Genomic DNA, 288358 nt, shown 5'->3' with positions numbered 1-288358 from the left:
TGAACACACACATTGAAAACATTAGTGTCATTAATGTGTTTTCATCTACAGTAGAGTCTCACTTATCCAACATAAACAAGCCGGCAGAATGTTGGATAAGCGAGAATGTTGGATAATAAGGAGGGATTAAGGAAAAGTCTATTAAACATCAAATTACGTTATGATTTTACAAATTAAGCACCAAAACATATTTTACAACAAATCAACTGAAAAAGCAGTTCAATACATGGTAATGTTATGTCGTAATTACTGTATTTACAAATTTAGCACCAAAACATTGAAATGTATTGAAAACATTGACTACAAAAACATTGGCTACTAACAAATAAAGATAGAATTGCATAAAATCAATTTACAGTAACAACATTGTTGAAAATTAAATCCGTAAAAAGTTCAGTCCTTGCTGCCTAGAGAAAGTTGTGGATCTGGGCGGAAGGCAGAATGCGTTGGATAATCCAGAATGTTGGATAAGTAAATGTTGGATAAGTGAAACTCTACTGAATTTGACATGCAGTGGGATTCAATAGTGCTAATCACTGGGGCAACTTTTTGTGGGAGTCTTCTAAATTACTCTCTGACTCTTCTGGGACAACTTCATGCTACATCCTTTTCCTTAAAACCAGGACCCTTTCCCTTAAAATCAGGACTAAACTCCACAGGCATTGTGTTTTGAAATGAAATTAGAGGGGAGATTGCAGCCACTACAGTTGTGCTATGGTGATGGTGAAGGAGAGACAACACCAGTGACTTTAATAAAGGAGTGAAAGGGTCTCGTGCATGGATCATTTGTTCCTCATCCTTACTAAAGGAGCAGGGGAGGGAGAATTCATGATTCACCAGTCTTAGGGGAAAAGATAGATAGAAACAAACATTTGCCTTCTCTATCCCACTTTTGGACTTCCACCAACTGTTAGGAATTGTGGGAGTTGAAGTTCAAAATACCTGGAGAGCCAAAGTTTGCCCATGCCTATGTTAGAATGTGAAAGAAGAATGTCAGCTCTATATTTGTCTCTTTTGTTTTTGAATGATGCCAGAAGAATGGATGGGTGTTAGATTCAGTTCATCTGAACCTTTGTCTGAACAGCCTTTGGCACACACCTCTGAAGCTTCCATTCTGCCTTTTCCACTGCTGGATCACTGACAGCAAACCTTTCTGCTGCCTCTGTGGAAAGGTGTCCAAGGAAAACACACTATTGTCCTTGGATTGCCTTGCCAGAGACTAGAAAATTGTGCTGTTAACATGTTACATTTAACTATGTACCAGTGCATATAATCGAGTTTTTAACTGAAGCCAGCACATAGTGCTCTTCTATCAATGAATATAGTTATTTGGGTAATAAAGTAAATCTGAAAGAAAAATTATTTTTGAAACAGTCCTCCAAACATCCTCCTGACCTTTGTTTCCAAAGTACAGACACAACATGAGAGATTCTTTTGCTCTTTTTCCAGGGTGAAAGAGCAGGTTTCCTTCCAGGCTTAACTTCGGAAGTGAGTCTCGACAGCACTGGCACTATGAAATCAAATCACCTCCTTAAAAAAAAAAGGCAGACAGAGATTTATAAGAACAGTTCTTAACAAAAAATATTGGGTCAAATTATACCACATTAGAGGTTTAGCAATAACAGAAGGTATTGGATTGTTTATCCTGGTTTAGCTCACTATCATATACAGTTGGGTAGAGAAAGTAAAATGCTTTATTCAGAACAGCTTGAGGAAAAATAAAATTTTTAATAAAAAAATAACTGTAAATTTGTGAAAAATGAGCAAACTCCCTTCATTCTTTGCAAGAAACATATTTGCAAGAAATCTGTGCGGTTATAATTAGAAAGTAAAGCCTGAAAAAAGACCAGGGACACATCTACATCAGGCAGGTTATTTTGGACTGGAAAATAATGGTAAATCCAGGGCCATAGAAGAGATGGTCTGAGACAAGTCAGCACCTCATTTACAAAAGAAACACCAGAAAGGCCTTCCTGCTAGGCATTGGGCAATAGTGATCTTTTTGGCTCAAATGTACTACTGTACTTCCTGGTTAATGACCAGTTGTGAAGTTGGTCTCCTTCCTTATTGTCTGTGTTTACTTACATGATGGCTTTCTACCACAAGCCAAATTAGTGAATAATCAAAACAAATACTTGCGCTGTTTGTACAAGCAATGTGATGTAAAATGGAGCTTTTCTGTTATTCCTGGCTCATGAGCTCAGTCAATCTGGTCTCAGCCTTCCCTTTTGGCGTAACAAAATAGCTGAGTCTCCCGCTGAGTTGTTTTTGTTCCATTAGCTGTATGTCAACTTCTCTGCTTTTGTTCTGAATAAAGAATTGTCCTGTCTAGGCACTGGCACCTCCCTGCCTTTAAGCAATGTTTAAAATATTTAGGAATTTCTAAATAGGTAAATAGACAAGAAGAAATGTTTACTGTGCTGTCAGATGAGATATATCTCTCAGTGAAGAATTTCTGCCTGTGAGAGATAGGCAATATGTCTTCTAAGATCATTAAAATATTATAGAAATGGCATGTACTAGTGCAAAAGGTTATATGACAGGGGCCTTTCTCAAATTGGTGCCTGTTCTGTCCCCACACTATCTTAGCTACTTGGAAGGTGAACTGGCTGCACAGGGAACAGATTGGAGACTGTATAGTTGAATCAAACATGAATTTATTAACTGACAAGACCTTTAGACTTTCTCCTGAGTCTCACTACAAAGTCTTTATGATAAGATGTAAAGTCTTTGAGAGATAGACACAGTTCTAGCCAAACTGAGGTTCTTGAATCTTTATTTCTTCTTATTGTCTCTTTCTTGTATGGTGTTCAACTGTCTCTAAGATGGTCTCAATATTTAACTTCGACTGGATTTGACTATAGCTCCAACTGGACTTGAATATATCTCCGACTGGACGTGCTATTTTGTAGACCTTCTGACCTTCCTCTCTCTTCACCTTCCAGTCATGAAAAGGCTGACTCTTCCAAGAACCAGAAGTGTCTTGCCTGAGGCTCCAACACTGAGGGGAAGGGACAGGGCGACGGACGCTTCAAATGCAAAGAGGCTGTCTAGACTGACACGCTTCCCCAGAAACTAGATAAAATATTAATCCCTCTAACTAAAAGGGGCTTAACTAGGGGTAAACAGTGAGGGTCTTAATGGGACACGACAGTGCCTTACCCTTGTATATGGGATTGGACTAGCTGCAAGAATTGGAAACAATGCTCACTCTTTATGCTTTTGATTTTTGTAAAAAAAATGTAATGGAGATACACACACACACAAAATGTATAATGTGAAACACATACACAAACACAGACAGAGTATGATGCTGAATCTGCAGGACTGGTACCTGCAGTTTCATTTATCCACACCCAACAAAATATGAAATCAGTATTTCCTAGGTCCTCCAGCACTACGCTATTGCATTCTTGGGTTAAAAGTCCTTCATTTCAAATAGGTTCGTTATTATCCATGATTTCATTTATCCACAGCAGAACACAAAGATTGTATGGTATATACACACATACATTTGTATGATATGATGTGCACCAGCGGCTTTGTGTACTGTTTTTCATGGAAAATTGATATAAAAGTACATCTGCCATCTCCATAGTTGTAATTATTTAGTTTGATGTGGTTTTATTTTTACTTCCAGATAAGGAATGATTGAGGAATTTTCCCAAGAATCAAATTAATGTGACTGATCTGACGTGCAATGAGTTTTGATCTGGGTGGATGGAAAGCCTGATTTACTGCCCTGCAAAATGTCTTGGGCTAGTTCTAGATAAACCCAAACTTAAGGAAGTCTAAAAATGTTCTTTCTCTCATAATGCCTGGAAAGGCCGGATGCTTCTAGGATTTGAGCAACCTCCACACCTCTTTTGAAAGGAAGGATATTTACATGTCTCAGCTGAAAATGAGGACATGTGACATATCTGGGGATATGGATTGCAGCAGGAGGTAATTGCTGTCATTAAAGCCACTGTAGCCTATCCTAACTGTGGAACATAGAAAGACTCATAATTGTAACTGTGCTGTATACGTTCTCTATGAGAACAGAAATCACATCAGGGCAGTGCAGGGATTGTGGGACACAGGGCTTTGTCCTGCCAAGTATCTTATTTCTCTCAGCAGCTGTCACCTGAGACAATTTCCATATTCTGCTTAAGGAAAGTTTCAGTTCTGGATAGAAATATCCCGATAATTTTGAATGAGTTATTTATCAAGTGAAAAACTATTGGTAAAAATATCGCGTAAGATGACGCTTAAAATTTTGGAAGACATTTTTTAGAGGTAGTAATTCTAAGGACTGAAGATAAATGAACTTTAAAAATTCAATACAGGTTCCTTCCTTCTCCTATATTTTTGAATGTATATTATTTTGTGGTAATATAGATTGTTAGTGTTAAATATAATAAATAAATGAATATATTGGGGGAAAAATAAATACAGGTTAGTGTAAAAGGGAGGGAAAAAAATCAGTCCTGTTGACTATTAAGGTGGGTTTGTCGCTTGACCTTGCTGCATAAAGTTATGCCACTCTTTCAGAAGCACGTGATAATTTGTTTCTCAATCCATCCATGTGTGACAGTTCAAAATAGTTTCTGTTACTCCCTCCTTTCCAGTCAGCGATGAATTGTAATAAGAAAAATCTGCCAATCCTCCAGTAAACATAGGAAGAATGTGCAAGCAATCATTTCCTTATAATAACATGAAAGCATCTAGTTTCAGAAAAATCAGAGCAAACCATAAGGGAGACTGCAGGTCTTTTTGTAGTTGTCTGCCAGCATCCCATCATGCATGTCTCGGGTTGTGCAGGGGAACAGGTAATTTGATTTAGAAACTGAGTTTTGTAGCTGCTGTCTACCCAATGGTGGAAGACCTCTAGCTTCCTACTATTAATGTTGGTACTGCTTCTGTTACCTCAGTTGGTCCTGTCTTTGGCAGAGTAATTGGAAAGGTTACCTTTAGGTCTACAATTACTGCAACTCCCTGCCAGCACATGTCCTTGCTGTCTGGGAGTCACTTTTCCAATCTCTGACTTGATATTCCTCCTCATCCAGCTGCAAGTACCTTAAGCTTCTTTACTGTTTTGCCGTTGGTGGCATCTACTACTGCCACTTTCATAATGTAAGTTTATGTGCAGAGGATCAATCATAGACAGGGCAGCAACATCCAGGACCAGACTTACACTGAAAACAAGCCTTGTAGACATAGCAAGCAGGGAAATATTAAATGTGCCTGTTATGAAATATGCTCCATTGAATGCAATAGGTCGTGTTGTTCTTATCTTAAAGATGATTCCAACATATAGTAACCCTATCAAAGGGTTTGTTGACAAGATTTATTCAGAGGAAGGTCACCATTGCCTTCCATTAAGACTATTGACCTCATCACGTGTGAAAAAATAAGCATCTTAGGACACTTCTGTCCTAGTTCACTCAGGGAGCCCCACACTACCCATCAGACAATGTAGGCTGACTTCCAGCCGGGCTCCATGGCTGAACTGAGGCAGTAGTTGGTTTTCCAGCATGGATTGAAACTCTGGTCTTCCAACACTCAGACCACTACATCATATCAGCTCTCATGCAATAGGATGTACAGGTAACAAAGTACATGACTCTAGTTCCCTGTAAGTTTTTTTTTTTTGAAGCATGGTACATTCCTTGAAACCACAGAATTTCTGCAGTGCCACACACCAAAGAGCCCATTCAGAAGAGAAAAATGGTATCTGAAAATCTCAGGTTTTGTTCCTGTACAATCTGATTTTATTTTGGAAATCATGCAAATATTTCCCCATGGCATTACCAAGACACATGGCATTATCAAGGACTCCTAGGTCTCAATGAGCCCTGAATCTGGATCAAACCCTCTTTTTGAGTTATATCCTTCCAAATGTAGAAGAATGATGCATAGGAAATGATGAATGACAGTGATATGTGGAATTTCTCCTTAACATGGATGAAAATTGATATGTCAAGAAGACTTTTGCCTTTGCTAATTATATTTTCTTCCTGTCGGGTAGGATAATGTTCTTCAAGGACAGTTCTTTTTCTTCTTCTTCTTCTTCTTCTTTTTATTTACAGAAAGCCTCTACAAAACATTTGAAATTGAATTGTTCATTACATTCAAGTAGCAAGAGTTTCTAAAATTATATGGATTTCACAAATAAAATACTGGCTGCTGAACACAGAATGTAGAAATGGAGAGAGGGAGAGGGATTAACAATTAGAACTTTAATAAATTAGCAAACAGTAGCAGAAGTCCTGTTTGTTAGTTTTTAAATTGTACACATGTGTATGTGACCTATAACCTCTGTGCTCACTGAACTATGTTTAGTAAGTTTAGTTTGTTCCTGCCATGCCACCTAGTGGTTGTAGAACTGTACTTGAGTACAAAAGGTATATTGTTTCTTCATTTTTTTTTTTCTTGTCAGGAGCAACCGGAGTTGCTTCTGGAGTGAGAGAATTGGCCGTCTGCAAGGACGTTGCCCAGGGGACGCCCGGATGTTTTGATGTTTTACCATCCTTGTGGGAGGCTTCTCTCATGTCCCCGCATGGAGCTGGAGCTGATAGAGGGAGCTCATCCGCACTCTCCCCTGGTGGGATTCGAACCTGGCAGCTTTCAGGTCAGCAACCCAACCTTCAAGTTACGAGGCTTTTATCCCCTTGGCCACCGGGAGCTCCTAATTGTTTCTTCATTATTCATATACACACAGCCATTAATCGACAGATAATTATTTAAATATTATACCAACATGATTCACTTGTCTCCTTCATCTGTTTAGGAATGTGTGGGGAGTTTGGAAGTATGCAATATGTGAGTGATTTGATTGTTTTATCTTTTTAAAAAAATTATTAATGTTGTGCTTAGTTTATTTCTTATGCATCCTTAAATATAATACACATATTCAGATACTACTATTCCTAAAATACTGCAGAATTGGGTATTCTTCCTCATGAATAACTTTTGTTCTTGGGTTGACTGGCCATGCCCTTGGCCAAACCAAGGTAGTGTTGGCAGGGATAACAGTGCAGTTGAGGTGGGATCTATTTCTGAGGAAAGGAGGAGCTTGGAAATGGCAAAAGAAGAAGACAGAATTTATTGAGAGAGATTTTTGATGTGAATAATGAGACTTTGAGGAAATGGATTCAAACAATAAATAAAAAATAAACCGCTTTTTATTTTCAACTGCTACCTACATATATATTCTTCTACGTTAAATAAATGGCATATCTAAGTAAATATGCACAGGAGATCGATGTAATAGCTTGAGCATTAGACTACAATTCAGGAGACCAGGATTTGATTTCCCACATAGTCATGGATCACCTTGGGTGAATCATACTCTCTTAGCCCCAGGAAAACCCCATGTTAGGCTTGCCTTATGGTTGCCATAAGTCATAAATGACTTGAAGGAACACAACAATAACAAGTTTTGCTACCAATATCAATGTAGTTGCCTTCTCCATTGCTTCATTACCACTAACTCCTTGGAAAACCAAGGCATGGATTTGGCACCACTTGAGGAGAGGGTTGCTTGGGAGCAATTTCATCTACTGCACTGGCCATTTCTCCATTGCAGACGTCAGCAAGAACTTTGATAGGAATGCCTGTAAAAGCAAGAGAAAGCTCCCAATGAGCCAACAGGAATTCATATCGATCCATAAACCTCCTGGGACAGATCATTGTAATCAGTTTCCCATCCCTGCTGAGATTCTGAGTCCCAGCAAGTCTAAACCCCACCAGGTGATGAGCTGCTCATAACAATGGAACTATAGACAGTTCCTTCACTCAGATCATAAGCTACTACAGAAAGGAAGGTCCAGAGTATGTCCAGCAGTATGAAGAGGGCCAGTGGACCCATCGCTGTCATGGTAGAGGTGAAATCCTGAGCCAGTCCTGATATGAATGTTGAATTCCTTCATCAGAAGATGGGGGGTTTTACTCTCAAAACCACTCCAGTTAGCTCAGGTTGGGAGATTATTGAGAAACTGTAGGTGGTACACCAACAGAATTCCGAATCTTTCCCAGCCACACAGATCCTAGGTAAACATGTTGAGACCAAGGAAACGGCAGATTAGGGCATGTGGTTCTGCACTTCACCTCTCTGACCCCACCCTCAATCTCACCTGCTGTTGAACTGGGAACTCTGGTAGAAAAAGATGAGAGATCACACCTCATCCAACCATGCCTCAGTGATACCTGTCAGGTTGGCTTGCTTATTCAAGATCAAGTCTTGAATGGCAGTTGTCTTTCCATGCACAGACCTGGCATCCCCCAGCTACATTTTCAACTCAAGATTTCCATTGTCAAGACTATCTAAGTGGGACAGTTAGGGGCAACTAGCTCCCCATTCCTGTCTCTTCAATTAAAGCATATCTCTCTCTCTTTTCCATATCTTCCTCTATCCTGTACAGCCATTATGACTGCAACCACAGAAATAGTATCTCTTGTTCTCCCTTTTGATATCCACAACAACTCTGTAAGGTAGTTTTGCTGAGAGTTAGTGATGGTAAACTGCATTATCAAGCAAGAATCTGAACTTCGGTTTCCCTCTCCCGAGTACATCACTTTAAACATTGTTTTGCACTGGTCTTCTTGGATTGTAAACATGTATAAGACTGAAATGTAGTAATAATAATTGCCACAATTAATTGTAATTTATATAACACAAATGAAAATTATAACAATGTACATCGCTATAATGCAAGTGATAATATTATGCATCATTTGAGTGATTTGCATAATATTAACAATTCAGATTAGGCATCCTAATTTGCTATATAGCAATCCTGCTCAAAAGCAATGCGCAAAATAGCCTAATCTTTCCTTAAAGATTATCACAAGCTTAAATAACATGAGCTGAAAGATACAAGAATTAATTGTGCTCAAATATAACTTGCATATAATGTTTCCATTTTAATGCTAATATTATGTGCTCAATTGGAAAAGGCATTTTATAGCTTTTGCAGAATTGTAAAATGGACATTTTATCCAAAAACTGCATTCCTCATCACTTTTAAAAAGCAATTCAAAACCAGGGTGGAACATCAGCAGGAGCTTGAGACAGCACTAGATTGATTTAATCTATTCATGACCCAAGATGAGCTAAGTCAAAGCTTTTTTTACTGCCCTTGTGAATTTTTTTCCACATTTTTGAGTAACAGAAATGCAATTACATTGCTCACCAGACTAAGCAAGGAAGCCAGAGAGCATATTGCTACTTATGAATGCGTATGTATCACTATATTATTCTCATCAAATGTTTTCTGGAAAATGGAAGTTACTCATTATGGATTTCACTCATTTATGTTTGAACTAGGAATGCCTATTGTTCTAATGAAACGAAGAGGAGGCGCGCAGGACAGAGGGGAGGGAGGGATCACCCCAACCGCATGCCTCCTCCACGGTGCCTGTTCTTTGCCTCGGATGGACCCGGCCACTCGGCCGCCACGCATGGCTCCTGTGACAAAGAACAGGCAGCGTGGAGGAGGCGCGCAGGCCAGAGGGGCTGGAGGGATCACCCCAACCAAACGGACCTTCTTCTCTCTTGGACCGCGCCAGGACTGGAAAGGTGAGTGGCAGGGCCTGGAGGGAGGGGCCCCACGTGGGGATCGGCCTCTGAGGGATAATGTGCGCCAGTAGTCATATCGTTACATTGATCACATCTCCCTGTTATTGAGTTCCTCTTTCCTGGACTCTTACATGAACCTGCCATTGATGCTGTGGTATGGAATGTGTGGCTCTGTGAAGTTTTACTTTTAGCCAGTCTTTCAACAGTCAAATTTAAGGTGTAGAAGGAACACTTTAATAATGCCTCTTTGTGAGAGTGTTTAGTCTAATTGAATTATCTTAGTGTGAAGAAGAAAAACCAAACATGATGTAGTCCAGCTAATGGAAGGCACTTGTAAGCTATTACATACAGAGTATTCAGAGCTTCCCTCGGCCTCTTCTGGGCTTCACCCCTCTTCTCATCTCAGCCCTGCCCCCCAATAATCATGCTCTTTTTGGGAAGTGGTGTGGCTTTTCTGGGCTAATGGTAGCGTCCTCAACCAAGCGGCAACGCAGCGTTTTGGTGACACTGTGCAGCTGCGGAAAGGGGTTGAGGACGCAAGCCGGAAAATTTTGTGAGGGAAAACTTTCCAAGGTCATTTATCGCTATGATAACTGCCTAGCTTTGAATGGTGACTATGTTGAGAAGTGGTATTTGGATGTGGCTTTCAACTGCATATGGTAAATGTTTTCTCCTATACTTTGTTCATTTTTAATTCCAAAACGTAATCTACTTTCTGGACAGCCCTCATACAGAAATGCAAGTGTCCTCACTACTAGAAATAAAACAAAAGGAAACTTCTCAGAGAGAGTTAGAAACTAAATTTGTAAAGAGATTTATTGTTTCCTTATATCAACAATAACTGACCTCTTAAAAAATCTGAAAGACCTATAAAACCTTTTGCAGCCCTTTGGGAAATCAGGCTAAGGGACATAATTTGCATCTTTGTGGATTGTATTACATTCTGTCATACTCTCACAACTGTAGAGATAAGCTTTATGCTGGAGGATTTAATATAAGTCCATACTGTATCCAAAGAAGTGGGTTTACATCTAAATAAAACCAGTTAACCTTAAAAATGCTGCTGTAATTGTTTTCCCTTTCCCACCCCTCCCCCCTTTTTAAATGTATGCTTTATCTACAGGAGATGCACACATGACACTAAATGCAGTATGGGAGCCCATTTCATTGCCCTTAGAAAAACCCTCTAACCCCAGTTCCTCCATGATTTTGCTCCAAACAGCCAAAATCACCATCATGTGGCAGTTTTATCCTTTAAACCCCAACCAGACATGCCCCAAATCAGCTGAAAATGAAGCTGGATACAACATGATGTCACTTCTGGCCATAATTGGTGCCCCAGTGTAGGCTCCATGGGGCTGTGAAGGTGACAAATGCCCCCTGTCTTTCTATTGTTTCTGCACTAAACCATGTATTACAGAGGTTAAAACAGTGTGGCCCTCCAGGTGTTAAACTGCAGCTCCCAGCATGCCCCACCATCGCCCTCACTGGCTAGTTGCAATCCAACACTATCTGGAAGGCTACACAACTCCAACTCTTTAGTATTGAGCCGAGAATTCAAAATCTGTTTTTACTGCCCCCGTAATAAGTTAAAACAAAAAGCATTGCTTTAAAAATGTGATGAAATGAAATCTCTCGGAGAGTGTAGATTTTATCAGACATTTTCAGAATTCATTTTAAAAGGAACAGCTTCAAAGTTGTTGAATTACAATGAAAGCTAAAACATACTGTTGAGAGAGAGTAGTTATGTTCCTAATTAGATAGTAAAATAACCAGGTGAAGGGTACAATGAAATTCCCTTGAACATAATCTGCTTGTTTTAATAGAACTGCCATATGAAAGATGATTAGTATTTGGTTCTGCAGTTTTCAAATGGTCTTTAGTAAGTGGCGTCGGAGCCATTTGCATGAGCTAGCAATACAGTAACGCCACCAAAATGCTATCCTTGACAAGAAAGTGTGCTGGTATTGCAAACACTGTGAAGATGTGCAAAAGTTCACCTCTGCAAGTTAATATGTCAACTTACATTATAAAGAAGAAACTATTTTATAACCAGCATTAGAAACTGAACAGTTGGATAAGAGGCTGCACAGAGAGTATATCCAAGATAATGTGCGTCAGAAACCATATTGTTACATTGATCACATCTCCCTGTTATCGAGTTCCTCTTTCCTGGACTCTTATGTGAACCTACAATTGATGCTGTGATATGGAATGTGTGGCTCTTCACATATTGCTGGATGGGGTATGTATGTGTGGGATTCTACCCATGCGTTTCTGAGGTAGATTGCACCCATCTCATAGACTATGTTGTAGTAGAGCCAGTAAGCAATGTTGCAAGCAGTAGTATGAGTACCAGACGGGGGGGAAGGGCTACTCGCGAGCAGGTGTCAGATGAAGAACAGCAAAGGAAAAGGATCCAGGATATACTTATGGCACCTACTGATGAAGACACATTCAAAGGGTTTTCAAGTGGTGGGGAGTCAATGAGCGAGGAAGGAAATGTGGTGGATGGGAATAGAGGCACAAAGAGGGTTACTTGGGAGCAGGAATCAGATGAAGAATGGGAGAGGAAGAAGATCCGGGATATACTTACTGCTCCCACAGATGTTAAGTCGTTTATGGGTTTCTCTGGGAATGATGGGTCTGGGAGTGCTGAGGATGGGGAGAACACAATGGATTGGACTAAGGTACAAGATATAAGGGATATATGTGCAGAGCCAACCTCTAGTGACACGTTTGTGGGGTTTTCAGGACGTGAGGATTGGCAAAGGGGAGATACATCGGAATCATGGGGAAGCCTAAGTCTTGACAAGAGATGGAGGAACTGGAGGGATGGAAACAGGGGTTCATATGTGAAGACAAGGACAGCTATAAGAGATGATGATGGGGTGGAGGCCAGCTCATCATCGGATAATGATGTGTAAGTTAAAAGTAGGCTCTGAAATGGGGAATCTTTGCAGAAGGCAAAGTGTTGGTTACGTATCGTGTGTATTTGTTGCTGCCTGTTCTCGTGTTCAGGTTCTGCAGCCTGGAGTTCGTGTTACCTAAGAATCTTCGACTTGGACTGACTTCTCATGAGTGTGGCTTTCTCCCTCCCTGGATTGTGGACTGACTTGATGACGACTTTGTTTGACGGACTTGGAAACGATGTATCCTTTGGCTTTCTTTGGCGACACTGGCTTTGACAACTCCTTCTTGCAGTTAACTCTTTGGGGGCAGCGCTATCTGTTGGAACTCTTGTGTACAATGCTGCTTGTTTGCTGGTTACTTTGACTGCTTTTTAATCTGGTTTTTCCTTCTGTTTAACCCGGATTATTTTCCGTTTGCCTTTTGGAGCCCAGTTTGGGTAAATTCTTTGAGTTTTGGCCAGAGACACTGAAGTTAAGTGTCTCTGAGCTTTTATTTGTTTTTTGCAATAAACCTTTTGTTGGACTAAATAGTGTGTGTGGCTCTTTAAGCTCTGTGTCTCGACAGGCTATGCTTACTGGGATAATGGAGTTGCAGTAGGGCAGCTTCTAGCTTCAGTTCCCTACATTTACTTTAATGGGGGCTTCTTGAAAGCAGGCAATTCCTTTGATTTTAAATAATGAAGTTTTACTTTTAGCCAGTCTTTCAACAGTCAAATTTAAGGTGCAGAAGGAACACTTTAATAATGCCTCTTTATGAGAGTGTTTAGTCTAATTGAATTATCTTAGTGTGAAGAAAAAAACCCAAACATGATGTAGTCCAGCTAATGGAAGGCACTTGTAAGCTATTACGTACAGAGTGTTCAGAGCTTCCCTTTAAAATCTATTACAACACAGCTTCAGTTTACTGGAACTGAGGCATTATTACAAGGATACCCAGGAGCCAGTGAAAATGAATTTGGTGGTGGAATGCCTAGGTTTTTTCATGGTTAATGGAGCATTTAAATACTGCCGTCGCCTTTTGACAGTATTTACTGTGTGCCCATAAACAGTTTAGGGCTGAAACTGAAACAGATTATAACAAAAAGACCTAGGAAATGACACACATACAGAATTTAGGTAACCCATTTAGTATTATTTAGCCACTGTACCAAAGGTATTGTCTTTGTTTCAATGACTAAGGCCACTTTCCAATGGCATAGAAAGGTATTTGCATGCTGCTGTTTCCTTGGGGAAAATCCTATAGTGGAAGAAAAAATAAATTCAGAACTACTGGGATTTTTTTTTGCTCTATAATTTGCAGAAGCCCTAATTCCAGCATGACGACAAGTAAGTTTTGCAACCCCTGGTGAATTTTCCCGTCTCCAGTCTGCAAAAAATCTGGGAATCTCAAATAGTGAAATTGATGTTGGGTTTCAAAATTATTCTAAGTTTCTCTATAAACTGAACAGTGGTACAGAGATAACACTTCAGTTTCACCAACGTACTGCACTGATGAATCTAGTGCCTATGTCAAAGTCTGGGATACAATTCCACAGACAACACTACCAATTTGCCATGCTAGTGTGGTGCTTCCTTCAAAGAGGCTAGCAGGACTGGCATATTTAGGAAGGGGCTCAATGACATATATTTTATAGCCTCTTTAAAAATATTCTACCCAGTTGAGCAATGGAGCCACACTGGAAGTGAGGCTATTTCATCATGAGGGGCAGCATGGGGCTCCATCGTTCAACTGGGGAAGAAGTGTCCTAGGACACTAAAAATTCTTCGTGTGATGAGGTCCTTAATGCAGTTTGATACCACTTTAACTGTACTGGCTCAATGCTACAGAATCATGGGAGCAGTCATTTTACAATGTCTTTAGCCTTCTCTGTCACAGAACAGAGAATCCGTAACATTGAGCCATGCCAGTTAAAGGGGTGTCAAACTACATTAATTGTGCAGTATAGTTTTACCTTAATGCTTGACAGGTTGTTATTCAAAAATCACTTGATCAAAAACAGTTAGACCATAGTCCACACCATATTGGGCAGGTGTGTTGGGTGCTTTTAGTTCTTGTTACTGTAGTTTTTTTGTTTCAATATACAAATAGAAGTTATCTTGTTCCAGCGTATTTTTTGAGAATTCATGTCACCAGCTGCAACACCTCTTTTAATTTCTGTGTCATATCAAAACAAATAAAATCTCCCCTCGTCCTCTTTGCTCTTTTTTAAAACCATTGCTTAGAGTTATAGAGCATCATTTATATGTCATAATAGTATAATTCTAAGTGTGTGTTTTTTTAATTCAGAAAAGGAGAAAATGTACCTATGAGCCCAAAGGACCATTTCAGCAAATGTTATATGTGTGCATGTCTGTGTGTATTTTAATGGAAAAAATGGAAAAGGATGTATGCATGTATGTATGTATATATGACTAGCTAGCATTACAGTTACAAGTTCACCTTTCAAAAATTGCCAGATAGGTGGCAGTATTTCCTTTTTATGAAGAAAGTTTGATTTCAAATAGAGCAGGGAGACAGGCAACTAGATCTTTTGGGGCTTAAATAGACCAAAGCGCTGATTTTTTTTTTTTAAAACCCTGTATTTAAAAGACAAACATTCATTATAAAGGTGGAATATTGTTTACTTTCATATTTTTATAACTTTTGAATCTATTAATAGCCACGGAGCTGGAAAACTTAGTTTTGTAAAATGAAACTCCTTTTACACTACCATATAAAATCCAGATAATCTGCTTTGAGATTATATGGCAGTGTAGACTCATATAATCCAGTTCAAAGCAAATATTGTGGATTGTCTGCTTTGATAATCTGGATTATATGGCAGTGTAGAAGGGGCCTCTGTCCCACTAAGGACTTTATCACACCGAGCGTCATCAGATCATGCTGTCTTGGCCCCAGCCCATTGATCCCTGAAGTGGCAAGGAAGTGTTACAAGACGCTTCCTTGCCCACAGTAGAAAGGTCAGTGGCTTTTGGGTAGCTCTGATGGAGCTACCAGCATTTTTGGGGCCTTTCCCTAATGTGATGGAGGAAATGTTAATGCACCAACACACGTTGCTGCCCTGTCCCCCATCTGATGGGGACCGGATGTCAGCACGCCTTGTCCCGAAGTTCCCATGTGGTGGGGAAGGAGTGAGGCTGTGTGGGGGCACTGTGAGGCCCCGTGTGCACCTTCACTGGTGAAACGGGACAAAATGGAGGGGCAGGGGGAAGATTAGTGTGAAGAGGTCATTAAATGAAATTCTGATGCAGCCCAGTTCATAGTATTTTAGAACTGCAGTATCATGAGCATTGGCAAAAACTCTGAACTAATAATACCATATACTTTTAACTTAATAGTTTTACCACTTTTAATAAAAAAAATGGAATAGTATGAATACTAGAAACTTCATATTATGACACCACGCATTACTTCATATCCTCATTATCGCTCAGCATAACTTTTATGTTACCTATACACCAATACAGTATTTCTTTTACACCAAATCCCTTCTAGACACATCCCTTTTGGATCGAGAAACTGTAGAGCAAGGAAAAGGAGGATTAAATATGAATGTGAGCAAAGAATACAAAGGCAGCAAGGCACAAAATGACAGCTGCTTTATGAATTATTCTAAAAATTCTGGCCAATCACATGCCATCACGATGCACAAAGTCAATTGTTTTACTTCAAACTCTGCAAATAAACAAACCCGAAAGCGTTAATTCTTGGTTGCCATATGGATAGCATTTTCATACAGGACCTCAACTGTTATCACAACTGTTGTACAATTTACTTTATACTTTCAAGTGAAGGTTGCACAGAATAAATCCTTGTGGTAAACTTTCTTATCATCATTTCTCTCCCCCCCCCCCCCCCCATTTCTAAAGCACTCCATACCTATATGGAGGTGGGGAGATATTAGGACTATAGGGCCTACTTAGCTTTTTCCTCAGTGCTTAAATGTCAGCAACTAGATCTGGGTGCTAAATGATAAGCATATTTGGGGTGCGGGGGGAGGGGGGAGGTAGAAGATTACTTTATAATCTACTAGAAGATTCCTATGTCCTTTTCTAGTTTGTTTTATAGAGATAGTTCTGATGCAACATATACTTATTCCCATAATGTGCTGTAGCGTATTGTATCACTAGAGAGAGAGGTTATTAATTTAAAGCACTTTATGTTTCCTCAAATTGGACATCTCTTTCAGCTCAGGAAATAGTTTGTGTGAAAGAGCTGATAAAACCATCTTCTGCATTTTGTGCAATTCCTTGCTTTCCTGTGAAATCAAATTGACAAAATTATCCGTATGGCTAAAGGCTGGTCACATCGACACCAGGAAGAAAGCTGTTGACATTTTCATTTTAATCCAAAGAGATTATTCATAGGACCAGTGGGAGCAGGGTGATTTGAGGATATGTGGATTGATTCTCCAGTGGTAAAGCTGAGCACAGTGCCCTTCCAAACATGCTCTCTATGGATGAAGACGGTTATGCAAACCAGAACAACCAGCAGAAATGTTGCCATCCCAGGCTTTTGGCTGTCACATGGTGAACATTTTCAAGGTTCATCTTATCAAAGGTGGGAAATTCTTTCTCATCAGATGAGGCTGGGAAGGTTTGCCTCTCTAGGGCTGAGCTTTATGGTCAAAGCAATGTGATCTACCCATCCTCCTTGGTTCAGGGTAGATGTAGGATTATAATTTACTTGGGGATCAGGAAGGCTTTACCCCCAAATTACACTGACAAAATTACACTGCTTTCCCCCTTTTCCTGGTGTATCAGCATTACAACGTACACGTGCCACTTTTTATAATTCCTTTGTTTATAACTGGCATGATTTCTATCAGCTATGTTAGATATAAAACATACGATAGATCAGTGGTTCCCAACCTTTTTTTGACCAGGGCCCACTTGACCAGGGCCCATTCTCTAACGTTAGTACCAAAAAGATTACAAATTTGTACCAAAAAGATTACAAATCAGTTTTTGGTCAACCTTTGATTCGGTCTGGTTATTTGGGGTGCTGATTCAGAAAACTGCATTGGATAGACCACCTCAGTTTTAGTTTCTGATACAGAACATATGCCACCCAGTAGTCACCATCTGCTCACCCATAGAAAACCATATTTAATAATCTAGAGCTGATGTGGTCTATCCAATGCAATGGTCAGCTCTGCAGAAAGGAGTGGAAATAAAATTAACAAAATGAAATAAATAAAGAGGAAGAAGATTCGTGGACCAGATTTTTGCTCTTATGACCCACTAGTGGGCCACAGCCCACAGGTTGAGAACCACTGTGATAGATAAACAAACTCACAATTAGAAATGTGAAAGGGGAGGGAAGGGATCAGAAATTTCAGGAGCAAACCCAACATCATGCTCATTTAAAAAGGTAAAGGTAAAGGTTTCTCCTTGACATTAAGTCTAGTCGTGTCAGAAACTGGGGAGGTGGTACTCATCTCCATTTCTAAGCAGAAGAGCTGGTGTTGTCTGTAGACACTCCTTTGTCATGTGGCCAGAATGACTGCATGGAGCACTGTTACCTTCCTACCAAAGCAGTACCTATTGATCTACCCACATTTGCATGTTTCCAAACTGCTAGGTTGGTAAAAGCTGGGGCTAACAGCGGGAGCTCACCCCACTCCCTGGATTTGAACCACTGACCTTCTGATCAGCAAGTTCTGCAGCTTAGTAACTCACTGCATCACTGCGACCCCTTCATGCTCATTTATCTAAAGCCTTTTCCTTAAAAACTTGGGGGGGGGGGGGGGGAAATAGAAAATAAAAGAGTTTAGTTAATAGTTTCTATTTTTCATACATTGTTTTCAGAGAAGCTCTTCATATATTTACTTCTCAGAAATTATTTCTAAAACTATGTAACAGAAAACCGTCTATTATAAGACAATGTACAGAACCTGGTTATTGAGATTCCTGATGTTGGTTTCCTTATTTGTCTTTTAAATGGATACAACTTTTCTACACTGTCAAGAATAAGAAGAGACAAAATATTTTTCTCTAATTTATTATTGTTTATGACTTCAACTGTTTTTTTATTGTTTTTCCCAGCTCCTAAAAAGCTGGCAAAGCCCAAGAGGTTCCTCATAGTTCAAGACCTGTAAATTAAAAAAATAATAATTTTCAATTATTGTCTGAATAAACTGTTCTTTAACATACTAAGCAAGATTATTGTATATCAAACAAAAGTTAAAGTAATTTTAAAAATGTGTTCCTAAAGTGACTTCAAACTTTAAAACATGAATAGAAAACAATCCTTATTATACCAACAAAGTGATTCATTCCCATCCATTGTAACTTCAATACGCTCTTGATAGCTAGCTACAAAACGTAACTGGTTATAGGCACCTTTGTTACTTCTAACTCATTACTTCAAAACTCTGTACCTGTTTACAGTCAAGAAAGATGTGTTGAAGAATTTTAATCCAAATGACTGGTGCAAATGGTCGCTGCAGGCAATAGACAGAACCAGAAAGGTGAGTAACAAAAAGTAACAAAAGTATGCATGTTCACTTGACCTTGCCAAACATACTTTAAATACAAAAGGCAAGTACTGCCTTCAGGTCTCCTGTTAACATAGCAATCTCATGAATTTTATGCTTTTTTTTAAGGTGAGGAATACCCAGAGTTGGTTTATCATTGTCTTCCTCTGAATATATCACTTTGTAAGTCCCTTCTACACTGCCATATAATTCAGATCATTAAAACAGATAATCCACATTAACTGCTTTGAACTGGATTATATGAGTCTACACTGATATATAATCCATCTGAAAGTAGGGAATCTGGATTTTACGTGGCAGTGCAGAAGGGGCTGTAGTCTTTGGTGGCCTCCCCTTTCACATATCTGTTGAGTTTCCTGTATCAGAGGGATCTGGTTCCTTGAGGGTATTGATTTATTACCAATTGGAAAACGGACTTGGCTGTTCACCTCTACTACTCTCCAAATAATAACGTCATGTTTTTTTAATGCAATATTCAGTAGCATCAAGACTTTGATGAAGGGCTTAGGTTAGAAGAAATTACCATTGTTATTCCGGAGGCTATGAATTATTACAAGACTACACAACCAATTTAAATATTAATACTTCAAAATTATTATAACAGAAAGAATTCATAAAAAATATAGAATTCAGCAAAATTTATCAAATGTGACACTTTAAATAGCTAACATCAGACAGTAAAAAAAAAGAAACCAGGTCTTCCATGAATCACCATATGAAGGGATATGTGGAGAACATTATATAGAAAACAGTGGTCTATTGAAAGTTCTCCTCAAAGGTCAAAAGCTCAATAATAGCCAAAGAAACACAAAGGTCATCTATATCCAGAAAAAAAATTCGGCAGGGGGAGGGGGGGTGAAACCTTTTTTTAAGCGAATCATGAAGAATAGTTCCATAACGCAAAATGATTTAGAAATCGCTCCATTAATAAACTTCAGTGGACACTCAAGACAGATAAACTTCAGTGAACACTGATGGGGATTTGGTTAACCAGTTAAAATTCATGAATAAACCAGGCTTTTTTTTAAAAACCGTAACATTTTAGGGGGGGGGGGGTTTGAACCCCTAAGCCCCCCCCCCCTCGACTACAGCCCTGTCTATATCCCATATAATAATAAACGAATCTATCTGGAATATATTCAACAATGAATGATTTGGGAGGTGCAAAGAATCCAGCCAACCAGGATGTTTTGGAACATGAGGCCAGAACTTGTTCCTCTCTGTTTGGGAAAAAAAAATATAAAAACAACAAAGTTATTAAAGTAAACATTTCCTGCCATTCAAACCAGCTATTTGAGAAAACGGTGTCACTCTATCTAATGACACAGGCAGTCTGACTCTGGTGGAGCACCAGAAAGTTCCAGATTTCAGATATGACACTAGCAATAGAACAGCAGCAGCAGTAGCATGGGAACTCCTTCCTGGCAGCCTCATTCTAGTATACAAAGGCTTTGTGGCACATAAATGCAGGAATTACATCAGTTCTTGTATGATTGTCACTAAACTGGGATTTGAGAATTATTGCTAAGCAGAAACAATCTCCCAATGATTTGTTGTTGTATATCTTTAAGTCATTTCCAACTTACAGTGACCATAAGGTGAAACTATCATGGGGTTTTCTGAGACTGAGGCATTCTTAGTCTTAGTCTAAGTTGGGATTTTAAAGGGACACAAAGGGCCTGATTTAATTTTATTCAATCTGATTCATAAATAGCAATGGTATTCAGACTAGTTTGATTAAATAAATAGTCTTCTTAATAGTTAGAAGATATCAGTAAGAAATGTTTGCCACAAACACCACCAAATGGCCAGCAATAAAACAAGCCCACCAGCTTCCTGGGGATGCAAAGGAAATCAATTTACCAGGAATTCACACAGGCAGGCAGGACAATTAAACCTTAGAAACAGTCCTAGATTTGGGGATCAGAGATGGTGTTTTGTTTTAGTTTGATTTTGATAGATGGACATTTGTTGTTTGTTGTTTTGATAAATGTCAGGATGAAACAAGATGAAAGAAGGAGGGGCATGAGAACAAGGATGTTTGTGAAGTGAATGGTACCTGGAAGAATATTATAAATACCCCATGTGAAATCTCAGTTGGTGTGCCACTCCTTTTCATGATGGTCACTCGCAGCTCTATTTGCAAATAAATCTGTGTATTCCTATCTCCTCTGCCTCCTAGTTCCTTTATTGGAAAACTGGCACTAGGGAGTTCTACAAGGTTTGTCTTCTTTAAAAAGGGGTATCACATCAGAGCCTTAACAATTTGAACTCTGTTCTCCAGAGCCAATGCTCAAACCACTGCATCACACTGGATCTATCATCTATGATCAGCCTTACCTAATAAGAAATAAGAGAGAAATAAGGTTGAACACTGTGAAAGCCACCCACTGCATGACTATCAGCCCCCTCCCACCAGACTCAAATCAAGGAAGGGCTTCATGAGAACCACCACTCCTCTTGATGTTCCTCCAGCAGCAGCAAGGGCGTCCTTCTGGGCAGCTAAACCTGGCAATTCTAACTGGATGACCCCCCATGAGGGTCTTCCTCCTGGGGCAAACCAAAAATGGGCAACTTGGAAGTCCCTGAACAGACTCAGAAGTGGAGTGGGTAGATTTAAAGACAACTTGGCAAGGTGGCCATACCTGGAGGAATCCTCCACCTTGTGTGACTGTGGAGCAGAACAAACAACTCCTCATATGTATGCTTGCCCACAATGTCCTGCCTCATGCACGGAGGAGGAGTTGTTTAAAGCCACGGACAATGCGGTTGCTGTTGCCCATTTTTGGTCTAAAACTATTTAGTTGCTTGTGATTTCCTTTTTTTTATCATTTTAAAATGTATTTGTTATGTAATGCTTTTGACACGAAATAAATAAATAAGCCTTACCTAATTGTGTCTAGATCTTTCTATATTTGGCACTAAATCTTCCGCCACTGCTTGATACAATGAAATCATTTTAAAGTCTGGACTTAATGCACCCAACTGCATTTACTTGAAATAAGACAGCTCTTCTTCTCCTGCTAAGTTGCATGTATCTTGGACTTCAAAGTCCACACTGGTGTAATAGCTAAAAGGGCCTCTTGGGTATCCTTGCTTGATACAGCTATAGCTCAGATAATAAATAAGATACTTTTCTGGGCATCACCTCTTTAACAGAAATGTAGCATGCAAAGAATAGGGATAGGTTCCTGCATCAAACACACACACATAGAGAGAAACACAGAACAACTCTAGTTTGAAGCCATTGTTCAGACTAGGACACAGAACAATGGCTTCAAACTACAGGAAAGGAGATTCCACTGAACATTAGGAAGAACTTCCTCACAGTGAGGGCTGTTCGGCAGTGGAACTCTCTCCCCCGGACTGTGGTGGAGGCTCCTTCTTTGGAGGCTTTTAAACAGAGGCTGGATGGCCATCTGTCGGGGGTGCTTTGAATGCGATTTCCTGCTTCTTGGCAGGGGATTGGACTGGATGGCCCATGAGGTCTCTTCCAACTCTACTATTCTATGATTCTATGATTCTAACTCAACATGTTTCAGCAATCTTTTTATTCAAACTAACTATATGCACATGTGAAATGAAATGGTCAGATAAGCCTTGCATAAGGAAAGAAAAACATTTTGAATTTTCTAGGGACCACTTGAAGGCTTCTTATAAAATACATTTTAAAATCCTTCTTCATGAAAGCAACTTCATTTTAAGCAGAGAAATTTTCCATAGGGGAGATCACATCCTAACCTTTTTAGGTTGAGAGCTATCAAATCTTAGATATTTGTTAAAATCTGTGGGTGTTCTATCTAGAGAGGTAATGATATGACCTTTTCATTGCCAAATCCAGATAATGAACTTCTGATGTCTCAGTTGAGAATCCAACTGTATACTTATATTTATAGAATTAACTGTCCTGTGCATGCCTATTAGATCACCTCCATAACCTCTCCAAATATAGAAAACATCATTCAAAAATCTTACGCAGAATACCAGCTGTTTGTTAAATTCTCCATTGGGACATGGGACTTCTCTTTCAAAATTCTCCAAATACAAATTGGCAACCTCTGGAGCCATATGGTATTCCATGGCCACTCCCTTTATCTGCCAATTTTCCCCATTTTTGTAAGGCCTAAATAATCTAAACAGAGTATGTGGAATGTTTTATTCTTCCTGTCCAGAGTTAGCTGCATGACTGCCAAAACCTCTTCCTGGGGTATCTTAGTACAACAAACTCTGATGTGGATGAGTCTCTGAGTAGTAGTAACAACAGGGAGTTGGAGAGTAGGCAGGCAGAAAGGTCTACTCGGGAACAAGATCCTATAGAAGAGCAACAGCAGGAGAGGATCCGGCAAATACTTACTGAACTCACTGATGAAGAGTCTTTTGAAGGGTTTGATGGGGATGCTGGGTTTGACAATGAAGCAGTTTCTATGAGAAGTGCTGGGAGTGACACTGATGAGGTTGTGGATGAGATGGGTTGGACAAAAGTAGAAGTAGGTGAGGAGCCTACAAGTAGTGGCACATTCAGAAGATCTGTTGAGAATGAAACTTGGAGGGAAGATGATTTGTCTGCTGTTTGGGAGGATGTAAGTAGAAGCAAGAGAAGGGCCGCTTGGCAGGCAAGGCAAAGAGCAGCTCGGGCAGCACAACTGGCAGCTAAGTGTGGGGTGTTGTCTGATTCTAGTTTGGAGGAGAATGCAGAAGCAGCTGAGGGTGGGGCGTTGGCTGATTGCAACTCAGAAGAAGGTTTGTAATAAAAGGAGGGCTGGTTGCACTAGGGACCTTGCGACTGGCAAAGTGTGTTCTGGGTTGTATGTTATGCTGGGTCGTGATTCCTGAACTTTGTGGATTCTTTGGAATTTGCTACTGTTCTTGGTTTGGACCTCGGATCGCTTCTGGACATCGTGTTTGCTCTTGTGCCCTGACTATGGATTGGACGTTGACGCTGCTGCTGCTGTATCCTGTTTGCTGTGGATGACCTCTGGACTGGCTTGACTACGACTTTACTTCACCTTGGAACATGTTCGCTGAAACGATAGCGAATACCTCTGCCGGGTATTTTGGTTAGTGGGATGGGATTTTTTAGGACTTTGGGACTCTGTTTTACCTCCCAAAGGTAAAACGGTTGGTCTGTGTTTGTTTTTGAATACTATTTTGCTCCTGTTAAGCATTTTTTACTCTTTTGAGCTGTTTCTTCATTAAACTATTGTTACTTTGTACTTGGGACTGACTTCGTGGTATCTGTACCTTGACAAACTCAGATTCGTGATACTTAATAAATTACTAATCTAGCCTTTGAGATGTTATTTTATTACTAAAGTTCCATATATAAGATGGGTTTTGGGATATAGAAGGTTTGAAAACTGATCCACAAAATGAGCCAGTGGTTTCAGGGCTGAGACACAGCCAGAGACAATTGGGTGACCTTATCTGAGAGGTATCTCGTGTATTTTTGGGAGTACACTTCTTTTGAACTGACCTGAATCTCTCACATTCAGCTTCACTGCACAATCCTGATGTTCCGTAATATGAGAAAGAGAAAAAACTTTTCTCTCTGCATTTTATCTGGACCATGCATAATTTTAGACACTTGTATTCTGTTTCCCCTAGCTCATTTTTTCCAAGTTAAGAAATCAAATTATTAAAACATTTATTCATAAAAGAGTTGCTCCTGCTCATCAATCATTTTGCTGATTTTTTTCCCTGCGTGTTCTCCAGCCCTGCAACATCATTTACTAAGAAGGGAGAAAATGGTGTATAGTAGTGAGAGTATTGAGCTAGGACTTGAGAGATTCAGTTTCAAAGTCTCCACTAAGACATAAAATACACTAGCTAACCTTAGGTCAATCACTTTCCATCAGCTTGATCAACCCCACAGGGTTGCGATGGGAAGAAAGTAGAGACGGAAAGGTTACACCTGCCCACAATAAAGCCCAGGCCAAGATATTTTGGTGCTTGCCCAGTGCCTTAACCTAAGACAAGGAACTCGATGAGTTGTATAGGTGAGCTCCATCCCATTCTGCCTGCCCAAATGCACAAAGTAACAGGCAGTATCATGTTCAGATCTGAGTTGTCTATGAAGCGGTGATAACTTTGAGCCACTAACAAACTTTCAGCCCATGTTACCTATCATACCCGGACAACAAGAGAGCGCCTAAGTAAAGTTAGTACTTTTCAAGGTTGTTTTGAGAGATAAAAAAAATCCAAGAGATGGAATCATATCTAACTCATAGAAGATAAATGGAAGGGAATAAAAACTGAAATAGATATAGTTGGGAAAAATATAGGATATTACAAAAAAAGTCATTTTACCCTGATTTGCAAAATGGTCTGCTGTGGATTGCGCCGGCCCTACTGTGGTTTAAAAAACCATGCAGGAGAAACAAGAGTGATGCAGTTAGTTAGACCCATAAATGTCTGCAAAATCCCCATCTTGTGGTACTGGATGTCACAACATGAGTATTTCCATGGAGCCAGAAAGCTGAGTTATCCCTCCTCAAGGAAAGTAAAGGAATGATGGGAAAAGGCAATAAAAGAAGCCCATAAAATTTTAGTTCACAATTGCAGTCATAACGTCTCTCCTCTTGAGATCTGTTCTGACTCTGTCCAGTGAAGCAAAAGAGCCTATTTTGGCAGAGTTCTTCCTTAAAAGGTCCCCTGTTCCTAGGTTTGAAGATATTTATGTGTGATGGGCAAGTCTGCTAATTCAGAAAGTTTTACTTTCTTTCTCTGATTAAGAAATCAATGAGCTTTGAAAGTCAATGAGCCTTTGTGCCCTCTGCACAAAAGTATTACTTGTGTTTTACAATGTTTTATACAGCATATTATACAAAAATCCAAACTCCATTTAGAGAATGTAATATTGGGCAGCTGACTTGTTTGTAATTTCAACAAACTGACATCGTATATAACACTTACTAATTTATATTCTAGAACTACGGATCTATAATTGCTCCATATTCTGCTTAACTATGAACACTTGGCCCTCCACATTTGCGGATTTAGCTCTTATAGATACGAATATTTATTTGTTTTTATTAATGTGTTACCTCTGCGAATCTCTAAGTTCTCCAGGGCAACTCTATGGTCAGCCATACAGTCACCCTGGAGAATCTAGAGCTACCTAGAGAAAAAGCTCTGTTCATAGTATTTTTGACCAGAGCTTTCCAGAATACATTTATAATAACCATTATTAGTATACATTTGCCATAAATGTTAGTACATTACTAGACCACATGTATTTACAGTAACTGGATGGATGGTTTTCTCTGAAGTGTTGAGCTGACACTTTAATTTTCCACCAAGAGAATTTAGCGACTGCAAATTTGTGTTATTCTTTAGCTGTTCCTTTTACTGTTTAGCACTGTCAGATGTAAACTATTTGCAATCACATTCTGTTTGCTTTTGTGGAAAAGGAAAAAAGTATAGATAGTAAAACAAACAAAGAAGTGCCAAAATATTTTAAATATGGGTAGCATCACTGTCAAACACCTGCATAAATAATACAGAATATTATCGCTAAGTTTTTTTAGGACTGGGGAAAATTTACAGACCTTTGCAGATAGTTTAACAATATCGATAAGGTCTGTTGACTAGTTTGGTATGAGCAGATTAAGGAACAATAGCATTAAAGGTTTTGTCTTTGTCTTGAGATACTCAGTCAAGCTTAGGGTGCATCTACACTGTAAAATTAAGGCAGTTTTACACTACTTTAATTGTCATGGCTCAATACTATGGAATCTGGGAATTTGTAGTTTGGTTAATCACGAGCACTCTTTGTCAGAGAAGGCTCAAGACATTGTATAACAACAGCTTCCAAGATTCCATAGCATTGAGTCATGGTGTTAAACTGCATTAATTCTACAATGTGGATACACTCAAAGAGACATCATTCCTTACTATGTCTTCCCATTAGAGTTTGGGAACAATTTTTTTGTGGACTGCAGCTCCCAGAATGTTAGTGTCACAGACCTACATTTTATCTTACACGTTATCAGTTAAAAGGAGTGTCGAAGGAGTTTAGTGCAGGCAGTGGTGGTCACCCTCTTTGTTATATGTGGAGACTAGAGACAAACAGGCACAAACAGAAGTAGAAAGGAAGAAACATGCTGATAGGAAGGCACATCAAGCAAACTCTTGTCGTGGCTTCCTTCTATCTGGAAATCTGTATCCTCATTGTGAAAGACCATGTGGATCCAGAATAGCAATCCATGGTCACTTACAGACCCACAGCCAAGACTCTACCCTTGGTAGACAATCTTACTCAATCATGAGTGATCACCTATGACTGAGAGGCAAAGACCAAAAAAGGACATATAACAATTATCAACAATATTAACAATAGAAAAATAGCTTCTCGTGATGTTCCTGTCCTGTGCAAAGCTTAAATTTTATTTAAAATAGTGTTTGCTTTCTGAAGATTGTTGTTCTCCAAGGGCTTGTCTACACTGGATCTCCACCACACATCAGACCAGTAATGTACTCCAGGACATCCAAATGATATCCAGGAATTTCAGGTCTATCACACTAAAACCTGCTAACCAAGTTTGACCCTGCTTTAGGAGAAGTCAGGAAATGCTCCAGCGTTCTGAAAAACCCAGGAGTAGCCCCATACTTTGGGGTCAGTATGGACAGCTGGACCAACTCTAACATAAACTGGTCAATTGTTCACATAAGTTAGTGCTTCAATCCCCCTTTCCCTGTATCCAGGGCATGTCAAAAAGGGGATAGATTGGGCTCCAGGCTATTGCTGGGTGTTGTGACTCAGCTGGAACCTCAGATTGACTCTGATGAGGATGATGGGATTCAGGTTCAAAATCAGGTTCAAAATGCCCCTGTTGTAGAAGATGAGGAACAGAGAGTGCAAGTTCATTTTCCCACAGCAAGGAATGATGTTGATGATACTGAAACTATCCAGGTGCAAATTGACTTAGAAAAGGAGGACAGTTCCCAGTCTGATAATGAGGCTCAGCAAATTAACGAGAAACTGGTTCCTTAGATCGAGCTGACCGTTTGGAATTCAGGGTTTGGAGGAATGTGAGAATTGCAAACAAGAGGGAGGTTAGAGGCCAGATAAATGCTTTCATGCTTTGCAAAGGGTATTAAAGCAATGTGTTTGGAGACAAACATTTATCAAAGCAACTTTCGTTCAACCAAGAAGCAAACTCTCGGTTTCCTGGATTATCTTGCAGCCTATGTGTTCATGTTCCTGGGACTTTGTCATGCTCTAATGGGACTTCGTTTTATTCCTTGTGACTTCTTGAAGTATTCTCTAAGGCTTTATTTTGTAACGGACTTTTGGAACTTTTGATTTTTAAGAACTTTTTACCTTCTATTTTCTAATAAACTAAAAAGACTTCAACCCGTGTGCAGTCTGGTGTAGCTAGCCTGAGGTGCGACACTGGGCATCTTTCCCGAGGAACTCTGTGGCAGCCTGGGAGTGGCAAAAGGGGAATGCCAAGGTAAGGTGATAGTCCAGTGGGGTCAAAATGGTTTTGGTCCTGCTGGATAGTTTGAACTCCTCCCCATCAATGCTCCAGGATGGGCAGTGTAGCTGCCCCTGGGACCAGTCCTGAATATTGTTACTTCAGATCAGCCTTGGATTAAATGGCTTCTGTAGATGAGGCCCACACTGCAAATGTGTAACTTTAGTCAAACCTAGCAAAAATGCAATTTCTCATTTGCTAACATATCTTTGCAGTTGTTTTGCGTATAGCCAGTTGTATAATTACAGCAAGCTACGTTTATAATCTTGCAGCAATCTGTGAGTCATAACAACTGAAGTGATATATTATCTGCCAAGGAGTGTTTGGTACTTTGCAGTAATTTTGCTGCACTTGGGTTTTATTTAGACTTTGTGGACCAGAACTTTCACTTAAAGCACCAGGAGACAAAGGCAGCTGTATGAAAAAAAATATCACTCCATAGTTCCTAATTGCAGGCATATGATAAAAAAACACAACTTGTCCACTGATGCTGTGATATGGCAGGACACCATGTGGGGGAAATGTATAAGAGGAAAGCAAATTTTGCACACAGTACTAAATGTTCCACATCTTGTGAATTGGGGGCAGGGGGCTAGGGAAATGACAAAAATATTGAAGTGATTAATCATTCATTTGTGGTCTGCTGGGGTCTTCCGAGATAAAATTTTCAAGGTTGAACAAGATTGCATTTGGGTCACAGGGGACGGGGTGGGGGTGGGTGCTCCTCTCACAGTTGAGGATTTAAGTTCCAAATGGACCTGTGCATGGATCTGTAGAACATGGATAATCACACCCCATATTAATTAATGGCAGTAATATGAATGTGCACACATCCTGCATGCAATTTATCATTATAAAGCACCACAATCCAAGGTCACTAGAAATTGTGGATTCTGATCCCATGGATTTGGAGGGTCCACTGTATTTTTTAAAAAATACAAACATGAGGAACAATGTATATATAGTTTTTAAATGTAATTCCTTGATGATTTCCTACTTTCCTTAGTCTATTTTATTCAGCAACCTGAATTATGTGAAAAATATACCAAGCTTTGACAGAAATTCACAATTTCTATTCAGGGTTTTCTTTTGTTTTCAAGCATTATTTATGAGCTAATGTGCACAGATTTTTCTTTAAAAGGATTCTATCATTATCTTCTTTAAAAAAATCAGTTCCTGTATGTATTGTTATCCATTGTTGAAACATCACTGCCTATAGAGAATTGAGACATTATTAATATCTCTTAGAAGTACTGCAATGACACCCTTTCTTGTTTATTCTATTTATAGCTCACTTTTCTTCCATAGCGAGACTCAAGGCAACTGCAGTATACTGGTAGGAAACTCTCAAATTTTCATAAACTGATATTGGTTGTATGGTAGATATTGGTTGTATGGTAAGCTATCTTTTGAGAGCCCACTGGGTGACCTTGGGCAAGTCATACTCTCTCAGCTTCAGAGAAAAGCAAAGGAAAACCCCATGTGAATAAATCTTGACAAGAAAGCCCTATGATAGGTTCTCCATAGGTTGGAAGCAACTTGAAGGCACAGAACAACACAACAATGTTGCTTTCACATTAGGTGATTTCTCCACATATTGGTGATAAATCAAAGGTGGAGAATCAAGTACTTAATACTAAATGTGTTACTCTTAATGTTGCTATTGTGTTTTCAATGAAAGAAGGGTATCTTTCTTTCCCATAAGGTGGCAGCATATGTGCTAAGTCTCTTGCTGAATCTGCAATCAAAACCAATCGATAAAAGTGTCCTGCTGCACATAATGCAGCTTGAACAAAAAATAATAGAGAATTGTAAGGAACAACATGATGCTTGATATCTTAGGGTCCCCTCCTGTGCAAGGCACAACACAGTACAACTGAGATACTTCATTTCCTAACATTTCATGTTTGATACATGTTTTGGTAAACACAGAAAGAGCAACGAAGTCTGGGAATATATTAAGAGTTTATGGTACAATGGAGGCATGATAACTTGATGTGTGAAGTTTCAGTATATGAATTTTGTGGCTGATTTATCAAGATTTATTCTGTGCCATCATTGTTGACCCCACAGTGTCTCTATCAGTTGCCCAAGAAGGAATTCAGTATTGCATGACCGAGAGCTGTGTACCTGTAACTGATTCACATTCATTTATTCCTACATATTCATGAACTTGGCATTATTCCAATTTCAAAAATCCCCCAACCCTGCTTTACTGAGAAACAGAAGTCTGTTTTGCTATCAATCGAGATTGTGTCCTGACGCTTCCACCTGGCTTCTTCCAGCAATCTCCAGTGGAGGAAAGGAGACAGGGATCCTGCTTCTGACTGTCACACCAGCACTGCTGGAGGGAGGGAGGTAGGACATTTAGTATGCTGTTTGTTCTCTGATTGATAACTGTACAGGCAAATAGCCTGGGGTGAGCAGATAGAAGAAGTTGCTGATACATTACTGCTTAATGCATTTTGAAACTAGCTTCAAACTGTGGTAGCCAGATAACAGACTCCCACAAAAAGTCCTTAATGTACGTCAGTGCTCTGCAACTTGTGCAATCATCATCTGGGCCTTATACTGGTTTCAGGGTTTCCTATGTGATCTTCTGCACAGCAAAACCACTTTCCTTTATCTTAGGCTTCCTCTATTGTTGCCTCCAAGTGAATGGGACTACAATATCCACATTCCTTCAAGACTAGAACACCTGGATTGTAGTGTCCATGTTAGTTGGAGATTATCAGAAACATAGTCTAAGATAGCTGGAAAGCACTAGGAGCAGTGTCGGATTTAGGACAAATGAAACCCTGTTCTAGTTAAGTTATGAGGCGCCTTACTTGGGTCCTGAAGAAGGTAGACCAGATAGGTCTACACTGCCTGCTTTGTAGCACACTCCCATAGACCATCAACTCTATAATTATGTCTGGGATTGCCTTCAAATTAGAATTGCACAACATAAGCAAAATCCATCATAAAAATCTTTTTTGGCAGGAAGGTGGGCTCCTGGCCAATGGGGCTCTGTGCTTAAGCACACCTAAGCACAATGATAAATCCAGCACTGACTAGGAGCGTGAAGCCCTTCTATGTTCTTGAGAAATCAACAATTTGTACAACTTGGTCTTCCAGAAGAATGTATCACATCAGAGGGAAATGGACCACCATGACATGCCCTTTCTACATAAATCTGTGGAAAATGCACAATAGAGACAAATAGGTCATCTCCTAGAAGACAAGTTATTCTCTTGAATTAATGCAAGAATCCACTAACGTAAGTTAAATTTCTTCAAAGGCTTGGAGAAGATTATCTCAAAATGTTAGAATGTGTTGTGCTACTTGACTGTTTTTACTGCTGTTGATACACATCTTGAACAGCAACATAAAAATGCACTATCAAGTATCAAGGTATATGCTATTAAGTCTATGCACTTGGTAAAGAAGGACAACAACACCAAAATGAATAGACCCACAAGCATGCATAGGAGACCTGTATTAGTATGTAGGAGTTTACTGTGCTCAGTCCTTGGCTGGGTTCAAATTATGGGGGGAAAGTACAGAAGCCTTTCATGATATCTAGAAGTGTTCAGGATTTTCAGTTAATAAGTTCTTACAGAGCAAGATGGAAAGATCTCATTCTGGTGCCTTGTAAAATGCTTACTACAAGGTTGCTCTGGCCCAGATATTTAATTATGCGACTCAGGCTACTGAGAATGAAAAGTGTGGTGTGAAAATGTCTCCTAAATCAAAGTCATTCTGGTCCTTCATCTTCTCAAATCTGCATTTTGAGGAATACTGTCTCTTTCCCATATCTTGCTCTTGCTTTTAATTTTAAAAGAACAAATGTTTGCTAGGAGGGAAGGGAGGAGAATTGCATAAACAAGCTATGGATGAAGTCTGAGCCTGGAGAAGTTAACATAAGACAAGTGAAGTGGGTTTTCAAAGGGCATTGTATGCCCAGAGCTCTTGTGCTCTTGACAAGAGAGGCAGTAGTTAGAAGATATTTCTCCCTGACCAATTGCTGGAACCTTCAAGATGATAATCATAGCTTTTCTTGTTCCTAATGGACTGATGATATCTTTTCCTAGTAGAGAAGTGAAGAGGCTGCCGAGTTAGTTAAGAGATAAGCTCTTGTTCTATAGTAAGGCCTAAAGAAACTACCTTGCAGTAGTTATTAATGTTCTATTCTTGTGTCACCAGTCAAGTTGTTGTATTTTTCTCCCCAAAACAAAAAGAACACTGAGTAGAGTGTGAATTTATGTTTTACTTTAAATTAAGCCCTGTGGGGTTCTAAAAGATTTCTGAACATGTTCCTACCAACTTAGAAGAATTGAACAAAACAATACATGCAACCAAAAAAGACATGAACAGAAAAGATGTGTGCAACAAATTGAATGCAGGCTCAAGACAGAATTTGATATACAGTACACAGTTTGGAGTTAGTAATTGTATGTTATAGGCAGAAGCTTCTAATAGTTCATTTGCATGAAGCTCAGTTTTTCATTCCTTTTCTCTATATACCAAATCATGAATTGTTTGCTTCTTTACTGAATTCATTTAGATATTTTTTAATGAAACACCAACTCCAGCTTTGTAAGTAATGGTTGCAGGGTAAATAAATAAAATCAAAGAAAAGGTTACTCTTCCATGAGATTTGTGAAGCTATAGATTTATTGAATTGAATTTCCAGTAATGAATTAGACAATTAAAACTATTCTTAGCAAACTTTGAAAATGACAGCTATTTAGCCATTAATATGTAGGCAGTGCATTACATAAAATAAGAAAATTTACAAGTGTAATATACAACAGTGCTGACTATACATTATTTGTGATCAATGTTTTCAAGATATGATGAAGGAATGTTGAAGGCACACTACTAGTAGTACTCATTCTTTTTTATTCTGCCCTAAAAGAATAATTCTGCTACTAGTGCTGCAGCTGATCTTATACGAAGTTGACTTGCTCTGAGTATTAGTTCAAACAAAAGAACTATTCAAAATATCAAATGCTACCCTGCCTCTCAAACAAGTTCAAAACCTTGGAGAGCTCTTTCTCCTGCAGGCTAAAACAGGGAGAAGATTATCGATTGTTCCATAAACATAGGAGCTACTAGTTGCTGCTGGCTACCACAATTTTTTTCAATTTTGTTCTCTTTGTTACTGTGTACACAGTAAAGAATTTCACATTGGGCTGCATGTGGCCCAAGAAGCTGTTTTTGTGTGCTCTGGGGCTCCTCAAAGCTAAGAAAAACTGTTCCAAAATGCCCTCTAAGTAGACTTCTGTCATGTTTTGTGGTTCTGATAGATCATGTTATGTTCAAGGGATGGTTTTTTTAAAAAAAATAAAAAATCAGAAGTCACTTCCTTTTTCTTTTAAAAAGTCTCCCCAGAACCTAAAATGGCCTAGATGGCCTTTAAAACATAGCAAAAATCCTGTGGAAGATAGCTTACTTGGAGCATATATGTATTCAGATAATTCCATGAGGTGGGAGCAGCCATGGAACAAGAGTCTAATGACTTCATAAGATGGGTTGAAATCATTGTAGAATGAATGCAGTTTGACACCACTTATACTATCATAGCTCAATGATGAAGAACCAAGGGAGTTGTAGTTTTACAAGATCTTCAGCCTTCTCTGCCTAAATATCCTGGTGCTTTGCCAAATGATAAACTCCATAGTATTGAGCCATGGCAGTTAAAGTGGGTATCAAACTGCATTAATTCTACAATGTAAAGACACTTTTCTTTGACTGAAGTTAGCAGTGTTTGAGAAGCACGATCTCTTGTACATAAATCCAGATAATTCACCCATATTCCAAATTCCTGTTCTGTATTGGTTCAACAGTAGATGAGGCATTTTAAAAGGTACTTAATAGAATCCCTTTTGGTTAAGAAAAAAAGCAAAAGTATTTCTACAAGAGTGGAAGACTGTAAGAAAGAAACAAGCATATTGATTTGCTGAGGAAAGTCAGCAAATTCTGAACTTGCTACAAGGACACAGAGCCAGAATTTAAAATATCTTACTCAAAATAGTTTGGTAATAAAATGACACACTATATAAAGCTAGAAGTACAGATTATTATTTTTATTTAAGCAAAACAAATGTATCCATTATCCTTGTGGCCCGTGGATATGAATGATATGCTTGTTGTTTTAATGGCATTATGACTAAGGATATAGTTTGGGAAATTGCTTTTAATATTGCATTATGATTGTAACTTTTTTCACTGCCTTCATAACAGATGTCAAAACTTTAAGCAAAAAATAGATTACAGTATAGATATATACATCAAATTTAATTCCAGTATCCCTGTGCTAAAGGACATTGCATTCCATTGGTGTCATATGAATATCTCAATCTTAAAGAGATCTCAATCTTATACAAGTTTTGTGGCCTTGTTGGATCAGAGAGTTTGAAATAATCTTGGAAGCCATCTAGTCTAAACCCCTAGTCTTTCCAGGACTCATAATGCATAATGCAACTACCACATTCCAGACAAACATTTAAGATATGGTAGCCTTTTCCTGTTGAATTTGCTAGGTGTTTTCTTCTACATCTGCTACTCTACTGTTTTCATACATTGGTTTCACCCAAGTTCCCTTCTGAAGCAACAGGGAACCATTCTGTTTTACTATCTCAAAGGATTCGAAATACTACTGTCAAGGCCCGTGGTGCTTAGCATGAGCTCATGGGCACCTGGACGGGCCTGGACGGGCTTAAAGTAGGGCCCTTGGACCTCAAGCTTTCAGAGGAAACAACATTGCCTTAAGAAAAGATTTCCTGTCTTGGCTCTCAAGTCCATGATCCAAGTTTCCTGTTCTAGTTCATGCTTTTGTTCCTGGAAGGGTTGCCTTGGAAAAAGTTCATGTCTTCATATTTATGGATTAAGTTTCTGTTTTCATGCTTATGGATTTATGTTTGAATGACTGTTGTGGATTTTGGCTCTCTTGACTTTATGTACTTGGGCATTTTGGATTGCTGCTATTCTCTATTTTATATCCTACTGCTCTTTTGGGAAATGCCCCCTTTCCCCTTTCTACATGCTTTCTTTAATAAACTTTTGTAGATAGTACTACTGGATCTGGTGTAGTTCTGGGTGCAAAGGTGTTCCAGTGCTAGAGTGCAACACACTGCCATATAATCCAGTTCAATGTGTATTTTATATAGCTGTGTGAAAGGGGCCCCAGATAACTACTTTTCCTAAGGCACTTTCTGCAGTTAATCTTATTCTAGGCAACAGGGAGGAAGGGAAGTGGACTCTCCATTCCTCTAGTCAGAAAACCTGCAGTGACAGCACTAGGTCAGTGGTTCGCATTGAGCTTTGGAACAAACAACCTGTTCATTGGACTTTTGGATTCATTTGACAAACGGTTTAAGAAGAAAAAGCTACATTTTTGCATTTGAGCCTTCACTCTTGAATGCTTATATAGCAATTAGTGTAAATGATTATTGTATCAGATACTTTGTGACATTTCCCAGTCAGCAAGAAAACTTTATGCAAAAAAAAGGTCTTCTGGATAACCAAGTGGCTTTCTGGACTGAGAAGTTGTGTGCAATTTTGAATGTACAGTACATTTGATCAAACTTCATGAAATGCTTCTTCAGGGCCTAGGTAAAGGGTAACGGTTTTCCCCTGACATTAAGTCTACTTGTGTCCGGCTCTGGGGGTTAGTGCTCATCTCCATTTCTAAGCCCAAAGAGCTGGCATTGTCCATAGATACCTCCAAGGTCATGTGGCCAGCATGACTGCATGGAGCATCATTACCTTCTGCCAGAGCAGTACTTATTGATCCACTCACATTTGCATGTTTTCAAACTGCTAGGTTGGCAGAAGCTGGGGCTAACAGCTGGAGCTGACCCTGCTGCCCAGATTTGAATCACCAGCCTTTTGGTCAGCAAGTTCATCAGCACAGAGGTTTAATCTGCTGCATCACCAGGGGCTCCTCAGGGCCTATATGAGAACAAAAAGGAATAAAGTCGTGTTTTCATAGTAGAAGTTGAATCAGTGCCTAGAACAGTCTTAGGGGAGAAAACGAATCTCCCTAAAAACAACTTACAAAATTTTAGACAATCTTTCCTGCACATAACCCCAATAGTTTTAGTTTTTGGCATGCCTGCCTAAGATTTGAATTGCAGCGGAAAGCAATTTTTATCAAACCCAACACTTTCATTATGCATTATTGTGTTTCCAAGAAAGTAACCAACATAAAGGTAAAGGTAAAGGTTTCCCCTGACGTTAAGTCCAATCATGTCTGACTTTGGGGGTTGGTGCTCATCTCCATTTCTAAGCCGAAGAGCTGGCATTGTCTGTAGACACCTCCAAGGTCATGTGGCCAGCATGACTGCATAGAGCGCTGTTACCTTCCTGTGGGAGTAGTATCTATTGATCTACTCACATTGGCATGTTTTCGAACTGCTAGGTTGGCAGGCGCGGGAGCTAACAGCGGCCGCTCATGCTGCTCCCGGGGTTTGAACCTGGGACCTTTCGGTCTGCAAGTTCAGCAGCTCAGCGCTTTAACACACTTCGCCACCGGGGCTCCTAACATAGAATCTGTTAATTTAGTAAGCAGGGCATATAAAGGCTAGTACAGTATCTTATGTTGTGTTAATATTTCCAAAATTGAAATAACAGTAACTGATTTGTCATCCATATTTTATTACAGTGTTTCCACCTTCTGAATTTCGCAGGAAAAGAAAACCTATGTGAACAATATAATCTCGTTCATCATTCCCACAGCTTTTCCCCTTCCTTTGTTGCCAGTCTCTGAAAAGAACGTGTCAACAATGTAGCATTGGTAGTGCCAGGATATCTCTGTGCTTATGACTAGGAAACCTTATGACTAATAAGCTTTCTTAGTGGTGAAGTTTTATAAGGCTGGAGTTTGCTGTGTAAGATGCCAGTATTGGGGACTGTAAATATTTTTGTAAATCTCTTGTTTTGCGCATTTTCATTTCTATGAAATTCTGTCACTCAGAAGCTAAGGCCTGATTAGTACAGCATGATCCCTATATCCACAGTGATATTTCAAGACCCTCTGTGCTTACTTGAAACCATGGATAATAGTGAACAATGATACTTACATTCCAAGCTCTAAAACAAAGAGAGTCATGTTTAGAATGTGAATGTGCAACAATCTGATATGTATGCATTTCTATAATACAGTAGTACTTACTTCGAACAGGGAAAAAAGATTTTGGTTAAAATTTCTATAGCTTGCTTAGACTAATTTTCTATTTTCCTTTAGTAGAACCCGAAGGACCATCTGTCAACCATATTTTTGTTTTAGCTTCATGAGAAGTAAATAAGTGCTTTTCTACACCTTCCAGATGTATGGAAATAATTCTTTTCCCTTGGGAGTTTAAAAAACCCCACTGCAAACAGATGCTTCTGCCCAGAGCTCAGAAAGTTGTTTTTATAAAAAGTATAGTTTGATTCTTCAAAGTTATGAGCTATCATTACAACTACCACTTTAAAACCATTTTAAAAGATACTTTCCAGTTTCTCAAGTATTAACTTGACTAATTACTTTTAATTCTCATTCCAGAGTAGCTGTAAAAACTGTTATTTTATTGTTCCAAGGAGAAAATAAATATAAGAAACATAAGAATACCCCCAAAGAGAGAGACAATAATAATGGAATATTTAATGGTTTATGCAGATGTGTAAAAACAAAGCAAAACAGCATAGCATCCAAAGAATCCTATGCACAGGGGGTAGAAAAAACATATCCTGTCTGGATTTTGGAAGGGAATGTTTCTGATAAATATATCACACAATTTTTAGCCTTCATTTCCATAGAGCCCCTTCTGCACTGCATATAATCCAGATTATTAGAACAGATAATCCACATTATGTGCTTTGAACTGGATTATATGAGTCTACACTGCCATATAATCTAGTTCAAAGCAGATAATCCGGATTTTATATGGCAGTGTAGAAGGTTTTTCTATGATAGGTTTTTCTTCCTGCTTCATCTATGCCTCTTTTAATGCCTTATCACTAATGCAATTCAGTCTGGCAACATTACCAAGGTTCAGTAAACACAGCAAATACAAAAGTCCTAGGTTTAAAGGATTTTCATTGTCTCTTTCAAGAATACTAGAAATGTGGGGACTGAAGGAAAAATTCATTTAAGAGGAAGAAAGGTAATGGGGGGAGGGCAATGTCCTCCTTTTGCCCTTCATCTTCACCCCAGATATACGTTCATGATAAGGTCTTATATATTGCATTTAATTTTGTAGGTTTATAATGTGGCTTCAGGCATAATGCATACCAAACCTAGTTCCATATTTTAGGTGCTGCTCAGCTGAAAATCAATGTGAAATGAGAGTGGCTGAAACTAAAGCCCATGCTTAAGGCTGTAAGAGAGCAAAACTTTGATTCGGGGAAGTATCATTATAGCTAAGCCACAAGACTTCCAAGAACCCAGCCACAAACATGATGGACGATGTCGGCTACCTATGTTATATGTCATGATAAAAAAAGAGGTGGAGGGCAGGACAGTGTATTCAGAAAATGAATATAATAGACCTCAATCGAAGGGCAGAAGTCAGAGCTCTTCGTGTAATAACCATTGCCAGAGAGAAATGATTTGTAGGTTCTCATGAGAGGGAAAGATTGGAAGTAAGTTTTAAGAGGCTGAAGTGGTCACTGTTCTAATACTGGTAGGATTTTTTCTCAAGGAGAGATATTAAATGGAGAATGCACGGCAGTTTAGAGGGAGGGAAAATATCTAATTTGATTTCCCTGTATTTTTAACCAGAGGAAGTCGTGATCAAAGGAGGCAAAGGCTGTTCAGTGTACAAAGCAAAATAATCAATAGGAAATGCCATGCCTCTTCTCCAAAAGATAATGTTCAAATCAATGGCAGCAATTAGATGGGATATTAGTGCGGAGGTTTTTGATTCAGCTAGGATGTCTGCTCCCCCAATTTTTCTTTGGAGAAAGACATTACTAGTTCAGTGGATACATATAAAAGAATTGCGTGCAGGATTTTCAATAGTGGATGAAGGATGGGAATTGAGGACATGGAACTAGACTGGTGGTCCCTGAGAGAGAAGTCACTTTAACCTGCACTGTCATGTCCCTGTCAACATGCCTGTACAATAACAAGAGCAAGAGACAGTGGTGTGTTTTCTTTCTAACTTCCTTCTGTAGGAGGAAGTGAGTTTTTTCAATATACTTTTTTAGGGATTCCAATTCATAGTAAACGTATCCACCAAGATCAAATATTTGGTGGGATGAGAGTATTGTTATCATTGTTATCATCATCTGTCATCATCATCATAATGATCATCTTGTCATTTTGTGCCTTCAAGTCAGCTCACAGTTAAGTTGATCTTATCTTAGGGCTTGTCTACATGGTCTTAATAAACTCTACTCGATATTGTTATTGTTATACATGTTGTTGTAATTTACTTGTATTTAATGTGTTTTATGGCAATATTATGTGCTGTCTGTAAGCTGTCCTGAGTACCTTTTGGAAGGTGGTGGGATAAAAATAAAGCTGTCGTTGTTGTTGTTGTTGTTGTTGTTGTTGTTGTTATTATTATTATTATTATTATTATTATTATTATTCACTGTGTATTTGATCCGGGCTGTCCTACACTCTTTAAGTTTTCTATTTCTTCCTGGTCATGTACGGGCATCTGATTACGCCATCATGGGGCGACTGCAACTGCTAGGAGCTCTCACAAAGTGTGAGGCTGTTTGGAAGCGGCAACAGTAATGGTAAGGAGATGGTCCAGTGTAGTCAATGTGATCTTGGTCCAGCTGGACTGGCTGCATTCCAACCTGCTGCTATTGTGGTTTCAGGACAGTGTGCATGGACTGCTCTGGACTAACCTTGGATTAATTGGAATTAACCAGCCAGTGTAAATGAGCCCTCACAATTATATTGGCAAGGTTTCTCCAAAAAGGATTTGCCATTGCTTTCCTCTAAGACTGATAATGTGTGACTTGCCCAAGGTCACCCAGTGGGTTTTCATGTCAAACAGGGATCCAAATCTTGGTCTCTCAGATTTTCACCTAACATTTGGAAAGCAATTTACCATATGATTTTGCCTGCTCTGAAAAATCAGAAAATACTATTTAAAAGACATTGAAATATATACAATATATATTCATATAAGAAGTGTTTCAATTTACTTTTGAAGGAAAAAAATCATTGAGGTGAAAGCTGAAATTACTTGCTCCCATTCTATTTTTAACTATCCCTCCATTCCCATGAAAAAACTGAGTTAGTCAGAGGAAGACAATATGTATAAGGAGTAAGTAGTTCACCAAAAATCATTTTCAAAATCTTTCATGACCCTAGGCAGAATCTGGAACCCACCCTTGATGTCATAGTTTTCACTGAAGAGTTATAGTAAAGTCATTTTTGTTACAATTTAATTATGCGCACTGACGGAAGCGCCTATGATAAAATAATGGATTGTTAAGGTTTCTCAGTTAGCTCACATGGCCAAATTATCATGGGATCTAAAGGATAAGGCAACCTAATACTTTTTTAAAGATTGTAAACCATTTTATGGATTTATTGAGCAATAAGAAATGAAGCCCCCAGTGGCACAGTGGGTTAAACTGTGGAGCTGCTGAACTTGCTGACCGAATGGTTGGCGGTTCAAATCTGCTGTTAGTCCCAGCTTCTGCCAACCTAGCAGTTTGAAAACATGCAATGTGAGTAGATCAATAGGTACTGCTCCGGTGGGAAGGTAATAGCACTCCATGCAGGCATCTACAGACAACGCTGGCTCTTCGGCTTAGAAATAGAGATGAGCACCAACCCCCAGAGTCAGACATGACTAGACTTAACGTCAGGGAAAAGCCTTTACCTTTACTTAAGAAATCTTTAAAATGTTACAATCTATGTTTGTAGTTATTCATAATTTGGGGGGATTAGAACTTCACTGTATTAGTGGTATGCCTTTCTTTAACCCTTTCTTAATGTGTTTTTTATCTTCTTTCTCTTGAAATAATGCATATTCACTTGTCTCTACAGTAGCAGAAGCTTCACAGATGGCTTTCATACATTTCTGCTTGTATTCTCTTACATTAAGAGAATCAAGTTCTAGAACTGCATTAAGAACCCAAAAATAAGAATACTTCCAAGGATGCACATCAACAGGGCTTGAACATGTTTTTTAATATTATATATTTGGATGTACTGTTAATAAATTAAAAGACAGTGATATTTCTCCCCAGAGTTATTTATGAAAACATCTGGCTCATTTAATCTTAAGGTGCTACTCTAAATTCCAGAACTTTAATCTCTGAAGTTATTTATATTACAGGAACAACAATGACAGAACACAAGTGCAAATTTATGAAGACCAGCTGTGAAACTGCTGCTGCTGCAGAGACAGGTGAATATTCATTATTTCAAGGAGAAAATTGTAAAAAGAAAACACAGGAAGAAGAAAAAGAAGGAAGTAAGGAAGGGCATACGACACAGTAGGGTTTTAATTCACCAATCCTGACTTAAAGGACTTTAACATAAAGAAAAAAATCTACCATTAGGGATCCAACTAAATAATCCTACTAAAATAACTAAGAGAATTCCTGAATTTAGGGTCAGCCACTGAGAAAGTCCTGTCTTGCATCCCCATCAAATATGCCTGGAGTGAGTTGAGACTGAGAGAAAAGCCTATACTGGGGATTTCAGGGATTGAGCAGATTCATATACAGATTCCTTATATAATTATTATAATATTTATTACTTAATTATTCAGATGTACATAACTCCAAAAATATATATGCAATGGCTCAGATTTTACTCCTCCTACAATGTATGCTGTCCTCAACCCTGCAAACCTACTTTACCAGGCAGCAGTCCCACTGGGTGAAGGCGGTCTATTCAGCTGATGATCAGGTTGCCAGAGGATGACATTTCCACCTTCTTCCTATCAGTGAGCAAGGTTGTGACAAGGAATTGCAATAGAAGTCCAGCATCTGTCTGAGAGAGTATGAAAATGTCATCCTCCAGTACCCTGATCAACGGCTGAAAAAGCATCCGTGGCACAATTTTGCTGCAACTTGGTAAAATATGTTTGAGAGAGTATTTACAGTTGTGGCAATAGTGTAATGATGGTAACTCGGTAGCAATAGTGAATACAAAGCAGTTATGGGTGCATAGCTTTAGACTGCAACTCTATGTCTATAATAAAGGATACTCATTATTAGCTACAAAGGACACACGTGTTTCGAGTGTGCCTTGCCTTTTCTAGGTTGGCAGTGCTTAATGTATTCTTTAGATTAATCAATGCAGTGTAATTTGATCCAGCAGTAAAAATGAAATTTGCTCTTAGATAAGTGGGAATAGGACTGACGTCTTAATGTGTTTAATTGAATAAAAAGGAAATAGCCCAATATAGATTAGTCAATTAAACACACACACATCTTTCTCTTTTGTAAGCAGAAATGAAAATAAAAGGTAGGAAAGGCTACCCAAAAGATATAATCATGATGGTGCTCCATACTAACCCCATTACACTAAAATATACTTGCATTAGTATGACAAAGTGTCACATTGGCATGACAGCAGTGCACTCAAGTAGGCCAATAATTTTTGCACTGGCCCAATACACAAGATACTTCCATTTTAGTTTTGCCACTAGTCTTGTCCTCTTTGCATTTCTTAGCATCCCATTCCAGTCTGATTTATGGGACTACCCCTGTCCTATGGCAGTTTGTATTTCTTTGCTCATTTCCTAATGTGTACCTTTTTGTATTTATTTTGTTCATACCCATTTTTCAAAATGTATACATTTTTAGTTGTGCCCATTAATCTATATATTGATTTGTATATGTTCCCCTGTCTTGTAGAATTCCTTTCAAGTATCAGAAATATGAATTTCCATGGCAAGAAGCTCCCTGTTCTATTGCCAGTTGCAGATGGAAAATGTGTGTTTCTTTTCAAGAACAGGAAGGGATTAATTCCTTTCCCATCCACAGTGGATTTAAATGTAATTGGGACACCTAGGCCATTAATGTAGGTAAAGGATTTATCAGTGCACGGTTCAAGTCCTATGTAACGCTGCCCTAATTGCTGCCCTAGAGGGTTTCTCAGGCAGTAACCACAACCTTATTACCAGTAGTTTCAGGAACAGGTTGCCTATGCAATGCCATTGTCTAAATGAGGCAGTAAAAAGCATATTTACTCCTTTATTTATACGTTACACAGTGGCAACTGATCAGTACATTGCAGATTGTCCCTAAGATGTTCAGTTCAGTTTTAGATGCACAAGTATTACTGCCATATGAGCTCTTCACTGGCAGACAGAAAGCACTATGTGTAATGAATTATTAACATATGCAAAAAAAGAAGAAGAAAGAAAAACAGAAGGGAAGAAAGCTTTTATCTATGTGAAAGTCTTCTAGAAATTCAAGTGTAAAAACAGTCTGTGGCGAGCTACTAACATATCTGCAAACATTTATCTCTCTCTCTCTCTCTCTCTCTCTCTCTCTCTCTCACACACACACACACACACATTCTCCCTCTCTCTTTCTCTCACACATATGCAGTCAGTTCCTGAGTTACAAACATCCAACTTACAAATGACACATATTTAAGAATGGGGGTGAGACAACAGGAAGTGAGAGAAATCTACCTCAAGGGAAGGAAAAATCACTCTTGAAAGAGTTATCACAGGGAAAAGGTGTCTCCATTGAAGCTTTCTCACCAATCCTTGTTTCCACAGCAAGCCAAATTTTTCAAAATCCAATTATCACAGGGAAAAAAGTGAGATGAAATCTTCTGAACAGGGGCACAGCCAGTAAAACAAACACCACAGGGGTGTAATCCTTTCCTATGCTATCCAACAGGGTATATACCCTGTTTCCCCCAAAATAAGACATACTCATAAAATAAGTGGTGGCAGGATGTCTGAGTATTTGTGCAATATAAGCCATACCCCGAAAATAAGACATAGGGATTGGCATGGCTATGCAGTGTACAAGGTCGGCTCTCTCTGTCAGGTCCTTCGGTCATTCTGTGTGTGTTGCAAGCTGAGGCATAGAGGGAGACATAGAAAGTGAAAGTCTCCACAGTGAAGTGAGGAGCAGGATGCTCTGCTTTAAGTATTGTGTGTCCTCAGGGGGAAGAAGTAAAGCTGTGGCTGCTGCTTTACTCAGTACTGTGGATCTCTCTCCCACAGCAACAGTCTGTGGGTCTCTCTCACCCCCCACAAACACCAGTAAAGCTGCTCCTTCCCAGCACCAACCAGTAACAGTCTGTGGGTCTCTCTCACCCCACACAAACACCAGGGGATAGGGGAAAAACTTCAGCAAGCAGTCTGCTACTAAGCCCAGAAAGATCATCCCATGAATGCAGATTGTTGTACCATACTTAATAAAAAATAAGAAGTCCCCTGAAAATAAGCCATAGAGTGTCTTCTTGAAGAAAAATAAATATAAGACAGTGTCTTTTTTCAAGGAAGCACGGTGTGTGTGTGTGTGTGTGTGGCTGGTATTACTTAAGAACAAATCTACAGAACCTATCTTGTTTGTAGCTTGGGAACTGCCTGTATATAGAGAAACATAGAATCATACACATTCCAGTGTCTATCTTTCTTTCTTTTTAAAATGAGAAATGTTCTACTCTTTGCCTATCAGCCCTTAGAACCCAAATCGATAGGCTTAGCTGTAGCTAACTTAGGATATATATATCCTGTAGAATTACTGCAGTTTTACACCACTTTAGCTGCCATGGCTCTAAGCTATGAAATCATGGGAACTGTAGTTTTGCAAGACTTATCTGCCCATGAGGGCTGGTTCCTTACCAAACCACTACTCTCATGATCCCATAGCAAAGAGTAATGGCAGTTCTAGTGGTGGCAAGCTGCATTAAGTCTTCAGTATAGATGCACCCCTCATCAGGATTAAGGGTTTAATATTCTGGGATAGCATTTAGTTAGGCCTTTTTGCTGAATATTTTTGAGCTACAAAATATTCATTAAATATTACCCCGATAATATTATCCCAATAAGGAGAATATCCCATTGGTTCTCATGACTTCTTGTTCCATCTATAATCTTACCAATCAGGATTTCTGTTAAGGGTGGAAGAGAAGAAATACAAGCTAAGAGCAACATCTGTCAATGTTGACAGGTATTGCTTCAACAAAATGATTTCTTATGCTTCTTAAAAATGAGAGGTGATTAAAATGTCTTATTTTTTGTTGTCAATAGTAATTTCAAACAGGGCATTTAAATCAGGTATACTCACAGTTCCCTCCTCGAAGACTTCGTCAGTAAAATGTCTTATAATTAATTAAGGGGGAAAATTCTCTTATCTTTGTAATTAGTACTTTTCAAGACATGGCAGTGATTTTTGCATATCTTTGTTAATATTGCTTACTCCTGCACTTTATTTCTTGGCCCATCATGGAGTATTGGTCTCAACTCAAAGGATCTTAGCAGAAAGGTTGGGTCAAATCCATGGGCTCTTGACAGGGTTTTTGGAGAAGCCACCACTCCATGACCCCGCATTGCCCACCTTACCTTCCTTCTCATTTCATGGGAGGAAGCGTTGCCACCCAGCTTCCCCAACTGATGGGAAGGCAACATGGGAAGGCTCTCATGTTGCCGCGGTAGTGGCAGGTGCTACTTCACCTCCCTTTTTGCCACAGAGCCTGGCCGGAAGTCCCTTTACATCATGTGAAGGGCTCCATGATGAAAAGGGATGTCAAATTGTCTCATCTGATGATGTGGTAATATCCCTGTCTCCAATAATTAAGCAGCTCTGAAAGACATACAATATTGGACCAAGAAGACATGTTTTTGACTCATTGCTTACTAGGAATGAGTGACAATTCCAAAGCTGTCCTGAGATGAACTCAGAGAGCTGAAACATCCCCTCCTCCACCAGCTCTACTGCTAGAGTTATAAGCATTCCTGAAAGTGAGTGGGAGTGAAGTTCACAGGAAGAAATGCTCAACCCTTTTGTTGTCTATTCGTTTTCTATTCTAATTGTCAGTCATGTTCTCCCTCTACCTTGTGTGCTTCCACATGGAAAAAGGTAATTATGAATAAAGAAATAATCATTTTTCCATTTCCAATCATCCTTCTGCACTAGATTATAGGGCACTGCTTAGAGTCCCGAGTTTTGATGGGTGACCTTCAGGTGGCAGGTGGGGTTTCATATTCTCCAGTTTTTATGGGTTCAGCTCGAGATGGGCAACAAGGCTGCTTGCAAAACCCTAGTCAGGCAAATAACCTTCTAGCTGGTTGTTGACATTACGATACTTTGCAAACAATTGATTTAAATCAAGTGTTGCAATTTGCAAAGACATTTAATTTCCAGACAGGAAAATAGATTCTGTCTACATGCATAAGTGTTAGAATGAAAAGCTATGAACATCTGTGGTTGTTGCTTAATGATATCAACAGGTTCTTCATCTATGATGTCACAAGGGCTTATTCCTGAATCTCTGGTTCTGGTCCAGAAATTTCAAGACATAGAATCATAGACATGACAGCCTTCTGCTGAATAAAATTCAAAAATGACTAATGTGGCTTATATTGCATGCATCAGAATGGAACACCTAATTTGATTTAAGGACAATTGAAATTACTATGCATCTTGCACATGGATTGGAATCAAAGCTGTAAATCTGTGAATTATGGACACCAGTCAGCCTGTTTCTTGATAGACTATTAGAACTCACTTTACAGGTGTCTTCATATCAAAATTTAATTGATGATATTATGGAGATTCTATTGTGGACTTTTCTAGGCAAGATTTTTTTAGAGAAAGTTTGCCATTACTTCCTCTTAGGCTGCAAGAGTATGACTTGATCAAGGCCAACCAATGGGTTTCCATGGCTGAACAGGTATTCAAACCTTGGTCTCCTAGGGTTATAACACAATACTCAAATCACTAGAACAAACTGGCTCCCTGTACCAATATAGCAACAGACAGTAATGCTGCCAGTAATTAGACATTTTAAACTATAGCTCTATAAGACACATGCTTACATGAAGTCTTGTGATTAAAACTGTTTGATGCGGTCATTTATACTTCACTAATAACTTCTAAATTAACCTCATGTCAGTGCTGATTTTGTTTTTAGCAATGTAAAGAAAAGCTCAAAAGATGCACACCCTCTACAATTATGATGTGTTCTTGTTTTTTTTAGAATGAATTGCTGGGTGCCAGATGTTTCTACTTGAAAGAAAAATGCTCTGGAAATGCTAATTTTAATTTTAAGAAATCATTCAGAACTGTTCAGAGGACAGTTTGGTAATTCAGTTCATACCCCAAGTAGCCCCAAATTGATCCAGACTTGTCAAAATTCCCCAAATGGATGTGGATTATGATTTATGAATCTGAGAAGTAACCCTCCCCCATTTACCCTTGTGGGGAATCTTAATGGCTGTAATTTATCTGTTTATTCACACATCTGGATGGAATCTGGAGTCATGCAAGGTCCTAAAATGGGACTGAACTCTACAAAATTGCAGATAGGTAGCACTTCATTTTGCATTATATTTTACCAACCTAACAATTGTCTGTCTATTCTGTTTTTCATTACTGGTATGCAAGTCCAGTTATTTAATAATTGCATTCCATATGAATATGAACAAATAAAAACCAGATGACTGCAAGGAGGGCTACGGTTGGATAAATAATATGAAATTATTGTAAATAGAGGGATCTGCCTCAGCCCCAGACAAATAAGCAGTTTACTAGTGGTAGTGAAAGTTACAGAAACTAGTTTTCAAAGTGGCTCCTAGTTCCCACACAAGCTTCCTTTCACTTTCAGATGGCATTCCTGCTACGTTAAAATGGTTGTTAAAAAAGCTGAAAATATTAGCTTAAGATAATAATAATAATAATAATAATAATAATAATAATAATAATAATAATAATAATAATAACAACAACAACTTTACTTACAACCTGTGCCACAAATACCACCTGCTTGCAACAAAGAACTGGTGGGATCACAAGCCGGAAAAAAATTACAGAGAATGAACATGTCAAGCTACTCTGGGACTTCCGAATTCAGACAGACAGAGTTTTGGAGCACAATACTCCTGACCTCACGATTGTGTTAAAAAAACAAAGTATGGATTATCAATGTTGCAATCCCAGGTGACAGCAGGATTGAAGAGAAACAACTGGAAAAGCTGACACGATATGAGGATTTAAAGATCAAATTGCAAAGACTCAGGCACAAGCCAGTCAAGGTGGTCCCAGTGGTGATCGGTACACTGGGTGCAGTGCCTAAAGACCTTGGCCTGCACTTAAACACAATCGGCGCTGACAAAATTACCACCTTCCAGCTGCAGAAGGCCACCTTACTGGGATCTGCACGCATTATTCACTGATACATCACACAGTCCTAGACACTTGGGAAGTGTCCAACGTGTGATCCCTTACAACAGCCAGCAGAGTGTCTGCTGTGGACTCATCTTGTTGTGTTTCAAATAATAATAATAATAATAATAACAACACACCAGATATCACAGTTGTGGAAAAGAACAAGGTTTGGATAATTGATGTCGCCATCCCAGGTGACAGTCGCATTGATGAAAAACAACAGGAAAAACTCAGCCGTTATCAGGACCTCAAGATTGAACTTCAAAGACTCTGGCAGAAACCAGTGCAGGTGGTCCCAGTGGTGATGGGCACACTGGGTGCCGTGCCAAAAGATCTCAGCTGGCATTTGGAAACAATAGACATTGACAAAATTACGATCTGCCAACTGCAAAAGGCCACCCTGCTGGGATCTGCACGCATCATCCGAAAATACATCACACAGTCCTAGACACATTGGAATAGTTCGACTTGTGGTTTTGTGAAACGAAATCCAGCATTGTGATGACTCATGGGTCATGTAGTCCCATTCCTAGTGCTGTTGTGACTGACGAAGAGGAGAACTTGGGTTTTCCTCCATTTCAGCCAGAAAGGGAACCATTTCAGCCAGAAATTGAGCCTCTGCACCTGCAGGAGGCTTGTCTTCCAGAAATCTCCCAAACAAGCCCGGAGTCGAGTTCTCCCCCTTTTTCTCCCCCTTTTTCGCGCCGTAATTACATTCTCCAGCAGAAGGGAGTGCAACAGGCTAATCGCAGGAGTTTGAGAATAGCAGCAAAGCATTCAGATGATTAAAGCCTGTTCCCATGAGAAATTTTAGGGAGTCATACATCTGGACACAGAGATTGACTTTCGTTTCTGGTTCCCCAGAGAAGTGTTCTCTGGTGGGGAAAACAAGGCCTATTTAGGTTCCTTGCTCCCGGAGGGATCTTGCGGAGTCAATTTCGTCAGCAACTGGAGTAGTGTGTGTGGACAGCTACTCCGCTTCCAAGCCTTTGTTCCTGATTCAAGCCTCCGTTTTCCAGCCTTGTTCCTCCACGGATTTTGCCTTGCTTTCCAAGACCCAGCCTTGCCTTGTTTCCCGGATTTTGCCAAGTAAATACCACGGATCTTGTCCTTGCTCCTCGTTCCTTGCTGCCTTGTATCCAAGCCTTGTTGTTCCAAGAATCAAGTTACTTCCTAGCCTCGTTCAAGTTCATGGACTAAAAGACCTTGTCATCTCCCCTCACTTTGCCTGGCAAAGTGAGTGTTTCGGTTATTGGATTACAACTTTGGACCTTAATATTTCATATTGGACATTGCTTCTTTGGACTAATTTTGACCTTTCCTGAAAGGTCTACTCCTGGACTAATTCATACGCTTGCTTTTATTAACTTTACATATTTCTTTAATAAAGATATTAGATAGATTCTGGCCTCTGTGCATGGTTATTGGTGCTCTGCTGCCTGGGTCCTGACAGTTTGACTCCGCCACCCTAAGCACCAATTAACCTAGGCCAGAATGTCTACCGGAGCCGGGCCGGGAGGCCAACCGATCAGCTACACCATCGACAAGGATGAGGTGGACCGGATCCGTGATAAGCTCAATGCGCAGGATGGGGAAATAAAGGGTTTGAAGGAACGCGGAACCCGTCTCCCGGCCATGGCGTTGCCAACCAAGTTTTCTGGAGAAGCTTCTAAGGTTCATGTTTTCCGTCGTCAATGCCAGGCTTATCTAGAGGCCCGTGCTGCCGAGTTTCCCCAAGAAGACATCAAGGTGGCGTGGGTTTACAGTCTCCTAGACGGGCCAGCGGCCAACTGGGCGACGGCACTGTTCGACCAAGCCTCCCCACATCTAAGGTCAGCGCAACACTTCTTGGACCACCTTAAGGAGACCTGGGGAATCGAGGACAATTTGGAGGCAGCCGGCCACAAACTCCGGCGCCTCTCCCAAGGAGACAGACCCTTGTCCCAGTACATAGCCGAGTTCCGAGTGCTGGCCCACAACACTGGATGGAACGATGTAGCCCTTAGAGGACAATTTCGGGAGGGCCTCAACATTGAGATGCTGGAAGAAATCTCCAAGGTGGATCCTCCCCACTCTCTTGAAGCACTCATTGATCAATGTTTACGAGCTGAAGTCATGCTTGCCAACAGAAAACAATGGGTCCGAGGCCAGAGCGGTAGAGCTGGGGTGAAACCTCCCGCTCCCACCGGCGTCCAGCCGCGCCCAGTATGGAGACCCCCGCCACCAGCCCCATACCCCAGAGGGAGCGAGGAGGTGCCGATGCAGTTGGGCAATGTGCGTCCCAGATTAGATGCTGCCGAGAAGGCACGCCGCCAACGCCTAAATCTCTGTTGGTACTGCGGAAACGGGGGCCACTTCGCCAGAGAATGCCCAGCCAAAGGGAAGCCCGCCGCCCGTCTGGCGGCGGCGTCCTCCACGGAGACGAAGACGTCTGAGGCGGCTGGCGCACAGCCGGCGGGGGAAGCCAGCGACCGGGCGTAGAGAGGCTCGCCAACCCGGTCAAAAAACCCACTCAAGAGCCGCCAACCGGGGTCCTGTTCCTTCTAGTGGTCACCTTGTGGTCAGCAAAAAAAGGACCCGTCATGATCCATGCCATGATAGACTCCGGAGCCACCAACAATTTCATTGATAGAGAGTATGCCGACTCTCTGGGATTACAATATCATGATTTCAAGAATGCCCGTGTGGTGCAAGCCATCGATGGCCGCCCCCTCAAGACGGGTCCTGTAAGTCAGTGGTCGGAACCCACCAGAATGTGGATAAGGGAACATATGGAAGAGATTTCCTTCTTTGTTACCGAGGTTCCCCATTTCCCTGTGATTTTGGGTATTCCATGGCTGACACTTCACGACCCAAGCATCTCCTGGTCCAACAGAGAACTGCAGTTTGCTTCAAAATATTGCCAAAACCATTGCCTTGTAGCTAAGATCTGCCATACCACAGACACTGAACCCATTATCACCTTGCCCAAGAAGTACTCAGAATATTGGGATGTATTCAATGAAAAAGAGGCCGAGAGATTACCCCCACATAGACCTTATGACTGTGCCATTGACTTGGTGGAGGGGGCCCCGATCCCGCGAGGACATCTCTACTCCCTGACTGAACCGGAGCAAGAAGCTCTCAGGGAGTTCATAGAGTCAAACCTTCGCAAGGGATTCATCAGACCCTCTCAATCCCCAGCCGCTTCCCCAGTGATGTTTGTGAAAAAGAAGTCAGGGGAATTACGACTGGTGGTGGACTATAGAGCATTGAACAATATCACTAAGCGGAACAGCTATCCCCTGCCCTTAATCTCGGACCTACTAGACCGACTTCGAGGAGCCAAGGTCTACACCAAGCTGGATCTTCGGGGAGCGTATAATCTAGTTCGCATCAGAGAAGGGGACGAGTGGAAGACCGCCTTCCAGACTAAATTCGGATTATTCGAGTCCCGAGTTATGAATTATGGATTATGTGGAGCTCCTGCAACGTTCCAGCATTTTGTCAATGACATCTTTCAGGATTATCTAGATCGGTTCTTGATCATCTACCTGGACGATTTTTTGGTGTTTTCTAGATCACAATCAGAACATGAGAACCACGTCAGAATGGTGTTACAACGATTGCGGGATCATGGACTTTATGCCAAGCTGGAAAAATGTGCTTTTGATCTACAGGAGGTAGATTTCCTGGGGTACCGCGTCTCGCCACTAGGGCTCTCCATGGACCCGGCAAAAGTTTCAGCAGTATTGGAATGGCGGGCGCCAACCAACAAAAAAGAGGTGCAACGATTCTTGGGGTTCGCGAACTATTACCGCAAGTTCATTCCAGATTTTGCCCGCTGGTCTGACCCAATCACCAGCTGCATCCGTGGGAAACAGCCCTTCCGCTGGACAGATCAAGCAGAGAAAGGGTTCCACCAACTAAAGAAATTATTCACGTCCCAGCCAATCCTTCAGCACCCAGATCCTGAAACCCCTTTTGTTGTGCAGGCGGACGCCTCCGATGTAGCAATTGGGGCTGTACTCCTACAACCGGTGGGAGATCATCTTCATCCTTGTGCCTTTTATTCCCGTCAATTGACCGCACCAGAGAGAAACTACACCATTTGGGAAAAGGAACTATTGGCCATAAAGGCAGCCTTTGAAACTTGGAGACATTGGTTAGAAGGGGCCAAATTTCCCATTGAAGTCCATACTGATCATCGGAATCTAGAGCATCTAAGAACTGCCCGCAAGCTAAATCAGAGACAACAACGCTGGGCTTTATTCTTTGAACGTTTTAACTTCCAAATTCATTATGTAACCCCAGCCCAGACCAAGCAAGCAGATGCTCTGTCACGGAAACCGGAATACGCTGCAGGACGCAAGGAGACCTTTGAGTCCCAGCTGCTACAACCCGGGAACTTTGCCACGCTCACAGTGGGGAACACCAAATCCACTCCCATTGAATCAACTCCCTCTACTCCAGGGCCCCTTTGTGCTCAAGAAATCAGGGCTAGTCAGCAAGCAGATGCCTGGGCGCAGGACCAACTTCGCCAAGGACTACATTTTCCCTTTTCGCTTAAGGATGGGCTGCTTTGCTATAGAAATCATGTTTACATCCCCCCAGGACCGGGTAGGGAAAAGGCACTTCGTTTGTGTCATGACTGCAAGCCAGCAGGGCATTTCGGGCTATTCAAAACTATGCATTTGATCCTAAGAGATTTCTGGTGGCCCAAGATCCGCAAGGATGTAGAAAAATATATCAACACCTGCCCAGTATGCCAGCGCTCCAAGACAAGAAGGGAAAAGCCCTCAGGGCTTCTGCATCCCCTTCCTACCCCATCTCGCCCATGGGAAATAATCTCTGCGGATTTTATAACTGATCTACCACCTTCCTGTGGATTCACCACGATCCTAGTGGTGGTGGACCTTTTCACCAAGTTAGCCCATTTTATTCCCTGCGAAGGCCTTCCCACGGCCAAAGAGACTGCAGATCTATTTCTCCAACATGTTTTCAGATTGCATGGATTGCCCAAGAGTTTGGTCACTGACCGTGGGTCCCAATTCACCTCTCGCTTCTGGAAGGCACTACAAAAACTATTGGGCATAGACTCTCGTTTATCTTCGGCTCATCATCCTCAAACAGATGGGCAAACTGAGCGCACCAATGCCACTTTGGAACAGTACCTTCGCTGTTATGTAAACTACCAACAGGACAATTGGGCTTCCCTGTTACCACTGTCGGAGTTTGCCTACAATAATGGGGTCCAGGCTTCAATTAAGGAAACCCCGTTCTTTGCAAACTATGGCTTCCATCCACGTTTCTTTCCTCCTGTCATTGAAACCTCAGAAGTTCCCGCAGCAGAGGACTGGCTGCAGGAACTCACAGCAGCGCAGCAACTTTTGCTCCAGCAACTGGACCAAGCCAAGGAGGACTATAAACGCCACGCTGACAAGCATCGCCAGCCGGGCCCCGAAATCAAGGTAGGAGACCGGGTTCTTCTGTCCACTCGCTTTTTGCCCTCCCACCGTCCCTGCCGGAAGCTAGATGCCCGTTTCATTGGTCCCTATCCAGTGGTGGCGCAACTTAACCCCGTGACTTTCAAACTCCAACTTCCGCGCTCTATGCGCATTCATCCAGTGTTCCATCGCTCCCTGCTCCTTCCGGCGGATGGTGTGCGCCCTGATGCAGACCGGCCGGCCCCCGCCCCTGTTCTGGTGGACGGAGAAGAAGAGTTCGAGGTTCAGGACATTTTGGATTCTCGCTTTCACCGCCGCCGCCTACAATATCTCATTGACTGGGTGGGTTTTGGCCCCGAAGAGCGCTCTTGGGAAGACGCTTCCACGGTTCATGCTCCTGATCTAACCCGCCGCTTCCATCAGACCTATCCCGCCAAACCGCGGCCTCGCGCCTCGGGGAGAGAGTCCCAGTTTGAGAGGGGGCTTGAGGAGGGGGATAGTGTGATGACTCATGGGTCATGTAGTCCCATTCCTAGTGCTGTTGTGACTGACGAAGAGGAGAACTTGGGTTTTCCTCCATTTCAGCCAGAAAGGGAACCATTTCAGCCAGAAATTGAGCCTCTGCACCTGCAGGAGGCTTGTCTTCCAGAAATCTCCCAAACAAGCCCGGAGTCGAGTTCTCCCCCTTTTTCTCCCCCTTTTTCGCGCCGTAATTACATTCTCCAGCAGAAGGGAGTGCAACAGGCTAATCGCAGGAGTTTGAGAATAGCAGCAAAGCATTCAGATGATTAAAGCCTGTTCCCATGAGAAATTTTAGGGAGTCATACATCTGGACACAGAGATTGACTTTCGTTTCTGGTTCCCCAGAGAAGTGTTCTCTGGTGGGGAAAACAAGGCCTATTTAGGTTCCTTGCTCCCGGAGGGATCTTGCGGAGTCAATTTCGTCAGCAACTGGAGTAGTGTGTGTGGACAGCTACTCCGCTTCCAAGCCTTTGTTCCTGATTCAAGCCCCCGTTTTCCAGCCTTGTTCCTCCACGGATTTTGCCTTGCTTTCCAAGACCCAGCCTTGCCTTGTTTCCCGGATTTTGCCAAGTAAATACCACGGATCTTGTCCTTGCTCCTCGTTCCTTGCTGCCTTGTATCCAAGCCTTGTTGTTCCAAGAATCAAGTTACTTCCTAGCCTCGTTCAAGTTCATGGACTAAAAGACCTTGTCATCTCCCCTCACTTTGCCTGGCAAAGTGAGTGTTTCGGTTATTGGATTACAACTTTGGACCTTAATATTTCATATTGGACATTGCTTCTTTGGACTAATTTTGACCTTTCCTGAAAGGTCTACTCCTGGACTAATTCATACGCTTGCTTTTATTAACTTTACATATTTCTTTAATAAAGATATTAGATAGATTCTGGCCTCTGTGCATGGTTATTGGTGCTCTGCTGCCTGGGTCCTGACAAGCATGTCTATCTTGTTTGCTGTGTCATACAACATCGTTGTGTCAATAATAATAATAATAATAATAACTTTATTTATAACCTGCTCTGTCTTCCCTGGGGCACTTAGGATGGTTTCCAACAAAAGATGGCAAACATTCAATGCCATAATAGACAATAGAAACAACCAAACCAAATCAAAACAGTAGACAAACACATCAATACAAACTGATAGTAACTAGAGAAAAGGGTAAGTAATTAAATAGATGTGGTAGATCTAAATCAATCACACTTACAGCATAATAGAAAATGTAATAAACTAAAATGAATTAAAATTAACGGACAGGTTGCTTACCTGTAACCGTGTTTCTTCGAGTGTACTCTGTGAATTGACACTAATGGAGAAGGCTGCGCCTGCGCAGGCTCCAACGGATACTCTTCCAAGCTAAAGTTTGAAATTTGGCGGTAACCCCGCCCCTCTTCCCGGAGGGTATAAAGGGCGCCCTCTGCGCCCGCTCTCCAGTTCCTACGCCGCAAAGGCAGCGAGAAAGGGAGAGGTTTGCATGTGGGGAAGGAAGGGCGGGATTGTGTGAATTCACAGAGTACACTCGAAGAAACACGGTTACAGGTAAGCAACCTGTCCTTTTTCTTCGTGTACTCTGTGAATGCACACTAATGGAGACTAGCAAGCTGAGGTGTAGGTAGGTGGGATAGCAAACCCGATAACCAGTCTAGTGTCCAAACAACACATTTATTGAGCACAAGGTGCAAAAACAGGCAAATGCAATGGTCAAAGAAGCGATGCGATAGCATATAGTGCAAAAAAACCCGATCCTTGTTGTTAGGATCCAGAACACAATCATAACATTGTAAGTGGGCAATAGTCTGTAAGAAAATACAGAGGTAGGCATAAACTCATTCTCTGAAAACAGAGGGAGAAGTATTCAAAAAAAAAATACATTTCAGTGCAGTGGGTAAGTATAGTACACAAGCACTATGTTAAAGAAACCCTGAGCACATCGATTACAAACGGGGTGGATGACAACGGTCAGCCTGTAAGAAGGATAAACCCGAAAACTGGGTTTGAGTAAGGCAACAACATTAGGTAAGGCAGGAGGAAAGGACGGACCTGGCAAAAGCCGAGTCCTTGAGGTTCTTTGAGTCCATCCTGTAGTGTGAAACAAAGGTGGATGGAGTGGACCAGATAGCCGCTCGACAGATGGAGTCGAGAGGGACGCCCTTCAGGAAGGCCGTAGAGGTGGAAAGGCCCCTTGTAGATCTAGGGCGGATCGAAGAGGGGGGTTGGCGTTTGGCCAGCTGATAAGCGAGCTCGATGGTCTGAGCAATCCAGTGTGAGAGTCTTTGGGAAGAAAGTGGTTCGCCCAGTTTATGGGTAGCGTAAGCCACAAAGAGTCTAGGTGACTTACGTATGTCCTTAGTCCTGTCCTTGTAGAAAAGGAGGGCTCTCCTGACATCGAGGAGATGGAGTTTCCGTTCTAGAGAAGAAGAAGGATTGGGGAAGAAAGCAGGAAGTATTATGTCCTGGTTCAGGTGAAAAGCAGAGACCACCTTAGGTAGGAAGGTGATGTCCGGGCGAAGGACAGCCCTGTCGTGGTGGAAACGGAGATAGGGTTCGTCCACCCGGAGAGCAGCCAGTTCCGAAGGCCTGCGGGCAGAGGTGATAGCGATGAGGAAGGCAGTCTTCCAAGAGAGAAGGTGAAGGTCTGCAGAGGCCATAGGTTCGAAGGGAGCTGAAGCTAGTTGAGAAAGGACGAGTTCGAGGCTCCATCCGGGAGTCGGAGGTTGAACTGGAGGATGCAAGTTGTTGTAACCTCGAAGGAAGGTCTTAATGAGGTTGTTAGAAAAGAGAGAGGGTTGTCCCTGACGTTGGAAATGCCAGGAGAGAGCAGCGAGATAGGATTTTATCGAGGCCAGAGAAAGTTGACGATCCGCAAGGGAAAGTAGAAAGTCCATGACCAGCGGGATCGAAGTAGAGGCGGGATCGACGCGTCGGTCCCGAAGGAAAGTTTGGAATTTTGCCAGCTTGTAAGCATAGGCCTTCGATGTGGCCGGCTTGTGAGCGGCGCGAAGGATCGCCTGCAGGTCTGGGTGGAGAGAATTTAAGGAAGTATCCTCCAGGCAGTCAGGTGTAGGGACGGGACGTCGGGGTGGAGGACCTGTCCCTTCTGTGAAGATAGTAGATGAGGGAGAGTTGGGAGAGTGCGGGGAGGATCCGCACACATCCGGAGTAGCGTGGGATACCACGGCTGGCGTGGCCATGCAGGGGCGATCAGGATGGCCGATGTCGGTGTTAGATAGAGTCTCTCTATCACTCTCGAGATGAGAGGGAAGGGAGGAAAAAGATAGACGGGTTCGAGAGTCTAGTCGAGGAGAAACGCGTCTCCGAGACAGCCCGGAGTCGAGTTTGGAGGTAGTCTCGCTCCGAAGCGAGGAAGTTGAGCGTTCGAGGGGGAGGCAAAAAGGTCCAGAGTTGGCCAGCCCCAATCGTCGAAGACGGATTTCAGGATCTCGGGATCGAGATGCCACTCGTGGGGGGAGGTCGTTATTCTGCTTAGAGAGTCTGCTAGAGTGTTTTGAGCCCCCGGAAGGTGAACTGCCGACAGAGTTATGTGTCTCGCTATGCACCATAGCCAAATGTCCATCGAGAGAGCCATGAGTTTTCTCGAGCCCGTACCCCCTTGTTTGTTGATGTAGTACATGGCTACTACGTTGTCCGTTTGGATTAGAACAGACTTGTGGGGAAGAAAGTGAGCAAACGCCCGGAGGGCTTTGAAGATTGATAATAGTTCTAGAAAGTTTATGTGGTGAGACCTTTCTTGGGTGGACCACAGGTCCCTGACGGTGAGGTACGACATGTGGGCTCCCCACACAAAATTGGAGGCGTCGGTCGTGATGGTGACTGACGGTAGGGAGGGATGGAAGGGAAGTCCCACACAAACGTTCGCTGGGTCCTGCCACCAACGAAGGGAGAGGCGAACGTGGTTCGGTATCGTGAGAAACATCGAGCTCGGATGCCGATGGGGTTTGAAAGAGTCTATAAACCATCTTTGGAGAGGTCTGAGACGTAATCTGGCGAAAGGGGTAACCATGACCGTGGAGGCCATGTGACCCAGAAGAACTTGGACCGCGTGGGCTCGGATCCTGCGGTTGCGGAGGAGGAGAGAAAGGTGCTGTTGAAGGGCTAGGAACCTGTCCTTCGGAAGGGAGGCGGTTTCCGTGATGGAGTTGAAGAGAGCTCCAATGAAACGGATCTCTGTGGTTGGGAGGAGTTGAGACTTTGAGACATTCAACTGAAGGCCCAGCCGTTGCAGGAGAGAGAGAGTCTGTGAGACCTGGTTTCGAAGGGATGAGGGGTCGGACGCGACAATCATCCAATCGTCCAGATAAGGAAAGACCATAATGCCCTGTTTCCTGAGGTGTGCTGCCACCACGGCGACCACCTTTGTAAAGACCCTTGGGGCCGTGACGAGGCCGAAAGGGAGAACTGTGAACTGGTAAGAGTGTCCCAGGAGCTTGAAGGAAAGGAAGCGTCTGTGGGATCGACGCACCGAGACGTGGAAATACGCGTCGCGTAAGTCTATAGAGGCGAAGTAGTCTCCGTGTCGGAGCATCGGGAGGATGGAGGCCACTGAAACCATTCGAAATTTTGAAGGCAGAATGAAGAGGTTTAGAGCCCGTAGGTTGAGGATAGGCCGAAGGCCTCCGCCCCGCTTGGGAACCGTAAAGTATCTCGAGAAGAAACCTCGAGTGTCCTGCTCGGAAGGAGAAGGCTGGATTGCGCCCTTCGCCAGAAGGGAGTCGACCTCGGCGCATATTTCCGGTGAAGGGTCGGTGTGGAGGATGTGACCCGTGGGTGGTAAGGTTTCGAATTCCAAGGCATAGCCATCTCTGACAATGCGAAGAACCCAGGCATCTGAGGTGATAGACTCCCATTCGCGGTAGAAAGGAGCTAGGCGGTCGAGAAAAGAACAGAGAGGAAGGATCTGGTCGGGGCCTAGGAACGGCATGGTAGTGGCAGTAGTAGTGGAGATAGAAAGATCCCCGAGAGAGTGGGCGTCAGGCCCGACGTTGGGGTTGTGGCATAGCTGCAGGACCTTTGCCCCGACCTTTCGGGACCTGGTGCTGGCGGCGAGGTTGTTGCTGATGACTGTGGTGACTCGAGCTCGACGAGCGTCGAAACGGCTGGTGACGAAAAGGCTGAGGGTAGCGACGGTAGCGTTGCGGGAACCATCGGGTCCGCTGAGCCTGAGGTTGATCGGTCCCGCACTTTGTTGCGAGAATCTTGAAGTCGTGATTGGACTTAAGTTTGTCATCAGTGCCAGAATTGAAAAGGCCCTGGGTGTCGAAAGGAAGGTCTTCGATCACTTGTCGAGAGGAAGAAGAGAGTCCTGAGGACCGAAGCCATGCATGCCGTCTGATCGCGACCGCGTGGGCAATCATTTTTCCGGCGGTATCACCGGTATGCTTAGCCATTTGAATTTGGTGGTGTGCGAGAGAGTCCGCTTCCTGTTGGAGGGTCGAAAGGACTGACCGGTCTTCATCAGAAAGCTTGGCGAAGAAAGGTTGGGCTTTCTCCCAGAGGATCTGTTGATAAGCGCCCATGCAGGCCCCGTAGTTTGCCATGCGGCAAAGGAGGAGAGCACCGGAGTACAGCTTGCGGCCTACCGCATCGAAGCGTTTGCCCTCTCTGTCGGCAGGGGAGTTGGAGTGTCGACCCGACGATTGGGAGGCCTTTACCACCATGGAGTTTGGGTCAGGGTGATGCTTGAGCCATTCCAAGGCTTCGTCATCGGTTCGGTACCAGGCCTCTATTTTCTTAGAGGTTGGAGGTATCGAAGATGGAGTCTTCCAAGATGCCTGGATGACGTCCAGGAGGTATGGAAGAAAAGGCAGCAAGGTGGCTGGCGGGGCTTGGGCTTGAACCCTCTTGAAAACGGGGTCGTTAACAGCCTTTGAAGTTTGTTTAATTTCCATCCCCAGAGCGTCTGCCATTCTGACCATCTGGTCGGAGAAAGCCCGAATATTATCCGTCGGGGAAGGTGGGTCGACCTCGTAGGCGTCGTGAGGCGGGGAGAAGTCGAGACCGAGAGAAACAACGGAGGCGGAGAGTATCGACTCGGGGCGTTCGATATCGGGGTCATCCTCCTCGGGCCCTTGAGGGGACCGGGGAGGAGAAACAAGCACAGAGTCCTGATGTGGTATAACCTCAGGAGCAGGGAGAGCCGGCTGTGGAGGAACGCCCTTGGACGCGGAGGCCTGGGCGGCGCGGGCTAAGCGCATCGTTTGTCTACCCCTCTCAGGTGTTTGAGCCGGGGGAAAGAGCTCTTGTCGAGCCGGAAGACGAGATGGTGCCGGCTGGGGAGCCTTAATAACTGTCCTGACCGACCGGTCGGGGGAGGCTTGAGCGTCCACATCCGAGGACTGACCATGAGGAGAGGAAGAGGAGCAGAGGCGTTGTGCTGGTTGGATAGGAGAGGATCTCCTAGAGGAAGGCCCAGAGGAGGGGACGTCCTTCTTCGAAGACGCTGAGGAGGACGACCTCTGGATCATTCGTTTCTTCGCTGGGGGTTGTTTCGACGCGACCCTCAGCGATTTTCCCGGCGTCGGGGGAATCGGGCACACAGCTGCCGAGTCAGATTGAGCCCGTCTGGATTCCTCCTGAGCCCTCTTGAAGGCAATCTTCATGGCAGAAGAAGATGGCGGCGAAGCCAGGCGGGATCGAGTGGAAATGGCCGAAGCCACCGAACTCGAAGTTGATGAAGGGCCCATCTTGCCCGACCGGGTGGATACCGTAGCGGTGGTCACCGTGCAGGGCGGTTTGGTCGGTCGCGGTCTCGAGGTTTTCGAGGTTTTAGATGATACCGACGGAGCAGGCCTGGACGCCATCGAGGCTGAGGTGGAAGTGGAAGCCTCAGGAGCAAGAGTTTTTTCGTAAAGAGCTGCACGGAGTCTCGCAGCTCTATTTCTTCTGGCCTGAGCTGTAAAGGCCAGGCAAAAACGGCAGGTACCGACGACGTGGCTTTCGCCAAGGCAGAAAAGGCACTTAGCGTGGCCGTCGGAATCTGGAATCTTAGCGGCACACTGAGTGCACCGTTTAAAACGCGTGGTTGACATAAGAACGAAGAGTCCGAAGTGAGCTTTGCGGCGGAAAAAAAGGAACTGGAGAGCGGGCGCGGAGGGCGCCCTTTATACCCTCCGGGAAGAGGGGCGGGGTTACCGCCAAATTTCAAACTTTAGCTTGGAAGAGTATCCGTTGGAGCCTGCGCAGGCGCAGCCTTCTCCATTAGTGTGCATTCACAGAGTACACGAAGAAAAAAAATGATTTACAGATATCAATAATGAGAAAAAATCCTCCTGAATGAATGAAAAATGCAAACATGTGCCCTAAGAATGATTAAATTTAAGCCCAAGAAACATGAAAGGGGAGGGGGCTCTTTCTCTGAAGGTATCTCATTTCAGATTAGCCACATTCATTTGGACTTTAGCTGAACTTCATATCCCCATAGGCTCTGGCAGTTGTTTTTGTTTGTCAAAAAAGAAAAACATGAATAACTTCATGTTAGTACAGTAGAGTCTCACTTATCCAACACTCGCTTATCCAAGGTTCTGGATTATCCAACGCATTTTTGTAGTCAATGTTTTCAATACATTGTGATATTTTGGTGCTAAATTCGTAAATACAGTAATTACTACATAGCATTACTGTGTATTGAACTACTTTTTCTGTCCAATTTGTTGTATAACACGATGTTTTGGTGCTTAATTTGTAAAATCATAACCAATTTGATGTTTAATAGGCTTTTCCTCAATCTCTCCTTATTATCCAACATATTCGCTTATCCAACGTTCTGCCAGCCCATTTACGTTGGATAAGCGAGACTCTACTGTATTAACAACTTACTTTGGCAAGGATTATCAGTTAAATATGTTGGAATAAGCTACAACAATAAACGATAATGGGTGTCGCTGTTTGTTTTTGCCACAACTCAAAGACCACGAAATCGAAAAATACTGAAAACTGGGCATGGATATTGAGAAGATCATATGGTTGTGTGTCACTTTTATTTTTTTAAACAAGGTTTAATTTATTTTAGCTAATGAAAATATACCATATCCTTGCTGCTCTACTATCTTCAGTCTCTAGGTGGAACCTTTCCTGAATTTCTTTCTAGCTATGAAGCTGTAGTCAAGCATGGACTAATAATTTCTACATGGGGTCTCAAGGCAGCTCCTTATGCTTATTCACTCTGCAGATTTCCAATTCTTCAGATCAGTGGGAAGGAAAAAATGCGTCAAATACAAACGATACCTTGCAATACTTCTAGCTTCTAACACTTGAAAAATGGGGTGTTTCTACTAGTAAAGTATACTATTTTACTCATCTTCTTTATCTAGTGTATAGTACTGGGAAAAATACTAATCAGCCACTCAGGCATAACAACTTATTATATTTCTATTTAAAGACAGTATGGAAAAGATTTAAGCTCTCAGTTTCCACCAGTATAGGTCAAAAACGTTTGGTTGGTTCTTTGGCTAGGGAGTTGTTTGGTGATATACCATTTCTTCAAGGCAAAATGTAAAGGTACACACTTCAGCTGTGATATTAAACACACATTCTCTGTAGACCATTTGTACTGAAAATAATTCGATTCTGTTGCAGTTCCAATATTCCAGCAGTTATGTGGTGTGAATGGGCATGGTTCTTCTCTTCCCTCCTTCCCTGTCATCAAACAGGGTGAGATCATTGCCATAATTGTGCTGCTATAAGGTATATGTGATCCAAATGCTGCAATTATGGCTCCATTCGTGAGAAGCATTGAAACTGCATACTTGTGAAATTGCAGCATAAAAAGAATAAAAAATTAAATAGCAGGAACGTACTATTTAAGATGAACGCAAGAATGAAAGTGGGGTCACATGAGGGAGTGCGTAAGACTAATTGTGTAAATGTGCATATCCAAAGCAGCACCACAGGCCTATTGGAGAGAAGGTGGGGAAGAGATTGTTTCCATACCAATATGTTTCTATTTGCTTAAATAACATGATTGTTCTGAAAAAATAAGTCTAAATCCATTCTGTCTTTAAACTCTCTCGCACCTCTAACATTTCCTATATATGTTAACTCCAGAATTTTTAATAAATATCATCTTACAAAATCCTTTTTGAGATCTTATCTGCATCCAATCTAATGTATGCAATTACATTATTAAGCTGCTGTTATTATTAATTATTAAAGGCAAGAAAATTGAAGACTACTTATCATGATGTAAGACATTGTAATAGCTTAGATGTCTGACAGGGATATTGTAAGATAATGACTAATTCAATTCTAAATATGTCAACCTTTAGAAGAAGGAAAATATCTTCGGCTGTTGAAAATATCATAATGGAATAGAAAGAAGAGAACTGTTGGATTTTTATTTATACAGGTTTGAGAAAAGGAATGTGTATATATGTATCGTTGAAAGGAAAAACTGAAGTTGTCTTTTTTATCTTCAAGCTTTATATTTTAAGCTTTATCATTTTCTCTTTCCTTTTCCCTTTCTCCTTTTTGTATATTTGTATAATTTTAGTGCACCTGAAAATTTTCAATAAAACATTATTTAAAAAGTTATGGAAAACCAGAAGTAACTTGCAATGTTAATGGGAGACAAATTAATCCTTGCTTGATGGTGGAGTAGTTGGCTCTAACTAATCTCCCTAGGCAGATTTTTTTTCATGTCAGGAGCAACTTGAGATACTGCAAGTCACTTCTGGTGTGAGAGAATTGGCTGTCTGCAAGGATATTGCCCAGGGGACGCCCGGATGTTTGATTTTTACCATCCTTGTGAGAGGCTTCTCTCATATCCCCATATGGAGCTGGAGCTGATAAAGGGAGCTCATCCATGCTCTCCCAGGTTGGATTCGAACCGGCAACCTTCAGGTCAGCAACCCAACTTTCATGCCAGCATCTGCCGGCACAAGGGTTTAACCCACTGCGCCACCGGGGGCTCCTTCCCTAGCCAGATTATTCTACACAAAAGGTATCTTAATATAGGAATAAAAGAACATTTGAAAATATTCCAACAATGGCTGTAAAATGAATATCTCAAATGTCAGAACACCTTGATAAGGACAATCCTTGAAGGATGAGATTCTTCAGCATTTAGAAATTAGTATGTGCAAAGAATCATTCCTAGATGCTGAATGTTTGTCTTTCATACTGAAATCCTGTTTGCTGTGTAGAAAACTTGTTTCCTGTGCAGAAAATACAGCTTTCTTTGTTGTGTGATATCAGAAGGAAAATCGCATTCAAAGCACCCCCAATAGTAGGTTGTCCTGAAAGCAGTGTTGAGTCCTGGTGAATCCTTTGCCCGAAGTTATTATTTATTGCCTGTCTGGTTTCTTACCCAGGTTCAGGGCTTATCCCAGTTCCATGTCTGCTCTTGGGGACATAGTAGGGCTAAAATTTCAATCCCACTCAACATTTTCACCAAAAACCCAAACAAGTGTTCTGTTGCACAGAATATGTCTTGAACTATGAATTGTCTTCATAAATTGCACAGGTATTCATGGCTTTTTTTTACAAGGAGGAGAGAAATGGTAAAATTATTCATTCTTTCTTTGGGAGATTTTCCATCCTACAACAGAGAAGAAATGCTAAAAAAATATAATGTTATAAAGAAAAATAAATAAAAAGAGAGCTTAGAAAAATCCTAAAAACTAATAAAGAAAAAGTATCAGTGAAGATAATGTATATGCAACGAGGTGAACCATATTCTGAGATCTACAGCATAGAAATCCAGACATTTTTAATACCAGTATTTCTTTGACTTCATTATTATACATACTTTTATTCCTTTTTTAAGCCTAATAATTATGACTGCTTATGCACTTGCATGAAGTTGTTATCATGATAGCTGTCACAAAAGTAACAGCAGAACCAGGGTGGGAGGAGAAGCAGAGCCAGAAGATTTTCTACATTTTAAATCCATTCAGATGTCATCAGATTTATGTGAAACAGTATGACTGTTAATTCCCTCTTTTGAAAAACATGAACAATGTAGACAAGAAAATGAATTTTAAATTATTTCATGAAGAAAATAATGGCTGCTATGTTGTTAGTTTTTCATTATTTCAAAGGAATAACGAAGATCATAGCTAACCCATATTTGGAAGTTTGATGCTTATCCTTTTAATTAATGAAACTCGGTAGGGTTCTTCTTACTGTATTACTTTTTAATGGTGGAGTTTCTGTATTATCTGTCAACAAATACTGTGTCTCCTAGTAGGATCACTAATTTTTATTTAGTTGAAACATATGTTTAATACTATCATAACGAAAAAATGCTTTCCCACTAGTTCAAGACTCATCAACGTGTCTTAAAAATCAATTATTAGACTTGTCTAAAGCTTGCCAAAAAGGAAATGCATTTGGTGCCTGTTTAGAGTGATATTATAAGTCAAAAAAGGTCAAAAGAAACAAGCCAATAATACTGAAGTTGGACATATGGTGAAACTGTCCTTGGCTTTCTTTGCAAGACACTCACCAAGCACAGTCATAAATATGCCACTTTCACTTTTGTGACCATGTACTCCCCGATCAAATTATACATCCTGCTACAATTCCCAGTTTTCAGAAGCTTGGGGAATTGCCTTTTTCAATGAATGATAGACAAGCAATTTAGATGACACAAAAATGGAAGAAAAAGGCCAGCAAGAGCAACAAAAAAGAAATAGTGAGGAGCAGTGAGTATAATATGGATAACACATAAAGCTTGAGATGAACGTAAATCCGCAAACATGCACATAGCCTTTTTGCTGCCTCACTCATAGATGACAAACAGCACTATCCTATGCATATTTACCAAGAAATAAATCCCAATGTGTTTAGTTGGCCTACTTCCAGGTACATTTCCATAGGATTACATGGACTGGGGTGAAAACAAGGTGAATAAAACTTGCTGCAGTTGCCATCAGAGGAGGTTTAACAATCACCACTTGCCACCTCAAGCACCCTAGAAAGATGTGTCATTACTCTAATAGGAGTTTCTGTAAAATAAAATGGTTTCTACCAGTGCAAGCTGATGTTTTTTCCTAGAAGCCCCTTTATGCAGTGTCTCCAAATAGTGAGGAATCTTTGTAAAGAAATAATATCTGCTTATCTCCCATGTGAGTAGATCAGTAGGTACCGCTCCGGCAGGAAGGTAACGGTACTCCAGGCAGTCATGCCAGCCACATGACCTTGGAGATGTCTACGGACAACACTGGCTTTTCGGCTGAGAAATGGAGAAAAGGACCAATCCCCAGAGTCGGACACGACTGGACTTAATGTCAGGGGAAAACCTTTACCTTTTACCCTATCTCCCATAAAGTTTTTCCCACCTGATCAGACAGACAAAATTGCCTGTTCTATGCTGATTTCACCCCTCTTCAGGCACAGAGCCCACTGGCTCCCATCCCATGACATTGATCTACTTCCCTCGGGGCTCTGTGCCTGAAGAGGGGTAAAATTGGCAAAGCAGTAGCAACACAGGAGGTTTCCTGTGTTGCATAGAAAACAAAAGGGGGAGCCGGGTGACAACGTTTTCTTCTGTGGGATGAGGTGAGGTGGAAGGCGGCATGATGCGATGGGTTCCCCATGCCCGCCACTGAGTCCTGTCAGATTAACCACGATCCATGGCGAATAGGGTCCTTAATGTGGTAAGGTCCTTAGTAAAGGTACATGTTTTCCCCTGACATTAAGTCTAGTCGTGTCTAACTCTGGAGGTTGGTGCTCATCTACATTTCTAAGCCAAAGAGCTGGCGTTGTCCACAGACAGCTCCAAGGTCATGTGGCTGGCATGACTGCATGGAGTGTCATTACCTTCCCGCCTATTGATCTACTCACATTTTCATGTTTTTGAACTGCTAGGTTGGCAGAAGCTTGGACTAACAGTGGGAGTTCATTCCACTACCCAGATTTGAACCGCTTGTAAATTTTCCTAATCTGCTGTTTTTATTTATTTATGTGAATAGCCCATGACCTTTTGTTTCCCTCTTGTACAAACTCAACAAAGACGTTTTTCTGTATTGGCAGGGGGTCCCAGTGCCTTTGAACTAGAGTCTTTGTGGCCCCTTTTTGTTGTGATGGAGTCTTCAAGTAGAGATACTACTAGTTGTATTAAAAGAGGCAGGAAGACGATTCGTGAGCAAGACTCTGATGAGGAGCAACAAAGGAAGAGAATCCAGGAAATACTTATGGAGCCCTCTGATGATACCTTTGAGGGTTTTGAAGGGGATTGTGGGGCTGGGAGTCAGTAGGATGGGATGTCAGACTCTGGGAGTGAGGACATGGATTGGACTAAGGTTCAGGAGATCCGGGAGATTCTTGAGGAACCCATAAGCAGTGGTACATTTGAGGGATGGCACAGAAAAGATACAGATGGGTCCTGGGAAGTTATGGGTTTGGATAGAAGGTGGTCTGGCTGGAGAGATCGTAGAAGGGCTGCAGCTGGAGGTGGGGCGTTGGGCGACTCCAGCTCTGATGAGGATTTGCAGCAACCAGCTGTGGATAGGGTGTTGGTTGGCTCAAGTTCGGAGGAGGACTTGTAGATAAAAGTAAGTTTGTTGCTAATGTAACTTTGCAATTGGCAAGGTGTTTTGTTGGACACTTTTCGGGATCTCTGTTTCAGAAGACATGTTTGGAAGACTGCTTTAGGATGTAAGTGTTAACCCGGGTTTTTAAGTGGCAACGGGGGCTGGCATTGTGTGGGTTTGTGCTGGATTGTCCTGTGTTGGTTTTATGCATTAACTGCCGGCTTGCCTCCGTCGCTTTGGCTCTTTGTGTTTACCTTGGACTGGAATTTGGTTACACTGACTTCTCCCTGATGATTTGGACTGGAATTCGGTGACTCTAACTTCTCCCTGATGATTTGGACTGGAATTCGGTGACTCTGACTTCTTCCTGACGACTTGGACTGGAACTCGATACCTGTGACTTTCCCTAACAACGCGGACCAGATGTGGCGGCTGTGACTTCTCTTTTACAACGTGGTTTAGCTTTAACTACGTTTTGGGGTGTTGTGTGGCCATGGATCACTGTGGCTAACTGCTGGTACCTTTCCTGTGTTTGTTTAGCTCCAACTAGCAGGTGGAGCGAGTTTCCAGCTTTTTCAACTAAGTTTGTTTTAATCTGGATTATTTCCCAGGATAATCCAGATTATATCCTGAGTTTGAATTTTTCGAGTTCTTTTTGGACATTATCATCTCACACTGAAGAGAAAGTGCTTTTGAGCCTCTTTTGGTTGTTTCTTAGGCTCCTTTGTGTTGTTTTTGCAATAAACTGAGTTGTTTATATTGGCTGGCGTCTGACTCGTAACACTTTTAATCCTATGATTTTATGATTCTGTGTAATATACCAAAAGAAATTGGACATATTTCCATTGCTAAACAGGATATCTAGAGCCAAATTTGGCTGACATCCAGTACCTTCATTACAAGGCTATTCTTCTCCTTTGAAAAGAAAGTTACCATACTCTTGATTATACAAATTGCTGTTTGACATGGTTCTGAATAGTAAACACCCTTTGCAGTCATACTCATTTTTATTGACAGTTGTTTAACACTCTCCATAATAAGCACAGAGCACAAATTAGCAACCTGTGGCTAGACAACAGTTGAAGGTATCATAGTAATCTACATTTATTTTCAGCAATTTACATTTCGTTTGCCCCAGGCTAATCCACAAAATGATAACATTTACTTTGTGCAGTTATGTGCATAAGATTATGCATATAGATGGTATCAAACCCCAAATAAGATGAAAATATTCCAGAATATTTCTTATTTAATATACAACAAAAGTAGCAAGAGTATTGTTTGTTCAAATTTGAAAACAGATTGAAACATTGACAGTGGAAGAATGGATTGTGAAAGTTGCTTATTTGATTCATATTACCAAATTAACATGGGTTTTAAAGAGATAAACAAATTGCCAACTTTTTGAAAGACAGAAAACAATTTGTGGAATTCTAAAACAATAAGAAATCAAACAGATAAATAATCTGCGGCTATAATTATTAGACATTTTAGTAGGCTTATTTAGCTGGCTCTGTAATGATAGAATTCTTTTTGTTTCTTTTTTAGGGCCCATCAACACTGGCCAAAATGTGACATGAATTGGCATCAAACATGATAGTTTGGGCTAAATTTAGAGTCGACACAAAGGAGTGGCCAGATGTATTTGCCATGCTGAAGCAGTGTTGATGCAGATGGGAATGGTCAGTGCCACCCTTTCCTCCCTGCACCCTGTTTTGCCACAAAAACAAAACCACAAAGTGATTAGCAATGCAGGAGGATTCCATGTAGCTTCATAAGATTACATTACAGAGCTTTGGAGAGAAAATTCCCCCAACCACTTCTCCAAAGCTCTGTTGCATCATCTTCGAGTGCCATGGACCAATAGGGAAGCCTCCTGCATCATTAAATACACTGTGCCTTTATTTGGGCAGCTAAATGGGGTGCAGGGAGGGAAGGGTGCCATATCATCCCACCTCCCTGTGCTGCCTGAGCCCAGGGAGTATGGGATGGTTGTGAAAATGTCTATCTGGGATCATGTATGGTTGCCCCCAATAGCAGTCTCTATAGCCATCATACCAGTAAACACCCAGAACTTCCTAGAAGATCTAGACCAGGGGTCCTCAAACTTTTTAAGTGGAGGGCCAGTTCATGGTCCCTCAGATTGTTGAGGGGCCAAATTATCATTTGAAAAAAAAAAAAACGAGCAAATTCCTATGCTCACTGCACATGTCTTATTTGTAGTGCAAAAAAAAAAAAAACCCCAGCAATTACTTATTTATTTATTTATTACATTTCTACCCCACCCTCTCTCACCCCCAAGGGGACTCAGAGTGGCTTACAAGTTGTATGTACATACAATATATTATATTATTAGCATAGCACAATATTAGCATTATATATTACTATATTGTACTATACCACTATACCGTAATATTATTAGTAATATTACATTTAATATATAATATATAATTAATATTATTATATTATACAATATTATTATATTATATTATTATTATTATTAGCCACCCTGAGTCCCCTATTGGGTGAGAAGGGCGGGAGTAGATATACTGTAATATATAAATAAATATTATATTGTATTACATTATAATATTTATTATCAATATTATATGTATACACAATATTTTTATTACAATATATTATATTATTACCATATCATTCATTTACAATATTTCATTCACAATATTGGTAAATGAAAAAACAATACAATACAGTAGAGTCTCACTTATCCAAGCTAAACGGGCCGGCAGAATGTTGGATAAGCGAATATGTTGGATAATAAGGACGGATTAAGGAAAAGCCTATTAAACATCAAATTCGGTTATGATTTTACAAATTAAGCACCAAAACATCATGTTAGACAACCAATTTGACAGAAAAAGTAGTTCAATACGCAGTAATGCTATGTAGCAAATACTGTATTTACAAATTTAGCACCAAAATATCACGATGTATTGAAAACATTGACTACAAAAATGCGTTGGATAATCCAGAACATTGGATAAGCGAGTGTTGGATAAGTGAGACTCTACTGTATTTAAAAATAAAAATCATTTTAACCAACATACTGTAAACTTATCAAGATTTCAGTGGGAAGTGTGGGCCTGCTTCTGGCCAATGAGATAATCAAGTAGGATTGTTGTTGTGCCTTCAAGTCATTTCAGACTTTGGGCGAGCCTAAGTCTAAAACTGAGGGCGGGGGCCTGGTAAATGGCCTTGGAGGGCCGCATTCGGCCCCCGGGCCTTAGTTTGGGGACCCATGATCTAGACCAGGGGTCCCCAAACTAAGGCCCGAGGGCCACATGCGGCCCATTGAAGCCATTTATCTGGCCCCTGTGGTGGCAGCTCCCCCCTCCTTTGCCTCCTCTGCGGCACAGTGTAGAAGGGAAAGGCGTGCACCTTTCCCGTCTCCTCCCTTGCCTGGTGCGTGCCTTCCAAAGCTTTGCTAGTTTATAATGGTATTGTAATTATTTATTTAATTAATAATTATTACGCGGTGCTTTGCTAGTGCTTTTGGTGCACAAAGGCAGAAGGATGTTGGACTAAATGGCCCAAGGTGTCTCTTCCAAGCCTCTTTATTATTTTTATTATGATTATGATTAACATTGAGGCTGTATTTATTCCTCTTTTGTTTTGTTTTTTATTTCAAAATAAGATATGCGCAGTGTGCACTGCATAGGAATTTGTTCATAGTTTTTAAAAAAAGCTATAGTCCGGCCCTCCAACGGTCTGTGAGACCGTGAACTGGCCCCCTGTTTAAAAAGTTTGGGGACCCCTGATCTAGACCTTTGCTGGTGTTTTTTAAACCCAGGATAAATCCACATTAATAATTTTATCCCAGATTATGTCACATTAGCCTAGTGTGTCATTTGGATGCCCAGACTAATGCAATTACTATCTCACATTATGTGGCAGTGTAGATGGGCTCCCTATTGAGTATTAGTTGTTTCTCATTCTTTCACCCCTTCTTTTCCTTCTGTTTCATTATTTTGATGTCATATTACTTTGATTGTAAATTAGATTATTCATGTCAAAATGATTAAAATGTTAACATTGTTTAGGTATGAATCAATTATGTCTGGGCCTAATTACTAGTGACTAGATTCTTCTTAAACTGAATCATAATTGCTTATCTGACATACTGTTTTGTTTGCTTGAACAGCAACTGAAAATTCTTGAATTTTTTTTTAATAATCCAAGACTATATTACCAGGGATGGGACACAAGACTTTCCCTCACATAATACCCTCCTATTTCCCAATACTTATTTTTCTAGCTTTGTATAGTGTCACACATGCCAATGGATTAGTAAATATACTCTGGAAATGTGTTTGAACTTCAAATGCACTATCCAATATTTGAAATGCTATCCTCCAAATAGGCCCAGCAATTGATTAGTGTCTTTAAAAATTGGACTAAACCCAAACCAGATTCACTGCCCCATTGCCAAATAAAACTGGCTCTGTCAAAGCTCAAGCAGCCATCTCTAAAGAGAGGCTAACATTTTTGACACAATTTTAATGTAACTACTTTTTTGCTAGTGATGAGGAACACCCACTCATGTCTTAAGTGGATTAAATCAGCCATGTTTAAACATTTGAAAGGATGTTATATTGAAGACAGAGCAAGCTTGTTTTCTGCTACTCCAGAGATTAGGACATGAAGCAGTGCATTCAAATTTCAGAAAAAGGGATCCCACATAAACTTTAGGAAAAACTTCCTGATGGTAAGAGCTGTTTGGCAATGGAATATACTGCCTCGGAGTGTGTGGAGTTTCCTTCTTTTGGAAATTTGTAAACAGGAGCTGGAGACTCGTCTGTTGGCAGTGTTTGATTTTGTATTTCTACATGGCAGGGGTTGAACTAAATTGCCCTAATGGTTTGTTCCAGCTATATGATTCTATGAAATTTGATACATTTTTTTCTCCATTTTCCCCCAATATTTGCCACCCGGGTATCCTTGTGATTGTTCAGAAAGTTCTTCAAGATGATAGAAAGTATTTGCATGCTGCACTTGGCCTGTCACTAACTCAAGATGCTGTAACTGAACAGCAACATACCTGGAACATAGTTGTTGCTGAAGTTTCCTCTTTAGCTTTGTGGGGCTATTCACAGATGCAACTGATTTAAATATTCATTCAAATCACAATAGATGAATGAGAAATTAGGTCACTGGGGTGCACAGTATACCGTATATACTCGAGTATAAGCCAACCCGAATATAAGCCGAGGCACCTAATTTTACTACAAAAAAACTGGGAAAACATTGACTCCAGTATAAGCCGAGAGTGGGAAATTTCAGAAATAAAAATAGATACCAATAAAATTACATTAATTCAGGTATCAGTAGGTTAAATGTTTTTGAATATTTACATAAAGCACTAATTTAAGATAAGACTGTCAAACTCTGATCAAATCATTATTCTTATCTTCTTCAATGTAAATGTACTTATGTATCCTTTTAATAATAATAGAGTAAAATAATAAATGCAATAATAATAATAATAATAAATACAGAAAAATAATACAAGTAATAATAAATAGAGTAAAATAATAAATGCAATAATAATAATAATAAGATCAGAGTGAAATAATAAATGTATTAATAATAATAATAAAAATAGAGTAAAATAAATGTAATAGTAGCAACAATAATAGAGAAAAATAATAAATGTAACAATACCAATAATAATAGAGAAAAATAATAAATGTACCATATATTCTTGAGTATAAGCTGACCCAAATATAAGCCAACAAGGACCCTCACCCGAATATAAGCCAAGGGGGGCTTTTTCAGTCTTAAAAAAAGGGCTGAAAAACTAGGCTTATACTCGAGTATATACAGTACCTTATATCAGAGACAAAACAATGCATTTCATAGAAATGCAGCACAGATAAAAGAATAAAAGAAAAATTGATCTCAGATTTGCAATACATGCACTATACATATAAGAGTTTAAAAATGTTGAATTAATGACAGTTGGCCCTTTATGTTTACCTCAAATTTTTCATCATCCATTATAGTTAAGGTTTATTGCATTCCCAACCACTTAGCATAGGTCAGGCATGGTCTATGGCAGTGGTTCTCACCCTGTGTGTCCCCACGTGTTTTGGCCTACAACTCCCAGAAATCCCAGCCACTTTACCAGCTATTAGGATTTTTGGGAGTTGAAGGCCAAAACATCTGGGGACCCACAGGATGAGAACCACTGGTCTGTGGTCTAGTACCAATGGCCATATCTCACTTCCTCCAGGCCCCAAAATGGAGTAATAGAAACAATAAATTAACTTATGACAGGATATAACCCTTATAATAGTAGTTGCTGGCAAGGTGCTTCTTCCAAGATGGCACTAGGCATAAGCATTGTATTTAGGTTTCCTAGACCAATTGCTGTAAAATGGTATACTATCTGCAAGATAAAAGTGAAGCAGTTGCCTTGAAGTCTCATCTAACTTGTGGTAATGTCATGAATTTCATAGGGTTTTCTTAGGCAAGGAATATTGAGGTGGTTTGCCACTGCCTTCCTCTTCTTAGCACCTGCGATCTGGTGACTTCATGTATTTAGACAACATAATCCCCAAGATAATATCTGTCAAAACAACAGTTTTAAGAAGCCTCCTTTGTTAGTGATGGTGGGGAAAATCCCTCTGAAGTTTTCTAGCAGAAACTGATAGTTATCATTATGAGCAGCTTGAGGGTAAAGGGGGGATTTGTGTTTTCAACAGGAGAAGTTAAGAGGCAATTTTAACACTATTAACAATGGTTGGGTTTCCCAGCAGCATAAAGCTGCGAGGCTGTAATTTTTATTTTCAGAAGGGAATATAAGAACCAAGAAGGCAAGAGAATGTTGTAAGTAAGTAAGTAAAGTAAGTAAGTAAGTAAGGTGGAAGAAATGGGAATGAGATGTCTATAAAAAGGTATTGATGAAGAAGATTGTTTGAGTATCACAACAGAACAAAATATGAAGAAGGGCTTTTTAACCCTACATTCTCTTGGGGCTTTTAGCTTGCTTTATAATCCACATTCTTTGTGGACTGTTGTATTTATACAAACATCTGAGCTTTGTATTTCCCCCAGTAGCAATTTTCCTGTTCTAATGGCCACGTTTAAACTCTATTCCATCCCCTACAATGCAGTTAACTGTGGAGGGAATACCTTTCCACCTCTATTTCAGACTTCCAATTTTGCAAAGCAATTTAATCAGGCTCCCACATATTTCCCCACACAACCCATGCACTAACTGTATTTGTTCTATACTGTATCTGTCAAATGTGTACACTTGTATGGAACTGCAGTAAAACTACCAATGCCAGCTATTACATGGGAAAGTGTGAAAAGCAGGAGATTCCTCTCCCTTCATGAGAATCTCTTGGAAAGTGGGGAAAAGATATATTTGGAAGCCTTTTTTAACACTAACTGGGGTATGGCCACAACGTTACCCCACTTCCACCCACAAATTCATTGACCATGTGGTATTTGTGTGAGTATTATGATTAGAAATAATGTTAGATATATGTAACATCTAAATAATTGTAGAAATTGCATGCTAAACTACCTCTGGATAACCACCTCCCAAAATGAGATGGAAGCTTATTGGATGATGTCTGCATTTCATTTAAGGGGGTAATAGTTGTATATAACTGAAATGCCTATTATACAGATTTTTTAGAGCAGGAAAAGAGACAGTGATAGCTCCTTCTTATGACCTATTCATCTGTTCATCTGAGTGCAAACACAAGTGTTTGTAGCTGTCATTCAGTTAGTTAGAAAGATATTAGTCTCTCAAAGTTATTGGTTTTGTTGTGGAATTCACACAGAACTTGATCTAGAAAATGAGCTTTTTTGACATTGTCACTGAATTCCAGCAACATGATAGATAGATAGATAGATAGATAGATAGATAGATAGATAGATAGATAGATATATTCTTTTAAAGACAAAGCAGCAGCTGAGACAGCTGAATTTTCCCCAAAAATCTTACATTTATATTTGTTACATATCTTTTTCAAACAGGAGACTGATGGTTTCTCAAAATAAATGGAACTAAAAATGTTTTTCTGGCTCTGGATGTTGGGCTGTGTAGAATACCATTGGTTTTCACTGTCAAATATTTATTTGACAAAGGACATTTTACAACCCTCCTAATAATGGATTCATCATTGGCTTAAAAATACTTTGAACTTGCAAACAAGGGTTTTTCTTATCTGACAAAATGAGGGTAAAGCTGTGAAAGAATACATCTTTTAATTCCTAAAGACTGTATATTTTCATGCCATCCCTATAGGACAGAATGTACTATCACCAAGTCCAATTCATACTTAAAGAAAATATGATGCATTTGCTTGAATGTTGTATTTAGGTACATGATTATTCTATGACACCTCATTTTATTTCTCAGCCAACAGATTAACCTACTAATGTCTCATGATAAGCAGAGTAGGGTAGGTCAGAGGATCTTCCTGGTGGCTGCTTTACAAATTTTAAAGATGTAAACTCTCTTCACATAATACAAAGAGCACAGTGCCATTGGTCCTTTCACTTTTCATCTGAGCTGTTAGGAAATATCTGAGCTAGTTCCCCTTGGAACACTGGAATAAATTCCTTGACTCTTAATCTTCAAAACACCAAATTCTCATGTCTGCTCTCACATTATTTCTCCTCTAATACAGATATAGGTCTTTTTCACATTAGAACTTAAAGAATATCATATAACTCTTAGGAAAATCTTGTGTCTGATATCTGGAATGGAGTTTCCCACAAGGAAGAAGCTAAGAGCTTCTGACTGAAACAACTTTACATTTCTTCTGACATTTAGTTACTCATACTTACAGTGTAGAGTTTCTCAACATTACTTTAATGAACAACTCCCTTGCTAGAATAAAGACAGGTTGTATTACACACATGATGGACATTATAGTTTAGGCTGCTAGAGTCATCAAGCTTGCACTGATTTTGCCATTTAATTTCATGTCTAGCTGACAATATAATGCCTGGATGATAATAACCAAAGTTGCACATCAGAGCAGTGACATAATCACAGGAGTCTCATTTTTTTCTATAATGTCTTGTGAAGCAGTTGAGACAAGCATACAAGCCAAATAATCAGCATGTACTTGGTCAATTTTGCCCACTGTTTACATCATCCAAATACAACCTGTAACTTCACTGAAGTGAGTGCTTATCACACCACTTCTTTATGCCATGTTATTCAGTTTGAGCCAATTTTGTGAGTAGTTAGTTGTAGGCAATCTGTATCACAACCTTGTCACATTGTCACTTTAAGAGCACATTTTTCATCCACATTAATGGCGTCATTACTGACTTCTGTATCCCATTCCTCAATTCATGATTGGTATAATATATATTTTTTTAAAAGTCATTGTAATAGCATTATAATGGGAAAATGGTAGAGCATGCTATAATATTATGGCAATAAAATAGCAAGCATAAAAAACCTCAGAAATCAGAAGGAGAGGTTAGGAGGGTTTTAAACATACTAGAAGTAATCTTCTCCACCTGAGCACTGATCGGGCTTTTACTGGAGGTGCCCAAACAACGCCTCTGGTAAAAGCGAATTAATTTGGGAGAAAGCAAGTGAACCTTGCTTTGTCCTGAATTAATTTGATACCCCATTAGATCCAGGCCTTCCTGAAAGGCCTAGTTCTAATGGGGTATTGGGCCTGTGCGGACTCACCCTGGGTACACCCGGAGATAAGTACCCACAGCCATCTTACACCTTTTGGGATCCTGGAGCTCAAAGGTGCGAGATGGCACCCACCTGTCCCCAAAAGCCCCCAAACAAAGGCCCTTAATTTTTTTAAAAACTTACTGGACTGCCATTAAGCTGCTCTGACAGACCTACTGATGCAAAGGAATGATGCACCAGAAGGTGAGGGGAGGGGAGCAAAATACTCCCCCCCCCCCCCCGGCTTCCTGGTGCGTCATTTCTACGCACCAGGAGAACTGCCGGAGCAGCTTAACAGCAGCGTGGTAAGTTTTAAAAAATTAAGGGCTTTGGGGGGCTTCTAGGCATCTAGACATCCCCTGGGGAAGCCTGGGTTTTGGGGGAGATGTAGGGATAAAAACCCATGCCAAAGCTGGTTTTTTAAATCCGTTTCATTGTGGCACTTTCCTCTGTCTGCATGTTCCTTAAGTGGTCTGGAGCTTCTCTGCCCAAGATTTCCTTGGAGATCCTTGAGGGAGAAATTACCTGACCACACCTACAGTACAGTCACAAATGGATTATTCACTAAAGAAAGTGCTACCAGATGTCTGCATCCAGATTGTGGCAGGAACAAGGGTTTTTCATACATGAAAAAACACACATTGTCAATGACCCTGCAATGCAACAGTGCCTGGAGAGCTCAATATTGTTCAATAAAGAAGAGTCAAAAGCAGGACTAATGCATCACTATGATGGTATAACAGCATGGTGCGATAATACCCTAGCTCTTCTATCTCATACAGTTTGCAAAAAATAATAATAAAATAAAATAACAACCATTAATCTCCCAGGCATCATTTTAAGTTTTGCATACAAATTCCCATTTGCAGTTTTACTTTTCAATTTCTCATATATAAAAGGATAGAAATTGGTTTCAGGCAAATTTCCAAGGTGATAGCATTCTTATAGATTAGTTCAGGAATCTACTCCCAACATAAAAGGAAAGATGTGAAAAGCATAACATATATCATTATGCTTTCAGTCACTGAAAGGGAGCTCCTCTGAGGTTGTAACAGCAGGCCACCACTGATATGCTAAGGATGCTGCAAATACATGATGCCCATAAAATGTAGGGGGGAATCTACATATATTGGGAATCAAAACAGAATGCTCATTAATTTTAATTACACCTTCACCATAGGATCTTATTAGTTCTTTAATTTAAAAAATGAAATATACTAATGGAACAACATATGGAACATATGCCATACAAGCCCGCTATGTAGCCCAGGCAAGCCATTCTGGGCTGGGCTTTGCGTGGAGAGGGTGGTGGTCTGCAAACGGAGAGCAAGCAAGCAAGCCTCATGTCTTGAGGGAGAGAGAGGGTGAAGGGGCCCGGTCTGGCTGTTCCCACAGAGGGTTTTGGAGAAAGGGTTAGGGTTTTGTTGCTGGTTCTTTCTCTTAGCAAGGGAATTTCTAGTTTTCAAAGTATCTTTGCACTCCTTGCCACAGTTGCCAGGGCATTGCTTGGCGTGGTGGTCACTGGTCCATTTCTAATTGAAGACATTGGGTTGAGGCTTGTGGGATTACATAGCCAGAGACACCATTGATTTCCAGTGTCCTTCTTGCTTACAAATACAGCAAGGGAATTTCTAGTTTTCAAAGTATTTTTGTACAACTTGCAAGGGCATTGCAAATTTGATGAGGATAGCTCAAGAAATGAGGGTGGGAGAGCCCTGTAAAAGTCCCCCCCCCCCGGTTCCTTTTTTTTTTTTTGGCGATTGCGCATGCATGTCTGCCATTTTAGAAACATTTAGAATCATTACGAATTTTCGGAAATATCCGAAATTTTTGGGTGAAAAAAATCGGAAATACTTTCTATATTGGAGTGCCAGCGCCCCCTACTTTAGAAACGAGAATTGAAACATTTGTTTCATCGATCGGACATGCCTATTAAATAGCACAGGGCCTCATTTATCCTAAATCCGGCACTATCTATGGCAGGCCCGTAGCCAGGATTTTGTTTCGGGAGGGGCTGGGATTTTGGTTTTTTTGGGGGGGGGACTGAGTCTGAGCGGGAGAGGGTCTACCCTAGCAAACCTTTTGTATCATTACCCCAATATCCCCATGCATATGGGATATATTGAGCATGGTGATCAGATCATGATATGAATAAACGTAACAGTTTAAATAATAAATGTAAGGCCTTCTCGCGGACCACCCTGAGAATTTTGGGGGGGGGGGGTGAAGCCCCTCAAGCCCCCCCCCCCCGGCTACATGCCTGATCTATGGGCTACCATTGCATTGGTTTATTACTTTTCAATGGAACATGAATAGATTTTCTACTTGATATTTGATATAAATTGCCACTTAGAAATTTAAACCTAGAGTTGGGATGTATTTAAGCAAAAGTGAAACATACTTTATGATCTGAATAAACTAAAAGGATGATGAAAGCAACAAACTGAAGAATTCCATAAAAGAGATAAAAAGAAGATAGATTCTTTCAACAAAGAACATTTTGACAAAGTACTCACAATTTTAAAAATCAGAATGAAAGCTCTCAAAGCATTTGGAAGAACAGATGACATATTGATAGAGCTGCTTCAAGATGTAGCGACAAAATTGAGTCACATTCTAACTAAAACCTGACAAGAATATGCAGAATAAAACAATGGCCCACAGACTGCAAATGTGCAATATATGTTTCAAACGCCAGGAAACACACAACTAGGGATTATGGCAATGACCATAATGTCTCCTATTCAGGACAAATGATATTCAAAATTTTACAAACTTATGATGCATGCAACAAAAATGGCAGATGTTCAAATTGAGCCAAGAAAAAGAAAAGGCACTCGAGATCATACGGCAAAACTTTGTTGGCTAATAAAATGTACTAAATAATAAAATGTACAGAAATCAACCTGAGTTATAGCAAAGCATTTGATTGTGCAGATTGTAGAAAACTATTGATCACTCTGAAAGAAATGGGTGTGTTACATCATTTGACTATTGATACAAAATATGAAGCTGTTGTCAGGTCAGAATATGGAAAAACCAAAGAGATCAAACAGAGGTGCATTTCATAATCCTAACTGTTTAATTTATATACAAAAAGCATAATATGAGAAGGAGAAATAGATTTGATGGGAAAAAACATGAAAAATGGGAGAAGGAGCATAAACAATTTAAAATATGTAGATGGCACCTATTACTACTAGAAAATAACAAAGACTTGGTATAAGTTGATGAAAGTTAAGGAATAAAATGTGGGGTAAATGTGGGGTTACAACAGAATATCAAGAAAACAGAAATAATGATTGCATTGAATTTTCATTAGGGGAGATGATGAAATATTAAATAATTAAAAATTGGCTCAGTCATAAATAAAAAAGTAGACAAAAATCAGAGGAAGGCTTTTTTGTGTGTCAAGAGCAACTTGAGAAATGGGAAGTTGCTGCTGGTGTGAGAGAATTGGCCATCTGCAAGGACTTTGCCCAGGGGATGCCCAGATGTTTTGATGTTTTTACCATTCTTGTGGGAGGCTTCTCTCATGTCCCTGCATAGAGCTGGAGCTGATAGAGGGAGCTAAGACCATATTACAGAAGCACTGATTCAGTTAAGGAAGCTGTGGTTCTGAGTATGCAAGAGCTGACTCTTGGAAGTCTCTCATTCATAGGGTTGTCATATTTTGAAGCTGATTTGAAAGTAAATAGCAATAGTGTGTGGGCATGTTTTGACTCAGCCTGAGCAATTAAAGGGATGGGAAGAAACATCACATGCTGCAGCTGGGAATGATTGCTTTGCAGTGTCTTGTGCATTCCCCCCCAGAATTTCCACAATACATTATTTGAATTAACCACCTGGAGGAACCAGAATTTTTTCCCACTGGATTTTCTAGCAGCAAAATAGTAACATGTTTGTAATGAGTAACTAAGGCTGTAGACTGTAGAATTCATGTAATCCGACATCACTTTAACTGCCATGGTTCAATGCCATGGTTCAATGCTATGGAATCCTGAAATTTGTAGTTTGGTGAGGCACCAACACTCTTTGGCTAAGAAGGCTAAAGACCTTGTAAAATTGTTGTCAAAAATCTCTCTCTCTCCCCCAAAATATGAATTTAAAATGAATCTCTGGATCAAATGAATTTATATTTTTTATGAAAATCATATAACTTCTGCAGCAGCAAGAGTCTCTGCTCAAGTGTTTTGAAATAGCACAAGTCTCAAGCTGCCCAATTGAAACTCTGACTTTATAGAAAGGGTTAAAACAATTATTTACTAAAGATCGGGGTGCCTGGGAGAGGTGAAGGCAAATGTGTGCTTAAACCGCATCTTAATCCCTTTAACAAAAGATTAAATAAAATATACTGTGCCCTGGACCTTCCACAGATATATAAACCTCCCTTGCTTAGTTTCCCCAATATACCTCACAACATCTGAGGATGCCTGCCATAGATGTGGGCAAAACGTCAGAAGAGAATGCTTCTGGAACATGGCCATACAGCCCGGAAAATGCGCAACAACCCAATATTGCGCATGTTTGGGGGACTTCTCCAGCATCCAGCTGTGAGATGGGCTCACTCAAAGAGACAATACCAATAGGAAAGGACTAATCCTGTCAACAAAAGGATCTTCCACCTTCTAAGGCAGTGGTTCTCAACCTGTGGGTTCCCCGGTGTTTTGGCCTACAACTCCCAGAAATCCCAGCCAGTTTACCAGCTGTTAGGATTTCTGGAAGTTTAAGGCTAAAAGTTGAAGGCCAAAGGATGAGAATAGTCAAACACAATCAGCCCACTGATGAAATCTGTATATCGTCCATTGAACTGTTCATATTAGCATAACACTCCTTTTGTCTCTGAGGCTTACCCATCTGTGTACACTAGACCCAACCTATAATCCTATCTTGGACTGTTTGCATATTGCCTCAAACCATTTTCCAAGTCCAACCCTTTCTTCCTGGGTCAACTCTCCAAATGGCTCCAGCTTCAAATGGACAAATAACACCTATTTATTCTTCCTGCCACAAAGAAGTCTCCATCCATCTTTCTAATGTCAGCGGGATTCTCCTGCCAATGAAAACCTGTATCCAATCTTGACTGCTTTTTAGCCCACTAGGGCAGTGTCTGGGGATTTTGAATGGCTGTCAAAGAAGATTAAATGTCTTGCACTGTATTGCTTGGGTATGTCGAATTTCTTTTGAGCAGAGATTCCGTATGAGACATCCTTTCAGGCCTAAAACTTAATAAACCTTTGTGTGTTGCCTTCAAAATCAGTATGCCAAAGTAGCAAGGTATGCCAGGTGACAGATTCACACTGCTTCTTGGAGGATAGCTGAATTTTGGCTTCAAAACTACAATGCCCATAGCATTGTGTCATGACAATTAAAATGATATCAACCTACATTAAGTCTACAGTAAAGATGCACCTTAAGTGAGTTACCATTTGAGACTGCACCAAAAACAGCAATTATTGGCCAACTGGATGATAAAAGTAATGAGTAACTACTTCCTTTTTAAATGTAACATTCCATCCTCTGCAAAGTACTTTTTGCTGGCCTTATTTTTATCCAACGTATTCCCATATAAATTGCAAAGGGGAAAGGAGCACTTGTCTGCATGATCAGGTAGGGTCAGATATTCTTTCTCCCAGATGGCGGCATTCATCGAGAGCGTTTGAAGTCAAACCATATTTCTCAGTTGGAATTCAAGCAAGCTGTAGGGGTGCCTTTAGAAAGGTCATGCTAACAGAAAAAAGCTTCTGCAGTATTTGATCTCAAAACACATTTATTTTACCACTGAGCCCATGAAAGTAAAATCTAAACATCTGTAGTGGTATATGGTACAGCAATCTATACAGTGGTGAAATGCAAAAAAAAAAAAAAAAAAGCCTACACCTGCTGTCTCTCTGTACCAAGCAATTTATTTACTTTTTTAAAAAATCAATCAGTATCCAAGAATATAATTTTAACTGTCCACTGAGAGAACATTAATATTGAGAAGGCAAAAGACACTTAGCTCTTGTTTATATGTTACAGTGCACTAAATTCAGGTTTTCAAAAATCAACATAGATCCTCACATCAATTTTGATTTTTTTGGGTTGAACTGCAACTCTCAGAATCATTCATCCAGCTATCATTGTAGACTAAAAATTAGATATTATCAATATTTATTCATAGTCAAAGATGATGATGAAGACATGTTGTATAATATTGTTTGACTTCTAAGATTACCTTGACAATTGCTCTTGCAATTTTGATTTTTTTATTTAATGGTAGATGCCTAGTGAGTGCATGCATTTTTTCTGGCATTCACAAAGATTAGAGCCTCAAATTTAATAATTATATCCAATGACAAGCTGTTCTCTCTTCCCCAATCTCTGACTATGTTATTAGTAAGGATATAAAGTATATTTATCCTGAAGAATGCTTGAAGCATCCTAGAAGACTTGTTTTGGTAAGTGTGATGAGTTCCTTGATCCTTGGTTGGCTCTTTCTCATTCTGTCAGCAGCCAATGTCCTTTGTATTTAGGCATGATTTTGTGGTAGAAGGGTATTCTTGTATGCTGTACTAAAAACATCTTCATTGTGTTTTTAATGTGCCTTAACTTGAATTAACCCTCAACTTTTAATATAATTTTTGATTTATACCTTTGCATAATACGAAATTAGCTATTTAATTGGTTGTGCCAGATAAAAGGAGGGATATACATTTAATGCACATAATTACAACAACAACTAAAGATGGTTTGGATTAATGAATTCATAAATATATCCATAGAAAAGGAGAAAGAGTACAGAATGACAAGGAAGGAAGAAGGGACAGAAAAATGTGCTTCATGTCTACATTAAGCCTACTAACTGGAAATTAAACCCAAGGCACTCCCACCCAAGTCTCTGTATCTTATATGGCCCCTTCCACACAGCTGTATAAAATCTACGTTGAACTTAATTATATGGCAGTGTGGACCCAGATAATCCAGTTCAAAGCAGATATTGTGGATTCTGGCTGTGTGGAAGGGCTCTAAGTGAGAGCAAAAGCCCCAGGCCTGCCTCAAGGGTAGTCTTTGACCCCTTCTACACTCATGTAATCCAAATTATCAAAACAGATAATCCCCATTATCTAGTTTGAATTGGATTATATAAATCTACACTGCCATATAATCCAGTTCAAAGTAGATAATCTGGATTTTATATGGCAGTGCAGAAGAGGACCTTGCTTCCATTTCCCAAGTTGCTGGACCTGTTGAGATCCCTGCCAAGTTCTACCCTTCACCAAAACAGTACCAAATTCTTAAAATTTTCCCCAAGGGACAAATATCTACTTGTGCTCTTAGAGGATTGTTTTTTAAAAAAACTGATTAATTTATTTCAATTGATTTGAAGCCTACAGATCATATTCACCTTAACCTGTGCATAGATTGACACCTGGCACAATTTTAAAGCAGGCAAGGGTTTTCAAGGAATGGGTAGATTTCTCCCCTCTACAACCATGTAGGGCAGTAGATATTCCTAGATAGTCTGGAAACCATGTTTTAACTCAGCTGGGACAGATTGTCAAACAACAATTTAACTTTGCTCAAAAACTTTGATGTATTAAAGGAAAGACAGTTTTAACCCATGCAAATATTTTAACTAGCAAAACAATAATAAAGTATCTAAGGCAACATCAGTATGTTACTTTCTGCCCTAGGTACTGCTTTTAATGATTAATAAGAAGTTAACAAATATTTTATTAAAGGACAATGAGGAATCTAAAATTTACAAAGCATCCTATTTTCTTTTTCCTATGAATTAGGACAGGTAATGCCACTGGGAGTCACATGCCAGTTTATATTTTCATTGAACTTAAAAATCCATTGAATGCATTGCTTTGCTAGATAATAGGCTTGATCGATCCATGAAAAATTTGATTCTAAACTCGTTTCAAAACTAGAGGGGGCAGTTTTTCGTTTTTGTTGCTAATAACGAATTTGGCCCCCAAAATTTTTCGAAATTAACGAAAATTCGTTATTTTCTAAATGAATTCGTTAATGGCGGACGCGCATGCGCGGTGGCCCAAAAACAGCCCGAAGGGGGGGGGACTTAGGGGGCTCTCCCGCCCTCATTTTTTGAGTGATCTTCTTCAAACTTGGTACAGTGGTAGAACACATTTAACACTGATAGCTCACCAAAATGTGGAACGTTCCCCTTATCCTCTGATTTTTGGCAAATTTTCATAGCTTTTATAATAAACCATTTTTTAATAATTGCAGAAATCTGTTCCTGGTTTGAAAGTCTTATTTCCTGTTAAATTGGGTTGTCTTTACTGTGAAAGTCATTGTTCTACTTCAGAAACTTTGTTTTTGTGGCTGAAACTTTGTTAAATTGGTGTGTGTGATATATATTGTGTGTATATATAGTCCCTGCTTGTGTGTGTGTGTGTGTGTGTGTGTGTGTAGGTAAAGGTAAAGGTATCCCTTGACGTTAAGTTCAGTCATGTCTGACTCTGGGGGTTGGTGCTCATCTCCATTTCTAAGCCCAAGAGCCAGTGTTGTCCATAGACACCTCCAAGGTCATGTGGCCGGCATGACTACATGGAGTGCCATTACCTTCCCAGAAACACCCAGAAAATGGGAATTCCAGACAGGAAACAATCAGGGCCAGCTAATACCTCCCAACAAAGGATTCCCCCAGGTAGGAAGCAGCCAGGCTTTGAAGCTGCAAGGCTATTCAATGCTAATCAAGGTGACCAATTGCAACATTCACACTTGCCTCCCACAGACAAGAGTTCTTTCTCCCACCCTGGACCTTCCACAGATATATAAACCCCACTTGCCTAGCTTCGCACAGACGTCAAAACCTCTATGTCTGCCACAGATGTGGGTGAAACGTCAGGAGAGAATGCTTCTGGCACATGGCCATAGAGCCCGGAATACATACCACAACAGTGTGATCCCGGCCATGAAAGCTTTCGACAACACAACCACAGTATCCATTCAAGTTCATGTAGCGTGGTATGGACTGGAGACCTGTATTGGGGGGAGGGAGGGTGCGAATCTGGGCCCCTGGGAGCAGCCGAGGACGGGCCTGGCCCACACCCCCTCGCATCCCGGGCCTCTTCCTTCCTCTTCCTTTTGTTATTTAAACTATATATTGTGAAATTATGGTGTGTTTTTTTTCATGCGTGTTTTGTGTTCAAGATAGGGAGACCAAAGAGGAAAAGCAAGGGAGGGACGGAGGCCCCAACACTTCCGGCTCCCATGCGAACTCCCCCCTTGTGTGCCTTGGAGGGTGGAGCATGCGCACTGGCTCTCCCTTTCTCTATGGCTCTTTTCAGGTCGCTTGGGAACCCGAAGTGCCTCCTCCCTTTGCCTTTGTGTCCAAGAAGGAGAGAAGGACGTTGCAAGGTTTGCATTGAGGGTGTTTCTCTGGTGGGTTTGGCTTGGAAGGGGGCTCATTAAGGCCCAATTAATTAATGCACTGAGCTGAGGCGAGGTGGCGGCGGCGGCGGCCATTTCCCCCCTCCGTCTTCCTCCTCCTCCTCGGTCTCCTTCCCCCTCGCCCCCTCCCATTGGCTGAGCCTCCCATTGGCTGAGGGGCAAAAGGAAAGGAGTTTGGGTGATTTGCAAAAGCTTTTTTTTCCTAACGAAGAAAACGAAGAAATAAGAAAAAACGGCCTCTCGCGATTCGAAACCGCGATATCCAGACGTGTGGACAACCAAGGTTCTATATTGCTTCAAAACAAACGAAAATAACGAATTAATAACGGGTAACGGGAAAATCGAATTATTTGAGCAAGCCTACTAGATAACTGCGCACACTTAAACAAAACCTGCTTATAACATTGTTTATTACATTCAGAAATAAAAAGTGTAATAATTCTTCAGCTAGAAGGGAAAAATGCAGGGCTACTGGGGAAACAAAACTGTGTGTGCTGCTCATGTCTTGGTGAATAAAACATGACCTACATTACATAACTCTATTACACTACTAGAAACATGTATTCATTCCCAGTTACTATGGTGATATGCATAATAGAAATACATACAGATGTGTGATGAAGGTAGCAATGTAATTTTATACACATTCAGATATACTAAAGATAACATTATTAATGTTAGGTGCCTTTGCAAAACTTAAATTCATATATTTTGCATTCTTAGCATCTTCCCCTCCCCACAAATCCCCCCCCCCCCAATTATTCTGATTCTGTGGTTCTTACCAGGGATGGCTAGCATAGTTCCACATATCTTTCATTTTGCTATAACAACTCAAATATTAAATGTCCTTCATTATTACATACATATATTGGAGTGAATAATGGAAGCGATGTTAATAATGGTTGAACTACTGTGTTGACAACTTGCTGTAGTTATTGTTTTCAAGTATCTTTATTAAAAAGAAAAACTGTTGTTATGATATCATACTATATATGGGGCTAACAAAAACACACAGGCAAACATTTGACACAACAAAACTAAATAAAAGCATTAAAAATCTTTATTGGATAATATATATTTCTGCTTATATATATAATCTACTACTCTTGTCTACATGAGCTAAATATATAACCCCCACTCAGTTTTCATTTATTCCTAGCTGTCTTCATGATGTTCTGAAACTTCTGATACTAATTGCAGGTGAAAGTGGGTAACCTGGTTTAGCGCCACATTAAGAAAAGTTGGGGAATACTCTGGAGTTTGGTTGAAACTCTGGAGCAGTGGTTCTCAACCTGGGGGTCCCCAGATGTTTTGGCTCTTGACTCCCAGAAATACTAACAACAGGTAAACTGGCTGAGATTTCAAGGCAGAATAACCCACAATATCTGCTTTGACCTGGGTTATCTGAGTCCACACTGCCATATAATCCAGTTCAAAGCAGATAATGTGGATTATCTGCCTTGATATTCTGGGTTATATGGCTGTGTGGAAGAACCCTCAGGGCTCTTCCACACAGCCATATCACCCAGAATATCAAAGCCAAATAACCCACAATATCTTCTTTGAGCTGGGTTGTCAGAGTCTACACTGCCCTATATCCCGGTTCAATGTTTGGTGCTAAATTCACAAATATAATAATTCCTACATAACATTACCATGTATTGAACTGCTTTTTCTGTTGATTTATTGTAAAACATGATGTTTTGATGCTTAATTTATAAAATCATAATGTAATTTGATGTTTAATAGGCTTCTCCTTAATCCCTCCTTATTATCCAACATTTCCGCTATAGTTATACACCTGTCTCTGTTGGCATGCATCTATCTGGGAGTGAAAGCTACATTTTCTTTAGTAGCCATGCACATGTGTCAGGGTCTTCCCGCTGGCTAGGTTACCCAAACAAAGTTCCCTGTTTGTTTAGAAATTACTTCCAAATACCCTACAAGCACCCTAGGCAGCTCTCATTAGTACTTGGATGGCAGACTACTCGACTTTAACTGCCATGCTTCAATCCTATGGAATCAAGGCAACTGCAGTTTGATGCTGCACCAGCACCTTTTTGGGCAGAGAAGGCTACAGACCTTGCAAGACTGCAACTCCCATGAATCCATATCATTGAGCCATGCAGTTACAAGTGGGGCCAAACTCTATTACTTCTATGTGTTGCCGAAGGCTTTCATGGCTGGGATCACAGGGTTGTTGTATGTCTTTCGGGTGTGTGGCTATATTCCAGAAGTATTCTCTCCTGACGTTTCGCCCACATCTATGGCAGGCATCCTCAGAGGCCGTGAGGCATGGATAAACTAGGCAAGGAAAAGAAAAAAATATTTATCTGTGGAGAGTCCAGGGTGTGGCAAGAATCTTTTGTCACTGGGAAGCCAGCATTAAAGTTTCAGTTAATCACCCTAATTAGCATTGGAAAGGTTTTGTCTTTTGCCTGGCAGAGGAGCCCCAAGGACGGCTAATGACTGAACAAAGGATGCCCCCCAGGCAAGAGGCCATCCACCCTCTACATACGCCACAGTAACGCATGGCCAGGCACAGCTGGTTTGTTGTAAAACATGAGGTTTTCATGCTTAATTTGTAAAATCATAATATAATGGGATGTTTAATAGGCTTTTCCTTAATCCCTCCTTATTATCCAACATTTTCGCTTATCCAACGCTTTTATTTTTCAGTGATTGGTTGGGGGGGGGGGCGCCAAAATTCTGTTCTCTTACACTTGAAAATTACTTAGGGCCAGCCCTGTCTGGAGCAACCCTGCAGCTTTAGCATGATATGGATGGCAGGACCGATTCTGCTTCAGACTGGTCTGCTGTCCACAGGAACCACTGCTTCCATCCTCATTTCCTTGCACTCATCAGCATATGAAAAGGGGGAATGAATCAGGCTGATGCCACTGCCAGATGAACACAAAGCCTTGTGAAAGCTCCAGGCTGATGAGAGCACCATGTGCCGACAACAGAAGAGGCAGACGTGAAATCAGGGAGTAAGAATGGGGAGTTCAAGCCAATTGGGAATTAATTACAGTTTAAAAGGAAGTCCCCTGAATTTGATTTAATCCAAAGAATAGAGAAGTGGTTGATGGTGTCCATTATCTATGATCTCACCAAAAATGGTGTTTCCAGAGGTGTATTGGCCTATTGTAGAAAAAAGGGATACAATACAATAATAAAAATAGACAAGTCCTTTGGCACCTGTTGATTGCAAGTCAATATTTCATCAGCCTAGTGTAAGTATTTGTGCTACAATATGTTACATGATTTAAAGTTTTCTTGACTATGGAGGGTACCAAGGCTGTGCCCAGGCCCTGCTATGCTGAAGGAGCACCAACACAGCTGGGCTGTGCGGCCATACCACTGGTACTGCTGAGAAGTATAGCAACCTATATGGAGACAACATGAGGCTAAGAACTGACATTTTTGTGCCAGTTCAAGCTGTAATTTTGTGCCAGTGTGGAGGGGCCCTAAGACTGAAGCAAGCAAATGACTGGTATGTTTAGTGTATTGTTACTATGTTTCTACCAAATTGTATAAAGAAACATGTTTACAGGAAACATCACACCATTGCTTTCGTTCTTTCAATTTAGTAATTATTTGCTGTCTTCATGATAATCACATATTTCAACAAGGACAAATGCAAGATACTTCACTTCGGCAGAAAAAATGGAATGCAAAGATACAGAATGGGGGACGCCTGGCTAGACAGCAGTACATGTGAAAAAGATCTTGGAGTCCTTGTGGACAACAAGTTAAACATGAGCCAGCAATGTGATGTGGCTGCTAAGAAAGCCAATGGGATTCTGGCCTGCATCAATAGGGGAATAGCGTCTAGATCCAGGGAAGTTATGCTCCCCCTCTATTCTGCCTTGGTCAGACCACACCTGGAATACTGTGTCCAATTCTGGGCACCGCAGTTGAAGGGAGATGTTGACAAGCTGGAAAGCGTCCAGAGGAGGGCAACTAAAATGATCAAGGGTCTGGAGAACAAGCCCTATGAGGAGCGGCTTAAAGAACTGGGCATGTTTAGCCTGCAGAAGAGAAGGCTGAGAGGAGACATGATAGCCATGTACAAATACGTGAGGGGAAGTCATAGGGAGGAGGGAGCAAGCTTGTTTTCTGCTGCCCTGCAGACTAGGACATGGAACAATGGCTTCAAACTACAGGAAAGGAGATTCCACCTGAACATCAGGAAAAACTTCCTGACTGTGAGAGCTGTTCGGCAGTGGAACTCTCTGCCTGTGGTGGAGGCTCCTTCTTTGGAGGCTTTTAAGCAGAGGCTGGATGGCCATCTGTCGGGGGTGCTTTGAATGCGATTTCCTGCTTCTTGGCAGGGGGTTGGACTGGATGGCCCATGAGGTCTCTTTCAACTCTACTATTCTATGATTCTATGATTTTAAAATGCAATTGGATTTGGGGAGTTTTCATGCTGATAGAAAATCCACAATGCTCTGCTCTGTCATGATCAATTAAAATCCCCATAGATTCACTAGGGTTGTCAAATTAGCATTAATCAATTAATTAATAGAATTTGACTGGCTCACCAATTGATAATTAATTGGTAAAAGAAAATAACCCTCTTTGCCTTCATATTACAACTTGTCTAGAGATTTGCCACTGTTTTTTTTTTGTTTTGCTAGATCCATAGGGGTGCAAGAGATGAAAACTAAGGAGATATATCATCTTGATCAGTGTATTAAATCTTGAGATTACTTTTGAGCACCAAGGAGAAGAGAACATTTAAAAGCAAAGGGAATATGTTATATATGGCTGGAGGTCTAAAGAATACTCTACCTTACCACAAGGGAGCTACAATTCTTTCTTAGTGCATTACATCTTTTTAGCTGAACAGAGGAAGGAACAAAATACTTTTTCAGTGTTCTTTTATAACAAGATTTGTGTTTCACCTACCCAGCCATTGTCATAGCCTCATAATTTATCTGCATTGGTTTTGTTCCTTTATTGGAAAGAAGAGTACACCCAGTTCTCAAGGTAGATGACAAAAGAAACATAAATATCTTGTTACAATTAAGTGTGAATCCATTGTAAATAACAAAGGCTTCTGCTGCATCCTTTGACAGATATCACTTCAAACCCTACCAAACCAGCCCTAAAGTTTTAAATCACACAGGGAGGAATTTCATGAGAATCAGAAGAACAAGTCAAGAGCAATGTGTTTGCATTACGTCTCCAGTATAAGTGAGGGAGATTAATATTCCATTTGGACAGTGTTATTTTGCCCCCCCCCCCCCCAAAAAAAAAGTTTAATTGTTATCAGTTTAGACATTTATATGCTAGTTTTGTTTTTTGAAAACTATAGTTTTCTAGCAGGGAACTAAAGTGTTTCACAAAATTACAAATTCTAATATGCCACCGTATGGAACCATGGCAGGGAACATTGTAATATAGTGCTGTAACTGCATAGTGTGGAGTTACATCCAACACAGACTTATCATGTCACAAAAAGGCAACTGATTGTTAGTAATTTATTCTGTTTCTTATGCAGTCTGATTGTTTTGAAGATAATGAAGGGTTTCCGCTTTATGTACCAAATGATTTGGCTAGCTGGAGTTATTTTGCACTTTGACAGGGGCTGATGAACATTTTCTGGTCTTCAGGTAATGTCTTGGATCAAGCTTGGTAGAGAGAAAGAAAGCCACCAAAGGCATTTGCATTTTAATTGTTCAGCTAATGAGCCATTTCTAGTTTGTAGAATAAGTAAGATTGTTTGGAGGAATTTAAAAGAAAACAAGCTGAACATCTAGTGGCATTCTGATATCATTCTTCCCAGCTGATAATTATATCAGTAATAGGATTTCAATATTAAAATCAGTACCAAGGGTGAATCAATATTTTATTACTCCAGAATTAGGTAGAACATTCCCTATAAGATTTTATCAGTTTTCCTCTTATTACTGAAGATATAGACTAATTTGTCATTGTTTTTCTTTAAGTTATTTCCAACTGATGATGGGCATAAGGCAGTGGTTCTTAACCTGTGGGTCCCCAGATGTTTTGGCCTTCAACTCCCAGAAATTCTAACAGCTGGTAAACTGGCTGGGATTTCTGGGAGTTGCAGGCCAAAAAAAACTGGGGACTCACAGATTGAGCACCACTGAACCAAGGTGACCCTGTCATAAAGTTTTCTGAGTCATAGTCCAATGGTCAAATTACTGCATCATGCTGGCTCATACAGCAAATATTGGCTTTAAATTTGGGGTTATAGACTGAGAGATTGATAGGCAATTCTCTTATTTTATAACATTATAATTCTATTTGTACCGAAACAATTTACAGAGGCATTAATCTCTTGGGGAGTCTTCTAGGATAAAGAGGAATGAATCAACTAACAAAGATCTACAGCAGCATTAAATGCATAGTCTATATGTCTATATTGCAACTAGTCAATGATGTTAAGTGCTAATAGAGCATAAGAGACCACTCAATTCAGTAATGTTATTGCTGGCTATAAATGGCAGTAAATTAACTGTATGGAGACATCTTGTCACGTAGTTTGCAAATGGAAGATTACACAATTTGCAGATAGCCATACCCTAAATGCACAAACGAAATAGCCAAAGTAAATATCCCAACACAAGAAATTCACATGGATTCATATGGCAAAAACAGCCTGGACAGAGACAGCAGACCTAAACGTTAAAATGGTGACTTCAGATACCAGTAATTACCACTACAAAAGAAGTGTGGAGCCACTGCCTGCCCCATCACTTTTGATTGCATCTCTGTCTTTCAGTCTGGTTGCTTTTTTTAAAATTTGGAGAAAAGATAGTAAAAATTGCAGAAGAGAATCTGCTTTTTATTTCCTACTCCACAAATAATTTTTGTTGGGCAGAAAATGCTGTTCTGTGTGCAAAAATACTATGTGAAAATTTGCAGAGAATAAGTGCCACACAGCAAATATTTATTTATTTGATTTTACACGTTTCTCTATTATATCCCAGTGGACAAGGGTTTCTGAGGCCACTGATAAATAAAAGCCAATCAAAACAATACAAAGATAAACACATTTGAAAAGCACATTAAAATACTCCTATAAAACATTTAGAAGCAGTTTAAAAACAAAGCTATAATCCGATTTTGAAATTATTAAAATTGTTATTTCATAGATTGAATGCCATGAGGAATAGCACTGCTTGGGCTGACTGTGGAAACTTTAAAAAGATGGGACTAGTCCAGGCATGGGCAAACTTCAGCCCTCCAGGTGTTTTGGACTTTAACTCCCACAATTCCTAATAGCCAGTAGGCTGTTAAGAATTATGGGAGTTGAAGTCCAAAATACCTGGAGGGCTGAAGTTTGCCCATGCCTGAGCTAGTCTAATTTCCTTGTGTAGGGAATTCCACAAGACTTCAAAAAACTGCATTGTTTTCGAAGATTTTTTCTCAGCTAGAAGTGAGTTGCTAAAACTATTATTAGTTTTTATCAAGAATAAAATTAGTAGAAAATTACATCTCTTTTAGCACTATACTTCCCTTGGCTCTAATGTGGGACAAAGGGACTAAGAAGAGGAACTACATGTTACACGGACACACACAGGACCTCATCACATGAGAAGTGTTAGGGACCATCTGCCTAACAAAGGATACTGTTAGATCTCCAATTTGGCTGGTATGTTTAGAACTAACCGGAGTTTCCAAACATGGAAGATAGGCAGTCTAATGTTCAGCACATTCCCCAACTGCATGCAGTGGACCCAGTCAGAATTAGTCTTTGCTCATATGTTTAAGAATAAGTCATATTATGTCATATTATGAATTCAATATAGTGCCAAATTTAACAAACAAGTCTCAGAAAATAAACAACATGCAATACTTTCAGGCAGCAATATTTTTCAATTAATATATAAAAGTACAATATAGTTAGACAAATACAGTTATTTTCCTAGTTTGGAATATGGCATTTGGCAAGTGGAACTTTTAGTTCTCATTACATATTCAAAGAAATGAATTTTATTCTAAACGAGACATTTAAATTTTAGCTGCTAATGTTGCCTGTACTCACTCATTCATAACTGTCTTTTTAATGGAACAAAAAGATTTTTTATTATTTTGAATTATTTGATCATGAGAATAATGCTCATATTTAAATAGCCACACATTTAAATACCTTCTGATTATCAAAATGTTAACTCAATTTGGTTTTGACCTAAATGAACTGTCTGGATGCCGCTGCCATAGATCAAACACGAAGTGCCTGAGCAGCTTTACAGTATCTGGGGCCAATGCAAAGCAGAAAGTGTTATGAATACTTTTTGAACTTTAAAAATGTTCTTTAATCTGTTTTCAGTCAGACAGAGTACATCAGGCACTTCCAGAGAAAGACATAAACACACAGACCTAGTATTTGTTTTGTAATAGCCATATTGGTTACATAGACTAAGGGGAAACATCACATTGTCTCCACATTCACTCACATACATTCACCATTTATACTTACCATCCCTTTTCCATTCAGGTGTACTGCTGGGAAAGAGAGGCAGGAGGACTACCTGGCTGCTCTAAATGGATTCAAATCTCAAGGTCCAGATGAACTATATCTGTATTGAAGGAACTAGCAGAAATAATTTCAGAACCACTGGCAACAATCTTCAAGAATTCTTGAAGAACAAGAGAAGTCTCAGCAGACTGGAGGAGGGCAAATGTTATCCCTACCTTCAAGAAGGGAAAAAAGAGGACCCAAACAATGGCCAACCAGTCAGTCTGACATCTAGTCTGACATCCATATCAGATGTCAAGATTCTGGAAAGTATCATTAAGGAAGCAGTCTGCAATCACTTAGAAAGGAATGCCGTGATTACTAAAAGTCAACATGACTTTCTCAAAAACAAGTCATGGCAAACTAATATTATCTTTTTTTGATATAGTTACAAGTTTGGTAGATGCAGGGAATGCTGTGGATGTAGCATATTTTGATTTCTGTAAGTCCTTCGACAAGGTTCCCCATGATCTTCTTGCAAACAAACTAGTCAAATGTGCGCTAGGCAATGCTACTGTTAGGTGGATCTGAAATTGGTTAAGTAACCAAACACAAAGGGTGCTCACCAACGGTTCCTCTTCATCCTGGAAAGAAGTGACTAGTGGAGTACTGCAGGACTCGGTCCTGGGCCCAGTACTGTTCAACATCTTTATAAATGATGACTTAGATGAAGGTTTAGAGGACATGCTTATCAAGTCAGTTTTTCCACACGAGCAACTCCCCATTCCAAACCAACCAGCATCAAAATGAAAGCTCTTTTAATATTTTACATATTCTCATAATATGTAATCATATAGATCCGATAATATAACAATATATTTCCTATGTGAAATATTTGAATGTTCCCTTTCCAAAATAGTTAATTATAACTAACAGTTTTTCAGATGACACCAAATTAGGAGGGATAGCTAATACTCCAGAGGAAAGGATCAGAATTCAAAATGACCTTAACAAATTAGAGGGCTGGGTCAAAACTAACAAAATGAATTTCAACAAGGACAAATGTAAGATACTACACTTAGACAGAAAAATGGAATGCAAAGACACAGAATAGGTGAAAGCTAGTTTGACAACAGTTCATGTGAAAAAGATCATGAAGTCTTAGTGGACAAAAAATTGAACATGAGTCAACAGCAGGGGTCCCCAAACTAAGGCCCGGGGGCCGGATGCGGCCCATCAAAGCCATTTATCCGGCCCCCACGGCACAAGGGCATAAAGGGTTTGGGCTAAATGACCCAAGGGGTCTCTTCTTCTCTTACAACCATTATTATTATTATTATTATTATTATTATTATTATTATTATTATTATTATTATTATTAACATTGAGGCTGGGTGGCCATCTGTTAGGGGTGCTTTGCTTGTGCTTTTGGTACACAAAGGTAGAGGGGGATTGGACTCAATGGCCCAAAGGGTCTCTTCCAACCCTCTTTTTTATTATTGCTATTATTATTATTATTATTATTATTATTATTATTATTATTATTATTATTTTATTATGACACAGCAAACAAGATAGATATGCTGGATTTCATATCACAAAATCACAAGTCGAACACTTCCCAAGTGTCTAGGACTGTGTGATGTATTTTCGGATGATGTGCGCAGATCCCGGCAGGGTGGCCTTTTGCAGCTGGCAGATCGTAATTTTGTCAATGTCTATTGTTTCCAAATGCCGGCTGAGATCTTTTGGCACGGCACCCAATGTGCCCATCACCACCGTGACCACCTGCACTGGTTTCTGCCAGAGTCTTTGAAGTTCAATCTTGAGGTCCTGATAGCGGCTGAGTTTTTCCTGTTGTTTTTCATCAATGCGACTGTCACCTGGGATGGCGACATCAATGATCCAAACCTTGTTCTTTTCCACAACTGTGATGTCTGGTGTGTTGTGTTCCAGAACTTTGTCAGTCTGGATTCGGAAGTCCCACAGTATTTTTGCGTGCTCATTTTCCAATACTTTTGCAGGTTTGTGATCCCACTAGTTCTTTGCTGCTGTCAGGTGGTACTTGAGGCATAAGTTCCAATGAATCATTTGGGCCACACAGTTGTGCCTCTGTTTGTAGTCTGTCTGTGCAATTTTCTTACAGCAGCTGAAGATATGATCAATGGTTTCATCGGTTTCCTTGCACAGTCTGCATTTTGGGTCATCAGCTGATTTTTCGATCTTGGCCTTAATTGCATTTGTTCTGATGGCTTGCTCCTGGGCTGCAAGGATCAGGCCTTCTGTCTCCTTCTTCAGGGTCCCATTCGTGAGCCATAGCCAGCCAGGTCTTCTCCTTATCAGCTTTTCCTTCAATTTTGTCAAGGAACTTTCCATGCAATGTTTTGTTGTGCCAGCTGTCAGCTTTAGTTTGTAGTGTGGCTTTCTTGTACTGGTTTTTTGTCTGCTGTGCTTTGAGGAGTTTCTGATTTTTGACTTCAATCAAAGCAGGTTCTTCACTTTGCTTTACATATTCTGCCAGGGCATGTTCTTCTTCTTTGACTGCTTGTTTTACTTGTAAGAGTCCTCTGCCCCCTGATCTTCTAGGCAGATACAGCCGGTCAACATCACTGCGAGGGTGCAGTGAATGATGAATGGTCATGAGTTTTCTTGTTTTTCTGTCCAAATTGTCCAGTTCCATCTGTGTCCAGTTTATAATGCCAGCAGTATATCTTATGACAGGTATGGCCCCCAGGTGTTTATGACCTTGATGGTGTTGCCTCCATTGAGCTTGCTTTTGAGAATTTTTCTGACCCTTTGTGTGTATTCTTTGCTGACCACAGTTTTCACATGTTCATGCTTGATGTTGTCCAGTTGTAGTATGCCCAGATATTTATAGGCCTCTGTCTGGTGACACTTTATTGTTTGGCCATTAGGCAAATTTATGCCCTCACTTTCAATGATTTTTCCCTTCTTCAATGCCACTGTCGAACATTTGTTCAAGCCAAACTCCATGCTGATATCAGTGCTAAAAATTCGGACAGTGTTAGTCAGAGACTGGATTTCAGTTTCCGTTTTTCCATACAGCTTCAGGTCATCCATGTACATCAGATGCGAAATTTTGTGAGAATTCTTAGATGTTTGATAGCCGAGATTTTTTTTTTTGTAAGATTGTTGACAGAGGGATCATGGCAATAATGAAAAGCAGAGGGGACAATGAGTCTCCCTGGAAAATTCCTCTCCTGATGTTGACAAGTCCATAGCTTTCATTTCCAACAAACAGTTCAGTTTTCCAGTGCTCCATCATGTTTCCAATGAAGGTGCCAACGTTTTTACTAATCCCGATGGCGTCCAGGCACTTGATGATCCAGCTGTGTGGGAGTGAGTCAAAGGCCTTTTTGTAGTCAATCCACGTCATGTGAAGATTAGCTTTTCGACTTTTACAGTTCTCCAGAATCATTTTGTCAATCAATAACTGGTCATTTGTGCCCCTGCTTTTCCGTTTGTTGCCTTTCTGTTCATCTGGCAAGATGTTTTTTTCTTCAAGATAGTCTTGAATTCTGTCAGCTATGATGCCAGTCAGTAGTTTAAACATAAGGGGCAGACACGTTATTGGCCTGTAGTTTCCTGGTGCTGCTCCTTTTTCTGGATCCTTTTGTATCAGGTAAGTTCTTCCAGTTGTTAGCCATTCACTGATACTTCCTTTCTGCAGCATCTCATTGAATTGTTGGGCCATTTTTCCATGTAAACTAATCAGATGTTTGAGCCAAAATCCATGAAGTTGATCACTACCAGGCGATGTCCAGTTCTTGACTTTTTGCACTCGTTTGCTGATCATTTCAGTTGTTATTTCCATCTGTTCCATTTTGTTCTGTGAGAAATTTCCTTCAAACTCCTTTATCCACCCAACGTTTTTGTTGTAGTTCTTATTATTTTCCCAAAGCTCTTTCCAGAACTTCGTTGTTGCAGTTTTCTCTGGCTTTATGGTTACTGTGTCTGTTGTTTGGTTCAGGTTCTGGTAGAACCATCTTTGGTCTGATTGTGTCACGACCCAGGCTGCAGAGCACCAATAACCATACACAGAGGCCAGAATCTATCTAATATCTTTATTAAGTGAATATATAAAGTTAATAAAAACAAGTGTAGGAAATAGTTCAGAAATAGACCTTTCAGGGAAGGTCAAAATTAGTCCAAAGAAACAATGTCCAATATGAAATATTAAGGTCCAAAGTTGTAATCCAATAACCGAAACACTCACTTGCCAAGCAAAGTGAGGGGAGATGACAAGGTCCTTTAGTCCATGAAACTTGAGCAAGGCTAGGAAGTAACTTGATTCTTGGAACACAAGGCTTGGAACAAGGCAACAAGAAACGAGGAGCAAGAACAAGATCCGTGGTAATTACTTGGCAAGGTCCGGGAAGCAAGGCAAGATCCGGGGAGTAAACAAGGCTGGGAGCGGAGGCTTGGAAACAGGAACGAGGCTTGGAAACAGGAACGAGGCTTGGAAGCGGGAGTAGCGCTGTCCACACACACTACTCCAGTAGCTGACGAATTGACTCCGCAAGATTCCTAAAGGGCAAGGAACCTAAATAGGTTCTCGTTTCCCACCAAAGAACACTTCTCTGGGGAATCAGAACCGAAAGTCAATCTCTGTGCCCAGATGTATGACTCCCTAAAATTTTTCATGGAAGCAGGCTTAATCATCTGAATGCTTTGCTGCGATTCTCAGGCTTCTGCGATTAGCCTGCTGAACTCCTTTTTGTTGCTGATAATAATTACGGCGAGAAAATGGGGGAGATTTTGACTCAGGGCTTGTTTGGCAGATTTCTGGAAGACAAACCTCCTGCAGGTGCAAGGGCTCCAATTCTGACTGGGAAAGTTCCCTTTCTGGCTGAAATGGTGGAAAACCCAAGTTTTCCTCTTCATCCGTCACAACAGCACTAGGAACGGGACTACATGGCCCATGAGTCATCACACATTGAAACAGTTGATTTTGTCTGTACTGGATGATTCTGGCTTCATATCTTTCAGTTTTTCTGGCTGTTGCTGTAATTTGTTCTTTCACAATTTCCAAAGCTTCTTCAATTTTTCTGGTGTTCAGCCAGTACTTTCTGATCAGGTATTGCTTGATTTTGTCATTCTTCAGTTTCTTCTCTTTCATATTTTTCAGGTTACTTGCATCTGATCTAAGTTTCTTGATTTTCAACTCTAGCCTGACCTTCCACTTTGGTTTTCCAGTCGATTTTCTTTGGGGCTGCCTTGGTTGTAGGAGCCCAAGCTCTTCTGTTACTATCACTGCTGCACTGTAGGCATACTGGTTTGTTTGTTCAATTGATGTTATTTGGACAGTGGAGAGTACTGCATTCATATTTTTCATGAGAGGCGCCAGGTGTCTCTTGGGCACTGTTTTTAGAGTTAGGAGCCGCTGTCTTATTGCATTTGCTGCAGCATGAGCCATGATCTTATTCTTGAGCTCTTGTTGTCTTGCTGTCAAGGTTCCTGGTGGTTCAACAGGTGTTTCAATTGCTGGTTCATCACATTCTTGCAAAACCTCGACACTTTCTTCTGGTTCAATCTGTTCCACCATTCCAAGTGTTGCTGGAGTCTCTGCTGCTGTCTGTGCTGTGGTCTGATGGTAATTTGCTTTGCAGATTTTCTGGATTTCTTCGAGTTCAACTTCACTGAACACTTTGTTTCTGATTATGAATCTTCGTTGGTCAGCCAGTCAGGGTTCTGTTATCTGTGAGTCAGGGTACTCTTGTTTCCATAGCTGATGCATCCTTTTTTGGTAGCCGCGCTTTTCAGGGTTGTTATTATTATTATTATTATTATTATTATTATTATTATTATTATTATTATTTATTGCTCAGTGGCCAACTATAGTCCGGCCCTCCAACTGTCTGAAGGATTGTGAACTGGCCCCCTGTTAAAAAAGTTTGGGGACCCCTGGTCAACAGTGTGATGTAGCAGTTGAAAAAGTCAATGGGATTTAGGTTTGCATCAAAAGTCAAAAGAGAACTCATGGTGACTCTGTATTTGGCTTTGGTGAGACCTCACCTGGAATACTGGGTCGAATTCTGGGTGCCACAATCTAAAAGAGATATTGACAAGCTGGAAGGTGTCACGAGGAGATCAACTAAAATGATCAGAGGTCAGGAGACCATGTCCTGTGAGGAGTGTCTTAAAGAGCCGGGTATTGTTTACACTGCAGAAGAGAAGGTTGAGAGTAGACATGAACACCATGTTTAAATATGTGAAAGGATGTCAAAAGGAAGAGGGAGCAGGCTTGTTTTCTGCTGCCCTGGAAACTAGGGCTTGGAGCTATGGGTTCAAACAGGAAAGGAGATTTCACCTGAACATTAGTTTTGAACTGTAAGAGCTGTGGTAGAACCTCCTTTCTTGGAGACTTTTAAACAAAGGCTAGATGGCCATAAACCAGAGGTACTTTGATTGTGCTTTTTCTGCATGGCAGGGGGTTGGACTAGATGGTCTATGTGGTCTCTTCCAACTCTTTTATTCTATGATTGTATGATTCTATGACTCAGCTAAGACATGGGTTGTTTGCATCCCAAATTTCTCAGTTCTTATCTCAGCAGTTTTCTCATTAGCATTTTTCATTCCACATTTTATGAATTCTTTGGCTCCTTTGTTCCCCATAATGCAGTTTTCCAGATTCCATTTTTGGGATGGTGTCTTCAGCTTTGCCAGACCTTAACCAGGCCCCAGCCAGATCCCAAACAAATAATCAATTCAATCCATTCATCAAAAATATCACAGTATGGCAGAAAAGGATTTGTTTTATTATTATTATTACTTTGTCACCTTTCTTCCACAATTCATAAGCCCCAAGATGGCTTTCAGAAAGTGCAAACTAAAACATTTATAATAAAATTACAAAACAATTAAACTCACCTTGGACAACATTATGATCCCTTTACCAATATTCCCTTGGCCCCACCAAGCCAAGGGAATATTGCTAAAATCTAGACACACCATTCTAAGGTTTCAACAAGCCTTATCTTACCTTATCACTCAAAGGCAGATTTTGTTGTGACAATTTTGTCCCCTATCCTCACCACTTCTTTCAATTTTTATTTGGCTTATTGAGACACCACGATTAGAATGGTGATTTGATCCTTCTGCTCTGAACCCAACAAGCATGCATTTTCTCTTTTAATGTCCTTTTGTAGTGCAATATTCCCCAATGCCTAAGCTTTTTCCATGCTTTATTTTTAGCTCAATTCTTCAAATAACAATTATGAAAAAATATGCAATTTATAAGCAGAGATGAGCTATACTTCATTTAATAATTTAAAATATTTATATGCTCATTGCATGACAGTTGTTTGACCTGGACATTCTAATTAAAGCCAAAGCAATACTTCCAGATGATGACAATAACAATGCTGAAAAGAAAATCTGCACCTAATAGACCAGTCAGTTACTTGAATCCTTCAAGTATTCTCAGTAGTTGCCATGTACTATTCCCTAGAGCATTCCCCAGTGCAATGTGAATTTCACATCAGATTAGGTTACCTTAACAGTTTCTGATGTGCACACGGTGCACTGGAAAACTCAAGAGAAATGGAAACACATCTCTCCAGGCCTAATGATATTTACAATGTGTTCCCAGAAAAAATAAATAGCCTCTGTGAATCCCATTAGAAATATATCAAAGCCTGGATATTGCTGTGAAACTACTGAAGTCAAAGTAGTCAACTATCCACGGGAAAGACCCATTATTTACAAATGGTTGCTCTAATTACGCATTGGAAGTCAATTTCAGGAATGCATAAGGTAGGAAAATTACTATTTTACCCTTTTCCTATGTGGTTGAAATAAAAAAACTATCTGTAAGTGTTCTCTTGATGTTGGAGGAATCCTCTGTATTAAGGTGATCAGTGAGAACAAAAGTTTATTGTGCTCCAGAAGATGTCTTCTCTTCCAGCTATTTACCATGAAGCAATTAGCATCTACCCTATAGTTATTAATGAAGTATATAAACCATTGATACATTGAGATATTTAAAGTTAATCCTAATATAAGGGTTGTCACACTAAAATGACACAGCTGTCACTCATCAATTTACTCTAACCACCAATCTCTTTGGCTTTATACAAAAGGAAAAGTGGGATGAAGAATGAAGAGAGCAACAAGTATATGTAAGTACTAAATTCACAGAAATGTATACATGTCAAACAATCAAGTGAAATGTCCACTGATTGAGGTATGTCTGAGAAAGGAGGATCCAAATGAAAGTTAGTTCTGGACAAGTCTTTAAAAGGCCTTGTTGTCTTAGTCCTTTATCTGCTTCATACTGGTGAAATGTACATATTACATGACTAGTAAGTGTATAAGTCTTCAAATTCCCCATCAACTAATGATGATCCCATGAATTCTTGTGCAGGGCATTCTTACAAATGGCTTTGTCAGTTTCTTCCTGTGATATGTAGCATACAGCACATGCTACTACCCAAATCTGACTCAGTTTCAAGTGGGATCAGATATTTTCAGATTATTTTGGCCTCTATTACATGACTACTTTATTTTCTTTGATTATGTGAAATATTTATTCAATAGATTATTTCAATGAATTACTTATCAAATATCTATCATAGCTTATTAAATAACATTTAGTAATATTTCATTAACACGGTATCCGTGACCTTTGCCTATTTTGTTCTTTCAATTTCTTAGTTGGCTGGATACTATGGCTGGAATTCAAGGGATAAACCACTATTTTCTACATGCACACTGGAAATTCATAACATCCTACTTTAGTCCTCTGTTTGAAGTTTCATAATACATGCTCACTGGAACATGATTGGATGTATGCAGAAGTCCTCAACCAGAAGGGGGAATGCAGTCCAGGAACATGCAGAAGTATTTTCAATAAATATATAGGTCTCTCTGGAATCCAGCCAAAGTCTAGGTTGTGTCATAAAACAATGACAACATTTATCGAATTCATACTGTTATATGGAACTGTAGTAAAATGACAATTTCACAGTTTTCTTGCTCAGCTCTCCCCTTCTTCTATCTAGCCACTACCCGGCCCTGCTGGGTGGCAGGAGCCAAAGAAAGGTTATATGTTACTGTGTTGTCGAAGCCTTTCATGGCCGGGATCACAGGGTTGTCGTATGTCTTTCGGGCTGTGTGGCCATGTTCCAGAAGTATTCTCTCCTAACGTTTCGCCCACATCTATGGCAGGCATCCTCAGAGGTTGTGAGGCATGGAGAAACTAGGCAAGGAAAGGAAAAAATATATATCTGTGGAGAGTCCAGGGTGTGACAAGAGTCTTTTGTCAGTTGGAAGCTAGCATTAATGTTTCAGTTAATCACTCTAATTAGCATTGGAAAGGTTTGTCTCTTGCCTGAGGGGCATCCTTTGTTCAGTCATTAGCCGTCCTTGGGGCTCCTCTGTCCTCAGAGTGTTGCTTCCCATCTACTGTTTTGATTTTAGAGTTTTTTAAATACTGGTAGCCAGATTTTGTTCATTTTCATGGTTTCCTCCTTTCTGTTGAAGTTGTCCACATGTTTGTGGATTTCAATGGCTTCTCTGTGTAGTCTGACATGATAGTTGTTGGAGTGGTTACTATTTATATATTTATTTATTGCATTTATATTCTTTCTCCTAGAATGGGATCCAAGATGCCTTCCAGTACGTTGTCAATGAGCTGGACATACCAACTTCTTACGGCCTTATGTGGGCTAGGTGTGGGTTGTACAAAGTATTTCCCTTCAACCATCTTGAAGAAAAATCTTTTGACAGAACTTTATCCTCTTGCATGTGTATGGGTCCAGTTCAGTATTTTGAGTTGTAGTTGTTTTTATCAGCACAAGTTTTGTAGTTATGTTTGATAGATAGGTCCCACCATTGTTTCTGATATAATCTTGGGTTTCTCAAAGCATGATTTATGTCCTAGAGAATTTACTAATCCAAAATATCAAAAATCAATTAAAATATTGTCCCAGGGAAATCTTTAATAGTCGACGTTTTCAATGGCAACTATTAAAGCTGTCAGTTTAAAAGTCCCAAAGTGTTATGGTTGAGCCTTCGGGCTCCGGTAATGAAATGTCTATGTCCGGTAATGTCTATGACACAAAGTGTTCATCACTCTAATCAACATTTTAACTGGCTTAAAAAAAAGAAAATGCCCCTAACTGCTTATTTGCATGACAGACCTTTCAACTTGATAATTGGATATGATTTAAAGTTTTTCAGTAGATGTTGAATTCCAGCTTACCTCTGCAAGTGTATGCTTGAAACTGATTGATTAATTCTGTCCCATCTTCCATCATAAGATTTCAGTACAGTAAACAATTAAAACACTTTAAAACAATTCCAGATAAAAGCAATAAAATAACTTATATAAGAAAAGCATAGTATACATCACCAAGTTAAAAAAAGAAAATGCGAAACAGCTAAAACCTTTTTAGAAGAGAAAGAGTTGGCTTCAGAGGTGTTAACTAAAAGGTATTTGAGTACAAAGTGGCTTCCAACATAATTAATTACAGAACAAGTACAAGTGAAAAACTAGATAGGGTGAGAGGGAAATAACATTTTACTTACTTACTTACTTACTTACATTGAGGAATTTTGTGTTCTCTGTAACCAACCCTGCTCAACAATCTTGTGACAGCATTTTGGACAACATGACATTTTCCATTCTTTGAAGGCAGCCCAAAAAATAATCTTCATCTTCTTCATTCGTTCAGTTGTTTCCGACTCTTCGTGAACTCATGGACCAGTCTACGCCAGAGCTCCCTGTCAGCTGTCGCCTCCCCAGTTCCTTCAAGTTCAAGCCAGTCACTTCAAGGATACCGTCCATCCATCTTGCCCTTGGTCGGCCTCTCTTCCTTTTTCCTTCCATTTTCCCCAGCATCATGATCTTTTCATAGCTTTCCTGTCTTCTCATGATGTGGCGAAAATACTTCAACTTTGCCTCCAATATCCTTCCCTCCAGTGAGCAGCCGGGCATTATTTCCTGGAGGATGGACTGGTTGGATCTTCTTGCGGTCCAAGGCACTCTCAGGATTTTTCTCCAGCACCAAAGTTCAAAGGCATCTATCTTCCTTCGCTCAGCCTTCCTTATGGTCCAGCTCTCACATCCATACGTTACTATGGGGAATACCACTGCTTTGACTATGCGGACCTTCGTTGCCAGTGTGATGTCTCTGCTTTTCACTATTTTGTTGAGGTTGGCCATTTCTCTTCTCCCAAGAAGTAAACGTCTTCTGATTTCCTGGCTGCAGTCTGCATCTGCACCTAGAAATATAAAGTCTGTCACTGCCTCCACGTTTTCTCCCTCTATTGCCAGTCATGAATCAGTCTGGTTGCCATAATCTTGGTTTTCTTGATGTTTAAATGCAGCTCTGCTTTTGCTCTTTCTTCTTTCACCTTGGTGATAAGGCTCCTCAGCTCCTCCTCACTTTCAGCCATCAGAGTGGTATCATCTGCATACCTAAGGTTGTTAATGTTTCTTCCAGCAATTTAAACTCCGGCCTTGGATTTGTCAAGCCCCGCACATTGCATGATGTGTTCTGCGTACAAGTTGAATAGGTAGGGTGAAAGTATACAGCCCTGCCGAACTCCTTTCCCAATCTTGAACCAGTTTGTTGTTCTGTGATCTGTTCTTACTGTGGCTACTTGGTCTTTATACAGATTTCTATATAAAAATAATCACATTATAATAATCAGATTAGATGTAACTTAGACAAGTGTCAATATGGCCAGGTTACATATCTCCAAATCAATGTAGCTGGCATACTAACTTTCATTGTGGCAAAGAACTCCTGGCTACCAAATCTGAGAAACCAGGGTTAATGCTGAATCCAGAATTACACTTAAACTGTAAGCCTATGCCTTCAAGAAAAGTGCAACTCTATGAAATGCGCTGACTTTGCATTGCACATTATTGTGTAGTATTGATAACATTTTGATTTTATCACCTTGAGCACCATTACTGACATCACACACTGTTTCCAAAATAAAACAATAACCTTGGATTTAGATGGAAAGGAGAAATAGAATTGTATGTCATCAGCATATAAATGTCATCAAAAGCTAGGAATTTGTCTAGATTTTCTGGCTGTACAAACTGAAACATTTATTGTTAGAAAAGCAGACCACATAAATGACAATGCCTATTAAAATTCATCCAGGAGAAATTATCAACCAATTCTATGCCCCTCACTCCCAGGAAAACTTATAAACAAGTTTTGAAAGCTGATTTCTTGAAGTGGAAAATGTCATATAAAGCAGACCCTATATATTTTGTTTAGTACATTAAGCATTAATCTAGACCAATTAATTATGGTATACTTGAAAATGAAATATGTTTCATGCATTTAAAGGCAAAGGGAAAATTTTTCCATCCCTCCCAATTTGTATTAATGCACTTGATAAGGTTTAAAAAATACTTAATTAAAGAACGTATACTTCTGAAAGTGTACTTCACCTTTTTTTTTACAAGAAAGAAAACAGTCCTAAACCAAAATGACATGGAATAAGCTGTGGTAAACCTTATTGAACTTACTTTTGTGTGGACACATATATAGGCTTATCAGTATGCTCTATAGATAAAAAATAGTCTAAGCAATATAATGTAAAAGCTCCGTCCATGTGAAATGTTCCTGTACTGTTCTTTCAATTGCATTGGTTATTATTTGTATAAAACTGGGTCATTTAGGAATAATTTTTAAATTTACATCTTAACTGAATACATTTACATACTAATTGCATTTAAGTGAACCAAACTCATTAATGTTCACCAGAAGGATAAAAGATGAAAATATGAGATTTTGTTCAGGATTTTGTAGTACTAATAAATAACTTGATAATAACAGTCACAGAGTCTTCTCGACTTCTCAAGAATGTTCTTAGTTATAGAAAAATGAAGCAAATGATAATTGAGATCATAATGTTCCACATGCATATTTTAACAGTATTCCTGACCCGAAGTGGCATCTTTGAAACTGCCACATCCATTTATTGAACTTGGCGGGGGAATAGGGAATAGAAAAGTAACCAGGCAGCATCTGTCCCTATTGGAGTTTTTGCAAGTGGGGAAAAATGGAGACCCAGGAAAGTGATTTCATTTTTGGGGTTGTTGTATGTCTTTCGGGCTGTGTGGCCATGTTCCAGAAGCATTCTCTCCTGACGTTTCGCCCACATCTATGGCAGGCATCCTCAGAGGTTGTGAGGTATGCCTGCCATAGATGTGGGCGAAACGTCAGGAGAGAATGCTTCTGGAACATGGCCACACAGCCCGAAAGACATACAACAACCCTGTGATCCCGGCCATGAAAGCCTTCAACAACACATTGATTTCATTTTTGTTTCTTCATCTTTGGAAAGGTAATGATGGAATGAGTTATTCTCCACTACCACCCTACCCCACAGGCCAGTAAACAGCTGTAGAAGCAGACCTAGAAACTGGAAGATGAATTTGCAGGTGTTCAAACTTTGCATGAGATACTAATGAATGTTTCCCCAAAAGATATATGCATTTGAGGTGGCATGCATTCAGTGGTATCTCACCAAAGAAATCAAACATTAAGTTAATTGGGAGAACTATTTTCTTTGTTCAGCAATAGCTCCTTTTTTAGCACATAAAAAAGAATACCATACACACAGCCATACATATCATTTTGGCAAATACCTATAATAAAATGATTTAGTTTGGAGTGATACTATTCAAAATCCTTTTCTTTTAGGATGAGGGTGTTCTTCTTTGGTATGAAGCACAGTCAGGTCCTTTTTAAAAAAAATAAAATAAAAAATAAATCCAGAATCCCAAAATCTGAAATTGTCCACATGGGGGGCAGAGATAGTGACACATTTGTTTTCAAATGGTTCAATGTACACAAGCTTTATTTCATGCACAAAATTATGAAAAATACTGTAGTGTGCATACAATTCTCTTCAGGGTATATGGTATAAGGTATATATGAATAAACAAGGTGCTGAAAGCAAGGAGGAGCTGAGGAGCCTTATAACCAAGATGAAAGAAAAAAGTGCAAAAGCTGGATTACAATTAAACATAAAAAAAACCCAAGATTATGGCAACCAGACTAATTGATAACTGGCAAATAGAGTGAGAAAACATGGAGGCAGTGACAGACTTCATATTTCTAGGTGCAAAGATTATTGTAGACACAAATTGCAGCCAGGAAATCAGAAGGCATTTACTTCTTGGGAGGAGAACAATGACCAATCTCGAGGAAATAGTGAAAAGTAGAGACATCACGCTGGCAACGAAGGTCCGCATAGTTAAAGCAGTGGTTTTCCCCGTAGTAACTTATGGATGTGAGAGCGGGACCAGAGCCGGTCCAACAATGAGGCGAATTAAGTGGTTGCTTGGGGCGCAAAACATACGGGGGCGCAGTCAAGACTGCTTTTTCTGTTGATTTCTTGTAAAACATGATGTTTTGGTGCTTAATTTGTAAATTCTTAATGTAATTTGATGTTTAATAGGCTTTTCCTTAATTCCCTCCTTATTATCTAACATTTTTGCTTATCCAATGCTTTTATTTTTCAGTGATTGGTTTTTTTGGGGGGGGGGGGGAATTCTGTTCGCCGACACTTGAAAAATACCTAGGGCCGGCTCTGAGCGGGACCATAAGGAAGGCTGAGTGAAGGAAGATATACACATTTGAACTGTGGTGTTGGAGGAAAATTCTGAGAGTGCCTTGGACCACAAGATCTAACCAGTCCATACTCCAGGAAATAATGCCCGACTGCTTACTGGAGGAAAGGATATTAGAGGCAAAGATGACGTAGTTTGGCCACATAATGAGAAGACAGGAAATCTTGGAGAAGATGATGATGCTGGGGAAAATGGAAGGAAAAAGGAAGAGGGGCCGACCAAAGGCAAAGATGGATAGATGTTATCCTTGGAGTGACTGGCTTGACCTTGAAGGAGCTGGGGGTGGTGACGGCCAACAGGGAGCTCTGTCGTGAGCTGGTCTATGGGGCCACGAAGTGTCGGAAGTGACTGAGTGAATAAACAATAACAAACATACGAATTTCATGTTCAGACTTGGATCCCTAAGATATCTCATTTATATATATGCAAATAGAGATATTCCAAAATTTCACCAAAATCCCAAATTTTAATATTTCTTGTGTCAAGCATTTTGAATAAGGAATATTACTCAAGCTGTAACTTGGTTCATATAGGTTGAGGAAATGATAGAGAGAATGAGACTTAGTTGGGTGTCGGTGGATTACCTGATCTCCACAGGCTCTGCCTAGGAGAACATTCTATTTATCCAAAGTGAGAGGCATCCTAGATATATTTAAAGTAAATCGTCTTTGCACAAAGCATAATCTTTTGTTTTAATTCAATACAGCTCTAATCTCAAATATGTAAGATGATTGTCTTTCTGTGTACAAAGAAAGACAGCAAATGGTTTAGATGGCATTGTGTGATTGGAAACACAAAATAACAGATCTTCTGACGCTTTTAATCAGTCCTCTAAGCCATTACGTTTTCTTCTCTTCTTTCACCTCCTCTCGCATCCTGTTTTCACTTCATTCATTTGTTCACATTAGGCTTCTCCATAGCTGATGAGTCTAGCATAGGTTAGGTAATTGGATATTCTTATTTGAATTTTGCAAAGTACTAACAATTATTAGATCAAGGTTTGCCCTTTCTTTTTTCTTTCAAGACTTTTGTAGTATGAAATGTGAAACACCTTATCAAAGGATCCAAAGAAAGGGTCTAAACCCCCTCATTTCTCTGGTGCCAGAATGTATTGGTCCTAGAGAGCATGAGCAGCACTTTATTCATCCTCTTCAGCTGTTTTTTCTTCTTCTGTGGGGAGGTGTCCTTCTTTGGTATAAAACATAGAACTATTGTTTATTTAATTTATATTCAATGAAGTAACTATATGCATCCTGTGCCTTTTCACACTGCACAGCTATAACATTTAAATTCAACTTTAACTGGAAAGGTATCATCCTATAAAATCCCAGGATTTGTAGTTTGCCGAGACAATGGTGCTCTCAGGATGGGATTATTAAACACCTCTTCTTGAACTGCAGGTCCCAATACTCCATAGAATGAACAGAAATGCCAGAGAAACTCTTCTCTCCTTTAAGTAAACTATGCCTACTTAAATGAGTACAGCTGCATTAATTTACAGACAACTATAAATTAGCTTAACCAAAGCTATTCTAATATTTGGATCACAGATACAATGACTGATTAATATCTGTGACTTTGAGTATCTTTTGGATTGCTGCTGTTTGTTTCATTTGACTTCAGACTGTGTAGATTACCCCTTTACTCCTGTGGATACTGGTATTTCCTTGCAGTTGCCCTGGTCTTTTATCTCTGTGGATTGGAGGCATATGTTCCTGGGTGCTTGTTCCAATTCAGCAAGACAGTGATACAATGTTGTAGTTTGAAAGGGGCCCATATTCACATTCAGAGTCTCACAATGAAATTGTACATAGCACAGTGCTTACGTATCTCAAGCTGTGGTGGTTGGTGACTTCCATCTCAGTGTGATGATGGATCAACCTGGGCTTTAGTCCTAACATGAAAGGCACTAACAAAGGTGCTGAACTTTTCTCAGGGAAAGCATCTGGCATTTTGGATGGCCACAGTGGACCTAGTATTAGTATGTTACCGTTTCTTCCCTTCCCTCTTGGTTTTATCCATTGTTGTCCCTGCTCAATGGGCAGATGTTCCATATGAGGAGCTTTGGTATAATGTCAGCAGCTGGATCTAGTGCACTCGTGGTAGCAGCTGGACTTCTTTTGATGCATTTAGCAGTTGCCAAGCAGCAGAAACCAGTGAAATGCAAGGAAGTGAGGATAAGTAGCTAGAAATGTCACAGACGATTTGTCTGTTAACAGTTGAAATTTTGATCACATCAATTGCTCTAGGAGAGCTGTTTATTTCTAGACAGCCAGCCAACAACACTGAGAGGGCAAACACATAGTTTATAGCACAGGCAAGTATTCAGTCAGATTATATAACCAAATCTCATTTTCACTCATCCTATAGAAATCTTGAAGTGAAAAATGGAAATGCTCAAGTTTAAGGGAAAGGCATGCACATGAGTAATCATTAGGATAAGACTTGTCTCAAGACCAAAACATATATTACTTTAAGCACATTCCCAAGAGCTATGTCTTTTCCTACTTAACCTAGAGCAGTGGTTTTCAACCTGTGGGTCCCCAGATGTTTTGGCCTTCAACTCCTAGAAATCCTAACAGCTGGTAAACTGGTTGGGATTTCTGGGAGTTGTGAGCCAAAACACCCAGGGACCCACAAGTTGAGAACCATTTCTTTAAGGTAATGTCTGCTTTAAAGTAATGTCTGTGGAGATTTTGTAATTTAAGGAATACATTTGCATATATGGATGAAAATTGTTTAACTGTTTCCTGCTTAATTAAACGTGACTTCTTGTCCACTTGACTATAGCAGAATTTCATGGAAGATGCTAGTATGTTTTATATATTAGACCTGGTATTTAGGAACGGAATGTATTTGTTTAACAAATGTCCTCCTCCCGCTCTGCACCTCCTTCGCTTCTTTGTACTTGGTCACAAAAGCATGCCCTATTTACATTGACAGTGTGTCTAATTTAATTACTGTTTTATTTGGGAAAGTTATAGCCTGCTGTATGAAGGTATTTTCTGCATTTCTATTGTGAAAGTGTTAAAAGGTCTGTCACAGCAAAAGTAGTGGAAAGTTCTTAGATGTGTTCCCGGTTATGCCGCCACTATGGGACTCTGTTGATGTGAAAAGGCAGATGCGAAAAGGTCAGTTCATGTGAGACTGCTTGGTATCTCTTCTGGAGTTGTAGTGTAGTAAAATATATTTAGAAAAAATTGGTAGAGAAAGAGGTATTGCCAAAAAAAAAAAATGGGTAGTGTGCTTGTTGTAACGAAGAAATAATTTATCATTTTTAAAAAAAAGCATTATGATAGATTGCCTATTATAAGAGATGGATTTAGAGAAGATAAACTGATAAAGATTAATAAGATAAATAGTTTGGTATTTAATAAAAATTACTGACTCTTCATTTTTAAATGTTACTTCCTGTGCTTACAATACTGTTTTCTGTAAAGAAAATGCTGTTTTCTGTGCAAAACAATTATGTGCAATGTTTTGTAGAATTACAGCTGCAAAGATTTTCAACAATCCAAAGTTCTTTCCATCAGGATTTCCTGACACACTTTAAACACATTTTTGGTCAGCTCTAAATAAATTTTGATATTATTTCCATCTTAGATACTGCAACACAGAAAAGATGGCTTTCTCAGCCTGAATATCCAAAGTTCAAAGTTTTTATATGGGTTTCCTACTTGAACTCTCAGGACTTCATCACACTAGAGCAGGCATGGGCAAACTAAGGCCCACGGGCCGGATGCATCCCCCTGGGTGCTTACCTAAGGCCCTTCTCATTTTACCTGTTCTTTCAGCATAAGGATATGGGATGGGGGAGGAAGGCACGCAGCAGCTGAGAGCCCTCCAAAGTGCTCTCAGCCATCGTCTCTTTTGTATTGGTCGTAGAGGGCATAATGCTGAGAGAACAGCCAAAAGATCAGGGGAAGAGAATAAGAGAGGAGGGTTGGGGCAGTCACTGCATGTCTCGTTTTCGTCCCAGCATAAGGATGACACGGGCCATGCCCTGCCCCGCCTCCCAGCCCCACACTCTCACAGGCCCTGTCTCTTCCGGGCCCGTCCCACCCAGCACATGTCTGTCTGCCCTCCCTCGTGGCCCAGTCCTCTTGGTCGGGCCCACAATATGGCCCCAAGGCAAAAATGTTTGCCCATGCCTGCATTAGAGCATGGATAAGAGTGAATCAGGCATTATTCTCTATGTGACATTGAAATTATTTTCTTCCAATGTAGAATAAAAGCTTAAATCTGGATGGTCATAGCTATGAAAAGCCAGGCCTCTCAATTAAACTTTGCAGTATGATGAATCCAAAGATGGCCTTCCAAGCAGAACAACCACCACTGTGAGATGATTCCCTAACCTTTCTGTAATTTTTAGCACGTCTCTGAAATCTGTATGATTTTCCATAGCAGTGGTACATAGCCCGTGGCCCTACAGAAGTTTGGAACTCCAACTCCCAGAAGCTCTAGCCAATGTGTCTGATGGTCAAGAATTCTGGGAGATGAAGTCCAAAACATGTGGAGGGCCAAAGGCTGTGTATCGCTGCTGTATAGCAAATTGGTGGGGAGACATATAAGAGTTGTAGAGGAGGAGAAAGGAATGTCCAATTGCAAAGGCAGATCTACTTCTATGAAACAGGCCATGTAACCTTATCCTTTTTAACCTGATTTAATACATGTATTATGATGATGATGCCTTTTTAGGGCTTCAAATTGGGGAAATCCTAAAAACTGTTTAATGTTTCTGGTTAAGTTATAAACACCTTCAAATAATAGATGAGCTGTTACAAGATCCCTGTTAACACAAAAATGCCTAGTTTACAGTATACTGAATCAGATATAACATTTTTACTTGAAGTGTTTATTTCTTATTTAAGCTAGTTTTAATTCTTGCTATGTTTAAAAATGCTCTGTTTCCTGAGTCATTTAACACTGTCTGAGATAACCCAATGGAATTGTTTAAAATGATGGTGCTAAATGATTACAATTATTGCTATATTGTTATTTACACCATTTTTAGACAGGGATCAAAATCTGTTGTCATGTTACCAAGTGTTGTCCATTCCCAGGCCTTCCAACACAGCACAGTTTTCAACAATTGCCTGAAAACATTTTCCAGAGGATTTCCAAACCCTCAAAATCAGGCTTTGATAGTGTGTATGTGTGTTTATGCATTGCAGCTAAAAGTATGAGATTGTGTCTTAGTTCTACTGAGGGAAGCAATTCTGTTTGTAGAATCCTAACTGGAAACTGGCGCAGTCTACTTGGGATTTTAATTGTCATATGATTTGTATCAGCCTCAATAATCTTGAAATTAATTGTAACAGGGTTAGCTCTTAAATCAGATGGAACATTTTAGGAAAGGAATGGAAGACTTCCACTGACTGCATTCCTTGCTTGGATTATGAAGGGTTGGTTACTCTTGTGTGATGGACTCAGAGACATAAAGGATACCTCAACTGATGTAAAGGATACGTCAGCACCTGTTCAAATGCACCTTGCAAATTCCTGGATTTTGGAGAGGATGTACTCAAGACATTCCAACAGAACCGTAATAACTCACACTACTACCAATTTCAGCCTGGAGTTCATTTTCTGGACACACTGTACAGCTTCACATCAGACATCTAAGCATCACACTAGATTGCAGAATCACTGACCACAACACTTACATGCCTCCAGTCTTCACCCTTAACACATTACCAAATTCATACTTTACAACCAAGCCCTGTGATACAATGCCAATTGTTCAAACTCACAAGGCAGAAATGTCAAAGCCATGGACTAATGTATTTTTTAAATCCTCAAGACACTTTACCTATGATATGTTTTTTAAAACCCCAAATCAACAAGATAAGACCCAGGACTAATATATTACAGACTAAAGTCAGGAAATGACAAAAACCCCAGCTATATCTCTCAAACGAGAGCACTCAGACACATCATCAATGGACTATGACCTATTCTGGACTATAGTAGTGATGACTGGCCTTTACCTTCCTACCCAGACCTTCCCAATTACAACAAATCACTTATCTTAAGGAGGACATGTCTAGCAGGCGAGGCCGTTTGCTGCCACCAATTATACGTACCGTTGCTGCCACCAATTATAACATATATGTGCCACCGCTCTCCGGAGCCAGCACACAGAGCCACCCAAAAATGGAGGGAAACTCCGCTTTATAGAGCGATGGTTAATAACCAGACAGGCCACCTCCTTATTATGATGAACAGAAAGACACAAAAACGTGAGGTGAAGTAAAAACAGATTTGAGATGTTTATTTGAACTTGAACAAAAAGGTTGCATATTGATTTCAGTAAACTAACAGGCTGGTTACTTTAAAATAAAATGGTTCCTGAACTTGACTTCCTCAGAAATCTGTTCCCTCACAAGATAACAAAACAGGCTTTGAAAAAACCTCACAGTCCTCCCTTCCAGAGGCACTAAATCATAGAATCACAGAATCATAGAATAGTAGAGTTGGAAGAGACCTCATGGGCCATCCAGTCCAACCCCCCGCTAAGAAGCAGGAAATCGCATTCAAAGCACCCCCGACAGATGGCCATCCAGCCTCTGCTTAAAAGCCTCCAAAGAAGGAGCCTCCACCACAGTCCGGGGGAGAGAGTTCCACTGTCGAACAGCCCTCACCGTGAGGAAGTTCTTCCTGATGTTCAGGTGGAATCTCCTTTCCTGTAGTTTGAAGCCATTGTTCCGTGTCCTAGTCTGCAGGGCAGCAGAGAACAAGCTTGCTCCCTCCTCCCTATGACTTCCCTTCACATATTTGTACATGGCTATCATGTCTCCTCTCAGCCTTCTCTTCTGCAGGCTAAACATGCCCAGCTCTTTAAGCCGCTCCTCATAGGACTTGTTCTCCAGACCCTTAATCGTTTTAGTTGCCCTCCTCTGGACGCTTTCCAGCTTGTCAACATCTCCCTTCAACTGTGGTGGCCAAAATTGGACGCAGTATTCCAGGTGTGGTCTGACCAAGGCAGAATAGAGGGGGAGCATAACTTCCCTGGATCTAGACGCTATACCCCTATTGATGCAGGCCAGAATCCCATTGGCTTTTTTAGCTGCCGCATCACATTGTTGGCTCATGTTTAACTTGTTGTCCAGAGGACTCCAAGGTCTTTTTCGCACACACTGCTGTCAAACCAGGCATCCCCCATTCTGTATCTTTGATTTCCATTTTTTCTGCCGAAGTGAAGTATCTTGCATTTGTCCCTGTTGAACTTCATTTTGTTAGTTTCGGCCCATCTCTCTAGTCTGTCAAGATCGTTTTGAATTCTGCTCCTGTCTTCTGGAGTGTTAGCTATCCCTCCCAGTTACAAGCACTCTATCCTCTAGAGCAGGGGTCCCCAAACTTTTTAAGCAGAGGGCCGGTCCACAATCCTTCAGACTGTTTAGGGGCCCAATTATCATTTGAAAAAAAAAAGAACAAATTCCTATGCACACTGCACATGTCTTATTTGTAATGCAAAACAACAACAACAACGAAAGAACAATACAATATTTAAAAATGAAAACAATTTTAACCAACATAAACCTATCAGGATTTCAATGGGAAGTGTGGGCCTGCTTCTGACCAATGAGATAATCAAGTTAATTAGGATTGTTGTTGTTGTGTGCCTTCAAGTCATTTCAGACTTTGGGCGAGCCTAGGTCTAAAATTATTTATTTATTCATTTACTACATTTATTTACTACATTTATATCCCACCCTTCTCACCCCGAAGGGGACTCAGAGCAGCCGTATGTACATACAATATATTTTATTATTAGCATAACACAATATTAGCATTATATATTACTATATTGAACTATACCACTATACTGTAATATTATATGATATTATTATTAGTATTATATTGTATAACGTGATAATATTATTATCAATATAATATGTCTATAAAAAGGTAAAGGTTTCCCCTGAAGTTAAGTCCAGTTGTGACCGACTCTGGAGGTTGGTGCTCATCTCCATTTCTAAGCCAAAGAGCCTGTGTTGTCCATAGACACCTCCAAGGTCATGTGGCCAGCATGACTGCATGGAGCGCTGTTACCTTCCCGCCAGAGCAGTACCTATTGATCTACTCACATTTGCATGTTTTTGAGCTGCTAGGTTGGCAGGAGCTGGGGCTAACAGCGGGCGCTCACTCTGCTCCTGGGATTTGAACCTGGGACCTTTTGGTCCGCAAGTTCAGCAGCTCAGTGCCTTAACACACTGTGCCACCAGTGTGTTAAATATACAGTAGAATCTCACTTATCCAACATAAACGGGCCGGCAGAACGTTGGATAAGTGAATATGTTGGATAATAAGGAGAGATTAAGAAAAACATCAAATTAGGTTATGATTTTACAAATTAAGCACCAAAACATCATGTTATACAACAAATTTGACAGAAAAAGTAGTTCAATACTCAATGATGCTATGTAGTAATTACTGTATTTACGAATTTAGCACCAAAATATCACGATATATTGAAAACATTGACTACAAAAATGTGTTGGATAATCCAGAACGTTGGATAAGTGAGCGTTGGATAAGTGAGACTCTACTGTATTATTAATATGTTATATTATTAAAACTGATATAAAAATATAATATTATAAAACTGAGGGCGGGGGCCAGGTAAATGACCTTGAAGGGCCGCATCCGGCCCCCGGGCCTTAGTTTGGGGACCCCTGCTCTAGAGGCTCTCTTCAATATCTAGCACTTCTCCCTGAAGGCTAATTTAACTTTTCTTCTCACAGAGATTCTTAACTACCAGCTCCCAAATTTTTTACTTCCTTTCTCTTCACACTCCAAACCCTGATTGAACCCACTCTCTGTCTAAATAACTCTTTCTGCCCCTCTGGCGCTGCCTACCTCCTGTTGCTAAGCAACTCCCTCCAAATCCATCAACCAATCAGACTCCACTTCCATATATGGAACTGCCTGATCTATCCTCCCCTTGCCTGACTCTGCCTTTCCAACCAAGGCCTAGAACTGCCTTTACATACCAACCTTGCAAGGTAGGCCATTCCATTACAGCATGCAATATGGAGAAGGGGAATATATAAGCACTTGCCATAAGCCCAGATGTCAGCTCTACCTCCCCATCTACTTGGGAAATGTCATCACAGACTCTTATCACACCACCCACAATATTATAAGAACTTTTACTTGCTCATCCTCTAACGTGGTCTATACTATCCTATGCCAACAATGCCCTTCAGTACTCTACCTTGAGAAAACATGTCAGTCTCTGGGCCAGAGGATACACTGACATAAATCTGATATTGGGAATGGGAATATACAAAAACCAGTTACAGAACACATAATTCTTCAGATCTCTTGAACAAAACAGTAGCTTTTGAACATAAGCAAAACTATAAAGGAATATCAGAAAGCGAAACAACAGAACTGGAATATATCCAGTCCATCAACAGTAAGTTGAACAGAAGCTATGGTTACCTGTCACACAACACATATTATAGCAATATTTAAAACCCTAGCCTCAAGAAGTTTATTTTGGCAATTTTATCACATGTGTCCATTTGTCAATCTTTTCTATCCCATCTCCACATTAATCTTCATTCTTAAACTCTACATGGAAATTCAAAAACTTTAGAAAGAAAATATTAACTCATTTTCTCTCAACAGATCATCTTTCAAAATTTAATCTAAAAAAGTGTAATTTACTGTTTGTTTTAGTTGAAAATGCATTATTAAAATGCCATTGAGAAATAAAAAAAATAACTACAATCTGACCAACACATTGATCCTGAGAATATGTATCAAGTCATTTCATATAAGAATTAAAAAATGAATTCCCCGAGCTTTTGTACTTAATGTCACTCACATGTATCCTGATGATTTTTATAGTTTTCTAAAAAGCCAATATTGAAATCCAGTTCTGCACGTCTTTCCACCCTATGGTTCCCCTTTTCATCCCCCCTCACTTTGCCAAATATTTAAAATTGGGAAATCCTACTTTCATTTCCTCAGATATGGCAAATTGAAGACTCCAAACACCAAGATCATTGTATAGTACAATATGTTTTAGAATGAAATACTTGGTTTCAATTCAAAGAGTGTAATAGAAATAACAACAAAAACAAATTATTGATTATTTTTCTGGGATTTTTAAAAAATCAAAAGTATTGTCCAAAGTCAAGTTACCAGAATACCTGTTCTGTGGTTGCTGACAAAACTGTACTTATAGGTAAATACCATTTTTGCCCAGTAAATTCTGAGAAAATCTGTCTAACACACTCCAGTTCTTGCTATGCAATACGATAGAAGGGAAAGTAACTGGAAATATATAGCAGAATTATATGTATTTTAATATATATAGCTATTTTTATCTACATCTGTTCCCTGTTTCTCATAAATTAGTCATTTACTTACTGGGCATGTTCTGTTTTTAGAAAACTCTGTGTTATATAAGGAATCAATTTTGAAGTTTTCTCCTGAAAGCAGTTTGATTAAAAGCTGTATTTACCATCAGTCTGAGCTTCATGAATGGCCTTTCATATAAAAGGCTAATTGTGTTCCTGGAGCACTCACATAATTCTGCTTTCTTGGAGCAACCACAGCAACACACATTAGATGGCCCTTTGCCTAAGCTTCAAAATGTACTATTTTATGTTCATTTCTTTTAAAATATTGTTTATTGGTTGATTTTATTAGAAATTATGTAATTCAGGACCAAAGTAAAACAAAAAACAAAAAATGAGAAAAAAGATTTGTGTGTGTGTGAAGATACACATGCAAATACAATGGAGACTAAAACACAACCCTAAACTAAAACAATACATGCCAACTAAAAAACTAAACAGTAAAAACAAACTAAAATACTAACACTAAAGAACTTTGATCAAAACTATAATGAAAAAAGAAAAATCCAAAAGAAGAAATGTATTATTTTACTATTACAGGTTTATCTAAATAAACCAGGTAGAATTAAAAGTAACTATCACCACAAATATTTACATTGTTAGATTTCTAATTGCTCAAAAAGTCTAGTTTCCATTCTTCAAAAAGTCTTCCATTGATTTATCTTTTAAAATCCAAGTTTGCCCAAAGTTGTGATTTGGGCAAACTTAGCAACCTTAACAATCCATTCTTCCCTTGTCAATGCTTTGTAGCATTTTCATCTTTGGAAATGTGGATTACTTTTTTTATTAATTTGGTTGAAAATGACATGTCCGGCAGCAGTTCCTAAACGATGTCTTGAGCAAATCTTTTGTCTTTAAACATGTATCAGAATTTAGGAACTCTATGAAGTGAAAATAGCCAAACTGTTGTTATGTGCCTTCTAATCAGCTTTTACAGTAATCATATCCCAGAGTTTGCTCAACCAGAGGTAGGAGGGGAGGTTTGCTGATATCTTCATCACAGGTTATTTCATCAGTTTCCATGACTGAGCAGGTATTCAAACACTGGTCTTTGGGGAGTTTGTCCAAACAACTTCAGTATACTGACTGTGACCATGTTGGGGCTCAGCAGCAAGATGCTGGGGATTTCTCAGAGGAGGGGGGATGATGAGTTCCCCACTGGGGAGTCTCTGTGTGATCAGAGTAAATTGTAGGCCTTAGTTCAGAGAGAAGGGCTGGCAGCTGCAGCTGACACAGAAAATGTTTGGGATTCCAATGTTCATTCCTTAGCAACTGAGGAAAAGTCTTTTACTCTTGGGAATTAACCTTCAGGAGAAGATGGGGAAGTTTCCCACAATATCAGATTAGGCCTCCGCACAGTGAAGGATAGATTAATTAGGCATTCAGGAAGACACCATGAGAAGTCCTTGAGATCCAGGTGTCAAAAGCATGACCTCATGTCTTCTTGGTCAGGCCTGAGCTTAAATTAAGTGATGTTTACTTGGTGTCTTCAGAGCAGACAATGTTGCCATAGATTCAAGTTCCTGTTTCAGCTCTCAGGATCATCATTCAAGTCTCCTGTCTACCTATGTTCTTGTAAAAGTTTTGCCTTGGAAAAGTTCCTATTTTCATGCTTATGGATTCATGCCTATGTTCTTGACTTCCTGGATTCCATGTACCTTGCTATTTTGGACTACAGTGTTCCCTCACTTATCGCTGGGGTTATGTTCCAGGACCACCCGCAGTAAGTGAAAATCCACGAAGTAGGGACACTATATTTATTTTAACATTTATACATTATTTTAGTAGTTATACACTAGTTTAAGTCTTTATCAACCAGTTGTGTGTTGATAAATCACCTTCTCCTCCCGTTGCCACTTGGGCTCCTTTTCTCTCCCTTCAGCTTCTCCTTCCTCCCTTCCTTAGACTGTAAATTGTATTTTTTTATGATTTAAAATAGTCTTTTAGAGTTTATTGAAAAACCGCAAAACAGCGAATCCACGAAAAGTGAACTGCAAAGTAGTGAGGGAACACTGCACTGAGCTTTGTATATATGAACTACTGCTATTTTATAGCATCTTTTCTATTGCTTTTTGGGAATGCCCCCTTTCCCCTTTTGTACATGGTTTTGTAAAGCCAGTAGTAGAAACTACTGGACTCTGGTGTGGTGCCTGGTGAAAATATGTTACTAAGGCTATAGTGCAATGGCCCAGCTCTTCTTGAACTCTTTTTTTCCATGTGGGGGTAATCCTATACATTAGAATACAAAAAAGATACAGTCTAACTTCAAGAAGGCCCAGCTTTATTGATGTGGACAGTAGGTATACTGAAAGAAAGCAAGGAATTAGCTAGTAAATCCCTCCTACAATGCTCATGAGATTATTGTAGTGATGTAGAAAGGATGACCTTTACAACTTCAAAGCAATTACAAGCTTACTTTTACACAGCTACTCTCAGTGAACACATTTCCGAATACCTTCTTCATTGTAAGTTATGGATGAGACTTCAGTTACTGCTCTTATGTTCAAATGATACTCATCAGACAAGCCTGTCTTCCTTCTCCACCTCAAAGCAGTAGTTATTGCTGCATTATTCTGTAAATGAAGTGGTAGGCGGTAGTTTTGGAGCGGTTAGGTTTCTGTTTAATGACTCCTGCTGAACGTAGTAGAGGACAGGTGAATAATGTTAATGCAGCAGTATCAGCTATAAGTGAAGACATATGAAGGTGTCTTTCTGCTAATGACATCTAGCAAAAGTCCTGTAGTGTCTGTTCTGCCTGACTACCATTTTCTGGGTAAAGGTTTTCCTAAAAGCTGACTTTCAAAGTCTGCTGGTGGATATTGCTTTATCAGTAGTTGCTGGTGACTTTCCTATCAACTGAGTGATTTCTGTTCTGGGCTTCACACTGCCCTTCAAAAGAACAATCTAAGGGGTGAACATTTACCCGGTTATGTTCAGCACCTTGAACAGCTCCTTTAGAGGTTGCAGTTTAGACTCACTGCAAGGTATGTGACTGAAGAATAGGCATGGAAATCATATTTGAAAATGTTTTAAATGGTTTTTAAAAACATGTTTTTGAGTGCCATGAAACCCAGATGAGAAGAATCCTTGACTAAATAATCTTGGTAGTTTGGGGTGTATTCTGCATTGAACTCACATTTGGCTGCTTTGTAATTGCACTTGTTCCATAGAAAATAATTTTATATTATATTCTGAAAATATTAACTCTGCAGACAATCTTGCTTTCTAGGCAAATGAACCATGTAAGAATTTTGTGCACGAAAATAGTATTTCAACACAAGATTATTAGTTTTCGTACAGAAAATGTTGAGTTCTGTACAAAAATAAATCTAATTGGAGACATGATGCATCATAATTCACATGTAGTTGATTTACAGAGAAAACAAATTTTATGTAGGATTTCTGTACATAACCATTATTTTCTGTATAGAAAATGCTGTTTCCTCTGAATAAATTGTTACAGTACTTTCTGTGCAAAACCACATCCATTTCATAGCTAGACTTTGAAAGGTGCAGTTTTTGAAGACTTTCTCACAGCAAGAAGAAAATTACTAAAATTACAGTAGAATGAATCTACTTTAATTGACCTGGCTCAGTGCTATGGAGTCACGGCCTTGAGCCTTCTCTGCCAAACAAGGTAGATGCCTCATCAGACTACAAGTCCCAGGATTGCATAGCATTGAGCCATGACCATGGCCATTATAGGTGGCATCTCTCAAATAGTAGCTCCAAGTGCAGCTCCTGAAGTATCTTCCTCTTTTGCTTTAGCTCAGCACTAAGATTAACATATTACATGAATCTAATGTTCACCCTAATTTTGGTGGGGGAATTTCGTCAAAAACAGTGAACATTAGGTATGAACAAATACAGTATATCAGCCACTGTCTTGTGCATCTATTGGCTATTTTCTATAGTGGATGGATATTGCTTTTCATCTGCATGTTGTCAATCCAATTCCACTTTTAACTTCCCAGTTTGGTTGAACAGCCAACTGAATCTTGACAACAACCCCAGAGGATAATGACTAGCAACAACTGAGCAGCACATCCTAGACCATCACTGCACAGTTAAATATCACTTCAATATGTCATCATACTTAATTATATTAAAAACAATATTTCATGGTTTGGCTTTCATAAGCATTGCAACATCTTATTTTAAAAGGCGAATGAAGGGATCTAGTGCTACATTTTGTTATCCTTTTAATACCATGTTTAAAACAATACATATAAAACCAGACCACGGGGGCTAACACTCCAGAAATCAGTGGTTCCCAACCTTTAGTCCTCCAGTTATTTTGGACTTCAACTCTCAGAAATCCCAGCCAGTTTACCAGCTGTTAGGAATTGTGGGAACTGGAGTCCAAAACACCCATAGGACCAAAGGTTGGGAACCATTGCTTTAGATAATAAAGATTTTCCGGAGCATAAAGCATTGCTCCTCCTAGTTCCATGGATTTAATTTGAATTAGCATTCCTACTGTGGTTTAGTTTCAGTTTATAAACAATGACATTGGAGCTTTCTTTTTTCTACTTTTCCCTTTGGGTTTGCTCTTTCTCTGATTCTTCCACCACACTCACTCTGTTCTTTCTAAAGATTTACAATTCCAGGTAACTACTGTCCAGGACAGGGAAGTACTTTGGAAAAGTACCTTGAGACCTGGTCACTTTCAACAAATCGCTTGCAAAAAAACAGTTTTACTTTCCCCTGAAATAAAATACTATTTATTTCCCAGTTTTATTAACATGTAAAATTTATTTTTCAAATCAAGCTGAGCTTTCTAAATTTCAAACCTCCTGATGCCAAAAGCTGCAGGGTTTATTTCCTTGGATCATCAGTAAGATGTTTAGATGTAGTTTATTGAGTAGTGTCTCCATGGGATATGATGAAAAGCCAAAATTCCTTGCATGTGTTGAGCTGACTGTTCTGGCAACTGCTACAGGCACAAATAGCTGAAGAGTTTCCCCATATTCCCAGCAAGGGAAGAGCCATTGCTATTGCTGCTCACTCAGCACTCTAGCAGCAGTCCACATATTTACTTACAGAGCCAGAGCAAAGAAAGAGGATAAAACGCTGCCAAGCCCTTCTGCTGAAATTTTGTGTCACACTTTAGCAGTGGGCACAGAAAAAAAAAGAGTCTCATTAGCTTCAGGAGCTATGGGTGATGATAGCTACAATAGAAATTAGATGTCTGGATACACATGGTGCCCCATTTAGTCTCCTGTGTGAACCAGGCCCTTATTAATTAATCTCTGAGAGAAAATTTAATTATAGGAGTCGTGAGTTAAACACACAACACATGAACAATGAATAATTGTTCATTTTTAAAGCTATTTTGGTTCTGGTGTATTATTATACTCGTAGTTCGGAATGAAAAAGACAATATTAACTGTAGACTTCCCAGCAATGAATGGAAACTTTGTTATATTGTAAATTATTGCAGTTGTTGCTTAATTTTTTTAAAAAAGCATCTGCCTTGAGATTACTAGTTCATTAATTTCGCACACTGAGATTTCATAAATACAGTGCACCCTTGGTAACCACTGGAGTTTGATTCCAGTACCCCACATGGATACCCAAAAATCCATGGATGATCAAATCCCATTATACAGAATGGTATAATAAAATGATATTTCTTATATAAAATAGCAAAATCAAGATTTGGAGGCATTTTTTTTTGAATTTCTTTAAAAATTTCAAGCTGTGGATCTTTGAATTCTGCTTTGGTCAGATCTCACCTGGAATACTGTGTCTAGTTCTGAACACCACAGTTTAAGAGCAATGTTGAAAAGCTGGAATAATAATAATAATAATAATAATAATAATAATAACAATAATTCTTTATTTATACTCCGCTTTTCTCCCTCATAGGACCCAAAGCAGCTTACATCTTAAAATCATACAAACAACAGTCCAAATACATCAATGATAAATATAACCATAATAAAATAAGCAATTAAAAAACCATACTACCATAGACATTCACATGTATGTGGCATCATGTCAAATTATATTTCACTCTGCTCCAGTAGTAACATTATGACATTTTCTGGAAGGTGTCCAGAGGAGGGTCACTAAAATGATCAAAGGTCTGGAGATCATGCCCTATGAAGAGCGTCTTACATAGCTGGATATGTTTAGCCTGCAGAAGAGAAGGTTAATTGGTGACATGATAGATATTTATAAATATGTGAAAGTATGCCATAAAGAAGAGGGAGCAGGTTTGTTTTCTGCTGCTCTGGAAACTAGGAGCAATGGGTTCAAATTACAGGAAAGGAGATTCCATCTGAACATTAGGAAGAACTTCCTGACCATAAGAGCTGTTCAGCAGTGGAACTCACTATCTCGGAGTGTGGTGGAAGCTCCTTCCCTGGAAACTTTTAAACAGAGGTTATGTTGCTATCTGTCAGGGGTGCTTTGATTGTGCTTTTCCTGCATGGCAGGGGGTTGGACTCGATAGTCCATGTGGTCTTTTCCAACCTATGATTCTATGAATTTGTGGATACAGAATCCATTGGTATAGAAGGCTGACTTTACACCAGTTGATTAATGAATGAACTAGAAATTTTTAATGTGCTAGATTGCTTATATGTAGACATTTCAATAATAATAGACTTTGCCCTATTTGGGGCATATTTATTTATTCATTTATAAAGCCAAAAAGTAAAGATCTGTCACTATCATGTCCCCAACTCTTGTCATATAGTGTATATTACACTCATATGTGTTTATAATAATATGGACTTGGAGGCAGTGTTTACCACTCCATTTCATCCTGGAGAAGCAAACTCACTCTCAGAAGAGGTGCTGGAGAAGTCATGTTCAACTACTAGGAGTGGTGGTTATTGCTGTGTGGTGTCCTTCAGAGCTCTGTTTTGTCCCTCATGCTATTTAACATAAACATGAAACCTCTGAGAGAATTATCCGAGGATTTGGGGTTCAGTGTCTCCTGTACATAGATGACTTACAACTCTACCTCTCTTTTCACTGGCAAGGAAAGCCCTTTGTGTATAAACACTAAACACTGGCCTTCAGTTCTCACGGATGAGTTCAAGAACATGATATATGTGTTCTGTTCTTAAAATTAAATACTGTATTTACTCAAATCTAATGCTCACCTTTTTTTTTGGCTAAATCACCTTCTCAAAATTAGGGTGCACACTAGATTTGTGTAATATAGTAATCTTAGTGCTGCACCAAAACAAAAGAGGAAGCTACCATAGGAGCACCTGGAACTCCTCATTAGGAGACATCATTTCAATCCTATGCAATGCTGGGATTTGTTGTTTGGTGAGGCATCAGCATTCTTTGGCAGCACCCATGATCCCAAACTACAGCCCTCATGACCCCATAGCATTGAGCCAAGGCAGTTAAAGTAGATTCATTGTACAACATAGATGTTTCATTTTAACCCAAACCATGTGCTGCGTGTCAATGAAAAAAAAATCAGATTGCTGTTTTCCTGTAGGCAATGGAGGCAGCAGACATGTGAAATTTTCAACATAAGCCTTGTGTTCTCCCTACAACTCCTCTCACTATTAACCTCTACCTATCCTGATACATTACAAAGACTGCTAAATATCACAATGAGATTCAAGGTACAAAGCAGGGTGAAAATCAAATTAATTTTCAGTCAGGTGAAAAAATGACCTCTTCCAATCGGACTGATCTGACGTGTTGACCAAAGCTTTAAAATATGGAATGATATAATCTTTTCCCTCATTTTATCAGCCTGTGTGTGCCTGAAAAGCCTGCAACATAGAAGATAAAAAATTCTCTGAAAGTCCATGGAAACGTAAAAAAGCAAACTAAATTTAGGTGTTTATAGCAAGCTACTGAGAGAATCTGGTTGAAAAACATGCTGCATCACTAATTGCTAAGTGATTTGCTCGGTACGCACCAATACATTGAAGTGCAGTTTTATCTGGCAAGCATTCAAATCACTTGATTCCCTTTATTCCATGCTTAGGTACAATTTAAATAAATCCGCAAGGCTCTGGTTACTATTTGGAATTTATACAGATGGAATAATTTGAAATGCTTCAAAATATAAAAGTGTCCATGCAGATGGATGACCTTTGCATTCTGACAGTTCAGGGTACACAAACTTTGTTTCATGCACAAAACTATTAAATATATTGTTCATACACTTACCTTTAAGCTATGTGTATAAGGTATATATGAAGTATAAATGAATTTCATGTTTAGACTTGGGTTCCATCTCAAAAATAACTCGTTATAGATATGCAAATATTTCAAAATCCACCCCAATCCCAAATCCAAACTGTTCTGATCTCCAGCATTTTGGATAAGGGACACCCAAACTATATAACAAAAAACAAAATGGAATTTCTTTCTCTGGCAGCATTCAGCTCTACAGCCATCATTCATCATAATTAAAAATAATACCATTCTTTGTAACAAAGGTTGGTTATGGTTCCCATAAAAGGTAATTGTGATACTAGCCTTCTTATAGTCCTAAAATATGTACAACCAATGAAAAATTGTAAGGCAAGATAACTGTCTTCTAAAATTGCAAACTCTCAAAATAGAAAAGTTTATTGTTACAGAAATCAACAGGCATTTCATTAAAAATAATGGATAATAAGTTGTTCTGAGGAAAATGTTGCATTGAAAGTCATCAGAAGACCAAAGATCCATTTTGATGTACAGACCTTACATTTCATGCTGGTGACCAAAATGCCTCACAGCATCATTATGAACAGATGAAACATATAATATATATAATTTATATATTTATAACATACATAAGCAACATAGAATTATTTTCAAATGTTGGTTTTTGCAGCTCTAAAATCATGGGTCATCCAGGGAAGTTTAGAACAGCTCTCCAAAATTTGCTAACACAAAACATTATATTGAGTTAAAATCAAAACTTTTAAATATGACAGCCTTTTCATAAAGCCCTCTTGAATCTTCCTTGCCTTGAGGACAAAGTAGGCTGCTGGTTCTTAGGATAGATTTAGCAGGAGCATTTGTCATTGTGGCAAGAGTTCTACAGAATACAGATTAGTTACAAATGCCTAAGTCTAGCTTGAAGAGGATGCCAGCCAGTTTTTTTTCCTGTGAGAAGCTATCCACCAAAAATGTCAAAATAGTAAGACACTGACTTTTCTCTGGAGGAATTGAAGAGGGGAAAATTAAAGAGATAGTGCCAGAGATCTTCAATATTGCAGCTATAGACATTTCCTCTGGGCCACAGGCATTTTCAGATATCTGCCATTCAAAATTGAAGTTGGCATTGTCTGGAATCGTAACTCAATAAATGAGCTCCTTATCTGAGGGACACTTATTGTCCCCAGATAACTTGGTTTAGAAGTGTTTATTCTGTAAATAGGCCAGACCAATTGGAAATGTGATTAGACTGGATTAAGTTGTTAGATTTCATATCTTATATCTTGGCACACCTTTCCCCTCTTTTAACATCTCAGTTCATGCCATCTCATCTAAGATGAAATGTGGCAGAAAACTATAAAGTAGACAATATCTATTTTTAAAAAGAAATCAGAGGAGGGCGTTCCAGGTAGCTTAATATTTCTTCTGTACAAATTGATGGACCACATTATTAAAGATAAAATTAAAATTAAGAAGTACATAAGAAGGACAGGTCTTCATGTGATGTCTTCTTGCTTAGACTAGAGACTCTTGTGCCTTTTTGGTTGACTTGATAAAGATATTGGTGCAATATGGAATGTGGATGCAGGAAGTGGGGTTCCAAAATGAACCAAAATGAGCTCTGCAAAAAAAGTAATGTTGCACTAATCTTTTTTAGTGTATATCAATAAACAATAACAATATTTATTATGGTCCATAGACCCATCAGTGAACAAACAGTTGTTAATAAATAAAATCCTGTTGCATTAACCTTTTAGAGTTGTCAAAGGTGCATCTACACTTTAGAATTAATGCAGTTTGATACCACTTCGCGTGCCATGGCTCAATACTATGGAATCCTGGGATTTGTAGTTTGATGAGGCACCAGCATTCTTTTGACAGAGAAGGCTGAACACCTATTTTTTCAGCGCATTGAGCCATGGCATTCAAAGTGGTGTCAAACTACATTAATTCTACAGTGTAAATGCACCCTAAGAGTGCCTACAAGTATATGGATAAAGGTGATCAGATAAACACTGTTCAATTGTACTTTGAAAAGCTGACTCTCAGAGTGTGGCACTGACACCTCCTAAACAAACATTACAGAAAATTGCTTATAATGGTTAAAATAAAAAGGACTGCAAATTATACCTCTGAATTGTGAAAAAGACACAAAGTAGCAAATGCACTTTTTAGCAGAAAAGAAAAAGGAAGGAAGAACATATAGGTCTCTGAGTTCTGAGCTGGTAAAATTTTTGACATCTTCATACTGACTTCTCCAAATGCTGCAAGTACAGTTGGCAATGTTCTTTTCACAGCACCAACAACAGCAGAGTTCACTTTATTTCTTATTGCTGAGGGCTACATTTAACTTCGTCCACTGGTATTTTGGAAGGTAGCATTAGACAACGAAGAATAATGTTTTCAAAGACAGTTTCATAAGACTTATTTTCATGTCCCCAAAAAGAAAGTGCACAGCTCAGTGCTCAGTGGAAGAGCACAAAGTAAAAAAGAAAAGAAAAGAAAAGAAAAAAAGACTGTGCTTTTGCTTTTGAAATACTGCTTGTAAAATGCACTTTATAGTTTTTTTATTACTGATATTCATAGAGGAAGCAAAATTATTCTATCAGACACAGTTGAAAACCAAGAGGATACATTTGGAGATCTAGACCAAAAAAGATAAAATACATTTTTAGTAGTCCATGGGCTCCTTTGTTAACCAGTATGGTGTAATGGTCTGAGTATTGGACTATGGCTGTAGAGAACAGATTTGAATCCTTGCTTGACCATGAAACCCACCAACTAACTTTGGGTAGATCACACTCTCTCAGCCCCAGAGGAAGACAATGGCACTACTCTTCTAAACAAATCTTTAAAAAAACTATGAAAGGGTTGCTATAGATTGGAAATACCTTAAATGCATTTAACAACAGCAACAAGGGTCCTTTGTGCCAGGTGGATATATCTTGATACCTTATAAAGATACCCTTTCCTCTAAACTTTACATACTACTACTACTACTACTAATAATAATAATAATAATAATAATAACAACATTAACAACAACTACTACTACTACTTTATTTATATCCCATCTATCTCCCCCAGGAGACTCAGGGTGGTACATCCTCCCACAAAGCTACAGTAGAGTCTCACTTATCCAACGTAAACGGGCCAGCAGAATGTTGGATAAGCGAATATGTTGGATAATAAGGAGAGATTAAGGAAAAGCCTATTAAACATCAAATTAGGTTATGATTTTACAAATTAAGCACGAAAACATCATGTTATACAACAAATTTGACAGAAAACGTAATTCAATATGCAGTAATTCTATGTAGTAATTACTGTATTTAATCTACTAGCAGAGTGATTTGGGAATAAATTTTTAAAGCGTGAAAGCAAGGAGGTCAATTATATTGAAGAATAAGATGTTTAGAGAAAGATCTCTGTCTCAAAGTAATTACTATCTCATTGATGTAAAGAAAGTTATCGAGTAGATACTCCTGGACATAATTCCTATATGGCAGGCATGGGTCAAACTTAAGTGGCTGAGTGGGAAAAAGAAGGGGCCTGAGGCTGTTAGGAATGGTGGGAGTTGAAGTCCAAAACACCCGGAGGGCCCAGGTTTGCCCATGCCTGCTATACAACATTTAAAAAGTCTCCAAAGAACTCAATGGAAGCTCTTAAACTGGCATCAATTTTATGCATCGCTTCCTTTTACCAGGGAGGGTGTTGTAAAGGTTACCAAAGGTCTTTTGTAGTAAACACAGGATACAAAACAAGCCATTGCTATAAAAAAAATGTCCAGGGAGTAATTATTGCAGATATAAAATATGTATTATTCTTCTGGCACGGGCGCCAGAAAGGAAGCCAGCATGCCCTTGGCTGTTGCTATGGTTACAGAGGCCTAGTGGGGCGTATTTTGTATCACTTTTGTCTAGCGCTTTATTTACTAGGACGAACTGCAATTTCATCTATTATTCACAAACATCTCCTACTTCATTCACTTCCTTCCTTTCCTCTCCTGCAATTCTCTCCCATCCTCCCTTCTTCTAAAAAAAAAAAAGTTCAATTTTTTACTATAATGTTACTGCAGCTCCCTAATTGTTTTGAGGCAGTAGGATTAAGGTCCGGCCCTTCCGACTGGGATGGCAAAGTGGCTTTTCAGATGAAAAATGCGACCGCATCCTAGCAACAGTGTATATAGGTTGTTTAGATGTTTGTTCTGTCCTACTACAAAAGCTCAAGAGGGTTCACAAAGGAAGCATTGTGCAACACACAGACAAAAAAACCTCTAAATATAACACTCCCCCCATCTTTAGGTAAAGGTAAAGGTTTTCCCCTGACATTAAGTCTAGTCATGTCTGACTCTGGGGATTGGTGCTCATTTCCATTTCTAAGCTGAAGAGTTGGTGTTAGACACCTCCAAGGTCATGTGGCCAGCATGACTGCATGGAGTGCCGTTACCTTCCCGCCAAAGTGGTACCTATTGATCTACTCACATTTGCATGTTTTCGAATTGCTAGGTTGGCAGAACCTGGGGCTAACAACAGGAACTCACCCCCACTCCCCGGATTCAAACCGCAAACCTTTCAGTCAGCAAGTTAATCAGTTCAGCAGTTTAACCCATTGGCCCACCATGGGCTCCTCCATCTTTGTACCCCTTTCCGCATTTATCCAAAATACATTCCTATAACACCGTAACTCAAGGTATATCTTCAGTATAGAATTAATGGTGTCTGGCACAATTATTTATCTGCCCTGGCTTCTCGCAGTGGAGTCATGGTAGTTGCAGTTTTACAAGGTCTGTTGTTGAAGGTTTTCATTGCCAGGATCACAGGGTTGTTGTATGTCTTTCGGGCTGTGTTGTGAGGTATGGAGGATGCCTGCCATAGATGAGGGCGAAATGTCAGGAGAGAATACTTCTAGAACATGGCCACACAGCCCGAAAGACATACAACAACCCTTTACAAGGTCTTTTCTTTTCTCTGTCAAAAGAATGTTGATGCCCCCAAAGTACAGCTCCCCTGATGTGATAGTGTTGAGTCATGTCAGTTAAAGTGTTTGTTTTTTTTAAATCATGTCTTGATGCAAGTCACGTCTGGTGTGAAAGAATTGGCCATTTACAGAGACGTTGCCCAGGATGTGTTACCATGCTGCTGGGAGGCTTCTCTCATGTCCCCTCAAGCTAGAGCTGACAGACAGACGAGAGCTTACCCCATCTCATGGATTCAAAACCGGCAGCCTTCAGGTCAGCAACCCAACCTTTAGGTCAGCAGTCCAGCTGGCACAAGGATTTAACCTATTGTGCCACCATGATTCCAATGGTGCCAGACTGCATTCATTCTATAGTGTAGCTGCAGCCTCAATCTCCCTCCTGCTCTCACGCAGATAATCTCTTTTACGTTTACTCCCTTGCAGCGACTGCAAGCACAGTTGCCAGCTCTGTTAGCATTCTAGAAAATGCAATATAATGAAGATTCGGGGGAAAAGGTTGTTGTGTGATAGGAAATTTGTGATGACTGCTTCTCAAAAGAGAAAACGTCTACATTTTTTAGGTCAAGAGAATCCTTTCTTTTGTCCACAGCAGTGGTTCTCAACCTTCCTAATGCTGTGACCCCTTAATACAGTTCTTCATGTTGAAGCGACCCCCAACCATACAATTATTTTCATTGCTACTTCATAACTGTAATTTTGCTGTTGTTATGAATTATAATGTAAATATTTGATATGCAGGATGCATTTTCATTCATTGGACCAAATTTGGCACAAATATCCAAAATGCCCAAATTTGAATACTGTTGAGGTTAGGGGATTCATCATTTGGGAGCTGCAGTTGCTGTGATTTATAGTTAACCTACAATCAAAGAGCTTTCTGAACTCCACCAACGATGGAATTGAACCAAACTTGGCACACAGAACTCTCAGGATCAACTGACAATACTGGAAAGGTCTGGTGGGCATTGACCTTGAGTTTTGGAGTTGTAGTTCACCTACATCGAGAGAGCACTTTGGATTCAAACAATAATGGATCTGGACCAGACTTGGCACATATACTCAACATGCCGAAATGTGAACACTGGCGAAGTTTGGGGAAAACAGATCTTGACATTTGGACATAGTTGCTGGGATTTCTAGTTCACCTACAATCAAAGAGCCCCTTGAACCCAACAATGATAGAATTTGGCAAGACTTCCCACACAGAACCCCAATGACCAACATAAAATATTGAAGGGGTTAGGGAGGAATTGACAGCGATTTAGGGGAGATGTCGTTCACCTACATCCAGAGAACACTGTGAGCCCAAAAAACGATGGATTTGGACCAAATTTGGCAGAAATATATGTTTTCGGATGGTCTTTGGTGGCCCCTTTGGTGACCCTTCAGGGGTTCCAACCCCCAGGTTGAGAAACACTGTCATAGGAGAAGCTCTGGGAAAAGTGCAGTCTGAACAATGATCTTCTGTTGCCTTGACAAAAATCATATTGTAGATCTAAATTATGCTGCCATGAATTGGACAATAATGACATATGTTCTCATTTTTATTTTGTTATATTTAGAGCAGGCATGGGCAAACTTGGGCCCTCCAGGTTTTTTGGACTTCAACTCCCACAATTCTTGACAGCTGGTAGGCTGTTAGGAATTGTGGGAGTTGAAGTCCAAAACACCTGGAGGGCCCCAGTTTGCCCATGCCTGATTTAGAGACCTGGACTTGGGAACTTGTCTTTTTTTCTTCTTCTTTTAATCAATTTATAAATATAATGCCATAAAATTATTTTAAAAGATACCAAGTACAACGCTCTGCAAACTGCCTTGAATCAGTTACAAACTGGATTAGTATAAAGGAACTTTCCTGCCAAGTGTTCAGAGTATTTCCTTGCAGGTGGTCATAAATTCTGTTAAGATACTCATTTCATATCTGGAGCTGCATGAGGGGGGAAACAACTACAGTGAAAAAGATGCTCAATTCATACTGTTCGTTATAATAAAATTACCCTGTACTCAACCACATATCCAAAGATCTCAGGAAGCAATGCAATAGCACAATTTTAAACAACTTAAACTATCTTATCCATTAACAGAAGTAAAAACCATACAGAAATGCAAACTGGATAAAATCATTAGTCCCAGTAGGATTCAGTAAAAGGCAAGTTTTAACCACAAGCTAAAATCATTAGTCTCTGTAGGCTTCAATAAAAGCCATGTTTTAACCTGGAGCTAAAATTAAGCCTGCATTGTCACCAATTGGGTTTTTGTATGGAGACCATTCTGCAACTAGGATCCCACAACAGAGGAGGCATTTTCTCATATCCTTACACAATGTATTGTGGGAACAAAAAACTGCTCCTTCACATTAATCCTTAAAGAGGCATCAATTGGGAGAAAACTTCTTTCAGGTAAAAAGGTCTCAAACCATTTAGAGCATTAAATGTTATTGTGGGCACTATGCATTTGGGCCAGAGGTGTTTTGGCAGACAGTGCAATTCCTGTGTTAAGATCTATGCTATATGATTTCTATACAATGTTTTAGTTAGCAGTCTAGAGGACCCATTTGAAACTACTCGCAGCTTCTGGAGATAACCCCACAGTAGCCAGTTAGAAAATTGCCTGTGTGCAAATAATTGTGAATGTTTCAGTTGAATGTCCTCAATGAGCCCATTAGAGTATCCAGCCACAGGTCCAAGATGTGCACAATTCTTCCTGATTCTGGATGCAAAAAGTAGAGTTAGCATCATCATTCAAATCCCAAATGACCTCATATCCATATGACTATATGTAGGTATTGAAAAGTACTGAAGACAAGATGGAAACCTTTTGGAACTGATTCTGTAGATAGGACTGCAACTGCCACAGCATATTGCTTCCTACTTCCTTCCCACAGAGATTGTCCATGATCAAGGGTATCAAAAGCTGGTCCAAAATCCACAAACATCAATAAGGTAGCCCTCCTCGCATCTTTCATCATTGGTCAAGGCAACTAAGGCCTAGTTCGGACCATATCAAGTCTGAAATGGGGTGCCCTCCAGAAACTTTTGAAGTTGCTCACTCACTATACACCATACACATTGTTCAATAATGGGAATTCAATTAGGGCACACACTACCTGAACTCTTGCCCTTGTCCAACCTATTTCGACTTTTGGAAAAACAAGATGAATTATGGGCTCCACAGCACTGGGTTAGGTGTTTGGAGCAAGTCCTGTGGTCAGGGTAGGGACATCATGTCTTCTTTGGCTAGAGATAGAGAGTGGATAGAGAGCTTGAGTGAGAGGCAAGGTTTAGTGACATTGTGACATCTATAGTGGAAGTGTGAGTTGATTTTGCTGAGGTCACCTTCAGAGAATGAAACAGCTAGCTCTGATCAGCATGCAGTCTTGATCAGTAATTCCCAAACTCTGGTCCTTTGGGTGTTTTGGACTACTCCCAGAAGCCTCAGCAATATTGGCCAATGATCAGGAACTATGGAAACTGAAATCCAAAATACCTGGAAGACCAAAGTTTGGGAAATACTGACTAAATCTAGCTGATACTGAGTTAGAGCTAGGTACTGAGCTAGATCCTGATCTAGCTCATTGATCCTGTGGGGAAGAGGTAGCTATAAATATGAGGCTATTTTTTCACTCCTGCTGATCTAAACACCAACTAGTAGTAAATTAACTGTAACTTAGTATTATTAGCTAAACAAAATAATGGTGAACTTCTATCACATTTAAGTTGACAACCGTTTATTCACAGCAAAAGTCAGCAGAATTAAGCTTTGCTTCTTGAGTTAGGCTCTAAAGTAAAAAAAGAATTATGCCTGGATTAAGTTTGAAAATTCAGCTTGGCTGTTTGTGATCACAAAGAAGGCCACACTGAGGTAAACACTAAAAGAATAAAAAAATATTGCCTGAATATACTTTCCTGTGGGAAAACTGAAGAAAAATTCAGCAATAAACCAATGACGTTCCCTGGAGGGGCCAACTTCAAAGCCAGAGAAAGAGTTGCAAGAAAGCCTACCCTTAGAATTCCCATCAGCAGCTTTCTTTGCCTTCCTTTTACTCAGCCAGATGACAGCCTTCATTTGTTAGATGGAAGGCACATCTGCCAGCGTCTACAGTTTCTCTGTGTTTGACAGCAAGTTATCCATTAATAAGCTGAATCACTATGAAGCTTTTCATGTTAAGAATACCTGTCTAACTCCTGCCATGAGTAAGTAATATCAATAATTCTGATGATTAACCATAAACAAAACTCATATTCCTTGGCAGATACTGTTATTATCTCTAAGCCAAATCCATCTATAGAGAACAAAAAAAGGTCCTGTGTTCAATCTATGGTATTTACAACTAGGTAGTGGTTTGGGTGGGGGGAAAGCAGTATTTTTCAAGTTAGATATATAGTACCGAGTTAAATCGTATTCATTCTGAGGTGAACAAAAAGGATGGTACACTACATTGAAAAAAAAGGTGAACAAAAAGGATGGTACTACTATATCCTTCCCCTATTAGACTGAACCAGCCACCAAATCTTTCTCTTCTGAATGGCTTTCCACATCTCCATCAATGAAGAACAGTCACATTGGTTCCTTCTAGGACTTGGCAGCTAATAGGGCTGAAGGAGGACCTGGAACTGTTACTGGAAAGCATTACATTACACCAGCTTGGTGTCGGGTCTTGGCCAGCTCATTATGCTATGAAAACACGACCAGACAATACGTTTAAGACAAGAATATGATCAAATTAAACAGCATCAGAGAGAGTGCTATCAAACAATAGTATTCCATATTAAAGGGCTCTGATGGTCAGTTACTAAAAACTAGCAAGGGTGACAAAAATATTTGTAGGAGGACCATAAGGAGGGGAGAGTGAACCTAAGCAGCAGCAAACCTCAGGGGCAGCCACTAAAAATGTTTTATCCTATGTAGTCACTAAATATGTCTATGAAAATGGGAAGTTGGGGTCCCAATGTTAATCCTGTGGACAAATTAATATGTGGAGATGCAGTACTTCTAACACCAACTGTTGGTTGGTATCATTATTACTATGTATGGTACAACTCTCTTATCCATGGACTCAATAGCTAAGGCTTTTCTTATTTTGTGTTTCCAAAGATATTCCTCCAGGAAGTGTTTGTGAACCTCCCTAAGTTCCTCTAGTACTATTCTATGGTATGCTTCCAGGCCAGGTATAGTCAAAACGTAGGAGTCACTATTATCCATGGTTTTAGGAGTCTTGCAACATGTCTTCAGCTCAAAGTGTAAGATAATTCTCAGTGTTGCTTCTGGTCAGTATCCTTTTGCAAAAGTTTTGGGGCCAGTTTTTAATCTACAGATACAGTAGAGTCTCACTTATCCAACATAAACGGGCCGGCAGAACGTTGGATAAGCAAATATGTTGGATAATAAGGAGGCATTAAGGAAAATTAGGTTATGATTTTACAAATTCAGCACCAAAACATCATGTTATACAACAAATTTGACAGAAAAAGTAGTTCAGCACGCAGTAATGTTATGTAGTAATTACTGTATTCACGAATTTAGCACCAAAATATCACGATATATTGAAAACATTGACTACAAAAATGTGTTGGATAATCCAGAGGCTTGGACAAGTGAGACTCTACTGTAGCTGAAATGTAACCAAGATGCAAACTCTTTCTCTATCCTCTTCCATTTTAGAAATTTCTGTTGTGTTTGGTTTCTAGGCAATCAGCCGTTTTGCAAGAGAAATCACTTGTCTTTAGTCCCCCTGGGTTTTTATTAGTGTGCATGTGTTTCTCTTCGTGTGTGCCAGGATTCAAATACATGCATATCCTATTTTTATGAATGTGATAATGCAGCATAGCTTATACATTGCTTTTGGCAAAATGACCTACTTAGGAAATGTTCCCACAATTCTAGCTTTCTTTGTTTCTCCATCATTTGATTTTATTAAATGTTTAAATCTATATATATAATAAAAGTGAAATCGGAGTATGTATCAGCGTTTTGATTGGCCTGGCGGAATATGTGCTCGCCCACTGAGACCAACAGGAATGACGGATCTGCACCAAACTTGGCACACTTCATCCCCACGATGCACTTTATGACCTGCTGCCATTTGGGGGAGGATGGACCACAGATGATGGGATTTGCAGTACTTTCAAACACTAACTCCCACAGACTACTGCAATGCCCACCAATGATAGAAATGGACCAAACTTGGCACACAGAACTCCTGTCGACCCCTTTACATCCTGATGTATATTGGGGCAGGATGGACCAAGGATGATGGAATTTGCAGTACCTTCCCTCACTTCTTCACACCACAGCAACTGCCACAAATCACAGAACTGAACCAAACCAGGCACACATATCACAAAGGACACACTTCACATGCTGCAGCAGTTTGACGGAGGATGGACCAAGGATTATGGGATTTGCAGTACCTTCATCCAATTCACCTCCCACAAACCACTGTGATGCCCATCAATGACAAAACTGTATCAAACTTGACACACACGTACAGGATAGCCCACTTTACATCCTGGTGCAGTTTGGGGAGGAGGGACCGTGGATGCAGGGACTTGCACTATCTTCACTCACTTCCTGGGACTACTGTGACCCCCACCAATGACTGATCAAGACCAAACTTGGCACATAGAGCCACCATGGCCCACTCTACATCTTGGTGAGATTTGAAAGAGCTTGGACCTTGGATGATGGGACTTGCAGTATATTCATTCACTTCCTGAGACCACTGTCACCCCCATCAATGTCTCATCAAGACCAAACTTCAAACAGAGAACACCCATGACTCACTCTACACCCAGGTGCAGTTTGGAGGACGATGGACCATGGACGATGGGACTTCCAATACCTTCACTCACTTCCTGAGAGCACCGTGACCCACACAAATGACTGATCAAGACCAAAAATGGTACATCGAGCCCTCATGACCTATTCTACATACTGGCTCTGTTTGGAGGGGGATGGACACTGGACGATGGGACTTGCATATGGGAGTTGGAGCTCACCCGCACCCACTGAACCCACCTGACATTGGATATAGGCTACACTTGCAACACAGGCAAACAATGCCTTTCTCAAATGACCCGGGCATCGCCGGGTCTCCAAGCTAGTATTAAATAATCATAAATAATGAAGTCTGTCAACTGATAGGCTGGGAATATATTTTGATCTTCAGAGCCAAAGAAAACCAGATGGACAATTTTTTAAAGAAGTTGGAGACCAAATAAGTGTTTCTGATGTTAGATTGCTTTTTTGACACTGATTATAAATAAGGTCATAACACCTGTAGGTTGGCTCGAGGCTAGAAATTATGTTGCCATTAAGTCAGGTTATAGTTTTGTATTAAGACTGAGCAGAAATTGATAACAGTGAATATATTCATTCAGGATATAAATTCAAATGATGATGATATCAACTTTTCTTTTTGTCATCTTTCTTGGGGTGAGTCTACACTGGTTGCTAAATCCACAGCAAGTGAGAAGTACAAATGTGCTGTGCTGGCAACAAGGGGGGGGCATAGGCACCCAGCCAAACCCACTGCAGCACCCCATTAGTGTCCACACAATCCAGCTTAGCCGAGACTACATCTGTTCTGCTGTAATGTCACTTCACAACCCCGTGTTGCCACTGCCAATTCCACTCCTACATAGAGCTCTTTGTGAACCTTTTGGTCATTATGGGCTCCCATTCTGACATCAGCAAAGGTGTCTGCATACCTAGAAAGAAGGGAGATAATGCCCTTCTTCCTGGTTGCACAAGCCTTTGTTGATGTCAGAATGAGGCACCCACAATGGCCAGAAGTTCACCTGGAGCTCTTTGTCAGGAAGGGAGCAGCAACAATACGGTCATAATCCATCCCCTTTCCCTGTGTGAATGATAATGGTAGTGTCTTGTCTGGATGCCAGATAAGTCTGAATCAGATTTGATCCCACTGTCCACCCTGTTCCAAAGCAGCAGAAAACTCTGAAGTTTCCAGCAAACTCTAGAGTATCTTCCAAATTTGTCTGAAGTGGGGCAAAGCCAGTTTAACACAGTAAAACCCATTAGAAATTGTAAATGCTCTGGGAACAGTATATAAAGACTAGAACTGCCTTTACCAACAAAGGAAGTTTTCTGTTTATTTTACTTATTTACTTATTAAAATATATATGTCTTGCCCTCTGTTCTGAAGCTTCATGACAGCATAAAATTAAAACAATGTAAACAGTTTAAAACATTTTGGGGACAAAAGGCAGAATAATTTAAGTAGTATAAACACATACTGAGCCTTCCAGCCTAGAGCTTCTCCAGTTTCCAATTGAGGCATATGACTGAGGATCCTGACCATAACAATTGCATAGTCTAGAATGGAGCTCCAGCTGTTTTGGCTTGGCTGTATGACTTGATCATACACTGTTAGAGTGCCTAGCTTTGTAAATATCTTTCTTCAAATTATTTTGACATTCAAGGACAATCTTAACAGCAGAGAACATGAATTAGGGCTTCCCTTAGAGGCTCGCATGCCCTAAATATCCTAAATACAATCATTATGCCTAGGATGTGAGACTGCCTAGAATCAATGCTAAATTAAGTTCTAGGTTAGCCAGCTTGGCCTTGGATTGTCAAAAGACTCCCACTACAAGCCTGAAGTTGCCCCATAAAGCCAGATTGCCAGTTGGGGCCTGGCAATCCCCCCACCCCCAGTGTGTCAGGTATCCCTTGGGTATAACTGTTTAGTTCCTGGAAATATGAATGGATCCAGCAGCCAATGACAACGGGGTTTATACCAGTCCAATGCTTTCAGTAGCATTGACTAAGTCTATAAACTGTTTTCTGTCCAAAAATGTATGTGATACTAGCTGTGCCCGGCCACGCGTTGCTGTGGCGAAGTATGGTGGTGTGGGAAATAAAGTATTGAGGAACTGGTGGTAGTTAAGGTCAAGGGTAAACGTTTTCCCCTGACATTAAGTCCAGTCATGTCTGACTCGGAGTGTTGGTGCTCATCTCCATTTCTAAGCCGAAGAGCCAGCGTTGTCCGTAGACTCCTCCAAGGTCATGTGGGATGACTGCATAGAGCAGCGTTACCTTCCCGCCAGAGCAGTACCTATTGATGCACTCACATTTGCATGTTTTTGAACTTCTGGGTTGGCAGAAGCTGGAGCTAACAGTGGGGGCTCTCTCCGCTCCCCCAATTCAAACCTGCAGCCTTTCGGTCCAGAAGTTCAGCAGCTCAGCGCTTTAACACGCTGCACCATCAGGGGATATTATTTCCTAAAGGTTGTGAATATACAATATTGCTGATTGGTTTTTTTGTCTGTTGGAGGCAAGTATGAATGCTGCAATTAGGAAAAATGATTAGGATGTAATGGCCTTGCAGTTTTAAAGCCTGGCTGCTTCCTCCCTGAGTGAATTTTTTGTTGGGAGGTGTTAGCTGGCCCTGATTCTTTCCTGTCTGGAATTCCCTTGTTTTCAGAGTGGTGTTGTTTGCAATATTTTATGTGCGTCTACTGTCTGTGGTCCTGAGAAAACAGAGGATTTGCCAGACTTTGATGATGGGAATACTTTGTTGGGAGGTGTTAGCTGGCCCTGATTGTTTCCTGTCTGGAATTCCCCTGTTTATTTACTGTCCTGGTTTTAGAGATTATATTGTTCTGCATTATTCTATCCCAGTAATTATTTCATATTAAAGTAGAATCTCACTTATCCAACATTCACTTATATAATGTTCTGGATTATCCAACGCAGTCTGCCTTTTAATAATCAATGTTTTTGTAGTCAGTGTTTTAAATTCATTGTGATATTGTAGTGGTAAATTTGTAAATACAGTACAGTAGAGTCTCACTTATCCAACATAAACAGGCTGGCAGAATATTGGATAAGCGAATATGTTGGATAATAAGGAGGCATTAAGGATAAGCCTATTAAACATCAAATTAGGTTATGATTTTACAAATGAAGCACCAAAATATCATCTTAGACAACAAATTTGGCAGAAAAAGTAGTTCAATACACAGTAATGCTATGTAGTAATTACTGTATTTATGAATTTAGCACCAAAATATCACAATATATTGAAAACATTGACTACAAAAATGCATTGGATAATCCAGAACATTGGATAAGCGAGTGTTGGATAAGTGAGACTCTACTGTAATTACTACATAGCATTACTGTGCATGGAACTACTTTTTCTGTCAAGTTTGTTGTATAATATGATGTTTTGGTGCTTAATTTGTAAAACGATTACCTAATTTGATGTTTAATCGGCTTTTCCTGAATCCCTTCTTATTATCCAACATATTCACTTATCCTGTCGGCCTGTTTATGTTGGATAAGTGAGAGTCTACTGTATATTGATAATCTTCTATTATCTGCTTAGAACTGGGTTATATGAGGCCCCTTCTTCACAGCTGGATAAAATGCACACTGAAGTGGATTATATGGCAGTGTGGAGTCAAGATAATCCAGTGCAAAGCAGATAATATAAGATTATAAATGGGTTATAGAGCTGTGTAGAAGGGCCTTGAGTCTACACTGCCATATAATCCAGTTAAAATCAGATAATCTGTGGAAGAAGTCTAAGTGAGGCCTAAATTTGCCTGTCCCCTAACTGAAACCTGGCTGTCCCTTGGCTGGTTGCTAGGCAACCAAGTGGGCAGAGATTAGCCCTCTAAACTGGCAGCAATTGGATAAAAAAAATTATTGCTCTCCCTCTAATTAGGACTTTATTTTTCTTTTCTTTTTGTTGTATCAACCTGGAGGCATGGATGATGGGTTGTGTTGTCAAATTTCGAGGTTGCGGGGCCTGTACTTTTGATGTTTTGTCCACTGCCCTGATGCCATCACTCTTTTATATATATAGATAAAACTGTTCATCCTAGTTTATATGAGGAAGGGGGCCTTCTCTTCCTGATCAATCCTGGACACTTATGTTGTTCAATCTGAACACTCATAGTTGACTTTTGAGAATGCTTAATGGCTTTTACTCAAGAGACTTTTAAAACAAATCTATTTTAGATTTTACTGCTGAATTTATAGGCAAGTACTATAATTTTAAACATCCTTTGAGTCATGCACTGAAGTATTTATCAGTACAATTTACAGTCTTTTTTCATTCTCTTGGGTTATCCTATTTATGCAATCCATAATTAATAGTAGATAGATTTTCCACAACTCTAGATTATTTACCAAATCTTCTAAAGAAAGAGGAGGGAGACCAAATAGCAGCTGCTAGTTTAAGACATATAAATAGACTGAAAGTTCTTATTTTGGGAAGTAACACATTATCAGGCTGTGTAATGAGCATACATGATGCTAATTCAGTAATCTTTAAGGAAACCTGACATATATGTTTTCAAAGCAATAGAAGAATATATATATAAAATGAGGCAGACTATGACTGAAATTGTATGTTGGAGTTTGTGGATAGTAGCCATGCCAGTTCAGGATTGACCCAAGCCCTTAGGTTTTCGACTTAAAATCTGAGACTTAGGGATAGTCCTTGGTGATTTCACTGACCATTATGAAGGTTCTCAACCTTTCATCCTCCAGGTGTCCCAGAAGTCTCAGTCAGTTTGCCAACTCTCAGGAATTCTGGAAAAAAGTCCAAAACATATGGAGGACCAAAGGTGGCAGATCAGCAACAGGTTGTGCATGGCATCATGCAATAGGAACCATCATTATAGGCGATGGTCCTGCTTCTATGGCAATCTGCCACCTTCTTGTGATATCCTAAGAGCCCTTCCAGGTGAGGCTTTGATAGCTCATTTTTCAACCTTCTCCATTCCTGTTTCTTGGCTAACCATCCTATCCTATATTAGGATTCTATATTTATTCATGCTTAAACATAAGTAACCCCTAATTGGATGTAATGCTGATTGCCCACTTTCTCATTTATTCTAGTTGGGACTACCAATTTCATTTAGGACTACTTATTAAAACCCAGAGGTGTTTCTGCCTAAATATGAACAAATTTATTATTACTTATTTATTTACAATATTTATATCCTGCCTTTTTCTACCCTGAGGGGGACTCAAGCTAGCTTACAAACAGTACCTGTGCAGTGCCTTGGGAACAAATGTGGGTAAATTCTTTTTTTGCAGCTGAAATGAAATTACATTCCTTAGACAATTCTTTATTTCTCCATTTGGAAGATTCATCATTGTTTCCTTTAAGATAAAATAACAAAGTGCAAAGTTGAGATGAAAAGCAAATGATGTAGCATAGATTGTAGTACCCTTTGAAAATGTTATCTTTTCAGGAAAACAAGTAGCAGAGATTTTGAGAGATCACTGTAGAGATGTTAGCATCACAGTTTCTTTATCCAATTTGTATGAGATGTATACATGCAAAATATTATGTGTTCACCAGAATCCCACCTCTTCAATGTCTGGGATTGCTAGATCATAACAGGCATCAATAATGCAGATCCCCTGTCCCTAAACCAGCATCCTCTAGGTCATTGGTTCTCAGCCTGTGGGCCCTCAGATGTTTTGGCCTTCAACTCCCAGAAATCCTTACAGCTGGTAAACTGGCTGGGATTTCAGGGAGTTGAGAGCCACTACTTCAGGTGGAAAAAATTATAACTCCCATAATCACGGAGTGATCACATCTGGAAGGGTGCTGGGGTTGAGAAGATCATCAAAGTACAGTAGAGTCTCACTTATCCAGCATAAACGGGCCAGCAGAATGTTGGATAAATGAATATGTTGGATAATTAGGAGAGATTAAGAAAAAGCCGGTTAAACATCAAAATAGGTTATGATTTTACAAATTAAGCACCAAAACATCATGTTATACAACAAATTTGACAGAAAAAGTAGTTCATTACACATTAATGCTATGTAGTAATGACTGTATTTACAAATTTAGCACCAAAATGTCACAATGCATTGGAAACATTGGCTACAAAAATGCGTTGGATAATCCAGAACGTTGGATAAGTGAGACTCTACTGTAATGACAAAAGAGAAACTGGGAGGAAGGACAAATAGAAGATATTAGTCACTCATGGTGGGAGGGCAAATCCACTGGGGATCTTATATGGTAACAATTATGTCCACTCTTGCAACCAATTCAAGCTGACAAGAGGAGCCAGAATCTATCAGTATGAATAACACTCAGATTGCAGGAAGACTACATATATTTTACAGGACTCTTACAATGGTAACAATTGCAGTTCCATGGCCAATGCACAAGAAGACACACGGACTGTAAAGCTAAATGAGCAAGCGACTGATGGAAGTGTAGTTAGCTTGAACTCAGACTCTCGAAAGTGTAATACTAGAGCTGATTAAAGCTTTGTCTTTCTGTTTTTGATTTAGATGTGACACGGCAATTAAATGCAAAGCAGATCGACATAAATTATACAAAGGGAAATACCTGTCTCAGAAATAGACATCACAGCAACTGAAGAAATGGCACTGAAATCAGTGATGAAAAATTATTATTGTGATCTTGTACAAAAAGAATGCTTGTCTCTATTCAGTGACTTGAAAAGCAAGCTAGATCAAAAGGATCCTTTGCCAAAAGACTTACATGACTCACCTTCCTTAACATACTGGTTCAATGTAGAACCGTTTATCCAATGAGTTATTTATTTGAGGTTTACAATCTACTCAGTGCAGCAGGCTTTCTTCCTAAATCAATGTCGATAAGAGATAGACCCTATATCTTTCATCTCCCCATACCCTCATCCCCACCCATGTTATTGTACTGGAACTCTCAGCATTTCTTCCCATGGGCTAAGATGACTAGGACTCATAGGAGTTGCAATCCTACAAAATCCAGAGGACTGGACTTTACCTATCCATGCTATAGTATGCAATTCAAGGCCTCACCATGAACCAGAAACCCTCAGTGGGGGAAGAGTGTGTGTGGCCCATAAACAAATACTGCCACCTCAGATCTCAGAAACACAAAACATGTGGGAAACTATTATTTTCATGATATCAAACTCTTAGTCTGGAGTTACCAAAAGTATGTAGACAGAGTTCATTTACACTCTTGATCTATGGATTTTGAAACTTTTCTAGATTTTAATTCTGTAAACTAATATTGGAAAGGTCACTTCATAGCTTGAATGTGAGCTCTCTAATAACAAGTCACTGTTATTCTCATTCCTCTTACCTACCAATGATTGTTGCTAAATGGCAAGCTATTCTTTTCGGGAAACTTTTATTCCCTATTTGATGGGCTTTCTGAAAACATGTTCTCATTTTATAGATATAATTGCCTGCTTAATGTCTGGCTAGGCAATTTCAGGCAAGGCAGAATAACTTGGCAGGCATGGCCTTTTGCAATCCTATTATCAGTGAGCATAGATACTGATAATGTGAAAAACGATCGTCTTCATTCTTAGTGAACAGTAATTTCTATACCAACAGTTTTTTAAATGATTATGCTATGATTCAGATTTTGGCATTATATGGAAGAGTAGGATTCCATGATCCCAACCATTGCAAAGTACAAAGAACTCCAGACAACAAGCAATCAAGGGCCAGTTAACACCTTCAGAACAGAGAATGCCTCCAGGCAGCAATGCCCAGGCTCTCTATGCAGATACCCTCACTGATTGACTTTGCAGACTGCATGGCTACTCAAATGCTACTTCAAGCTTACTAATTGCAACATCTTTATCAGACGTGGGTTCTTTTCTCCCACCCTAGGCATTACACACACACACACACACACACACACACACACACACTCCACTTGCCCCACTGCCAAGAGAACCTCTGAAAATGCCAGCCACAGATACAGGTCAAACATTAGGAGATGTTACTGGAACATGGCCATACAGCCTGAAAAACACACAACAACCCAGGTTTGCCATTGTCTTCCTCTGAAGCTGAGGTGGTGTGATTTGCCCAAGTGGGTTTTATGGCTGAACAGGGATTTGAACCTTGATCTTTGGAGTCATAATCCAGTCTTCAAACCAACACACTACACTGGCTCTGTGTTATAATCTTTTCAACCACCTAATAAAGCTAGGTCCACAGAGGTCCAAATAGAACAGCCTAAATTCAGATGTTAGTCCCAAGTAAACCAGACCCACTGAATGTATGGAATTCCACACATGTTGATTTAACTCCTATTGATCCAATGGGTCTCATTTTGTTGGGAACATGAATGCAGGACATGATGTGAAGGCAGGGCTAGCAACAAGAATGAACATCTTTGAGCTCAATGACTTGTGGATTCTGAGGCTCCTTCACAGGGGCGATTCAACCATTAGGCGAAGTAGGAGGTTTCTGAAGGCGCCATCCTCTAGGGGGCACCATTGAGGCACCTCTGCCCAGGCGTGACCTTCCTGCCTCTGCGGCCGTGGCCTGGCCTGGCCTCCGCAGCAGCCGCGCCACCATGGCAGTTAAAAATGGCGCTGAAGTGCCTTCACTTTATTTATTATTTATTTGTTTACAGCATTTAAAGCAGAGGTGCAGAGTCACTTCCTTCAAGTGCTTCCCAAGCTTCGGTGGTGACCCAAGTGTTTTGGACTCCAGTTCCCACCAACCCCAAGCATCAGCCAAAGCAGTGAGGCTGTTGGGAGTTGAAGTCTCCTCCATGGGGGCATGACCTGAGGAGGGGGCCACTCAAGTTTGGGAGTGGTGGCTGCAGCTTGCTCCCAGCGCTGGCGAGGAATGGAGGGTGCCAGCGTGGAAAGTGGGGGCCAGGGCGACGGGGGCGCTTATGGAGTGGCCAAGGAGGGCAGCCCCTTCGACCTGCGGCACTTCCTGCAGCAGCCCCAAGTCCTCGCCTGACTCCTCAGCACCGTAAGCTGGGACTCGGGGCAGGTGGAGGGTTTGGGAGGGGGTTGAAAGAGCTCTCCAAGTGCTCCTGGGAAGGGCTGAGGTGCGGCCTCCTGATTGGTTGCTTCAGATACTTGGGCTTGAGGGAGGGAGTCACCGGCCTGAAGACTTTCTGAAACTCCCAGGATTTTATAGCATTGAGTCATGGCAGTTAAAAGTGCTGCCAACTTGCATTTGTTTACTTTACAGCCGGCATAGGCCAACTTCTGCCCTCTGGTTGTTTTGGACTTCAACTCCCACAATTCCTAACAGTGAGAGGCAACCATGAAAACTGTTTGCTCAACTATCTATGGAAGGCATGGGGCAAATTTCAGCCCTCCGGTAGGCTGTTAGGAATTGTGAGAGTTGGAGTCCAAAACACCCAGAGGGCTGAAGTTTGCCTCATGCCTGATCTAAGGCAAACAATTGGCATAATAAAGCATACTGGGTTCAAGTTAACTAGCAAAGAAAGTGGGATGATGGTCATATGGGGAGTCAAGACTCTTCTGGACTCTTGGACCGGTTCTTAAAGACGCTTCGTGTATTCCAAGTAGACTGAAACATACTTGTGAATTATCTGCCTTGATATTCAGGGTTATATGGCTGTGTGGAAGGACCCTCAGGGCTCTTCCACACAGCCATATAACCCAGAATATCAAAGCAGAATAACCCACAATATCTGCTTTGAACTGGGTTATCTGAGTCCACACTGCCCTATATCCCAGTTCAATATTTGGTGCTAAATTCGTAAATATAGTAATTCCTACATAACATTACCATGTATTGAACTGCTATTTCTGTTGATTTGTTGTAAAACATGATGTTTTGGTGTTTAATTTGTAAAATCATAGTGTAATTTGATGTTTAATAGGCTTTTCCTTAATCCATCCTTATTATCCAACATTTTTGCTTATCCAACACTTTTATTTTTCAGTGATTGGTTTGGGGGGGCACCAAAATTTTGTTCACTTACACTTGAAAATTACCTAGGGCCGGCCCTGCTCCCTCATGTGGTAATTGTATATCCCCCTCGAAGGAAGTGAACAGACTTGGAAGGGGCAATAACTTCTTGATTCTCTTTCTCTCTTCCTTTTAGATCTGGAGAGGACATGTGGAACAAAGCTTGTCATAACGACCCCTCCCATTTATTCCCATCTATCACAAATTCCCAGGACCTGCATTGTCTTCTACGAATGAATACAGCATAGTCTAAACAAAGTACTCTTAGAACTAGTTATGCCAACATATTAATGGTCATATAGGAAGAATTTTCTATAGACAAAGTAGCAATGAACATACTGATGCTTATTCATTGATCTGTCCTTTTTCCATCTGTGGTGGCGAAGCTTATTTCCATCAAGGTCTTTTTCCATTGCACACTGCCAGATGTCATCATGCATGTTTATCATACTAATTTTGGAGCTTATTTTTTTATATTTAATCATAAAAGTTTGGTGCAAGGGGATTGCAAAATGTCTTAATGGATTTTCTGCTAAGACCTAGTAGTACTAAAGACATGGTCTTCTTTTCCCATCCATTTTTAATATCATTTTAGCATATAATTGCCAGAAAGCGTTATACATTCCTGGAACATTTTGCAGATGGCACAGTATGAGTCTTGGTATTTATGCAAAGCTACACAGATAAACCCATCAAAAACCTGGCAAGCTTTCTCTGCAGTCAAATTGCCCAGCCAACATGTGAGCAGGCGAAGCTTCCACTGAAAGCAGATATGACAGCTAGCAGCCAATACATCCTTTTTGATGATCGTGTGTAGTTGTCAAGAGCATCAGTCCCAACAAACTGTTTAGCATTGCCAGACAAATAGCATTTCTAAAAGAAAGAAAATTATAGCATCATGTAAGTTGATCAAACTTGCCACGGGAGAATCTTTCAAATGCATCCTGTCCTAGTTCTAGATGAAAGATCACACAAAATAAATCACAAATACATCTTACATTTTACAGATGAAATCCAGGACATATATGGCCAAACAATGCCAGGATGTGGTAAACACAGAAACAGTTATTAATTAGGATGAATACACAAACTAGGAGAGGTTGCAGCAGTTTGCTTTTACCTAAGCTGACAGGAAGGGGCGATATCCTGACCCCTGTCTCCCGCTTCTGAGTTAAATGAGTGCAGACTATTTTTGCATTTTAAACTCAAAGTAAACTGAGGTCAAAGGAAGAAAGCAGAAGCCAAAGAGAGAAATTGGGACCATTTAGAAGCAGTTGAAAAGGTGGGATGATAGAGAATTAATTCAAACTAATCATGCCAAATTTAGGCAGCTAGAAAGTATGCAGAAGTTTTGTAAATAGGTTGCTGTGAGTTTTTCAAGCTGTGTGGCCATGTTCCAGTAGCATTATCTCCTGACATTTCACCTGCATCTGTGGTTGGCATCTTCAGAGGTTCTGTTGCTAGTGAGGCAAGTGGTGTGTGTGTGTGTGTGTGTGTGTGTGTGTAAAATGTCCAGGGTGGGAGAAAGAACCCATGTCTGTTTGAAGCAAGTGTTAATGTTGCAATTAGTAAGCTTGATTAGCATTGAGTAGCCTCGCAGCTGCAAAGTCAATCAGTGAGGATATTTACACCTTGGCTGTTGTGCCTGGAGGCATCCTTTGTTTCGGAGGTGTTAACTGACTTTGTTAGATGTGTTATCAAAGGCTTTCATGGCCAGAATCACAGGGTTGTTGTGTGTTTTCTGGGCTGTCTGGCCAGACGGCCCAGAAAACACACAACAACCCTGACTTTGTTAGCTTTGTAAATCCTCTAATACATTGCTTGAATCTAGATTTTTCTAAAGAACCATTTTCTTCTGATATGGGGTTACCAAATCTGTTCAAGCTGTCTTTGGGAGAGGCTCCTCTTTTAATCCTACCACTTTCCCAAATGTGTTTGGTAAATACACTGAAGGTTTTCTTGCTAGCTTCACCTCTAGAGGTTAGGATGGGCTTTCCTTCTTGTCTTTCCGTTAGCAAATCAAAACTTTTCCAACTACCTTTTAAGAAACTATGAGGTTTTGGCCAATGGGCTATATTTACTAGTTCCGTTCAGAAGGAAAGGAAGAAATATTGAGGAGCGGTAACTGGGAAGGGATAAGGACTTATTTCTTTTCACCTTGAATAAAGAGGTATTTAGGAGGGATTCCTAAATGCATTTAGGAGGGATTCATGGGGAAAATCCATATTATAGAATTCTTTTGTTATTTAGGGCTTTAAGGCTGGCATCAATTTTTAATTACTATTGCACATCATAGGTAAAGGAATCCTATAATCATGCTTGCATAGGCTCCTCACATGATAATGTAGTGTACTGGATATGTTCATTATCGTATATAATATATTGCACTGTCGTTATTTAAAAAATTGGATTTAAATTTGCACTTTTTTACATTATTATGATTGTGGTTGTTCTAATAATTTATAATTGACCCCACTGCAACCCTGTAGCATTGTCCTAGTAAATTAATTTGTTTATATTGTTTTAATACTATACATTTGCATATCATTTTAATCACAATGTTCTGAACATTTTTAAATATGCATGTGTATGTCTCTGTATGTTTTTATCTGTGTACACTTTAGTTTGTTGAGTGTAAAGCCCCCCTCCCGCAAAATCTCAATTGGGGTGTATGTGAGTAAATTAATGACAAGAACATTCCTTAAAAGAAAACAGAGCCATGCCTTATAACATCTTAAAAGAATAGGAATTATGCATGATTCCTTTCTTCCTTCTTTTTCCACTAAAGAATGCATGATAAACGCAAAGTTTTCTATTGTATAATGAACACTGCATTTTACACTGTTTTGTTATATATGCCAATAAAGGCTGATTGGATTGGATTGGACAGCAATTCAGAATGGTGTGTACGAGAATTTCCTTTCAGTTCCTGAATGAAAACAATTTACAAAATGTGCCAAACTTTCTCCATTTCGAACATCATATTTTAAACAACTGAAATTTGCAAATGTATCCATGTAGCCCAATGATTTTGATGCTTCACTATTAAAACTCTGGGATTGTATTCATGTGTATTCAAGCATGTTTTGTTTTGCCAAATGAGTGTTGCTAGCTCCTCTCCTTTATTTTCTTTACATGATCATCTCTTTAAAAGATGTAGGACATGATATTTTTCATTCTGAGCTATATCCGTTGCCTTTGGCCAATACAGAGCAATGAAAACGAGTCCTGCAAATAACCCTCTCATCCACTGCAGCTGCATTCATATTCATCATTGTGCTTTTATAGCTACATTTTTATTACAATACGTTTCAATGTAAATCATTTTGAACCAAAGGAGAGTGGAATACAGAGTGTCTAGAATAAATAGAATAAATGCGACTGAGTGAGAACAGCTGGTCTTTCTTGGAGGTCTGAAGAACCCTGCCAAACTGTCAAGCAAAGGTAAGCAGAGAGGAAAGATCATCTGTTAACATTTCATTCAAACAGTTGCCGAGTGTTATAAAGACCCTTTCAAAGATGATAAATGAGCAAAGGAAGCAAGACAACACTTAGCTGGATAACTCTATAGCAATGGCTTAATTTAATAGCCTGCAAGAATGGCAGATCCAGATCAGTACAGGTTCCTGTCAAGACACTAATGTCCTTTGGAGGCTCCTGTTCCTTTTCATGCCCTTTACATTTGCTACAGTTGATGGGAAACTGCTAATATCAACTCTAGAGTAAGAGCAGCTGCTGTTAGGTTAAACATTAATCCTGTTTAAGGAAACCTATTGATATAAACAGGATTTAAACTAGTTATGCTCTAAAAGTCCCATTCATGGCAGCAAATCTAAGTAGGATTAAAGTTATCTGGCATTCAGTGACTTTATAAATATCACTAAGGGTGACAGCATCCCTTGCTTCAAATTAAATCATGAGTTGACAACCTCTAGCTTTCAAACTGGTTTCAAGTCCTTGATCTTATTTCAAAAGCTCTCAAGAAAGGGCTAAGAAGGAAGAAGTGCCAAAAACAAATGTGTACCTAACCTAGCTACCTTGCATTTAGCATGCATGGCTTGTTTGTGATTGGCCTTAATTTGCAAACTGCATTGGTAAAGAAATCATGGTGGAAGGAAAACCATACTAATCATATCAATCATGCTGTTGGGTACGTCGTTTGACTTCTTTATACTACACTCACAACTTTGGCCTGAGTCAACCAAAACACAAGTTGATGTCTAACCTCAATCAGTAGGTTGATTGGCTTTCAATTGAAATATATAAGTCAAGCATGCCACTGGTTACCAGCCAACCCAAAGTGTGAGACAAGGTGGATGTTGTTCTGCTCTAAATAAAGAAGGGCAATGTGCAGACAAAAATACAGCTACTGGCACCACACCTGAAAAGTATGGTGGACCTTTCATAATCAATTCATGAGTGTATACTGCTTCCCCACTGTACACTCTCCTTTTCTCCTTCCAGCCCCATGGAAGGCAATAAAGGGGCAGGAGAGTAGCACATACTGCATCTCAAATGTGAAGAAGAAGGAAAGGCATATGGTGATGGTGAGTGGTCTAACCAGAACTAGAGATGCCGAGCCCTGTTAAAAAATGAGGCAGCATGGCTGCAATATCCTGAAGGAGATGACATATTTTTAAATGTAGCCCCCACCCTGCAACACTGTTAACCTTTGGTCTTGGGCTGCTCTTTCAGACTGTGTTGTACATGTGTTTTTTAAACAGCCACTACTCCCCTTATTAATTTAATGCACCTAGTTAGTGACTAGTGATTAATATTTTCTGTGTCTTCATTGCAGCATTTGCTGTTGCATGCACAAAGGCTCTTATTAAAAGCATTGCTAAACTGAGACACCAGATGGATAAATGTCTGCACATGGTGACTGGGACTACAAGTGATTCTTAAGGGTTTTTTAAAAAATGATTCTGCTTTACTTGAAGAGTACGCAAAAGCTTTTTGGTGAATGTTATCTTATCATTAGATGCATTGGTCAAAACAACAATAATAATTAGACAGAATATTATTGAAGGATTACTTAAACAAAACAAGGCAGACTAAATAGTTAAATAGATGCAAAAAAATGCCGTATGAAAGAAATTGATATTATAAAAGTGAATTTTACTAGATTCCTTTTAGAGAAGGAATTGTACTTTATGCAAATTTTATTTTTCTTTATGGAGGACATATCTGAATATGCTCCACTCTTGAAATGTATTGTTTTTGTTAGATTGTGGGATTGTTCAACCCTTTTGCTGTTTTACTTGGTCCATTCCATCTAGATACTGCTTCTTCAGTGCCTTCCAAAGAAATTACATGAAATTGTTTCTGTTATAGAAATTATCTTGTCAGCAGGTCAGAAAGAAGGGGGTGTTTAATGTAAAATTGATATAAGAGGAGAGTACTAGGAAACTCTTTAGTCATTGCAGATTTCTTCCAATTCATATTCTCACATTGTATTATACATTCATTACTCCAATATTTCTACTTTAATGAACAATGTTTCCTTCAAACATGGGCTCCGTGTTCAAATCAAATGTCTCAAAGAACTGATTAAAAGGGTTGGTGGGAATGTGTTTTACTGTGATTCAAAGGTTGCAGTACTAGTTTCACTTAAGATAAATGTTCAATCGTTTTTTTAAAAAACAGCCCTTGGGTACAAAATTAATCTTGGAGAACTTCCTTTCGGTGGAAAAAGATGAAAGCTGTACAAAGCAACAAAAATGCTGAATCATCAACTACTAGACAGCCTTTTTTCATGCTTGCTATTGCTAATATTATTCTATTAACTGCTGGGAATAGTGCCTTTTTAAAATAAAAAAACCAACTGGATTATATTAAGATACTTTGTGCACTGAAGCTTGGCTCATGCATTCTAGGTGATTATACACATGAGGCCTAAATTGACTTTTTCTTACTTCAGTCTGCAATAAAAACCTGTATTAGCTGGAATTCATTAGTGATTTGTCTTTCCCATTCTGTCCTACGTTAACAGCAAATTTTCTTGTGCTGCCACTAGTAGGAGAAAGGTTAAAGATTATTTTAAAGTGTCACTTGTACCCATAGATATCATAGTGATAGGAATAAAGATTGAAAACGAGAAATAGAACATAGACAGAGGGCCCATTCACACAGCCATATAACCCAGAATATCAAGGCAGATTATTCTCAATATCTGCTTTGAACCAGGTTATCTGAGTCCACACTGCCATATAATCCAGTTCAAAGCAGATAATGTGGGATTTTATACAGCTGTGTGGAAGGAGCCACAGAGGTTCTTCCCATAATTTCTGAAGATCTGAGCATACTATCATGACCTGAGATTATTAGAGTCACTTTGAACTATTTTAGTACATTCTGCTATTCAAATCCCAATATTTTGAAACAGTTTTTATTTGTTTTGCTTGACTGAAGTTTGTATTACTGGAAAACAATAGCAAACCCATGTTGTATCTATGAAGTAAGAAATTGGAACTGGTCTTGCTTTACTACACTGAACCCACTGATCAACATAGCCACTTGTCCACTATAGCACTCACTGTGCAGTATGAGTACCAACTCCCAGGAGGGATCCTAAGGATGTATTATGTCAAATTTCAAGGTCAGTGCTCAAGTTGAGAACTGTGTGCAGAAAAACACAAAGAGAAGGAAGGAGCAGGAATGTAGCACTGGCTCTCAGAGGTTATGCACAACACTTGGCTGACTCTTTGGAATAAAAAATAGCACAACTACAATGAATTGTCTACTCATGTATGATTTCCTAAGCGATTTAGAAGGCTGACAAAAACGGATGCCTCTGGCTGGGGCCAGGTGAGGCAGAGTCTGACCTTTTAGCACAAACCTTTCATATCCTCAGGAGAAAGAGGAAGAAGCAGAATTGAAAGGATGCAAGTAAAAATGCCAGCTGGAGCAAGTTCACCTACAAAGAAGTATTTGAGTAGTTGAAACTCATACAATACAGGCCATATTAATCAGCTTCAGTAGCTTTTCCCTATTAGGCTATAAACCACACACAAGGATGGCATTCACTTTTTAGTTATTTCAATTGTTGGCATGTGTTAATGTTTGCTACTCCCTTGGCTCCTTGCCTCCGGCATGTACTTACACTTTCTTCTTTGGCTGCTAACTTCAGTCATCCTGCTCCCTGTGCGCTAACTCCGAACTGCCTTGAACACTCTGTTGGCTTGGCACTTTACTATTGACAACATGGAACTCCTTTTACTGTACCCTAGTTCCTTCACATTTGTGATGGTTAGGGGTTCAGGGTTCCCATGAAAGTGTCAAACTGCAAATATAAATAAAAAAACATGAATGCTATGTTTTAAACATTGCGAAAACTTCTCCCGTATTTGTAGGTCCTCCAGAGTAAATCTGTGGTTAATTTCTGGCAGAAGTTATCCATAGAATCTTGCTGGAGGATTTACAAGTGCGTGGAGAGAGCATGTGTAGAGCATCAGTGGAGGTGGTAGTCCACCTTATCATATTGATGAGGACCCCCGTGGCGATTTGCCAGCCTCTGTGATGAATTGGCGGGGCAGCCGGGCAATCCCCACACCCTGCCTTGCCTGCCGCGATGCTTCCGCATCACACATGGGGAAGCATTGTCACATGGCTTCCCCCCACACCGGCCCCATGGTTTCTAATGGAACACAGGAAGTCTTCCATGTTCCTGGTGCTGAGTTGTAGTATGGTTGCCCCGGTTGAGCTATAGAGCCTTGCCGGTAGTGAGCCAGCATCGTCTGATGGGCAGTGTGGGGCTCCATGGCCCAACTGGGGGCAAAGCAACCTATGATGCTGAGAATAAATAATGTGATGAAGTTCTTAAATCAATGAATAATTAAATCTACACTATTTAATCCATAAATGTGGAGGGATGACAGTACTTTTGGCCTTAGGGTTTTTCAACTATTTTCCTGCTCTTCCCCTTTAGACTGTTGCTACAGGCTTGAACATTTGTTGACCTAGAACAGGACACTGGCAATCCTAAACATATGTGCTGCAGAGTGGCAAGATGAATGGAGTATACATGGGTATAGTAGCAGGTTCATTTTATTAAGATGCCATCTGTTATCTTTACAAGTCTATTTTTGCTATTTTTGGACTAAAAATGTTGCTCTGATACGAGTTTTAGACTTCTTTTTTAAAGGATAACATGACTGTCTTTGGCTTTTAACATTGACGGTCTAACAGTCCTCTCAAGGAAGGAGGAGGATGTGTGGACCTCCAGATATTGTTGGACTGACTGTATGACTCATCGACCCTAGCCAGGAGGGCCAATGGCAAGGAATGCTGGGAGTTGCAGTACAACATTTGGTGGTCTTGTCTTGAACACTTTTGTTTTATATTTTTAATATTTTTTTATCCCACACTTTTACCATGAGATGTCAGGGGAACAAAGAGAGAAAACAATAGTCTTATGATTAATCTGAAAAAAGTATGGTTCTAAGAAAAAGTAATAACATTTTTCTATAATAAACATAGCTCCTCGGGGTCAATTTTATGAATAAAAGGTTAAATTGTACCTTGGCTTTCTCAGAAGGTAAGCATTGCATTATTAATAGTGTATTGCACTTCTACAAGAAGAATGTATTTCTCAAAGGAGAATAAAATATTTCTAAATAATCCCGTACTTGGTCTTCAAGTTAGAATTTAATTTTTTGTTGTTTATTTATTCAGTCACTTGCGACTCTTTGTGACCGCATGGACCAGCCCATGCCAGAGCTCTCCGTCAGCTGTTGCCACCCCCAGCTCCTTCAAGGTCAAGCCAGTCACTTCAAGCCAGCCGTCTTGCCCTTGGTTGGCTCCTCTTCCTTTCCCCCTCCATTTTCTCAACATTATTATCTTCTCCAAATTTTCCTGTCTTCTCATGATGTGGCGAAAGTACTTCATCTTTGCCTCCAATATCCTTCCCTCCAGTGAGCAGCCGGGCATTATTTCCTGGAGGATGGACTGGTCTGATCTTCTTGTGGTCCAAGGCACTCTCAGAATTTTCCTCCAGTACCAAAGTTCAAAAGCATCTATCTTCCTTCGCTCAGCCTTCCTTATGGTCCAGTTCTCACATCCATAGGTTACTATGGGGAATACCATAATTTATTCCAATAAAAAGATCCAAAGTATTTTTAATGACAAGGCCTAGGAAAACATACCTTATACAGTTTTCAGTAAATGAAGAAAAGTTGCTGGTCAGATTTGTTTACTATCCTTAGCAGGGCTGATGGAAAATGAAGCTTTCACATAATGCAGTAGCAGGCCCACTGTGTTCAAACTGCCAACAGTTGTCAAGGTTATTTTCATACTAGCCCCAAAGAATAATTCATCTATGACTCATCTTCATTGGTACAGCCTGAGAGGTTCCAAAGGTTAAATTACTTTCACATATCTGTTTTTGAGCAGAGGTTAAGCAGAACAATTAGAAACTATTATTCTACTCTTTACGTTTTGCATCACATTTTTAAGGAAATCAGAACAATTTAGATATAGTCTAGTTCAGCTAAAGACAAGCCATTTCTGAGCTTTAGCTAAATTGTTGGATTTGCAGTACTAGTCCTCAGAGGAACCGGTATCATTTATGGTCAGAAACCCTTGCTTCGGGGTTTTTTTCTATTAGTCTAACACTCTGTGTGGTGTTTCGCTGCAAGGGAATTGTTTAAATCTATTCCTGGAGCAATATGTCTACAGCTATTGGAATAATTGCATTCATGCATCTCAGCTGAGCTGAGCAGAACACCATTTGGTTAGGCTGTCTCAGCATTTCCATTATGAAGCACACACACTTCAATCGTATAAAAAGGTGAACATGGATGAAGGGATCAGAGTTACATAAATGCTCGTGCTTAGAAGATATTGCTGCTTGGGAAGCACACCTCTTCAAGATACTATCCCATATGCAGCATTTTGCACTTCCCAATACTGACTAAAGTTATAATTTTATTTAGGGAATTTACCTTACAATGCCTAGACACATGTTGTTCGTGATATTACATGTGGCTGGCATAGAAAATGGCTTATCTGATGTTTTCCCCCCACATAAAATGCAGTGCTTCTAGCAGCTTGCACCATATGCAACAGCAAAATCAGATCACATTCCAGTTGGGTTATGGCAACTTGGAAAGATGAGGTAGTCAATCAGTTTATGACTGGCATAAAGCACCAGATAGGACCACATTAGGGTCTTGCAGGATTTTACTAACTTCCAGAGGAAAGACAATTTAGATGACATCTGGTCATTGCTGTTCTTCACTCCAGTTTGTGTTAGACTCAGGGTCAAAAGGCTGTCTCCTCGGTCCACATGTATCATATCTGACCTCTTGGTTCAAGGCCAAGTGACTCCCAGATAATACTGGTCACTTCTGCATAAGAAATTTATTGAAAGATAGACTAACTGATCTTAGACAACCAATTCTGTCTTGTAAAATCTAGCAGCCACCTGGCCTCATGTCTGTTCTTCATGTTATGAAATGCTTTTATTTCATGTGACTTCATAAACTGCAATTTTTGGAGATTTACATATCAGTGAGCTACTGGTTCACTCCAAGGTCCAGCTAGTTACTAGAATTTAGAGAGTTCACTCTGAGCACAAAGAAGCTACAAATAAAAATCAGTGGCTCCAAAATTGACCAAAAACACAAAGGCACTGAGGTTTGGCTCCAATTATGTGGTAATATGTCATTGTGTCCTTCAAGCTTTGAAGGGATTCATATATCTTCAGAGAATTCATTCAGGTCCCTTCTTTCATCACATAGATATGTTGTCTTTAACTAGGTATTAATTCTAATAGGTCACCACCAAGACTCTACATTGGGTTTACAAGATATCAAATTTAGCATTCATTCAGAGTAGGGGCTGCATCACACACATTTCACAAATTGGACACTGGAGTGTATGGGCTTATTGCAAATATATTTGTCTTTTACAGTTCTGCTTCTTTCTTGTTATAGATCAGCAGTTGCCACCAATCTGGCAATGAATCCTTCTTTACAGCTAAAGTCTTGTCTGTTAGGCTGAATGCCAGGTTTGTCCCAGCTGTTTTGGAGCCCATCTGAACTTGAGCACATTGGCAAAGGTTGAATGATGTAGCAAGAGGGGAATGCAATGCAATGCCCTCTTGACATTATTTTTCAGGGAACATTGTGTGACATACTGGTCATTAATTTGCATAGCAATCTGGGAATCATGCCAACAGTGCAATTAGTGTCGTCTACCATTATTCCAAGAAAGTGATGACCTGGAGAGGATCTCCTTCATTGATTGATATTGTCCAAATAAGGGTTAACAAGAAGATCCGTAATGCCCTTGCCAAGGATTTGTGTCACTTTATCCCTCACCTTAATATCTCTTTCCAAAGTAATGATAGGCTGTATTTATTTACAGAAGGGAACCAGATATCCCTGGAAGATTTTCAAAAGGGTGTAAGTGTCTTATTATTTGGACTGGTGGGCAATAAGGGCTAAGCAGATATATGTCCCTTATTTGTGGCAGGTACTGGGGAAGAAAGAAGGAGTACAGTGAAAACCTATGGCTCCCATTTGATAAAGCGCTGATCTCCGGAACTGTCCCTACATATCACGTGACATGGGAGTCAGGAAGGAGAATAGCCTTAGGACTGGCCTGAAAGTTTTGCCTCTCTAGAAGTCAAGTTTGTGTTTTGACCCTCAGATTAGCTTTCCAGGGGATGATCAGCCAGCAAGAAACTATAGACTCAGGTGATTCACCAGAGGAAGCTAGGGAGGAAATCTAGGAGAGACATAGTGCCCCAGCTCCTCCCTATTTGCTCAGTTGTTGAAATATTTTTATAGGTAACATTTTAAATGAAGTACCCCATATTTAATTTGAATTTCATGTGTGTGATCTCATTACTGTTAAACTAACATGATTGTGTATGATGTTATATCTCATCAGTTTGAAATAATTACTTATCAACTTGTAGTTGCATTGCTTATTTTCTTTCCCTTTCTGGCATTTCAATCATATATATATATATATATATATACACACACACACACACACACACACACACACACACACACACACATATACACCGGAACCCCGGTGATGAAGTGCGTTTTCTGGAAGTTGAAATCCAAAGCATTTAGAGGCAAAATTTCCCCTTCCTATATCCAGTTCTACAGTTCAACTACTCCAAAAGTTATAATTATAGTATCTTATTTTAAAAATTGGGAGCCCCAGTGGCAAAATGCGTTAAAGCACTGAGCTGGAGACCGAAAGGTCCCAGGTTCAAACCCCGGGAGCAGTGGGAGCGGCTGCTGTTAGCTCCAGCACCTGCCAACCTAGCAGTTCGAAAACATGCCAATGTGAATAGATCAATAGGTACCACTCCGGCGGGAAGGTAACAGCGCTCCATGCAGTCATGCTGGCCACATGACCTTGGAGGTGTCTACAGACAACGCCGGCTCTTCGGCTTAGAAATGGAGATGAGCACCACCCCCAGAGTCAGACATGACTGGACTTAACGTTAGGGGAAACCTTTACCTTTACCTTTACACTATATATATATATATATATATATATATATATATATATATATATATATATATATAATGTAAGACTGGTTTGATCTTCATTATGAGCTTATCTTACTCAAAAAGCAATATCTAATTTAGCAAAATGCTTGTGATAATAATTAAGGTGAAAAGTTTATCTAAGCTTGAAGGTAAAACCAAAAGAATATGAATCATTCCTCTGAAGTCTATTAGGAAAAGTTGTGTTTTAAAATATCAAAGACACAAAACATTAAACATTTTCTTTAACGCATAAGTACCACCCACTTAGGTTTGAAACCTAAGAATATTTGACAGACTACATACACTTTCATTTTCAGAATTTATGGAAAGAAAGATCAATAAGCAAGATGTAAGAAAGGGTAAATGTGTTACTGGTGATTATAATCTGAGAATCTCAAGAATCTGAGAATATTTAAGAATGTGTCTAATAAAATTCCCTTTCCTTATAATTAGTAATTTAATAAGATGATAATGCCCTTGCTAGAGGACTCCTCCAGTGATGATGAGTTCACATACCCCTGAGTTCAGGGTAGAAGGGACTGGATACTCCCCTATATGCAGAACCCTCAGGAGTACAAGAAAATGGGACTTGGGGTGGAGGCAGGATGGTACCAGAATTAAATGAGTGACCTGGAAACCTCTCCCCTTCTATGGGAGTGATATCAACGAGTGCAGGCCCACCTTGGTGCTTCCAGAAGGAATTCTTGATCCCAGGATGGATGTCCCAGAGAGCAGGTTGCTTCTCAGCAGTAAAACTGCTCCTCAAGGGAAGAGCCCTTTCCTCCATAGAAATAAATCCAGCATTCCAGCTCACTTTTAAGTATTCCTTTGTTTCTGTCCTCTCCATGGGCTTCTAAGAACTCATTTGTAAACAATGTTCTTAAACTTTCATTGAACTCTTACCTTCAGAGGAAAGCAAATGAAATAATTTAGCCTCCGGCCCTCATTCTACTTAAAAAGAAAAGTTATAAACCAAACAGCAGTGAGAAGCACAGATTCCATTCAATTTCATTCCTTCATTCCTGTGAGAATGACTAATACTGCTGTTATTCTTTATCTCTCTCATAGATACAGACACATTCTATCAAATGCATGCTTGATCCCTGAAGTGTCACAATAATTTCCATGTAGTTTTGCTAGCGAAGAACCATTGCAAAGTGCTCATCTTCCCATGTTTTCTAACTGAGAGTGGTGTTAAGGTAAAGGTAAAGGTTTTCCCCTGACGTTAAGTCCAGTCGTGACCGACTCTGGGGGTTGGTGCTCATCTCCATTTCTAAGCCGAAGAGCCGGCGTTGTCCATAGACACCTTCAAGGTCATGTGGCCGGCATGACTGTATGGAGCCCCGTTACTTTTCTGCCGGAGCAGTACCTATTGATCTACTCACATTGGCATGTTTTCGAACTGCTAGGTTGGCAGAAGCTGGGGCTAACAGCGGGCGCTCATTCCGCTCCCGGGATTTGAACCTGGGACTTTTTGGTCTGCAAGTTCAGCAGCTCAGCACTTTAACACACTTCGCCACCACCAGGAGAGTGGTGTTGTGCGGGTTGAAACGTGAAATTTGTATAATAATCCATTTGCAGATCTCAAGGTTAAAATGGGCATGATAACTGACAACAGATAAAATATAGATGTTTTCAGGTTGGATATTCTTTTACAAAAATGGATGTCCATTGTCTAATTGTACTGTCCCATCTCCTGCTTTTTGACTACAATCACTAAAGAAAATGTAGTAAGTTTTTCAAATAATGGATTCACATTCAAGGTCATACAGTTATTGTTATTATCCAGAGCTCAGGATCTTGAAGAAAATTGCACATAATTGTAAAAAAGTATGATATTTAGCATTACAAATATTGTGGAATCCGTGCATGTTTGTAACATACCATAGTTAGGACTCTCATTCACCCAGCCTCACTTTCTCTTTTTCATTCCTGCTTTTGTGTGTGTTTGCGTGCACACAAATACACAGCAGATGGCCCATGAAAGGTTTATGAAAGTCTTGTGTAGCACATTGTTTATTGCTAATCACAAACTCAGTAAACAATATGGATAACCACGATGTTAACATTGCCTCACTTCATTTTAAGACTTCCAAGGTTTAAGACCTTCGGTTCTCTAAATAATGCAAGTAGATGGGAACACATCTGCTTTGCTTTGTAGATAGATATGCTCTCGGAAAAAGAGCAGCAGCATATACTTCCCTTTCCTTTTGGTGGAATGAGAAAGCAAGTTTGTTTTTTTCAGTAGCTGTTGAACTCTCTTCCTAGGCAGAAAAGTCCCTTTCATGTTGACCTTCCATAAGAAAATGACATTTAAAAATTCCAACTGGTTATCAAGAGTTAAGTGTTTTTATAGAAAGAGCTTTTAATAGTGTCCTGTTAACTGCTTTTAACTGTTCTGTTTTCAAACTGCTTTTTAGATATTCAGTTGTAAATTTATTTATTATTTATTTATTTACAGTATTTATATTCCGCCCTTCTCACCCTGAAGGGGACTCAGGGCAGATCACAATGTGCACATATAATGGCAAACATTCAATGCCCTATAAACATAGAGACAGAGACAGAGACGCAGAGGCGATTTAACATTCTCCAGCTTCCAACTTCCTGAGGTTATGCTTGATTCCGGCCACAGGGGAGCAGCTGCTTTATCATCCATTGTGGTATCTTGATGGGTACTTCCTCATTCCAAATGGAAGCTGGACGAGTTATGGTGTTGTAAATTAGTTAAATTTGCCTCCCCGCTGAGCAGCGATACCTAAATTCCTACTTGATAGATGCAACTATCTTTCGGTTACTTAGGTCAAAAATGAGCAGCGGCTAATTTTTTATTTTAATTGTCAGATGCTCACCCCGCAGGGCTGTCCTCGAACTCACGACCTCTTGGTCAGAGTGATTTATTGCAGCTGGCTACTTAACCAGCTGCACCACAGCCCGGCAATAGCAATAGCAATTTAATTACATCTCAATGTAATTTCATATGTTTTCCTATACAGTAGAGTCTCACTTATCCAACATAAACGGGCCGGCAGAATGTTGGATAAGCGAATATGTTGGATAATAAGGAGGCATTAAGGAAAAGCCTATTAAACATCAAATTAGGTTATGATTTTACAAATGAAGCACCAAAACATCATGTTAGACAACAAATTTGGCAGAAAAGGTAGTTCAATACGCAGTAATGCTATGTAGTAATTACTGTATTTACGAATTTAGCACCAAAATATCATGATATATTGAAAACATTGACTACAAAAATGCGTTGGATACTCCAGAATGTTGGATAAGCGAGTGTTGGATAAGTGAGACTCTACTGTATTTCTATTTGTTTTAATTATAAATTGCCTTCATCTTGGGTTTAACAACAAGCTTTTACATCTATTTAGTCTAGCATGATCTGAAGACAACATTGAAGACGTATCTGTTTATTTTGAGGTTTGAAGGCCTGTCTGCATCTTATTTCTTATTAACATTCTCCATGAGAACAGTATGTACTCCTTCTTCATATATAAACCTTCTTCTTCCCTTTTATCTCATACTTTCCAACCTTGAATACAGGTGTACACCAGCACATGAATTTAGTAGTCTGGTCAGATTGTCTAAACTAATTCATTTTAAATGCTTTTCTAAACACAACTTTGTGACATCAAAGAAAAAAAGAGTGCTTTTGCTATGCCTTTGGAAAAAATAAGACTTTCAGCATCACTTATTTCTGTTTATACGTTGCTTAACATAATTATCTCTCACCTTGCTTGAACGAATTGGTTTGGGTGAGTAAAATTCTGGTAGTCTCAACTCCCTATGTGGAAAATGGCTATGGCCATTCTGTCAGTTGCTAATCAGAATATTAGAAGACACAACTCACCATGGTAACACAAGGCTCTCGAACGAATCCGTTAAACGTCAAAATATAGATGCTGAATCCAAAATAATAGCACCGCTCGTGCTCAGAAATAACATTGAGATGGAATAGGGGCTTGCTCCATCCACTCCAAAAAAAAAGAAAAGAAATAACATTGAGAGAACAGGATCAAACCACAGCAGACAGACTGTGAGAATGGGTCATGTTGTGTGTTGTTGGGATAAACTGGATGTGAATCAGCTCTTCATGAACTGTGGGAGTGACAAGATATCTGTGTTTTTACTAGTGACATAACTGCATGGCGTTTGGTGTTAGCACAGCTTTCCCATTATCAAACTTCTTGTTGTGTTTCCATTTTGTTAGGTGCATACTCTCCAACATTTCACAGATGAAAACAAGGGCATGTTTGGCCGAGCAACCATCAGATTGTGGTGAAGACAGCAAACATAATTAATGAGGAAGAGAACAAAAGCTAGACAAGGCCGAGGCCATTTGTTTTGTCTTGAGACTACAGGCAACTTGAAGACACACACACTTTAAATAATTGGAAAGGACAAGAGACCATTCCCCCCACACCTGTCTCCTCCGTGCTAAGTTAACCTAGTGCAAACTACTTTTGCACTTTGAACTCAGTTTGCAGCAGCTGAAGTGGAAGGAGGAGGGAAAAATTAGGACATTTTAAAAGCAGCTGAAAAAGTGCAATATGTGTGTGTATATGCACATGTGCTTCGTGTCACCTGCTGGCTTATGACAATCCCATGAGATTCACAGTTTTCTGAGGCTACTAATAGTCAACAGTGGTTTTGCCACTTCTTTCTTCTGAAATATAGCCTATCGCAAATGTAACCATATTCCTTATGATCTCCCAATGAAATACTTACCAGAGCTGTATCTGCTTACCTTCCAAGGTCAGATGAGATCTGGTGGGATCGCAGAGAATTACTGTAATGAGGCCATGTCAATCTGGAACAATCTGGAGATGTGAACATCTCCCCTGAAACTCTCCATTACTTTCTTGTACATGTATTTGCATGACAGTGCCAAGAATTCTATGAATTAAGGAACAAAGGATTAAATATTGGTAGGGCAATTAAACTGTGCCTGAATTGTCCAGTTTATTTACAGTTGTGTGACGTTATTGTCATAATGGATCCCTTTTTAAATGATGCTCTTTTTGCTCTTTGTTGCAACTCGAAGAAGTGTTGTGGTCTCAATCAAAACATCTGAAGCATCTGTTTTGTTTTCTGCACAGTGTAAGAAGACTCTGATGACATTTAACACAAAGTCAAATTTTATCTTGTGTTCACTGGTTCACTGCTCATATTACTTTTTCTCTGCAGGGACATGTCATCATCAGATGTGGCTTTCTATATATAACTTTTTTCTTCTTGCGTAGTGCCTGCATATTTACTGTAAATAGTTGCCATTCAGTTTGTAAACCATTCATGGGAATAAATGAAAACTGATGGAATAACTTTGGAAATAAAATCTTGTTTTCATTCTTTGGTGAATCCTGACCCTGGCTTACTACTGAACTAAATACAGCATGCCTCATCATCCCATATACGGCAATGAAATTTTTACAGTGATTATAACAGCCCTTCTTAATACTTGATAATATAGATATTAATATACTGGCAAGGTACTGGTGTTGTTTGTAATAATTTTGGAGTGATAGAGTAATCCTTTCCTAAGAAAACCCAATGAAATTAATGAGGTCACTGTAAATTGACAGAAGACTTGAAGAAATAGAGAATTTTACAGAATAGTTAATTCATGTGTGAAACAAAGTGTTTGGATGAGTTCCGGCACTCTCATAAATGTTTTCAACTTGCATCCCATAGAGAAGAAAGTGTATTTGAATAACAACATTTTATCATGTGAATTTGAAAATGAACATGACAGAGAGAATCAAGTGGCAGCATTCCAAACAAGAAAAAAAAATAAGTTGCTGCAAGAACAAACATATTGAAATAGCATGATGAGTCATTTAATAGGAATACAGATCTTTGGAAATTCCAGCAGCAGCGAGCAATAAAATTACATGATGTTAAGAAATATCACAAATGCATGATGTGCATCTCCAGCCTGATTTCACCATCCATAAAATATGAACTGGATGACTCCTCCCTTTGCTAACCCCATATGCTTGCAATGTGGTATTTTTAATGGCAGTACAGATTCAATTTGTTTTGAAAGAGGCTGGCTCACAATGATATGGCAAGTCAAGTCAACTTTATTTATACCCTGTCCCATCTCCCATTGAGACTCGGAGCGGTTTATGACATAAATGGCAGCCATTCAATGCTATACAATACACAGTGAAAATACATATAGGGTTGTTGTATGTTTTCCGGGCTGTATGGCCATGTTCTAGAAGTATTCTCTCCTGAAGTTTCGCCCACATCTATGGCAGGCATCCTCAGAGGTTGTGAGGTTGTCTTGGCATTTGGTCAATTCATTGGCAATCCTTGAAGCAAGCAGTCTTGGTCGATGGGCCCAAGCCATTCAGGATTTTAAGATCACTGTTAATAGCAGCTTGAATTAAAGACTGGAACAAATGGTGCATGACAAAAGATTATTTCAAAATAGAAAAATACTCTTCCTGCAAATTAACTTTAAATAAGAATTGTTCAAATCCATGTTGGCCTGTCAATACAATAAAAACTGCATAAAAATTATATCCAACATCAACTTTGATTCCATGCTGAGCCCATCTTGCTTTTTTAAGTTCCTCAGATCCAGGGAATTCTGGGTTCAGCAGACATAGAGACTATCCAGAAAGTAGCACAAGCAATCAGCTGAAGTGTGGAAATGATGTGACAAATGCGCATCTACATCACATGACAAGCCAGGCACTTGGCAGTCCTGAGGAGATGTCTCACTTCCAAATATACTTTATATTTGTTATAACACTTTTGCAACTATATTAAGAACTTCAATCATAATGACAAAGACATTCACTGGGAACTGTGCACAAACTTTTTTTTAAAGCTAAACATGGAAACAAAATTTCGCCTGTCTTATCCAAAATTACTTAGAATCTTAATGAAATGTTACATATCTAATTCAGCAAAATAACATCTCTTCTATAATTAATATATCTTAAAGCATGTTCATCGCGTCAGGCATGTTTAATGTAAAAATATTAGCTGCATGCATGTGGATAACATTAGCATTGTTGGAACTTGATATGTGTTTTAAGTTTAAAATAAAATGCAAGTATATTTATTCCTGGTATAAATTAAGCTTCCTAGCAACATTTGTTCATACAAGCTGGCCTGTACCCAAATTGGACATTCATGAACAGAAGGTACTTGGATTTGCCAGATATTCCCTCTTAGAAAAAGCAGATAGTCCATCTCTTCCTCCTTTAGCCTAAAGCCTTTATGTTGCTCCAGAAGATTATCCAACACTCCAGAGCAGCTTTTTAGAAGACATAGATGCTACAAAGGGAAGTCATATTAAGAAATTGGAACCCAAATTATGAAATGTACAAAATTATATAAAATACAAGCCACAGCTCCACTAGCATCTAGTGAGTGTGTGTTTTGTGTTACGTTAACTTTTTGTATGAATTGTCTCTGGGATGCTGTTTGATCACACCCAAACTCCCTTCCTCTAATTTCTATAATCTACTCAGAATGAACTGGGAGACATGAGGGGAGCACATAATGAATTTGTGTCAGGGTTTCTGAGTTTGTTTCCTGAGATCCTTGACATTATCTAAGATATTAGTGATAATGGCTCAGCTCCCATACCTCAAACCAGCCTCACCTATTGAAATGGACATCATCCCCAAGCACCCATTATATACTGTTTCCACTGGAGTCAGCACCTTAATGCCACACCACATTCCTTTCAGTTTGCACTCCTCTCAGAGGGTGACCATTAAACAGACTGACACTTCAAATGCTTCAATAACACTTTATTGATTTTCCCGCTACTACAAAAAGCCAACCAGTGATGACGTCCGACGGAATCCTGAACTACTTAGGATAGCTGGACATTTTCTGAGCCAATCAAGAACTGGCATGGGTATTTTGAATAGCTATTAAATTAAATTAAAATTCTCTGTACTTGCAATTGCAGTATGTCAATATTTTGGAGTGCTTTCTCCACTGACATGCTCTTTGGCCATTGAGATTAAACCTCTGATTTTGCCTTCTACCTGTCTAAATCTGATTTAGCTTTCTGGAAAGCTAGATAGACTGGGCCCCCAGAACCCATGGTTTTAGTAGATCTGAAATCACATAACAAAAGGACGAAGCATGAAGATTGACTTTCCGCATGCTTTCTCTAACATGAGCAGAATTTCCATAAACCACTGATATAGTAAGTTAGGCAATGCAACCCTCTTGTCTGGGATTCCCAAATGACCACATCATGACACCATTATTTCTTTGTTTCCCTGAACTGCTTTTTCATGAAACAATAAAAGCTTTGAACTAAAATGCAGCAAAAGCTTTGAGTTAAATTATATTTGGTTCAGCCCTTTTGTCTTTACCAGCCAACCACTAGAATGCTTCCCATTATTCCCTCAAAATATTCTTATTTAATTAAATATGATTCTCCAGCTGAAACTAGATCCTGCTGGTGGGGGATCAAAGCACTATACTAGAACCAACCACATGACTCTAGAAATCACAGTCATATGAATAATAGGGCTGGTGTGTCTTTTCCTTTATTGAGAGGAAATAAACTACCCATTTTAAAACACTCTGCAAATTATAAAAGCTGCATAAACCACCACTAGCTGAAGATGTTCTTTGTCACTTTTTTCATTTAAGGCAACTCAAAGTGACAAGAACCGCATCAAAGATGCCTGCCAATATATTCTGCTACTGGCAACAGCAGTAGGAGTTCCAGCCAAGCTTTTAACCATCAGTGTTGTGTCTTCCTTTGTGAGGTTTTCTGAGGGAACAGGGAGAGAGTGCATTTAAATTGCTTTCTTTAAGTTGCATTCAAAGTCAAACAACAAGATGAAGAACATACTTCTAGACCTGAGGATCCTGCTTCTAAATTGCATATCTAATTTGCAGCCCAGTGTGGGTTTTTCCCAATAAGCTCTTGGAAACAAGTTATGAAAGATCTGCTTCTAAAATACCTAGTTATTCTGCTATTGGATCATGCATTCAATTTTTTTAAAGCAGTGCTTAGGCCTCTGTCTGACCTTGCTCACACTTCTAATATATGAAAGTCTCCCTGCAATATATTGAACATAAATCATAAAAGCAAATAGAAAGATGGGAATAATAAATATAGCATTTCTATTAAAGATTACTTGTTACAGTGATGCAAAGGATATACACTATATAAATAATATTTCATATAATAGTGCTAATCAAAACATGATTAATAAAATAGATTCCACATCCAATCTTCTGGATCATTGTGATTAAAGTCTCTCCAGCTTTATCAAAATTAGATCCCCTGTTTCAGAAATCTCTTTTTTTTGTGGTTGTTCAGTCTCACAGAAACAGATCCTACAGCAATCAGGTGAGTGAAATGCTATGATTGCACAGTTTTACTCCTGACTTGGCAGATACTATTAGGCAAGAGGAGAAGACAGAACATGAAATAATAATATAATAATAATAAAACTTTATTTATACCCCGCCACCATCTCCCCAACGGGGACTCGGGGCGGCTTACATGGGGCCATGCCCAGAACAGTACAATATAGCAAAATATAAAACAACATATCATAATACAATTAAACAATACAATAAAATCATGTACAATGCAACAATATATATATATATATATATATATATATATATATATATATATATGTATGTATATGTATGTGTATATATATATATAACAGGGCGGGCCGCATGAGACACTTAGTTAAAACTTGGGGTGAGAAAAGGATAAGAATACAATCACGGAGAACAGAGGCATAAGATAAAAAACAATCTAGAAGATAGATGTTGAAAGGCATTGCAGACTAACTCAACCTGAGAAGACAGCCATAGCAGAGCACTTGGTGATGATGAACCAACCTGGACACAGCTTATTATGTAAGAACACAGAAATGTTGGACCACTCCAACAACCACTTTGTCAGACTACACAGAGATGCCATTGAAATCCACAAGCATGTAGACCAGGGGTCCCCAAACTAAGGCCCGGGGGCCGGATGCGGCCCTCCAAGGCAATTTACCTGGCCCCCGCCCTCATTTATAATATAATATTTTTATATCAGTTTTAATAATATAATATATTGTATATACATATAATATTGATAATAATATTATCATTTTATACAATATAATACTAACAATAATATCATATAATAATATTAATTATATGTTATATATTACATATAATATCACAGTATAGTGGTATAGTTCAATATACAGTAGAGTCTCACTAATCCAAGCTAAACGGGCCGGCAGAAGCTTGGATAAGCGAATATCTTGGATTATAAGGACTGATCAAGGTAAAGCCTATTAAACATCAAATTAGGTTATGATTTTACAAATTAAGCACCAAAACATCATGTTAGACAACAAATTTGACAGAAAAAGTAGTTCAATACGCACTAATGTTATGTTGTAATTACTGTATTTACGAATTTAGCACCAAAATATCACGATATATTGGAAACATTGACTACAAAAATGGCTTGGATTATCCAGAGGCTTGGATAAGCGAGGCTTGGATTAGTGAGACTCTACTGTAGTATAATGCTAATATTGTGCTATGCTAATAATATAATATATTGCATGTACATACAACTGCTCTGAGTTCCCTTCAGGGTGAGAAGGGTGGGATATAAATGTAGTAAATAAATGTAGTAAATGAATAAATAAATAATTTTGGACTTAGGCTCGCCCAAAGTCTGAAATGACTTGAAGACACACAACAACAACAACAATCCTAATTAACCTGACTATCTCATTGGCCAAAAGCAGGCCCACACTTCCTATTGAAATCCTGATAGGTTTATGTTAGTTAAAATTATTTTCATATTTAAATATTGTATTGTTCTTTCATTGTTATTGTTCTTTTGCACTACAAATAAGATATGTGCAGTGTGCATAGGAATTCGTTCGTTTTTCCCCCCCAAATGATAATTCGGCCCCTCAACAGTCTGAAGGATTGTGGTCCGGCCCTCGGCTTTAAAAGTTTGAGGACCCCTGATGTAGACAATTTCAACAGAAAGGAGGAAACCATGAAAATGAACAAAATCTGGCTACCAGTATTTAAAAAAAAGACATGAATAAATCAGGGCAGCTAACACCTCAGAACAAAGGATTCTCCCAGGCAGGAAGTAGCCAGGACATGAAGGTGGGAAGGCCATTAATGCTAATCAAGGTAATTAATTGCAACATTCACACTGGCCTCCAACAGACAAGACTTCTTTCTCCCACCCTGGACCTTCCACAGATATATGAATCTTCTTTGCTTAGTTTTTCTAATATACCTCACAACTTCTGAATATGCCTGTCATAGATGCGGGCAAAACATCAGGAAATAATGCTTCTGGAACAGGGCCATACAGCCCGGAAAACTCACAACAACCCGGGGAGACAGTTTTTGAGATAACACTAGGGTTGGAGAGGAAATGAAATGTAGGTGTATTCACAAATGGAGTAGATCATCTTTTCTTCCCTTGGAAGCTCAGACCAGTTGTATCTTCACTGTATGAATTATTTCCACCTTTAATCAGGGCTTGAAAGGTGTCAAAGAGAGGTGTTGGATGAGGAGCAAGGGGCTACAGAATAACCCATCATAGCCCATTAAAAAAGCAGCATACACATGTGTAAGCCACACTTATGCACACATATTACATAAACAGGTGCCCTCAAGATATGCAAAGGTTTTCCTTGGCTTTTTCATTTACTGATAGTGATGTCAAACAACTTACAGTTAATAGTTAAAAAAAAAAGGAGGAGGAGGAAGGAATAGGGAGCGGGGGGGGGGGGGGAGAGAAATGTGGCAGCACCTTGAGAATGAACTGGCTTTTATTTTCATACAAGCTTTTTTGACTATAAATCCACTTCTTTGGATGCAGTCCCATGAGGTACTTCCACAACTGTATAAATATAAATATGTCTGGGTCCTTAATACCACTTGGTATGGCATCCAAAGATGTGGGTTTATTTTATTTCCTCTGAAAACTAGTCATTGGCTGCTATGCCGTTAGTAGCATTTTCCAGCATTATCCCCAGTTATGTTCATATATGAATTTTGTGTGACATTATGCAAAAGCTCTCTCTTTATCTCACTTAACAACAAAGCCAACTCCAGGCATGAAACCTGCTCTAATAATCATCATTTTCTTTACCTCTGATCTTTGCTCACATATGTTGATTCTGCAACACCATCTCTAAGCATGCAAATCTTTACTTATTTCACTTTCACTATATGAACACAGAATTGCAACAATTTTCTCTGTAATAAGATTACACGAGCCTTTGGACATTTCTGCACGGCTTTTTGCATTTCAGGACTTTGATGATGACATCTCAATTTTTTCACAGAAAGCGTCATCTCCAAAAAGTCCATATATTCTGCAAAAGGTTCACTTTCCCACAACAATGAAATTATTTCAAAAAGTTCTAATATATTTGTAAAATATCATGATGGTGGACTATTTTTTCAAAGTGTTGTCTTGATGGATTACGATACCATTCTTGTTGGAAATGAGAAAAATTGTAAGTACTCTTAGATAACTAATCCATCCTCCTAAATGAATCCCTTAAAGGGATATGATTTCAGTCTACCATTTCTTAAGGCAATGTCTACAATTTTAGGATATGCTATGCTTCTCTGAGTCTCTATGAAGGGAAGTTAATCTCAAGACAAGTAGCAGCAGAGAAAGAGAAGTTTTAATTCTTTCAATGTGACATGGCACCCATGTGCCGTGCCCTGCTGCTGTTTTGGTCAAAATTTGGCTTGCATAATATTGGCACATCAAAAAGCTAATAATAATAATAATAATAATAATAATAATAATAATAATAATAATAATAATACACTTTATTTATATTCCACCCTTCTCCCCAGAGGGACTCAGAGCAGATTACAGTATCTATAGAGAAAACAAAGGCAAACATTCAAAGCCTTATTTACAAACATACAATGAGATAGACAACACAGACAAAGGCAAAGACTTCTCCTTCCATTTCCAGCTTTGGAGGCAGTGCTCATCTCTGGCTCTGGGAGTGTTACCTTCTGGTCTTATGGCCAGCATGATTGTTTGGAGCGTTTTTTAGTGCCTTTCCCCGCCAAAGGGCTACATATTTATCTACTCACATTTACATGTTTTCAAACTGCTAAGTTGACAGGAGCTGGGCTAACAGTGGGAGCTCACCCGACCCGTGGATTCAAACTACTGACCTTCTGACCTTCACACCAACCTGTCTCCAGGAGTAAGGAGACAAGTTGATGTGGCACAGTGGTTTCAACAGGTTGGTGTGGCACATTGATTTTGTACTGCGATTCTGGAGAAGAGGGTTCAAATCTCCACTGCGGTATGAAAACCCACTGTGTGGTCTTGGGCATATCACACAGTCTTAGCCACAAAAATCCTGCAATAGTTCACCTTAGGTTAGCTATAAGTCAGAAATGATCTGAAGGCATAAAACCACACAAAAACAAGAAGGAGGAGGAATGAGGGAAGTAAGTTAGTTCTATTCATGCATCAAACACACAGGAAATATACTGGCATAGTTTTTTAGGTGTTTAAATGATGGTTTAAGAAATATGGGGGAGGGAGTGCACAAATGTTCTTTAATTGGTTAAATGCACACAAGACATTAATTTTATGTCATTTTTTTTGGCCAAAAAATGACACTCAAGGCACTTGACTATAAGAACATTCAAATAAAACCTGATACCCCTAATAGGTAGACATCTAGACTATGTCAGGATATAATTGTATTAAACAGTGGCTTTCTTTCTCTACAATATAACAAATGATATTTTAAACTCTGTACCAACTTGCTCATTAGAAGCATGAATGTGCATAAATTGTTTTCCTATACTGAAATATCCATTTTACATGTGTATTGGATAACTCAAAATTCAAAAGTGTAAGTAATCTATATTATATAATGGTTTACTTTGGAACCTTCTACTTTTTGTGTATGTATAGAAAGGCTGTCAATATTGGAATCCACTTTCTTCTTTTTTATTTGACAGTGGTTTCTCTATAGAGCTGTAATTAGTTTTTAACTAAAGGTAGATGGAGATATTTGCCATGGATTGAAGTGTAGAAAGAAGATAGCATGGACAACTACATTATGTCCTGGATGTTTGCAACTGAATGGGGTTGGGGGGGAGGCAAGGGCCTACAAGAACCTGAAATATGGATTTCAGAGAATGAAGTAAAGATACTCCACCTCAGTACAAACATGGGAGACATAAAAATTGTCCACATTGGCATACCTGCAGAATGTGACAGCTGCACCAAAACACATCAGTGCATTATTTGTTATCTAGGTACATTGCCAAATATGTACAGCTTTGCTCATTGGGATGTCATCAGTGCCAGCGTCCTCTATGCCAATACATTATGCTGATATATTTATTGTGCTAGCCAATCTCTTTTACCTTATGTCACCCCTTCTCACAAACAGATCTGCTCATTCCATGCTGTGTAACATTTGGCTGACATCATCTTTTGTCATTTGTAAGGGTATTGTATCTCTTCTGTCTAAAAGCCTGGAATCCCCAATCCAGACATATAGGTGTGAAGCACAAAGTACCACGTTATTTTAGGTAACTGACAGAGGTCAGCATGTCAGCATCTAGGTGTTGATCACATATATTAAAGGGAAGAAACACCTTCATATTCAAGGTGATCAGAATGCTGGCAAGATTCAAAAGCACCAAAAAATCTCTTCCCGCGCTTATGTAAGAGTTTTTCAATGACATTTAGAAATCAGGCAAACATATGCATATGCACATTCATGCATACACAGACCTCATAACCCCACACATATACTTAATTAATGGATGGAGATCTCCAGTGCTGAATGTGTAACAATACTCATTTGAGCAATTAAAAGATTTGAGCAACTATCCAGTTCTCATATCTGAAATCTGTGATCCAAGTTTTGATCCTGATCCAGAGGTATAAACTCCTGTATTTGCATCATCACCTGAAAGCATTTGGTTTCTTATAGAAATCATTTCTGCATTGTATTTGAATTCATTTTACAATTATAAATTATAACTTGTTTATGCTGATGTTCAATTCACAAATGGGATGATGTTCAGATGCAAATTATATTGTTTGTTCTTTGGGCTTGGCCCAATGTTAGCCGCCCCAAGTCCCTGTGGGGAAATGGAGGCGGGATAGAAAAATAAAGTATTATTATTATTATTATTATTATTATTATTATTATTATTATTATTATTAATAATATGCATCCTGATACATCTCAGTTCCTACATAATTTCTCTGCTGATTGCCCCTAAGTGTACACTTTTTTACATCCCATGCGATGTAAAGGTAAACTAATGACTTAATTGAAATGTTGTAATGCAATAGTTAATATATATCTTTCCATTACGCTGATTTAATAAGATATGTACTGTCCATATTTAGAGAAAAATCACTTCTAGAACATTTCTGAGGTTACATTTATTAAGCAAATTTATTTTACAATCAGCTCTCAATATCCACAAATTCAAACATCCACAACTTGAACATATTCCCCAAAATATCCAAAAATTAAATCTATATTTTTGGATCATATATAATGGGACTTGAGCATTAATGGATTTTGGTATCCAGGAAGGCTCCTGGTGCCAAACCGCAACACATACCAAGGGCCCAATGTATGCATGTATATGTGTGTATATGTGTGTATGTGTATGCGTTTTTAAGGGTAATCTCAACAACTCAAAGATGGTAGATTTCAGTTGTAATAATTCATTAAACCCTTTTGGTCATCAAACTGGCATTTATATATTTTGTTATGTCATAGTGAATATCTGACATTTTCAGTGTTCTCCACCGACACCACAAACCCAAGAAGTTTAGCATGATTCAGAACATCTAATACAAGGCTATTTTTAAGAGACATTTTAGTTATTTCTTGATGGTGTTGGCTTTATTTATTTATCTATCTATCTATTTATATACCACCATTTCAGGCTCACACAATTCCAGTCATATTATCATGATGCTCAAAAACAGAAGGAATGCACTGCAGAGATGACAACCAGACATAGGGCTGGATGAAATCAGTAGGTCTTGAAGTAATGAAAATAGCATTAGGCCTTCTTACTTTAAGGATGAAAACATCTGAATCAATTGTTTTGTTGTAGTTAATAACACGGAATTATTCTAAAAATAATCTTGGCTCAACTCTTTCCTTCAGAGAAGCATCCTTTCCCTTTATTTATTATATCTGATAAATATGAATTCTGGGCATGCCATTTCAAGAAGAATATGGATTAATTGGAATGTATCCAAAGGAGAATGACAAAAATGGTAAAAGATCTGGAAACCAAGCCCTATAAGGAATGGCTTAGAAAGCTGGTCAGAGAAGAGAAGTTGGAGAAGTGCTATAACAGCTATTCTTTTAAAAAAAGAATATTAATGGATGAAGATGAATCAACAAGCTCTACTGGACACGAACCAGTTGATTCATATTACAAGAAAAAGATGCCACCCAAATTTTAAGAATAACTTCCAAATGACAAGAACTGTTCAATAGTGGGATATACTGTCTCAAAAGGTAGTGATCTATCTCTTTAGATGTTTATTAACAGAGATTATTAATAATAAATAAATAATAAAACTTTATTTATAACCTGCTTCCATCTCCCTGAAGGAATTCAAAGCGGTTCACATGGGATCAACAAATAAAACAATACGACAACAGCATATATAATTAAAACAATATCAGTAAAATAACATTCATAAAATACATAGTGAGCATCATGACTAAACAGTAGGGCTATTAGGAAATTACAGGGAGGCAGGCATGTGCAAAAATGAAAGGCAATGAGATTCAGGAATAGGGTAAAGTGCTGAGGGTTAGGGCAGTAAATAGTTAAGACTGGATGGTGATGAAAACGGACCTACTGTTCAAAAGCATGTTGAAACATCCGAGTCTTCAAATTTTTGTGGAATGTCTAGGCTTGCTCAAATAATTCGATTTTCCCGTTACCCGTTATTAATTCGTTATTTTCGTTTGTTTTGAAGCAATATAGAACCTTGGTTGTCCACACGTCTGGATATCGCGGTTTCGAATCGCGAGAGGCCGTTTTTTCTTATTTCTTCGTTTTTTTCGTTAAGAAAAAAAAGCTTTTGCAAATCACCCAAACTCCTTTCCTTTTGCCCCTCAGCCAATGGGAGGCTCAGCCAATGGGAGGGGGCGAGGGGGAAGGAGGCCGAGGAGGAGGAGGAAGACGGAGGGGGGAAATGGCCGCCGCCGCCGCCGCCTCGCCTCAGCTCAGGCCTGGAGAGACCGAGAGGGGCCCGGCGGTGAGGAGGAAGAGGCCCGGGATGCGAGGGGGTGTGGGCCAGGCCCGTCCTTGGCTGCTCCCAGGGGCCCAGATTCGCACCCTCCCTCCCCCCAATACAGGTCTCCAGTCCATACCACGCTACATGAACTTGAATGGATACTGTGGTTGTGTTGTCAAAAGCTTTCATGGCCGGGATCACACTGTTGTGGTATGTATTCCGGGCTCTATGGCCATGTGCCAGAAGCATTCTCTCCTGACGTTTCACCCACATCTGTGGCAGACATAGAGGTTTTGACGTCTGTGCGAAGCTAGGCAAGTGGGGTTTATATATCTGTGGAAGGTCCAGGGTGGGAGAAAGAACTCTTGTCTGTGGGAGGCTATATATACACACAATATATATCACACACACACCAATTTAACAAAGTTTCAGCCACAAAAACAAAGTTTCTGAAGTAGAACAATGACTTTCACAGTAAAGACAACCCAATTTAACAGGAAATAAGACTTTCAAACCAGGAACAGATTTCTGCAATTATTAAAAAATGGTTTATTATAAAAGCTATGAAAATTTGCCAAAAATCAGAGGATAAGGGAAACGTTCCACATTTTGGTGAGCTATCAGTGTTAAATGTGTTCTACCACTGTACCAAGTTTGAAGAAGATCACTCAAAAAATGAGGGCGGGAGAGCCCCCTAAGTCCCCCCCCTTCGGGCTGTTTTTGGGCCACCGCGCATGCGCGTCCGCCATTAACGAATTAATTTAGAAAATAACGAATTTTCGTTAATTTCGAAAAATTTTGGGGGCCAAATTCGTTATTAGCAACAAAAACGAAAAACTGCCCCCTCTAGTTTTGAAACGAGTTTAGAATCAAATTTTTCATGGATCGATCAAGCCTAGTAGTTACTAATCTAATCTCCCTAAGGAGAGAGTTCCAGAGCCGGGGGCTACCACCAATAAGTTGCGTTTGTGACAGAGGCAGGAATGAGAGGATCTAATAATAATAATAATAATTAAAAAAACTTGATTTATATACCGCCCTATCTTCCGGATGGGACTCAGGGCGGTTTCCAATCATAAAAACCACACATACATTACATAACAACATAATAACACATTATTAAGCAAGGTAAAACAATACAATTATATAGCAATAAATAACACTTACACAACCTGATCAAGGGGACGGGAACCATAAACCCAATATATTAGAATGTATCATTGTAGGCTAGATAAATCTTGTATAATATATTCAGGCCCAGAGATCGGCAGTATTCCAATGTAATTACTCATTGGAACCAACACCACCAGGTCTTCAGTTCCTTACGGAAATTGGATAATGTAGGGGATTGCATTCCAGAGCCGGGGGGGGGGGGGGGGGCACTGCTGAGAAGGCTCGTTCCCTCGTCCCCACCAGCCGCACTTGAGACGGTGGTGGGAACGAGAGGAGAGCCTCCCCGGATGATCTCAAGGTCCACACTGGCTCATAGGAGGAGATGCGATCACGGAGATAGGTAGGGCCCGAGCCATATAGGGCTTTATAGGTCAAAACCTGCACCTTGAATTGGGCCCGAATCTAAGAGTTTGCATTGGTTTGTAGGGAGAGATATGGTCATGCAAATAACCAGAACCCGAGCCATTTAGGGTGGCCATATTTTGGGAGTGTTTTTAGTCTGGATTCCTGCAAAGTGGTCTGGACAAAATGGTCCTTTCTCTCCCTTCCATGACTTTGTCAGTACAACAAAATCAGAAATCTACAAATCTGATGAAGTATGGTGAAGTGTTCTTTCAAGAATACCATGATATATAAGTGAAAATACTTTTTGTTATAATGAGGAACTTTAGTATTTTCAAATGTTTCTTTTATGGATATTTTGACCATAGTTTTCTGAACCTTAAGTAATTTCTCTCTCAAAAAGTAGTGAAAAGAACCAAGTGTGATTACTGTAATAAGTTATTTTTTTCAGTTTTCCTATAAATAATGGCAATATGTTGCAATAGACAATAGGCTACTCAGTCATACACCACAGCAAGTAATAAAAATTAATTTCTTTTATAAAGTAACTTACCAAACTCTTGCATAGTTAGAACATCTGTGCAATTAGCCCAGGATTGTTGACAGCTGCATGGATAACACCATTATACAGCTTAGCCTCTGGGTGGCACTGAATTTGTTGTAGGAGGGCAAGGGATACCCTGTTACTGTTCTGCTCATGTTTAAGAGGCACAATAGAATTTTTGTCTTGTTCTTTGACTGATTTGTCCTTTCAGCATTCTGTATCATCTTTGACTGGCAGCAGCTCTCTGGGGGCTTCCAAGCTTCACTGCTCAAGCTATTTCTAAATGCATGAATCAGAGATATACTGGCTAAGTGTGTGTGCCCACTGCATTTGTACGCAAAGACTAATAGAAATATCAATCAGTTACTAATAAAATATCATAGAGAAACTCTGGGCATATATAAGCCGTACAGAGATTACAATGATTGGGACACTAGATTTCTTTCAAGAATAATTTAAAGGGTAGGAACTTTTCTATACTCTGCACTTTTTTTTCACTTGTCAACATACTCTATAAACTCAGACATTAAGTTGCTTTTGTTTCTGAAAAACTGTTTTCGAATGATCCCATTTTGCATGCTCTATGGAAATTGACAAAAAATACCACTGTTGGGATTTTAAAAAATCTTATTTTTGATAGAAATAGGTTTAGTAAGGCTCAGCATGAAATTACTCATGCAGCACAGAGAGAATGGGAAAGTTTTCTTTTAAAAAATAAAAATACTTCAACAAAGTAATCATTGCCATATGTTTTCCACTTTAGGTGATAATCATTCGATTTATTTCATCATAATGTGTAGTTGAAAAATAAAAAAGAATACAATGAATGGATTTGGTTGACTGCAATTTTCTTCTTCCAATTTGTGTTCATCTGTTGCCTCTTCCATTCAATTGCATTCATCATATTTTAGTTAATAGCACATCTCAGAAAGCATGCAAAACAAACACCTATAAAATGCAGATGGAATAGTGCAAGGAACAAAATATTCTACAGCTGTTGAGCTTTGCATGGATCTGGAGGTCTCTGTTTTCAATGGGACTGATGTGAGATGAGATGCTCTTTTTTGGATTATTTGTTAAATTTATATTTCATGTTTTTACTAAATGACTAAATTGAGTAGATACAATAAAATTAATACAACGAATCATACTACAATACAAGAAAACACTACAATTTTAAAGCCAAACAACTAAAAAATGATGGGTAAAACATCATTTAAAAATTAGTTGAAATTTATTTTCCAATCAGATGAATGGCCAACGTCCTGAAAGAATAACTTTAAAATATTATTGCTGACTGCAAAAAGTAATCAGAAATCTAAACAGTCAAATCTCACTTTCTTTACCTCCAGAATTTGGGAGAAGTCATTTAGGAATGACTTGCTTGAGCTCCCATTAAAGGTGAATGAAATGTTGGTAGACAGAGCCTGAAGTCTTTTAGACAATCATGTGATTTTATCTTGCTTCTTTACAGGCTAATTTGAAGCTAATGCTTCAAATCTTGACTAGAAATGAATCAATAGCCAAGGGATCCACCATGTTTTAATATGGTGTCACTTGTTTGATCAATAATGTAGCTACAGAGTTTTGTAATATTACCAAGAATTCTTCAAAAGCAAAGTGTTATTCGTGTGAAAAGTAGCCAGCATATAAATATCTGACACAGTTAAACAGATATATTTTTTTCATGCAAATGGAAATGGTCATGATGCTATAAATGCTTTCACTGTTAAAATAAACATACAGCTGGTGATACTTATTGTTCTTATGACTATCCTAGGATAGCCTGTCATATATAGTTCCAATTGACTATAATTTGCTCTTAATTTGCTCAGGATTTTCATCTATAGGCCATGAATATGGAACAATTGCATATAGACAAGACAATACAGTACAGTGCCTATCTTAACCTGTCTGGATAGACTGAAAAAGAAAATTAATAAGACTCTCATTAAAATTGAACATTTTGTGCCATTGCTGCCACATCTCCTATCTCTGAAAAAAAGGCCTGTTTTATATACTTTCAGAGTAGAAAAACAAAATCGATATGACTAAAAGATACTCAGAGTTTCACTTCTTTTTCTTTCTTTTTTTCAAAGTGAATACCTATGAGGAGCCACGAAGGAGTGTGCAATGTCATAGTGTATAAATAGATATGTTTGAGAAGGGAACAGAACCTGTCTCTCTGATTGCAGAGTTAATAAGGACCTAAAGCTATTTCTTATGTTTCCTCAGGGCATCTTCTGAAATTGTGGCTGGTGTTTTAAACATGTGGCCTACCAAACATCACTCGATGCATCATTGCCAAAGCTGGCAGAGAAAATATGTGACCTCTGTTCCAAATAAAGAAGCAGAGACCTGTGCCAGAGAGCGTGCATGTTCTAGTCTGAAGTCAGAAGAGCCAGTACAAAGCAGGTTTCTGTCAAAGTCCTGGCAAGTATTACCTTTGGAGATGTAGAAGATTTTATTTATTCCTTCCAGATTATTCATGTTGTGCAGTTCTGACTCGGTCTCTGTTCTAACATAAGGAAACATAAGAAATAGCTTTAGGTCCATTGCAAGATATATAATCATAATACATAGTGAGCATTGCTAAAATTTGAGATGCAATCTCATAGAGGCAGGCAGACATTGATTGTTTGTGTTTTTGTTGTTATATTCAACATCCATAAAACCAAATTTATTCCATTTTAGCAGATGCTTTGAAGGACTTCAGTATCAGAGATTTAAGAGGTTAACTCAAGGTAATGAAATTAGATCAGCCCCCTCCCTACTGGCCTTAAGAAAAAAAGTGAAAACTTGGTTATGGGATCAAGCTTTTGGGCAGTAAGTAAGCAATACAATGGCTTTGGCGCAGGCTGTTGAGCAACCAGCTGCAGCCAGCTGCAGCCAGCTGCAATGAATCACTCTGACCAGGAGGTCATGAGTTCGAGGCCAGCTCAGAGCCCCGTGTTTGTCTTGTCTTTGTTCTATGTTAAGGCATTGAATGTTTGCCTTATATGTGTAATGTGATTTGCCCTGAGTCCCCTTCGGGGTGAGAAGGGCGGAATATAAATACTGTAAATAAATACATAAATAAATGATCAAGGATTATGTGCAATAGATATGACATTCGGAACGGCCTGGACCATGATTGCTAGATTGTGTGATTTTAACGTTATATTCATATGTTTCTAATTCTATGTTTTAATGTTAAATGTTGTTGTTTTATGATTTAATTGATTATTGCATGTTACTATTATTGAATTAGGTCATTGTATGGAAGACATCTAATTTTGCCATAATTATGTTGGAAACCGTTTTGAGTCCCCATTGGGGGGGAGAAAAGCAGTATACAAATGAAATGAAATGAAATAAATAGATAAATAAATAAATAAAGTGTTGTAGGAAGAGATATGCAGGACCTCCTAGAACAACATTGTTTGCCCCAAGTGTACAAAAAGATATGAAGGGGAGCTCCAAGGAACAGCCCTATCACCCTGGGCACTGACCAGACACAGAGGTTCATCAGGGAACATTGTGATTGCCCTTGAGCACCAAGGGAAAAAACAGCATCCTTATGCCAGGGTCCAAGGCTAGGCTTCCATTCCTGGATATTGATATTCAGCCCAAACATATCCAGATGCACCCTGACCCTGCCAAGGGGACAGAGTGCATGCAAGATGCCCTCCCCTGGCAAGTGCTACACATTGAGGGAGGAAGTGGGGAACACAGAGCAGCCTCCGTCCCTCATGATGATATAAGTATGCGTTTGTCTACCAATCCACTTCATGAACCTTGGCCTCTGCTCAGAATTATCCAATTAGTTGACAAATGGGGGTTTCAGCTCAAGTCCAAGGGGTCTTGTAATTGCCACACCAATTGATATGTTGTTGGAGTGAATAGACTAGCCTAGCCTGAATCTGATTAGCTCCAAAATTGATTTGACAGCAGTGGATCTTTAATTTCACTTATTATGGTCAAATTATTTTGCAGGACAGCCTAAATACCCTAAAATCCCATCTGCTCTTGGAAAGTAAACAGTGCCAGGCCAGGTAGGTATTTGGGTAGACCAACAACAAATATAGTAAAAAAGGTAAAGGTTTCCCCTGACATTAAGTCCAGTCATGTCTGACTCTGGGGGTTGGTGCTCATCTCCATTTCTAAGCCGAAGAGCCAGCGTTGTCCTTAGACACCTCCAAGGTCATGTGGCCGGCATGACTGCATGGAGCACCGTTACCTTCCCGCCAGAGCGGTACATATTGATCTACTCAAATTGGCATGTTTTCGAACTGCTAGGTTGGCAGAAGCTGGAGCTAACAGCGGCTGCTCCCACCGCTCCCGGGGTTTGAACCTGGGACCTTTCAGTCTGCAAGTTCAGCACCTCAGTGCTTTAACACACTTCGCCACCGGGGCTCCTTACAACAAATATAAGATGCTGTAAACTATGTTTCAGAAGAAAAAACTGGTAAAACTACTTCTGAGTATCCCTTGTCTAAGAAAATCCTATAAAATTCATGGAGTCACCATATGTCAACAGGCAACGTGAAGGCACATACACACACATATACAACAAGTCTCTTCCCACCTAAGATTCCTGTGCAGTGACCTGAAATTCTGAGAATTTGTTGGCATTTCTGCCATTTCAACAAGAAACCTGAAATCTAGCTGTAGGCTGTTCAGAACCCTTCATATTCACGCAATTGTCATGTTAGATGCTTCTGTTAAAATGACTCATCACTGTCTGGTGTAAGTGCTGAGAACATTTAACTAATAATCTGACCAACTGCATGCCAAAACCAGGAATATAACCATTTGGATTCAGACATAATGCCAAATTAGAAGTGCCACATATGCCAGATTAGAGTAGCAGATGCCAAATTGGAAGTGACTGGGAGGCTGGGGGGAAATTGCGTTTTTTATGAATCCATAGGGATAGCTAAATGAGTCAGCACTTTAGCCCAAGTTAATATTTATGCTAGAGATTAGTAGGAGCTCACCCTCTTAAGCTTCAGTGGCCTTTGAGTCCATTCTGAATAGCTAACATTGCAGGAGGTATATTGGCAGAGCCTAGAGGTATTACTTTTGAAGGTAATACATTAGCATTATGCTATAAAAATAAATTTGCTGTTTTTATTCTGTTCTGCTGTTCAGAAAGTAACATGTCACATTACTTCATCAGCAACATGTTAACATATTGCTTTCAAACTGATCTATCTTCCCAAATTAATGTAAAATACCAAAAATTGCCGCAAATCTGCAACGCCAAAGTACTGTGTTAAAGCAGCAGCAATTCTAACCCAATACTCAATATATTCATATTATTATAATCACAGTAAAGATAATGATGTTGTCATTTATTACAAAAATATAATGAATAATAATAGTTATTTATAAGTTATTTTCCAACTCTGCAGGTAGTATAGTTATAACATTGAAGGTAATTATAACATTTTGGAGTTACAGTGAACAGACAGAAGAATGTTATTAACTCAAAATTGGGTCCATCAAAACATTTGAATTAAGAGAACTAAACTAGACATATTGCTAATTGTGTGAATGGCATTAATATGCACTTTGAAAAGTAGCATAAAGGGAACTGGCAGAATCAAGGCAATTGGAATAACCAGCAAAAAATGCCTCCCCATCTCATACTTGCATACAGAAAAAGCTTAATGTAGCAATGGAGGAAAGTATTAATGTCCCCTAACCTCATGATCCTGCCCCCCAAATCCTAAGGAGATCTTGTGACTATTTTTAAAATGTGTGTGGGTGTTAATTGCATTAAGTTGCATGCTAATGGAATGAGCTAAAGCCTTGGTTTAGAGCAGTGGTTCTCATCCTGTGGGTCCCTAGATGTTTTGGCCTTCGGCTCCCAGAAATCCTAATAGCTGGTAAACTGGCTGGGATTTCTGGGAGTTGTAGGCCAAAAACATCTGGGGACCCCAGGTTGAGAACCACTGGTTTAGAGAATGTTAAACATGCATTATACTACAGCCAGTTCTATCTCGGATTCAAACTCCAGGAAAGGAGACTCTGGCTAAACATTCAGAAGAACTTCCTGACAGTTAGAGCTGCTTGACAATGAAATATGCTGCTGATTCAGAGTGTGGTGGAGTCTCCCTCTCTGGAGGTTTTAAGGCAAAAGTTGGATGGTCATCTGTTAGGACTACTTTGATTGTGTTTTTTCTACATGACAGGGTGTTGGACTGGATGGCAACATGATGACATGATGGCAACAGTCTTGGACAGCAATGGCTCCCAAAGTGACCCATTTAAGGTGGAATCAGGTGTTAAACAGGGATGTGTTATTGCCCCAACCTTATTTTCCATCTTCATCGCTATGATACTTCATCTTGTTGATGGGAAGCTTCCCACCCGAGTAGAAATAATCTATCTGACAGATGGCAAGCTATTTAACCTCAGCAAACTGAAAGCCAAAACCAAGGTTACCACAACATCTGTTATAGAACTACAATGTGCTGATGATAACGTAGTCTGTGCTCATTCAGAAGAAGATCTACAAGCCACTCTCAACACCTTTGCAGAAGCATACGAGAAGCTCGGCCTCTCATTGAACACTGAGAAAACCTAAGTGCTCTTCTATCAGTCAACAGCCAATCCCTCTGCAATGTCAGGAATACAGCTTAATGGTGCAACATTAGAAAATGTTGATCATTTCTGCTACCTTGGCAGCCACTTCTCCACAAAAGTCAATATTGACACAGAAATACAATACCACCTGAGCTCTGCAGGTGCAGCATTTATCCGAATGAAGCAGAGAGTGTTTGGGGATCGGGACATCCGTAGGGATACCAAGGTGCTTGTTTATAAAGCTATTGTCCTCCCAACTCTGCTATACGCCTGCGAAACGTGAGCTATCTACAGATGTCACATTCAACTCCTGGAATGATTCCATCAGCGTTGCCTCCAAAAAACTGTGGCATAGACACTGAGAACTGGGAAACCCTGGCCCTTAACTGCTCTAACTGGAGGTCAGCTGTGACCAGCAGTGCTGCAGAATTTGAAAAGGCACTAATGGAGGCTTAAGGGAGAAACATGCTAAGAGGAAGGTGCATCAAGCCAACCCTGACCGGGACCACCTTCCACCTGGAAATCGATGTCCTCACTGCGGAAGAACATGCGGGTCAAGAATAGGTCTCCACAACCACCTACGCATCCACCACCAACACACTACACTTGGAGAGCCATCATCCTCGGGCTATGAAGGATTGCCTAAGTAAGTAAGTAAAGAAAAGGATTAAAAAATACGATCTTCCTGATAAATATCCATATTACAGCTGACTGCTATGCCTGACAAAGCCAAATTAATGCGCTAATATTTTGCTAAGCGATTAGCCACAGTAAAACATAAGAGGCAATATACGCTAGTTTGCCATTTTGTAAGAGTTCCTCCTTGAAATGAGAATAGTCTTTATTCAATTCCCGCAGCCCCCAGGCAGCAAAAACTGTGCTCCTATTATCTACTCGTTGTCTCTGTTCACATCATCTGTCCACCTTCTCCTTCAGATCATCCCACTAATTGCTTGTACTTTTTTCTATCATAAGGATATTCCTGGGCTTTTTTCACATTTTAGACAGAAAATTGAAGTATGCTATAATTTCACTGGGTTCTTTTTCCTTTCTTTTTTTAAAATTTAAAGCAACCCAAGCAAGGATTGGCAGTGACTGCCTTGTCAGGGATGAGATGAATTCTCTGAAAAATGTTTCTATGCCTGAAGGTCATGTTTGGTCGACAGACATAGAACAATTACTGTCAGGCTATTCATCAGATCATTCCCTCTTTCTGGCACCTTTCATTTCAAATTGCGTGTAGGAATACTGAAGGATACTGATCTGGTCCATCAGTATAGGATAAGGGATTCCTTTTAAAGTTATCAGTATTGTCTGGTGGCTTCTAGGTCAGCAAAGCAATGAATCCATTTTGGGTTTTAGTTCAAATTTTAAGGACGCTATCCCAGGTGCTAAACCCTGTTCCCAAAATGTTTCCAGCATCTTGGAAAACTCTAAAGTCTGGAATAAAATTCAAAGTCACTTCATTGTATCATGATATGGAAACCATTAGCCACCACTGGACACAACTTCAGAACACAACATGCTGCTGAAGTTACTACTTGGTGCCAGTTTGATTTTTTAAAATGCACTTTTTGTGACCTAGTGCTCTAAAGAAAAGTATTGAACTTGGTAGCAATTCTTCCCAGAACCCCACTCCCACAGTAAGTGGGATAGATACCTACATTAAAATGGTAAATGCTGGGCTGATGGGGTAACTAATGGCCCCAGCCACCAAGACCAGTGTGCTGCCTGCCTGCCTTCTTCTTCTCACTAGGGAACTTTGGAGAACTATATAGGAAGATCCAATGGGGAGCTGGAGGAAGGAATATTGGAAGGACAGAACCCTATCCAACCTGGCACCAGGTCTGCATTCAAATAAAATTACATCTGAGTTGCTGTGAGTTTTTCAGGCTATATGACCATGTTCCAGAAGCATTATCTCCTGGCATTTCAGCCACATCTATGGCAGGCATCCTTAGAGGTTGTGAAGTACAGTATATTGGAAACTAGGCAAGGGAGGTTTATATATCTGTGGAAGGTCCAGGGTGGGAGAAAGAACTCTTGTGTGATTGAGGCAAGTGTGAATGTTGCAATTAATCACCTTGATTAGCATTGAAAAGCCTTGCAACTTCAAGGCCTGGCTGATTCCTGCCTAGGGGAATCCTTCGTTGGGAGGTGTTAACTGGCCCTGATTGTTTCATGTCAGAAATTCCCCTGTTTTCATAGTGTTGTTCTTTATTAACTGTCTTGATCTTAGAGGTTTTTTTAATACTGGTAGCCAGATTTTGTTCATTTTCATGGTTTCCTCCTTTTTGTTGAAATTGTCCACATGCTTGTGGATTTCAGTGGCTTCTCTGTGTAGTCTGACATAGTGGTTGTTAGAGTGGCCCAGTATTTCTGTGTTCTTAAATAATATGCTGTGTCCAGGTTAGTTCATCAAATACTCTGCTATGGCTGACTTCTCAGGTTGAATTAGTCTGCAGTGCCTTTCATGATCCTTGATCATGATCTTGGTGGTTCCTACGTAGACTTGTCCACAGCTGCATGGTATATGGTCAACTCCTGCAGAGGTGAGAGGATCCCTCTTATCCTTTGCTGAACGTAGCATTTGTTGGATTTTCTTAGTGGGTCTGTAGATAGTTTGTAGGTTGTGCTTCTTGATCAGCTCCCCTATGCGGTCAGTGGTTCCCTTGATGTATGGTAAGAACACTTTTCCTCTGGGTGGATCGTTGTCTTTACTCTCATGGCTTGTTCTTGGCTTTGCAGCTTTTCTGGTGCTCTTCTGAACATGGCCATACAGTCTGGAAAACACAGCAGCCCAGTGATTCTGCCCATGAAAGCCTTTGCCAACAGAAAGTTACATCTTTATGTTGCTGTATCCATCCTCTGCTTTCCCTTTCAGTCATAAACTAGCAATCACTCTAATCCTTGGTGTGTGTATGTGTTTTTTAAGTTGCCTATTATAGAGTTTTCTTAGGGCAGAAATGCTCAGAAATGGTTTTGTCAGTTCCATCTTCTGAATTATAGTCCATAACATTCATTGGCAGTCTCCCATCTGAATCATAGTTGACCCTGTTTAGCTTTCAAGATCAGATCTAATCTTTAGAGTTACAATATTGTAAATAGGGCTTATCAAGTGTATTCACTCTGAGAATCAAGCCTTATGGAGACAAAATAGCACTATCCATGCAAAATACACTATAAAATATTAAGGTGAGTGCAATGGTTTGTTTGAATAAAACTGACCTATTGAATCAATGGAAGCTTCGTAAATCATTTCGATACATTCCATTTATTTGAAAAAAAAATTCTAATTGGGACTAACAATTGCTTTTAACTCATACGTAGTTGAGCTTTTTTATTGGTTTCTTATTATACTGATTAAATTGTATTTTATGCTGAAAAAACTGATGGAAATATATAGATAAAAATAAAGAAAACATTTTCTTCAGTCAACAATACAAAACACTTTGTGTAATTTATTCACTTTCTCCCCTCTATACAAAATGACATTCAATTGCCCTGGGCTTTTTTCCAATTTAGAAATACATACAAGGCTCACATTGACAGTAATGGACTCTGTTTGTATATATTAGGAAAACAGAATTTGATTCACTGAGCTGTGATGAATTGACCATGCTGTTTGGAATAAGGCTTATTAATCATTGTATATCAAAATCTACTACCTTTAACCAAGAGCTCAGTTTCTGTTGTGCAACCAACATATTTTTATCTTATATTTTATATAGGAAGCATTTATGTTATATTGAAACATTAGTTCTCATGAGTTTCTGAAAACAACATGCCCAAATAAAAATTAATGGAAGAGGAGAGCAGAACTTCATTCCTCTATAGCCATGCACACTTTCCTACAGACAGCCTGAGGGCGAGACTATATTTACATACATTTTTGCTCACATTTTATGTAAGCTGACTTAAAAGTTTATGCAAATAAAAAGAGGGGGAGGGAAAGCAGCTCTTAAAAAGAATAAAAGAAATTACCTTCCAATGAATAGTAGAACAATAGAGGGAAATTTTGATCCTAGAACTCAAGTTCCCCACCTCAGAGTATTTGTTTACAATCAAATACTAGAAAAAATACTATTTTGAACTAGAGCTTACAGGATCCCTTAACCAGTGGGACTAGCAGATATGAATGCTTGTATTCCAAATAGTAACTTTTCAAAATTTTGACCATTGCAGTACAGGAAACAGCAATTTAACTAACCAAACCATCAGGCTAAATGATTTTGCTGTTTAATCCTATCTTGTCTATATGGACTACCAGAGGCTGTTCAAGCAGATGTCATCTCCTTCACATTCTTTTAACCCTCAGAAACTGTTAAAAACATGGCTGTTTTGTTGTGCTTTCGACTAGACAAACCCATTATAACCTGGTCCCATATCTATATTGAAAATCTCCCTGTCATTTTATAGTTTGTTTTCCATTCCAGATTTATCTCCCTACTTGTCTTGTCTATTGGATATATGTTCTACTTTGAAGTAGACATTCTCTCCTCAATTTGACTGTCACCCATATTGTTAGGCTATAGTAGACTTTTAATGCCTGAATGATTGTTTTAATTTTTTTGTTTTAATTATGTTTTATTTAAAATATGACTTGTTTAATTAGTTTTAATGTTGATATTTGTCTTAAGTGTTCATTTTACGATGTTATATGATGTGTTGGGCTTGGCCCCATGTGAACCGCTCCAAGTCCCTAATGGGGAGATGGAGGCGGCATACAAAAATAAAGTTATTATTATATTATTATTATATTATAACAGAAAATAACAAAGCTTGAACTTAGGATCTTATGCACATAAAGTGCAGGTTTGATCTGCAGGGGCAATCATGGAATCCTTGTTGCAGAGAGGACTCTCAAATGACAGCATCCCACCAGTAGAAATTCATGCAGTAGATTTTTTTTATTTCTCTCTCTTTTTTAAAAAAAATTGAATGGAGCAAACATACCATTGCACAATGAGATTCCAGATTCTTATGCCTGGCTCGACAGCAGTACGTGTGAAAAAGATCTTGGATTCCTTGTGGACTACAAGTTAAACATGAGCCAACAATGTGATACGGCAGCTAAAAAAACCAATGGGATTTTGGCCTACATATATAGGAGCATAGTGTCTAGATGTAGGGAAGTCATGCTACCCCTCTATTCTGCCTTGGTCAGATCACACCTGGAATACTGTGTCCAATTGTGGGCACTGCAATTTAAGGAAGATGTTGTCAAGCTGGAATGTGTCCAGAGGAGGGCAATTAAAATGATCAAAGATCTGGAGAACAAGCCCTATGAGGAGCGGCTTAAAGAGCTGGGCATATTTAGCCTGCAGAAGAGAAGGCTGAGAAGAGACATGATGGCTATGTATAAATATGTTAGGGGAAGTCATAGGGAGGAGGGAGCAAGCTTGTTTTCTGCTGCCCTGGAGACTAGGACATGGAACAATGGCTTCAAATTACAGAAGAGGATATTCCACCTGAACATTAGGAAGAATCTCCTCACTGTAAGAGCTGTTCGGCAATGGAACTCTCTGCCACGGAGTGTGGCGGAGGCTCCTTCTTTGGAGGCTTTTAAGCAGAGGCTGGATGGCCATCTGTCGGGGGTGTTTTGAATGTGATTTTTCTGCTTCTTGGCAGGGGTTAAGACTGGATGGCCCATGAGGTCTCTTCCAACTCTATGATTCTATGATACCATCTTAATTTCCCAACATGCTGAACTTCAAAACTACAAAGATGGCAGGCATGGTTGTCTGGAGTTCCGATCCAGAAGCGAGTCCCAAACCGCTTAAAGAAAGAAAGAGAATTGCTGTAGCAAGTATACATCTACCAATCGGTAGATAAGTAAGTGGGATAGACAAACACTGCAGAATCTTTTTAAAACATTCTTTGAAGTGTGACAGCTACAATCTGGAGTGTACCTAACAAACTGTATGAAATATTTTGGAAATGGGGGAGATTATTCAATATTTGCTTTTCTTAAGCAGGGGGGGGGGGGGAGAGAAAACAGACAACCTGAACATTATGGTATGGAGGAGGAGGAAGCCGAAGTTCATGTAAGATTTCAGAGGACATCGCGTTTATCATCCATTCAACCTGATAATGCTTTGGGAGCTACTGTATATGTTCCTCACCCTATTCTGTCAGCCATGGAGATGACCACCACAGTAGCCCTTGTCAGGTGTTGTGTCAGGAGGGAAACATGACAGGAGGAAGAATGCTGTTGCAGCATATTCTGCCATCAGTGCTCTTTGACAAAGAGCAACTTGTGAAAGGAAGAACATCTTCTATGCATATGAGCCAAAAAGCTGTTTTTCTAGGAACACATGCCAAATTCATATAGTTAGAAGCAGCTCCTTTCTTCTTAAAGGTGCTCTTCATCTGAAAAGGGCAGCAGAAATAATGCTTGCAAGAGGAAGGATAACACATCCCTCCCCTCATGTGTTTATTTAACCCACTGGACAAGGCTGATAAGATCATTTTAGCTCTTGTTTGCATACAGAAAGGTCAATAAGAAACATGACACAAGAAAGTGATTTATCCAGGGGCACATTTTATTAACAAACATCACCCACATATCCTCAAATATGTCACAGATGAAAATGGAGATAAGTATGGCCAAGCAACATCAAAATGTGGTCAAGATGGCAAAAGGTGTTTAACATACAAGGTAAAAGAGGCCGAAACCATTTGTATTTGTTTGTTTGTTTAGCTACTATGAAGGGCAAGATTCTGTCCTGCTGTGAGATAACTGGAGGGTATGCAACTAGAATCTGCAAAGGAGAGAGGAGACAACCATAGCATAATTGCTGCTCAGTTTTTCACTGGACGTTTTCACTGGCATCTTGCACTTCCAATTATGTTCTGGAAAACTGAAGACCATCTGTATAGGACATGTACCCATGACTTTTGGTGGTTTCCAGGTCATTGGGTGATTAATCCATTCCACATTTTATCCAAACTTTAAGTTGCTAAAGCCTACCCTTAAAATCTGTTTAGCAAATTGAATAGCTACTTGAAGTTCAGACTAGTGGATTCATCACCCCACCGACATGGAAGCTTCCAGTTGCTACAAAAAGCTACTTTCCATTAACAAAGGGCCTTTCCAGACAGGGCTCAAAATGCAAACCTTGTCGGAGTTTTACCCGAGGCATCAAAGAAGAAAAACCATGCATTGTCCCAAATTAATTTGATATTCCATTATATCCGGACCTGTGGGGACTGACTACCGAGTACTCCCAGGGGCCAGTCGCCACACCCACCTCGCTTCTTTCGACTTCCAAAAGCCTGGATAAGTGAGGAGGGTGGCAACCCCCTCTCAACCCCCCCCCCCCCCCCCAAGCCTTAAAATAAAGGAAAAACTTATAGGGCCACCATCTCCTGGAGAAATGAGGCACTAGGAGGGGGAGCAGGGAGGAAAATCTGGAGAGGAGGCATGGCAGCCTAGTAGGTTTTTATTTTGTTTTAAGGCTTTGCGGGGGGGGAGGGGGGGTCAGTGGTCCTGTTACAGCATGGTAGTTACTACGCTGAAATGGGACAACCCCCGGGAAAGCCTGTTTCTTTTGGGTGGCCATGGGGACTTAAACCCACTTTGGAGAGTGTAAGCCCTGTGTGGAAGCATTCAGTGTGATCAGTCTTCCATCGTGGCACACCTTTCTTAACACCCTAACATCACTTGGCAACGTTCCTTACAACTCTGAGGAGAAAATAAAGAACATGACCATTGTACCTAGCTCCTTCTTCATTTATAGAAGGAAAGCTGTTCTCTCTGTGACTCATTTGCCTGGGATCAGCACAGAAGTGATTCAGTATATTTTTAGAGCATAATTAAGATTATGCTCCAATGCATATTACAGTCTGTTTTTAAAAAATCTCTATTTCTCTTAAATCATATGTGACTACTCCATTTTTTCATTTGCAAATTGAGAACCTAAATTCACAATGTCTGGTGTAGTGCTGGTTTTAATTCCAACCAAATTAAATATGCATTGTTGGCTTTGAAAATATTGGAAAATATTCTTCCAGAAAGGGGATATGTTGATTTCTGTATATATGTATATATGCACACAATATACATATACTGAAGTACAAATATCTTTCCATGAAATAACATATTTACTTGAACCTAATGCACAACATTTTTGCCTAATTTACATAGCCCAAAATGAGGTGCAAATTAGATTCGATGGCACATTAGAATCACGCATGTAAATATACTTGCACCCCTCAGTTAAATTTGCCAGCCTCCAACTGACAGAGGGCCATAGTTTCCTGGTTTCATTCACAAGGCTTTCAAAACTTCCCCCTCATGAATGAGGCCTTAGACGGGAAGTCACCGCCAGGTTGAAGCTGGTGAGTTTCTTAGACTTGGCCTGATAAATCAGTATAGTTTCTCCATCCCTGTTGGCCATTCTGAGGCCGGCAGCAGAACATCCATAAGGCAAGAAAAGGCTGCACATTAATTTGACAACAAATCTGAATTTTTTTTGCAGTGCATGGCTTCATAATTGAGGTGCATATTACACCTGATTATACATTATACTCGATTAAATACAGTAAATAAGGATCCAATAAAGATCTGTGTTAAATCTAATCTGGTGCATTGGTATGAGATAGAATGTGGTGCTCTCCAAATGTGTTGGTCTACCACCTCTATCATCACAGCCATCAAGGTTGGTGGTTGGGGTAGGAATGATGAAAGCTGCAACCCAAGATATCCATATCATACCAAAGAGGAAAGAATTTTCTGTTTTCCTCTGAATATTCCCAGACTATTCTTACCTGTGATACATCTTTGTGCCTCTTAGTCATGACACCTTCCCATAAGCTATTCTAAGTTTTCCAATAGTATTTTTTAAAATGTGTTTTTGCAAGATAAATGGCTCACAGGTCCCATATAATGTACAAAGCTGATTTATACCTAGTTTCTGTTTATCTTCTGGCATTTTAATTGTTGTTTTCTTTATTCCTGCACTTCCTGCTTAAAGTAGGTCTTTCCTTTCAAAATCCTGTTCGAATACATATTTTTGCAAAGATATAACAGCTTGTTAGGATCTATGACTGAACCAAGCATTGTATCTTCTATTGTATGCTTCCAGAACAATCATTATGTATCTCATTAAAAGTATTACATTCCAGATCTTAGCAAAACTGATATCTCAGCAAAATGGATATGCAACAAAAGCAGGGCATTTTTTGACACCCGGGACCCTTCAGTTGCCATTGTTCCTATGTGCTTTCAAATCAGTGCTTACCTGGGGCATTGACTTGCCATTGCCTTCTTCTGTGGCTGAGAGAATGTAACTTGTCAATGTCATCCAGTAGGTTTCCATGGCTGGATAAGAATTCATATCCTTGTGTCCCAGAGTACTTGTCTAAAATTTGAACCATGACACCACACTGGCTCCTGAGGGCTACTGTAGACAGCTAACATTGTCCATTGCAATGGGAATAATCACATTTAACTTTGAAAAAAAATGTTATTTTAATGTTAAACTGTGTCAAGGAGCTCTGCAATCTATTTAAAACCAAGTGCCTGCTTCCGGAAGCTTGACTCCTTTTTGCCAGAGAAAGGATGGTGAGGGCTCTTGGCACAGGAATATGTAGGTAAGGAACCATTTTATTCTTGTGCACTTACAAGTCTTTCTTAAATGAGCCCACAGCATTTCTGCAGAGACATTACAGTGGAGTTTCACAGCTAAGCAGGTGGCTGGCAAGCTCATTCACAGGTTAGAAACCTTCCTGATGATAAGTACGTCTGCGGGAACACAAGTGAAGAAAGTGGTGGCACCAAGCCATCTGCTAAAATGTGCAATTAGCTTAAGAATGCAGTATTTGCATAATAGGAACTATATACGTAAAGCCTTGGCTAATAACATAGATGCAGTAAAAGGACTTTTCAATTACAGCAAAATTGCTTATTTGAATCTGTATGTGCATTTATGTAATGAGAATGTTGATTAAGAAAATACTTGAGTATTTTGTCTGTGCACATTACAGTTGATTCTTTGAAAAACATTCAAGCTATGACCTATTTCTGAAGGTAGCTGCAGACTTCTCAGACTCCTCTCCTTAGCAGTTTGAAACTCCATTAAAACAGTTCAGCTGAATCGAGATTTCTTCTTACAAAGCAACCCATTCGCCCAAGTCCTATTATCTTTTCCAAATAAGAGTAGGCTTATTGAATCAATAGCAGTTAACTATGTGTTGAACAATTGGTTCACTGGTTCTAGTTTAGGTGGGACTAACCAAAAGCTTTCAGGCCTTCTTGTTTGCAAATTATAATACAAAAACAGAGGCAGTATAAAGGCAATTCTTATCAGATGAGCTGTCAAATCAAGCAGAGGAGATGAAAAATAAACCAGAGTTACGAAAGGGGTTTTTCTTATTGATATTCATTTCTCAGAATGTATTACCTACCACATTTGGCTGGGAATTGGGATAGTTCTAGTCCAAATGGTAGCTTTTCCAAGATATGCCAAACACTTTATAACTGTGATGATGATCAACCAATATCCTGCCTTCTCTCTGTCAATAGAATTGACAGTTTATTACAGACTTTGATTAAAGAAATTTGATCAAATGGCAAAACAACTTGTTACAGGAAATACAAATTAGTTTCCTGAAATGAAATATGGAGCCTGTATGGTGTAGTGGTTTGAGTTCTGGACGATGACTCTGGAGACCAAGGATTCAATTCCCTGCTTGGTCATGGAAACCCACTGGGTGACCCTGGACAAATCACACTCTCGGCCCCAGAAAACCCCCGGATAGGTTCATTTTAGGAGTGCCATAAGGTGAAAATAACTTGAAGGCACACAGCAACATAAATATGGATGTGATGATATCCATATCTAAAAGATTCACAGGGTAGGGATAACGTAAGAATACAGCTTTGATATCTCTGTTAGCAGTGACAATATTTTAAACTATAAGCAATTTCAGGTAAACTGTGTATTGGGGATGATGAGAATTAAAGTATATATTGCATGAATTGGGGAAAGAGCACTATCAGCACTGCAAGTGTAACTACTTTATGGCCATAGGCTATGATGCAATGCTATACTTTGATATTCACTTACAGCAGACTTAGACCCTCTTCCCATCTTCCCACTTCGCTCCTGACTGGTATAAAAAAATTGGTCTAGGGTGTTTTCTTTTTTTGTGTTGCTGTTGTTGTTGTTGTTGTTGTTGTTTTGGCTTTCTAGATCAGGTTTCTGGGGTCTACCCACTCGAGGTAGGGGGCACTGTTGCTGGGGGGGGGGGGAATAATTTCCAGCCTAAGTGAACAATACTCGCTACTTAATATATAGTTTAAAGAATGAAATAACTCTAGTTACAATTTATTATTGTATTTAATGGATACTTAGAGCTTAGAGCAGGGTCCTCAAACTAAGAGCCAAACAAATGTGGCTCTCCACAGTCATTTACCAGGCCCCCACCCTAAACTTTAGATTTAGCGTTGCCCTAAGTCTAAAATGACTTGAAGGCATTCAACAATCCTAATTAACTTATCTATCTCATCAGCCAAAAGCGGTCAGCACGCTTCTTTATATTATATTTATATCAAGCAAGTAATCCGCTGTTTGCAAATCCTCTGTTTTTTATGGTGTTAGAGAGAATAATTTTGTTATAACATGTTTCCATAGAACCAGAGAGCTGGAAGAGACCACTTAGGCCATCTAGTCTAACCCCCTGCCATGCAGGAAAAGCACATTCAAAGTACCCCTGTCAGATGGCCATCCAACCTCTGTTTAAAAGCCTCCATCAAACTCCAAGGCAGTGAGTTCCCCGGCTGAACAGCTCTTACAGTCAGGCAATTCTTCCTAATGTTCAGGTTGAATAACATAGATATAATTATATGATATTTCATCATTGGATAATTTTAAACCAACTTGCTTTAGACATTTATTATGTCTTAATTTTCCTCATCTGAATCCTTTTTCTTTAAAAAAAATCAGAGAACAGTGTTTTCTTCAGGAAATGAGACTGCACAATTATTGCCGCCTGGCTTGTAATTACCAAATGAACATAATGCAGCACTTTAGAAAAAGCTTAACAATAGAAAGTAAATCTTGTGTATTATCTTTTATCTAGCATATGGAAAGCTGACATTACTCTCATAACTTCTCATTTGACCTTGGTTTTCCTCAGTAAAAAATATCTAGTGATTCATTTCATGATGAATAAGTAGGGGTTTTTTTCCATCTCAGTTACCCTTGCTTTTTCATACTTACTGTACATAAGACAATATTAAACCTACACGTCGAGAAGCAACCCCCCCTTATAGGTCCACAGGAAAAAGTAGGCCCATTTTGAGTAAAGTGCTGGATGAATACAATAAGTCTGTGATTCAGATCTCATCTGACAGCAATTCAGTCCTTAAGCAAGAATCGTGTAGGTATGCTACACTGTTTCCAAGGTCATGCGGTGGTGGAGAGGGAAATCAGGGAAGGTCTGCCAAATAGGCTGTGTATTCAATGGCTTTCTTCCCTAAATGGTTGCTGTGCCCATGGCCTTTTCCCTTCTCTGCCACATCCTATGCAAATATAGTACTCCTGCAAAATGCATTGACAGTATTCTGGCCTGTAGCAGTCAATGGCTACAGTATCTGTGGGACAATGAATCTCCTCTGGCTTACGTATTTGGAATTACAGTAGAGTCTCACTTATCCAACACTCGCTTATCCAACGTTCTGGATTATCCAACGCATTTTTGTAGTCGATGTTTTCAATAAATCGTGATATTTTGGTGCTAAATTCGTAAATACAATATTTCGTATTGAACTACTTTTTCTGTCAAATTTGTTGTATAACATGATGTTTTGGTGCTTAATTTGTAAAATCATAACCTAATTTGATGTTTAATAGGCTTTTCCATAATCCCTCCTTATTATCCAACATATCCGCTTATCCAACATTCTGCCGGCCCGTTTATGTTGGATAAGTGAGACTCTACTGTATATAAAAGTCACCTTGAACATATTTTGTGGGTAGGTTTCAGTACTTTGGATAGCTCCTTAAAAGTTCAAAGCTTATGTGTGTGTAGATGGAAAGCACAGGGAAGGGTTAACACCCCTGTGGTGTTTGTTTTGCTGTTTGTGCCCCTATACAGAAGATTTCACCTTACTTTTCCTGTGATAATTGGATTTTAAAATTGTGGCTTGTTGTGGAAAAAGGGATTGGTGAGCAAATTTCAGTTGAGACACCTTTTCACTATGGTAAGTTTTCCAGGAGTAAATTTCTCTTCAAAGAGGTAGATTTCTCTTACTTCCTGTTGTCTCACTTCCATTTGTAAATGTGAGCCATTTGTAAGTCAGACGTTTGTAACTTGAGGACTGCCTAATACCTATAGCCACATGAACACCAGTAGGCAGGCCTGTAGCACGGGGGGGGGGGGGGGTTCAACCCCCCCCCCTGAAATTTTTCATGTTAAAAAAAAACCTGGTTTACTCATGAATTTTGAGGATCTGGTTAACCAAATCCTCATGCTAAGTCTATGAGACACAAAAAAATTAAGAGTCCCTCCAGGCACTATGTCAAGCAGATATTGACAGGTTTGAACCCAGGGGTGGGGGGGGGGTGCGTGGGTCAGGGGTTCAACCCACCCCCCTGAAATTTTCAAAACCCCTCCCGAATTTTTTTTCTGGCTACGGCCCTGCCAGTAGGCCAAAACACAGTGGATATTTCTACTAATATTACAGACTGTTTACTGGGCATCTTATAGCTCTTGCTTCTTCTGTGAATTCCATGAGATTCTCCCCAGCGATTCTCCCTGCAATATTTGAGCCACCAGCAGCCACTGCCGTTGACCAAGTGTCTGACCAATCAACCTCATCAGACTGAATTGTTTCAGCTGCATATGCCACTTCAGCAATAGTCTAGCCATGGAGGCCACCAGCTCCCATCCCATGATACTATTTCCAGTGGGTTCCATGGCTAAATGATAGTGGAACCAGCATATGCCACTATCCCGGCAACACAGGAGGCTTCCCATATTGCACTAGCAACAATGGGGGGAAGCAGAGCGGCCAATGCTTCCCCTAATAGGATGGTGAGTTGGGTAATGTGGGATGTGGGGCAATGGGTTCCCCACACCCCCTGATGGGCACCATTGGATTCACCACAATCCATGGTGATTCTGGCAGCCTGTATTATAAGATCAATTATCTAACCATTGCTGAGATGGGCCACGTTTTTTCCCTGGTTTTTGATCATTTTGTTGCATTTTTATCTTGCCATTTTTAACTTCTAGAGTACTCTGAAAATATTTTTAGGGTACATGTAAAATGAGTATTGCAATAATTGACTTGACTAAAACAAATGACCAATCAACCTCATCAGACTGAATTGTTTCAGCTGCATATGCCACTTCAGCAATAGTCTAGCCATGGAGGCCACCAGCTCCCATCCCATGATACTATTTCCAGTGGGTTCCATGGCTAAATGATAGTGGAACCAGCATATGCCACTATCCCGGCAACACAGGAGGCTTCCCATATTTACAAAACAGGGTATAAATGTAAGAAAAATATCTGTAAGAGGGGGAAAACTGAAGAAAGGGCAACAAAACCAAAAGTGAACAAAAGTTATGCTATCCATTTCACTTCATTTCATTTTCAGTGAAATTAGGCAATAATTCTAGAAAAACACTTTTTTTTTTTTTGCAGAATTGTGATCTCCATAATGTTGCTGCAATGCCATATAACCATGCATGAAATGAATATGTCATTGAGGAATACAAGAGGAGTTCATGGAGCTTATTCTCACAAATAATTCTAGTTCGCTATGTATATTAGTATAACTGTAAAAGTCACTCAAAATCACTGCAGTCTATTTTTTAATGATATTCCGTAGTACTCAAGGTTGAATTCCTGAACAGAAAGGAAGGAATAGTTTTGTTTGTGTTTATAGCTTAATTCAATCATGAAATCCTACTTGAAACTTGCATTTAATATAAGCACAAGAAAATGAATAATATGGCATTTTTGTTGCAATACAGATGAGTACAAAGGGAGAACATGAAGCTGAGCAGGTTGCAAGCTAAAGGGGGGGGGGGCATAATCAATCCAAGCAATCAAAGAATTGAACCTTCCCTCTTATTCTGCATGCCAACAGCAGTTTCTCATTCATTCCAGAGGCCAGCAACTTGATTATGATAGTAACTGAGCCCTTTCATGACTAGTATACACACTAACTACTACATCACACTGGCTTTCTAAGTGGCTCTGACAAAGTAGCTACCAGCTTTCTCTCATCCACCCATTTTAACAGAACATGACAAGAGAAGACCTGATGTTAACTGGGAGTCTACAGTGGTAGATGGGAGTATAGGATACTTTAAGTCTTGTCAAATCAACTTCAATTTGTGGCAACTCTACTAATGATAAATCTCCAAGAGCCCTGGTCATCAACCTCCAAGAGCTCAAGTCTTGTAAACACAGGTTTGTGCCTTTCTTGATTGAATTAACCCACCTGTAGTGCACTTTCTCTCTTTCCCTAGTGCCTTCCAGTTTTCTCAGCATTACTGTATTTTCCAATAAGTCACATTGTCTCATGGTATGTCAAAAGCATAGCAATGTCAATTTAGTCATCTTAAATTTAGTCATATACAATGAGGGGTAAATGTTAGTTGAAGACGCAGGTGGGGGAATTCAATCTTGTTCTTAACTGCATTGGGTAAAAGGTGTAGGCTTCCTATTAATGTGCCAATCCTCATCAAGTCATGTGTGTTTAAATTTTAGTTCAAAAAGACATAGTTTCTACATTATTATTAAAGTAACAATGAAATGTATGGTAGTTTGATGTTGAGCATGTCATTGTTGTTTGAGACTCCTGAAATATCAACCCACACATATTGTAGTAATAAAAAACAATGCTTTTGGTTTGCATTCTCTCTAATTGTCTATAATTAGCCCAAGAGGTTCAAAATACATGAGGGTTTATTTCTGTATTCAGCATCACAATGTTGTACCCAGTTTTATGTATTAAAGAAGACAGGTTTAGGATGCAGACTGCGAAAAATATCAATTTATTTCCAAACACTTCCTGCACTTGTGACATATGTTTAACACAGCAATGGTTATGCATTGGGTATAGCAACTCTTCTTCATCAAGTGCATTTTGTGCTGTTGACATATGGTATTTTCACTTGAGAGGCTTTTTTTTCAGTACAAGCTGCTACATGCATAGTATGGAAACACGGAAGTAGCCAATTTTTATTATTCAAAATAAGCACAATTCTTCCTTAAGATGTGGAAAAGTTTTATTTCCTCTCCCAGAATTCTGGAGTTTTGTAGAAGAATAATTGAGACATTCAGGACTGACAAAACGAAGTAGGTCTTCACACAATTATGCTGCCTGGATTTAAAAGAGGACTGGATAAATTCATGGAGGATAAAGCCATCAGTGTCTACTTACTTACAGTGGTTCCCAAACTTTTTTTGACCAGGGCCCACTTTGACCAGGGACCACACTCCAACATTAGTACTAAAGGGTTACAAATTAGTTTTTGGTCAACTTTAGATTTGGTTTAGATATTTGGGGTGCTGATTCAGAAAACTGCATTGGATAGACCACATCAGCTCTAATGTGTGATACAGAACTTATGCCACCCAGTAGTCGCCATCTGCTTGCCCACAGAAAACCATATTCAATAATCTAGAGATGATGTGGTCTATCCAATGCAATGGTCAGCTCTGTGGAAAGGAGAAGAAATAAAATCAATAAAATAAAATAAATAAATAGGGAGGAAAGAGGTTCGCAAACCGGATTTTCGTTCTTGCGGCCCACTGCTGGGCTGAGAACCACTGTACTAGGATGACGATATATACCCTTTAGTATCAAAGACAGTTATATATCAGTTGAGAAGGAGCATAATATGAAGTTTTTCTTTCACTCTACACAGTTATAATTCCCATGGTTGCATCCTATGGAATCCTGGATTTTGTAGTGGGGCCCTAGAGCTCTCTGAGAAGTCTAAACAGTCCTACCTGAACTGCAAATCCAGGGATTCCAGAAGGACAAAACCATTTATTTATGTATGCATGCTCCGCCTTTCTTCTGGGTTGGAAACTAAAGAGGTATATTATATATTCAAAACACTGAGTTTTTAAAATATTATAAACTGCTGAGTCCCCTTCGGGATGAGAAGGGTGGGATATAAATATGGCAAATAAATGAATAAATAAAATTTTACTTAAAAATCAAAAAAGGGTAAAATAATAGTACCATTTAAAAAGCCATGGTAAAATACAGATAGAGATATTTGAAATATAATTCCTATTATCTTTCTGTCTCTCTGTCTCTCTATTTAAGACAGCTCAGCACAACACTTTACACACACAGCTGCTGCATCATTTACATCTCAAAGGCTTCCTGAATAAAAAGGGCAGAAAAAAAGCAAGGAGGAGGTCAACTGGATGTTCTGTGGAGAGTTCCATAGCTTGGGAGCAGCAACAGAGAAGGGCAGTTTCTTATCTTTCCACCCAAAATACCTGAGAAAGTGGGGGGAGAAAGCCCTTCTTTGCAGATCTTAAAACTTAAGCTGACTGATGTTAGGAACTCAGTCTTTCGGATAGTCTAAACTCAAGACTCATAACACTTCAAAGAAAACCAGCACTTTAAATTCTGCCTGGAAATGGACTGGGATCCACTTCAGCAGGGGTGTTCCATGGTCCCTGTAACCAGCCCTGATCTCCCATGGCTGTTGAAGTGCAAACAGCGTGCCATAATTGTGTAATTTGCCAGTGGGCTTCTCATAAGCAGCTGGTTGGTTACTTTGTGGGTAATGCTCTTCTTATTAAGAAACCAATTTATATTATTCAAAATAGCAAAGTGCTACAGTTTGTTCAAAACACATGTAAATCCTTATTGGGTGTTACATCATGTAATCATATATGTGCAGTCACGTTCTGGTCTAATCTCTAGTATATTCCAGGATAACAGATTGTAGTATAAGGTGTAAGCCTTTGAAGACTCTGAAGACTGCAGTTAGTAAACAATATGGCTAGCTATTTGCTAACTTGGACAAGATTACACTTCTGATAAACCAAGCACACTGGCTTCTAGCCTGTTTTCAGACCAATTCAAAGTGTTGATTTTTGAAAGAAAGCACAGGAGCTGACAGAGCTTTCTGCAGCACAGAGAGAAAATCAGTAAAAATTATCACACATTTATGGACTTTCATATTGCTGAAATACCATAGCATATGACCCAATACTTGTACGTTTAGACATTATTTTGGAAATGTACCTGTTTGCTACTGGGGCAGGAGATGCATCTCAAACTGTAATTATTGTTTTCATTTATTAATACCCTGCTTTTTCTCTCCACAAGGAGACTTAAAGTGGCCTACATTAAAAGTATTTCAATAAAAGGTAAAGTAAGTACCTTTACCTAAAACAGAATTAAATATCAATGCTATTAAAAATTCACAGTTAAATGTCATAAAAACATATTCAGAGTTAAAATACATAGCATCCCTTGACTTGATCTTAAAAAACCTTCTTTAAATGCCTGCTAGAATAAAAAGCTTTTAGCCTGCTGATAGAAGGACATCAGGAAGGAGGCCATTATGACTTCAATAGGCAGGTAGTTCCAGAGTTGAGGGGCAGCCACTGAGAAGACCCACTCTCTCATTCCCACAAACCAAGCTTGCGATGTCAGCCCCACACAGAGCATGTTACAGTAATCTAGACTGGGTGTAACTAAGGCATGTACCACCGTGGCCAGATCTGGCTTCTCAAGGAATGGGCACAGTTGGCACACATGTTTTAATACTGCAAAGGGCCTCCTGGCCATAGCACAGACAGTGGACACTCTCTCTTTTATTTACATTGCCTATTCAACTTTAACAGCCTCATCAGACAGTCAAGGGAAAGTGGGGGCAACAGAAAAAAGTGTGGGACAGAGGCGGAAACCTTTAGTCTCTGTTCCCTCCCATTGGGATCCATCTTCTGCCTTTCCCCTTCAGATCCATCTTTCCCTGCTACCTCCTTGTGTTCTTCAATGAGGAGTCGGGTAAACACCCGACTTGTCCAGAAGCACTCTGGACTCTGTTTCCTGCCACTGCCAGAATGGAGCCCCACGGAGTCCTGCTGAAAGTTGCCCAGCATCATGTCTTGGGCTACATTGGACTCTGTTCCAGCAGCTGAGAGAAGCGAGGAGAAGGCACTCCTCTCTCTGGGTCTGATGAGGTCATAAGTCTTAGTAAATTACAACTTTTCAATCCCTAAATTAATATTAATAAATAAAAAATTAACAAAGTTGCAAAATGTGTTAGAATCATAGCATTGTGGAAAAAAACCACAAAGGCCATGCAGTGCAACCTCCTACCATGAGGGAATATATAATCAAAGCACTGTCTCAAAGCACTCCCACCAGGTGAACATTCAGCCTCTGCTTTAAGACCTCCAGAGACTCCGTCACCCTCTGAGACAGCACATTTCACTCTCAAACAGCTCCTACTATCAGAAAATTCTTCCTAATGTTTAGATGGAATCTCTTTTCCACAATTTTAAACCATTGCTCTGTATTTTAGTCCCTGGAGCATCAGAAAACAAGCTTGGCTTCAATATGACATCCTTTTAAATATTTAAACATGGCAATCAAGATCAAACCAGTCCATCCTCCAGGAAATGAAGCCCGGCTGCTCACTGGAGGAAAGGATATTAGAGGTAAAGATGAAGTACTTTTGCCACATAATGAGAAGACAGGAAAGCTTGGAGAAGACAATGATGCTGGGGAAAATGGAAGGAAAAAGGAAGAGGGGCTAACCAAGGGAAAAATGGATGGATGGTATCCTTGAAGTGACCCCGAGCTGGGGGTGGCGACAGCGGACAGGGAGTTATGACATGGGCTGGTCCATGAGGTCACGAAGAGTCAGAAGTAACTGAATGAACAAACAACATCATATTCCCCTTTAACCTTCTGTTATTCAGGCTAAACAGACCCAACTCCTCATAGAACATGGACAACAATTTACAAATCAATATCAATATCAATCGCTTGGCAATCCTTTTAACACAATGGAACGTTATGGAATCCATCCACCTAGCTGATTAACTGAGGAGGGAGGAATATTTTAAAGTAGTTCAAAGTTTCATTGAACTTTTCTAAATAAGATAGACTTAGTTTAACAAGCTATTCATACTCATGCCATGTTACCTTCCAGTTTGGACTGCTATGGATGTATTTTGCTCATGAAAAGCACTTAAGAAGCTACAGCGATTTTTTCAGATGCCAGATTATTAAATGGGATTTACCCATTTTAGCACATTACTACAGTGCTAAAGGATCAGCGGTAGTTCATGCTCCCTTTTCAGCTACAGCTGAAGTATTTGAAATTGGCCTAAAAAGCCTAAAATCAAGTGTGGCCCATGGGATGTATGTTGTTGCTAAGCCATATTTCTCTAGCCCCTGAGCTTCCCCCTCATTTTTTAAAATGTTATTTTCCGGTGAAAAGTATTTGTGTTTCTGATTCTCCCTAAATATGATTCTTTAGTGCCAAGGCTCCCCTTTTCCATTTCAAGTTAATGCTGGCCTTGAGGAGGGAGAAGCCTTTCAGAAGAACCTTGAACATTTTATTCTTAATTTAATGTTTTCTGCATTGGTTATTATATTTTTATTATATTTTTGGATTATTTTAAAAAGCTGGGTATAAATATTTTAAAGAAATTAATCAAGTCTGTAAAATAAATTGTAAAGTTACTGAAGCAGCATAAAACTGTACTTTGGTTTATATGCCCCATTGGAGACAGAAATCTTTTAATAATTATGATTTAATGAAATAGAAACTATCACTATTATTCTCCTGCCAGCAGAAGCATAATATAATAATATTCCATGAATTTCAACACTATTGCAGCAATTACAGATTGAAATATATATATTTAAAAATACTGATATGGCAAAATTCTGCAACTTGTTTCTTGCTCATCCCTTTTTTCATTTTGTGGTTTATCCCTGTTTTATGATAACAGCATTTTCTTTTAGCAATATGATTACCAAATGTGTGATATTCCAAGCTGTTGGTAAGCTGCTTATATGAATCCCTTGTTCCGCCAGGTAGTTTTCACCTCATATCTCATGGTTTGAAAGATAAATCTGTTGTCATTCATTTATTTGTTAGATTTATATCACGCCTTTCCTCCACCTGAGTGCAAGACAGCATATGTAACTCCCTTGTCATTTTATTGTCACAACGAACCCGTGAGGTAGATCAAACTGAGATCCTTTGGTTCCACTGGCTCTTGATTGAGCTGTAGAGTGGTTTCAGGCAAGGCTTTCCCGGCACCACCACTCTGCTTTCTTCAGTTAATCTTATGGGAGCTTAACATGATATCATCCTCTACTTGCAAACCTGACACATTTTCCACCCTTTCAACTTTTTTCTAACATGAGGAAAATAGTTTAGGGAGGAAAAATAGCTACATCTAAAACTGCCCAGAGCAGGATCTAGATATAATTTTCTTGCCTCAACATAGATTCAAACTTGGATCTCCCAAGTCCCAGTCTAGCACTCCAACTACTGTACCACAATCACCTCCAGTTATGTAACTCCCTATTAAACAATTCACCTTTCCTGGAAAAAAAGAAGCCATTATAGCTGTAACAAACTTTTTTTTAAAAAAAACCACAAACTTAGCTTTATCTGCTTTTATAGACTGATGTTGATCCTTGATTTGGGGCCGGTTCATATCACATAATTATAGCACTACGATCACACTTTAACTGTTACAACAACGTCCTAGGGCATCCCGGAATTTGTTGTTTGATGAGACCTTAGAGCCCTTTGCCTAAGAATTCTAAATACCCCTCTCTAAATTGTAAATCCCAGGCTACAGTATGATGTTATAATGGCAGTTACATCAGAATCATAGTGCTGCAATCAGGGTAAATAGTGTTAAAGTTCCCCACTGTATCTTCATACTTTGGCCACTCTGGTTTCTTTCTTTTTCTGCTCCACTTCACTTTGTCTTCTTATTGTTTTGTGTTTTCTAGTCAATCAAGCTTTGATCTCCTCCTCCTCTCCCTTCCCTTACTGAGTGTCATGTTTAAATTTATTGTTTTTTCTTGTAACAGCAATCCTGGTAGAGCTCCTGTTCACCTTGGACGAGTTGTAAAAGGATGGACATTGTGGCACCCCATCAGGCCCGTAGCAAGGATTTTGATTCGGGTGGGGCTGGGATTTAGCTTGGGGGGGGGGGGCTGAGTCTGGGAGAGAGAGGATCTACCCTAACAAACCTTTTATATTGTTATCCCAATACCCCCATGCATATGGGATATATTGAGCATGGTGATCAGATCATGATATGAATAAACATAACAGTTTAAATCATAAATGTAAGGCCTTCTCGCGGACCACCCTGAGAAGTTTTTGGGGCGGGGGGGGGCTGAAGCCCTTCAAGCCCTCCCCCTGGCTACATGCCTACACCCTGTGGGTTCAGGTGGAATTGAGCACTTATGTGGAGGCAAATCCACTAATCTTGCTTGGTTCCCACACCAAGTACAGTGAGCGAAATGCAATGCCTTGGCATTCATTTCCAACAAACCATTTTACTATGTTCTCTGCAATCCCCTTTCCTTTATTGGCCTCCCAGAGGTAACACAAACACACCTTTCCTGTTTGACATTTGGTTCACCTTCTAATTTTTCCATATTTCTAGGCCTTTCCCTATGGGTTTTGTCTATTTCTTGGAGACTATTTTCATTCTGTTCTGTTTGTTACTCTATGTCATGTTACACTGCTAACAGACATTGAGCATATGCTATATATACAGGAATGCATGCACACATATATTTTAACAGCAAACTAGTTCTGCTGGTGTTTATATTTGGACAAAATTGCACCATTTACACATAAGATAGAGCTGTCAGTAGGCTGAGGAAACCTCCAGGATTTCAGAGGAAATCTTTAGAGGGAAAAGACAGCCTGTAGAATAAGGCAATGGCAAGAATATGAACTTCCTCTCTCTTTCCTTTCAAATTCCTTCCCAAAGTCAACCTCACATTGGGTTACACAGTTTAAAATGTTATCCCACATTTCAAGCACATTAAGATAATGAAGTATAACAGAGCCCATCACACAATATAGATAGACTTCCACCTTGCATCCATTATGCTTTGTTAGGGAAGTGGCTTTTTCTTCCTTCCACATAGAATGATCAGAGCCTTTCACAATCTGCCACTTTTTCTAATAGTAACCCCCAGTAGCCATTCCAGAAGTGGAAGAAAAAGGAGAAAGACCTGGCTATGTTTCCATAGGCAAAGGAAGGCTGACAACACCTTCTTTTGACACCTCTGAAAAACCTCAGCAAATTTTAGTGGAAGATGTTATTAGTCTGCATCTGACTATCTTTGTCTGTATCTTTGATTCCTCCTCACACTATGGCTGTTGTTGGCTGGAAGTCCACTTCTCATTTTGAAAAATGGGTATTACAGGACCACTACCACCAAAGGTGAATTCTTCTCCTGGAGGCTTGCAGGAAAGGCAGTCCACATTTTGGGGGCCAGAACGTGGCATTCCAGTGAATTGAGAGTCAAAATCTGCAACAACAGTTTGAAGGTTGCATGCTGTTTGAGGTCACAAATTTTCACCTGTTTTCCTAAACACTCTAAAGGTACTAGATTCTGTTTGATCTAAGAAGCTAAGTAGGATCATGTCTTGTTAGTACTTGAATAGGAGACAACCAAGGAATACCAGAGCTGTAGGTACTGCACTACAGAAAAAGGCAGTGATAAACCACTCCGAGACATTCCTTGCCCAAGAAAGCAATATGAAAATCACGGATCACCAAGAGTTGACAGGTGACTTGAAGGCAGATGCAAACACAAATATTACATATTTCCAGCAACCCCAGTTCTCCATCCCTCCTTTTATCTCTGTCTCTTTTTCTCTATCACAAATTCAGCTCTTTCTCACTGTCTCACTGTCTACTGAGCTAAGCCAATTAGTTCATAGTGATTATATAAGCACATGTTCCTCTCTGTTAGTCATGCCTCCTCTCTTCTTCTTTTTGTCTATTGCCTCCTCTCTGTCAAATCTCAGACTTCTCAAGAAATTACCCTGTCTTTTTGTTCTTTCATGCACTGTGCAGTCTGATGGGACTATATAAGATACATAAATAATAACAGAAGGGTCATGGCATAGAACTCTAGCAAGCAGAAGCCAAAGTATGTTATTAAGGAAGTAAATATTTATGCCAGCTCTTTCTGCCAAATCAATTCCGAATTCAGAACAACAAAAATGTCAGAGCCTATTGTTTTAATATACATTAAAAACTTCGGGTAGTGACTAGAAAATGTTTGCTAACATCACATAATGATATTGCACTTGCCATATAAAACAAAACAAAAAAAACAACAAAAAAGAACTGGCATAAAAGGCATTTTGTCTCCATTTCTGGAGTTGAAATAGCTTACACCAAGGTTGTTCTCCAAGGTTTTATTTGCTTTTTTATTTCTTTAATTGATATTCCAGCTTTCTCCCAACATGGAACCCAAGGCAGCTCACAGCACAAACTGAAAGAAGTCAAACTCAATGACAAAAAGTAAAAAAGTACTTTATTAAAATATTAATGCAATAAATGACATAAAAGCATTAAAACAAAATAACAATAAAATGCAGCAAATCCTCCCCACTACTATTAAGCTGTTTTTTAATAGACAGTGAGTCACCATATGGCAGGCATGTCTAAAGGCCTTGGGGCCTATTGTGGCCCTTGTTCAAATTTTCATTGGCCCCCAGCCTCTGTCATAAAATCAATAACATGCGGCCCGCCAACACTGTGTGTTGACCACAATATAAAATTCATGTGTACAAAAAGCGATTTTATATTTCACCATAAGATGAGTCCTCTTATGGGCCAAAAATAAAGTTATTTATTATTATTTAAGATGGCACTCAAACCGACCAGCACCTCACAGCCTCAGCCACCCTCATGCGTATACTCTGGCAGAGCCTCGAATAGCTGCTCCCAATTCGCTCGTTCACTTGCAGCACTGTCTTCTGCTTTGCTGTGCTCATGAGCATGTCCACCTTCACTGGGTGTTTCTTCTAAAAAAGAACACCCTGTTGATTTTGTGCCTTATTGACCTCAAGTTTGATTTCCCTCTGGTTGTTCCTTCTCCTTCTCCTTCTCCTTCTCCTTCTCCTTCTCCTTCTCCTTCTCCTTCTCCTTCTCCTTCTCCTTCTCCTTCTCCTTCTCCCTCTCCCTCTCCCTCTCCCTCTCCCTCTCCCTCTTCCTCCTCCTCCTCCTCCTCCTCCTCCTGCTCCTCTCTCTTTTTCTTTCTCTCGCTCTCTCTCTCTCCCTCTCTCCCTCTCTCTCTGTTTTACCACTCCCACCATCTCCTTGGGCAGTGGAGGGGATTGCATGTGCACGCAGTGGAAAAGAGCAAACTTACAGGTGCAACAAGCGAATTCTCCCCAAAGACGTTACAGTCTCCCAGGGAACTCTCTCTAAGTATGCAGATTTGTGAGGTATTTTCCAATTTTGAGATTAGTAAAAGTTGAACGGATGTATGTTTCATATAAATATTTGATGTTTTTAGCATGATCATGGTTTGTGTCTTTCTGTATGCTGTTATGCTCCTATCCCACATGGTGCTTTAGTATTAACTCCACCAATACGTCCAAGGATTGGATTGAAATCCATGAAAGCACATGCTGGAATGAATGGGTCTCAAAGGTGGTGCTTGATTCCTATTCCTCCTCTTTTAAAATACAACTCAAAAATGCACATACACATGTGGGTGTTTCTTTGTGTTTCTGTGTGTATATACAGTGTTCCCTCACTACTTCGCAGTTCGCTTTTTGCGGACTTGCTGTTTCACGATTTTTAATAAACACTAAAATAATATTATAAATAATAAAAAATATGATTTACAGTGGCGGTACTCTCAGTCGGGTGTGGGCGGCAGGGCGGAGAAGGAGCCCAAACGGCAACAGGAGGAGGAGGAGGTGGCACCATGTTCCCCTACCTCTTTCTTCCCATGTTCCCTTCCTTCCTTCCTTTCTCCCTCCCTCCCTCTTTCTACTTCCTTCCTATGGAGAAGCATAGCATCCCTACTTCACCGATTTTCACTTATTGTAGGTGGTCCTGGAACATAACCCCCACGATAAATGAGGGAACAATGTATATGCACATGCACTTACACAGATAAATTATAGATATTATTATATTCTGCTTTTTCCTCTCTTAAAAGAGACTTTAAATGTTTATATTTATTTGTATGCCATTTGCAATAAAATTCATAAAATAGTTCATTTGCATTTAATGTTAATGGTTTTAAAAAAGTCAGACTGAATGGTCAATCCTGACTCATTTTCAGCTCACCAAATATGATCCTCTCTGCAAAAAGTGTGGACACCTTTGCCATATGCCTTTCAAATGAAAAGGTCTTTATCTGTTGGTAGAAGAAGGGCAATGAGAGGCCAAAAAAGTCCTCCAAGGGAGAGAATTTCACAGCCATCAAGGCTTTCTTCCATGTCCTCATTAAACTTTTAAGATGCTGAGATCAAAATAAATAAAGCATTCCCCAAATATTTTAAAGCTCTGGCGGTTCTTTTAGGAATATACAGGCCTAGCATCCCTTGTTCCGAATTCCAAAACACGCTGAAATCTGAAATGGTCTACATGGGTGGCTGAGAGTGACCCTTTATTTTCTGATGATTCAATATACTCAAACTTTGTTTCACACACAAAATATTGTGAATAAAGATATCTTGAGGATATGTATATAAAGTCTCCATAAAATATAAATGAACTCTGTGTTTAAGCTTGAGTCCCATTTTCATGGTACCTCATGATGTAGATGCAAATATTACAAAATCTGGGGAAAATGCAAAATAAAAAATATATCTGCTTCAAAGCATTTTAGATAAGGGATGCTCTAACATTTTTCAAATAGTCTTGGCTTAAGCCATATAAGACTTTACTGAACATGCCAGCACTCTGAATTGTTCTTGGAAATCAACTTGTGGCCTGCAAAATTTATTTTGTGCTCCTTGACATCTTGAGAAGCCTCACACCATCCTTTGTTTTTCAGAAAAAGTGAGGAAGAGGTCAAATCACAGCACTGGAAGCAATTAATCCTTTATCTAGGTTACAGGGCCATGGTGCACTTTTTAACATCAAAACATCTATTTTTCAAAACCAAGAATAGAGTTTTGGTCACATGTGAGTCGCTTTGGGGGGGGGGGGGGAGATTCTACTTCCTATGGAGCCTTTGGAGGCTCCTTGGACATGAAGTTGGCCTCAGATCCACTGAAGTTCCCCACAAAAGACTGGCATTATCCATGTTCTCATTCAAGAAGCCAGGGACAGTGAGGGATGAAGCCAGGGGCAGATGGGAAATGCCATGTGATGGCAAGGGGGCGATGTGGGCTGCTGCCTGTTGGTTTCCCCTGCTGCCCCATGGATTCCCTCACTGTCCCCAGGTTTATGGACATCTGTCTGATGAGGTCCCTAATTATGACTCGTTAGAATGTTTACTCTTGATTGCGGTTTGTCATCTTTTTCCCATGACATTTTTGAATGCGATAAACTATGTCTGAAACTCTCTGGTTACTGATACATATATTCTTTTAAAATCACTATTAGTTTAGATATGTAAAGGTAAAGGTTTCTCCTGACATTAAGTCCAGTCATGTCTGACTCTGGGGGTTGGTGCTCATCTCCATTTCTAAGCCAAAGAGCTGGTGTTGTCCGTAGACACCTCCAAGGTCATGTGGCCGGCATGACTGCATGGAGCGCCATTATATGCAATAAGAAATGAAGCAGAAATGAAAATTTGCATTAAAATGCAATTTTTAGGAGGAGACATTGCTGAAATATATCATTACACATAGTTCCATCTCTCTGCTGTAAATACACACACATCTGATACACTGATCCATTGCAAACACCTCTAGGCTATCACACACTGAGATAGATCTGACCCTTTCTATAAAAAGCAGAGCCTCGTAGAGTTCCTGAGTGTTTCCATGTAAAATCTGTGAATGTCAGCATCATCAAGGTAACAAGATGTTCAGAAGTTTGAGTCATTGGATTTGTTTGCATGAAAAATAAGTTAGAGTTCCATTGGTGTCCTGTCTTGTCATGCATGTACGATGTTTTGGTGTACACAGTTTCATCATTTTCAGTTGGAGATGCTAGACATCTCACAACTTTCTTCCTGAAATAAAACAGGAATTAATTGTCTGGTTTGTTGGAAGAGAGAAGAGAGAGAGGAGAGAGGGGAGAGGAGAGGAAAAGACACACACACACACACACACACACAGAGAGAGAGAGAGGGGGGGAGGGAGGGAGGGAGAAGGCTATGGTCATATGGCATAATAAGCCAACCTTGGAGCAAATTTCCACGGTTTAATAACTTGCTCGTGCAGTAAACATGAGCAACTGAACAGCATACTACTTGTTTATAGCAAGCCAAGTTCCCATGGGTCCTCAGATTGCTATATCATGTGAACCCACTGTGAAAGGCCAAGCTATCCTAGCTATCTTGAATATTTTAAAGGGAAAATAATCTGATTTCATTTGTGAAGGCTCCAGAAAGCATTTATACATTGACATGTTGATGAAATCAACAACATTATTAGACATTACATAGACACATTTTCCGAAAGACCAGAAGTGGCTTCCATGCCAGATAAGCTATTATCTGAAGCATTCCATGTAGAATTTAACACAATACAAAGAGACTCTACAAAAAGACACTCCTTAGATTTCTGAAATAATGGGCTTTATTCATTCAAGCCATTCAAGACTAGACTAAAGTCAAAACCCACCCCTTCCTTTCAATTGTAAAATGAAGTATCAAGATTACTGTAGTTTAACCTTCTCAAGAACTGTACATAAAATGATAGTGCACACTGCACATACATGCACACATACACAAATATTAAGGAGATATTGTGATTGAATTTTCCCATTAAAAGGCTGCATTCATTTTGTCCTATATGCAGTTATGGACTGAAAATATGCAGAGGACTTGTAAAGTATCTAAAAGTAACTGAATGCTTTGTAGATATATGTGTGTTCATATTTTATTTTGAGACTATTGTGTGCACTCCTATATCTTCTAACATATCTATACACATATTTGCTTTGAAGCTAAACGGAGATGCAGGTAATAAATAAAAATGTATTGTTGTTATTGTTGTTGTTTTGTAGTAGAAGTGGTGTGACTGCAGACCTTACAGGCACCATTGCATTTACTTAATAAGGGGGTTTCTGATACCATGATAAAATGGAGATGTTATCCAAAAGTCAGATGAAGATTAGGACAGGTAACAATGATGCCCATCCTATGAGGATAAGACACTTATGTGTAAAGATACATTACTGAATATCAGAATGAGAATTGCTCATGCCCTTGTATTTCTGATTTCTGTGGCTGGTTGTGAAAGCTGGACAGGGAAGAAAATTAACATCAAGAGAATCAATTCATTTGAAATGCAGTGTTCCAATAGCATTCTACAGATACCATGAATTGGAGGAAATTAAATCTGAAATCTCTCTAGAAGCCAAAATGAACCAAACGGAGTACTTTGAACATACCATGATATGATATATACCTGTTGGAACTTAACAACATCCTGCACAAGCTTGTAGTCCTCAGCAGGGACTAACGACCTCATCAGACTTGCCGTCAAATTGCCAAACATTGTGTGGCAAATCTGGGTGTGTCTGTCCGTGGATGTAGGGAACCTGTGCGCAACATCGCCCAACTCACCCATTGCCTCATCCTACGGGGGGGGGGGGGGGGAGAGCACGCCAGGTGCCCAGCTTCCCCTGTTGATCCAATGCAACACTTGTTGCCACTGTGATGGAATGCACTGGTTCGTCAATACTTTGGCGATGGAGTCATGCTGGAAGTTGCTCCATGTCATGGGATAGGAGCCAGTGGGCCCAGTCGCAAAAGTATTGACAAACTGGCGAACGCTGCCAAAAAGTACTCATGTGATGAGGTTGTTAGATGATGATGATGATGATAATAATAATAATAATAATAATAATAATAATAATAATAATAATAATAATTTATTGGTATTTTGCCCTATCTCTCCAAGGAGACTCAGGGCGGGTTCCAGCAAACGCAAACAAAAAGGCAAACATTCAATGCCCTGAAAACAGCCATAGCATAAATACAATAACAACACACACAAATCCCAAAGTAATCAACATCTAACAGCAAATTGTAACATAAAACTAAAATTACATAATCAGTTAAATTATATCTAACCGAATAACATGAACCTTGAACTTCAGAATCACTAAAGATTCAATTAAGAGTGTTAAAATTAATTATGTTGCTGTAATGTCAACAGCAAGTTTTCCATTCCCTGTATGGAATTCCGGTTAGTAATCTGGCTGCTGATCTCTGTACCAATTAAAGCTTCCGAATTGATAGGCAGATGAGTTAGTTGACAGAGGAAAGTCCTTCCCCCATTGGCCTCTTTGTCTGCATTTAACTCTGTTCTTTCCTCCAACCACCTTGTTTGCTAGACTGATACTTCTCAGAGACAGGGCTCTTTTTCTGAGCACTTGGCAAACCCTTGAGTTCTCCATTTTATTCTTCTTTTGTTCTTCTCCTGTGAGCATGGAGACAAGATGTCTGCTGTGAGTTAATTAGATGGCTAGACCCTGTTAACTTTCCTATCTTGATATGTAGTTCTTTGAATAAAGTCTTTTTATAACTTTTAAAGCTTGATTCTGCTCTGGAATTCCTTAAGTTCAATAGCTCCCTTGCTGGCACAAGAAGTTTCTGACCTAGTGAACTGCTGCCATTGCTGCTGTTATTGCTTTAGTATTTTTGATTTTTTTCCCCTTTTTGTGAATTTACCCCCCAAGAATACCTCTGGGAGACAGTCAGAAAAGAGGAAGGCTATATTACAGATGGATAAACTTCATGAAATAATCCACAGCCCTAAATTTGCAAACTGGGGTTGTTGCCTGGAGCTTTTGGAAATCTCTCATTCATAGATGTAGGTGACTTTACACTGATTTACACTGATTTATCAATAATATATGAATAGAACTTTAAAATGTTTTGGAAATCCCATTCTTAGTGGGTGAGGATGCTACAGGATAACAAAGACAGGCATTTTATATTGTCTTACTGAACAAACAATAGACAAAAAAAATCAAAATGACATGTTTGTTTTATCTTGAGTTATAGCACTAATTTACTAGGAATCATGCCAAGAACTGGATTATAGATACCCAGATTTTACTGAGATTCTTGTGAAGAGCAATTACAGAGCTGACAAGCCTCATTATATATCTGCTAAATGATCATCTTGAGAATACATTTCCCAAAGGTATTAATATATTAATGTGTATATGTGATCTGTAAGTGTATGAGAGCATGTAGGCTCTCCAGATAAAATTTATACATATCTTTTGAAAAAGACTTGTTTTACTGGCTGTAAACTAGTACAAATGTCTATTTCTTATGTTTATATTGCCTTTACTGGCAGAGACAATCCATGTATGGGAAGAGGCCCATGGATGATGTTGTAAACAGACTCTTGTTTCTAAAGGACAGCCAGCCAGATGGTAAGGAAAAGCTCTGTGGCTTGCATTTGCAGAGACTGAGCCCATGAAGTAAGGAAGTTCTTTCCTGAAATGAACCAGCCCTTAATGGTTATAATAAATCTTTTCTTGGCAGCACCACAGCTTAGTCTTCCTTATTTCTAAAAGCACCAGATAGTGTCTGATCTTGAGGCCTAAGATGAGAGATCACTAATGAATATCAAATGCTGTAGGAAGGAACTGACAAAATCACCTCTGAGTATTTCTTACCTTACTTATTTTCCCTCTCTATTATCCAACATTGGTGAACTGATATTTAGGTGAGATCTTTCTCCTTTTGTATCCTTTACTTAGCAACTCTAATTAAAAGCCCCAGAACAACAGTGTCCACAGCACTTTCAGAGTAGAATTGTATTCTTTACGTATAACAGATTTCTATTTAAGAAGTTGTCTGATGAGAGTCTTGTTTGTAAGTGTCCTCTGTTGAATCACTTGCAAATTCATAGTTAACAGGGTACGGAACCAACCAATTCCCAGAGCCAGAAGCTTTGCAGGTGCCCTCTAATTGGGAGAGATTATTCATGTAAGGTTCTTCAGAAAGCTATTTAAAACAAGATTTCATATATGCTGTAAACAAAGGGTCTTCATTGTACTGAGAGGGCCACATGGCTTCCCAAACCTTTTTTTTTCCTTAAAAAGCCATTGAAATTATCGCACAATATCGTTTTTTTTTCGTGTCAGGAGCAACTTGAGTCACTTCTGGAGTGAGAGAATTGGCCGTCTGCAAGGACGTTGCCCAGGGCTGTGGTGGAGGCTCCTTCTTTGGAGGCTTTTGAGCAGAGGCTGGATGGCCATCTGTCGGGGGTGCTTTGAATGTGATTTCCTGCTTCTTAGCAGGGGGTTGGACTGGATGGCCCATGAGGTCTCTTCCAACTCTACTATTCTATGATTCTATGATTCAGGGGACGCCCAGATGTTTTGCTGTTTTATCATCCTTGTGGGAGGCTTCTCTCATGTCCCTGCATGGAGCTGGAGCTGATAGAGGGAGCTCATCCGCACTCTCCCCAGGTGGGATTTGAACCTGGCAGCTTTCAGGTCAGCAACCCAACCTTCAAGTCACAAGGCTTTAGTCCACTACACCATCAGGGGCTCCACAATATCAAATATGGGTTGTAGTGTGCAACTTTACCAACTATGCTCTGCTTCCTTATAAAGGTTCATTAGAAAGGACAGCAGACAGCTTTTAAGATGCCCATTAACATTTAACATTTAATACCTACTGGTGATCTGCTTCCTCTTTTCTTGCTAATGTATCAATTGACCATTTTATTTTCATGACCCCAATACTTTAATGGTGTACCAAGGAGTATTTTTATCTTCTTCCCAACAACTAGGAAGTTACTAACCAGCCTCAGAGGAATGTGGGAGGAGGTCCCATCAGGCTGACACCGTTACTGAGGGATTGTTGTGGATTAAGCATTATCTGCATCAGCCAGAGGTTCTTCAGGTGCCCTCTAATTGAAAGAGACTATTCATGTAAGGTTCTTCAGAAAGTTATTTGAAACAAGAGTTCATATATGCTGTAAACAAAGGGTCTTCATTGGACTGAGAGGGCCACATTGCTTCCCAAACCTTTTTCTCCTTAAAAAGCGATTAAAATTATCCCACAGTATCCAATATGGGTTGTGGTGTGCAACTTTATCAACTTCCCAATCTAAGGTGCTTATTTTAGGCCCAGGAGAGGCATTTATAAAAAAACCATGAAGGTTTGTTTTAGTTTTTTTCATGTCAGGAGCGACTTTAGAAATTGCAAGTCGCTTCTGCTGTGAGAGAATTGGCCATCTGCAAGGACGTTACCCAGGGGATGCCCGGATGTTTTCTTGTTTTTATCATCCTTGTGGGAGGCTTTTCTCATGTCCCCGCATGGAGCTGGAGCTGATAGAAGGAGCATCCGCACTCTCCCCGGGCTGGATTCAAACCTGGCAACCTGTATGGCAGGGGGTTGAATTAGATGGCCCATGTGGTGTCTTCCAACTCTATTATTCTATGACTCTATGATTCTATGTGATGGGATGTTCCTGCTTTCTCCTCCATCGCCTTGCCGCTCCCACCCTTCAAACCAGATACTTAGGGAGGAGGGTGCTGTCCACTAGAGTAAATTTGTGGGGGGGGATCCTGGGCAGAAGGAACCTTTCTTCACCCAGTTCCATTCATAGGAACAGTAGTATCAACAGAACAGTATTGTTGAGTCTTGACAGTGGCTGGAAACTTTAAATGAAATTAAACAAATATATTATTTTCCAAAGATCACTTAAAAGGAATCACTGAAAGTAGAACATTTTAGACAGCAGGTAGAATTCATCATTTTCCTTGAATATAATACTGATGCCTGCCTTATTTGATAACTTTTCTCATTATAGTTTGCTACAAAAATATTCATTTTTAAAAATCCTGGATTTTATCAAGGTCCACTGCCAGCTAGCAAGCCATAATAATAGGCCTAATCCTTATCTGATTAGTGGATTTAACTTCCATCCCTATCATAAATATCTTTCTTCTTTTTCTCCACTGCTCTGCCTTCTCAGATGTCAGTGATCCTTGCTGAAGCATAAAATGTTTCTGAATGCCTCTGAGTTGAGAATACAGAGCTGTAGCACATGCGGCCCATGACCCATTTTCTGCTTTTCTCACCTTCCTCTCTCTCTCCATCAATATGTTTTGCTGAAAAAGATGGACGAGGGGGGAAGGGGAGGCGGAATAGAAAAAGCCTCTAGAGTAGCTGCATCTCTCACATGTGTAAAAGGGACTAGTCACACTTATTTAAACATGTAGTAGCAGAGATCCTGAAACTCTGCTGTTGTTAGTGTGTCAAATGAGAACTTTTCCATTGCTCTGACCACTAATGTGGAAGATTAGCTAGATGTTCTTATGAACATACCAATGTCCACTCAAATATCAACATGCTTAAAATTGTACCTTACTTTCTCTTGTTTGAATTCGATGTACCACCATTTAAATGTAATAAACCTTATCAGCAAGACCAAAAATGGCCAATGTATAGAAAGTTTCCACACTTAATTAAGCCTTTTCCGTCTTCTTAAATTGCTGTTAGAATTGCATAGACCAAGCATTATACCGGACATTGAAGACTTTCTTGTTAAAAAAGCCAGGCTATCAGATATTTTCTGCACTAATTGATAACCGAATTGCTGTGAGGCATGTTTCAATTTGTGAGATAATGATGAAAAATCAGTTTGTACAATTATAAATTATATCAAAGAGATCTGAACCAATGCTCTAGGAAAAGTCTCTTCCTTCTCTATTCTGTGATAGTTTATATTTTCATAACAGCAGACAGCTCTGCAAAGACCTTTCTGATTTTGTGTTAAAGAGGTTTCCAGTACACGAATTAGGAATTCCCTTCCTCCATTTGGTGAAAAGATATGAATGTAGACTACTCAGACTTTTATCTTCTGCCAATGAGAATCTTAGATTCTTTAAAATTCATTGCTGTTGGACAAAGTATGCAATATATAATTGTGGGAGATCTAGAATCCTTCTTTAGCGTAATTCAAGAACAATTTGATACACGAGACTACATTGGACATGATCTTGGTTCAATGCTGGTGGTTGTATAGATTTCTCTATTTATGATGTTTATTGCTTTTTCTGGTCCTTCTCCAGTTTCCCTTTTGGCTGGGATAGCGGAATTTTGCTTGTAAACCTTGAAGCCTGCTGTGCTTTGGGCAAATGTGGAACGATTTGCATATAACAACATCATCAATAATAACATACTTCCAAGATTAAAGGATCTTATAGCACCTTAGCAACTAACTGAAAGAACTGAAAGAGTGTATACTTTCATAGGGCTTCGTTCTACACTGTAGAAAGAGTGTATTTACCAGACACATGATGTTCTTGATGATTCATTTGCAATGTGGTTCTCTGAGCTTTAATATGGTTCAAAACCTTCCCTTTTACGCTTCATCTGTATAGAAAATCCAGGGTTTTTTGGCTTTTTGCTGACCCTCTGGGCAGTATCACTTTACTAAAGGGAGGTAGAATCGGTTGGTAGATGATCATTGTGGTTCTTTCACAGATTGATTTTTGTTAAAAGACAGTGTGTGCTTGTGCTGATAGTTACATATCAGTATTAGCACACCCCTGTTTAACAGAATATATATATATATTCACATGCATAACAATATGACCAAAATAATGCAAACAAAATGAAACGTGGATACACACCCCGACCAAGGTGAGTGTGTGACCACTTATGGCAACCTCACCACAATGTATGTGGTGTTAACAGGGCCACTGCAGGGCAATGCAGACCAGCCACTTCTTCACATAACTTAAATGCCACTGAGTTCTACATTTAAAATCTGGTATTCCACTGGGTTCACCACATTTGTTTTGGTTAAAGTGCAGTTTTTGAGACTTTTAAATGTGAGGGCAGCATTTTTTCCAACGTTTCAGGAAATTGATTTTTCTCAAAACTCAGGATGTTTTGCCAAATTTCTAATGAAGTAGCACTGGTTGCTCTCAGTTAGGATCACATTTGTGGGAGGAGAAATTAGAGGAGGAGTCAAAATAAACTTTTTTGGGCAATTTCCTTTTGCTCCCCAAGCAGGAAGGGTTGGTTGTAAGCTATCTCATAACGCTTCTACTTTGCAAAAAATAAAATAACCTTTTAGGGTACCTTTATTCCTTCCTTCCATGATTTGTCTGTGTTGGGAGGGCTAGCGCTGTTGCCGTTCCAAACGGGTTTCCCTTCCATCCCTTTTCTCTCTCTCCCTCCCTGCTGTTGGGAATTGTGGGAGTTGAAGTACCAAAAAGCACCGAGAGGGATGGTGGGCTGGGCCAAATGTCTGCAGTGTGGAAACCTTTTCATTGAAAAATATGCAAGACAACTGAGTGCACTGAACAGTGTGATTAAAAGTTAGGGAAAAACTCCATTTTATTATGAAATGGAGTTAGACTGAACTCTCTTCTTCTGAACACTTCCCAGGATAATTTGATGAAGTCCATGAAACTGAAGTAACAAATAGATTTTTTTTAAGTCAGTGTAGACAAGCCATTAGTCTACTTCCTCAGATGCATAATTTGGTTTTGAAAGCTTATGCTACCAACTTCATTCTCTCAGTCTTAGGTGCTACAAGATCCCTTTGTATACTCCATATTTCAAACTAACATGGCTATATTACTGAATTATACCTTCTGAGTGTTACAAATAGGGGAAAGGCACCCAGGGGATTTAATTAAGCCCTGCTGTAAAGTTTGCCCTCAAGCTGTTGCTGCCTTCTCCCTGCTCCATACACACCTGTGCAAATTGGCTTTGTTTGGTGATTTTTCTCCTCTCTCTGGCAACAAGAAAAGCTGCTCGTAAGTCAAGCAGAGACATCTGAATGTATTTGTAGCTGCAAGATGAGCAAAATCCCACCACCAAACTTCAGTCTGGGTCTGTTCCACCTTTATTTTTGTCCTAGCTATGTTCTCAACACTTTCCTAGTTCCTTCCCTCAGTACCAGGAGTGAACAAAGAACCTGGCATTTTCACTGGCTTCATTCCTTTTCCTGGAGCTTGTCTTGCCTTTGCTTCCAAACAGGTCCTTCCAAGCAGGTCTGCCAGACTTTTTTTGCCTCTTTTGTTCCTCCTCCTGAGATAAAAGTGTTTGAAAGATGCTTGGAAAATAAACCAAGCACTGCCTTCACATGTTATTCCCAAGGAATAGCTGAGAAGTACAGAGGGGATGACCTGCAAAATCAGCCCAGAGGAATTGAGTGGATTTTTGATCTCAGGCAGAAGGAAACTGGGACCAAAGGGAAGGTCTTTCACTGCATACAATTCTCAAATCCCTGTCTATTTTATCTTCTATGAACTTATTGCTTTCCTCTTGCTGGAGAACCATCTTCATCCATTGCATCTCCCCTTCCTTTGTTGTGATTTCAATCCACAGGTTTGGTCCAACACTTTGGAACAGTAGAAAGCAAGCTTGCCTCCCACTTTTTTGAGGGTCTATGGGCTCATGAATACACAAACGGTATCTAGAAGCTGCTTCTATTCTTGTACTGACTTTCAGTGCAAAATGTTTAATACAAGTATGGATAATGGAAGTCGCTTCTGGTGTGGGAGAATTGGTGGGGGTGAGAAAGGTAGATAAGCCGCATCTACTGATTTTGTGCCCGCCCCAAGATGTATAGAAGAAGAAGAAGAAGAAGAAGAAGAAGAAGAAGAAGAAGAAAGTCCTTCTCCTGAAAAATATTCATAATTACAGATTTGACCCCAAGCTCCCCAAAATTCAGTTCATAAAAAAGATAACTGAGGACTGTGGACACTTCTTGAATAACATTTGTACTTGACCATTTCTGAAATGGTTGGGGGCTATCCTGAGCTATTTTAGGCTTTTTATTGACTGGAAGTGACTGGAAGTATTTTAAGACCTTTTGGGGACCAAACAATGAAACAGTATTTGTTACCTCTAGGACCAGTTTGGCCATACCTGCACTACCATAACTCTATGAGTTTGCAGAGATGACAAAGATACCCAGCGGGAGAGAGGTTGTGAAGCTATGATTAAGCATCCCATTGATAGACAGTTAACACTGCTGGGAAAATTCAGGGAATAGCCTATGTCAGCAATCTGACAAGAATCTCTACTAGCAGAATGATTCCGACCCTTGGTTCTCCAGGCATTTGGAACTTCAAGGCTCACAAGTCCCAGGCAACTTGGCCAACTATCAGGAATTCTGGAAACTGAAGTTCAAAACACCTGGGGGACAAAGATTAGAAATCACTTCATTGGAACAACTACACTAGACTAAAGTCTCTACAGAATTTTAAAAGTCTTAAATAAATCCTGCCTCAGGTCCAGACAGGCTCATATCATAATTTGGGAGAGATATTTTCCAGCTTATAACTTATAAAAACCTTAGTCAGCATCCCCGTGAGCTATATAGTTTGAGGAAATCCTCAGAATTGTAATCTATCTCTACACTTCTCTCTAGGAGTCAGCTCTCACTGCCATTACTTGATAATTTCCCAAAGAGGATACTGCAAGGCTGTTTTGTTCCGTAGTATTTGCTCAAACCTGGGGTCACCCTTGCTTTTATTCATACTGCAAGGCAGTGGTTCTTAATCTGTGGGTCCTCCGATGTTTTGGCCTTCAACTCCCAGAAATCCTAACACCTGGTAAACTGGCTGGGATTTCTGGGAGGTGTAGGCCAAAATACCTGGGGACCCCCAGGTTGAGAACCACTGCTGTAAGGCTTCACAATTTCCTCCCACTCCATACTCTGTGTTAGAAGCTTGCCATAACATTTGTTGCAGCTGAAGAAAGATTCTTGACTTCAGGGACACAGAGCAATTTTGATACAGATAAATGCTTGCTCTGATGGTAAATTGTGCACGACTGAATATTTGCAATGCTCTTGCAAATTCATGTTAAAGATGCTATTATTCCCTTCGGATATAATTACCAATTGCGTAGAAGTCTTAAGAGAGGTTATATTAATCAGTGAAGCAATGTAAGGCTTGAGGAGCACTCCAGAATTGCTGCAAGGAGGCAGGAAGGGATTGGTCTTCCAATTATGGAGTTCTCAGATGACTGCCCCACCAGTCATTCTACACAACATCCTAATTAGGGGTCAAGAGCCATTTTTGCCACAATCAATGTAGCTTGCAGTTTTACTGCTCAACTGTTGGTAATTACTCTTTTCTGAAGTATGGCATCCAACCCCAAACCTCAAATGCAAATCTTTTCTTAAAAACCAACTCATATACATTCAGTCGTCTTTATTACTGAGCACAAGAGATTTTTAAAAATGATCTAATTTTATATGAGCCTGCATAAGATCCGCTCTGTTCTTTCTATGAAATGCAAAGACATTCTGCAAAGGCAATAAAATATGTCATGGACCATCCTGATCTATGTGGACTACATATATAACAAAGTTTTACGGGCAGCTTAAAGGATGAATTAAAACATTTAAAACCAAACAAAAATTATAATAAAATATGAATATCGCATAAAAAGACACATTGCAGTACTGTTTCTAAAAATGTTTAAGGGGATGCATTTACATTGTAAAACAAATGCAGTTTGATTCCCCTTTTGCTGCCATGGCTCAATGCTAGGTCTTTAGCCTTCTCTGCCAAAGAATGCTAAGACCTCTACAAAATACAAGTCAAATAATTCCCTAGCATTTAGCCTTGACAGTTAATGGGACACTAAATTCCACTAAACTGTGAGAATATGAGGGCACTTCCACACATAGATAAAACCAACACTAAAACAGGTTAAAGTAACCTGCTTCAACATGGGTTTTAGTCCTCATCCCCAATCCAAACTCCTCCAGGCTTTTTGGAGCCCGAAAAAGTGGGATGTCTATGGGTACTCACCCCCAGGACTATCTCCACAAGTTCAGCACCTCAATAAACTTGGGTCTTCCAGTAAGGCCCAGATTTGTTGAGGTGTTTAATTAATGTATTTAATGTGTCTTGTGAAAAGAGGAGATACTTTTGTTTGTCATGTAAAATGGATGTTAAATTTTCAGGACCAAGGAGTTTCAGCAATCTGCTCTAAGCCATGAAGAGAACGATAATTATATACACAAAACAGCTGCTACACAAACATCTCATAAATTGCTACCATTTCTCTCCAAGGGCCTACTCATTTCTGCACAGCAGTTTGTCATAGGATTATTTTCCTATAAACCATAAACAGAAGGAGGTAGTTGAAGTGGTAATGGAAAACAACATACTATCTGCATATTAAGCAAACTGTTCCACACTTGCAGACAGCTACCTGGCGGAATCAGTTAAATCAATACTTTTTAACCAAAACAGCTAAGATAAAAACCAAAGGAATAGAAAGACATAATGTTAAGGGTGAGCTCATGAGAACAAAAGTAAGCCTCGTAAGGTTTATAAAGAAAAAGCCATATCACTTAGATATTTGGTTAAATGTTGCTGCCAGAATTAAGGCACTGTCCATACCAAACCTACTGCCAATGAAATATCAAAAAGATGGGTTGTTTCTGCAATTTATACTAAACTGAGATATTCATTGTTTCCCAATTCACTCCCAGAAAATCAATGAGGCCGTGTATGACGCTGAAGTAATACTTAATGGAATAGACTTGGACTGTTTAAGAGGAAAGCAATTAACTAATAGCCTTCGAAAGCTTTAACTCTTCCTTTGGTTGAGATTAATAAGACAGAGGTCCAGGCTGCTTTCAACAGATAGTATTTATATACATACACATATTGTTCTTACGTCAATATGCTGCTTATTTCTGTAGAATAGCACACAAATCTTCTGGTAATATCTGTCACTGGAAGATTCATGTAAATCATTGCATTAAATTGTTATCCATCAGGCAGGAGTGAAATCTGGCAGACTCAGCAGCAGATTTGCTTTTTTCAATGACCAATATCACAATCATCATTTCCATTTTAAGAAAAGAATTATCATTTTAAAAATGTAATATAAAGGCAGTAAGAAAAAAAATTACCTTCTGAGATTTTGATCCAGCCTTCTTTTCTTACATCGCTACATCTGAGGAAAAGAAGCAAGGTACAGCAATTTTCAAAAATATTGCTCAGATTTCATTATACTATTTCATAGATAGGTAACTATTAGAGTAAATGCAAGATAGAAATGAAAATAGGAAAATTCATGTATAAAAAAAAATCAGACTGGAGGAGTCAACAGAGAAGCACACTGTGTCCATGTGCTGTTTACAACTATTGGTCTTCCCAAGTAATAATTTCATGGAATCATAGAAATGGAAGAAATGACAAAGGCCAACCCCCCCCCCCCCCCCGCAAAGAAGCCATCCAACAAGTGGGACTTGAGCCCACAATCCCCAGCTCTGGAGGTTTAACCATTAGGCCACTGGACCACTCCTTTTTTTTTTCTTTATCACTAATGCATGACATCTGAGAACAGTGAGGAAGTTTTTCCTAATGTTCAGGTGGAATCTCCTTTCCTGTAGTTTAAAGCCATTGTTCTGCATCCTAGTCTCCAGGGCAGCAGAAAACAATCTTGCTCCCTCCTCCCAATGACTTCCCCTCACATATTTATACATAGCTATCATGTCCCCTCTCAGCCTTTTCTTCTGCAGGCTAAACATGCCTACTCTTTAAGCTGCTCTTATAGGGCTTGTCTTCTTGTTCTGTGGTGGTGGTAGGTCCGGGGGGGGGGGTGTAACCCACTGGCTGTATGAACCATTCTACCTCAATTTTGTCCCATTGGATTGTTTTTTTTAAAAAAAACACAAAAACAATTGGGCATGATTTATGATTCCTCAAAGCCCTCTCCCTAACTCCCCTAAACTTCCATGCCATATCTTCTTTTCCTTCTGTATTGTTGAAGGCTTTCATGACTGGAATCACTGGGTTGCTGTGAGTCTTTCGGGTTGTATGACCATGTTCCAGAAGTTTTCTCTCCTGACGTTTCACCCACATCTGTGGCAGGCATCCTCAGAGGTTGTGAGGTATGTTGGGAACTAGGCAAGGGAGGTTTAAATATCTGTGTATGGCCCAGAGTGGGTGGGTGTAGACCCATATCATGTAGTTCTACCTCTAGTTCAATTTCAGCAGAAAGGAGGAAACCATGAAAATGAACAAAATCTGGCTACCAGTATTAAAAAAAACTCTAAAATCAGGACAGTAAATAAAGAACAATACTTGAAAGACAGGGGAATTCCAAACAAGAAACAACCAGGGCCAGCTAACACCTCCCAACAAAGGATTCCCCCAAGCAGGAAGTAGCCAGGTTTTGAAGCTGCAATGCTAAACAAGCTGTCCAATTGCAACATTCAGACATGCCTCAAGCAGACAAGAATTCTTTCTCCCACTCTCGCCATTCCATAGATAGATAGATATAAACCCCGCTTGACTAGTTTCCAACAGCCCTCAAAATCTGTGAGGATGCCTGCCATAGATGTGGGTGAAACATCAGGAGAGAATGCTTCTGGAACACATGGCCATACAGCCTGGAAAACTCACAGCAACTCAATCTGCTTTATTTGTCTGTGTAGATCCAGCCTATCCAGAACTGAGAATAGTTCTCAAAAACTGAATTTTTATTACTTATTTACTCTGCATATATTGTTTCACAGTGCCTACATGTATTGAGTATGGTTCTGTAGTACTGTGATTCAACTTCAATTACCATGGTTTCATCCTGTGAACTTCTGGGACTTTTAGTTTATGGAGAGATGTTGTAAATTCTTCGGGGAGCTCTAGCTACCTTGAAGCTACAAACTCCATAGGATGCAGCCATGGCAGTGAAAGTGGAATCATAATGCTATAAAAGTGCAATGTGAAAAGACCCCTACTATTATATCAAAGTGTTCTCTGTGACAGAAATTACACCTTCCTTCAAAAACAATGACTCACAGTCCCTCTTGACTCTCACCTGAAAGGCATGCTATTTTCTTTGTAGTGATTGACAGTCACACTTTCTCTCAACATTTTGTCACGCTTGTGTTCAGAATGTTGATACAATGACACTTTTTCAATTTATTTCATGTACTGAATGTAAACATCATGAAGAAGCCTAGATAGAAGAAATCTTTCAGAGTTACCCCCCCTTTTTTTTTCATTTTAGCAGACATAAGTCATTTAGCTGCTGATATGTTTGTATTTTTCTTTAATACATAAAACACCTTTTACTAATAGTTCACATAAGGTCTTGGGATGAAAATGTGGAGCCAATGTAACGCTTTTACAGGGTTGCTATCGACAACTGCTACTTTTTGCTTTAGAAACTATTTGGCCACAGTTATTATGTATGTAATGGGAGAAATGATACAAAAGGAACAATAACTTTAAAAAGTTGGATAAAATAATGTTGTGCTTGTTGTTTATTCTCAAGTCATTTTTCCAATTTATGGCAACTCTTTGGTGGGCAAGATTTGTTCAGAAGTGTGTTACTGTTGCCTTCCTCTGAGTCTGAGAGAGAGTGACTGCCCGCCTGGTAAATTTCCATGGCTAAGCAGGAATTCAAACACGAGTCACCAGAGTTGTAGTCCAACACTCAAGCTACACTACATTAGATCTCAAAGGAAGTATTACAATGAAAATGCCGGTTCCCCAATCTCTCTCTGACTATTTGTAATCTGGTTGTGTGTGTCATCGCTCAATAATTAAAATACACATAATCACAGACAAAGCAAAAAAAAGTATTTAGATACCATGCTTATCTTTCACTGACATTAGTATGAAGTTATGGGCTGCATGTATAAAACACTTTCAGATCAACACAGCAAAAAGAACCTTCCTTATCTAATGCCATTAGTCTATTATGTACCTTTAAGTAAATATACTACTCATCTGTTTCTGATGTTCTTTATATTCTACTTGATGAAGATAGGAAATAGATTTTAAATGCAAAGGTTTTCCCCTGACATTAAGTCTAGTCATTATTATTATTATTATTTACAGCATTTATATTCCGCCCTTCTCACCCCGAAGGGGACTCAGGGCGGATCACATTACACATATAGGCAAACATTCAATGCCTTTTAACATAGAACAAAGACAAGACAAACATAGGCTCCGAGCGGGCCTCGAACTCATGACCTCCTGGTTAGAGTGATTCATTGCAGTGATTCATTGCAGCTGCTTTCCAGCCTGTGCCACAGCCCGAGCCCATGTCATGTCCAACTCTGGGGGTTGGTACTCATCTCAATTTCTAAGCCGAAGAGCCGGTGTTGTTTGTAGACACCTCCAAGGTCATGTGGCCGGCATGACTTTCTAGAACGCCGTTACCTTTCTGCCAGAGCGGTACCTATTGATCTACTCACATTTGCATGTTTTTCGAACTGCAAGGTTGGCAGAAGCTGGAGCTAACAGTGGGCGCTCACCCTGCTCTCCGCATTCGAACCACTGACCTTCCAGTCAGCAAGTTCAGCAGCTCAGTAGATTAACCCACTGCGCCACCAGGGGCTCCCTTTTTACTCATAGCATATACTGTTATATTGAATTCCAAGGCAGCTGTTTAGGATGCATCATCACCAAATGACCTGTCCCTGTCACCTGCCTTAGACCTTTCCTCTCCTATTACTGCTGGACAGTTAAATCTCTATAGGATGCTATTTCCATTTCCCAAAGTGTCCCAGAGAAAAACTAGATTGGCAGGCCACATGGAGAGTTAAAACCATGGCATTGGCAGGGGAATGGTGGTATTTGCTGCAGCTGCCTTGCCTCTCCCTCACTGAAGCAGGTTTGTTGATGCTGGAAAAGAAGACACTTTTCAGAGGGACCCCTTAAACCTGAAAACAAGATCACTGACATTATTGCTAGTCCCACTGGATTGGTGACAACTTGGTATGTCAAAAAAGAGGGGTTTGACTCAGAAATTACTACCAGGAAACCAAAGAAATTGGAAAGATATCAGTCTAAACAACAAAGGCAGTTAGGCAGTTGTAAGGTAATAAGCAACCAATTCAATGCAACTGCAAGAATCAATATTTGATGAAATACAGCAGGGAATACAGCATAACAGTAGTTGAAAGCAAATACCAAATACTTTACAAAAGCCGGCATGTTTCAACAGGTTCCATCTTCAGTGGCCAGTAAAAAGCCCCTTGCTACAGAAACTTTTCCTACTTTCATCAGAAATTCAACTGAAAGTCTAAATTCAGTCTTAAAGGAATACCTTCTGTTTTTAAACCAGCAGGAAAAAAGAAAAACCCTCTCTCCATCAGCTGCAGCTCTTTAGATGGGCTGAAATGCATCCACTGGTCAAAGAGATGTTTACTTTTCACACTTCAGCTGTATCCTCTGAAGAGCGAAATGACATCTATGCACCACAATGAAAGATGAGCTGGCAGACATCTGACTCCTACACCCATCAATGTGTGAAGGAGGTGTAAAGCCATTCCTTTCAGACATTACACAAACTGTGATTATTTCAGCAATCATTATTTATTCAAAGGATGTATAACTCACCTTTGTTCCCAGTCTGGGGTCCCATGATATTGTACAATAGAATCTATATATATAAAAGAGTGATGGCATCACGGCGACTCACAAAACAACAAAAGTACAGGCCCCCCAACCTCAAAATTTGACAACACAACCCATCATCCACGCCTCTAGGTTGATACAACAAAAAGAAAAGAAAAATAAAGTCCTAATTAGAGGGAGAGCAATAATTTTTTTATCCAATTGCTGCCAGTTTAGAGGGCTAATTTCTGCCCACTTGGTCTCCTAGCAACCAAGGGACAGCCAGGGTTCAGTTAGGGGACAGGCAGATTTAGGACTCACTTAGGCTTCTTCCACAGATTATCAGATTTGCACTGGATTATATGGCAGTGTAGACTCAAGGCCCTTCCACACAGCTATATAACCCATTTATAATCTTATATTATCTGCTTTGCACTGGATTATCTTGACTCCACACTGCCATATAATCCACTTCAGTGTGCATTTTATACAGCTGTGAAGAAGGAGCCTCATATAATCCAGTTCTGAGCAGATAATATAAGATTAGAAATATACAGTAGAGTCTCACTTGTCCAACGTAAACAGGCCGGCAGGATAAGTGAATATGTTGGATAATAAGAAGGGATTCAGGAAAAGCCAATTAAACATCAAATTAGGTAATCGTTATACAAATTTAGCACCAAAACATCATATTATACAACAAATTTGACAGAAAAAGTAGTTCCATGCGCAGTAATGCTATGTAGTATTTACAGTAGAGTCTCACTTATCCAACATTCTGGATTATCCAACGCATTTTTGTAGTCAATGCTTTCAATATATCGTGATATTTTGGTGCTAAATTCATAAATACAGTAATTACTATATAGCATTACTGTGTACTGAACTACTTTTTCTGACAAATTTGTTGTCTAACATGATGTTTTGGTGCTTAATTTGTAAAATCATAACTTAATTTGATGTTTAATAGGGTTATCCTTAATTCCTCATTATCCAACATATTTGCTTATCCAACGTTCTGCCGGCCCGTTTATGTTGGATAAGTGAGACTCTACTGTACTGTATTTACAAATTTACCACTAAAATATCACAATGAATTTAAAACACTGACTGCAAAAACATTGATTATGAAAAGGCAGACTGCGTTGGATAATCCAGAACATTGTATAAGCGAATGTTGGATAAGTGAGATTCTTCTTTAATATGAAATAATTACTGGGATAGAATAATGCAGAACAATATAATCTCTAAAACCAGGACAGTAAATAAACAGCGGAATTCCACACAGGAAACAATCAGGGCCAGCTAACACCTCCCAACAAAGTATTCCCATCATCAAAGTCTGGCAAATCCTCTGTTTTCTCAGGGCCACAGACAGTAGAAGCACATCAAATATCGCAAACAACACCACTCTGAAAACAAGGGAATTCCAAACAGGAAACAATCAGGGCCAGCTAACACCTCCCAACAAAAAATTCACTCAGGGAGGAAACAGCCAGGCTTTAAAGCTGCAAGGCCATTACATCCTAATCATTTTTCCTAATTGCAGCATTCATACTTGCCTCCAACAGACAAAAAAAACCAATCAGAAATATTGTATATTCACAACCTTTAGGAAATAATATCCCCTGATGGCGCAGCGTGTTAAAGCACTGAGCTGCTGAACTTCTGGACCGAAAGGCCACAGGTTTGAATTGGGGGAGCGGAGAGAGCCCCCACTGTTAGCCCCAGCTTCTGCCAACCCAGAAGTTCGAAAACATGCAAATGTGAGTGCATCAATAGGTACTGCTCCGGCGGGAAGGTAACGCCACTCCATGCAGTCATTCCACATGACCTTGGAGGAGTCTACGGACAACGCCGGCTCTTCGGCTTAGAAATGGAGATGAGCACCAACCCCCAGAGTAAAACACGACTGGACTTAATGTCTGGGGAAAACCTTTACGCTTGACCTTAACTACCACCAATTCCCCAATACTTTATTTCCCATACCACCAGACTTCACCACAGCAACGCGTGGCCGGGCACAGCTAGTGACAATATAAAACATGAAACAGAAACAAACATTCTGTGGGAATAAACTTGAAAACAATTTAAAAAGCTGAATGCCTTACGACATAACAATATAGAGTATAAGAGTTCTGTCAAAGCTAGAAATTCTAATTAAGGAGCAAAAACATCAATAGTTCAAGATACAAAGTAAAAGCTTGATTGAAGGCACTCTGTTAAAATAGGAAAGTTCCCGATGGTGTTAAACTATTACTTGTTAGGATCATAGGTCCTGCTATGCTGGCCTGTCATATGCTTTGTAATGTACAATGATGGGATATGCTACATAGCTGGTGATGCTGGTGAATAAAATTGTTTTGAAGCTTGGGATAATGTGAAGATGTGCTGGGAAGAAAAACTGAGCTGCAAAGCTGTTCCTGTCAGAAATATGGGGTATGAGAGGAGGGAGGTAAAGCCTAGGAAGGCTGAATGTTTTGGGTTGATGACAAATAGCAAAAAAAACACACAAAAAAACAAAAAACAACAATGAAAATGTTTAAACTGATTTTTGCTTTCAGTATACTGTGTAGCTGAAAGGTTTTCATTTCTGACAATTGCGTGCTGTGATCAATTCTTGTTTCCTGAATAAAGCTATCTGAATTTGTTGAAAACTTGTGTTTCTGAACTGGAGCTTGGCAGTTCTGGAACTAAACCAGTTTTATTTTTTAGGGGGGAAGGCTTAGAGGGAAAAAGTAGGAGGAAAATGTCTCCAACAGTATCCCTTTACCCCACAGAAGTCAGGATAGGCAAATATGTGAAGAGATTTCACTGCATTTAAAATATTTAATCATATCATTTTCTCCCACTCTGAAACTCTCCAATATGAAGCATTACTACTAATGCTTCAGGGTGTGGGGTTACAGCCTGTGTTGGACAGGATCACACTCCCCCTGCAGACACAGGCTAGCAGTCTCACAGTCTGCTGGTGCTTCTGGACTCATCGCTTACGCTGGAATCCCAGGTCAAGAGCTCCTTTGCAGAGTTTAAACTTGTGCGCCAGCTGTGCCCATACCTTAAGATGCCAGAATTGGCCACAGTAGCCCACACCTTAGTCACATCCCGCTTGGACTACTGCAACGCTCCCTATGTGGGGCTGCCTTTGAAGACAGTTTGGGAGATTCATCTGGTACAGAGATCGGCAGCCAGATCACTAAACAGAGCACTAAACAGAGCAGACAACTCCCATGTTGCGGCAGCTCCACTGACTGCTGATCTGCAAATTTTAAATTTTGTAGTGAACCTACGGGTGCTCATGTTTTTATGGTTAGAAATAATTTGTTTTATGGTGAGATACAATTTTATAATGTTACTGTTTGTATAATTTTGGGTTCTTTTAATAATTGATGGCTTGATCTTGGGTTGTTTTGGGATTGGGTGGATCATGAATGTATTTATTTTTGCACTTGTGGTGAGGTATTTAATGTTTACCTCTATGTTTTTTATCTGTTGGAATCTGCCCTGAGTCCCCTTGGGGAGCTAGGGCGGAATACAAATAAAGTTATTATTATTATTATTATTATTATTATTATTATTATTATTACTACTGCTACTACTACTACTAAAGGAAAATAGCCTTGCATCTTGTGTAGTTAGTAAATTAACCTCTAAGGGTAGCAGGATACAAAACAGGAATTCCACTGAAAGTTTCAAACATCTTTGTGAACTATCCAACTATCCATCTTCACCACTTTAGCATAACTTCCAATCAATCTGGTCAAATACTGAGTAATGGAGTGATGAATCATACTTGGCAGGGATATATTCATGTCTCCTAAAATATTAAACACACTAGATCATCATTGCAAATTATGGCAAAAGTAATTTAAACAGCAAAGGAGCAGAAAGAGGTTGACGACTGTTAGTGGCTCCCACTGAATTCCACAGGGCAAGTAGATCAACTGCAATCTACGTAACAAAACAATTTCCCCCCCTTTTGAGCCAAAAGAAGTGGAAAGGTAGCAACCATCTCAGCAGTGTTTCTGTATTAACAACCTTTACTTACTTCTGGTCTCCCATATAAACTTGTCTGCCATTTCACTTGGGACCTTGCAGACTATGCTGGTCCTGTTCCCTATTTAAGATTCTTATTTCATATTTTGTCACCTTGACTTTCAAGCCACTCCTTGTCTTTTCACAAATGTAACTGGGAACAGATTTTTCTTCTTTGCACATAGCATATTAGCTAGAGGCAAATTCTAAATAATTCCAGGTGTTTCGAGTAGATGACGCCCCGAATGTTAAATCTCTTCTCTGTAAATGCTAGACATTTTTTTTCTAATGACAAAGTGTTTAGACAGAATATGATATCAAAATACTTGGAATTTATTGTCGCCAAAATAAGTACGAACACAATACATGCTTTGTTTTCCTGAAGAATGAGTTGTGACAAAGAAGTACATTAAAGCAATAAAACTGCCCCCAGACTGGAAACATTTAAGAGCATGGAAACTGAACTATATTAATTCTAAATCATTACAAGTCTAAGTATTGAAGATGACATATGTTGAGTATGCTTTATTCTAAATCAGTGATTCCCAAAGTGGGCGCTACCACCCCCCGGTGGGCGCTGGAGAGATCCAGGGGGGTAGTGATGGCACATATTAGGATGCGGGGGTGGGGCCAGAGGAGGGGCGGGGCCTCTTCCCAAGTGCCGGAGACAGGACTGAGCACCTGAGGCACTTGTTAGGACACACAGGGGATGGAGCTAGAGGAGTGGGTGTGGCTTCTTCCCAAGAGCCCGAGATATGGCTGAGAATCTATACCTCTCCTGAGGCTCTTGTTGGGACACAGAGGGCAGAGTTAGGGAACGAAGCGGGACCTCCTTCCAAGAGCCCGAGACAGGGCTGAGCCTCTATACCTCTCCTGAGAGGCCTTTTAGGACTAAAGGGTGGGGGTAGGGGTGGGGGCAGGGCCTCTTCCCAAGAGCGCGAGACAGGGCTGAGCCTGTGTATACCTCCCCTGAGGCGCTTGTTAGAACATGGGAGCAGGGTATAGAGGTTCAGCCGCGTCAGGCACTTGGGAAGAGGCCCTGCCCCCTTCTCTAGCCCTGCCTCCTGTGTCCTGGAAGGCGCCGCAGGACAGGGATAGAAGCTCAGCCCTGTCTCAGAGCTCGTAACTCCGCCCATCCCAGTCCTGGCCACCCATTTGTGGCCCCGGCCACCTCCCCTCGCAGCCCTGCATCTTGGACTAGGGGAGAGGCTCAGCCCCGCCCTCTTGAGCAAGAGCCACGCCCACCCCTCTAAGCCACGCCCCCTTTCCAGGGGGTGCTGAGTCATATTTTTTCTAGAAAGGGGGCAGCAGGCCAAATAAGTTTGGGAACCACTGTTCTAAATGATCAGGATCAGAAGTGTTTTGAATTTTGTAGAATTTTAGAATACTTGTACAGGAGGTCCACATATACAAGCTTGTGTTTTGTGACTTCAACATGAAAAAACTCTCCTTGGACAAAGGTGAGGGTAAAGGGGGGAATGGGGCTGTAATGAGCTCCCAAAAGCAGCTTCCTCCTTGGATGCCTAATCTATTAGGAACCTTGGCTGCATGGAGACATAAACCTCTCTCCACCAAAAAAAAGTTTGCCTCCTTCCTGCTGAGAGAAGCAATGGAAGTGCTTCTGTCCACATCTCAGCCACCCACATGATCAATTTGTGATTCTGGAGTATTTCAGATTTTGGAATTCCAGATAATGATGCTCAACCTGTAATTTATGTTTGGTTAGTATTTTTCAAAATCAGGCATATAAAAGGCATATATGTCCATATTCATAATTTTAAGGTCAGTTATATGACCATAGTGACAAAATATGCTTAAGAATATATTATGTCCTGTTTTCAAGGAACAGTATTAACTTGCTCAACACCACTAAATTTTAAAATGACTGGCCTCCACCACAAATCAAGATATCTTGTACAGAAAATCAGTAAGTCCTATAATTATGCTTTAATACTTGATTATAAGGCATATTTTAAAACATTTCATAGCTTTTGTTATTGTTGGTTGTCACCTTGAATTCTCCAGACCCATCTATTACAATATCAAGACTCAATGTAGAATAAAGTTGGTGCAAAGGTTTTCAGTTTAGAACTCACAGAAATCCCAGATGAAGGGATGTTTGCTTTCTATGACGCTTTGGCACTATAACTGTCTTTAGACATACTTGTCTCTCTAAATGAAATCTAATAAATGACAAGTTAACCCCTGGTCATGATGTGGTACACAGTCATTTGCTCCTAACAGAAAACAGTGTTCATCTTTGCAAAATAACTGAAATCTAGAGGGCACTTTCATGAGCCTTCTAAGGTCTTATGAGAAAATGAAGTCTTGTCATCTAAAGTCAAATGCTCCTTCTTCACTGCTCCCTAGGTCAGACCTTGCTTCTAATCATCCTAGCAAACTGTATATAAATAGACATATACAGCTGTCCAAAACAATGGGTTATGCTCCTCTTAAAGCAACAATACTTGGAAGCTGTGTATCTTTTTCCAATTATCACCTGACCTCATATGAATGCCATTTTAAGAATTTTACCCTGGTAATATAAAAATGTTGTCACATCACAGAATGTGCCAATTCACTATCCTCACTCACCATTATCAAAAAAGAAATTTTATTATGATAAACTGGAGAATGTTTTGTTTATCTTCCATCTTTCACCTGAAGCCTGTTCTGCTATCTTTGGTTGTGTTGATATTTTGTTGTTGCATGCCTTCAAATCACTTCTGACCTATGGTGACACTAAAACAAACATATCACAAGTTTTCTGGGCTGCTATGTCAATAAAGGAAATTGTTCTTTTAAATAAATCACAATTCTAGTGCAGAAAAATGATCACATGCAGTAGAGAAAGTAAAGATTATAAATGAGCAAAATATGAAACTGAATGCTGATGTTTACAGCTGGAGAAGAGACATCTACTGCCAAACAAGACACTGCGATGTAACTATCCTGGAGTCTAGCAGTCTCCTAGATACAGACTCAGAGACAGAGAAATTGGTGTTGCCAACAGAGAGAACGTGAACCAAAGCATCACTGTGAAACCAGAGACCACTGAACTAAGGTATTCCAGTCTCTTAAGTCTGAGGCCCTTGAGCCTACCAACATCCGCCATTTTGGGAATTAACTCCAGCAGTCTACCAGGATCCCGATCTTCAAGAATTTTATAACCCATGGAGCCAGAGTACCAAATCCCACAGTGCACTTCTTCTAACTGGAGCAAACTACAGGGCGCGTTCTACGCCTCTGTTTAAAGAGCTCCACTGGCTGCCGTTTGTTTTCCAGGCCCAATTCAAGGTGCAGGTTCTGACTTACAAAGCCCTAAACGGTTTGGGACCCGCCTACCTTAGAGACCGCATTTCCCCCTATGAACCTGCACGATCCCTTCGCTCTTCGGGGGAGGCCCTCCTCTCGCTTCCACCACTTTCGCAGTCGCGGTTGGTGGGGACGAGAGAGAGGGCCTTCTCCGTCGTGGGCCCCCGGCTTTGGAACTCGCTCCCTAGGGAGATCAGGCAGGCACCCACCCTCCTCTCCTTCTGGAAAAGCCTTAAAACCTGGCTCTTCCAAAAGGCCTTCGAGGATCAATCTTTTGCAGGTTGATTCATCTGCCCACTCATCAACAGTGTGCCTGGTCAAATTACTTGCACTTTTACTGGTGACTCTGCCATTAAACTACCTCTCCCTTGTGTTGTTTTTTGTACTTTGGCCCAGATCTGTTTTTAGCCTCCTGTTTTTAATATTTGGATGTAGTACACTGATTTTTACGCCTGTTTTTTGATGTCGATGTTTATCGATGTGGAATTTTGTTTTACTGTTTTATGATTGCTGTATTGACGTCGGGCATGGCCCCATGTGAGCCGCTCCAAGTCCCTTTGGGGAGATGGGGCGGGATATAAAAATAAAGTTGTTATTATTATTATTATTATTATTATTATTATTATTATTATTATTATTATTATTATTATTATTATGTGTGCTAGATCCAACCTACAATTCCCATCTGCTCTCAGCAGCTCAGCTAAAGGTGAAGCATTTCATGATTTATAGCCCAGACCAATGTAGGTCAAAGCTTTTTCCTTTAAAGCTTTCCACTTTGGAGACAGAGATGGAAAACATCAGGATAGGAGTATAGAATAATTCAGGACCTCATCATATTGGCCTCCAAAATCGCTACAAATGACTCACATCGCCCAACTTATCAGAAACCCCATTCCAGTCGGGGAAGGGTCCGCTGTCCAGCTTTCCCCCATTGTTGCCAATGCAACATAGGAAACCCCTCGTCTTGTCTCCGCAGTGGCATATGCCGGTTCAGCTGTAGTTTAGCCACGGGGTCCTGCTAGAAGTAGCTGTATGTCATAGGATGGGAGCTGGCGGGCTCCGTGGCTAAACATGGAATGGGAGCTGCTGTGGCTCCATGGTTGAACCAGCATATGCCACCGAAAATAGCCCCGTCTGATGAGCTCATATGTCTACTATCAAATCTTATAGGAAGAAGTTGTTCACTTAGAGCCCTCCTTAATGCTGTGACATCTGGTCTGCCTTGTGAGCTCATCCTTCAGAGCTGAATGTAGTATCTGAAAAAGAAGAGTAATTTGCGAGTAGTCTCTGTGCCATCAGAGAAAATGGTGCTGTAGCTAGTAGGGTGAAAATTATTTTATGTGGTCATGACAGGCATGTATGTCATCACAAAATAAGGGATTGAAAAGGGTAAAAAGAGAAGTGGATAGAAAAACAGCTGCAAAATAGAACTGGTGGAAAGTGCCATCCCTAATGGGAGCAAGAGTGGCGTAAAAGGTCACAATGGAGCCAATAAATCATTGGCTCACTCTATCTCAGTCATGCCTGAATTGACCAAGGAAAGGCTTCCTTAGGAATGACCCCAAGTATTAAATCATGTCTAATTATATGTCTTTCAAATTAACCACTGGCCCATATGATACTTATGACTTGGAAGTCTAATGAAATGAAATAGACTGAAATAGAATATGCAGTTCTGCTAGGTAAAAACAAAGCATATTCCCTTATCAATAAAAAGGGAAATTCTATTTCTTGATAGAACATTATTTTTGTTTTACAGGTTTTTGTTTCTTTTGGTAGTGGTGGTGGCTGTTGTTATTTAAGATGACAGCTCTGCCAAAGACTCCAAAGCTTCTGGGTCTAATGTTACTTACAACTGGAAGACTTTGCAGTCTGACCTTGAGTTACATTCATCGCTTGGAGGTTTGTATCACTCAATTGTACAACTTCTTATGATAAACAAAGAGTGCACTCCAGCCATGTTAATAGGGGTTTTTAGAAATGAAAAAAACATCACTGAGTTTCAAACCATTGCTTCAAAGCAGATCTGCACGATCCCTTCAGTGAATTTAAATTATTCTAATAGTTACACTTGGTGAGATCCTAGTGAGGGCTGGGAAAAAAGTTTTGTCAAACTATGTAATGATGCTCCAGCCATTCCATAAATAGAACCAAGTGGTGGTTGATTTTAATTTCATCATTAGTGATATGTGTGAACTCACCCATCATAGTTACAGCAAAAGTAGCAATTGCAATTATATGGCTCACACTTTCCCCAGGCAATCTCATAATGCAAATTACGGTTTACAACTGTAAGCACCCATTTTCTCCTCTGTGTTTTGCAGTGTATTTTGGGGAACAAGGATTAACTCAAATAAAGAAAAAAAGTGCTGGTACTATAAGGCTAAGTTATAAATTAACTTACACAAGACCTCAGACATGGACTGAATAATAATGAAGAAAAATTATACTACAGATATTTGCTTCTGATTTGAACAATATCATTAAAGTAGTTTTAGGAACATTGAAAGTATACTTTCAGCTCAAGTGTCTGCAGTTCCTCATCTCTGAGAAAGGCAATGGCAATCTATCCACCTCAAACAAATGTCCCTTGACTGTCCTTGAACAAGTCTAAAAATCTGCAGTCTCATCTACTAAAACAAAAACAAGTATTTACTGTATTTTCCATTTGAATTTTTTTCTACTTCCCTCCTCACATAGCTATTTTTAAATATTGTTGGGTGTAAATAAGGCTTAAAACAATGCAAGCAACATTAATAAAGTTGCCAGTAATTCTTAACTTAGTCACGGAGCACTGAAAATCATTTAAGATATACTGTCTGCTCGCTCTTTCCCAGCAATGATAAAAATAAATAAGAAAACTGAATAGTAAATGTATCATCAAAAGATAAAATAAGATTATTATGAAAAGGCTATATTACCATCATGATGTATATTTTCAGCGTTACACATTTTCTATCTGAAATCAGATCTGTGATTGCAGCATTGATTTTCTTAGAGGGCATAATCAAAGCCTGCTGTGTTTAGATTCCCAATGTCTTATCTGTTGATGACATTTTCATCTTTGCTAGCACTAAAATACCCTTGCTTGTTGTGATCAGAATGATATCTGTGGAACGAAAGCCATTTAGTATCTTGAAACACAGAGAAAGAGAAGATGTCAAATGTTGAGGTGTCTGCAGAACCATTGCTTTGATCTAGAGGTAAAAATGTGATTGTTTAGCAGGTGCATCCCCATAAACCTCTGCTGGTGCTCATCTAAGTCAAGAGCCCTATGGGAATGTCTGGCCATGCTGAATTATTAATGTAATGGAAGTTTCCTATGGAAACAGATGTTTCCAGTTTCTTGTTATATCGTCTGAAAAATAAGCAAATTAAAAACATCTCAAGATTCAGGTCCAGGAAAGCTAGATTTGAAATATCATGCTTGGAAATAAACATGAAACTATAACAAAATACACTGATGTGTGAGACATACTTATTTCATAAACCAAAGGATACTCAGCAGTTTCCTAAAACCCTACACAAAATTAAAACTCCATACATCCAGATATCTCTAAAATATACGAGTCCTCCACATCCATGAATTCAATCATCCGCGATGTAAAAAAAATTAATTGCCAAAAGTAAAACTTGCTTTAGGTGTTTATACTTGCAAAAACAGATATGGAGGAAAGTAGATGAAGTCCCCAAATATATAATTAGATATGACCCGCAGAATTAGCCATGCAATACTACTTCCAGCTGCTATATATTGTTGTCAAGACTGAACAGTGAATAGTGTAGTTTTGAAAGATCTTTAATACAGTTTGACACTAACTGGCACAGTGCAATGCTATGAAATCCTGAGATTTGTAGTTTTGTGAGGCAGCAGACCTTTTTAGCAGAGAAGGCTAAGAATCTTGTAAAAGCGCAACTCCCAGTATTCCATAGCATTAAGACATGGCAATTAAAGTGGTGCATTAATTCTACAGGTCAGATGAACCCTAAACATTTTCTAACTTTTTGACTACATTCTCCATTGCGATTAATGATTTAGCTTTGGCACACAAAATCGTTAACTATATCTTGTCTCCATTATCCATTTTAGAATTATGTAAATCTTCTTATGTAAATCCATTTTCCAAACAATTTCCTTATATTGTTGATTTAAACATCAAAGACTACAATTTTTTGAAACACAGCAACATCTCATTCTTGGTTATAGGGATTTAGATTGTCAACGTATTTCATCTGTTTCATGTAAGAATTCAATGGGGGGTTTTTTCTCCTCACCGGACAAGATTACAGGAATTTTAAAGCATTTTACATTATTTTTCATGTTTTGTATCTTTTGTAAGTACTTTTATAAAAAATTGTGAAAAAATGGTTTTGCACTGAAAATGTTGCTTTTGCATAAACTATTTATGTAACAACAGAATGTGAGGTTACCTTCTCCTAACGCTTGTCATTATCTCTTGCTCAAGGATGAAAAATCTTGCACAGCTGTAAAATTCAAATAAGGACGCTGCAGGATACTTGCATTGTAGTTATAGTTGCATATCTCCCTAAGCAGTTACTCTCAACTCAAGAACGGAAAATGGATAGGAAAAAAGATTGAAAGATGGTCTTAAAGCTAACCTTAAAAACTGTGGCTTAGACACCGAGAACTGGGAAGCCCTGGCCCTTGAATGTTCTAACTGGAGGTCAGCTGTTACCAAGAGGAAGGTGCATCAAGTCAACCTGACCAAGACTGCCTTCCACCTGAAAATTGATGTCCTCATTGCAAAAGAACATATAGGTCAAGAATAGGTCTCTACAGTCACCTACAGACCCATCGCCAAGACCCTAGTCTTGGAAGGCAATCATACTCAGACACAAGGGATCGCAAATAATGTGTAGTTCTGTATTGACTGATTCTGATAAAAATGTATGGAAATAATCTTGATCTGGTAGGTGAAGAATAAAAAACCCACCAATATAGACATGATGGTTTGGACACTTGGCTAACAGCTGGAGCTAAGCAGTATCCTGGCAGTTGGGCTCAGCCTTCGACGAAATGTCTCTCTTAGTGAAACCAGTTTTGACATACTACCTCCTTGGTTAAACTTTGCATATGTTTTTTGTTACCTTTTTAATCAATTTCATAACTCTGATGTATGCTTTAGTCCCATTATTTAAGATGATGTGTTTGCATATATGCACCTGATCATAATCTCTCTATCACACATACACACATTGTCCTTATTGCTGTTGTGGCGTTCCTTTAAGTCATTTCCAACTTTATGGTGACCTTTAGGTTAACTGATCACAGGATTTTTGGCAAGATTTGTTCAGAGGGGGGAATTTCCATTGCTTTTGTTTTCCTCTGAGATAAAGCATTGCCCAAGGTCCCTTGTTGGAATTCATGACCAAGTGGGGATTTGAACCCAGGTGACTCAGAGTCCTAATCCAAAACTCAAACCATTGCATACTAACTCATACATGTACATGGTACTGTTGTAAATTTGCCTGTGATCTTAAAAAATATAATAAAGTAATTCATTTAACTCTGGAAATCCAATGTCCAGGAAAATATTGTTAGCTTGACATTCAGAGATAAAGGGTTTGTACTACGTTTCTCTATATTACGTTTCTCCATATCTTCAATAAACAGTTTACTAAATAATCCATGGCAGCCTATCTTATAGCAGAGCACTCTAAAAGCCTCACATCCCAGGTGGCTGAATCACCAGCCTTGTGGGAAGAAAGTGCAATTGAACAGCCTCTAGAATTGATTGCTTTTCCATGCTGCAGTGTTTTGCAGGACAAAATGCCAATTTTATTCTTATGGTGCAGATTGTCAGAATTTGAAAGATTTGAAACAGATGCAATTGCTAAAGACTGTTTAAAAAGGCAATCTTGGAACACAACGTTGGGACCTCCTGTCTGAGAAACAGAGGGCCAACACTATCTTAGGCATGAGCAAGTGGTTCAGCAATTTTAAAATATTACTCCACAAAATACCGTTTCTTTTGATGATACTGCACCAAACAAGCACAAGCAAGTTTTGGCAATTAATCCAGCTAGCCCTGGGAATTTTCAACCCCCACCTCATTAAAACTCTTCTTTCTCCAACAAGAACCATCTAGTTTGAATCTGTAGGTTGCACTATTCAACTGGAAAAATCTTGTAGAAAAATCACATGGCAATCTCCCCTCTGCTCCTCTAGATGCTCTGTGTTTCCCACTTTTTGTTCCATCTATGGTGCTAACAGTGTTTCATCTCTGGGTGCTACCTGGCACTGAATAGCACAGCATGTTTAGAAGCAAGATTCACAAGAGACCGAGTGGAGACAGAAAGGAACAGCAGCCAGAACAGTGGCCTGGATTCTCATCTGTCTGCATGGAAGGAAAATACAGCCAGCTCTTCTTCTCTTTTTTCCCCAGGAAGCCCTGCTGTTCAGAATAACAGTATAGTGTTTATGGAGATAATCACAGTTCACCATGTAGGGATCTGTATTTCGCAGGTCAATCAGACGGACTGGTTAGGCTACAAGCAATAAGTAATGTTTTCCCATCCCCATCCTATGCTACTGAATCACACAGTAGCTATAATGAATCCACTATTGCCCTGAAGACTTACTGTATTTTCAATAAATATAAAGTAGCAGCTGTTGTAGCCAGCATTTTGTTTCAAGAGAAAAATGCTAGTGAACATTTGTTTCAAGAAATCTACAAAGTAGGTTTCCTAGTTCCTTTATCCAGCCGCAAAATAAACTGCGCATTGCCCTGCATAAATAAGAACACTCTCATTTTCCAGCGTAACTCTCCATCCATTTCTGTAATTGAAGTGCTATTAATATGGTAGTAACTATAGTTAATCATTTCTATAATGATTAATCAGCATTTCCCGGCATGCAAAGGGCTTTACATTTTTAATCACTCATCATTATGATATGTAGCGGGCCCATAGCTAATTGGGAAAACTTCATGGGGGTGTGGGGGTGGGAGGGGAAGGGAGCTAGAGCCCTCCTTTTCCCGAAAATCCCCACTGCCACAGAAATAAGATGTGTGCTTTTGATGTTGGAGCCATCCCTTAGATGTATTGTTGGGTATTTTTTGAGCATTTACATATTCTGAATAGATAAGCTTTATTCAGGACAATTGCATAAAGACCTTATATTTCTCCCATTCTACTTATCTTGGACTTCTCAGACAGCATCTTAGTGAAACCGCAGAAATACAGGAAGTGAATTACATTGTTCTCTTTCAAATGCATTCTGCTCATGGGCCAATTCCTATAGCTTTTGAGCCTTCCTCCCCATATTTATCTACTTTCTTCTGCATCCCTTCAGTGGCTGCTTTCCCCCATCATTTGATCCCTTGTCTTTTCACAGTTATTTTTTTCATGCTGCCTCTGGTATTTAATCAGTCCTGTTTCCGCATAAAATAGAATAACACACACATGCATACATACACTTTCTCTCTGCTTCGCATCCAGTAGATAAAGACAGCACCAGCCTCTCTTCTCACTGACATTGTCTCTAGTAGGTATAGATCTGCCCAAATCTATTCACTTTCCCTGTGTGGTTCTTTCTTGTGGCTGATAATCTTCCTTCTTGTTGAAGAAATTCAAAATGCTCTTTCCAGAGCTTAGCAAGCTGAAGGCAGGGCTATTAACATTGGGTTACTGCACACGTCCCCATAAACTGGTCATAATATGCTACTTATCAAAATGGAAGACAATTGATCAGACAGGATCCTCACTCAGCTGGCTCCAAGCAGATAATAATTTGAGTTTCTGAAAGTGGTATGGCCATGCCCTGGACGGCTGAGGCAGAATAGTGAGATGGAGAAAGGGAATCAAGGTGTTTTCAGACAATCAGTTTAAAAACCTGAAACTGTTTTTAAACAAGCCCCAAGAAAAGTCAGACAGTTAAATAGAATCTCATACAGTTTTCAAGAAATTCATATGATGGCCTTTTGGGAGAGAAATGAACCCCCTTGCCAATTTCAGATTGATTTACAGCTGGGCTGTAGCACAGCTGGTAAATCACCAGCAGTAATAAGACCTACCAACCGAAAAGTGGCCAGTTCAAAGCCCGGTCGGGGTGAGCACCCAACCATCAAGACCAGCTCACTGTTTACCTAAGCAGTTTGAAAACAGCTTATAAACTGTAAGTAGAGAAATTAGGTACCGCAAACTGCGGGGGAGGTATTTTACAACTTCATAAATAACAAGACCAGAAATGCGATGACCAAGAGCAAGGTGGAAGGAGGAAGTCCTGATGGTTCTTTGTCATGGAGAATGGAGCAACAGCACCCCCTGTGACTGAATCTGAGAGCAATTTCAACCTCCAAGGCACCAAAAAACTGGACTTCAAGACAACATACCTCCTTTGGTCTGTCTTGTCTTGTCCTGTCCTGTCTCCAAATGGCATTGAATGTTTGCCGTGTATGTGTACTGTGATCCGCCTTGAGTCTCCTTGGGGAGATAGGGAGGAATATAAGAAAAGTGTTGTTATTATTATTATTATTATTATTATTATTTATGTGAACAGGTCAGACTCCATCAACAAGCCCATAAACTAGGACATGTGAAGTGCAATGAATTTGGGTATATACCAGATTATATCAATCCATTTTTTAAAACAGTGTATTTAGGAGGACAGTCAAAATTAACAAGAGCTCCATGGTTGTCTATTGTAACACAAACAATTACTAGACTTGCAGAACTTTAAAGACTAAGACAAAATTGGTTATGTCACAAGATTTCATGGACTGGAATCTATTTCATGATACAGTTATAAGCATCTGAAGAAGAGAACTTTAATCCATGGAAGCTTATGGGATAATACACACAATAGTCTTTGCACTCTGCACTAAGGCTGCATCTGCTCTGAAGAATCAGTGCAGTTCTACACTGCTTTAACTGTCATGGCTCAGTGCTATGGAATTGTGAGTTGTAGTTTGACGAGGCACCTGCATGCTTTGGTAGAAAAGGCCAAGGGCCTTCTGAAATGGCAGCTGCTAGTATTTCATAGCACTAAGCCACAGAAGTGAAAAAGGGGTCAAAACACATTAATTCTTCAGAGCAGATGCAGCCTAAATGGTGTAAATTAAGTACACCTGTTTGTGTGTGTCCAGAGAGGTTATTTGTTAAGTTTGCTTGGCTTCAAAAAGCTTTGTTTTGCAAAGGCTGCACATCATTTTTAAAAAAGAAGAATGCCAGAAAAATGAGAAGATGTGCATATTCTAAGAAAATTTAGCATGTATTAATTGAGTTAAATTATCTAAAGCCTGTACCATGACAAAAGTTTAAAGAGCACCATAACAACAACAACAACAACAACAACAACAATCTTCAGAATGAAGGCATAGTTTAAGAAAGCCTAGCATTTATTTATTGACTTAGCTTATGTAAAGACTGCCCCATAACAAAAGGTTAAAATAATACCATAATAATAACAACAATATGCTTCAGAAGGAAAGAACAGTATAAGAAACCCCAGCATTGACTTAGCTTATCTATTGTCTACCCCATAACAAAAGTTTAAAATAATACCATAGTAGAGGAAGAAGTTTCAGAAGGAAGGAATACTCTAAGAAAACCTAACAGTTTTCCTTCTTAGAAGGGGGTTGGACTGGATGGCTCGTGAGGTCTTTCCAGCTCTAGGATTCTATGATTCTATATTGTCTTAGCGATACAGTTCCATTATCCAGGTGGAGCAGCTTACAACAGTGTAAACAACAGAACTATCTATCTATACACATAATAAAAGTGAAAATGTGTATATATGCATGTGACAGGGGTGTCTGCTTGCAGAGACAGTCTCCGGCCTCCACAAACAGCTTTAACCTCACTGCAGATTACAGTGAGCACCAGATCCCAGTGTTCCTTTCTCTCTCCATTGGTATGGAATTTGCATGACCCCGCCCACTGCCTCTCCTTTAACCCTTTTCTATTCTTTTCTATGGCACACAGCAACTGAATATACTAGAGAGAGGTTTGGGGTTAATTCATCATAATTTATACGAGTTGTAGGGATTGGGATGTAAAAAAAAACAAAAACTAATGCAATGCTTTTGGGTTGGAAAAATTAATTCACTTTCACCATAATTGGGATGTATAGTTCACCTGCAATCTAAGAGCACTCTGCACCTCACCAACGATGGACCTGGAACTAACTTGGCACACAGACCCAACATGGCCAACTGCATACTGGCAGGGTTTGGGGGTGATTGACTTTGACATCCAAGAGTTATAGTTCACCCGTATTCAGAGAACACTGAACCTACCTGATGACAAATCTGGCCCAAACCTGGCACTCTAATTCAACATGGCCAACTGGAAATAGTGGTAGACTTTGGGGGGTGATTGACCTTTAACTCTGGGAGTTATAGCTCACCTGTATTCCGTGAGCCTCTGAACCCCACCAATGACGGGTCTGGACCAAAGTTGGCACACAAACCAAATGCTGCCCATTTTGCATACTGGTGGAGTTTGGGGTGATTAACCTTGGAGAGAGTTATAGTTCACTCATATTCTGAGAACACTGAACCCAGCAAGTGAGAGATCTGGACCAAATTTGGCACACAGACCCAAGACGGCAAACTATGAGCACTGGTGGAGTTTGGGGAGGACTGACCCAAGTTTTTTTTGGGGGGGGGGGGGAATAATAGCTCACCTAGATCCTTATGCATTTTCTAATGGGGGCATTCATAAAAAAAAAGTAATAGGAAAGTTTTTCGTTTTTTTCTAAGAACTAGAGTAACATATGACCAAACTCATATTACCGAACATCCAAAAACAAACAATGTCCTTTCCAAATAACCTGGGCACTGCTGAACACCCGGGCGAATAACCGAAATAAAACAATAATAAACCAATAAATATAAACAACAGAGTAACTAAACAATCCATGAAAGTGAAAAGTAAACAAAACAATTATATGGTGTAAAGTAGCTATGTGCAAACTTTGGCCCTCCGGGTGTTTTGGACTTCAACTCCCACCGGCTGTTAGGAATAGTGGGAGTTGAAGTCCAAAACACCCGGAGGGCCAAAGTTTGCTCATGCCTTATACAAAACAATTAAAACATCTCCACCAATGTGCTCAGGTGAGACCAAGGTCTTGTTTTAAAAGTGTGGTCCAATTAGGTGATCCGTTAGGTTAGGTTACTTACTGACTCAGCTTGTCTAGAATCTAGAAGAGCCTGACCTTTACCTCTTTTACAGGAGCGACTTGAGAAACTGCAAGTCGCTTCTGGTGTGAGAGAATTGGCCGTCTGCAAGGACGTTGCCCAGGGGACGCCCGGATGTTTTGATGTTTTTACCATCCTTGTGGGAGGCTTCTCTCATGTCCCCGCATGGAGCTGGAGCTGATAGAGGGAGCTCACCCACGCTCTCCCCGGGTGGGATTCGAACCTGGCAGCCTTCAGGTCAGCAACCCAACCTTCAAGTCACAAGGCTTTAACCCACTACTCCACTCCTATATCATGAGCTTCGAAGACCAAAGAACAAGTCAATATGGGACGCTGCACTAAAAGAAACTACAAAACCCGTTAGGAAAGAACTTCGGAGAGGAGCAGCTGACCCTTGCAGAGGGGGAGGGGGAGGGTCTCTCTCACAGGAGAAGCAGATCCAGGCAAAAACCCAATCTTCCCGAATCAGGAGGCGGCTAGCAGCTTCCGACTCGGATGCCCGTGAGGGAACGAGGCGCTCCCAACCGCCCCCCTTTCTCCCGCAGGTGGTCTGGTCCGAACGCCTGTCAAAAGCAGGGACGGGGGCGGAACCAATGCAAGGAAAGGGGTGGGGGGGGGGTTGGCGCGAAGGTTCGGTCTCCTCTCCCCGAAGAGAGTTTGGAAGGTAAGCGCTTGCCGCAATTTCCCTGTGTCATGGCTCCGGTCTCCTAGCAACCGCAGCGAGTCCAGCCAGCAGCAGGAAGAGCTGTGCGCCCAGAGCCATTCAGGGGCAGAAGCAGCAGAAGCAGCAGCGGCGTCGGAAGCGCGGCAGAGAAGCAGCAGCAGGAGCAGCATCCCGCCACAATCGCAGGGAGGAGCGGCGGCGGCAGCGGCGGCGGGGAGCGAGCCCCTTTCTCCTGGCACGGAGCGAAAGGATGCCGTCTTGGGGCGCCGCGCTGGGCGGGAAGCCCTCTTCTTCCTCCTCCCGGGCTCGATGGATCCTACAGCCGGCCCGAGCCGGGCCGTGGCTGCTGCTGCTCTTGCTCTAGAAGGGATTTCTGGGTGGTTTCTCCTCCGCCTCGGCTGAAGCTGGCTGCAAAGTTTCCCCATGGTTTCTTTCCAGGCTCCCAGGAACTTGAGCTCCTCCGATTTCCCCTGGTAAGGCATCCGAGGGCGGCGGGGCTTCTGCGGTTCCCCAAAGCTGCCATTTTGAACTCCTTCTCGGGAGCTTTTTACGCAGAGGCTGGATGGCCATCTGTCAGGAGTGCTTTGATTGTGTATCCCTGCGTGGCAGGGGGTTGGGCTGGATGGCCTTTGCGGGGTGTCCGTCTTCCATCTCTATGAACCTTGCTACAAATGAATGGGTTGCAAGGCATGTGTTATCGAAGGCTTTCATGGCCAGAATCACTGTGAGTTTTCCGGGCTGTATAGCCATGTTCCAGAAGCATTCTCTCCTGACGTTTCGCCCACATCTGTGGCAGGCATCCTCAGAGGTTGTGAGGTCTGTTGGGGTTTATATATCTGTGGGAGAAAGAACTCTTGCCTGTTGGAGGCAAGTATAAACATTGCAATTAATCACCTTGATTAGCATTGAAAAGCCTTACAACTTCAAAGCCTGGTTGCTTCCTTCCTGGGGGGATCCTTTGTTAGGAGATGTTAGCTGGCCCTGATTGTTTCATGTCTGGAATTCCCCTCTTTTCAGAGTGTTGTTCTTTGTTTCATGCCCTGATTTTAGAGTTGTTTTAATACTGGTAGCCAGATTTTCTTCATTTTCATGGTTTCCTCCTTTTTGTTGCAATTGTCCACATGCTTGTGGATTTCAATGGCTTCTCTGCATAGTCTGACATAATAATAATAATAACAACAACATCTTTGTGTTGTCGAAGGCTTTCATGGTCGGGATCACAGGGTTGTTGTATGTCTTTCGGGCTGTGTGGCCATGTTCCAGAAGTATTCTCTCCTGACGTTTCGCCCACATCTATGGCAGGCATCCTCAGAGGTTGTGAAGCATGGAAATAACAACTTTATTTTTGTATCCCACCCCATCACCCTGAAGGGATGCGGGGCAGCTGACATGGGGACCAAGTCCAAAATACATCACAAAATACAACAGCAAAGTACATTAAAACATATAAAAGCAAAGGCATATAAAATACAATAAAACATACTCACAATAACCAATTGCCTTCTAGGTGCAGTGAGCATAATCAGGATTGGAGGCAAGGCAGTAAGATTTATTTATGTGCAATATCTTGTAACCTCTGACATAGTGGTTGTTAGAGTGGTTCAGCATTTCTGTGTTCTCAAATAATATGCTGTGTCCAGGCCTTGAAGCTGCAAGGCTTTTCAATGCTAATGAAGGTGATCATTTGCAACATTCACACTTGACTCCAACAGACAAGAGTACTGTCTCTCACCCTGGACCTTCCACAGAAACATAAACTTCCCTTGCCTAGTTTCCAACAGACCTCACAACCTCTGGGAATGCCTTACATAGATGTGGGCGAAATGTCAGGAGAGAATGCTTCTGGAACATGGCCATACAGCCTGGAAAACTCACAGCAACCCATGCATCCATTCCCATTGTCCTTTGTCGCAGCGATTTCATGAAAGAAAGGGTTGGGGATAAGAAAAGAGAAGATGGAGAAGAGAAGAAAGAAGCCAGACTCCTCTGAAGGTTATAAAATAAGGGTTGGGGCTGTCCTCTAGCTGAATGGGCCTGGAGGAGAGGTTGCAAGTCCCAGTGATGGATGTCTTTGGCTGCCTCTATGCAATTAAATTAATGCAGTTTGACAGCACTTCACAGTGCTGTGGAATCATGAGGGTAGACACAAGGTCTTTTCACCTTCTCTCTGGTGCCTCGCCAAACTATCACCCTAGGGTTTCACAGCATTGAGCCATAGCAGTTTAAAGTGGTGTCAGATTGCATTCATTGGGCAGGAGAGAGGCACCTTTTCAGAGAGTTTTGCTTGGGAAAAGTTGGCCAGTGTGGCTGCCCCCTCCCCAATACTCCCTGACTCCAGCGCCAGCCCTGGCACGGCTCTCCTTTTCTGGCTGGCTTCAGCCCTTTGGTCCCCTGCCAGGCACAGTCTGTGCCCATCAGGCAGGGCTTGTGCCAGCCGCATCCGCTCTAAACTTTCCCCAATAGCACCAGCACCTGAGCACCTGACGGCAGGATGTGTTGTCGAAGGATTTCACTGGGTTGCTGTGAGTTTTGCAGGCTGTATGGCCATGTTCCAGAAGCATTCTCTCCTGATGTTTTGCCCACATCTGTGGCAGGCATCCTCAGAGGTTGTGAGGTATATTGGAAACTAGACTAAGGAGGTTCATATATCCGTGGAAAGTCCAGGGTGGGAGAAAGAACTCTTGTCTGTTGGAGGCAGATGTGATTGTTGCAAGTAATCACTGATTAGCATTGTAGCTTCAAGGCCTGGCTGATAGAAACTATTGGAAACTTGACAAGGCCTCCCTTTTCTAGTTTCCAATATACCTACAGCCTCTGAGGATGTCTACTATAGATATGGGTGAAACATCAGGAGAGAATGCTTCTGGAACATGGCCATACAGAAGGAAAACTCACAGCAACCCTGATGGCAGGATCTTTGGGACTGCATGGCACTGCAATGCCTCTATCTCCAGGGCACTTCTGGGCAATGCCAGGGTGCCTTCAACTCTCTTGCAGCTGGTAGGATATCCTGAGTCAACAACTCACTTGGCTAATTCCTTTTCAAGCAGTGGTGGATCTCTCACACATCTTCCACACACTTAACTTCAAATGACAGTGGAGAAAACTTGGGAAAAAAGCATCCTAGGGTACATCTACACTGTAGAATGAATGTAGTTTGTCACTGCGATAACTGCCAAGGCTTAATGCTATGGATTCATGGTTAAACCCTTGTGCAGGCAGGACTGCTTACCAAAAGGTTGGCAGGTCGAATCCAGGGAGCATGGTGAGCTGCCATCTGTCAGCTCTAGCTCCCCATGCAGGGACATGAGAGAAGCCTCCCACTGGATAGTAAAACATCAAACATCTGGATGTCCCCTGGGCAACGTCCTTGCAGATGGCCAATTCTCTCACACCAGAAGCAAGTTGCAGTTTCTCAATTTGCTCCTGACACACACAAAAATCATGACATTTGTAGTTTGATGAGGCAAACTACAGAAAAGGTGAAATACCTTGTAGAACTACAGCTTTCAGGATGTCATAGCATCAAACCATGGCAGTTAAAGTGGTGTCAGACTGCATTCATGTTACAGCGTAGGTGCACCCCTAATTGTAGTTTCTTTTATTAATCCTTTATAAAGGTTTTAGACTGGAAAACAATGTAAAAAATCTGGGTTTTCTTTCTTTCTGCATTTTCTTCAGATTGTGATCTTTTCAAAATGAGGGAGTATTTCCTTGTTCAGAGAGGACTAGTTTTTTATTTTTAGGAAACTCACCTCTGGCTCCTGTTTTTTTTTTTATCCTATGCACCAGCTTTGTCCTGGTCAAACTATTGGCATATGTTTTCCCATCATAGTTAATGCAGATCCTTGCCTATTGGTGTCCTAGGGTGAAATTTAATTACAAAAAAAGCATGATTAAAACCAATCGACATTTATTGAATTAATCCTTCAACAACTTGCATGTTTGAAAAAGGAAGTACAAGTCCAGTGGCTGAATTTCTTTCAACACAATGTAAGACCCAGAGACATTTCTGCAGGAAACACATGGAATTTGAACAAATCAGAGAATTGCTGAACCCAAGGATATTTGGGAAATGGCCGTGATTTAGTTGATGAGAGGAATAAGATTAACCAGGATGCTGACTTAACCAGATTTCAGGGCAAAGGATTTAACTTTATGCTGCATGTCGAACTGATTGCTTTTCTCGTTCTGTCTTATAATCTATTTCAGACACTCTAGGAGAGTAATGAACGACTGTTCGTCATTCCTTTTTTTCCCAGTATGTTCCAAACAGTTGGCAAGGAATTGTTGAACATGCAGTTATAGCCTCATTACTTGAATACACAGATTATGACCCTTGTGATGTAAACAAAACCTTGTAGATTATTTCAGGCTCCCTTTGTCAACACAACAGCGCAGTCTATTCCCCAGTGATTTGAAGCAGTGCTATTCATCCTTTTTTTTTCTTTGTCTGAAAAATACCAGGTTGAGCAGAGTAGCATTCTGTTCCCATTGCATTCTCACATTGATGGACTAGTGTTACATAACCAGTTACCTTGAACATCATACATGATTCCAAATCAGGCATATGTCCGGAGGATAAACCCACATCCGAAGCATGCAGGACGGGTTGTCTGCAGAGTAAAAAAAGATGAAATAGGAATTGTTTCAAAAGACCTAATGATATTAGAATGTGTTTATTTCTTGGTGCAATAGTTGCAGTGAATGAGAAACTCTAGGTTTAAATTCCCAACCTGGTCAGGGGGGCTGGCATATGTGTTCGTATACAAATATATCCCAGTAGTTTCAGCAAAAACAGTCATTTTTCTAAAAGAAGTGCCTTTCTTTAATTTTCCATAAGAGATCACCTTTCATAAGCCCCTGGGTAATGGAACCTTTTGGCCTCATTCTGAGAAAATGGCCTGAGGCTAGAAAACAGTGTTACAGTTTCTGTAACAAAAACAGGAAGCTATGCATGCATTTAGAATGAAACTATACTTTCTATACTGCCATATAATCCAGATTATCAAATCAGATAATCCACATTATCCGCTTTGAACTGGAGTATATGTGTCTACACTGCCATATAATCCAGTTCAAAGCAGATAATCTGGATTTTTGAATTGCTGTGAGTTTTCCGGACTGTATGGCCATGTTCCAGAAGCATTATCTCCTGACATTTCGCCCATATTCAGGACATTTTACAAATACAGTAGAGTCTCGCTTATCCAGGCTTCTGGATTATCCAAGCCATTTGTATAGTCAATGTTTTCAATATATCATGATATTTTGGTGCTAAATTCGTAAATACAGTAATTACAACATAACATTACTGCGTATTGAACTCCTTTTTCTGTCAAATTTGTTGTATAACATGATGTTTTGGTGCTTAATTTGTAAAATCATAACCTAATTTGATGTTTAATAGGGTTTTCCTTAATCCCTCCTTATTATCCAACATATTCGCTTATCCAAGCTTCTGCCAGCCCATTTAGCTTGGATAAGTGAGACTCTACTGTATATAAACTGCTTGCCTGGTTTCCAACACATCTCACAACCTCTGAAGATGCCTGCCATAGATGTGGGTGAAACGTCAGGAGAGAATGCTTCTGGAACATGGCCATACAGCCTAGAAAACTCATAGCAACCCAGTGATTTAAGCCTTCAATAACACTGTCTGGATTTTAAATGGCAGTGTAGAAGGGGCCTGTATTGATTTTTTTTAAACTGAGGCAATATCTCAAGCTATGAGTAAGAGTTCATCAAGCTCCCCCAAAATTAAAATCAGGCACATCTTCAGCATCATAAAACAGAAGGAACTGAACATTGTGACATAAGGAGCTTTAAAGAAAGGATCTGTTGTATCTCTAGAACTGTTGTCTCTGCAAATTGTTTCAAGCATGTTTACAAAACAGTCTTGGTCCCGTCCCCGTTCCCCCCCCCTTTTTTTTTGGTCAGGTGATGCCTCCTCTTCTGAAAAAAAAATCTCATCCATTTCCCATACTGTACGAATTCCTAAAAGCACAGCAACAAAAGATCAATTCGAGAAGCATCATGCTTTTCCATCTGTCTCTAATAATGTGCATTTAGGAGTACTTGTTCGGATTATACTTTAAGCCTTTTGAAATTTGTCAGTGAATACAGAGGAGGGGAAAGAAATGTGGACAGTATGACCATATCCATAGATTAGGTATCCATGGCTTCACTTACCCACATCCTTAAAAATATCCCCTCCTTCCCCAGGAAGTGCTTGTCTGCCTCTCTGGGTCCCTTAGGGTGATTTTATGGTTTGCTCCTGGCATAAGTATAATCCAGATAGATGGCTGTCTGTATCCAGTTTCAGGTATCGATGGAAGTCTTGGAATGTATCCCCTGTGGATACAGGTTCATACTGTATATCTTCCAATCCTATTCCTGACCCATGTATGGAACTATAATAAGAGCTCTGCAAGATCAGAGGCCTGTCTAGACCACCAGTCTGGCCCTATACTGATCAACCATCTGGCAAGGGCACAATCAGGACAAGAGCAACACAGTTATGGAGTTAAACCTGCTATTCACTTTACCCCACAACTGATATATCCAGGCACCCTGCCTGCATTTGTGTGTGTATTTGTGTACCCATTCATCCATCTTCACTAATCTTCATTGATTAGGAATGTAAATCTTCACTTATTTAAAATGTTTGCTCCTTCTTTTGTAAGAACTTTAGGTTTAAATTCAACTCTATTCAATTAAATTCAACTCTATTCAATTAAATTCATCTTTCAACATTTTTTGGAGGGGATTTCACATTTCAGGAGTTTTTATGGAAATTATTTTTGCATTATATTATTTAGATAAAAATGTAATATTGCATTATTTTAAACAACAAAATATGCACTCTCCCACACTGAGGAAAAGGATGTTTGCAAATACAATTTACATCTTTAAAAGGGAAGAGGAAGAAATGTGGCAGCCCCTTATAGACTTAACTGGTTTTTATTTTTTTGTATAAGCTTTCATGGACATAACCCCATTTTTGGGCCCCTTCTACACAACTGTATAAAATCCAGATTATCTGCTTTGAAGTGGATTATCTGGCAGTGTAGACTCAGATAATCCAGTTCAAAACAGATAATGTAGATTATCTGCCTTGATATTCTGGATTACATGGCAGTGTAGAAGGGCCCATGGATGCAGTACTGAATTGTATTAAGGTCTAAAGTTAGATCTACACTGCCATAAAATCCAGATTATCAATTCAGATAACCCATATGATCTGTTTTGGATTAGATTATATGAGTCTACACTGCCAAATAATCCAGTTTAAAGCAGATAATTTGAATTTTTATGGCACTGTAGCTAGGGCCTTAGGTATAAAGCATATTTGTACTGTTGGAGTGAGACAGAATGTAATAGAGCCCAAAAAGATGCAAAACATAATCCTTTCCCTCGCCCCCCCCCTTCCTTTCTCCTTTTTATGCTGCAAGAGACTTAACACAGCTAATTCTTTGAAAACTTCACATCTTTATCACTGAAACTAAATCCAATCAATATCTCTGTTCCCCTTTAAAGCCACACAGGCTGGCAACCTTCACTTGGGTAGTAAATTTCACAGTTTACCTCTCATGTTGTATAAGGTACTTCTTTTTCTCTGTCCTGAATTGCCCACCAAGCAAATGCAGATTCTATTATTATGAAAATTGGGGAACCTCTACCTACCTATGTTTATTTAAACTACATCAACTTTACTGCATTCCTCTTTTTTTAAGCTAATGAACTCTAAAGATTAAATTTCAATTTTCCTCACTGGGAACCTAGAGCTACTTGATAATACTAGTTGTCCTCTTTGGCACATTATTTTTGAGGTGTTTTCTGGAACTGTACACAGTATTTCAATGTGGCTGAACCATCAATTTGTAGCATGTGATAGTTTTATCTGCAGTTAAGAAAAAGGCCAATATGACATTTACAGGTTTCAAAGCAACTATCACCAGGTTAACATTTGTATCCAATGGGGCACCATAACCTTAAAATCTGCCCTGAGTCCCCACAGGAAGATAAGGTGGGATATAAATAAAGTTTTATTATTTATTTATTATTAACCTTAAAATCCCTTTTTCCCTTTGTCAGTACCTGCTCAGACTGCTGTAAATGTGCAGTTGGGATTTTGTGCCACAGTATGCATCACTTTGGAGCCTCCGGTGGCACAGCAGATTAAACTACTGAGTTGTTGAACTTGCTGGCCAAAAGGTCGGCGGTTCGAATCCGGGGGAGCGGGATGAGCTCCCGCTGTTAGCCCCAGCTTTTCCCAACCTAACAGTTCAAAAACATGCAAATATGAGTAGATCAATAGGTCCCACTTCTCCAGGAAGGTCACAGCAATCCATGCAGTCATGCTGACCACATGGCCTTGGAGGCATCTATGGACAATGCCAGCTCTTTGGTTTAGAAATAGAGATGACTACCAATCCCCAGAGTCAGACACAACTAGACTTAATGTCAAGGTGAGACCTTTACCTTTTTATGCATCACTTCATGCAGTGAGCTGAATTTGCATTTGCATGAACTTCATTTCCCCTTTCTATACCCATATACCCCACCTTGGCAATTTTGAGAAGATATGACTCACCTAGAGTAAATTGAACTGTGAAGTTGTCTTAGTTCAGGTGGCCTGTGGATGTCTGATGACCCCATTAATTTTATAGGATTTTCTTAGGCAAGTACTACTCAGTGGTGATTTGTCAGTTCCTTCCTCTGAAATATAGCTTACTTTGATGGTATTCATTGATGATTTTTCACCCAGGACCTAGCTAGGTACTTGTTTAGCTTCAAATATTACATGGGATCTGATGCCTTTAGGTTAAATGCCATTGAGAAGTATTTCCTTCTCAAAAGTTACTTTATGTGTATTGCAATGCACTTCTAACATATCTGTCTCTGGTAGTGTTAGGGTTGAGGCAGCAATTCCTTTTCCAAATTCTTAAGTATATGTGAACAGAGCCTAGCAAGCATACCTGGTTTGTGAAAGTGAGTACATGCATACAACAGTATATATATGTTTGTATTCACTGACTATGTGAAATTAGTTCCAGCCTCACCAATTCTGGGAAATATCATGGTGAGGCCCTTCTGCTTGTTGGTATTTTGTCCAGCACACCACGAGGAATATTGCATAGGGCATGAAACATTAATTGACTTGGGCTTTAGGTTCCATGAGCCCCCGGTGGTGCAGCAGATTAAACCGCTGAACTGCTGAACTTGCTGACTGAAAGGTTGGTGGTTCGAATCTAGGGAGTGGGGTGAGTTCCTACTGATAGCCCCAGCTTCTGCCAACCTAGCAGTTTGAAAACATACAAATGTGACTAGATCAATGCGGGAAGGCAACGGTGCTCCACGCAGATATGCCAGCCACATGACCTTGGAGGCATCTATGGACAATGGCTCTTCTAAGCTCTTTGACTTAGAAATTGAGTTGAGCACCAATCCCCAGAGACAGACATGATTAGAGTTAATGTCAGGGGAAAGCTTTTACCTTTACTTTAGATTCCATGAGAAACCTGTTTGTTCCATGGCTGTAGACAAGGGCTGAGACTCATGTGCTCCTCCTGATGTTGCTGGATTGAAATTCCCATCAGCCCTATCCATGAGGAATTTGGGGAAATGCAGTTCAGCAGGGTCACATTACTCCTTCTCCTTTCTTACACAAGTAAAGTTATATAGAAACTCCGCGCTCTTAAACTTTTTTGGAGATCAGTTTTTTGAAATACTATAAGTAGCTATTAAATGCAAATTCCCAAATTCTCAGTGAACGAAACATGGACATTAATAGGTTTTCCTCTTTGTTTCCTTTCTTGGGAATAACACCAGCTCAGTATGATTATTCCCAAGAATACTGTATTCACTGAAACTTTGACTCTGAATGTGTGAATGCATCATTTCTTTGTTTCTTTGAACTTTGTCTAGTCAGAGTGCATGCAGAACAGGTCAAGTGGGCAAAAAGAACAAGAAGTGTTTCAGCTCTTCTTCTCCAAGATAGTACTTGGAGGGCGGGGGAGCAAAATGGCAACTTGTTTTGTAAAATGAAGCTATCTTCACTACACACCTGACCATGAGAAAAAAAGAATGTACCCAGTAAAAAATACACCATTGTGAAGCTACCACTACAAGAAGAGCCGTACTATATAAATCACATGGCCAGAGTAGACAATCCTGGCAAAATGTCCACTGGAATTATCTCAAGGTTTTGGCAGGTTTACATGATTAAAAGCTAATGTTGTTCTGGTTTATTAGCAACTTTAAAACATCAATACCAGCAGTTTAAATGGGATTTAGGAATTGATTGAGAATCAATACAGTTGGTCTATTTACATTCTCCACACTCATCAGCATCCAGGAAGCTGCAGGTTCTGGGCTATCTTTAAGGGCAGCTCCGCATAGAGTATGTGTCTGTATTTACATCTACCTTATGCGGTTATAGCTGGCAAAATACTTCCCTAAACTGCTTTTGCTCTCTACACATCCAGAGAGAATACCAGGTCCAGGAGCACTTGAAAGGAGCCCCCGGTGGCACAATGCTGGCAGGACTGCTAACGGAAATGTCGGCGGTTCGAATCCGGGGTGGGGGTGGGGGGGGGGGGGTGGGGTGAGCTCCCGTCTGTCAGCTCCAGCTTCCCATGACATGAGAGAAGCCTCCCACAGGATGGGAAAACGTCTGGGCGTCCCCTGGGCAACTTCCTTGCAGACAACCAATTTTCTCACACCAGAAGCGACTTGTAGTTTCTCAAGTCACTTCTAACATGGAAAAAACACTTGCAGATTGGTATTTTTGCTTCCTTCCTGTACAGCTCCTTAAATGACAGAATCCCCAACAGTTTCATCTTGTCTGAATTTCATTTCTGACTATTGACCCAGAACAGACTCTGGACATCAGTTCACTGGGCAGACTCCCAAAGTATTAAAATTTAAGTAAGATTGCTGCAGTTTGAGTTGGAAGCAGGAGAATATTTCTACTCCTTTTCAAGAACACAGCCGTTTCTCTCTCTCTTCCTTCCCCCCCCCCCCCCCCCGTCCTCTTTCTCTTTTTTGGCAAAAGAACTCAAGAGTCTTATTAGTTACATTCAAATTGCAGCCATGCCACTTTTGTTCCCTTGCCAAGGTTCATGCCCAATTCCTATTCAGTGAATATAAGAACGGTATAGTTAAAGTATGACGTCAGTGGCATTCTGTTTGCAGCCAGTGATACAGAAATCTGCAGGCTATTGTAAGACATTTCTTCTCCTCTCCCACACACACAAAATGAATTAGCTATGCTGGAACTTGTGTCTCACACATGCCCCCTTGTGTGGAAGTGATTCGTCATTGGTGACTGAGCAAATTTGAGAAAAACTGGGACATATTGCAATTTGTAAATTAAAATGGGTCTTTGCAGCCTGAACTCTGCTCTGGGCTCTCATGTTCTTTTTCTCCCTTCTGCCACAGGAGCCGGAGTCACGGTGGGGAGCGGTGCCCAGGGTAGCCAGCCATGATCGCCACTGGAGGCCTCTTGCGGATCTCAGCCAGAAAACAGGATCCCCTGAGGCCTCAGAGCGACGTCCCCAAACGCAAGCGCAAAGCCAAAAAGAAACGCAAGAACGATGTGGTGGTGGTAAAGGGAAAGCTCAAGCTCTGCTCCATCTCGGGCCTCATTGCTCTCTGCGGCATCCTTGTGTTGCTTGTGGGAATTGCTTTGGCAGTCATGGGCTACTGGCCGAAGCCATTTTACCGGGCAGGGCGGCATGGGGACAGGCATCAATCACCACCACATGGGAGTGCCGTCATAAGCCATTCCAGGAACCAAACAGAAGGCCAAGCAGAATTTCCTTTGGAAGATGTGAGGACCAATTCCTCTTTCATGAACAGCAAGAAGAGTCTGCGCCCTTCCTCGCCAGCCCCTTCACCCAATTCCAAAAGCTTCCTCATTCAGCTTTTCTCACAGTGTCTGCATTCTGACAAACTAAAGGTGCTTGGGCCCCTCATCATGGGCATTGGCATCTTCCTCTTCATTTGTGCCAATGCAGTGCTCCATGAGAACCGTGACAAGAAGACCAAGATTATCAATCTGAGGGACTTGTACTCCACTGTCATAGATGCACACAGCCTTCGGACCAAGGATGGGCCACCCTCTTCTTCTGTGGCCCCAGTTCCCATTAACGGCTTTGTTAACTATGTACAGCCAAGAGGCCTGGATTTAAAGCCTGGTGGGAGTCCTGGGGAAACTTTAACAAAGACAGCCTGGCACTCAGTGGTAAGTGCTCCCCTCTCTCCTCCAGACTTGGCTTCATCCCCGCGCCGCTGCTCCTCCTCCTCTCCTCAACAACAGCAACAACACCCACCTCCCAGCTTGGCTGAGGCTGTATACAGTATATATCGAGAGAGAGCAGCTTTGGCTAGGACTGCTGGTAGTTCACCTTGTAGCCCCCCAAATGGCTGGGACCAACATAGCACTGCCAGTTCCATTGTGGGTTCCTCGCTCAGCACTTTTACTTTGCTGCCACTGGCTCAAGGAGAAGTGGCAGAGCGAGACCGTGGTGGCTGGCAAAGGCCCCTGGGAGAACGAGGGACCAGGGAAATCCCTCGGGGGGAGTTTGAGCTCAGTCTGACGGATCTCAGGAGCAGCTATATAGACTCAGAGCGAGGGCATATAGTGGTACCCCGGATGGGCAAGAGGAAGCCAGTTCTCCGACGCCAAAGCACAAGTTGCCTCCCCGATGCCAGGAGATCCCTCACCCCTGAACCCTCTCAGACTTTGGATAGTAGCACAGACCTAGACTCCAGCCTTTTAGTTAAAGATTCATCTTCCAAATCCCTTGATCTGGGAGATTCGCCACCTCTGACGCCAGCGGCAGCTAGGAAAGATTCCCAGGGCTCTCAGTGTGATCAGTACCGAAGCAATAAGGGCTACACCCCACTGGAGGAGACGGGCACTTCTTTGGAATCTGTTGCCAACACGCCAGCCCACAAAATCCAGGACTGCAAAGGGAGCTCCAGTGGGTACACGGCTTCCTCAAAGGATACCAGCAGAGAACAAACAGAAAAACAGCCTTTGAGAATTCAGAGGCAGTATACAAATAAAGAGAAACTTTTCATGATCTCCAGGTCAGATACCACTGTCGGGCCGGAGGAAGTAGACTTGGAAAATACCGACGTTTCAGTCAAGTAAACTAAAATGGAGATAAGCATCAGAACAACTTGTAATCCTTCTGCCCCCTTGTGGATCTAGGAAACCAGTCAATATCCAAAGCATTGAAGTGTGTTATCCTTTTGAATTGCATCAATACATTCCTGAAGAAGTCTTCAGGAAAAAATGGAAACACAAAGCAGGAGTTTGTTCTGTTCAGCTGTCAGTCTGTATTCAATGCAAGCTGAATTGTATTTCACACTGACAGTCCAGTAAATTCTTTGGATCAAAGGAAAGAGAACATGTTGACAATAATTGTGCACTTTACTGATTTTATAATATCCTGGTTGCCCCTTTCTCTCCCTCTCTCTTTCTCTCTCTGTATCTGTGTGTGTGTGTGTGTGTGTCTTGGCTTTTGCCATGGCGCTAACTGCACCCTTGCCCCCAAACTTCAGACAGAAATGCATTTCAAGTCAGGAAGATTGATCTCTTTTGTAATGTTTGGCTAGATCAGAATACCGTTTTGCAGAGATTAACAGATGAAGTATTATGACAAAAGGTGAGGGGGAAAATTCAGAGCTTTAATTTCTGAAGTCAGGAAGAAAGATGGGAGGTGAATAGCACTGTGGACAACTTTCTGAAGTTCCTACATTCCTAAATTCAAATAATGAATACTTTATTAAGTATTATTGCACATGTATAAACTAAGAGCATTAATAGCAATTTTTAATTAAATAAAATATGTTTACAATAACAAAGTATATTTAGGTAATGTTTCATTTTCTGCTCAATTCTTATAAATGAAATAAGTCTTGTTTTCAGTTACTGTCTCCAAAGGGTTTTCCCCATTTAGTCAGAAACATTAATTACATGTGTTGAAATCAGGGCAGTAAGCAGCATCAAAGATTTCTTAAAGAAAAGGCAAAGTGTAGATAACTAAAGTCAGCTAATCTTACTTATCTGCTCATAAGCAAGTCCTGCTGATATTGGTGGACTTTATTCCCAGGTAAGTGAGCATATGACTTCAGCCATAGTTAAAACCTCGAAGGAAGAAAGGAAAGGAATGATCATGAGATTCATTTAAACAGAGGACAAAGTTACATTTGTGTAAAATTCTAATGAAAGAAATGAAACAGTCCTGCGCATGCTTACTTCCAAAGTAAAGGCAGAACAAGACATGTTAATTGTGTAAATACAATTAATGAATTCTTTAATTTAAACAATGTAAATAGCAGCAGCAACAGCATCTGGAACACAGAGGTGGAAAGATCATGTTTAACCTTTCTCTCTATTCCACGGATCCAGTAAAAAATTGACACCAGTACTTGCTATTTGCATCTGTTGATAGGATCTGTCTCTCTCTCCCTGTTTCTTGGAGTCCTGATGCTGCTCAGGGAGCCTGACTTATTCTTCAAAATGCACATTAGTGCATTAAAACAATTACGTTTGGCCCAAGATACACTGTTGAATGGGGCATCCTTAAGATCACATCCTCTAAAGCTGCTTGAATCAGATTGTAATGTTAGCATTGTATTTGGTTCTAAACATATTTTGAAATCTCCTACTGAAGGAATGAGTTTTTATTCAGATGATTTGTAGGTACAGTAGAATCTCGCTTATCCAACATAAACGGGCTGGCAGAATGTTGGATAAGCGAAAATGTTGGAGAATAAGGAGGGAGTAAGGAAAAGCCTATTAAACATCAAATTACGTTATGATTTTACAAATTCAGCACCATAACATGTTTTACAAGTCTGCCACTTGTTTGGGAGTGTGGCTGCAACTGTGTTGTTGTTGGGCGCATTGGCCGGCTGTGCGTTGCTGCCTAGAGAAACAGCTGTGGATCCGGGCAGGAGGCAGACTGCGTTGGATAATACAGAACATTGGATGAATGAAGGTTGGATAAGCAAGACTCTACTGTACCTGCATGCAAGTTGCACAAGATTGCCTAGTTTGTTTCTGATGTAGCATTAATGAAGTGAGGGTTTTTTTTTACTATCACTTTAATCCATTTCATCCACTCATATATTCATAAAATCAAAGGAAAGGCTTGAGAAATTTGATTTGTAACAAGCTTCCAGATGTTGCCAATAACAATTTGCCCCTGTAATTGCACTGAGCTTACAAGAAATATTAGTAATGAGGCAAACTTGTTGTATAATTACTTTGGTTCATTAGAAATGACTATGGTGCTTAGTCCTGATTTCCATAGGCTTATTCGTCACTTACTACATCACTCAGTGATACCTCGTACATTTGATGGCTGTCACCTGACTGTGTGAAATACTGTCATTGGAAAGCTATACATCTAATGTTATATGCGACAATTTGGAAGTAATGTATTTGGTTTTCGGTTCTTAATAACCATTTTGGACACGGCAGACATTTCTTGATATCACAGTCTGAATGATAGATGTGTATGCATAAAATCAGCTTTAGCTGATGTCATTGTTATGGTGCTAAACAATGCAGCAACAGATATACAGCTTGACTGCAACAAGTGGATAATCCACACTGTAGTATTTGCAAAGTACTTAGAATAAGAAAGAGGAGTATTTTGTCCTCCACTTATTTTGGGCTAGAATTTCTAACAATCCGGCAAGCATGGTCAATGATAAGTGATTGTAGTCCCAGACATCTGGAAGACCAACCATTTCACCTCATTTAGATTTAAGCATTGTTGAAATGATTGGAATCAGGGTGTTTAAACCAGTTGTATGCATAGCTAACTGATGCCAGTCTATACAGGATTGGATTAAATTCAGGTGCTTACTGATGATGTAACTATGAATTGCGGGATCACAAACTATGTGTTCTGGCCTCACAGCAGGATTTTAAAACAGGATGGACTTTTTCCCATTGCCATATAAACCTATAAAAGTTATAAGCAATAATGTGTAAATTGAAAAAAAAAACATTGCATTTTCAGAACGGAACATTTACAAATTAATTTGAGATCTTTTCCTTTAAATATTTTTTTCATAACCTGCATTTTTAACTACAGAAGAATCTGAGAATTAAGGAAAGTTTTGTGACAACTGGAGCCCATTGTGTTCTGTATGAGTCAGCACCATGTGGCAGTATTAATATGGGAAAGAACTTGCTTTGATTATGAAAAGGATTTCTGTGCTTGTCTCAGCCATCACCAAAGATATGCAGGTGACTGGCATGATACGTTAATTGCTTTTGCATGCTATGGTGGCCCTATGGAGCTGTCAGTATACAGAAGCATTTCTAGCAGCTTCAATCTATGACTGTAACCCTGAGAACTGGCCCTCAACTGAATAGCTTCTATGACTAGAAGTTGATCAAAAATAAATAATCTCAGCAATATTATGCTAAGTTGTTGTTTCTGAGGTTTTGCTTCACGGGGAGCCCCTTTCTCTGACAAGGATAGACCAATCAAACCTAAACTATCCATTTCAGCATATGGACAATTACTTTCAATGAAACTTACATCTATGCAAGTTCTATGTAAGTTCTGTGTAATAACATTGTAAATCAGCCAGTGTCAACACAACAAAATGATTGACTGCTATTAGCCACCATTGTGATTAAATCAAGCAATGATATGACATGTAATGAGAAACATAGTTGACTAAGCTATGGCTATGGATGCCCTCATCTGTCAAGACCACATCTACAGTCTTCATCCTTTGCTCACTTCAGCATTCAGTGGTAACTACTAGTATTGTGCATTTGTATAGAATTGCTACCCGTTTCTGTTTCTTTTCATTCGTAAGGCTCCTTTTTCATTTTTGAGCACCTCTCCCGAAAACAGGCTCCTTTCTGAATGAGCCTTTTCATTCCATGTCCGAAAATACTAATATTTTGTCCCATTGGCGACAATGAGTGGACTTCTCAGGCTCCCTTTCCCGGAGTGTGCTTTAAGGGGGCTTTTTATTGGGGTTTGCCTCACCTTCATCTGGGAAGTAATTTCTCTCTGCTCTTTTCTCCTTCAATCAGGAAATCTACCTTGTACCACTGCTGAGGTCTCTTCATCGGGATCCAGGGGCAGACCCACTGTGGGATCCTTAGTGCAGGGCTGGAACCTGCCACGTTCTCTGGTGGCTTGCCAGGGCTTGTCCTCCATCACGTTTGCTGGCAGCCATGATCCGGATCCATGCAGGCCCAGAAAGGCACTGGCAGGTGTGGGCACTTTGCGCCTGCGTGCCACACACACAGTCTCTTTCCAAAGAGAGTGCATGTGTGGCATGCAGGCTCAAAGCACCCGCACCTGCCAGGGCCTGCAGCCAATCACCGAAAATCAGGCAACCAAATGGTTATCGTTCCCACTTTTCTTGTTTCGAATGAAACAAATAGTATGAAAACACAGATTAAATGGCAGAAACGGGTACCATGCACATAACTAGCAACTACCTTCCAGGTTCCTTTTTACAGGACATTCCCTTTGGTTATTTTTATTTAAGTCTTAAAAGTTTGGTGTCTATGTTTCATATTGTGTTCACTGTTGCCATTAAATACAACAAAATTGGGAATCGAGGAGTCCCCCCTCCCCTTCCCGGTCTCTGAAGCACTAGCCAGCATATCCAGTGGTGGAGCATGATAGCAGTTGCATTTCAACAATATATAAAGGGCTACATAATTTCTATTCTTGAGGTCTTCTTGCATACATTCGAAATGTACACATGCACACTTTTATCTTCTACTCAGTAATGTTGACATTCCAGAATATAACCACTATTCAATCCACATAAAAATTCCACCAGGGTAGATTCTTCACATTTTCATATGAAAGCATTACAATTGAAGAGACTTCTGTAGGACACTCTTCCATTCAATGGAGACCAAAACAGAAGTTGAAGCAACCTGTATCCAACCAAACTATGATTTTGGGCTAAATCCTAAGGTTCTGAGATACTGCAGCATGTTATAGTCTACTTAATATCAGCATCCATGTCTTAAGTAAGCATCTGTTTTGTAAGAGGGAGGATTTTATGGGTACTAGCTAATATTCTTAGCTCTTTGAAGTAGAATGAGAGTCTGACCAGAATACTAAACAAACATGAAAGAACCATATAGCGAATGAATAAACATTTTAATTCTGACATTACTTCCTTTAGACCAGTGGTTTCCAAATTGTGGTCCTCCAGCTGTTTTGCACAAATCCCAGATGCTTCAGTCAGCTTGACTGAAAGCTGAAGTCCAAAATACCTAGAGGACCAAAGTTTGGGAGCCATTACTTTAGACCAGGCCTGCACAACTGTGATCCCCCAGGTGTTTGGGACACCAACTCTCAAAAGCCCTAGCCAATGGTTAGGAATTCTGGGAACTAAAATACAAAACACCTGAAGGGCCACAGGTTGTGCAAGCCTGTTTTAGATCTTAAGATTGAGTCTTTCTTTCTATGCAATTACAGACAATTCTGTGTTGAGGTGACCATGAATAGATTTGATTACCTCCCCTCCTACTGACACCCCCAAACATACAGTCAGTATTTCAGTAACTGCATAGACAGCGAGCAATCTCAACAAGTAAGAAAAAAATCCATTAACATTATCTTTAAATTCCACAAGGCCCATGCATTGCTCTCACTGTTTTTAAAATGCAGACATAAATAACATCAGTGCTACTGGTGCTTGACTGAGAATTGGAGTCAGCAAATTCATTTTCCAGGGGAGAATAATATGTCAGAGAAAACTCATTATAGTCTGAGCTCAATAGCACAATACAGGCCCTATCCACCTAATAATATAATTGAGAGCTAAAAGCCTTTTCTTCCACCCTTCCCTTTTGTTCCCTTGAACCTTGCCTAGTGATTACAGCAATATTATTCTTCATGTCTCTTCAAGCCTTCAATTCCTCTCTACTGCTCATTCTCCTGAACATCTCAGCATCCCAGGTCCAGGGCACACTGGGAAATATTCACCCAGCCAATCTGAATTTTAAGTAGAGATGCCATGGAAACTTCTTCACCTGAAAGATAAGTGAGAAGATAATGGTGATTTCCCTGGGAATTTCCATCAAGGCACCCTTTAATTGTACACAGTGAACCTGATGTAGCAGGATTTGTGAAGGAAACATAGAAGCAGCAAGAGGTGGACATCCAGCACTGCTCACATCTCGTATTGCAGCTAGATGAGCTATCCAGGACCCACGGAAAGACCCCACAGAATGAAAAAGCCATCAGAGGACCTTTTGCTTGGAATTCCTGAAATCATGGCTGAGATCCTGTACCAAAGAAATGCAGAGTAAATTTCTGACAGGCAGAACTACAACGTAGCTCCTTATCCCCCTACCTGAAAGCCCATTTGTTTGATTCTGCTCCTTCAACACAGCTATATAATAACTGGGGAGCAAGGAATGGCTGTTAAGGGAAAGGCGATTTAGAATTTTCAGCCAGAGAGCTCTAGCGCCTAACTAAACCACAATGAAATGTCATAGCAGTTAAAATGAAATCATAATGCTCTAATTGTGTAATGTGAAAGGTTCCAGTTTCTCCAAAGGATCAGGAGGTTCTAGAGGATACTATCACCTTTGTGTGTCTGGTTATAGGCACCTAGCTTGGTGCATCTCAGCTGTCTCCCTAGTAAGCACTACATGGTTGTGTCAGGAGAGAAGCATGGAAAACAGTTTTTCAAGGGGGTTATTTATTTATTTATTTACAGTATTTATATTCTGCCCTTCTCACCCCGAAGGGGACTCACATTGCACACATATAAGGCAAACATTCAATGCCATAACATAGAACAGAGACAGAGACCAACACAGGCACAGGCTGGCCTCGAACTCATGACCTCTTGGTCAGAGTGATTTGTTGCAGCTGGCTGCTAACCAGCCTGCGCCACAGGGAAGGCAGAATATTCTGACTTTTGTAACAACTCGAAGGAGAGCCATACATAAGTTCGATTTAGCCTGCCAATGTTGTAACTTTTGTCTCAGTCTTGAGTTTTTGAAATTGTTCTTCAAGTCATTTCCAAATAAAGGCAACCTCAAAGTGAACCTTGTTCACTTTGTCGTCCCCCGAGGCTGAGAAACTGTGACTTGTTCAATTTTTTTATTTATAGATTTCTCAGTCAAAATATTTAAGTATACATTCTTTCCTCTAAAAATATCTTAGACAAAGGAGTATGCCATATTGTATACAATCCAATAGTAAAAGAAAAAAATCAAACACATATTTAAGCATATTTCTTATCAGTTTTTAACTTTCCATTACAACTTGTACTACTACTACTACTACCTTTTATTTACTTATACATGTTTTATTTCATTATTATTATTATTATTATTATTATTATTATTATTATTATTATTATTATTATTATTATTATTATTACACTTTTCCCCCCTCTTCGCCTTACCCTTATTTTGTGCCCCCTTCACCAGGACCTATCCTGGACTGTGACTAGTTCAAAATCATCCAGTGGGTTTCCATGGCTGAGCAGGGATTTGGATCCTAGGGCCCTTCCACACAGCCATATAACCCTGAATATCAAGGCAGAAAATCCCACAATATCTGCTTTGAACTGGGTTATCTGAGTTCACACTGTCATATATTCAAAGCAGATATTGTGGGATTTTATTCAGCTGTGTGGAAGGGGCCCTAGTCTCCAAAGTATATTCCAGCACTCAAAGTACAGTGTTCCCTCACTACTTTGTGGTTCGCTTTTTGCACCCTCGCTGTTTTGCGGTTTTTAATAAACACTAAAATAATAGTATAAATCATAAAATAATATTATATATCCTGGAAGGAAGGAAGGAAGGAAGGAAGGAAGGAAGGAAGGAAGGAAGGAAGGAAGGAAGGAAGGAAGGAAGGAAGGAAGGAAGGAAGGGGCCAAAAGGAGAAAAAAGTTGGCTGTAGCAGCTTTGCTTTTGCTTCACAAGACATGCGCATGCTTAGAGGCGGGGAGGGGACAGATGCTACTTGCCAGCAAGATTGTAAACAACACAAATATAGAGTCCCTACTTCGTGGATTTTCACTTTTCACGGGTAGTCCTGGAATGTAATCCCCGCGATAGGTGAGGGAACACTGTACTACAACATTCTTAAGTCCTGAATGCTCCAGTCTAAATACATCTTTTAAAACAAGAGAAGTTGCACCCATCTTTGACATTTCTACTTCCCCTAGAATCTTGGAAAGTGTTTCTATGTGGGGAGGGACCTGAAGTGTCTTGTTTGTCTATCTTAGAGAATCTGTAGCATTGGCCTAACGATATTGAGGCATAGCTTCGAAAAGTTACTATCCTGAGTTAATACTCCAAGCTCTGAAATAAGTATTCAGATTATCTTTTGTTTATCTTTCCAAGACAGAACACACATATAAGAAACTAAATACTGGAACAAGACAGAATGGCACTTATATATCAAATATCTACAGTGTGTTAAAATGCTGAGCTGCTGAACTTGCAGACCAAAATGTGCCAGGTTCAAATCCCGGGAGTGGAATGAGCACCTGCTGTTAGTCCCAGCTCCTGCCAACCTAGCAGTTCGAAAACATGCAAATGTGAGTAGATCAATAGGTACTGCTGGAAGGTAACAGTGCTCCATGCAGTCATGCCGGCCACATGACCTTGGAGGTGTCTACGGACAATGCCAGCTCTTCGGCTTAGAAATGGAGATGAGCACCAACCCCCAGAGTCAGTCACGACTGGACGTAACATCAGGGGAAAACCTTTACCTTTAACCTATCTACAGAAAGCGTCACTGACAATGTGATTTCGTTCAGCCAGCCTGTGGTGCTGTGTTTTAATGATGAGACACAATGCCACAATTTGCACTCATTAGCTTGTTAACCAATATGCTTGGGACAATTTCATTTTCACCCTTTTTGGGCTCTTTGCTCTGAAGGGACTTTGCTTCCACGCAGAACGGTGGCATTTAGAGATTGCACTGGCTGTCCTGAAGGGAGTTAGTGGGCAGATGGTCCAGTTCTGAAGCAGGGAGTAATATTGCATAATGGCCATCTGGCCCCTTACAGTTCTTTTTATGAGGCTATGAAGTGAATTGCTCAAGAAACAAAGCTTGATGGCCTGGAACTGAAAGTTGCAGTGTCAACACATTCACTCTCAGAACAGCGCCTGCTGAACTCGAGTCACAAATAATGCCACAGTAGCAACACAAGAATGTTAAGACAGATACATAATGTAGTGCTACAACATAAATCTTTACCCAAATGCCCAAAATATTTTTGTTTATTTGTGTCATATTATTCTTTTGTTTATTTGTGTCATATTATTCTTTAGAGCTGGCTAGATAAGGATACAACCGGCTCACCATTTTCATAGATTCTGCATCCAGGGACTCAACTGTCCAAGGCTTGATTTAAAAAAAAAAAAGCTGTAGCAAAAACTTCATCATTTATATAGGGGATTCCATTATACTATACCCTTGTATAGAAGAGGACTTCAGCATACATGGATATTGATATCTACAGGGGGTCCTGGAACCAAAATCCTGCAGATACCAAAGACCCACTCTAGAATGAAAATTTTTGCCTTAATGTTGCTGAACAAATAGGTATATTCCTTTCAGCAACCTATTAGTAAGCAATGATTATTTCTCTTCACTGTATTCCTCTTCGTCTTACTTATTCACTCTGGTCTTCTGCAAGGTGTTTATGGGTAACTGTTCTGTCCCCACACTATCTTAATTTCTTGAAAGGTGAACTGGCTGCACAGTGAACAGATCAGAGACTATATAGTGGACAGAAACAAGAATTTATTAACTGACAAGAATTTTAGACTTTTTCTCCTCCTGAGTCTCACTACAAAGTCTTTATGGACACAGGTAAAGTCTTTGAGAGAGATAGGCACAATTCCAGCCAAACTGAGGCTCTTGAATCTTATTTCTTCTTATTGTCTCTTTCTTGTATGGTTTTCAACCATTTCTAACTTGAATATGGCTTTGATTGGACATACTATTTTGTAGACTTTCCAGCCTTCTTGTCTCTTCACCTTCCAGTCACGAAAAGCTGACTCTTCCAAGAACCGGAAGTGTCTTGTCTGAGGCTCCATCCCTGAGGAGATATTTAAAGGGCCAGGGCAACAGAGGCTTCAAAAGCAAAGAGGTTGTTTAGACTGGCCCCCAGAAATAGTACATTAAATGTTAATCTCTCTAACTAAAAAGGGCCTAACTAGGGGTAAAATGTGAGGGTCTTCATGGAGCATGACAATAACTGCATTTTGAGAAAGATTAAAACTTGTTTTATTTTTTTATTTTTATTTTTAAATAAAGAGAATGTAGTCTATTGTGGCCTTTGTTTGTGAGAACAGGAACTAGAGGTATTCTTGGAAAATAAAATAGTGAGCAGCTGCAGCTGAACACTTTCTTTTGAAGTGTGTCCAGACACTAAAAAAAAAGAAAAGAAAAAAGCATTCTGGGAGAGATAGATAGCATCCTTAGAACTAAGGGGAGTGTTGAGGCGAGAGCAATGCATTTTGTTGCTTCACTTCTTTTAATGTTCTAATTTGTCCCTGGTTTTTCATTTGAGTTTGGATTGTTGTCCGTGCCCCCCACTCCATCCCGTATGTGTTCGTGCGTGCATTTCCCTCAGCATCACCAGTTTGATTTGTGCTAGCAATACACAATTTGGCATTGGGGGCACAGAGATCCCACCTCTACCTCGTTCTGTTTTTTGGCCCAGTTACATATCTCTGAGCCTCATTAGCTTACCTTCTGTGGAATGAGATCTTTTCAAATCACTGTTCAAATTCATGAGGGTTTTGCTAGAGAGAATGACAAAATGATGCATCCGTCCCTTTAAAACATATTTTTCCCTGCAGAGAGTGACTCAGATGTTCTGCTCTGATAATGCACGAGTTGTTCTAAGGCAACCCTAAACATGCTTACGTCATATTAATAGAGAATAAACCCCATTAAAAGTTGAATAATCACAGTAAGGGTTGTGCTGTTGACCCCATTTCAGGGTGAGAATCGTACAGCCTACTAAGTCCCTATTAATGGCCTTCCACTGCCTCCATAGTCTCCTGTGTCTATGAGGGGGAAATCTCTGATTTAAATAGACATTTCTTTTGCTTCTATGCTTTACCACTGAATGTTGGCAGGAAAATCACAGCACTGGCAACAAGCTGCCTTTCACAACAGAGCCCAGAAAGGCTGCACTGAGAAGCTTCTCAAGATAGCCTCCTGTTTCCATTCGGCATCTTCCCAGTCTCTCTCCTGTTGTGATCTCTGCACAAAACTAAGCCAAGCACTTTCCACACTTCTCTGCTACAATACTATTTCCCTGCCATTAAGATCCTAAATCCAGCTGTTAGTCCCAGCTTGAGTAGATTCATCCAATCAGTGGGAATATGGTAAATGAACACTTAGTTGACATTAAAAATTTGATTTAGGTCTAAGACTTCAATAAGTATATCATAAATGTATTTTAAAGTTCTTTTACAGCAGGGCAGATATCTGTAGAGAGGATTGGGACAGTTGTGGAGTTTGTTTCCAAAAGGTACCAAATCTATCTGAACATGTTTTACAGGAACTGATTTTTTTTGCTGAGGAGATGCATTCTTTTGCTATAAAAATGTAATATTTCAAGCCCTGTACTGATGTGATTTGACACATTTTGATAGTGTTTATCTGTACATAATAGTCTACTGCTATCCAACAATATGTTGCCACCAATTATTCATTTCTCTTTTTTTTATTTTGGATTGGGTATCTTTTGGAAACAAACTATGCAATTGCTTCTCCCCACGTTAGCCCAATGGTCCTCACAAGTGCATTTCAGTGTACAGAAACTGACAAAAAGGGAATTCCAGACTCACATTTTGTCATTTTTATAGGGTTCATGCAGTGGGAGAGCAAAACATTGCATTTTGGGTGTTTAGAGAAGCTTTGGGCCAATTTTCAACATTTTATGGAGTTGTGGGGGGGGGGGGGGCTTTGGGATTGTTCAGGACCACATTGGATGTCCCACTCACTACATGTAGGTCATGAGCTGCACTTTGCCCACCCTGACTTTACAGGATACACAAAGCCAGACATTGCCCTTGTCAAAGAGAAAGAAACAATAATCCCTACCATAAAAAGAAACATGCTTAGATTTGTTGGGAGCAGGGATCGATCCAAGACGCCATGCCTTTGATATCAAGCCAAAAACACAGGGCAAGGTGCAAGAAGTGTTTGCCGAGGATAACTCCTGCTTGTCCATATAGATCAGCTTTAAGATAAGGCATATTACAGAAAGGACAATTCAGCCATATGTCCATGTGGGCAAAGAAAGGTGCTTGCTGATTACATTGCCCTTCATGCCTACAGAGATGCCCTTGCTTCTTCAGGCTAGAAGCAGCTAAGCCAGAATCTGCTATATTGCAATAAATGTAGAAGATAAGAAAATACCTTTCCAGGACTAGTGAGAAATTTATGAAGAACTTGAAACTTTGGGAGAAATTAACTGAAGAGCATTTTGTGGGCTTAATGTTTGTAACATATGCCATCCTCCCCTTCAAGTTATATTCATTTATGCAGTCATTTATTTATCAACAAAAACAAATGTTGCCCATCAGCATTTGTTTTCTGGATCCCTTATGGAGCTGAGAATATAACACAGCATGAAAATATGATAAATTTAGTATTCCATCAAAATAGTAAAATTGAGCTTCCTTCTAAACAGGAGAAAAATAAGACCTCATTAGCAACCCATTAACAACATTTTGAAAAAGCATCAAGAGTTGTTCCAAAAACTTTTTTTCAAAATGTTGCAACAGAAAGACAAAAAAGAAGACATCAGGTGACATATATAATTGAATCCCAAAGTCAGGATCATAAGGTTTTCAAGGTCTATGTATGGGTGTGAAAGTTGGATAGTAAAAATGTAACAAATAGAGAATCAACTTATTTGAAATGAGGAACTGGAGAAGACTTCTATGGATCATTTGTGTGAATATGCCTTTCAAGTCACCTGTCAACTTATGGTGACCCCATGAATTTCATAGAACTTTCTTAGACAAGAAATACTCAGAGATGAGTTTGCCAGTTCCTTCCTCTAAAATATAGCCAACAGCACCTGGTATTCATAGGTGGTCTCCCATCCAAATACTAGCCAGGACCAACCCTGCTTAGCTTGTGAGATGAGTTGAGATGGAATCTCATGCTCTTAGGGCAGTGGTTCTCAACCTGTGGGTTCCCAGATGTTTTGGCCTTCAACTCCCAGAAATCCTAACAGCTTGTAAATTGGTTGGGATTTCTGGGAGTTGTAGGCAAAAACACCTTGGGACCCACAGGTTGAGAACCACTGCCTTGGGGTATGTTTAGGTTCCCTCACATTATGTGTTATCCAAAGTGATACTAATTATGGAAAACTGGCTCCATTACAGCAGCAGACTGTGGTCTCGCTGACTCTCCCATTAGCTTTTGGCCATGGACTCTTTCTTGATAGGCTTTCTGAGTTGCTGAATGGTAAATAAATTCTACTGATTCAATTTTCTCATTGGGACCATTTTTAATTAATTTCTTCTTATCTCCATTGATAGCATAACCTCACCAAATGTAAGCTCTTTTTAAAGAAAAGGACAAGATTATTAACTCTGACAAAATCAGAGGAATTTCTGTTGGTTCTATTTTTACAACCTCCTTAGAAATATCTGTCTAGTCTCAAAGGGAACAGAAAGCTGGAGTAGGCAGGCCTTTATTCAAATCTGACAGAGCTCTTGTCGATGTCCTGGAAAAAAAGAATACTCTGTATTTCTTAGCTTTTTGTTCAGGTAGCGAATCCTCCAACTGTAACGTGAATACTGGGAAATGGAATGAACCTGGTAATGACTCTTTGCCCCACACAAATTGTCATGTCAACTGACCTACAGTAAGTGCATTCAGAAGGTTAATTCGGTGACCTAACTCTAATTCAATGTTGCTAAAATGGCACATGTCTCAGGCCTCTTCTCGGTGGAGCTGTAAATTCAGCCTCTGTGCCAGGTCTCCTTGCAGATTTGTTTCACAACAGGGAATGGAAAAACTGTGTAATTAAATTGAACTTATCTGCTTCAGAACATTTCCTGATTTATTAGTCCTGCGTTAGCACTGGCTGAGAAAGATGGGTTATGAGACTTGAGAGCTATTTAAAGCAAAAGAAGAATCCTTTTTGGGCATTTCACTAACAACATGATAGATATATAACATGCTGCTGACTTTTATTTTTAATCACCTGCCAGAATGCACAAGCATGCTGAAAATTGATGCTTCACAAAAGAAAGTCTACGATTTCAAAACACTATTAGTAATCCCTCAAGCCCACAAATAATACAAGCAAGGGAGTGGAGGAAGATTTACGCTAGAAGCAAAAGTCCACTTTTACCTTTCTTTTAATCATGAAAGCAATTATCTTTCTCTTCCTAAGTTTATTGTACTATGTGAACACAAATCTAGAAATCTGACTTCTCTCCAGCTTCTGTCATTGCGAATCGGGTAGCTTCCCTCCGTTCCCTGTGCTGCCTCAATAGAGCCCCATGAGCAATCACCAGAAGTGGCCTTGCATCATTTGATGGTCTCCGTGAGGCTCTGTTTTGGCAGTGCAAGTGACAGAGAGAAGACAGAGAATAGTCCTAAGAGCAGCAACTGAGAAAGCCATGACTTGCCAACAACTTACTTAAGGCCTGTCCAGACAGTACCTTTATCCCAGGACCTCCTGCAGCAATCAGGAGAGCGGCCAGATGCTGTTCCCTGTAGATCCGGAAGCAATTGCTACAAAAGGCAAAAAAAGGAGAGATTTCCTTGTAGGAATATCGCGGGTTTTAGCCAAATATCCAGATCTTCGCATGTCTGTATGTCTCTGCAATCGGAAATCACAATTTTTTTATCTGAGTTTGTTCCCGGGTTTTAGATGTTTGTTCCTGATTGTTCAGTTCCTAAAAAGAACATGACACTTGAGTAGAAGGCAAAAAAAACTGTTCTGGGAAGAGGAACTTTGTCCTTCACCTGTTTAATGAAGTTCATGGTAGAAAAATGAAGTTCCTGGGATGCAACAAGTACTTTCACATGAAGCAGGAACAGAATATCATCATTACTATAATTAGTCAGGCCTTGTTGTATGGCCATCTGTGTAGACAGGTTTTGTGGTGTACTTGTGCCAGGGAACAACAGGATTGTGTTGCCAGTTATACATGTTGGTTCCTCATTGCGTGTATGCTGACAACAGCATACACCCAATGTGTATGTAGTAAATGGCAAAAACTTACTACTGGCTGGGTTGTTGTATGTCTTTCGGGCTGTGTGGCCATGTTCCAGAAGCATTCTCTCCTGACGTTTCGCCCACATCTATGGCAGGCATCCTCAGAGGTTGTGAGGTATGGATAAACTAAGTAAGGAAAGGAAAGAATATATATCTGTGTCCAAGGTATGGCAAGAGTCCTTTGTCACTGGGAGCCAGCATTAATGTTTCTGTTAATCACCCTAATTAGCATTGGAGATGTTTTGTCCCTTGCCTGGGGGCATCCTTTGTTCAGTCAAGCCTTCATTGTGTTGGTTCCCATCTACTGTTTTGATTTTGGAGTTTTGTAATACTGGTAGCCAGATTTTGTTCATTTTCATGGTTTCTTCCTTTCTGTTAAAGTTGTCCACATGCTTGTGGATTTCAATGGCTTCTCTGTGTAGTCTGACATGATAGTTGTTGGAATGGTCCAGCATTTTTGTGTTCTCAAATAGTATCCTGTGTCCAGGCTGGTTCATCAAATGCTCTGCTATGGCTGATTTCTCTGGTTGAATTAGTCTGCAGTGCCTTTCATGTTCTTTGACTCTTGTTTGGGCGCTGCGTTTGGTGGTCCCTATGTAGACTTGTCCACAGCTGCATGGTATCCGGTAGACTCCTGCAGAAGAGAGAGGATCCCTCTTGTCCTTCGCTGACCGTAGCATTTGTTGGATTTTCTTCGTGGGTCTGTAGATAGTTTGTAGGTTGTGCTTCTTCATCAGCTTCCCTATGCGGTCAGTAGTTCCCTTGATGTATGGTAAGAACACCTTTCCTCTGGGTGGATCTTTGTCTTGACTCTCATGGCTTGTTCTTGCCCTTGCAGCTCTTCTGATGTCTGTGGTGGAGTATCCATTGCTCCTTTTTTGACTTGGGTGATGGTTGGAGTTTTTATGAAGGTATCTATCTGTGTGTGTAGGTTTTCTGTAAACTGTGTGGCCCAATTGTTGATTGGGTTTGCGGATGACCAGAACATCTAGAAATGGCCATGGGGAGCCCTCTCAGCCCAGTAGTAGCAAATTTCTATATGGAATACTTTGAAAAACAGGCCCTAGAAACAGCACCAAAAAAGCCAACTGTTTGGTTCAGATACGTAGATGACACCTTCACAATTTGGAGCCATGGAGAGGAAGAACTCAGCAAGTTCCTGGACCATCTTAACAGCATCCACCCAAACATCCAATTCACCATGGAAAAAGAAAAGGAAGGAAAACTGCCATTTCTAGATGTTCTGGTCATCCGCAAACCCAATCAACAATTGGGCCACACAGTTTACAGAAAACCTACACACACAGATAGATACCTTCATAAAAACTCCAACCATCACCCAAGTCAAAAAAGGAGCACAATCAAAGCCCTGACAGACCGTGCACAAAGAATCTGCGAACCTCACCTCCTCCAAGGTGAACTCAACCACCTAAACTGGGCTCTACAGGCCAATGGATACTCCACCACAGACATCAGAAGAGCTGCAAGGGCAAGAACAAGCCATGAGAGTCAAGACAAAGATCCACCCAGAGGAAAGGTGTTCTTACCATACATCAAGGGAACTACTGACCGCATAGGGAAGCTGATGAAGAAGCACAACCTACAAACTATCTACAGACCCACGAAGAAAATCCAACAAATGCTACGGTCAGCGAAGGACAAGAGGGATCCTCTCTCTTCTGCAGGAGTCTACCGGATACCATGCAGCTGTGGACAAGTCTACATAGGGACCACCAAACGCAGCGCCCAAACAAGAGTCAAAGAACATGAAAGGCACTGCAGACTAATTCAACCAGAGAAATCAGCCATAGCAGAGCATTTGATGAACCAGCCTGGACACAGGATACTATTTGAGAACACAAAAATGCTGGACCATTCCAACAACTATCATGTCAGACTACACAGAGAAGCCATTGAAATCCACAAGCATGTGGACAACTTTAACAGAAAGGAAGAAACCATGAAAATGAACAAAATCTGGCTACCAGTATTACAAAACTCCAAAATCAAAACAGTAGATGGGAACCAACACAATGAAGGCTTGACTGAACAAAGGATGCCCCCAGGCAAGGGACAAAACATCTCCAATGCTAATTAGGGTGATTAACAGAAACATTAATGCTGGCTCCCAGTGACAAAGGACTCTTGCCACACCTTGGACACAGATATATATTCTTTCCTTTCCTTACTTAGTTTATCCATACCTCACAACCTCTGAGGATGCCTGCCATAGATGTGGGCGAAACGTCAGGAGAGAATGCTTCTGGAACATGGCCACACAGCCCGAAAGACATACAACAACCCTGTGATCCCGGCCATGAAAGCCTTCGACAACACATTACTACTGGCTGTTGGGGCATGGATATGCTGGAGAGGAATGTAAATACTGAGAGCCAAGGTCATGCAGGTGGCTAATCGAAACAGCCATGTATAACCCAGGAACAGCACCCTATTGTTCCATGCCACAAGTACACAACCAAATCTGTCTGGACAGATGGCCAGGCAGCCAGACTCTAAAAAGTGTTAACAATGACACGGTTCTGTTCCTGGCTTGAAAGTGTGTGCTCCTGTTTCATTGTGCAGTACTGACTTGGGCAGAAGTGGTCCTACTCAATTAGGTTTGTTTGTGTGGCAGATACTTCATGAAATGTCTGGAGGGCACAGTTTTTCTGGACAGGACAAAAAAAATGGAACTTTTGCAGAGATCTGCATATCCGTATATCCCTATATATGCATCCCGGGCTTTTTAAAAAAAGTTGCTGAGGTTTCTGGCAGAAGCCCTGTGGTGGCTATCTTAGGAGCCTCTAAATCTTGGAACAAGGCAGCGTCTAGACAATGGAGGCAGAAATCCCAGGACTAATAGGCCTGTCTGTGGACCTCTTCTGAAGTTCTGGGATTTTTTGCCCCTGTTTAAAACCTGTCATTTAGTGCTGTCCGGAAGCTGGCCAGACAATGATTCCCCTACAAAGGAAGTAGCCAGGCTCTTTGACTGAGGGTGCTACTCCAGCTACTCCAGAAAATGGCCTGGCTTTGAGGCTGCAAGGCTATTCACTGCTATTCCACCGGGCCAACAAATGGTTCCCATAAGCCACAGCAACGCGTGGCCGGGAAAAGCTAGTGTGTGTGTGTGTGTGTGTTACTTTTGCTGCATTTGAATAGGATTGAGTTGCTTAGCTAAAAATTAAAGTAAACATGTTTTCTTCCCTTTTGTGATGACAGCTTTCCAAATAAATTGCATTGGGCCTGAAACAAATAATAGGTTAGATTCTAAGAACCAGTGATATGGTCAGTTGCAATGCTCAGAGTATGGGACTCCAATATTTCAGTAAACAGATAAGCATCATTGTCCAGTTTGATCTGCCATTTGTTTACTTAATGAATAGGTGTGCAGTGATAACCTTTCATTGACTCACTGTTGTATATCTATTTACTTGGGCTGGAGCCAGCCTTTTTCTTAAAAACAAACAAACTGCAAAACGATTTCACACATCTATCTCATGATATAAGAAAAGCAATGTTTTGTCTACTTTTTGTCTTACTCTAGCAAAGAAACAATTCCTAGAAATACCTGGGCAGTAAACCTACTTCATTCATTTGGGAATAAATTCCATTAAAAATCCCATATGCCTTATTTCCGCCTGCTAGTCTAGAGCAATTGGTTTCTTTAATTGCTTTTCAAAGCACCCAGAGATTCCTTAAAAGCCAAACCAAGTTTCCTCAAGAGCATGGGGGTCAGGAGTGCATTGTGCTCTACCAGTTTTTGCATTCCAGTCCCCATCAGATCCAATCAGTTTGGCTAATAGCTAGGAGGGAATAGGAATAGCAGTTCATAAACTTCTAGAGCTCACCCCATATTTGTGGTGAAGAATAGTAACAGAGAATTAGCTAACCCCCACCTATCACTCTAGCAAGTATGCATAATATGATCCCATAAATATTACAGGTTATTTTTTTTTGTCTTTTAGTCATCTGAATTTAGAGTTCGCATACTAGAATGCAGTTAATATTTATAGAAAGTGTCCCCACTGTGCAACTCATCCAAACTCTTTCCAATGTGAGAAATAACATTATAACATTCTGATAAGTGACCATACAGGCCCCTTCTACACAGCTGTATAAAATCCAGATTATCTGCTTTGAACTGGATTATACGGCAGTGTAGACTCTTATAATCCAGTTCAAAGCAGATAATGTGGATTATCTGATTTAATAAACTGGATTATATGTCAGTGTAGAAGGGGCCCCAGTCTCTGCTTTAAAGAATCCTACAAATACATCCTGCAGCATGCAAGGTCTCAAAAGAAGAAATGTGGGTATTGCACTTGTCATTTTGAGAGGGAGGCAACCAGCAAGGTACAGCTAAATTGTGTCTTGCGCATTACATAGAACAATCCGAGGATGTCCTCGATGGCAAAACAGGTTGATGATAACATGGTACATGTTACAACGGCTGTGAAGGCGGTTGAAGGCTGCAACAGATCGGAAGCCAGTAATTGTTGTGGTTTCCATGCCATTGGATTAGAACCTCTTCCAGGGAAGATTATGTCTTTGTTGCTGTGCACTAATCTCCACACATTAAAAAAAACATGCACAGATATCTTCCAAGCAAATTAAAAACAACAAAAGTTTTGAAGACAATCATACTCAATCACGAGTATGTAAAAAAATGTAAAAAAATAAAAAAGCTCCCTGAATCTGGAAGTTTGGAAACTATTAACAAAGTTGATGATAACAATGAAAGTCTGTTGCATTTTAAAGATTTGAAAGTTGTGATCTGTGTACGTGTAGTTTACAAGGGCTAAGCTATGTATCTCAGCCCCAAACAAATTGTTGGATCCCTTCACTATTTTTTGTACTCTGATTTATCAAGTTTTTCCATTTGTGCCATCTGGTGGTCAAACTATGCTACTACATTTTGTATCTCAAAATTGAACAATTCAGCTTATCACTGTTGCTCAAAGTGCTCCCTGGACCAATGTCACTCTCTAGTGAATTTTCAGGAAACAAAAAACCCACTTGTAGCCATTAGATACAAATAGAGTACTTGCTCTTTATGCATTTGTGGCTTTTGTGTCAGGAGCAACTTGAGAAACTACAAGTCGCTTCTGGTGTGAGAGAAATGACTGTCTTGATGGAGTACTTCCTCATTCTTCCACATGCTGCTGGAAGGTTTTTTATGGTGTCATAAATTAGTTAAATTAGCCTCCCCGCATAAAGCAGTACCTAAATTTTCTACTTGACAGATGCAACTGTCTTTCGGACTGCATAGGTCAACAGCAAGCCAGACTATTAATGGTAATGAGCTTACTCCGATCCCAGCTGGCTTTGAACTCATGACCTCCCCGTCAGTAGTGATTTATTCCAGCTGGTTACTAACCAGCTGTGCCACATAAAATTTAAAAAATTATAAACTATTTTTTGCAAATGATTGTATGAGACTAAAACATCTTAGTTTACACAATTTACAAATAATTTAAAAATTATTTTATTAAAAATAAAATATGTCCAAGCTAATACTAATAAAGCTAATACACTAATAAAAAGGAAATAAATGCAGAAATAAATGCAAAAAGACACCAATTCTATTCGTACACAAACCGAGAAAGAACATAACGATATTCTAATAGCTGCTTGAACAAAGTGTGTTAAGAATTCAGTTATTTTGATTACTCTTTTAGGAGCCCCTGATGGTGCAATATGTTAAACCCTTGTGCTGGCAGGACTGCCGACCAACAGGTTGGTGGTTCGAATCCAGGGACAGTGGGTGAGCTCCCTCTGTCAGCTCCAGCTCCCCATGTGGGGACATGAGAGAAGCCTTCCACAGGATGATAAAACATCAAACATTTGGGTGTCCCCTGGACAATGTCCTTGCAGACAGCCAATTTTCTCACACCAGTTTCTCAAGTTGCTCCTGACATGAAAAAATTACTATTTTAGCCTCTGCTTTTAGCATGCCATTTCCATGCAAATGCTGACATTTTAAAACAAAACATTTCCTTCCTGAATATAAAGATCAAAACATCCTAAGAGTATGCATCTCCTTAAAAAGACAAAAAGACACTCATTTAATCTCAAGATAAATTAAAACAACCACAATGCTTCACATAATGCTTACAAACAAGATGCTGGTGCTTTTTATGTGTAAATATGGACTTACTATTCCTGTGTTCAGAATATGACCACTGTTTTTATACATTTTTACAAATAAAAATCTATATTAATGGTGACCAACATTTGCTTTTTCTGTTTTGTTTTTCTTCTGTTGAAATATTGTTAAATGCTCCACAATATTTTTGCGCTGGTTGACATCACTAGTGGCAGTTTGCACCTGCTTGTAGTAGAAGAACATTTTGTACGTTTATGCTAGTTGCTGAAGAGCTTTTCCTTCTTGCTCCAACTTCTCCCAAGTC

The 288358-nt window shown here is 40.0% G+C and overlaps 1 protein-coding gene and 3 long non-coding RNA genes across 5 annotated transcripts; 3 read left to right on the top strand and 1 right to left on the bottom strand.

Annotated features, from left to right (window-relative positions):
* The first annotated feature begins 11309 nt into the window (after positions 1-11309).
* On the top strand, positions 11310-13002 carry LOC134298908 (uncharacterized). The gene is made up of 2 exons (XR_010006028.1): positions 11310-11807; positions 12593-13002. It is a non-coding gene; the product is annotated as an uncharacterized LOC134298908 (long non-coding RNA).
* Positions 13003-41363: 28361 nt separating this feature from the next.
* LOC103278541 (uncharacterized) lies at positions 41364-48045 on the top strand. The gene is made up of 2 exons (XR_010006029.1): positions 41364-41805; positions 47577-48045. It is a non-coding gene; the product is annotated as an uncharacterized LOC103278541 (long non-coding RNA).
* A 120735-nt stretch (positions 48046-168780) lies between these two features.
* Positions 168781-253167, bottom strand: LOC103278542 (uncharacterized). 2 transcript variants are annotated; one of them, XR_010006026.1, is made up of 4 exons: positions 253039-253167; positions 250208-250298; positions 230057-230100; positions 219032-219598 (listed from the first exon to the last, which is right to left on the bottom strand). It is a non-coding gene; the product is annotated as an uncharacterized LOC103278542 (long non-coding RNA). The 2 variants fall into 2 exon arrangements; XR_010006027.1 differs by lacking the exons at positions 219032-219598; positions 250208-250298; positions 253039-253167 and adding exons at positions 168781-169495; positions 249291-250177.
* An 845-nt stretch (positions 253168-254012) lies between these two features.
* Positions 254013-270144, top strand: tmem200c (transmembrane protein 200C). The gene is made up of 2 exons (XM_008108671.3): positions 254013-254152; positions 265125-270144. Exon 2 carries the CDS (start codon positions 265168-265170, stop codon positions 266842-266844), a length of 1677 nt encoding a protein of 558 aa, XP_008106878.1. The 5' UTR covers positions 254013-254152; positions 265125-265167; the 3' UTR covers positions 266845-270144.
* The last annotated feature ends 18214 nt before the right edge of the window (positions 270145-288358 follow it).

The sequence above is a fragment of the Anolis carolinensis genome, chromosome 4, assembly GCF_035594765.1.
Source record: "Anolis carolinensis isolate JA03-04 chromosome 4, rAnoCar3.1.pri, whole genome shotgun sequence".
In the NCBI taxonomy this organism is placed as follows: Eukaryota; Metazoa; Chordata; class Lepidosauria; order Squamata; family Dactyloidae; genus Anolis; species Anolis carolinensis.
The sequence above is the reverse complement of the archived record's forward strand: the minus strand, read 5'-3'. Positions and strand labels throughout refer to the sequence as shown.

What these genes read in the sequence shown, in the direction of transcription:
- tmem200c (XM_008108671.3), top strand. Translation starts at nt 265,168, where the DNA reads ATGATCGCCACTGGAGGCCTCTTGCGGATCTCAGCCAGAAAACAGGAT.